A 287783-nucleotide genomic window follows, 5' to 3' on the forward strand; every position below is an offset into this window, starting at 1 on the left:
GCCACGCGAAAGAATTACGCGACGCCGTAAAAACGCGAAAGAAATCATGGTGGCGCGGCGGGAGCGATCCTGTAAAGTCTTAAAAACCGTAAAACGTGTCACGAAAATCACGGATATAAATTCCACGGGCTATTCGGCGGTTTCGGTCCATGGTGTGCGTGAGTCCAGGCAATAAAGGGCGCCGCTCCGCGCTGCTCCGCTCCGCGCCGCCCCGTTGAAAGTAAAGGCACTCCGGGTGTTTTCGAAAATAAATTCGCGCTGTAACCGGCCGGCCCTTCCGCCGGATTATTCCTGAATATTGTATAAAACGTTCCGGCCGCGGATACGGCCCCGATCCGGCAAAATAAACACGGGCAACGAACAACATTGTTTTACGCGGCATCGGCGATTCGCGGTCGAAACGCGCCTCCGTGCCGCACAAACCGTGTTGCGGGCGTAATTTAGTAATGAATACGTATGCGCACGTGAAGTGGTACCTGCTGATATGTAGGTACGTAACATCTGGCGGCCTATGAAATGCAGGGCTGAGCAGTCTGCAGCTGAACGTTACGACCGGCAAGAGTTATGAGCCTCAACTCAATCTCCGACTGCCCCTGCCCCGATATAATTGCGATACTAAAATCCGTGAAACTTTGAAAACACATAAATCCCACTCTTCCTTACCCGGGATTTTCGTCCGCCCGGAATGTTCAACTTTTCGCAACGCGGCGCTGGAAAAATGGCCGGCCGTTCGCCGATCATCGGGCTCGCGAATCGTTGCGCGTTCCTGACGTATGGAAACGAATTCTGCCGTCGTTCGTTGAAATAATTGTCTGAAGATATAATCTTATATAACAATTCGCCACTTTTCAGAGTATTTGGAACTGTTTGGAACATCGCGCGCCTTTTAGTTTTTAAGCGGAGCTAAAATATTCTTCTATGCTCCGCAGAGTTTCGAAAACGTAATCTTTCGTTTTCTCTTATTCAAAAATCATTTTATTAACTTAATGCTTCGTTTTTCGGAGAAATATTCATTGGGGCGATTCAGCTAAGAAGGACAGAATTGTAAGGAACGTCTCTCTGCTCCAGATTTTTCCAAAAGAATCGTCGAAAACGAGAACTCGAGGATCCGTTTGCGAGATTGTTACATTTCTTCGGCAATTATTTCAGAGCCCCGTGAACAATTTCCACCGGGAATGTGTTCATTCGAGATTGATTAAATTGAGGATCTTTATGTAAAATCAACGCTGAGATCGATCCTTAAACAGAATAATAAATACAGTAAATTTTCCCTAATTTTTTCATTTTTGTGGACAAACATGGACGATTTGAGAAGAAAAGATACGATTGTTCGAGCCTCGCGCCTCGTTTTTCTACTCGTTAACAATCGTTAACAATAAAAATGAGTCACGAATCTCGAATAATCGTATCTCCTCTCTCCGAAAAGTCGATGTTTCTTTACAAGCTGAAGACAAATTTACTGTATTTACTAGATTTTCGATAAATCGAGAACGTCGGCGCTCTCGTTAACTTCGAACACTGTTTCAAGTATCGCCGATCGATGCCCACGGGCATCGCGGCGAACGCTTTAATAAAAATTCAAGACTGTATCCATCGAAATAAATGTTCGGAGCATCCGATGCCGAGCATCTCCGCGGGTATTTATTCCCGGCAATTTCATGCGCTCGAATCGTGCCGCGTCGTTTGATAAAACTTACGTAGCAACGGTCTCGCGCGTCTGGAGCTTCCTCGTGTATGTGTGTGTGTGTGTTCGGCCACGGCGAATGAACGAAATTTTTATTTCCCGTTAAAATCGAGTTATCAAGTGCATCTCGCTCGAAAATCGCATCAGTGGCGAACACGAGCGCGACAGCGGGTCGCGGGTCTGAAGAGACCGACGAACGAACGAACGAACGAACGAACGATTTAAGTGGGGTTCAACTCGGCTGCAGGCTGGCGGCGTGTAATGTTTTCTTGAATGTTGCCGTTCGCGAATAGGACGAAAATGAAAGGCTCGCCTCTCCCCGTCGACATATTCTTAACGCGGCTCGTTTCCATATTCAGCGGTTAATTAAATAGCCGAACGAACGCCGAGCGCCGAGCGCGGTCGGAATGCTGCGGCACTTGTGTTCAGGCACAAAGGTCAATTTTAGAATGTGCCATTCGACGGGGCTCGCGGCCATTCGTCGGATGTAGAAGAAGTTTTTTCGAGCGACGACGTTGCCGGCGGAAAAATCCCCGTGCTTGCGGGACCCTTTTCCCCCTTCCCCACCCGACGAGTTCGTCCACTTTCGAAAAAGCGTTTCCCGCACTTTAAGCCGACCGCCCCTGTTCCGCTGAAATGTGTACAACCCTCGCTTATGCTTCCATTAAACATTCAGTGGAGCCGCTATCGTCTCGCTATTATCCTAATTAAACTTCTTCCGCGTGCCGGCTAATTATTCTTTAACGTTTATTACACGGACCGGCCGTTTTGTTTTCTCTTTCTTTTTTTCTTTTTATATTAAGCGGACTATCCTTTGAATTAGCTTTTTCTATCGTGCCGAACGAAATTGTCGCGTTGTTTATTTAACGCTTCTAGGCGTCGCGACGAAGATTTCGCGTAATCTACTCAGCACGAGTGGGATTTATTTATGGCAAATTGAAGCAAAATTCGATGCTTTAGCTATCAAAATCTAGGGGCGAAAATGAACGAAGAAATAGCTAAAGCTTAAAAATGCTCTCGCTCTGTTGGAGAAATGATTCAGAACGAAGCTCTGATAATTAACGTAGATATTAATGTAACGTAGGAAATTAATGATTTCAAATACGATTAACTGTCGTCGCGATAAAATTGAACGGCAACTTTCCGATTCGGCGCTCAGCGTGCTAACAAAGTGGATCAAAATTTTGCATCGACGTAGCAACGAAAATTACACAGGCGTAGGCCTAGCGCGAGAGAATTCGCAGCAGCCTGAAATTTGACATTTCGAGGAGAAATGACTGCTGCACTTCGAAAAATAAAAATGCAGCGTACGGAAATATTGAGAAGCAGACAGGCAGGACCACTTCGAAAATTGTCAAACGTTCGAAGGCAAAACGTAACATTTGAAGCATTTGAAGCATTTGGAGCATCCTCTGGCCGGGTAGTTTTGCAGCTCCCCCCCTGCGAAGCCCCTGGCGCCGAAGCCATTGACTGCTTTCAGCAATTTCGAGTCACATTGAAGGTTATTGCTGCCAGGCGGCTGCGAGGCGCTATATCGATTATTAATCATCCAATTACTGGCAATTTTCTTCGCGGAATACGTGAATGATTATTGGAACGATGATACGGCCCGATGATCGCAGTCGGGGGTTGATTGTGCCAGGTTAGCGCGGCATGTATCGACGGGCCGGAAGAACGAGTTCCCTAGGCTGCTAGCACGCAATCCTTTATTACGCTCGTCGGATTAATTGATATTGATGTGACATACCTTTCAAGACGGCTGATCGATATTAATGCGCCGCGCCCTGTTTTCTTTTTCCTTTCCCGGGGAAGTGGCAATTAAGGGGGGAGGGCGGGGGATGGAGGCAAGATATGCACAACCGTCTCGTCACTGCACGATCTTAAGCTTATTAAACCCTTTTCGCGTGCCCGGAAATACCCGGAGAAAATTCCCGGTATTTATGCATCGTTTGCATAAAACAATAGCGGAACGGTCGGGAAGAGGGTGTGCGGCGGGAAATGTTATTGTAAGAATAAGTATAATTCCCACCCCCCGGGGGCTCTAAGATATACATATAATGCCGGAGATATACGTACGGAATAAAATATATCGCGCGCGGACGGAGCTTTAAGAGCATTTGAATTGAAACGATTATCTCGAGGTTCAATTCTCGCTTTAAGAAACGCGGACAAATTTTCATTGCGTCCGGGCTGAACGAACGACGACCATTAATCCGTCGGGGTGAATGTGCGCAGGAATATTATTGTTTTATAATTTGTATAATTAGTTAAGTAAGTTTTAAATTTTATAATTTATTATTGCTTTTGTAGAAACCATCGAACCGATCAATTTTAGGATAAAGTAGATATTATTTCTTTTAATGGTATATTGTTCAATGCGGTGCTAATTTGTTTTTACCCTTAACATTAGCTAAGCTATAATAAATACACATAAAGTAGATATATTTCTTTTAATGATATATTGTTCACAATGCGGTGCTAATTTGTTTCCACCCTTAACATTAGCTAAGCTATAATAAATACACATAAAGTAGATATATTTCTTTTAATGATATATTGTTCACAATGCGGTGCTAATTTGTTTCCACCCTTAACATTAGCTAAGCTATAATAAATACACATAAAGTAGATATATTTCTTTTAATGATATATTGTTCACAATGCGGTGCTAATTTGTTTCCACCCTTAACATTAGCTAAGCTATAATAAATACACTAAAGTAGATATAGTTCTTTTAATGGTATATTGTTCAATGTGGTGCTAATTTGTTTCTACCCGTAACATTAGCTAAGCTATAATAAATACACAGACGTGGACAGATTTATGAGGAAATTTTTGATGGTACATAGTTCAGTATGCAGCTAACCCTTTTCTATCCTTAACATTAGCTAAGTGATAATAATTGCACAAACATGGACAGATTTATGATTTCTATAATGAAAATTTCCTTACAAAAATTGTTTTAGAACTTGCACCAAAGGATCTAAATTGTTTTGAGATGACAGAATGGCCCTCGCAATTCAACAAATTCGCAATATTGCAACTGATTGGAACGAGGCCATCGAATTAAACGTAACAAAAATTCAGACATTTTTATATCTCGGTAATGAAAATGTCCACCCGATTGCTATTTCTACAAAAATACTTTTACACGTTCTCCAGCAAACTAGCCTTTCCGACGACTACAAAACAAGATCAGAAATAAAGAATTCAGATATCGACTGTTCAAACAATCGAGACTCTACCGCAGCCGCGAAGAGCAGGCAGGAAACGAGCGAAGCGAATCGGGCGACTGTTCGCGGCCATCACGACCATTTCGAAAATTGTCCGGTTTCTCGTCGAAACCCTTGAAACCCCGAACGATTCCACGGCTAACGACGAGTTTCTCGCGGGACCTACGGGCCCTAAAACCCGCGTCGCTTATGCGACCGCACGATCCGTTTGACGAGCGGACCGCGCCGCGCGATGACCCCAGAAAACTCGGAACCGTTTGCACAGATGATAAATCTGCGGCACGTACAAGGCGTTCCCGTTCGCGGCGGCAAAATCGTCCTAAAAGATATCATGCCACGCGGCTTGTACGCCCGCCACGAAATTAAAGTTGACTTAAGGAAGAGCGATGCGCCGGAGCGCGTTAAAGAGGTTCGCAGCTTCCGCAAATTAGTTTACGTCCAACCGCCGAACGAATGGGGATTAAAGCGGATATTAAGCGAATGCATTAAGGCGGAAGCTTTATTAAGAGAATCCCCCGCGGAAATCGAAAGAAACGTCGAAGACAAAAGGAGAGAGAGAGGAGAGAGGGCCGGCCCGGTCCGCTCCGCTCGCTAACCGGCCGCCATTCCTTCGGCCGCTTTCTCGGCTGGTTAGCTGCTCGGCCAACCAACCATTTATCAAAAACGCATAACACCTATGCAAGAAAAATCGACAATGTTTTAGCTCTATCAAGTGGAGGAGGGCTGGCCTGCTTGTGACACGGGAGATGGATGTACGAACCGAAGCCTTGTACATTCTACGGGCCGGCAAGAACATTATGTATTATACGCTGCCTACTTGCCGACAGGATCCGCGGCGACCGACGGATGGAGACTTTATAATGCAAAATCGTTCGCCGCTGTTGTACATCCGTCGGCCGATCGCTAAACAATGGAGTCTTTCGGCTCGCTTCGTTTGTCACCCACGGGCCCGCGGCATTGTTGCGCGCGTACCGATCGCATCTACGCGTCCGAGCCAGACGCAAGAACGAACGTCGCGTCGGCCTGACGTCGACAAAAATCGTGATATCGTTCCTCGGATTTCGGACGATCGTTTTTCGAGGGCGATGCCTCCGATCGATCGGTTACGCGGATGTAAATGTTTAATTTAATCGTGTATTTTGAAGGGGGTGCGAATCCATTATTTTGTTTCGAGACAATTAAGGGATGTCAGCTGATTGGGGAATTCGGAGATATAAATTAATTAGGTCGAGTAAAAATTGCGCCATGTTTCTACTAATTTAACGATATGTTGTTTCATTGTATAAATTTCTTTTGGGCGAATTCAACTAAAATAATATATATTCACGGGTCGGAAATGGACTTATATTTTTAATATGATTTCAATATAACGTTTTCATAATTAGTCGATTGTAAAAATCATTTAGTTTCGATTATGAAACATTAAGTATCACTTAAAATATATGTTGTGTCTCTCTCTCTCTCTCTCGATCCAATTTTCTTTATAGATAATAACAAGAAATAAGATAAGGGTAGTATCTTTTATTTTGAAGGTTAATTATATTTATATATTGTTAACCTTGACATAAGGTATTTCTATTATTTATTTATGCTCTTTATGTGACAGGTTTTTGAGATATTCGTGATGGACAAAGGCGCCAGGGCGATTCTCTCAAATTTTGGCGATATTTCCCGACATATCGATGACGTCGTGCAATGTAAGTTTTCAATTTTATTTTGGTTAATATCGAAACTCTTATTAATCGAACAATTACCTTTGAAAGTTTTTAAACAATTAGCGCGATGATCGCAGCGTTAAATTTGGAGAATTTACGATTGAAAAATGGAGAGTTCGCAATTAACGAACTCCGTTTTCCTCGAAAGAACGACTTAAAAAGTCATATTTAATACTTTGCAAGAAATCACAGCATTTCTGCAATTGTTCGGAAATTGACTAAAACAGATCTTCGAAACGATGACTTCTTTCGATAGAAAGAAGCTCCGAGAGACACGCTTTTAAGCAACAATCTCGAACGAAGTCTCGAGTTACCGTGATTGTTGAACAAGTTCACAGAGCAAGGTTTTCGGCGCGCTTTAATGAAACGCGACGTCACCGATGTTATTAGAAACGTTCATCCCGAGTTTAGCGCGCGATCAGTTTAATTAATTAAAGCATTCCTGCAGGTATACTGGTTTGAATGAGATCTCGACTTTTGGTTCGGCTGCAGTTTCCGCGCCGCGCCGCAGCGAATGAAAATAAACCGTGAATTGTACAGCAAATTTCCGCGTTTTTCGAAACGTTAATGCGCGCGTCGTCCTTCGACGGTTGAATAATTTTCGCCGGGGAATTGTCATGAAATTAACGGCACAAAGGCGAGAGTAATTTACATTTTTCAGGGCCGATCCCCGACCAACAATTGCTTCTGTTTCCAAGGCGCGAGATTGCAACGGGACGCGTCGAGACGGCGTCGCGACGAGCTCGTTTCGAATTTAGCGATCCCGATCGTTTAACGGGGACGGAGGGGGTGTCGAGCGAAGATCAACGAATATAGGAACAATTTGCTAGCGAAGGAGTTATCGGACACGAACGGCGGATTAAACGGCGTAGGATTATAGGCTGGGCGTGGCGAACATTTAAAAGCGAACCTAAACTCATCGGGAGCCCCCCCCCCCCGGTATAGGGAGCCTAATAAAATGCACCCACATACCGATGGATCACAATACCCCGTCGCATTAGTAGCTGGCAGTAAAGGTTAATGTTGATTGCACGGAGTTTCGGAGCGGCCCGTAAAAATTCTGATTAACCTACCAGAGACGTGACAGTATGCTCTTTCTGTTCTTAAGTGCTCGGTACTGATAAAAAAAAAAGAACAAGAAAGAGAAGAGAAGAGAAGCTCCCGCGAAGACCAAAATATAAAACGCGGCGGTGGGTAACAACCGGCGACAACACACGTTTATAACCGCGTTAAAACACGCGAAGGGAGCGCACATTTTTTTACTCTGTCCTTACGCCAGATCCCAGATTACGCGAATTCGGTACGCAAAACGGCGCAATCACCGGCCATTCCTGGAATGCTCTCTCGTTTAAAAAAAATTATTTCGCAAGCTGCCGCCGCGAACTTCGTCTCGTGATAATTTTTTATCGCGCGGCCGTTGCGGAATCTATTTATTAACACGTTCCGTGCCACGTGTACCATCGATGGTACACGCTTGCATGTTTACTTAGTGAACTGAACAAATTGTTTACAAGAAATTTAGAACCGAAGAATCAATTTCCACCGCAGGAATGGGCGTTGATAAGTTTTTGTTACGTTGTTATGTGTACGAGAATTAATAATTGCACGTAATACATCAAGTTTTAGTAAAATATCAAAGTGTGAAGATTCGAGTAAAAAAGCTCGGCACGGAACGTGTTAACCCTTTGCGCTCGAACGGCGACTCCCACGGCGCCATTGAAAACCGCTGTGTCGGGTTTTTGAAATAATTCTAGCATTATCGAATCGGTTTGTCGGTTTAAAAAATCTGCTAAAATTGTAACTGTCGCGCGAGTCTGAGTATAAAGTGCATTGTAAAGTGCAAGTTGTATAAGATGGAAATATAATACTATAGTTAGTCGAAGAAAGTATTTTGAATTTCGAGGTTAAGTGTCTCGGAAGGCAAAGGGTTGAAGTCCGATTCGTTCCGATTATTCGTCAACGCGTGCGAAGATCGTTTAAGGATATTGAATTTGCAAAATGAAGCTGCATTTTTGACAAACACAAACAATTTTCTCGGGATAACAATTTTCCCTAATAAATTGTTATCATCAAATGTTTCCAGGAGTAATTTTTAGATGAAATTCTTCGTTCGAGCACATATTGCAAATGAAATCGTGCCATGTTTAAATAAATCCAATCCTGCCACTGCCATTATTGAAATTATAATTAGTTACGAGAATGATATATTAATTTCACTGCACAGTATTCAACTTTCAATCCAGTGCTACGAAGCCAAAATTATTTATAACGTCTTGTTCCTTCGAAGAAGATCTCACCTTTTCCATTAGAGTTTCTCAATGCATGCATTAAACAAGATTTGTTCGTTTAAACATACGTCTAAGTATCTCCAATTGTAAGTCCAAGATTTTCTAATAATTACACTTCTAATATAATTCTAAATAAAAATTCGAATCAAATATTGCCAACGATAAACCGTGCTCTAACATGCAAAATTGATTTTCGAGATTCGCTGGTTAATTTTTGAAGATTACGAAACACAGTAAATTTTCTCCAATCGTTTCTCAGCTTTTAAACAAATAATAGACAATCTGAGAAGAGGAGATACGATCTCGGCTCGCTTTTATATCTGCCGATTGTCAACAATTATAAAAACGAGCCGCGAGGCTCGGAATAATCGAACCTCGTCCCCCAAAATTGTCCACTTTTGTGCACAATCCGAGCGTCAATTTATTCGGCGAGGTATTTGAAAACGTTCTAAACAAAACGACACGCGTCTTCGAAACGTCGCCGTCGTCCTCCGAGCGTTTTGTCCGTGATAAATCGTGCGTCCCGCAGCGGAATTAGAAAACTATTGCTATGGGCTTTTACGATCGCGGCATCGGGTGCTCCGTGGAACGAAAATAGAGGAGCGAAGAGAGAGAGAGAGAGAGAGAGAGAGAGAGAGAGAGAGAGGGTACGGTCGTCCAGCTACAAAGGAGAAAACTACTCTTCATTCCGGCGGCGGTCGTAATTCTCACCTATCAGAAACATCTGCGTGGCGTTTGTACGAACGGATCGCAGTTACTTGCAATTGACAAATTTCCGATGGGCCACTCCGCCGGTATGCGCCTCCCCAACAATTAGTCGTGATGAACTTTGGGAACACTTGGCGTGTGACACTGATCGCGACTTATCGGACACACCGCCGACACTTAGGTACACCTAATGACTAACACGCTCGCGAACTTCGGTTCGCAAGTTTTGATTACCGCCGATGTAAGACTGCGCCGCCGCGCCGTGTTTCGGAACAATCGCTGCTCGATGCACACGCTCGATTTCTCCGTTTGCCCTGGAAAACTTCGTTCCAACAATTTCGTTCCATTTCCAGTCATTTCTCTCCTTAATTCGCGCTCGGATCGTCCACAAAAATGAACAATTCCAAAGTGCAAGATTCCAACCCTGTGACCTGTTCGTGAGGGTAGTTGTTGCAGGGTAAATTAGATCGCGCGCTTTCTCGCTCATTTCTTCCTTACGTGGTTGTGCGAAATTTTGAAAAAAAATGTGACTTATTTCGGGCATCCGGACGCATATTATAGAATTTTTGCAGATTTTTCGGTCGCAAGCTGCGGTTATCAATAATGAAAAAGCGAAACAAGAATCGGAAAATCAAAGATTTCTCGATAACAAAAATATATGCTTTTTTAACGGAACTCTTTTATGTCCTTTAAAATTGAAATAAAATTCTAAGCTCTTCTCATTAATATTTAAGCACAATAAACAATTTTCTTACTCTTCTAAGAAATCATTGCAATCGACGAATTTCTAATCGCAGCAACTGCGAAGAAAATGGCACGTCAACCAGTTAAAAATTGCTCAGCGAAAAAAATCTAGAAAATCTAATTTAACCCTTTGCACTCGAAGCCATTTTAACAGTAAATCTAAAGTAATTTTTCTGAATCATAGCACTTCCATCTTACACGACAAAGTGCGTTTCACGCTTACAAAATTGAATCTCGTTCTTCGTACAACAGTTGCACTTTCAGTAACATTTAAAATCTGAACTTCGATAATACAAAAATGACCGTAGAATGTGATATGATAATTTTAGCGGTGCCTCAGAGTCGCCACTCGACTGCAAAGGGTTGATAAATCTAATTTAATCTAATTTCAAAAATCTTAACTTCAGAAAATCTAATTTAACACTTCAATCACGTATCCATTGTACGAACTTCATCGTCGCCCGAACCGGATAATCGCGGCCCAGCCGTACCGATTTTTCGCGCGCAAGCATGCCGAAATGTTATTTCGGTAGCCCGGAATCGTCCCCGGAAATGTCCGTCGCCGTTCGGCCGGGGCTCGTTTGAATTTCAATGAATTTATTTTAATTCGTATCGAATCGTGTGCACGCGCGCCACGCCGAAGAGGCTCCGGGTAGCGTGCGCAGAGGCTATTGTCCTCCCGGCAGGCCTAGCCGCGGCGCATCATCCATTGTGCCGAAAAGTTTCAAGCGATAGCGTGCTCGGCGTTGCATTATGACGAGCAGCAGCTCGCGGGCGCGGGCCACGGGGAAAATTCTGTCGGCGTATAAGACCGTTTTCTCGGGGTGCCGTTCGCCGAAAAACGCCGGCCGATCTTCCGCCGGATGTGCGATCGCGCGCGCGCCCTCGCCGAAGGGGTGGTTATTAAGTCCCTCGGTCGGTTGTCTGTGCCCGGTTTAATTAACACTTCCGGCAACTCGATAACCGGCGAGACGCGGACCGCGGACCGCGGCGGGTTTCGCGCGGCCCGGAAAATCTTGCCCGAAAATTTCGCAGATGCGCAGAATTGTTTCCGGGTTTTGCGCTGACGCTATTTTCATCCGCGTAACTACCTGCCGGATTATTCACGCGGCTGTAATGTAATCCGGCTCGTACGGTTGAGTCCGGTAGTTTGGGTTAGGAATTGTCGGTAGTTTCTGCGCGAAATAGCAGCTCTATTCTTCAGTCTGCGGTTACGCAGCGTGAATATCTTGTAGATAGATACCTGGGACCGTGTAATCCGGGCTTCGATCTACAGACCCGGTAATTTGGATTTGGTATTGACGTTGCATACATCACCTGCCAATTCAAGGTGTTCGCGCGTCGCACCGCGCTGTTAATCGGCGCTTCGACCGGGTCCACCTGATATAATCGAGCATAAATGGCAACGGACCACGTTCGCACCGTAAATCCCGGAAAGTACGCCCGGTTTACGCGCCACCTTTCGACCGGCACCCCTCGTTCCAGAAATCGAAAGACCCCACGGGTGAACTTTTTAACAGGTTTTCGCGGAAGTTTTTTGATATACGTTCACCGCGCGCTGATGGCACAGGTGAGAATGACGAAAAAACTTACGGAAAGCGAAAGTTGAAATGGAACGCTTAGAGACAATGCGTGTTTTCTTTTTTTTGCGGCGGGAGCTGTTTCCTCGCGGTCCCTGTTTAATTGCGGTTAATTCTAATACGAATATGGTTAATTCTTCACAATTTTTGTTCGCCTTGTAAAGGAAAATCGATCATTTTGGAAATAGGCTCGTTTTTGTAGTCGTAGATTGTCGACGAATGTGAAGAAAGAGGTGCAAGGCTCGAATAATCGTGTCTCCTGTTTCCAAATTGTCTATTTTTGTTTGCAAGCTGACGGAAAATTAAGGAGAATTTACTTGTATTTAACGCTGAAATTATCGAGCGAACGATGAGCCTGAATTTATTTAGATTTTCCGCAGTTTTTATTACAATGAGTACAGCAGAGACTCTCTCTTATTCGAAGATCTATTTTTATCCTGATATCAGAACATTTTATTATGTGAAAATTTCATTCGAGTCCTCTGCTAGGTGATAATGTATCTAAATAATGCAATGATTAGATAATAAAACGTTTGGATGCCAGGATATTAGAAAAATAAGTGTTCGAATGAAAGAGTCTCTGCTGTACTTGGATCAAAAAATTTATTCAATCGTTTCGTACGAAAGAGTTTTTACAATATCATCAATTTTAAAATACAATACGTAAAATCGCGATCATTTTGACCAGTTCGATAAATTTAGTCTTAATTATTATTATCACCAGACTGCGAATTTTTATGCAAAATAAAACTGTTCCGCGACCGTTGCGAAACACAGAAACTAATCTGCAGCATCTTCCTTTGATTAACAATTTTATTAGAAGGGAAGCAATGCAGTAAATTCTCTCTAATTAAATGAAAAATCTTCGCTCAGATAGTTTATACTTATCGATTATCAACAACTATAAAAACGAGCCGCAAGACATACATCGATGCAATCTAATTCTTGCAACGTTCCGATCCTCTCGCATCGCGTCCACCAACTTTTGTCGCAAATGCATAAAATCCGCAGTGAAATTGTTAAACTGGAGTGTCTGTACGCAACAGGAAAATTGTCTACGTCGATCAGCAACAGATAGTTGCTTGAACAAAATATATACGTAGTCGGGAACAGAACACGCGTAACATAAAAATGTTTATTTCCATCTCTGGTTCATTCCGCTCTGTAACACTTGAAATTTTTCCGCGATATTGTTCTAAGAGTTCTGACGTCGTGCTGTACATAACCATGAAAGTATAATGAGTGTTCCTGACGGGTCGGAAACTGCGTACAGGATGTTGCAAATAAAGCGGCGCGAACCGTTTTAGAACTGCAACGAACGTGTATTGATTTCAATGCACAGAATTGCGTATAGTTTTCTTCGATAGTTCTCTTTCGATCATCGCTCGACGATACGCGAAGCGAAGATCGTCGAAAAACTCCGCGAAGAACAACGAACTATTGGGTTGGCAACTAAGTAATTGCCGATTTCAGTTATAGGTGTCTCTCACTCCCATTTTGATGATATCCGTAAATGTTATATTATAAAATTATTATTATTATTCTTATTATCATGTTACCAAGTGTACGAGTACAGTAATTTCTCCCTAATTTGCGCTCAGATTTCGCATAAAAATGGACAATTTTGGGAAGAGGAGATACAATTATTGGGTTGACAACTAAGTAATTGCCGATTTCAGTTATAGATGTCTCTCACTCCCATTTTGATGATATCCGTAAATGTTATATTATAAAATTATTATTATTATTCTTATTATCATGTTACCAAGTGTACGAGTACAGTAATTTCTCCCTAATTTGCGCTCAGATTTCGCATAAAAATGGACAATTTTGGGAAGAGGAGATACAATTATTGGGTTGACAACTAAGTAATTGCCGATTTCAGTTATAGATGTCTCTCACTCCCATTTTTATGATATCCGTAAATGTTATATTATAAAATTATTATTATTATTATTATGTTATTTTTTATTATCCGCGAATGTTAGCAACTGGACAAATTGAATGCAGCGGTCAAGGAAAAGCGACCAGAATCGGTCAATCGTAAAGGTGTCATTTTCCAGCAGGACAATGCTACGCCGCACACGTCTTTGTCCACTCGGCAAAAATTGATGGATATTGCTTGGGAATTGATGTTACACCCACCACATAGCCCTGATCTCGCGCCATCGGATCACCACTTATTTCGATCCCTGGACAACTCCCTTCGTGGTAAAACTTTTAACGATGATGACGCTGTAAACTCTCACTTAACTCAGTTTTTGGCCGAAAACGATCAGACTTTCTACGAGCGTGGAATTTTCAAGTTGTCAGAGAGACGGCAAAAGGTCATCGAACAAAATGGAAAATACATTACAGATTAAACTTCGTTCCAAGTAAAAAAAATTTTTTATTTCATTGAACAAATCGGCAATTACTTAGCTGCCAACCCAATAGATCAGACAATTCATTCCGAGGCTGTCCGCCATTGATTCTTAACCGATCGTCCAGATAAACCATTCATCGTTTTTGATCGGTTCGAAACGTTTTACGTCGACGAAGCAGTCCGGTTTTCGGCGGTCGTTTTCTACTCATATTGTGAAAACTTGTTTCTCCATTCGGGTGATTAAATTCTAAGGGTGATCAAATTCTATGAAATTCTGCAGCTCGGCAGGCTGATCGATAAAACATTCAATATCAGAGAACGTAATCCGAGGTGTTAGATTGCCAAGCGAATTTCCCCTTAAGGCTTATTTAAAGATGAAAACCGAAGCTCCGCGCGGGAAATGAAACAGAGCATTACGCGATTTAAAGATTTGTCGCGCACGAATGCGGCCAGACGTGTTGACGCAAGTATTAACTTTGTTATCAGATTTCGTCGTGTCAGGCCGAAGGGAAAATATGGATTCTTTTTCTTCTTTTTTTTTCTTTTTTATCGAAAGCCGACACGCGAGTCGAATCAACGGTACATTGAAAAATCGTCCGATAACTAAATCAGTCCACATTACACGAGCAACATTCGATCCGGAAAACGTTCGTAATTGTTCGAAAATGTGCGACAGCCTCGAACTCCTCGCGTGAAACATTCTCGCTTGCGTTTTACGATTAACAATGATCGTTTTGTGATCACAGATAAACGGCCAGATCGATATCCCCGCGGTATCAATGCGTTATTAGGTAATTAGCTGTGTTTGACGAGTATACTCGTCGTGGAGAAGTGACAGTATTTCGTGTCACGACGAGTATATTCGTCACGAAGAAGTGACAGTATTTTGTGTCACGACGAGTATATTCGTCATGGAGAAATGACAGTATTTTGTGTTATAACGAGTATACTTTTCATAGAGAAGTGACAGTATTTCTTGCCACGACGAGTATACTCGTCATGGAGAAGTGGCAGTATTTTGTGTCACGACGAGTATATTCGTCATGGAGAAGTGGCAGTATTTTGTGTCACGACGAGTATACTCGTCATGTTGAAGTGACAATATTTCTTGTCACGACGAGTATACTCGTCGCGCATAAAAAGTGGCGACCATTGGCTATTAAAATTGTAATTTTAGTGAAAACAAAAACATATTCTCAAATTTCAAGATGTTATTTATTTAATATTTCGACCCCCCCCCCCAATCTTACACGAAGATGTATTAACATCGTTACAAAACTAAGATCAGAAAAGAATCATGAAAAAAACCACAGCTATCTAAAAAAAATTGTTCAAAAATTACTTCTCTAACCTCTAATCCAGCGTAAAACTGCAACAAACCTCGAACGAGATTTCGCGGTCTAAACAAAACAAGAACCAAAATAAATAAAAAGATCATAAACGAGGATAATCATTAGTTCGAAAACGCGACGTTATTTATGCGCCGCGTGTGAAACTTGGTTCAACGTTTAAATCAATAATTCCACGGTATTTAGAACGCGTGTGTGACCGTTACCGACGGCGTCAATGGCTGTCCCGACGGCAACACGCGCTGATTGACTCAACGTAAAAAAACACGCGGAACAAACAAACGCGCCGCGGAACACACAAAACTCTCCGCAGAAAACAATTACTCCGTGCTCCGCAACCTTTGCGCTCGACGAATTGATTTGCTTCATGAACGACAATAAAAATTAATTTCCATTAAACCGTTTTACACGCGAGCTACCCCTCGAACGAAACATCGATTACATCCGGGGCAACGTTTTTATTCGATTGATTTATAAATTATTCGAAGCTACAACTTGATTAAAAATAAACACGGATTCCGTTGAAACGTTCCACCCCCTCCCCCGCCCCCGTCGACCATAAAGAGAAATACACCGTTACAACCCCCCGAGATACGGCTTCCGAGCAAAGAAAAAGAAAAGAAACAAGAAAAGAACATTACAAAAATCCCGCTCCGACGCGAAATAAATTCCTTTATCGTATGATAATTCACCGTGTATCCGAGGGGGTGTGTGCCTTGTTCCCGGAATATCGAAGGATCCGTCTTTGGGAGCCGTGTTCCGGTCTACACAAAGGGCGACAACACATCCAAGGACCGTTTAACTATTACTTTTCACACGATCGGCGCCGCGTAACGAGAACCGCGCGCCGGTGTATCGCCGTCTTGCCTGCAGATTCTAATCGCATCATAAACACTCATCCCGCTGCGAAATTGCTCGCTGAAGGCGTGCCTAACTTTCTAATTGTTTGAAACACTCGACAGGGGCGAACGGCGGAACAAAGGCACTCATTACTCTTACACGCGCTCGTTTCGGCGCCCGCGCTCCCGTGTACACCCTCCGATCGCCCCCCCCTCCCACCCCCCTCACACCGATGTAAGCAGCTCGAGCACAATCAGTTGATTACGCCAAGTTCGAAAACCTGTGCCCCGGCGCACCCGCAAACACCCCCGTCGCCCGATCCACCGCGTGTGTCTAACCGACTCTTCTTTGTCGAGGGCGCCGCGCCGCGCCGCGCCGTGCCCGCAGGTGCAATCCGCGTTTTCCGCTCAATGTATTACGGCGCATTAACGAGCCGCGACTCATTTACAAACCGAGATCCTGGGGGAACACCCGGCTCCCCGTTCCCCCCGGCCGGCTGATTTTTTTTTCGTTCGTTCCCGGCCAGATTTTATACGGAAACCGAACGCGTTCGACGGTCTTAGCCTCTCGAGAGAGGCCTCCAACGCCGCTTCGGCTTCAAGCCCAATTAGAAACTGCCGCGAGCGATCGGTCTGGCTGTGCCCCGCGTGCACGATCGCGCAGATTTTATTCCCGGCCGATTACGGTGGCGCGAGGGTGCGTCCGAATGTTGGATCCTCGGGAAATCGTGGGCAATTATTTGCGCGGAAGGATCGGGCGCGATGATGAAGCTTTGACCGTCGATTATGGCTCTGAACAGACGTTTCATAATTTTTTTCTTGACAATAAGTGTAATTATATTGGAAGATTGATGCTTTCGTGCTGAATTATACCACGATAAAGCGGTGTTCATTTTAAGGTTCGGTATCCGCGCTTTCACGATCTAAAATGACTCTGAAAATATTCGATATGTTTCTTCGTGACATTGACACTAGATTTATGGAACTCGTCAAAATGACGGGTCAGTAATTTTTTAATTTACGATTATTCGTGAATATAATGATAAATATAAAATATAATAATATAGTAATACATATAAAATATAATAATATAATAGTAAATATGAAATATAATAATACAGTAATAAATATAAAATATAATAATATAATAGTAATACATAATAATATATATAGTAAGTACAAAAATAAATTCGTTATTTATTCAACTTATATGTTACTTACGGCAAATGTCGCAATAACACTAGTTAAAAATCAGAATAAACGTCCTACTGTTACTTTCATAAACTAATATGAAACAGCTGTTTTTTATGCTCCGTAAATCTAGCGTTAAACACGACAGATTTGAAGATTCGAGCTTCTACCCTCGAGATGCCAGTGAAACTTTCGAGAGCAAGTCGCAGGAGCGAGTTTCAATGTTGAAATCACGGCAGATAAACATTTGACAATGTTCTCGCGGATAATTTGATTGCAGATAACTCTTTGCTATTTTATAAACTTTTTTAATGCTTCGATCAATGTGTCAAACATACCGGCTTTTCTCGGCACGTTAATGTTACAAACATATCGCGCGAACGGTAAATACATTGATTAAATCAACATCAATCGCGAGCATTTCAGGGCATCAAAGGGCAAAGTTCGCGCGGGGGTTTAGCAAGTTCGCGAGACCGAAGAAAAATTTTTCCCACCTTCTGGAACGCTATTTTTATCGCGTCACGGTGTCAATATCCTGCTAACTCTGCCCGGAAAAAAAATAGTCTATTATCGCCTGTTAGAAGAGTATCGGCCACGTCAATCTCAAACCGCTCTCATCAGCCGTTTTCGCGGTTCGATCCGAATTTTTCTCCGTCATTTATCGTTGCTCGCGTTCGGATATCGATGTTTATTTATAAAGATCGGGCACGGTAACATCTGATTAGGAAACCGTGGAATTGTTTGCAAAATGAGAATTTTATTACTGTTGACATTTTTATGACAACAATTTAATGATGCATAATTTAATGCTGCACAATTTAATGCTATGTAATTTAATGCTGTATAATTTAATGCTATATAATTTAATGCTATTTAATTTAATGCTGTATAATTTAATCCTGTATAACTTAATGCTGTATAATTTAATGCTATATAATATAATGCTATTTAATTTAATGCTGTGTAATTTAATGCTATATAGTTTAATGCTGTATAATTTAATGCTGTGTAATTTAATGCTATATAATTTAATGCTATATAATATAATGCTGTATAATTTAATACTATTTAATTTAATGCTAATAATTTAATGCTATATAATTTAATGCTAATAATTTAATGCTATATAAGATATATAAATAAATATAAATAAATAAATAAATAAATAAATGACTATAGAATAACAGTCGCAATACAATCAGTTTGGGACTTCAAGAATAAGATATACGGTTCCACAGCGAGCTGTAACAGCTAGTAAGACAACCCTGTTCCCCGTATCAATTCCCATAATACTTAAAAATCTCCAAGTCACACAAACCACCAACCAACGCGTTCGCAATTTCAGGAACAGCTCGATCGGGTCCCAAGACGTTTCGAAACAATTTCCAAATCCGTCGAAAGCGACCGAGAAAAAAATCGGCACCCATCGGCAATCGTCGCGCGGGATTAGACCCGCGGATGGACGCCATCTTCGCGGTTCCGTCGCGAACACTTCCATCTCCTTAATCACACGATCATCAATAACGGTCGCGGAACAATGGCCGGACAGATTGTTGTCGCGGATCTCCGCGGATCGCGAGATAGGAAGCGGCAACGGAGACGCGAGTCGTCGCGACGGCTCGCGTCGTTTCGCGTCGCGTCGCGTCGCGGCGGGTTTCGTCGGAGACGGGCCTCGGTATCCATAGAGGCGGCGTATCCGGTAGCCGTAGCAACAATAATAATTATCACCGAGAGAACTTTCCTATTCAGGATGACGCGACGCCGCGCCACGCCTTTGTACGACGGTGGACGTTTAGCACGGCAGCTAGGTGGTATCCGTGGACGTCAGTATGACGGGCTCGGCGCGTGGTGTGCGCGCCAGTCCGGGTGAATGTCTGAGCCCGGCCTGGCGGCGGCTGGTGCGAGAGAGAAATTCCCAGGAGAAGCATAAAGCCGTGGACAGCCGCACCGACGCCACCCTCTTTCCGGTGGCATCCTGACGCGGAGCTTGCGCTACCCGCGCCGCGTTTACGTGCTCCGTCACAACGCTCGGTTACAGTCACGATGCACCGGGCTGCATCGGCGCTGCACCGCAGCGACGCGCCGCGTCGTGTCGCCTTGCCTCGCCTCGCCTCGCGTCGCGTCGCGCCGCGACGCCTCCACAACGGCGAACCCAAGGCGCCGGAGCCAAGGCCGTCATGCGAGCAACTGTTGCATCCGCCACTGACAGAGGCGGCAGACAGCCTTTTTACTTGTGTCATCGCCTCTCGCACCAAGAAAAATTGCTCCGCGGAATCTTTCCCGTGGTTAAACGACGCCGATGCACCTGCGTCGCCAGGAAACTTACAGTCTCTTCTGTACCGGCGCACCGCTGTCCCTTCGCCACTCGATTGCACCCCGATGTAGTCGCTTTCACCCCTCGCACTCGTTTCACGGAATTACTTTCTGGTGGGGAGACGCGTCTAGAATGCTGGAGGTTGAATGACTTAACCCTTTCTTTTTAATATTGTATTGTATTATTCGAGTCGTTTAAAGCAATTCTTAACTATTTTAAGCTGAAGAACATCGTTAATGTCAAATACGATGTGTAGACTTTAATTTTTGTCGTTTTAGGAAGAGAATTTTCATCGCAAATTTTAATTGCGTGTTCTGATCGAATTTCGCTGGCCTGTTAACTGTTAACCCTTTGCGGTGTCGAGCACAGTCTATTTATAACAGTCTACTTTATTATTTTATTATATACTGGTGATTTTTTTTATTTATTTATTTATCGATTTATTAATGCTTTAAACCAGATGGTATAATTTCACGTGATTGTGTACAATTATCTTTATAATTTTTTGATGATTTTTACCATTTCTATTGATATAGTGCTTTTACAGTTTCATTTTATGCATGTGATTTGTACATTTTTATAATTTTTATAATCTTTACGGTATACAGGCTGTCCCAAAATTATTGTACAAGCAGGAAATTAGAGATTCCTAAGGTGATTTGAAGCAACTTTTTCCTTAGCGAAAATTCAATCCGCGGCTTCGTTTACGAGTTATTAACGAAAAACATTGACCAATAAGAGGCGAGTTCGGCTGGCGCGTGGTGACTCAGCCAACGAGCGCGCGAAGCCCAGTTCCGCTGATTGGCTCGGCCATTTCGCGCCAGCTGATCTCGCCTCTCATTGGTCGCTGTTTTTCGTTGATAACTCGTAAACGAAGCCGCGGATCGCAATTTCGCTAAGGAAAAAGTTGCTTCAAATTACCTCAGGAATCCCCCATTTCCAGATTGCGAGACATTTTTAGGACACCTTGTGTGTATAATACAATATGTACTCCTTCCTCTTCTTTTTCATCGCACTCACTTTCACTGCACATCCTCTTGCTGTCTGAATGCCGCTTTATTCGCTCTTAAACGCCTGGGATAGTAAAAAGTGCGAACAGCAGCGCACGCTGTACGATGCATTTAATGTAAATGGTACGTATCTTGCAGCAGCAGTGGTTTTCTGAAGTTTTTCCAGCGCGTTAGTGGAAAATCATGTTACAAGGAGTCCATCTGTGCTCGAGGAGAGACGACGTTCGGTTGATTGGGATGAAATTCGCCGAGCGGCTCCGAGTTCGGGACGGGAAAGTTGAAATAAATTGGACCAGTTGGAATGTTAGCGGTACAGTATTGGAGAGGACGGGCGGAATCATGATGCTAGAGCTTGATATATGCTCATGAGAAATATTTGATGCCGGGCTGGCGGACTCCGTTCGGTAATGAGGCCTTCGGATTTGTCTTGTTCCTTCGGATCACTTATCCCGATTAAGAAACACGATTGGTTCGATACGTAAGTTGTAAGTGGACTTCCAAGATGATCCTAAAAAAATTCGCTTCATCCAATGGATACAATATAAATCAATTTCGTTCGTAAGAGAAGGTTTATCTAAGGTCTGCAAAAATTCTATAGAATCGAAGTTAATTATTCGGTGACAGAGAAACCGGAAGGATAAAATGATACGATATTTAATGTTCTTCAAACTTTTCAGCATTTCGAAGATCGTCGTCGAATCCTCAATTAAAAAGCACAATTTAAAGCGTGGAATATCACATGGGTTTGTCCCGAGTTATTAAAGTCGGATTTCTGAAAATAAACGCATCGTTTTTTTGGGGGCGGATTTTATAGTCCACCGTTCGCCGTTTCAGCGTGGAATAAAATCCGCGACATAAATTCCAGCAATTTGCAGAAGAACTTTTCGCGGAGAAGCTACCGTCGTACAATAAACAGTATTGATATCGCGCAAATGGTGGACTATAATGTATTGATCAACCGATCCCGCATAAAGACACAAAAACACGTCTGATGGTATAGCAATCTATGTATCCCATCTACATCTCTATACATGTTCTACGATGCACAACGTGGAGGGGAGAGAGCGAGCGAGAGAGAGAGAGAGAGAGAGAGAGAGGGGAAGAGAGAGTGTATAACGCAACTTGCGAATCGCTTCGTTGCACGATAAATTTCTCTCGGTCCAGAATACACCGGAATGTTAATGCGATTCGAAAATAGCGTGCGGTATTACCGCCCCGTCATAAATATTTAATAACGACTGTTGATATTCATTAATGGCGAATGCATCTCCGCGCTACTAAAATCCCTGACCCTAATAAAGTTTGTTACATTGGAATTTACGAGCGTGCGATTAAAAAAAAGAAAAAAAAAGGAACGTGTAACCGCGGACCGATAAATTACGATCGCTGGTCGCACGTATCCGCCGCACACCGGACCGGTTAAATAATTGTTCCTCCGTTCGACACGAAGTACAGTCGCCGACAAAACAATAAGACGCTCGTCGCAGTTTCGATTATTTTCGATTCACGCTGTAATTCCACGCGTGCCAAAACGTTGAAACGACAGGTGAAATAAATTGGTAAATTAACTACGAATTCGCTTGCGCTCTAAATTATTTTAACAACTTTGTCTCGGTAAACGATACAGATGTCAGTTAACAATGACGCTTCTAGTTTCACGCAATGAGAAAAACGCGACTTTCACGCCATTGTACGATGTTAATTATACGTCCTCGTATTTAAGGGTGGATTTTTAGCTTTGTTCAACAGTGGACAACGCGAGCTATTCGTAACGTGACTGCAAACAAAATGTCGATACAAAATGTTATAGAAAATATTATATCTAAAATCTCGCGCAAAATGTTGTACAAAACCTTTGTGTTACAGGACGAGAAGGTCCCAGAAGAGAAGGGTGAAAATGAGCTGCCGTTGCCCGGACGAAAGCGTAGGACTGCAATGGAAAATTGCAATTTATTTCGAGGCAACGCGACGTTAAATATCAAATTAATAATTCGTCGCAGGCTCCCTGCAATCCGCGTCGCATTCAACAATCGTAACCGCGATCATTTCGCAGGTATCTCGCAAATCGTTCGAACGTATCAGAATTTTTCGCGGACGAGGGACGACGGATCGGGAGAACGTTCTTCGCTGGGTGATCGAAATCCCGCGCTTCCCTAAATTCCGGCAGCGGGAATCTCGGCGCAGCGGGGCTCGCCGTCGACGTCAATGGCGCCCTTAGAATAGCGAACAGCATCCGCCCGAATCCGGTTTCCGCGGATTAATTTATAATAATCCGCGCGCGCGCGCGCGTAAACATCCGCGGGCTCTATTCATAAAGATCGGGCAGTGTAACAGGAAGCTGAACCGAAAGCAATTATATCGCGGGAGGCACGAAACGCGCGCTAATTGTACGTGGACCCAAGACGGACGGAACAATTGGATTAGCGTCGCGCGACGTACGTAACAACGAAAAAGAGTAACGGAACCGTTTGTTTATTTTCAGCGGTGCGGCGCGTCGCGGCGGCATGCCGGGAAATACGGGGAGCGCAGCTTTTCGTTCCACTCTGTTATGCCCGGTGTTCATGAATTTTATGCGCCATTGTTCAGCTTTCGACGACGTAACGAAAATGTTTGAGGCGCAGCGAGCATCCCTCGTCAGTATGACGATCTCCATAAAGGGGACGTTTGCTCTGCGGCCGCGAATGTTTTCAGTACTTCTATAACCGGCGTGCACAAATGTAGAAAATGAACAACTGTTGCACCTGCTCTTTGTGCTTGTCCCCCCTCTCCCCCCTCTCTCTCTCGCTCTCTTTCTCTCTGTTTCTCTTTATCCGTGCACGCGCACTATCTCTCTCTCTCTCTCTCTCTCTCTCTCCCTCTTCTTTTTTCTCATACGTACCGTTGCTGCGAACCGAACACATCCCCTTTTTCTGCGCTTTGTCTTTCATCTCTGTGTACCGCGGGGGTGGTTGCGGCCAAGGACGGGCGTGTGACGTCGCGACGTCAGCGTTCCCCGACACGCGCGGCCGTTTGACACTGACATTATCGACGAAACAATTGTTTCCCATTCGATTCCTCGTCATTCGGATGCGAAAGAATTTGGAGAAAAGGGGCAGCTGAAAAGCCACCGCGGCGGTGTCGAAACGACACTCGACGTCCCTTTCAACAATTCCAGCCGGATCGTTTGATCACGCAGACACGCCGAAGGCTACGATTTCTATCGCACAGATGCCACTTCCCCCGACAAGATAGTACGCGCAGTCCTACCCTATTTCACCCTCCCCCCCGTCAGCAACCTCCCCGCGAAGTTCCCTCTGTAACGATAAACAATGCGTTAACCGTTCTTTGCGCACGCTATTTCGATACATTTCCGCGATATTTCCTGCTGCTCGCTGTTAGGCGTGTTTTTTGTAATCGAGTAAAAACTGCGAGATCTCGTGTAAATTTGTTGGTGGATCGTTTCGAGAGAATTAGGATCGAAGGTATAGCTTCACGTCGTACGAGTGGAATTTGTTTAGGATGCGCGAGAAATCTTTGGAGCTTAGTTTTCATTGATTCTAGCATATTTCTGGGAAATAGTTTGATAGGATCGTATTTTTTAATGCAGCTGCATAGGTGTAATAAACTTGAACTCATATTGAACATGGATATGATTCAAAAATCCTTGTAGCTTATGTTTCATTGATTTTAACATGTCACTGTAATTTACTATGACATAATCGTAATTTTTAATCTAGCTGCATAAATATGATAAATTTCGTAGTTTTAAAATTGTAGTTTTCGCAGTGAGAATATAAATAATGTTTTGTGCATCATTTGGGAAGAGGAGGTACGATTATTCGAGCCTTGCGTCTCGTTTTTTATAGTTGTTGACAATCGGTAACTATGAAATCGTATCTCCTGATCGTATCTTCTAATCCAAAATTGTTCATTTTTGTGCGCAATCTCAGCGCGAATTAGGGAGAAATTACTGTACATCGAATAATCGTACCTACTCTTCCAAAATTGTCCATTTTTGTGCGCAATCTCAGCGCGAATTATGGAGAAATTACTGTATATCGAATAATCGTATCTCGACTTCCCAAATTGTCCATTTTTATGCGCAATCTCAGCACGAATTATGGAGAAATTACTGTATATCGAATAATCGTACCTACTCTTCCAAAATTGTCCATTTTTATGCGCAATCTCAGCGCGAATTAGGGAGAAATTACTGTACATCGAATAATCGTACCCTCTCCTCCCAAATTGTCCATTTTTGTGCGCAATCTCAGCGCGAATTAGGGAGAAATTACTGTACATCGAATAATCGTACCTACTCTTCCAAAATTGTCCATTTTTGTGCAGAATCTCAGCGCGAATTATGGAGAAATTACTGTATATCGAATAATCGTATCTCGACTTCCCAAATTGTCCATTTTTATGCGCAATCTCAGCGCGAATTAGGGAGAAATTACTGTACATCGAATAATCGTACCCTCTCCTCTTCCAAAATTGTCCATTTTTGTGCAGAATCTCAGCGCGAATTAGGGAGAAATTACTGTATATCGAATAATCGTATCTCCTTTTCCTAAATTGTCCATTTTTGTGCGCAATCTCAGCACGAATTAGGGAGGAATTACTGTACATCGAATAATCGTACCTCCTCTCCTCCTAAATTGTCCATTTCTGCTTACTGCTTCACCTTTGAAGGAAAATTCGGGCGAATTTACTGTACTAACGAATTGGTAGTGTACACACAGGCCACGGGCAATGAACGTACAACAACGTGTTTTGTGTTCTTTAGCATTAGAATGTTCGGCGAGGTTCCCTTCGGCCGGGTAACTCGGCGAAGGCAATTGCCAGCACGTAAGCAAACTAAATACGCAGGAAAAAAAATCTCGCTGTTCTTGCAGGTACTGAAAGATTCACAACTGTTGTATTCATCCTGTGCGCTCACTTTTGTACCTGTTTCGTGTCAGTGCGTTCGCGTTTCCTTCGTGCCGTGCTTCCTTTTCTCGAAAAACGTTACGTATTTTTGCAACTCCGGTTGCGCACCGTTGTTCTGCCCACCCCCTCTCCCTTTCCTCCACCCCCACCGTCCCCTGTCTCGTACTGTCAGCGCTTTTTCGGCCGTTTGTTTCCACGAGCTTTTTGCATTCCTATACATTTCTCGAATCGTTATTGCATTTGATAAAAACGTGCTCTCCGCGGTGGAATAGAGCGAGGGGATGCGCTCTATAAGCGTTTCGGAAAATATTTTTCATATAATATTACCGGGCCAGCCTTAATGGAGCAAATTCTGAAAACGTGGACGCGGTCGGGTTCACCGTTTCTCTGCGACTTCGGATTACGAGAGATCGCTTCTCCGAATATTCTGCCATTTTAGCTTTCCGAATAGTTTTTTTGTTTCCTTTTTTTTATCGAGCAGTTTCGACCTTTGTACTTTATTATTCGATTCGGCATTGTTTCTGTTGCGAATGATTTTTACCTTTTATCGCAATCGATGTCATCTGTTTTCTGTTAAACGATTATTTTTTTATAGCATTTAGAATATCAAAGTGATCTTGATTTATTGTTGTGAAATATAGCAAATTTCTTCGCAGCTTCATATATTGAATGTATGAGATACATTATATTCTTATTACAATGGTTTGTCTAAACGGGAACAAACATTGAAAAATAGGTAATTTAAAAACTTATTACTTCCAATTTTTTATTCTGTCTGAACGATAAAAAAAAATAGAAGAAAAAGTTATATGTTTTAATATCCATGTTTTAAAATCTAGAAAAAAAATTACATTTCAATGTACGGTTAGATCAGTTAGAATCAATTAATTTCCAATATATTAGATTGTTCGAAAAGATCGTTCCAAACCTTTTGTACGAATTCAGTGGAACGAACTCTATGAAATGTGAACCGAACTTTCCGAAACGCAATAACTTTTTTAAAACTGGACTAAGCGACTCGAATTTTTTTTAGATGATTGAGAGACCAGTATACTAAACAATAGCCAAAATGTCTAGCATACTAGTTCCTCCATCACATAAAAAAAATAAGAAAATCAAGTCACTTAGCCCAGTTTAAAGAAGTTATTCCGTTTCAAAAGATGAACGACTGCTTTCGTACTTACCACTGTATTCACAAACGCGATACACTTCTTACAAACAATTTCCTGCCACAATTTACGAAGAAATCAACAGCACAAGAAAAAGAAGAAGAAGAAGAAGAAGAAGAAGAAGGTGGCAGCAATCCTCGCCAGCATCAAAGAGACTGACCCGTCGGCGCGAGCTCCGCAAGCTTCGCTGTGAAGCACGCACCGTGTGTTCGCGGGTCCTGCCGCGGCTAACTTGTTGATCGCGGCGATCAATCTCGCGGGCAAAAACTCGGCCGCGGAATAAACGGACCGGCATTACGTTCGGAATCTTTTTCCGCGCGGTCCCCGGTACGGAACTCTAAAGTAGCAATCGTCGGCGTGGCGGGCCGCGAAGTTGAGCGTAAAAAGGAAGTTTCCCCCGACAGCAGCGTCCTGCCCGGCTGTGTATACTTACCATGCCAGGAGATTCACAACTGTTGCGTCCGTCTTTGTTCATTTTTCCAGGCTTGTTTCCCGCGTCCTTCCTCCCTCTGTCGTATCCTGGAGGCCGCGGCGCGGCGAAGCCATCATAAAGGGAGGCACGCGTCGAGAAGGAGCCCGGGCGCAAACGGCGCGTCGCGTCGCGGCGTCTCGAAGGAGCGAGCTGGAGAGGAGAGAAGAGGTCGAAGAGAGCGAGAGAGAGAGAGCGAGAGAAAAAGAGTGAACGAGAGAGAGACAGAGAGAGATGGCGGAAGCCAGTGGTGGACGGCGTGCGTCGCGAGGGGCCGGGGAGCGCGCGTCGAAGAATCGGAAGAAAAGGCGAGGGGCGGAAAGCCAGGCAAACGAAACGAGACGAAACGGCACGGACGTCGGACGACGACGAGCGTGAGCGCCCCCGACGAGCGGCGTCGGGACGTTCAGCGTCGCAGCGCGCCGCGCCGCGCCGTGAAAACCGAGGGACGACGCGACGCGACGCCGTTCGAGCCAGTCTGCGTCCGCCAGTCGTCGCGACGTCCTCGCATCGCAGTGGCCTGCGCCGATTTCTCTCGCCGACTCTCGTGACACCCCCTTGAGAAGCTTCCTGCCGCAAAAGAAAGGATACGCTGCCCCCGAACCGAGCGATAAATCAAACGACCGATCACCACGAAAGCACGCGGTGTCTCGATCACGATCGATCTCGCGATCCGCCCGGTCGATAGGCCCGGCGACGACTCACGAACTTTTTCACCCCTGCCTTTGCCCGCCGCGCAAAGCGGCGCCGAGTGTCCTTCGCGAGGCTCCAGGATTTTCGGGACCGGCTCGCCGCAGACGGATCGGCCACGAGGACACCGTCGCGCCGCGGTTACTCCGACAAGCTTAGTGCACTCTTGGCTGGCAAGCAGGACATCCGCTGGCAGGACATCCTCCGCGCACCGGGCTGCTGCATCGTCGCGACCATCTCGGTGACCTCTCCGGGACCCTCCGACGGGTCGTCGCTTTGTGCCGCTCTCCGACCCTCGAGGTTCTCTCGCACCTGTGCGTGCCGTCCGGTGACCAGGGGACCAGGCCCGGGAAACGGAGCCACGGGAAACCGGTGAAAGCGCAGAGCAAAAGCGAGCAAAAGCTCCGAGCGTGTTCGCGCGCGGAACCCTTCCGCCGGCTGTTCCTTCAAGCCGCTGGCCGTTTTTTTTTCGGCCCGAACGAATCCCGAACGAGTTTCTGTGCGCGCCGCTGGATGGATCGCAGCCTTTGATATCCGCCTCGATATTTGTCAGCCCGCCTCTCTGTCTCTGTCTTTCTCTGCTATTGTTCGGTGAGTAATCTGCAAAGTAGACGTTTCCAGCGCGCGGCCCTCGCGTGACCGACCGCGCGGCCCGCCGCTCTCCTTGCGGGAAATTACCGTTTAACTGGGTCTGGTCGGGTTCCTTTTTTCCCCCGTTCTTTTTTTTTCGTCGAGGGTGCTCGCACCACCGGTTCTCCGTTCGGTTGCAACGCGACGGACGTTGATTCTTCCCGGTCGAACAAGTGTCCCTGTTTCGCGCGATGACGTTCGGACTCCCGAGGATTAATCGCCGCGGCTGCGACAGCAACCCTCGGAGTATCCGAAAGTTTGCGGTCATTGACAGGCCTGGGGATGCCGGCATTTCCACGCCAATTCCCCCCGTCATGTCTATGATATTATAGTTACAGTTTGGATGTCGTAAACTCAGCGGAAACCGCTGTCACGGATTTCAAGCCCCGGCTACGAGCAATTGTTACGGTCAGCTGGATTATTTATCAGCTCGTGTGATTCAACCCCTCGCCGCGTTATAACGAGACAGAGACTTCTGACAAAGATCTGCGCTAATAATTGCGAGTGTTCGGTCGTTCGCGTCCGCGAGGAGGAACGTTTGCTTCTGTCGAATTCGAAATTTCGAAAGGAGAAACGAAAATTCGTCGCGTTTTCGTTGGGGAAAAATTGTTAAATCTTTGTGGTCGGAGATATTTTCACTCGAAATCTCCGAAACAGTTTTCTTTTGACCTATAGTGTTTCTATTTTATAGGGTGCATTTTATGCAGATGGAATGGAATTTTGTGTCCCACGCGACGGTTAGGTTTTTAACAGTGTTTTTAGTGTAAACGAATTCGATGATGTTCAACGTTATCTTGGAATGTGACAGGAGAATTTTTAGCGGTGCCTCGGAGTCGTCATTCGACTGCGAAGGGTGCAAATTATGGAGCAATAATAATATAAATAATTGGTGCGCATTGTTCCATATACGCGAGAAGATCGAATTTCGTTTCGATCTTGTGAAGTTTTTATTGTCTTGCTGCGATGATGTTAATATTTGTTCAAGTATTTCGAATGGAATTCTGAAGTTTGCAGAATTGTAAAATAACGAGCGTTAAATCGTTTAGTGTTAAGAACGAGAAACGTATAACGAACGTAGCTGTGAAAGAAATGATAGTGCAGAGGGTTGGCACCCCTATCGTGCCAGACAAAAATGACTTCTATTGCTGCTATTTTAAAATCGTCGAAATTATGAAGATTCTTTCAAAGGGTAAGATCGAACAATTTGTCTAAATCACGTATACATTGCAATGAAAATAACAAAGAGAGACTTGACAACATATTCAGACTTGACATTCTCATAAATCAACACGGCGTTAGGTTAATTTAGTATTCGATAGGTTCGGTGTTAATGAGCCGGTCCCGTAAATGAGTACAGTAAATTCTCCCCAATTTTCGCGCTCGGATCGTGCACAAAAATGGAAGAAATTCCAAAAAATGGAATTTGGAAAGCGAGGATATGTTTATTCGAGCCTTGCAGCTCGTTTTTATAGTAATCGATTGTGAACAAGTATAAAAACGAGTCGCAAGGCTCGAATAATCGTGTCTCCTCTTCCCAAATTGTCCATTTTTGTGCGCAATCCGAGCGCGAATTAGGGAGAATTGTACTGTAATTCCGAAATAATGTGCAGTATGCACACGATGCACTCAGCGGTGCATATTTCCGTGCGCGAATTTTGCTATCGTTCAGTCAAGGTTATGCGTGCCTAGGGAAAAGAATTAAACGGTTCGATTCTGTTTGCGTGCCTATGTGTGTGTGTGTGCCTGGTAAGCGGAATTTGTTGCAAACCGAAGATCAATGTTCATCTGTCCGTTATTAATACGTCGATAGATGCACTCGCGTCGATCCCCAATTTTCTTTTCCCGTTCGCGTTGTCGGACGCAGCTGTTTGAATTAGGAACGAAACGCAATTAGTCGATTCATTAGCGGGGGCCGCAGAACGTATCAGTTTTATCTCGCGAAGTTTGTTATAAATAAACTTCTCTCTCGTAACTGCGAGTCGCGTCGCGTGCGACGCGCGGGGGACACCGAATGCACGCGGAAGTCTGAAGCATAATTCGGGAATTGAAATCGCAGAAGTTACCGTAAATTCGCGAACGAATTTTTAGACTGCTGTTGACGGATGAGCGGCTCGAAACAGTTGACATTTATTCGTCCCGTTGAAAATCAGAAATTCTGACGAGGCGGCGGATTCATTTGCTCGGATCCGAAAATTAGCTTCTACTTCGTTCTTATTTTATTAACCCGCTCGGGTCGACGGCACATATTTTGGGCCGTTCGATTTTCCTTGGTTACGATCGCTTTGCCGATAAAACAATCGTTAAATCGATCCGGAGCAACGCTTTCTATACTTTTATAATTTTTTGATGTTAACGCTAGATTCATTTTCCTTGGTTACGATCGCTTTTTTCTGCCTCGCCGATAAAACAATCGTTAAATCAATCTGGAGCAACACTTACTATACTTTTATAATTTTCTGATGTTAATGCTAGATTCTCGCAGCACTGAAATCAGCACTGAAATCTCATAGTATTTTGTAGAATTAAAAGAACAAGACATTTATTCTGATTTTAAACGAGTGTTATTGCAATATTTGCCGCGAGTGACACACGTATAGAATATATATAATTAATATATAATTAATATATATACAATATATATAATCCGTAAATATATTTTTACAATCTGGATAATGATAAATCAAAAAATTGATGAAAGCTAGTGTGTAAAGAGCAAAGAGTCAAGCTTCGCAGGAATGATTAAAAAAGTCACCGATGTCATAGAGCTTCGCTGCGCGATCTTGATTGAATCGAATAAAATATTTTAATTCGATGAAATTTTCGAGGTTGCGATTGAGTCGAAACAGTGAACGGGGAATTCGCGCGAAGGTCCGCGATACAGCAGCAGCAGCAGCTCGACCGCGTTCGAAAGGGGAAAGTGATCGATAAAGTTGGTGCTCGGAGCGATTAATTGGTGACTGATCGTCATTGTTTCTTTCCCGTACTTTTGACACTTGTTTCGCCGATCAATTATTATCGGGCCCGCCTAATGGGGGACATTAAAAATCGAGACATTTATAATTGTCCTCGAGCCGGATCGCTCGTCCCGATGCTCTTCGATTCCATTTATCATTCGGCCGCGCAACAATCGAGCCACGCTCGTCCGGGATATCGCTCCCGGACGATGCACAATTAAAATAATAGACTCTCGGCGGTCTCGTGGAAATCTTAAGAATTGCATTACCGGTTCGGTAAAAGTCTCGCGGATAGCGCCCGCGTGTCTCGCTGTATTTCCGCGCTCGTTTCTCTGTCTGTGTACGTGTGTTTATTGTGTGCGTGCGTCGATGCTCGGTAAAGGTGTTCTCTCGCGAGCGCACGGAGCGAAGAGATTCACGGAGACGACGACCATTGCCGGATTAATTTTCGCACGGAGCCGCGCGACGACCGCCGCCGGTGGTTCCGAAACAAATGTAATTAAATTCTTTCGACGCTAATGATCGCATGCATTTGTGTTGTGCCGCCGTGCAAATGATATTTAAATTAGTACGCGGCCTGTATATTAATCGCGCCGAACAGAACACATTTTCGTGACGATTGTGCGACTTCCGTGAGGTTGTTAACTGATCCAGCAACGGTAATAAATTCCTTCCCGTGTAATTTACATTCAGCCCCATCCCCCCCCCCCCTCCGACCCTACCCTCTACCCGTACTACCTTCGCAGCCAGAAACACTTGAATATGCACCGTGTCTGGTAAATCGTGTTGCAATCGCAGATAAGTTTATCACCGGCGGGGAAATCGGCGAAAGAAGCGAGGAATAAATTTTTGTTTGATCGATCGCGCCGCGGCGCTTCCCGAGACAAATTACTTCGAACGTGACGCGACTTTCTTCCTTTTTTTTCCAGCCCGCGGTAAACGCTCGCTCTGCGCTGCGATCAGAGTTCGGCGTTGATCGAATTGTTCCGAATTGTATGATTATCTGTGATAATTGTTCGAACGATGATTATCGAATGATCTGTTAGATTCATTTATTGCTCGCCGTACATTATTTTTCATTCATTTATTCAAGTGATTTTTTATTCGAGTGATTTTTTACTCGAGTGATTTCTTATTCGAATGATCTTTTACTCGAGTGATTTTTTACTCGAGTGATTTTTTACTCGAGTGGTTTTTTACTCGAGTGATTTCTTACTCGAGTGATTTTTTACTCGAGTGATTTTTTACTCGAATGATTTTCTACTTGAGTGATTTCTTATTCGAATGATTTTCTACTCGAGTGATTTCTTATTCGAATGATCCGACAAAGAAATCATTTTTATCGAGATCAATTACTTTCAGTACGAATTCCTGTCACAAATAAATTCTTCCTCGAATAAATTCTTGTCTAGACGAATTTTCATTCGATCAAACATTTATTTGACAGTGTCGAACGAAATTTGATCCATCAGTCTGTATCTTCTGTAGCTCAAGAAACAACAAAAATCCTATTTAAAGTATTTACCAGCTTCGAACGCGACATTTTTTAAGAACAGCCGTCAGAATGCAAACGCACGGAGTTCGCGGACGTCGAAACGAAGGACGGAGAGTCCGGTCGCGCTCGAGAAAATTTGTCCAGCAGCTTGTTAACATGTAAAATTCATCTTCCAATTATCCGCCGGAAGATAAACGCGGCCGCGGAGAGCCGATAAAAAATTGAACGGTTTCTCCAGGACCCTGCAACGGCTTGCAACATCATGCAGGAAGAATCCGTCCGCGTTCCATATATCGCGACGATATCCAAGTAGAGCCCCTCGAGTTCCAGAAAAACGAGCCGATAAATCTAATTCCCCCTGTGTTGCGTGAGGTGTCGCGATACGTTAATTGCCGTTGAGAACGCGGCGACAGAAAGTGTCGCCGGCGAAATCGGAATAATTCCGTCGGCCTTGAGATCTCGAATGTACAACACGGAATGCAGTAAATAACGGCCGCGTTATGCGGGCCAAAACTTCGTTTTAAACTTCCGTCTGCGAGCTTATTTCCAGGCGACGCTATTTGCATAAACCGGATCGTTTAAAAATCGGTGTTGCGTTTCTTTCGGAATATCGTTCGGTAATTTTTCTATCGCTTCGTTTCAGCGAGTCGCGAGATTTAAAGGCGAAAAGGAGAAAGGCGTATTTATTTACGAGTAATTTATTATCATTAAACGGACGAATTTTCACTGAAAAAATCGATGAATTCGCGAGTCTCGCGCAAGATCGAATTTGAAGGTTTCTGACGACATTGTTCCGATCGTTGTTCATTGTTAAACAATCGCGATGCGGTATTAATCGCGCACGGCCGTGTTTCGTGTACCAATGCGCCCGCCATTTTCTATCGGCGCGTGTTATATTATCATGCGAAACAAATAATACTATGTTACCCGGGAACGTTTATAAACATTAACTGGGCCAGTAATAACGGTAATGGACGGACACGTGAGCTAAATGGTACTCGGGTGCACGTGTACACGCGGTAAATTTTCGCCGCTGGAAATCGGAAACGAAGTCCGGATAGGAAAAAAAAAGTTGATCTCGCTATATATTTTCATTTATCATTTACCGCCTCGCCCCCCCCCCCCCTCGGCGAGAAAAGTGTTCGAACATCTTTCAAAGCGCGATAACTGTTTCGAAACTGCGCTGACGCTTTTCGAATACTTTTCGCGAACGGTTGCGCCACGCACGCTGGGGCAAGTGTCGGTATTACTGTGGTTTCTCTCGACGAGGGCGAACTTTGACAGAGAAAATGAGACCTTTCACGCCGATAAATTGACAACTTCAGCTATAGATATATTGTTCTGTAACTTGAACATTTACTTTTCTCAAAATATTCGATCTCTGAAAGCACGAAGGTTCAGGAAAGCGCCGCAGTAATGTGCACGCATGGTGAAAAATCATGCGCCAGATACTGTGTTAGTTAATAATATTTGAGGATAGACGATAGCGACAGTGTACGTCGATTTTTTTATCAAAGCAATGATTGCTTTATCTAAAAATAATGCTCTAAAATGAATAGTTTATTATTAATTATCAAACTATATATAAATGTGTCTTTCGAGTCAGCGTTCAGAACTGTCATATTTCATGTCAGTATTTCATAGGATTTTCAACGTTTTCACAAGCTTCCGAATATCAAAAGTCAATGAATGAATTAAAACTGCGGTCGCTGTTACTTGCATGTCATAAATGATCGATATTAAACGTGTAAAAAATTATGAGATTCATTTTCAGGAGATTGCACATTACGAAATGTTAGATTCTTTTATAAAATACCGCAGTATTTGGGGCGTTCGCAGTAATGCCCGCACTTCGCCCCGAAGAATAATTCTGCACGAATGAACGATCTCAAAGCGAACTTGGAAAGAATTGCAAAATGAATCTCGAAAAAAAGTATGCAGCGGACGACAGTGCATTAATTTGCAGAACTGTAAAATCACAGCTCACAGATGAGAAACCACCTTCTAGAATCACTTTCTCGAGAACCTCGCTGTTCCCGTTTACAGCAATGTCTCTCTAATTGACGCTCAAAATGTCCACAAAAATGGACAATTTGGGAAGAGGAGATACGATTATTCGAGCCTTGTGGTTTGTTTTTATAGTTAACGGATTGTCGACGACTATAATAAATGAGCTGCGAGGCTCGAATAATCGTATCTAGTCTTCCCAAACTGTTCATTTTTGTGGAAAATCTGAGCGACAGTAAGGGAGACATTGCTGTACAGTAATGTCTCCCTAATTGACGCCCAGATCGACCACAGAAATGGATAATTTGGGAAGAGGAGATACGATTATTCGAGCCTTGCGGTTTGTTTTTATAGTTAACGGATTGTCGACGACTATAATAAACGAGCTGCGAGGCTCGAATAATCGTATCTAGTCTTCCCAAACTGATCATTTTTGTGGAAAATCTGAGCGACAGTAAGGGAGACATTGCTGTACAGTAATGTCTCTCTAATTGACGCCCAGATCGACCACAAAAATGGACAATTTGGGAAGAGGAGATACGATTATTCGAGCCTCGCGTTTTGTTTTTATAGTTACGAATTGTCAACGACTATAATAAATGAGCTGCGATGCTCGAATAATCGTATCTAGTCTTCCCAAACTGTTCATTTTCGTGGAAAATCTGAGCGACAGTAAGGGAGACATTACTGTACAGTAATGTCTCTCTAATTGACGCCCAGATCGACCACAAAAATGGACAATATGGGAAGAGGAGATACGATTATTCGATCCTCGCGGCTCGTTTTTATAGTTAACGGATTGTCGACGACTATAATAAATGAGCTGCGAGGCTCGAATAATCGTATCTAGTCTTCCCAAACTGTTCATTTTTGTGGAAAATCTGAGCGACAGTAAGGGAGACATTGCTGTACAGTAATGTCTCTCTAATTGACGCCCAGATCGACCACAAAAATGGGCAATTTGGGAAGAGGAGATACGATTATTCGAGCCTCGCGGCTCGTTTTTATAGTTAACGGGTTGTCAACGACTATAATAAACGAACTGCAAGGCTCGAATAATCGCGTCTTTTCTCCCCAAATTGTCTATCTTTGCGTACAATCTGAGCGTCAATTAGGGAGACATTACTGTAATCGTAAATTAAAAAATAAGCGAATCTAGTATGAAAGTAAGTGTTAAGTGAGTAAGTAAATGTTAAGTAAGTAAGTGTCAAGTAAGTAAATAAGTAAGGGTTAATCCCGATCTTAGATTCACTTTGTCGGCACGACGCAACGTGCACAGGTCCCGTCGCGAGTGCGAAAGACAGACGAGGGAGGGAGGGAGGGAACGTTTCGAAAACCCGTTGGGATCCCTAGACTTTTTGTCGGATTTGTTTCTTTTTTTTGTTGTTGTTGTTTTGTTTTCGAACATGAATGCCGGGGAAACGACAGAAAAGAGTAATTAATATCCGGCTTAAAAATGAACGACCACGGGAAAATTTGTCGGCGCGCAGCGCCGAGAGTGATCCGCGTTGCAACGAGGGAAACGCGAATGCGTTAATAACATGCAAATAGAACCGAAATTCTCGCTGGGAGGGGAACAAAAAAAAAAGAGGAAGGAAAAAAAGAGAGAAAAAAAGGAAAAACGAATCGCGGAACCGTGGAACGAGTTCCCGGCCGGCCGGGAGGAATCATAAATCAACGATTTGGATTCAGTGGTACAATTTAAAATCAACGGTGAATGAAATTAATTACGGCCGGGCGACGCAGACGTTCAACAGTTCACTCTTTATGGTAATGCCGCGCGGCAAGTTGCGCGACCTACAGCGGAGTCAGTCGTTTCGCCTGTCCCGTCGACGTTGTCTCGTTTGCATCGATACCACTTTCGCCCTCCGTTCTCTTCGGAAAAAAATCCGCTCCGTTCATTTCCGAACAGGTTAATGCGTTTCCCGAATCAATTACTCGAAGCTAATTATTAAGCGGAGACGCTGAGAGCTGCGAACGCAGCGCGCATTCGATACGAACACTCGGCGGCGTCGCCTAAGTAACAACGCTTTTTTTGTTCAGAGTTTGATGCCGCGATACATTAGAGAGCGTAATTGCATTTTCGTTGTTTCACCGAACACGTCGACTCTTTTATTCGTTAGTTATTTATTAATTATTTCTAGGTCATATTTTGATTTATATTTCGCTTTATATTTTATTGTATGTTTTCGGGTATATTTTCGCGTACAGTTTCCCGTGCATTTTGACGTACATTTTGCCGTATATTTTGCCGCAGATTTATTCGAGGCGTTCTTCCCGTATTTCAATCGAGTACGTCCCCCTCCGCCATGTTATTCGATTCCACATTTCTATCGCGGGTCTTATTCTAACGTACGACAAACAAATAGGAACAGGAACGCACAGGGTTGCGCATTAAACGCGACCGCATTGTCGCATAGCGTCGTCAAACGTAATTAATGTTCCGCTGAAAACACGACGGCCGCAATATCGATGCGCAACATTAATTACGATATCGGCTTTTATTTATTGCTATTTATTAATTGCCCGCCTCTGTATATTTCGACGGGGATTAATTCAAGGCGTTCACCGAGCAAATAAATTCGGAACGAACGGCACGGAAATAATTCGAAGAAATTGACCGGCTACCATTTCGTGATTAACGTCGACACCGTAGCGCGTATCCGACGCGTTAAAATATAATTTACGTCGCGGCAAGTCAAGCCGCGAAGAAATTCAGCGCGAAGAAACGGCAAAAATCGCGTCGCGGTTAAGGTCAAAGTTAAATCTGCCAGCCGCGATCGGATATTAATTTCGTTTGTTCCCGCGACGGAATGGAATTCCTGGCTTGTGCCGTTCCCCGCGTGTGGCCGATTGTTTCTCACCGCGAAAGGTATCGCGAGATCGCGCGAAGTTTTTCTACTTAAATAACCGTTCGAAACTTGAAACACAGAAGTCGATCGTTCGACGGACGGCGGCCGTGCGGGCGGCCCGCGTTTTCCACGGCGCGCCGTAACAGATACACTTCGGCGGAACATCTATTTCCCCGATACCGATTGCACAATGCATCGAATCGCGGAAGGCGTTTTAATCGGCCACCGGCTGAACGATATCGAGAACTTTCATATTAAGTGAAACTTTCTGCGCGCGAGCCCGCGTCGAGCAACTGCGGCCGCGTTAATTCCGTCAAGCAATTACGCTTGTCCACCGTGCTGGATTTTCGCCGGGGCTCGCCTGCAGATTACTCGTTGTTCTTTCAAACGGATTCCTCGCCGTACACAGCGGAGAATTTGGCCTCGGAAGCCGGCCGTAGCGACTTTCGTCGATGTTTTTTGGGAGGACATGGGTGCTGTAAATTCTCCCTAATTGACGCACGAATTGTGCGAGAAAATGGACAATTATAATATATATTATAAGTGAATTATGTTTATGTTAATAATAAAAATAATTAAATTGTATATATGTTAAATTATAAATTATATATATTAAATTATAAGAACGAGTCGCAAGGCTCGAATAATAGTATCTTCTCTTCCAAAATTGTCCATTTTTGTGTACCATGGCATGGTTTATCTTTCATTTCTTAAATATCAATTTTTGACCAATTTTTCAATACCCTCGACGATCGCATAATTCAAGTTTACGTAAAAGATTCCTACCGAAAATTTATCGCATCCTAAATTCATGTTAAAAATTAATTCTATTCCAAAGTTCTATTGAAAAAGTTCATCTTAATCTGAATTCCTTCTAATAATATATTATATTTCATATTTTCATGAAAGATCTGGAACACTTTTGAATTTATTACAAATTTAATCACTAATTATAATTAAAATTTCCACTGAAAAATTCATTATAATCAAATTTACCGGCATTTAAATCTAACCGTAATTAAGAGTCGTATTAAAAGATCTATCTATCAATTTCAATTTCGGCGAAAAATCGATCATAATTAAACTCGCCCCTATTTAAATCTCGGCAGCCAAAATGTCAATGAAATCAACGGGAATTCGCCGGTTGTTGTTCGGCAAAGATGGCTAAACCTGGAGATACACCGTGATCTCTCGGCGATGTTTTGTCGAATCCTCGGTTCATTAAGTTTGAATTATTATCCCTCCCTTGATTATATCTTCCGCCGTAACCATCGGGAATCTACAGACGGGATCACTAAATTTAAGTTCCTATAGGTTCTCATTAAACACTTCCTCCCTGTCGCCCAATTGAAATAATTGTCCCATCGAGTTCCATCTTGCGTAAAGTTCCGACGACACAATAGCAATTTCCTTCGTGCATTCAAACGACGGCTCCACCTTTTCCTGCTAAAACGCGACATTTATCTCCAATTCTACCTGTCAAGACACGCGCGCGCGTCTCCTTACAAAAGTGACGTAGGCTTTCTTCCTCTACTTCGATCGTATCAAGATTTATGCACGATAATAATTGGACCGAACGGGGTTGCACTTTCATAGAAAGAAAATAAAAATACAGTTTGTTCGTTTATACGTTCTCTCGGGTTTCAAAGACCTCTGTGTGCCATAAGTGCGTAACGATCCACGGTCTAACGACAAGTAGCAAGTAGATCTGCTTTTTTCCTCTGAATCACAGGTGTTTATCTTCCCTCGATCCATAGCACGAAGTCCTGCGCGACGTCGAGCTAATTATAATTTCCTACGAATTACGAGACGAATATAACTTTCGACAAAAAATTCGCGACAGCTGTTGCTCCGCGTAATTATGCATCGAACACGTTCGCACGGTTCCCTATGATTCTCTCGAGTGACAGGGATGATAATTGGAACGAGCGATACTATTGCACTCTATATCGTAGGAGAAAGTGAGTCGACCGATCGGGATAGATCGGGACCGGGATTCAAACCCTGATCTTTCGCTTGCCGGGGATTGATTTAACCAATTAAGCTATCCAGGCCGACCGACGAGACACACTCTCTCTCCCAGTCCTTCTAAACGCAAACAAACAACACGTGTCAGAAATATGCCGGACTCCTACGATATATATTTCAAAGTTTCGACTTAATGAAACGGACAAATGAACAAACCCGCGTGTAACCGAGCGTTCCGAGCGTAAAGGCGAGGCGGAGACGGCGAGTTGTATATCTTCCGACTGACTGAACGTGCTGCTGTTTGCTCGGGGGTAGCTTCGGCGCGGGCGTGAATTGAAAATGAAACAAGCGGATTCGTGGATCGCACATTTTTCGGTTGGTGCAAGGGAAACGGTCGTCTTGATTGATTGGATTAAAAATTGTGTGGAAAGGGAAAACGACCGCCCAAAACTAACGGTCACCCGCTGAGGTACGACTCGCACCCTCGGGTGACACGCGCGGAGAATTCGCGTGTCTCAAGGACCACGCTTTAATTAAAGCGTACGGATCGCCGCGACGGTTCGTTTCGTAGCTTCTCCTCGAAGGCAGTGTACTATCTGCTTTAAATTGATTTTTTTTCTTAATAATATCTTACGAACAGTTTTATTGTAGACGGTATCAGAGTCTGAATCGATATCGAAACTATTAATATCGCCTGATTTCGAGGGCGTGGAGATACCAAATTAATAACGAAATGAATCGCTTGAAAACGAAATTGTTGAAATAATTATTCGTCGCATAATTGTCGTCGCATAACTTATAATTACGAGAATGGGATGGCAATCGCAGATATTTTGCAATTACGAGACAAATAAGTACATCAATTATTAAAAGGAGAATTTTTGTATAATTGCCATGCTTGGCAGTTAACGCAGACATTATTAATTCCGATGCGTGACTTTAAGAAAGCCGACATTCGAGATGATGGAATAATGACGAAATTAAACAGCGAAATTAATTACTCTTGTACGATACTAATTGAATTAATCGTGAATCGCGCGAGTCACTTTTAATTGCGAGAGTAGAATGCCAATTGCAGATTTCATTAGGACAGAATTAAGACAATAAAGAGAACGCGAAACAATAACGAATTATTTAAAGGGGAATCGAATTTTCTGTACAACGGAGAAACGTTGAATATTTCAGGGAAGATCCTCGGTCTAATCGCGACGAATACTTTCCTAACAAGAGAGAGCTCCACCCGTTTCCCCCCTCTGATCACAGTTGCTAACCAATGTAAAATTGAATTCCGCGGATCTGTCCCGATTCGCGTTAAATAAAACGCGTCAAGATCAGTCGGCTTTAGAAGGAGCTTAGCACCGTTTGTGTTCGACGATTCACCGTGGCCGCCGGAAAATTCATAAACTTTTCTATAAGAGGCTTTCGACGACATCAATAATCCACGGCTCTTTATTACCTCGGGCAGAAGCTGCGCCGGAGGAATTGCGTCACGGCCGATTCGAAACGAACGTTTTCCTTAAAAAAATCGACAAGAAAATTTAGCAAACCAGAATGTCTGTGCCCCCGACGACCTCGACGACGACGACGTCGACGACGCGACGACGGTTCCCGGAAAGCCCGGGCAACTTCTTTTGCGTTCGCCGATAACTTGTAAGTTATGATTGAAGGTGAAGACCGTTCGTTACGAACTCACAAGGCAGATATCATTTAGGAAGTTTCTCGGCCACTGTCTATGTACAGTCTCTGACCACCACGTTGGCCGAGCAACTCGAAAACTAGCGAACCAATTTCCATGAAACTTTCTGCACCGCTGCGAACCTGCATCGGCGCCGATCCAGCCGTATCTCTTGATTCGTCGGTGTTTTGCTTCGCCGGAAATTTTTAATCGATCCGGCACGCGAAATCCCGCGACGCGACGAAAATCGGCGACCGTTAAAAACATCAATTTTCTCTACGATTCCTTCTCTCGACGGTCCCGCGACTTTTCGACTCTAATTTTTCAGTGTTCCGCTGTTTAACATAATTTACGGTGCCTGCACGTTTCTCGCAGGAAACGTTAATTTACAGCTCAATTAAAATCGTGGACGAATGGATGTATTTGAACGATCGACATTTATTCTTTTGTAGCTATTTTTGTCGACCGTGGGTCGAGCGATGACTATTATACATGCATATATGGACGATTAACGCGACGAAAGCGTGACAAAAACGACGCCCAGAGTTTCGGACTAATTACTCCGTTCGTGGGGCTATGAAAACCGGTAAAATGTCGGAGGTTTTATTGAAGGGAAAATAAATGTTTAAGTAATGAACTGCGCGGAGGGAACAAAGTAGTTTGTCTTCCATCGGCGGTCTTTTATCTCATTCTCTGGCATCATTTGCCCCTGGGGGCAATTCTGACGCTCCCAGAGCAAATAACGCTTGTTGCTCGTGCCGGTTCTAGAGGAACTATAAATTGTGATCGACTGCTTTGTTTGTATGCAAAGCAATTGCTCCAAATGTACATCGAACGCTTTTGTTTCGCAAACGAAAGCCGAAATACATCTGAAAATTCCTAGCTATAATTGCGCATTCGTGAGAAGATGAAACAGTTGAATTATCTTACGAGCCCGTCTGTTCTTCGAACAATAGCAACCATCCGTAGCATACAGTCTCTCCGAGAAGCCGGTACTCTCTTTAGAATATTTTATTAATATTTTATTTCATTTCATTCATCATATTTTTCTCGTGACCCACAATTGGTCACGAGAAGTCGAGCCATCGTCTAATCCTAATAGATCCCTTTCTTTTGCATGTTTTTTCAAGTGGAAGCGCTCTGAGGGGTTTATTGTCTGCTACGGGCAATCCTTGAGACATGCGAATTCTCCGAGCGTCGTGTCATCTAAGGGTGCGAGTCGTATCTCAGCGGGTGACCGTTAGTTTGGGCAGCCTTTTCCCTTTCCATGCAATTCTTAATCCAATCAATCAAGACGACCGTTTTCCTTGCTACAACCGAAATGTGTGCGATCCACGAAACCGCTTGTTTCATTTTCAATTCACGCCCGCGCCGAAGCTACCCCCGAGCAAACAGCAGCACGTTCAGTCAGTCGGAAGATACACAACTCGCCGTCTCCGCCTCGTCTTTACGCTCGGAACGCTCGGTTACACGCGGGTTTGTTCATTTGTCCGTTTCATTAAGTCGAAACTTTGAAATATATATCGTAGGAGTCCGGCATATTTCTGACACGTGTTGTTTGTTTGCGTTCAGAAGGACTGGGAGAGAGAGAGAGTGTCTCGTCGGTCGGCCGGGATAGCTTAATTGGTTAGATCAATCCCCGGCAAGCGAAAGATCAGGGTTTGAATCCCGGTTCCGATCTATCCGATCGGTCGACTCACTTTCTCCTACGATATAGAGTGCAATAGTATCGCTCGTTCCAATTATCATCCCTGTCACTCGAGAGAATCATAGGGAACCGTGCGAACGTGTTCGATGCATAATTACGCGGAGCAACAGCTGTCGCGAATTTTTTGTCGAAAGTTATATTCGTCTCGTAATTCGTAGGAAATTATAATTAGCTCGACGTCGCGCAGGACTTCGTGCTATGGATCGAGGGAAGATAAACACCTGTGATTCAGAGGAAAAAGGCAGATCTGCTTACTAGTTGTTGTTAGATCGTGGATCGTTACGCACTTATGGCACACAGAGGTCTTTGAAACACGAGAGAACGTATAAATGAACAAACTGCATTTTTGTTCTCTTTGTATGAAAGTGCAATTCCAATTATCATTCCTATCGCTCGAGAGAATCACATGCATAATTACGCATAGAAAAACAGCTTTCGCGAATATTTTTCCGAAAGTAATACTCATCTCGTAACTCATAGGAAATTATGATCTCGTGGATAGCCAATTTCGTTTCGTAATTAAATAACAGAATTTCGAAGAACCGACACGAAAAGCATTTCATGTTCCGCGTTGATTGTTTCACCGTGTCGTAATTTTTTTTTATCGGTACACGCCTACCAAACCGGGATTCGCTGAGTCGCGTCTATTGTAATTGCCGGCAGGTCTATCCGTTTAATTGGAGTTTTACATTCGAGCAGGAGGCCGTTGCATTATACAAGAAAAATTGACCGGCGAAAAGCGTCGTTATGAAATGATAATTTTCGGTTTCCACGATGGACCCGCTTCATAATGGAATGAAAACATCGCCACTGATTACCGTCCGCGGACGTATTAATCTAAGTAGTATCTCAAATTTATGCGCTCCTAGCGTGCGCGAGATTCGTCGGTTATTTTTTATTCGCGGCGCGCGGCCATGTATTTCTTTTTAACGAAGCGGAAACGCCGTTCGCATTTTCAAACTCGAAAATCTCAATTGTCTGCTTGGAAACCATTTTGTTTCGGTCAGAGATACACGCTTAATATTTCTCATAAAATATTCGGTCGCGGCGACAACGCTGATCTCGAGGATGCAGTTCGATGCGTCGCGATTGCAACGCGTCGGAAATTTCACTCGGTCGAACGTAGTCGAAGTTTCGAACGATTCTGCGAGTTCGAAAGGGGTCATTCGAGGGATCTCGATGAAAAATGCGCGACTTCCCGGAATTCTGTCGTGTCGAAGGGAGCAACACCGTAGAGATCCCGGCCCGTGATTGTAAAGTTCGGTTCGACTGTAATTAGCAAATTATTATCGCAACTCCTGCAACGTAAGCTCGGCGGGGCAGCCCCTCGCCGACCGGACCTCAATTATTCATACATTGGAAAGGCTCGATGCTGCCTAACAATATTAAGGAAAGAACATTGGCCGCATTAACCGGGAAGTTTTAACAGAATTCCCCGTGTAAGACCGCCGTCGACGTTCCCTATTCTCCGGGCATTGTTTACGAATCGTCGACCCGAAACGAGGAACATTTCTGACCGCGCCGCATCGCCAGCACCAAATGAAAATATCGAGCATAATTTGCAACGCATGGAGAAGTGTGCTTTCAATCCCCGTTTCCCTCCCCCATTATGTACACGAACGGAACGAAAAAGGAGAAGAGGAAGAAGATCCCCGTCGTGGAAGATTCTTCAACGATGGGACACGCAAGAAAGCCCGTTTCCGGCGTGCTATATAACCCGCTGAATAAATCGTATGACGGTCTTATTATTATCCTTTTTTTCGGGCCCGATCGACAACGTCTTCGCCGAACTTCGGAATCCGCTCGGGGTTGTTCTTGCGAACCGAAATGGCGAGGCTCGTTATCGATGTAAATCGCCCGGGTGAAATGCAGAGTTTGGGCGTTGCTCGAATTGTTTCGAATAAATGCTTGATTTAATTGTTAGATAATTATCCGTGCGAATTTTTAGTCGAATATTTTACTCGAACGACGATTATTCATAGATCATTCGTCATAGATTGTTCTGTCTATTTAGTCGTAGAATTTTTTATTCGAAGAAGTTATTTGGATAATGATAATTTTGTAAGGATATATTTATAGGATATTTATTCTACATTTTTGTGTAGATAAATTTGTGTATTCGATCGGACATTTATTCAATGGCATCGAATAAAAATTGATTCGTCAGTATTTATTAATTCATTAATTAATTTTGCCTGACTCTGACTTAAGGTACAATCTTATTAATGGAACACAATTGATAGGAACAAAGTGTAAAATGGAATTGGATAAACACTAACCAAGAATCTCTCGTGTGCGATTATTTTTTAGTTGTGGAATTTATAATTTTTAGTTTTGAATTTTATAATGATGAAAGAGCATAAGAAAGCACGCGTTCCACTGTCATTAAAGTCACAATTGTACAACGTTAATTAGCTCGGTTCGCAAATAAAGCCTTCGCAGCCGGGGAACAGTAATTGTGTCGCGTTTAGTCCTCGATCTCCGGGAATTTTTGAAGAATTTTTGATAGACCCGGAGCTGTCATTGGCATTGATCAAGTCTATTATCCGCTTAGTTGACTGAAGCATAAGGAGACCGGGTCGTCATAGTCAATACCGTTCACAGAATCGCTGATTTGCGGATTATCAGACCCCCGGTGAGGTTAATTATTGGTTAAACGTTGGAGGAATAAGGTGCTTCGCAGAGCCTCAGGCTGCATTAACTAAAACAATATGATGGAATTACCAGGGATGAAATTATAATCGTCGCATCGGTGCAGAGTTGCGCGAAATTTTATTCGAGCAAGAAATTCGCTCGATTAAGAATTTATTCGTGCAGGATTTCATGCGGAAAATAATTGAATAATAATTGAATCGAAATATGGATAGAATATAAAGTGTCTTTTCATAGTTTGTCGATTCGTTTTTTCCACATTACTTTCTCGAATTGCTCTAATAAAAAATTGGTTGCACTATTCGAATGAAAAATTGGTCGAATTGTGTTGGGTTATGCTAAGTTATATTGGGGGTTATGTCAAGGTTGTTGGGTTATGTTGAGTCATATTGGTGATTACGTCAAGGTCATGTTGGGTTATATTGGATTATGTTCGGTTATGTTGAGTCATATTGGTGGTTACGTCAAGATTATGTTGGGTTATATTGGGTTATGTTGGGTTTTGTTAGGAGTTATGTGGGCTTATGTTGGATTATGTTAGGTTATGTTGAGTTATGTTGGGTTATGTTGAGTTATGTTGAGTTATGTTGGGGGTTGTGTCAAGGTTATGTTGGGTTATGTTGAGTTATATTGGGGGTTACGTGAAGGTTATGTTGCGTTATATTGGGTTATGTTGGGTTATGTTAAATTATATTGAGTTATGTTGGGGATTACGTTGGCTGATGTTGGGGATTACGTCGGGTTATGTGGAAACCTAATGCGAGAGTGTATGGACGATAAATGACCAAATAAATGAAACAAATTCGTCGTAAACACAGGAACCAAACCCGTAACCCTTTCGCTTGGTAACCGATCGACTTGGTCACAGAGCTCGGTTGTACCTCGGTGGTACGAAATTAATAGAAAGCCCGCATAAATTAAAGGACCGCTTCAGCTCGACAATATAGACGGTGCGTGCAAAAAGGTATTACTATTTCAAAGTCGGCACCGGAAACGACTGAATGGAATCGATGTAGTAAATTCTATACACATAGCGCGTTTATGCACTAACGATAAGTACTTCTCGTTTTGATCTCGATTTTCCGGGATACTGTGTTCCGAACGCAAACAACTATTGTTGCTGCCGTTCGGATATTACAACCGATCGTGTCTGCAATTGTGGCGCAAACTATCGGAGAGCTAGATAATTTACGATTCCCTCATTACTCAAACAAGATTCAATGGAACGAACGATCTACGCGGGACAATTTATCCTGAGAACACACAAAACGCGTCCTATATTTCTTGATATACAGGAACGAGAGTCGTCGCGAAATCGCTCGTCTGTTAATGAAATTACCGTGGGCCATGATTAAGTTATTCGAACGACTCCGTAATTAAATCAATCGCGGGGATTGAACGAGAGTCTTCGCGGGTCCGTGATAAATTCATGTTAATTGGAAAGCGTGTTTGGCTTGAATTAATCACCGGGAATTTATTAAAAGATACAGGAGGATCTTAAGTGGATAATTGCGATGGAAACGATCCGGCCTCGACTCGCTAATTATGATTATTAAATCATTAAATTATTCGATCGAAAACCCGTTGAATTTTTAAACGGACCAAACGATTTCATTCTCCATTTGATCGAGTTCGGTTGTACCGGTTTCAATTGACCGAACTGTGGTGTAAGAATCGCGCGTTATCGATCGAAGCGTAACCGTCGGAAGGGTTCGCCTAATCATCGTTTCTTGGCTCGATCCGCGATGTTTTTGGTTTTCATAATTTCCGTCGAACGGGGCGAGCCGAACCTATCGCCGAAACTTTCCGAATTATGAAGAAGCGATTAATCACTCTCGGGAAAACGTATGTATTGCCATCACGTGGGATAGATTGACGATTTAGGATAGAGCAATTTTAGGGGCTTCCCGTCCATTTACTAATTACATACTATTGCTCGATAGCGTATCGACTTTATGACGCTCATTAGCAATATGTGCAGGCGGCCGGGGGTTTTCGGTGCGCGTTGCCCGTGTCATTAGCACGACTTCTATTTTGCGACACACACCGGCAGTCCGAAGGCGGCACTGAAATACTTTGATTTCCACGCGTACACCGTTATTATGATTTATAAACTTGCCGGACGTCGGTAAACTGGCCGCGCGCATAATTATTGCGACACGCGCTCACGGCGTGTAATAAACGGGAAGAATTAAAACAACATTAACGAAGACTACGAATACAAATAAATGCAGGAGAGCCGGGAATATTAACGATCGATAAGCAATGCGTATGCTAATGCGAGATAATAAACGAGCCGGAAAATATCTGTATATTGTTTACGTGTCGTCTCGTTTTCTTTGAAACGGCCGCTAATTAATCGGAACGGATTCGACCATGAAATATTAATCAGTTCACGTGCGATGAAACGAGGTTGATTATTCGATCGCGGATCTTTATTCGAGATCAAAATTGTCTATGTCGATTGCAAGATATAAGAGATACGTGCAATTTTTTCTTGAATCATTTTAACAGGTTGAAATCGACGCGTCGACGTTTTTTACTTCGTTGAATATTTTCACCGTTGTACATTTCACCATTCCATTTTCGCCTTAAATGCACGCGATCCGCAATTTAGTTATCAGTTGCCGTGTTATCAGTAGACTGAGGATTTTATGTATTCGTAATAAAATTTGATTAGCGTGACACAAATCATCAAACATCCAGAAGAACAACTTCTAAGAGCAGCTTCAATTTGTTAAAGCTATTTACAAACGATCGTTAAATTCCTGTTGCCATAATTAACGCGAACAAATTTCATACTGTACAAAGATTCACAGTTCACCGATTACTTTACTATCTTCGCGCATTTCATGCATTTATTGCAAAATTGACTACGTAAAATCTTAAACAGTGAACGGATAAAAGAAAAGTGTAGAAACATCGATACGTCTTTCTCAAACAATTAAAATTATCAACGAAAGAAAGAAAGAAAGTTCTACGCGGTTACTGCATCTCGCAAACGATGCACAACGACGCACATTGAAGCTGCACTTTTCGGAATTTTTTAAGATATCGAACGTGGCCAACAAAATCGAAAACCGTCGTAAATTCGAAAGGAAAAATGCATTTTTCAGAATTGAAAATTCCGTTCTGCTCAGCAGAACAGAAGAAACAACTGTAACTACTCTTATGGCGGGAGCAGCGACTTGAATTCACAGTCTCTCTCCTTCGCTCTCATTGTCCTTTTCGCTCGCTAAATTATCTCGCAGCATCGAGTGAAACTCGACGGAGCCGCACAATATTTCATCCGCCGTTGTTCAAAACGCGCAATTTTCATCGCGCCGCGTTAAATACATTCAATTACACCGCGCGAATCCCGGCGGGCGAACGCGTAAAATCCGCAGACCGGTTGCGTTTCTTATCGACCGCGACACGGAAACTCGGCGAGGACGGTCACCAGGGCTTAAAGGTCCGAGCTCCGTCCGATCGGCTGGAATCGAACATGGTTTTTCCAGAGGACGCTAAAAAAAAAGAGAGGAGGCTATCGTTCGTTCGGCATTTCCCTCCGGTTCACATGCTGTCCTCATTCCCAAGGTTCTCTCGCCGGCATCCGGCGCATCCGCGCCCGCGACTTCTCTCCTCCGCCTGACCCTTGTGCCTTGAAATCGAAGCGCGCATCGTTGGTCTACATCGGAGGGAAAAAAGGCTTTTGTGCTCGGATAAACCCGAAACAGCACCCGGGGACGTAGTCATCCTTCGCGCGGCTAGAAACGCGCGCGCGCCAGCGAAATTGGCAAATGGCGTTTCTCGTCCCGACGCCCACGGGCTGCGAAAACCGCGGCGCGGCGGCCACGGATCCGAATGATCCATTGTATTGCTTTGTACCGGGCGGTGCCGTGCCAACTGTAAATATCAGCTGTTCCTGCATAATTTCGGCCAGCCTGTACGAGAATAACGATGCGTCGCCGACACGGTGTCCCGACCCACAAAAAGGCGGCGTCGATCCTCCTAGCGAACGTTTACGTCTCCTCCTGCCTGGGCAACTTGCTGCCCCGAGGACTTTGATTTACGCCGCCGGCCGACCTAAATGATTTAGTTTTTCATTAGGACTTTTTGCAATTTGCCGGGCCGCCGTCGCACCGGCCATTGGAGAATGGGAAGTTTCGCTCGATCGAACAACGATCCACGGTTGTTGCGGCATTGTTTCCGCGTTTCCGTTCACTTTTGCCGGCTCGTCGCCGTTCAAATCGCGTTTCGTCGAACACGGAGATTCGTCGGATTATTGTTATAGTAATCGGCCGCACGATTGTTTGAAGTTCAGGGCGAAGCGCGAGACAGATATTAATCTTCGATACAGCCGGAAGCAATTTACTTTGTGACCGATGTCTTTTATTATTATTCCGTGGATTTCTATGCGAAATAAAAATTGCCTGCATCGATGATAAGAAAGAGAAATCAAAATGAATTGCTTCTTCTGATAATTCGGTTAATTCGAAGAGTAATGAAATTCTTCTTCATTAAATTCTTCCTACGTCTTCGCACTTTTGTATTTCAATCACTCATTCTTGTCACAAACGTATGAAATCTGTGCACCCTGTACGAACTAGAATCATTGGAAAATGTCACGTAATTTATAATCAATAAGTCGAAGAAGATACGTCGATAAAACACGTTCGATAAGTGTCTCATTTCGATCACGAAGCATTTTGCAAAATAATCGATCAGAAACTGAAAGTAATTGAAACGATTGAACGCTTAGGAACCTCTTTGGCATGGACTTGACTAATTTTTCGGTGAAAAAAATGCACGCTACAGCGGCGCTCTTCTGCCGTATATCTATCGTAGATTGCATTTTGGCGAATTTTTTTTTCTTTTTTTTTTAGGGGAGAAAAGTGGCACCGCGCGGCAGTGGATCCGAGGGATTGATAAATGCGGATGACCCAATTTTAAAAACCGTTTTCCCTCTCTTCCGGGCCGATCGATCGTCGCCGATTTAGCGACAGAAAAATCATTTTCAATCTGCGACAGTGCCGGCGCTGTCTGCTTATGCATGGATTCTATCACTGCTCGTATCGCCGGCTCTCCAGAGCGAGGCTCTGCTGCGAGGCGAATCAAATTTATAGCCTGATAGACGAAAGGGGGTTAAAGGTGTCATTCTCTTGTGCGGAACGCCGGCGAGTATCGGAGTGCAAAATATGCAGACTTCGCTGTTTTGCATTCTCGCGACGAGTGAACATGCGAGGAGTGCTCGGCTGTTATGCATACCTCCGTGTGCAGTACGACTCGCCGATTAAAGTGGCAACGATCGAGAATTTTTCTTTGAGGCGGCCCGGATCACGGCGACGTGCCGGTGTTATCCAAATAGAAACTCAAAGTCGATGTTAACCCATCGTTGGAAACAAAAATCGCGCAAAATCGAAATAGCTTACCTCGTTATGCAGAACAGACAATTTTTGATCGTAGTGGTTCATTCTACATATTTATTGCACGAAGATCCCGGCACGATCAGACAATTTTTATTATTGCAATTAATTTTCTGTCTTTCTTACAAAATTTTTGTTGTTATTATATATTATTTTATTATCCTTCGACAATTTTTATCGTTGCAATTAATTTTCTGTCTTTCCTACAAAATTTTTGTTATTATTATATATTATTTTATTATGTTTTGACAATTTTTATTGTTGCAATTAATTTCCTATCATTCCTACAAAATTTGTATTATTATTGTATATTATTTTATTATCATTCGACAATTTTTATTGTTGCAATTAATTTCCTATCTTTCCCACAAAATTTTTGTTATTATTATATATTATTTTATAATCATTCGACAATTTTTATTGTTGCAATTAATTTCCTATCTTTCCTACAAAAAATTTATATTATTATTGTATATTATTTTATAATCATTCGACAATTTCTACTGTTTCAATTCATTTCCTATCTTTCCTACAAAATTGTCATTATAATTATATATTATTTTATTATCGTTCGACAATTTTTATCATTGCAACTAATTTTCTATCTTTCTTCAACGTTAATGCCGACACTTTTTAGCTCGAAAGATCAGCAACAAAAATCAATGTTTCGGTTGCAAATGGACATCTGTGTCAGCCACATTTGAATCAAAAAGTATTTTTGCATTCCGCCACTGTAAGATTCGCAGTCCGCTCGTAAATAATTTAATAGCCGCGCGATAGATTGAATAATCCTTTTCTCCCGAGCTTTCTGCACGCTCTATAAACGACGTATTTATTTTGATAAATTCGCTCGCGAATCTGCGTGCCCGTGAACCGCGATATATCATGGAAGAGAGGGAAGAAACGTGGTGGCTCTCGTTCCGCGAAATTTATGGCTCTTATCGAGCTACGATACAACATAAAAGCGTAATTTCTCGGACGGCAGAAGTAGTAACTGCCGCGACCGGTTGTCCCGCCATTTTTTCTTTTTTTTTCTATTTGCAAACGTTGTTTGACACGTGTGCACGAGGCGAGCGAAAACAATTTCTCCCGCGCGTCTTTCCGACGTGTACTATTACGCCGCTGACAAATAAATGGCTGCTTGCCATTCATATAGTATAGCGCTAGGCGGGAGGGTACAGTCAGTCGAAGAAAACGCTCGAACGCAATTTCCACGAAAATTTCTGCCAATAAACTCACCCTTCGAGCGACTCGGAAAATGATTCATGTTCACCGAATTTGTATCTTCTTCGGAAATCCTGTTGAAACGTTTACGTAAAAATAATGTAAAAATAATTCGGGAAGAGTTTTTACACGAATCATTTTATTTGTTTGAACACGACGATTCGGAATACAATAATTCGGAATAATTACAGTGACGATACGTTTCCGCAAATGCAGCGAGTCTTCTCGAGTCACCCTGTACGTACACACGCATGTTCAGAGATTCCGTAATTATGAATCAATTATTCATCGTTGCCATAATTCCTCGTATACACGGCTCCGGAACACAATCTATATTTCACATTGTTTAATGTACCGTGCCAGCAAAGACGTGTAAACGTAACCGTACACACCCATAGAATTTTCATCACACATGGATCCTCGATATAATCGGATTAAGATCGCCGATTCATTGAAAATCCTTCGGCCCGCGCGGAAAAGTAAACGTAGATCGGCGAAACGTATTTTCTCGTTCGCGCGGAAGGCTGTTAAATCCTTTTCGCGCTTTGGCGGAAATTTCGGCAGCTCGACGAATAACGTTTCATTAGAAATGCGCGATTCGAGATCCAATTTGATCGCGAATTTTAGACGAAGTTATTAGGCGAATCGATGAAAAATCGATGAAATCGATTATTAGGCGGTCGATGAAATATAAAATTACGAAGCGTGTTAACATAACGAAAAGTTGGAGTAAAATTATTTTTAATTTTTCACGCTTGAAACCGATGCGTGCATTTTTTTTACAGGAAAATCCACGGTGCAATGATTTTTCGTGAAATCGACGATTATTCAATGAATGTATTTGATTGTATTATTTACCAGGATTTACACAGTTTTCAAGGCTTCAGCACATTTTTTAATGACAGAGAATCACGAGGTTCCACGCGATCAGCACCACCCTATACTAGACCCACCCTTATTTTCAGTAAGGTCAACCCTTTAAGTATTTTCAGCAAGATTCTTTTGCGAAATCACTTCTACGAATGTTTTTTTATGAGAAATGAAACGAATAATTACTTCGCAGAAAATCTGCATAATGAAACATTCGGGGAAAGATAATATTTCTCTTCGAATGTTCAACCCTTTCCGCTACGATTTCTTCGACGGCCACGTTGATTAGCACTTCTTCCGTCCTTTAACAATTTTGTTTGAGAGATCGTGGCAATTTTCGTTCCCACTTTGATACGAGAATAATTTAATAACGAGACCATTTCACGAAAAAATGGTCAACGAGAATTTAGAAACTAATAACAAGTGATATCGAAAATATTATAAAATATATATAGTATTAAAATATGGTGTTATATTTAGTATTATATATATAGTATTAAAAGTAGCAAATAATAGATTTAGGAGAGAGAGAGAACTAATAATAAGTTATATCGAAAATATTATAAAATATATATAGTACTAAAATATAGTGTTATATTTAGTATTATATATAGTATTAAAAATAGTAAATAAAATATAATAATATACCAATATATAAAATATAATAATAATATATATATTTATATAATTACCATAAAATAATTACAGCAATATCGCCAAACAAATCAAATGGTCCAAATAGTCGATAAATCGGTAAATAAATTTTGTTACCGCAGGAATGAAACTTGTCGACTTATGTCAACAATATTTAGTACGTTCTCGCGCGCAAAGCGGTTAAACACACCGGTGAGAACAAAATCTGTATCGTAAAAAAAAGAAGAAGAAAAAAACAGGAAAGAAGCTGACCTAAAAGCCGGGGACACGCGAGGTCTTCCGGGTTTAAACACCCGCGCGAGCGTAAACTGTCGGAGCATGAAATTGCCGGTAGATAAATTTGAAATTTCTAAACAGCCGTTTCGAGGTAAAAAGTCCGTGCACGGCCGAAGCAGCGGCGCGCTTCGTTTACATTCACTTCGGAAAGAAGACGACGGGTACGACGAACTCGAAGGCAGAAAATTCTTCTCGAACTCCATCCGGTTTCGAGCGCGGCGGCCGCGATCGGCCGGCTAAATAGATTTAGATACTTCCGAAGTTGTCGCCCGCCGAGCGGAAAGGTAATCGACCGTGAAAATTAAGTATCCCGCGTCCCTATAATAGAGGTATGGCCCGCGAATAGGAGAGCGGAGAGCGCATCCGGCTGACATTCCCGTTGCCCAGAAATGTGTCTACGACGCGCAATGGCCACGCTGCAACATACCCGTGCGCGCCGGCTGCGGTCATTTTGAGTACGCTGGGTTAGCCAGGAATGTTAATAGAAAATACTCGGTGTCTCTAGACTTTAATTACGAGAGGCGCGAGCAGGGGATCGCCGACGGAAGAAGCTTATAATAAGTGTCGGGGGGCGATCGACTCGAATAATCGTCCGCGGACCGCCGTTTACGGCCACGACAACGAAATACTAACTGCCCGATGGTAACTAGACTGCGGAATTTTATGCGGCCGTGCCGCGCGAAGGGCGATCTTCCGGGAATTGCGGAATCCGGCGACGCGACGATGCCAGATTTTTTTGCCCCCGGAATTGTCCACATTTCACGGGCGCGTTCGTTCCGGATTCAAAGCGGCGACGCGAATGGCTTCGTTCGAGCTCGTTTTCGAAACCGAGCAACACGTGAAGAAATTAGGCCAGACGACCATCGATGTCTGTGCCGGTCCCAATTACTGCGGACCAGAAACGTGTGGAAAGAGAGAAGTTTTAGGCTAAACTTTTCCTTGGGGGTTCTGATTTCTTTGACTTTTCAGCGCACGTTCTGATGGATCTCGGCGTGGACAGTACGAAAATCGAAGTCCCGAATCTAGGAACGCGATTAAAAGTCCAGAATTCATTTGTCGAAAAGTTATGGCAAGGTTGCGTTATGTGTTGTTCAAGTGAAGAAATTTCAACGCATCGATACGGCACGCTGGCATGAGAAAGACCGACGGAAATTCGCGCGGGACATTTCAACAAATGAATTCAGGACTTGTTTCAATGACATTTTTAGATTCGGAGCTTCGATTTTCGGACTTCTCCCGCCAAAATCCATCGTATCGGACTCCAAAAGTGAAATCCAAATGGATTGGAAAGCCAAGAAAACATAGAAATCCCCAAAGAAAAGTTGAACCAAGTTTTACCAAAGTTTTTACCAAATTTTTAAACAGTCTAAAGATGTTCGCGACAAAATTATTCACATTTTCATTCAGTTTCCGGAACAAAAGGAATCAATTGAGATAAAAAACGCCGAAGATTTCCAAAGAATGAACAAAAATGCGCCGTATTCCGTCGGTGATTCGTGGTTCGTCGATGGCAGATCGATGTTACACGGTGAAAATCGGCGGCGAAACGGATCGCGATCGAACGCGAACAATTGACTTTACGGTTCGCATTTTGTCTGGACCAGGTCGCCTAAGCTCTGGGCGTGGGAGGGCAAAGCGGCGCGGCCCCGCCGAGTGACCATGAACGAAACTATCGGGCCGACAAAAGGCAGATCGGGGAAAGCTTTTCCTCGGGACGGTTTCGCCGAGACTTTTCGCTCGATTTTCAGAACGAGCCCGCGATATAGCTGAACTCCGTAGCGTTAAATCCGCGATTAAAATGCATTGCGTAAAATCGAGTAGACCCTATCGCTCGGTTGTTCCGGGGTCGGGCTCGGGGAGCCCCGCCGAATCGCGGGCGGTGCCGGCCTGCTATCACTCTCGGCGCCGGATTTGATGAACACGGTACGCGGTGCTTAAATAACTGATGATACAGTTAAGGAAAAGGAGCGAAGATAAATGTTAGTGCGGCTCGCGCCGGGATTTGAACGGGATAGTTAAGATTAGAACCAGTCGCTGTTAACCGTGTTCAAGTTAGAACGGTGAGAAATGATCCCCCGCTTTCCGCCCACCCCTTCGCAATCCATCTACCCCCTCTGCTCGCCCCCTCCATCGGTTTGATTGTGATTTTTACGGGGATTCCGAGCGATCGGCGGAAATAACGGCGACGCTCGTTGCCCGATTTCATCGGACCGCCAAGTTTCCCGCTTTAGGAAGCGGCTTGCACCCCTTCCTCCCCACCCCTCCTCGAGCAATAAGCCGGCTCCTGTTCCGGTTAATTATAGTGCATGAACGCGATGCTATTAAAAATCAAGCATTGTTCGAAACGCGCTCGAAATTCCCGCGAACCGGTGTTCCCGTTAATGAACGTTCACTGCGAATACGAGAACTACATACACCTTTCTCGTTGTTTCAGCAAATAGAATTTGAATACTGAAGAGCCGACCTCTTCTTCGCGCGAACGCGGCAATCGGTTTTCGAGTTTTTAAAGGATGGCGAAACGGGCTTGGCAAATATTTATACGTGTTTCGAGAATTAGCCGCGGTTATTCGTGCGTTCTCTTCGAAAGAGCACTGTTTCTAGGATTGCTCGCTCGCGATTATTGGAAAATTAGGGGAACGCTGTGACACTCTTTTTTATACGAGATTATTAATAATGTTTTTAGATTGTTCTCCGTTGTTCAATTTATTTCAATGACTCTTTGGGTACTATACGTTATCTGAATAATCACTCGCTCTAACTTGTAATTTATGCTAATGCATCGTTGATAAAATCGACTTTTTTAATGACGATATCTTTAATTGAAGCAGATGCCACAATTTTGCAATTTTAGAGGAGGATATGTTGGTATAAATTATGATTTTCTCATAGAAATTGCGGTATGAGATGACATTATTTTAAACGATAATTTAAGATCATTAAAATGTTAAAATAATTCGAATGTAAATTATTTTAAATAATACATAAAATAGATTTAACAGATTAGATTCTAGATAATCTTTTTAATCTAAATTTTATTCATAGATATATACATAACAGATTATAGAAATTCTTTCCATAATTACATTTTTTATCGAACACTGAAGGTCGCAACGTCACCGAGTTTTCACACCGGTTTTCATCCGGTGACAAATTAAATGATCCGACAATAATGTGCACCGTATGCTGCATCGAGCTTAGAATAAACGTTACCCGAACAAACGAATAAGCGAAATGAAACGGGACAAGCGAGAAAGAAACACGCGGAGAGAACGGTTGCGCGCTGGCTGCTGATGCCAGCGGAGAGGAGACCCTTCAATTGGCGAACGCGCGCTTGTCTTGTAAATAACAAATACGGGGAAACGTTTCCGCCTTCGCTTTAATTCCAGATATTAAATGTAAATGAATTCGGGGAGTTGTTTAACTGAATCGCGTGCACGGGAATTCGAAACTGAATATGTAAATGAATTTGTCGGTTCCCTTTCTCTCCTCGGGAGTAATGTTTCCAACAATGATATTCTTAATCACATTTTCCGCCGGTAAATATTATCTTCGCGCGAAACGAGAAGTTTTCTTTACCCTGTCGGACCGTTCCGCGCCGGACGCGGCCGGAGGGATGCATTTCGGAAAAATTGTGTAAAACGCGCGCGCGCCACGGTTGACGCTACTGTTTCAGCACCTCGTCGAATAACACTTCATTAGAAATGCGTGATTCGAGATCCAATTTGATCGCGAATTTTCGACGAAGTTATTAGGCGAATCAGTCGATGAAATATAAAATTACGAAGCGTGTTAAATGCGACGAAAGGTTGGACTAAAATTCTTTTTAATTTCGAAAAATTGTGTAAACCGCGCGCACGCCACGGTTGACGCTATTGTTTCAGCACCTCGTCGAATAACACTTCATTAGAAATGCGTGATTCGAGATCCAATTTGATCGAGAATTTTCGACGAAGTTATTAGGCGAATCAGTCGACGAAATATAAAATTACGAAGCGTGTTAAATGCGACGAAAGGCTGGACTAAAATTCTTTTTAATTTCGAAAAATTGTGTAAACCGCGCGCGCGCCACGGTTGACGCTACTGTTTCAGCACCTCGTCGAATAACACTTCATTAGAAATGCGTGATTCGAGATCCAATTTGATCGAGAATTTTCGACGAAGTGATTAGGCGAATCAGTCGACGAAATATAAAATTACGAAGCGTGTTAAATGCGACGAAAGGTTGGACTAAAATTCTTTTTAATTTCGAAAAATTGTGTAAACCGCGCGCGCCGCGGCTGGTGCTATTGTTTCTGCACTTTCAGCGCGTCGATATTTTCCGACGGGATCCGCCGTTCCGTCGACGCGACGCACGGCAGGCGTTAATAACAGGCGCTTAACAGTCCCCCCGATCATCATCGGTGCTTGTAATAATCTTGTTCCCGTTTGATGCCGCGCGTCAAAACGCTCATCGTATAAGGGGATTAAAATTTTACGTGCTCGCGTAATTCACAGCCGCCCCGGGCAATTTATTGTCCCGATATCGCCCCGCGCGCGCGATGTCTTCTTCGATATGTTCACCGAAACACGAACGACGCGCCAAACACCGTTCGTCAAACGTTCGTCGATGTTTACGTATAGTCGTCGAAAATTGTTTCGAAATCTGTTAAAACCTGCCGCGCGCGGCATCGAACGACGTCCGCGGACTGCAATTTTTATATTACAGTTGTCCCGACGATGTTTAATAATTCGTGACGCGCGTCCGATATTTCACTCACGGCCGATGCGTTTCGTTCGCCGGCCGAACGAAATACGGCCCCGAATACATAAGTAAAGAACGCCGGAATCGCTTCGTACGGTCGATTTAAAACCGGCGAAGAGATTTCATTTGACACGATCTAATACCTTTGTGGAACTTTCGACGAGTCGCGGGACAGATAAAAGTTCGATTCCCGGGTCATTGATTTCACCTAACCCAGACCTCCTTAAGTCCCGAGCAATGTTTAACTTCGCCGAACTGCAGATTTCGTTGTATTTGGGTAAGGCTCTCGTGTAAAGCGGGGCAGGGTTTTTTTTTGTAAATGAACGTACGCGTTCTTTAACCCTAGAAAGATAACCAATATGACAACGTACGTAAAAGATAACCATACGCTTCAGAGGCGCATGCTTTTCTAAGGCGTCAATTTTATACTAACAATGGATATTTATTTAAGTTAATCTAGTCATTTTAAAGGTTTGGCATTATTGTAAAAATAAAATGCATTTATATTATATTTTTTTATATTTTAAGTAATTTTAAACTTAAATCACTAGACCTCTATGAAAAATTAACAAAAATCAACAGTCTTCGCAGGCGCCTCTGCGACGTAGGTTATCTTTCTCGGGTTAAATTGTCGATCAAAAATTGAATTGGAATCGAAATCGAATTAAGTCCGATAAAATGGCTGAAAGACGGGAGATCTTTTTTTATTATTCTAAGTAATAGCAATATTATAAAAAAGCAATTTAGTCGTTGTCTAAGTAGACTAGTTTTTCAATTCGTTTGGTCCCGTTTGAGAAAAGTTGTACCGTTTCGAAGGGCGCCACACGCAACGGCGCCCACAGAAGTGTTCGTACATCTTTTAAAACGCGATGTAACTATTTTAAAACTGCACTAAAAGACTTGAATTTGTTTTAGACGATAGAGGGACTAGTTTAAATATTGCTATTACTTGGAATAACCAAAAAATAAGTACTTCTCGCTTTTCAATTTTTTTTTCTGTGAGCCTGTAACGAAAATTAAAAAAATGTCTTTCGTAGATTTCGGTAATTTATATGCACGTTGAAAATTTTATAGAAATCGGTTCACGCGTTGTTACGAGTTACAACAAATTAACGATATAAATTACTGAGATCTACAGGAGACATTTTGTAAATTCAAGGCTCGCACAAAAAACTTAAAGAAATGAACTTAAAAAATAAAAATGACAAGATGAAAGTTAAAATATTTTCTTTTCATTCTAACAGCAAAATTGAGAAAAACCTATCTAGCCATCGTCTAGTAGACTACCTCATCGATCGCCTGCAAAAAAGTTCAAATCGTTTAGTTCAGTTTTGAAAAAGTTATCGCGTTATAAAGGGTGTACGAGCACATTTGCGGGCCGCCGTGTATTTGTCGCCGAACGTAGGCGCAATTTTCACGTAGCATCGAACACGACAATGCGATCTAAACAGTCGATTTGGCCGGGAAATGCGGGTCCCGCGGAGACGCGTTCGTCATTCGCAGAAAAACCGGCGGGTCACTGTATCGTCTTGATCCTCTCAATCACTGACGGCGTTACACAATCGGCGTGCAGGTGCAATTTCCCTACGGTTCTCTTTTTCCCGTCCCGTATTGACCTATCTCACGTCGGAATTCCCCTCGATTATCCCTCGACTTTTGCCCACCGTTGCGTTATGCGGGATATGTCGGTAATGTCGCTCGTAACTTGGAAATGGTAAGAGGGCTCCAGAGCCCTATTTTTCGCGGTGCCAGGAACTCCGCTGGGTTTTGGGATCATTCTCTCACCCCGCGCCGGCCCCACCACGAATCTCTCCTCTGCATCCTCATCCCCTGTTTCTCCGTTTCCACCTTTTCCAGGCGGCGGCAGCGGCAGTGGCGGCGTCGCGCGACCGCCACCCCCGCAACGCCGGTTTCTCTATTTTTCTCCATCTTTATTTCGCCGCCGGTGTACACGCTCTTTCGGCCCGTATCACCCCCCTCCGTTTCTTCCAGCCTCCCATCTTTACCGTTCCCACCGTTCCATCTTTCTTCCCTCGCCTTGCCCGACCTCCCTTGTACATCTTCCGCCGCGCCCCTCCTCCCTGACCCCCGCCCCTATCGAATGTATATTCTTCCCGATGTTTTTTGCCGGGGGCCCCCGCGCCCCGGGCCGGGGGCTTTGTTTATCGTGTCTCTAGTCACCGAGCATAACTCGAGTCGACGACGCCGTTGTTGCCTATTGCATTCACTCCCTGCCATGCCGCGGCGGTGCTCGAGCGTGCAGACACGCTGTTAAACCTGCCAGATTTACGCGCGCCTCGTTATACGGGGCCCAACCCCGGGTCACTTTTACTACGGGAATATATCGGCGACGTTTTTCCGCGGCGGCCCGCGCGGTGCATCCTACCCTCTTCGCGCGGAAGCTTCGCCAGAGATGCAATTTCTTCCGACGTATGCGGCGGCAGAAAGCTGCCCCCCACCCTGCCGTCGGAACAGAGTTTATCTTTTACACGTTTCCTCCGATTCCGTGGACCAGCGTTGTTGTAATATTTGCCGCGAGTTGTATGTTGAATAAATAACTCGTGAATCTTTGAATGTATAATTAATGCATGATGATGTTGATGCGAATAATGTCGATGGACTTTGAATGATGATTTGTACTCGGATAAATAACTTGGAAATGTTAAAAGTCGATATCTTTGCTGTCCGAATTGTCGGGGAATAGATAATTAGTGATCCGCCATTTTGACGGGTAAATCTGGTGTTTTATACTGTTTTTACTGATATATCGAGAAGCGATTGCTTGGAAAACGTGGGAAATTGGGAGTCATTTTTATTAATAATTATTGAAAGATGTCGTTTAACCCCTTTGGTTAAAACAGAGTTAAATAGAAATTATTAAATTGTGTCTTTCAACCCCTTCGGTAAAAATAGTGATGAAGAATTTTGCCATTAACCTATTCTTTTATTATATTATATTATATTATATTATATTATATTATATTATATTATATTATATTATATTATATTATATTATATTATATTATATTATATTATATTATATTATATTATATTATATTATATTATATTATATTATATTATATTATATTATATTATATTATATTATATCATATTATATTATATTATATATATTTATTATATTATATTAACCCAAATTCTTTCATCGACATAAACGAAAACGTCGTTGACGAAAATAATTATTATTAAATTCCGAGGAAATCGGTGTGATAGACTACAGCAACTGCTGTGCAAAATAACAATTGCCCAAATTATTGGAAATTTTAGAACGTTCCTACATTCTTCACAATTTATTAAGAACGTTCCCACGTTCTTCCCACTTTACTAATAAATAAGGAACGTAGAAGAACGTTTTTAAATTTCCACCAACATGGACAGTTGTTATTTTGCACAGCAGTCCCCGCGATCACTTTGTCGCGCCGATTTCTCCGAATTCGTTAATAATTATTTTCGCTAACGACGTTTCCGTTAACGTCGAATAACAACGGAACTGCTGGCCATTGTTGCCGCGGAGTGGCTTTAAACCGACGCAGACAGATGCGATCAAGTGTTCAATAGAGTTTAGAAGCAGTATATTTTACCGACAGCTTTTACAACCGCTAATTTGCACACATAAAGGGAAAATGACGTGTGAAATGCTCGGGGAACGGCTCACTAATATTATCGAAGCGTCGCCTCGCGTGATCACAATAACTCTAATTCCCCGGTATTTCACGCTGTCAAATACGCTCTAAATGCACAAATATCCGCAGTCTAACAACGAGCCGAGCCGTAGATAATATCCGATCGCATTTTCCGCGAAGCCTGTTAACCAAGTACCATGCAAACTTATCGAACTACCGGTTTAACCACTCGGATCCGGAAAAAAGAAGGAGGCTACGCACACACACGGGCGCACGTACACGTACAGGCACACACGCGCACGCACACATAGCCTTGCGCACACGTTCGAACAATAACAGTTCATCACCGGTTCCGATAATCTGTACCGTCGCGAACGAACAAGCGCATAATTCTCCTAATTAAAACTATTCACCGTCGAGAGCGATAGCGTTCGGCCAATTAGGAGCACGTGGATCTGTGCGTGGCCGGGCGCACGATAATTTCGCGTATTTATGAAACGGACGATCTGTCGAAAAGGCCGTAACAATCGACCGTCTGATCGGACAATAATAAGGTACGATTAACGAGCGGAATTCGCGGAACCATGTAAATTCTGGCCGAAAGGGGTCGTTCATTCGTTCGCCACTGCTTCGTACGGCAATGTTTAAAATAGCTTCCTTTTTGAACGTTTTATAGACATTTTACATGACTTTAGAGCTTGGCGAATTTACGTAAAATGTGGGCGGAGCCTGCATTTTGGAAGTTTGCGTAAAAATCGAATAAATAAGTCGTTTGTAATATGACCCCGTTTTTGTGGTTACAGTTGATTTAATGATTTATTTATAATTCGATTTCGAGGCGCGCAGTCGGCTTATAAAGTAATCGAAGGTTAAGATCTGTCTAGATCAGCTGTCGCAATTTTTTTGAAAAGTGTATAAATTACTGTATAATTACTTCGTATTTCGTTCGAAAATATGACACCCTTAGAAAATATATAATTTATTCTGATGCTGTAAGAATGTTTTCCTCAGTCATTTTTATATAAACTTCTTCAATGAAGCACATACAATAGCAAAAATCGTAGGAAGTATAAATAAATCCAACCTCGTCACTGTAAAAAAATAAATCATTAATAAAATATTCGCCGGGAAAAAATTGACAGAGTATTTCGTATCATGTGAACACGTCTGCGAAAACGCAATAATATGCTAAAATAATGCAACACCACCTGCAAACTGATCTCAAGAGAAATAAAGAGAGAAATAAAGAACAAAGAAATAAAGCATAGAAGCGATCGGCTATCAGCGCATAAGAATGCATCACCAATAAAATTACCTCCGCCGGTCGTGTTGGTAAGTCGAACATTAAAATTGATACGCAGATGTCCCGATCATCGGCAATCAACGACGAAAGCCCGAAAATTTAACGACAGTCCGGGAACGACTTTTGTCCATCCAGATCGGCGCTTCGTATCGCGGCCCGAGGAGAGGGCGGAGAGGAGAGCGTCGGCTGCGATAAAACGGTAGAGAGCTAAGCAAGCTGGCTATACATACAGAGTGTCCCAAGATTATGGTATTTCCGGGAAATGGTTCCTGAGATCATTCGAAGCAACTTTCTCCTTTACAAAAATGTTCTCCGAGGCATCGTTAACGAGTTATTAACGAAAAACGCTGACCAATGGGAAGCGAGCTCTCTTAGCGCTAGGCGGCCGAGCCAATGAGCGTAACTGACCTTCCACCGGTCGTTGGCTCGGCTCGCCTCGCGCCAGCCGATCTGGCCTCTCATTGGTCCATGTTTTTCGTTGATAACTCGTAAACGAAGCCGCGGATCGCATTTTCGCTGAGGAAAAAGTTGCTTCAAATAATCTCACGAACCCATCGCTTCCCGAAAATACAATAATTTTAGGACACCCTGTTTAATTCCAATTAGCATCAGGCAGCTGAATAGGTTTTTGAGACGCGAAGTCCGGCCGGTGGCCGCGCGTCGAGCGGAAACGAACAACGGGGACATCTGCAATTACACACTTTTAATGGAGAAAACTTTTTAAGAGAGACATCTCGTTAGAGCGGCGCCGTTGCAACGCCGGCCGAACTAATGCCTTGCGCTGCGAGAAAGTAGACCTAAGACGAAATGCAGTTCCAGACGCTCGTATAAATAATTACCGAGCCGGTGCACGCATCCTTCCCAGGATTGTCTGCGGGACGCCGAAGGGGATGAAACCAGCGGCGGCGGCGGCGGTGGGGGGTTAACTGGATCCGCTAAATTCAGATTACACCCGGGATATTACGGGAACTCGATAAATTTCAAACCCGCTCGATTTATTCCGCAAACGATGGTACTTGTTAATAGAGACTTCAAAGTGTCCCGCGAGGCGCTCGCGCGTCCCCGGTTATCGCGACTTACGCGAATCATCCCTATGTAAGCACCTGATTATTTCGCGATAGCCTGGCTGAGCATGTTACCGTTGATAAAGAGCGCATTCGAATGCGCAAATTACCGCTGCGCGACGCGCTGAATTATTTAGCGCGCCGACGCCTGTGGAAATTTGAACGTCTCAGAGACGTTAAAGAGAAATATGGGACGATGATAGAGAAATATTACAGACAAGTGATCATCATTGTTCTTGCTAGATAATATTTGATCGTTGATTTCGGCGTACAATAAATATTAAAATATTGATTTGTTGCAAAAGTGTCGCAGTATGGCGCACCAAAGGTTTGGGTCGCGAGAATGTGTTCTTCAATTGCGAGGATGTAAAAAACAGGGTTTCTGAAATTTATTAAAAATGAAATTCGCAATTAAAAGTCAAAGGTCGTGTCGTTGATGCGAATGCATTTCAGTATATGCATTAGTGAATGCATATTTTCCAAACATCTTCACGAATGAATGATAAACATGAGTGTGATAATAAAAATAAATATGAATGAATAATTAAAAATATTTTTAATAAACGATGGAGACGATTTTTCTGCAAAATTGCCAGAAAAATAGAGCTCAGAGGGTTAATCTTTCAAGCTCTATACAATTAACCCTTTGCACTCTAAGCTATTTTAACCGTAAATATAAAATCATTTTTCTAACTCATAGTGTTTTTATTTTATATGGCAAAATGCATTTCATGCATATGAAATTGACTCTTGGGAGTCACACGACAATTACACTGTTAACAATTTTTTAAATCTAAATTTTGTCGATATAAAAACTATTTTAAAACGTGATGTAACAAATTTTAGTGGTGCCTCAGAGTCACTACTCGAGTGCAAAGGATTAATAAAATCGGGAAACAATAAGTGAAAATGTATGAAGCCTGATAAAGAGGAAGTAAATACAGAGTATCTCAAAAATGTCTTGCAATCCGAAAGTGGCGGGTTCCTCAGGTCATTCGAAGCAACTTTTTCCTTTACAAAAATTTTCTCCGAGGCCCCGTTAACGAGTTATTAACGAAAAACGGTGACCAATGAGAGGCGAACTCAGCTGGCGCGAGGCGACCGAGCCAATGAGCGGAACTGGGCTTCGCGCGCTGGTTGGCTGGGCCGCCTTGCGTCGGCCGTACTCGATTCTTATTGGTACCTGTTTTTCGTTAATAACTCGTTAACGGTGCCTCGAAGAACATTTTTGCAAAGAAAGAAGTTGCTTCAAATGATCCGAGGAACACGCCATTTCCGGATTGCGAGACATGTTTGGGACACTCTGTATTTACTTCCTTCTCTATCAGGCTTCATACATTTTCACTTATTGTTTCCCGATTTTATTAATCCTTTGCACTCGAGCAGTGACTCTGAGGCACCACTAAAATTTGTTACATCACGTTTTAAAATAATTTTTATATCGACAAAATTTAGATTAAAAAAATTGTTAACAGTGTAATTGTCGTGTGACAATTACAACGACGTGGTGCTCGCTTGAATATGGAGAACGGTGGAATTCCAGGGCCGGAAAAGAGGGGAGCCGCTATCAAATCGAAGTTTCAGCCAATAACAAACGTCTGTCCCCCGGTAATTGATTTTAACTACGTATACATCTGCATGGCCTCGTGCGCGCGTAACTCTTGCCTTGGTCTCGATCCCGGCAGAATTTCGAATCACCGATCACCGGGCGAAACTTTCCACGGAAGATCACTGACGAGAGAGGACCAAGAGACGAGCTGGAAAACTTTCATTCGAGTTCGCAAATCCTCTTTGCACCGGCGGAGAGATATACCCGGGGTCCCCGCCTACAGTTTTAAGAATATTATTCGTCGTCCATATCCGGGGGAGTTGCCAGTAAAAGATCTGCCAGGGAAATCGAAACTCGCGCAAACAACCCGCCAGTTTTAATGACCCGCGCGCGGAATTCCGGCGATTAGAGCGGTCCGACCCACGCGTCTTACCGAACGAACGGGTTTTACGAATCATCGTAAAAATGGATTAGTGCCTGTGCGCGTTTTGGGAACGAATTTTTCGAATCCACGTTTGTCCGCCGTACGAAATTATCGTTCGCACCGCGATTCTTCCTTGGCGAAGTGCGCTGACGGAGAATTAATATCGTACAATGAATTTTATGCATCGTTGGAAAAACGGATTAACAGTGTTCGTGCATTATTTTTGCGCTATGACGACGAATTTTCGAGACTCGTCCAGTGTACGAAATTTTCCTCTGTACACGATGATGCGTTACAGAGCGATGAGGAATTTATATTGCACGATTTTTCCGAATCACTTTTTTTGCGAACCGCATTTATTGCGCAAAATGTTGACATTAATTTAATTCAACGATTGACATTATTTATAGCGATCTCATTATATCAGTTTCCTTCATTCATCGTTCGAGAATTTAATTTTTTGTCGTCAATGTTCAGTGGCTTTTGTAATATAAATTATATTGTGTTCGTGCATTTTTTGCATTTTGTCTGAGGAATTTTTGAGACTCGTCCATTGTACAACAATTTCCTTTGTACACAACGTTACACTACAGAGTGATACAAAATTAATATTCCACGATTTTTTCGGATCATCGAATTTATTGCACAGAAAGATAATTTTAATTTAATTCAACGGTCGACGTTATTTATAGTGATTTTATTATATCAGTTTCCTTCATTCATCATTCGAGAATTAAATTCTTCGTCGTCAATGTTCGATGGCTCTTCTAAAATAAATTACATTCTGCAAAATTGCACATCTGCAATCTTCACCGATTTCACATAGAAGAATGTCGAACAATTATTCACAAAACATTTGCCATTCGAACGTCCGCAACCTGCGCAACGAATTCATTTTCTCCCGAACTCGACAACGTTTCTTCCAAACTGTCATCGAGCAGATTTCGAAATGCACTTCGAGCAAACCGCTGCTAGAATTTCCTGCGATAAATTTCAGCTGTCCAGATGTGGTTTCATTAATTAAACGGGCTCGATGTTTTCGATGGCCCGAAGTTCACCGGTGCGATCGGCCAAAAAAAAAAGAAAAGGAAGCCTGCGATTCATCGCGGCAACATCGTCGGGACAGCGCTAAAAACGCCGAGGGGCTGAACTTGCACTTGGGCCTCGAACTTTTCAATGGACCGCTGGTTCGTGAATGGACTTACATAGAGTGGCGTGTACATGAACCATGAACGGCAATCGGCAAAAAGAAAAAAATAGAAGAAGAAAACACGAGGAAAAAAAAGGATCCATTTACGGGACGTAATCGTTCCTAATGGAACGAACTTTCGGACCGGGTCGTCGTCGAATGATTATTAAAACAGAGGGCGCGGAAAGTTTTTTAATTTGCCCCTTGGTAAATATAAGGTGCACAGTGTCGAAAGTTGCCGTGCTTCTACTTAATTTTCGATCGATCGGCCCGGGATTGCCTTATCACTCTGGAAGTTGGCCCTAGTTCATTATTCATACCTGCAAGAAAATCCGAGAATTCGCTTCAACTCGAACGCACAGAACTTTGCTCTTCCACGGGGGTTGCTTCTCGGGAGGGTGCGACGGAGGGGGGAGGGTAGGAGGCGGCTGGATGAGGTGGTTACTCCTGCTGTGTTAAGTATACGAACGCTTCGTTGCAACGCCTTTCGAATAATGGCGGATATAGTGCTGCTTCAGCATTTACTGCTTATAAAGTTAAACACTCGTCTACCCGGGTCTACGCATTCAACACCGCGATAATGATCGTAGTTTTATAATTGTGCCGTTGCGGAACTGCCGCGGATCTTTCGGTGCCGCGCCGGCAGTTTCCCCACGAAATCCCCGCGAATCTTCGCGACTATGTTTGTTCGAAATTCGCGAGGTCGGTTCGCCCGAATTTATTTCCAGTCTGCCGGCTCCCTTTGAACCGCCTTCCCGCAGCCTTTCACGTTACGATTGATACTTCGTAATTCATTGTTCGCGTGTCATTTCAATCAGAGGCACATGTTACACCGTCAGATTCTCTTTGAACGTCCCGATCGTCCGCTGGAAAACGCGCTTTTTTTCGTTTCCCGCGTCTTCTTGGCGCTCGCGAACATTTCTCACGCGTCACAACGAAATTCTAGAGTTTTTAGAGAAGTTCGTTTGCTTTAGAAACGGCCACCGAAATCTCAGACATCGTGTAAAAGAGGGGAATGATTGAAAAATACCAAAAGCATGTCGGTTCGAAGCGATCGAGAATCCCGAGACGATCGCGGAACAATTTTCTCTCGCGAGTCGCGCGGCTCGATCGAGCGTTCGCTCGTAGACGCGCGTCGAAGGGAACGTTTTCTAAAGAATTTATCGAAGTTCTTTCTCGTTCGATATTTCGTCAAAGTCCGGCGTCACGCAGACGCGCGTAAAGCCCAGGGTCCGCGGACGGGATCAACGGGCGCCGTCGAAGATTCGCGCCGGCTTCGCGAATTTATGAAGATTAAACGCGGAAAAATGATTAACCAGGCTACCAGGAGATCATTTGCGAAGCTGTTACGCTTAATCGGATACTCGTTATGTAATTAGATCAGGAAAGTAACTTTCTCGAGTGGAAAAGTGTGTTAACTTCTGAAGGGTGAGGGAGGGGAAACTTTTTTATATTCTCCTCCCGGGATGATCGAATAAAAGTGAAATAATGCAAGAAAGTTAACATCCATTCCCGTTCCGCGCCGCTCGCTACTTCGTTCCACCTTTAACTATGCATTATCTTAATTAGTCTCTCGATAGAATATCGGAGGATCTACGGTTCCGTTTGTCCCTGATTTTTCATAGCGCGTTTCTCGATCGAACGACGACGACGAATCGAAACCGGCCGAACGTTTCGAAATTCATCGATCTCGCTTGTATTTTCTTTTTCCTTTTTTTATTCTATTTTCACGTTTTCGCGGGAACAGATGTTACACTTGAACAGCGATATATCTCGATCAGCCGGGGAAACGTTCATCGATATTGCTGTTGCGCAAATATCTCTGAATGCCCCGCGAATTTCGTTCCGACATTCAAATGGTATTTCGCGGCGGGCGGTCTGTCATGAAAGCCAACTCATTAAACGGTTAAACGTGCATAATTGCAAATAGATGTTTAACATCATAAGCGGCCCGGGCATTTGTCGAAGAAAATAAACATTAACATGGTTAGAATTCCCTCCAGCGAGATTATTCGACGCGATAATGTATGCCGTGCCTCTTTGTTTCGATTCGCAAAATAATTCAATCCGACCGGCAGGATCGGCCATTGTACGAAACAGAACATAATATTGTACATCGCGTCGCTTGTACCGTTTAGGCGCGTGTACAATGTCCAAAAAAGAGTGTAAAACGAAGGGACTGGGTTTTTGTTTCGATATGACAACATGTTCCATATATTGTAAATATGTTCCATATCCGTAATTTACACGCAGTTGTGGATTACTTTGGAATAACATTTCTAGAATTGAATTGAATTTGAATTTTTTAGTCTTTTTTTAGGCGATAGGAGAGCGTACAAAAATGTTCGCAAAAATTGCGATCGGATTCAACGATGATGAAAATGTTAACATCGCGTCTTGAAAGACCTTTTCATCTATTTATTCTACATTGCTTCGTAAACCAAACCTTTCGGCGCATTTTTAACGAAGTTATTTCCTCTCAAAAGGCGTCCACGACGGTATCTTGCTCGATTTTTGTTAAAAACACGCGATACTCGCGAATTGAAGCGAGTCGAGCGCTAAAATCTCGCCGTTCGCGAACGAATCTTTCGCGGCTTCCGCGAAGCTAAAGAGAACAGCGCGGTGTCGGGAGGTATCTTTCGATTTTTTTTCTTGGGATTTCAAGCACGCGAGCACAATATTTGAATTTTTCAATCTTTTTCGAGACGATAGGAGAGCGTACAAAAATGTTCGCAAGAATTGCGACCGGATTCAACGATGATAAAAATGTTAAAATCGCGTCTTGAAAGACCTTTTCATCTATTTATTCTACATTGCTTCGTAAACCAAACCTTTCGGCGCATTTTTAACGAAGTTATTTCCTCTCTAAAGGCGTCCACGACGGTATCTTGCTCGATTTTCGTTAAAAACACGCGATATCCGCGAGTCGAGCGCTAAAAACTCGCCGTTCGCGAACGAATCTTTCGCGGCTTCCGCGAAGCTAAAGAGAACAGCGCGGTGTCGGGAGGTATCTTTCGATCTTTTTTCTTGGGATTTCAAGCACGCGAGCACAATATTTGAATTTTTTAATCTTTCTCGAGACGATAGGAGAGCGTACAAAAATGTTCGCAAGAATTGCGACCGGATTCAACGATGATAAAAATGTTAAAATCGCGTCTTGAAAGACCTTTTCATCTATTTATTCTACATTGCTTCGTAAACCAAACCTTTCGGCGCATTTTTAACGAAGTTATTTCCTCTCTAAAGGCGTCCACGACGGTATCTTGCTCGATTTTCGTTAAAAACACGCGATATCCGCGAGTCGAGCGCTAAAAACTCGCCGTTCGCGAACGAATCTTTCGCGGGAGCCGCGAAGCTAAAGAGAACAGCGTTGCGGTGTCGGGGAGGTATCCTTCGATCTTTTTTTCCTTGGGATTTCAAGCACGCGAGCACAATATTTTCGCAATTACGTCGGGGAGGATCGATCCTATTAGGTGATAAGTTATCGCGGGACGCGCGCGCGGTATCTCGCGGCGGGAACGACGGAGTTTGCGGAAAGATAATAAAGCAGGCCTCCGCGCGGGCGGACGAGAAAAATTTTCGAAAACGTCGGAAATCTATTCTGTTGAATGGCCTGTTTGACGTAACTGAACCGCGGCTGATAATAAATCAGTGTCAGCCGGTGTGCTGTAGTGCCGTTGAATCAGCGACGAGAACGACATTTACGATGACAGATGGTGTGCAAAATTATCTACACGGCTCGGGGGGGAGGCGGAGAGAGGGGAGGGGAAAGAAATAACCGAAAAGACTGCGGTAAGAAATGATGGCCGGCCGATGGAGTTATGATTATGGGAATTACGCCGGACACAATGCGATAACAAAGAGAAACAAAACGGGGAGAGAACGGACGTTTTTTCTCTCTTTTTCTTTTTTTTTTTTTTTAACAGCGACGCGACGGATGGGAAAGTAATTGTAGACAGCGCGACGCGGGCACGTGATTAACGGATTTGCGGCAGAATCTTTTACGGAGATACAGGATGGACAATGTTGACTGTGAAACGGTCAACTTTATAATATACTGCTTATGCCGTCGGATAAGAGGAGAATTTAAGGTAATTCGCGGGAACAATGTTTTGTTAACGCTGCGCGCGAAAATTCTTTCCTCGTGCCGCCCCGTTTTCACCGTCGTTTTTATTAAGAGCTATATTTTCGTTAAGCTAATATTTATCGCTAATATCCAAGCTGGAAGAGCAGCTACGCGCGCATCGATCGAAATTCGTAGCGTTTTTTACCGAAAGAAATTGTCAGATTGCGGAGACAAATTTTGTTCTTCGCTCGAGGGTTTTGGAAAATACAAGCCGTGGAATCACTTGTAACTTATAAATCGCGCGTTTTTGTAAATTTACGATACGAAGCAAACTTTGTAGAACACGCGTTTACCCGCGGGTCGATCAAAATTAATTAAATCTCGCCGAAAGAAATTCTCGATTTGGAAATAATATATATTTGGAAATATATATATATATATATATATATATATATATATATATATATATATATATAATAAATACAAGGCTCCGGAAATGGGAACTGAATGTGCGGGCACATTCGAGTTTTTTAATTATGCCTAGACCGCGCGTCTTTTTGCATTCGTGGCACGGAACGGACGTCAAAAGATTCATTCATAAATATTATATATTAATAAAAATCCGTGGCAATTTCGCTGAAAGGAGCCCTCTGTTTGGAAAAGTGTGTTTCTCTGTCGTTCTATTAATTCGCGCGAAATATGCGCCGCGGAGGTAAGCAACGCGCACATAAGTGCATTTTTTAATTATCTGCGGACTGTAGACACGTTTCGAATTAATGCACGTTTACGCGTGTTACATTAATCAAAATTGAACAACTTTGCCGAAAGAAATCCCCCGTTTTGAAAAGACGCATCCTCTTCCCCCTCCCCCGCCGTTCCGATTTCGAAACGAAATATGCACGCTTGCAAAAATAGCAACGCGCACAAAGATTCGTCGCGCAATTATCTGCGGACTGTTCACGTTCACTTGCATATTTATCGAACGAGACATTGCCGAAAGCCACGACGTCAAATGCGATCTAAAAATCCAAGCTAAAAAAGGCTAATGCTAATAATAAAGCATGCTGAAATCTTCAAAAAATCCAGCGAAATTGATCACAATGTTGCTGTAAATTATCTCGACCGTGAATCGTCTTAACAATAAACAGCGAACAATGCTTAGTAAAAAATGTTTAGTAAAAAACAGTTTGCTTCTCGCAATGAGGAAAAATGCGATGATTCTAACCTCGCGATGATACTAATCCACTCGAACGCACCTCAACGCGAATTCATGCTGAATGAACAAAATTAGCGATCGTCAACTTGACGAGTTCCTAATGCTATTAATAAAGCGTGCTAAAATCTTCAAAAAATTCAGCAAAATAAATCACAAAATAGCTGTAAATTACCTCGATCGTGAATTATCTTAACAATAAACATGACCAGCGAACAATGCTTAGTAAAAAACAGCTTGCTTCTCGCAATGAGGAAAAACGCGATGATTCTAACCTCGCGATGATACTAATCCACTCGAACGCATCTTAACAACGCGAATTCATGCTGAATGAACAAAATTAGCGACCGTCAGTCCGACGAGTTCCGCGAGGCCGGCGCTAAAAAACGATAACCCGCCGAAAGAAACGAGATTCGAGCGATCTCCAAGAAAGGTGCGCAAAGATCGGGCAGCCTCTGCTCGCCAGCCGTGCCAACAAGTGTCCACGGCAGATCAAAAACGACCCGCTAAACGCTCCCTCTCGCCTAGGGTGGCTGCGAAGCCGGCAGGTTCAAAGGTCGCCCCCCTCTCTATCAATTCGTTCCCGTTGGCGGAGACGGTTTAAAATCACGGTCCGAAGGACACACGAGCAGCCGGGTAAATACCGTGCGAGGTCCTCGGTGGCAAATCGTGTGCAAAAGTATGTGGCACGGTTGCTCGCGCGACACAGCGTGCTCGCGGCGGGCCAAAAGAGGAGCCGTTGCGTGGCTGAAGGAAAGATCGCTGGGGAAAAGCGGCTCGCGGAAGAGATACACCGTTTACTTAAGCGCTCTCGAGATATCGAAAATGGTATGTACACACTATCGATTGCTTTACATGTATACATAGAGGAGGGAGAGAGAGAGAGAGCCCGGTGTGCGGCGTGGCGCGGCGCGGTGCGGCGCGGTGCAGCGCGCCGAATGCATCCGATACTTCAGAGAACCGGACAGTTATTGGTACTTAAAAGAAGAGCATCGGAGAACCATAAACTTGGCCGGTCGAACCGGAGGTGGCACGATAGGAGGCGGTGGGCGAAGACCCGGAGGAACCAGGCTGAGGGTTCGAGTGAGTAAAGGTGATTGTGGAGCAGAAGATGTCTCCAGCGTGTGCAGGCTGCATCTGCATTTAAAGTGGCTGTGCTTGGCAGCCACTCTTCCTCCGTCAAGTCAAAATCACGCGTGCCTTTCTGTGTGCGTCTCCTTCCCCCCTCTTACTCTCTCTCTCTCTCTCTCTCTCTATTTTTCCTTCTCGCTCTCTCTATTTTTCCCTCCCTTCCTCTCTCTCTATTTTTCTCTTTCTATCTTCCTCTCCTCTCCTCTCCCCCCTCTCTCTCTGTCTATTTTTGCCTCCTCTCATCTCTCTATTTTTCCCTCTCTATCATTCTCTCCTCTCGCTCTCTCTCTCTCTCTCTCTCTCTCTCTCTCTCTCGGCCTCCATGTGTGCACGCGCGCGACACATCCACATTTCTTCGCAGAATTTCGTTCGCGTAATTTCTTCCACCCTTATCCCGCTCATCCCTTTCCACGGCGACCCACCACCCTGTCGAACCGGTTGTATTTTCCGTATTGGATACGAGATTTGTTTCTTTTTTGCGGATCAGCCGCGCGGAATATTTTTGCTCGGCCTGTGTGTGCGCGCGCGCGCGCGCTCTCCCTCGTCTCCTCTGGCTCGCTTATATAGCGGAACACGGCGGACGATTAGAGAGAACCGGCGAGATGTCATTGTTTTGGAGCTACGCTTTACCGTCTGATGCCGGACGTTTATTTCGGAGGATGTTTTATCTCCGGGGAGAATAGTTTCGGCGTAACAGTAAATTCTCCCTAATTCGCGCTCAGAAATGTGCACGAAAATGTACAATTTGGGGAAAGGGGACGCGATTATTCGAGCCTCGCGACACGCTTTTATGATTAACGATTGTCACACGACCGTAAAAACGAGCCGCGAGGCTGGAATAAATTGTCCTAAATTCTTCTAAATTGTCCTCTTCATAAATTGTCCATTTTTGGGCACGATTTGAGCGACAATTAGGGAGAAGTTATTGTACACTAGAAATAAGAAACTAATAGAAAAGGTTAGGTCTTCTTCGAAGGAACGAGACGTTGTAAATAATTTTGGCCTCTTAACACTGCATTGAAAGTTGAACACTGTACAGTGAAATTAGTATATTATTCCCGTGACTAATTATAATTCCGATAATGGCAAGATTGCTACTGTAATGTGTGCTTGAACGAGAAGTTTTAATAGAAAAGGAGGGATTTTCTTCGAAGGAACGAGACGTTGTAAATAATTTTGGCCTCTTAACACTGCATTGAAAGTTGAACACTGTACAGTGAAATTAGTATATTATTCCCGTGACTAATTATAATTCCGATAATGGAAAGATTGCTACTGTAATGTGTGCTTGAACGAGAAGTTTTAATAGAAAAGGAGGGATCTTCTTTGAAGGAACGAGACGTTGTAAATAATTTTGGTCTCTTAACACTGGATTGGAAGTTGAACACTGTACAGTGAAATTAGTATATTATTCCCGTGACTAATTATAATTCCGATAATGGCAAGATTGCTACTGTAATGTGTGCTTGAACGAGAAGTTTTAATAGAAAAGGAGGGATTTTCTTCGAAGGAACGAGACGTTGTAAATAATTTTGGCCTCTTAACACTGCATTGAAAGTTGAACACTGTATAGTGAAATTAGTATATTATTCCCATGACTAATTATAATTCCGATAATGGCAAGATTGCTACTGTAATGTGTGCTTGAACGAGAAGTTTTAATAGAAAAGGAGGGATCTTCTTCGAAGGAACGAGACGTTATAAATAATTTTGGTCTCTTAACACTGCATTGAAAGTTGAACACTGTACAGTGAAATTAGTATATTATTCCCGTGACTAATTATAATTCCGATAATGGCAAGATTGCTACTGTAATGTGTGCTTGAACGAGAAGTTTTAATAGAAAAGGAGGGACCTTCTTCGAAGGAACGAGACGTTGTAAATAATTTTGGCCTCTTAACACTGCATTGAAAGTTGAACACTGTATAGTGAAATTAGTATATTATTCCCATGACTAATTATAATTCCGATAATGGGAAGATTGCTACTGTAATGTGTGCTTGAACGAGAAGTTTTAATAGAAAAGGAGGGATCTTCTTCGAAGAAACGAGACGTTGTAAATAATTTTGGTCTCTTAACACTGCATTGAAAGTTGAACACTGTATAGTGAAATTAGTATATTATTCCCGTGACTAATTATAATTCCGATAATGGCAAGATTGCTACTGTAATGTGTGCTTGAACGAGAAGTTTTAATAGAAAAGGAGGGATCTTCTTCGAAGGAACGAGACGTTATAAATAATTTTGGCCTCTTAACACTGGATTGAAAGTTGAACATTGTACTGTCAAATTAATATATTATTCCCGTGACTAATCGTAATTCCGATAATCGCACAATTTCTATTGTAATGAGTGCTTGTACAAAGAATTTTATCTAAAAATTACTCCTGGATGATAAATAAATCTTGACGTGATTTACGAGTCCATCTCGTCGAACAATTAAGCGAACATTTTCTCTTCTGCTTCGAAGAAATTATTACAATCGGGGGACTTCGAATTACTCTAACCTTGAAGAACGTGCTGTAGTAAAGGGTGAATGGAAGGGTGTAACCGAGTAATTCGAAACACTGGATTTTATCGTATTTCCCTTCGGTTCCGCCAATTTGTTCGGCTGCGTTTTATGGTTATTGACATTTATGGTGATTTACAAGAATTTTCATTTATTGCAGACTGCGTAATTTATTCAATTGCGAGTCCGTCGTTCCGGTTTACCAAAAGTCAAAATTATCAGCGAGGCGAGTTAATAATTCTGTAGCAAGTGATTCGGCGTGATTTTAAAAATAAACGATTTTAGCGATAACTAAAAGGAGTCGTTCTGTTCTGACGTTAAAAAAAAACCGTACATCTTGTCCATCAGATCGTAGATCAAACGGCAATTAATCTGTTCCCAGAAATTGACGGATCCAAGTCGACGGAACAATAGAAACAGGATTAATTCTTGATGTCCAATGATTCGGCCAATTAAAACCGGGCGATCTCGCGAGTGAAATTAGAAAGGCGTCGCATCGAAAGGTTTTGCAATTCTAATGCGAATCTATCCGGTCGGTTTCAGCGTCAACGTGCATGCATTACGGTAACTCGAGCTATTTTCGCGTCATTTCGGCCACGGTGAAATTGGAAGCTATCGGAGATCGGTTCGAGCGTCCTGCAGAATTCCCGGTTAATATAAATTTTGCTATTCGCCGGATAAAGCCAATTACGCTCAAGAATTCCCCTTTGTTATTCGCCGCGAAATTGTGTCGCGTATCTGCGCTTTCCCGTCGTGGACCCACGCAAATTACGTTAGCGTCTCGCATGATCTCTCGCGCGCGCGTTTTGCGGAGGATCGCCGGCATGGTTAATTCCTCGCGACTCGACGCGACGTTTGTTTCCGTTTCTTTGTCGAACGGTGATGAATTCCGTTCAGAATCATTGGCCTTTTTCCCCCCTGTTTCTTTCTTTTTTCTTTTTCCTTTCCCTTTTTGGCCGGTAACGGTCTTTCGGCCTGACGTATCCCGGCGATCCTCCAGAGACACGTCCACGGCGATTGTATCTACCTGGGGATGCCGTAGTTAATTAAAGTCGTAAATTAAGCACTGTGTTCTTCCGAGCACTCGCCGGGGCGGATGCATTAGCCCTTTTTTTCAGTCGGCAATTTATAATTTCTTACGGATGTCGCGCTGTAACGAAAGTCCGCCGACGTAATTTCACGAATTACCTGCCGTTTTACTTTTCCCAGTTCGTTCCACCGTGGAATCTGTCTCCATTTAAGCCGGCCGACATCTTGTTCCGCGTGTCTTTCAATTTATTAATCACCGTGTACCAGCGGGACCGCGGATACGAAATTTTTTACACGCGCAGGGAGTGGTAAAGCTAATTTAATAAATAATAATCGTGTTAAAGGACGTAACGGATATGTTTGTTAGAGAAATATGAAGAATATTATCAGTACACTTGACATATCTTAAAAATTTTATATGTTGACCTTGACATGACCTTGACATGACCTTGAAATGACCTTGAAATGACCTTGAAATGACCTTAACATGACCTTGACATAACCTTGATATAACCTTGACATGTCAAGGTTATGTGAAGGTCATTTCAAGGTCGTTTCAAGGTCATGTCAAGGTTATGTCAAGGTCAACATATGAAATTTTCAAGATATGTCAAGGTTATTGATAATATTCTTCATATTTCTCCAACAAACATATACCTTACGTCCTTTAACACGATTACTATTTATTATTAGCCTTGATTATTATATTAATTATTGACCTTGACATAACTTTGACACAACCTTGACATGACCTTGATATAACCTTGATATAACCTTGATATAACCTTGACATAACCTTGACATGACCTTGACATATCAAGGTTATGCCAAGGTCATGTCAAGGTTATGACAAGTTTATGTTAAGGTCATCCGACCATCTGCCTCGCGCTCATCTCTCTCGTTTGATCATCTTAAATAAAAAATTCTATCACTGGTGACAAACGAAGAGATAAAAATAAAGCACGCTCGCCAAGATTTACATTTATTCGTTATTATTTTTTTATTATTTATATAAACGCGATCGTGTCATTTTTAATTGCAACATGCTTCGGTAAATAATTTCGCTTACAAGAACGATTTGTATCACCGCCGCCCTCTAACGTCGCTCGGTCTCTGTGTTCCGTTAACGACTCGAACGGCACTCGTTTCAAACCGAGACGAGTCACGGTCGACCGACGTCGGCCGGCCAAGTAACATCTGGGGGCGTAAAACTTTTTACCGCATACGTAATAGTTCTTGCGTAACCGTGTCCAAAGCGAGATAGTTAATCAACGTCGGCAAAACCCGCGGGACCGTAAAATTTCTTTAAACGGCTTACACGGCGCGCGCGCGCGCTCGCGTCGCCTCTATGACCGACACAATTATTTCTTTGGCCAGGAATTCGCGACGCAACGCCGCCGCCGCCGGCTTTTGAACGCCGCGCCGGCTCTGAAAGCCGGTGCATTTCGCGGGGTGGGTTAAATCATCTTCGCGTCGCGCGAACGCGTCGCGCGGACACCGTTTCGAAAGGTCAAAGGAAACCGATTGCCTAACGCAAGCGGCGCGGAGGCCGCGCTGCCGGCGATACGTGCTGTAATATTTAAAGGAAAAAGTGCGAAAGCCATAACGGGGCGATAACCATCCGGCGCCGTTAATCTCGGCCGGCATAGGCCGCGTCTTTTGTACGCGGCAAGTTCCGCGAGCTTGTAACGAGTGGGAAAAAAAAGCGGCAGCGGCGCGGACCGAGTTTATACACTTTGAGAGGGCGATGCCGCAATCCCGGACATTTTTACGTTTATAATCCAGCGGGAGCAGCATGGCCAGGCTGTGCAAAAGGTCGACAAAACTGTGTTGCAAAGTTGAACGGCGCTGCGCGGCGCGGCGTGGCGCGGCGCGGCGCGGCTCGCGAGCGTACCGCCGCGAAACTAAGCCCCGCGTCCGTCCGTGACGTAAGGACGAAGGCTCTATTGTTTGTATTCCCACGTGTGTATGGTTCCTTGAAAAGCTAGGCCCATAATTTTACCGGTTTTGCTGCTCCTCTTTCCCCCGAAGCTCTTTTTTTCCGGCGGTCTCGTTCGTTCCCACTGTTCTCCTCTCTGTTCCTCTCGAGCCTTTATCATTCGAGACCAGGATGAAAGCGCCGACCGCATGAAAGACCGCCTTTTTGCCCGGGGAAATAAAAATTACCATGTCAGACATAAACCGCTCTCTCTTTCTCTCTTTCTCCCTTTCTCTCTCTCTCTCTCTCTCTTTCTCTTTCTCTCTTTTTCTCTCTTTCCGCGCACAGCGAGCCAGCCTGCTGCTTCTCTTCTTTTCCTCCAACATTTTCCCGTCCTCTCACTCTCCGTTCCTCTTCCCGGCAAGCTTCCTACGTTCATCCTGCTCCTTCTTCCAACAGAGAGCCACCCCCCTTCATCCCTTCTTCGCCCGCGCACCCTTCGCGAGAACAAAGATTCTCCGGCCTGTGTTTCTCTCGCGTAGCTTTATTAACGCGGTATTCAAACCGCAACGCATGCAAGGATTCCCGGTTTCGTGTAGAGCTTCGAACATAAATAATATTTGTACACGTTGCTCGTACAGTTCGCCGCGACGCCGCAAGCACGACCCCGATGCCAGCGATCGGGCTCCGCTGTACGGCGAATTAGGACGGGCCCTTTGAAATACCTGCGTGAAATTCTCGCGCCGCGATTTCTTCTCGCGGCTCCGTTCGCCGGTGATTCTTGCTCGGCCTTGTTCGGCTCCGACGGGATTTAACGCTGGCTTTACCGACGTATTGCGCTTCGTTGTGACGCGGATTGCAAGATGGGTACAGTGATTTCTCTGGGAAATGTACGGAGGTTGGAATCGTAACCGGCAGAACCGAGAATATCAAGTTGAGATCAATTCGGAGGCCACGTGACACGATTCGAAGACAATTCGGAGGCTTCCACGATTCGAAGACAATTCAGAGGCCACCTGATATGGTTCGAAGGCAATTCGGAGGCCACCTGACACGATTCGAAGGCAATTCGGAGTCCACCTGACACGGTTCGAAGGCAATTCGGAGGCTTCCACGATTCGAAGGCAATTGAGAGGCCACCTGACACGATTCGAAGGCAATTCGGAGGCCACCTGACACGATTCGAAGGCAATTGAGAGGCCACCTGACACGATTCGAAGGCAATTCGGAGGCTTCCACGATTCGAAGGCAATTGAGAGGCCACCTGACACGATTCGAAGGCAATTCGGAGGCCACCTGACACGATTGGAAGGCAATTGAGAGGCCACCTGACACGATTCGAAGGCAATTCGGAGGCCACGTGACACGATTCGACGGTCACGTGCCTAGTACACTAAATTCTCCCTAATTGACGATTAGATTCTACTCAAAAATGGACAATTCGGGAAGAGGTGATACAATTATTCGAGCTTTGCGGATTCGGATGTAGCAATAAATTACATAGGTGCAGGACTAGCGCAGGGAAATTCACAGCAACCCGAAATTTGGCATTTCCGGGAGAAATTGCTGTACTTCGGACGAGAGTTTACTCGTCTTTTCTTTTAAATTCTGCGAGATAATTCGAATTCTTTTATCTTTCGGAAGTGCAATAAATTCTCCGAAATTGTCCGTCAACTTGGAAATAAAAATGGACAACTTAGAAAGAAGATATTCGATCATTAATTATAATTATATTAAATACGCAGGTACGCGAAAGTGGTCGAACTCAACAGAATACGATTCGGTTTGTCTGTGTAAAAAGAGGGCTTCTTACTTTCAAAAAGAGAAAATCAAAGTTTCAACCCTTTCGCAGCGAAATAAAATTATGAATTTCCACGAGAACATTGCGTTTAATTCTATCTAATTTCAGTAAAATTTATGTTAAAAAAGAAACGTATCGACGATTTGATAGCGTTTCGTTGAGAAATGATGGACAACGAGCGACCTGTACAAAATTCACCCCTTCGTTTCGCAGCATTGCGCGACGATTATTATACAGTGAGTTTATCACAGCAAAGTATGGTTATTACGGTAAAATTCGCGGACGAAGTTTAACGTGGAGAAATAGGACGGTTTTTAGAATAGTACACGAAGTTATTCGGGTCTTATCGGGAAGAATTGTTTGAAAATTTAATTCGGACAAAGTGGCGGCGGCGTTTTCATATTCCACGGATATAGAACTCTCCAGAGATTAGAGCGGGAAGGATGTTATTGGAGTTAATTAAGGTCGCAGGTGTAGAACAAATCCGCTAAATTGATAAAAATACCATCAGTTTAAGGGTTCATTATAGTAATCTCTTTAATCCTTGACGCGGGTCCTGCGGCGGCCATATTTTCCGGCGATCTTTCTTCGTTCCTTGCATCCCCAAAACGGGATAGATTATGGAACGGCAAGTGTCGCGTAATCCAAAGTTATGGCGGGCCGGTCGACCGTATCTTCGTTCGCGGCAGATTTAAAATTGGTTACTTCTGGAAATCCCATCGCAATTTCTTCGTTCCTGGTTTCTCCGGCCGAGATCGTGCGATATTATCGTCGAAGTTACGCTAATTCCAGTAATCACGTTCTCGAGGCTGAAGAATACGGAAAAAAACAATGATCGAACTCGACAATAGCGATCGCTGCAGAAGACACATTTTTTAACAGTTCTTGAAATGCGAACAAAATAATTGTGCCTACTGGCTCGTACAATAGTTCCACTTTTTTTAACAGTTTTTAAACGTAAATAAATTTATAGACTGGCAAAATTATAACTGATGCAGTTTTAATTGTACCATTTTTATTGTACCATTGTAACTGATACAATACTTCCACTTTTAATAGTTTTTAAAAATATATATAAATTTAATACTGTGAAAATTATAATTGAACCTATACAATAATTATGCTTTTAACAGTTATTGGAAATACAAACAATTTTGGGAAATGTGAAAATTGTTTCGAAACGTGTCGCAAATGAGATAAACGACGTATCGAAAGCAATGCAACAATTTCGTAGCTCTGTAGGTAATTCGCTCGCTCCTGCCATAAATGCACGAAACCCGAAGTAAATCGGACACATTCTGATCGAAAATTTAATTGGCCGCGTTTGAAGTAAATTCACGTTAGACACGAGTAAATCGCAGTGGCCATTGCCGGGTCGGGGAGCTCGCGAGGAACTTCCGAGCTTAGCGAACTTCAACAAACTTAGTCTACCGAGATCCATTAATACTCATGTAAATTTTTAACGAGTATCTTTTATCACGGTCGCCAAGAACGTGTGGCCGGCTTAGCGCGTAATGAACTTTTGTGTAGCTGCCGGCGTAAACCCTTCTCCGCCAAGAAAATCCCTTTGACAACGAACACGTCGGATTTGTCGAATAATAATTATCGAACGGTGGTCTCGAACGATTGAAGCAAGTCGACGCCAGACGACCGTGCTGCGCCCAGAATTGCGGTTAATAAATAAATTTAAAAGTTTATCGATCGGGGCTTTTAACGAACGCGTCGTAATTGCACTGTTCAAAAATTGCATCGTAATTGCACTATTAAATAAGTGTATCGTAATTGAGCTATTAAAACACTATATCATAATTGCACCATTAGAAAAGTGTATCGTAATTGTAGTATTAAAAAATTGTATCGTAATTGTACTATTAAAAAATTATATCCTAATTGCTATATTGAAACAGTGTAAGATAATTGCGCTATTAAAATAGTGCATCGCAATTGCACTATTAAAAAAAGCATATCCTAATTATACTACTAAGAAAGTGTAAGGTAATTGCACTATTAAAAAATTATATCGTAATTGCACTATTAAAACAGTGTAAGATAATTGCACTATTAAAATAGTGTATCGCAATTGCACTATTAAAAAAAGCATATCCTAATTATACTACTAAAAAAGTGTAAGGTAATTGCACTATTAAAATAGTGCATCGTAATTGCATTATTAAAATAGTGCATCGTAATTGCACTATTAAAATAGTGCATCGTAATTGCGCTATTAAAAAAAGCGCATCGTAATTGCGCTATTAAAAAAAGCGCATCATAATGATACTACTAAAAAAATATAAGATAATTGCACTATTAAAATAATGTATCGTAATTGCCATAAATTACGCTATTATCCCTTCAACGCATTGATTATTAAAATTATTTCAGAACCTTATCCTTTTAAATTAATTATAAAAATCCATTACAACTTCTTGATTCAATTAAGATCCGCAAGAGATGATAATATTGAAAAACTAATCGACGCGAAATTAACAATCGAATCGAATCGAATCGAATACCTGAATTTGATAAAATTTTCGAGGTCGTTGGGCGCGGTCGTGGAATCGTTAAAACGGGAAAAAGAAATGATTCTTCAGAGGTTGCCAGTGAAATACAAGGACTGTTCCCGAGCGGCATCGGAACAGGGCTGCCCGGGCAATAAAAGTTGTCGGTGAAAGATTGGCCTGTAAAGGACGGATATCGTCGGACAGATCGTCGTCAGGTGTCGGGATATTTCGTTGGATAGAGGAGACCGTATATACGCGCGGCTGGCCTGATCGGACGGCCTGAATAATCCTTGCGCGGGAGGCCGAAATCTGGAGGCTCGCCGGCTGTAAATCACACCCGAGGCAAAGTCAATCCGGAAAACAGGTTCCAAGCGTCGAACTAATAACGACCGGAGTTTAATCGCGCGTGCCTCTTTAGGACCGTTAAAGCCATTTAACTTTAGGGCAAACGCCACTTCTGCCGACGGAGAACCGGCGGCCGGGAGATCGAGGGCCGGCGGACGGCGATGCGGCGGGAGACGCGCGGCGGGCGAGCCCGGGAACCCGCCGCGGCCCGACTAGGTGAGAATCGGGCTTTACATTTGACTGGGAAGCTAGCTTTTCTTCGCCGGAGAGAAACGCGCGCGCCGGATTCCTGCGTCTCTTCTTTCTCTTCTTCCATTTTATCCCCGATTCGCCGGCTCTCCTCTTCTCTCTCCTAGGCCAGCCCGTCCGCCTACACACCCACGGCTCTCGAGTCCCATTCTTTCGCGATCCCCTCTTTGTCTCGCAATTCCTCGCTGTAAGAACCTATGAATATTTCAGCGGTCGAACCTTGACGGCACGCTAAATCGCGTATGCGGCTCTGCATATGCTCCCAGTAATATACAAACACTCGAGACCTCTCTGATTTCACTCGATGCTCGAATTACGCTTGGCGCCGACCCGATGCGGCTCCGACGCGATTCCAGGACGAGCGAACATCGTTCTCGTCGTTATCGCTCGTCTTTGTATATACGTGATCGTATGTTCAATGTGACTGTTCGTTTCTTATATGTATATATGTAAGTATAAGTATTGCATAAATATGCAATCACGATGTACAATGTAAATATGTAATCATAATGCATGTACAGTATAAATATGCGATTGTAATAAATGTACAATATGTACAATATATCATGATAAATATACGATATAAATATATAGTCATAATAAATGTGTTATATAAATATGCAATCATAATAAATGTACATTGTAATTATACAATCATAATAAATGTGCGATATAAATACGCAATCAATTAATGTACCATATAAATATACAATCATAATAATATATATAATAAATGTACATTATATATATATAATATAATATAATATACAATCGTAATAAATGTGCGATATAAATACGCAATCAATTAATGTACCATATAAATATACAATCATAATAATATATATAATAAATGTACATTATATATATATAATATAATATAATATACAATCGTAATAAATGTGTTATATAAAAATATGCAGTCATAATAAATGTACAGTGTAATTATACAATCATAATAAATGTATTATATAAAAATATGATGTCATAATAAATGTACAATGTAATTATACAATCGTAATAAATATACTATATAAATATAGGATCATAATAAATGTCCAATATACAATATACATATACAATTATAATAAATGTATTATATAAATATGCAGTCATAATAAATATACAATATAATTACACAATCATAATAAATAAACTATATAAATATACAATCGTAATAAATGTTCAATATAAATATTTAATCATAATAAATGTACAATATAAATATGCAATCCCAATAAATCTACAATACAAAACATACAAAATACACAATCGAAAAAAAGCAACCAACTCGACTTCTTTAAATTTCCTCCCCTAAAAACTATCAAATTTCGCAAAAATTCGCGGTCCAGCGTATCACAACGCGTCCGAATAAACGTTCGAAGCAGGCGAATTTTGATTTGCTATGAGAACGACGGTAATTCGGGCCGGAACGAAGCAGGGATTTAATTACATACGTTGTGAGTTACGATGCTAGAGAGGGGAAAAAAATGCCTGCATTACCAATGGACCCGGGGTTATAACTGCGTGCATTATAGTGTTCCGCGTTATCTCATAAGACCAATTTGCAAAACGGAACAATTATAATCGAAATGGAATTTATTCCACAAGGGAGTTATACGGTTCGATAGTACCGACGCAGAATGTTACCACCGTTTTACGTATTACGCTCCTGCTGGCGGCGTAACGTACGCGCTTTATTATAATTACATACTCCTTTCCGTGCGCGTAATACGAGCTAGAATCGATAAAAAGGTGAACAACGTAACGTCTTTAATGACAATCCATTTAAACGATTTAAATGTCCGGGTTTCGTCGGCAAATATTTTTGCGAACTCGGCGGTGTTTGTCTATTTTATAATTCAAACGGAAACGGAAGAATTAGACGGTTTCGTTGTGTCACGAATAATTGCCGATTGAATGGAAACGAACAATTAATATTCTATAACAATATATAATATATATATAATATAATATTATAATATAATAATAATATAATATATAATATAACAATTAATATAATATTCTATAATATTCTATTATATAAATATTACATATATATATATTATATAATATAATAATATATTATATCATAATATTATAAATATATTATATTATAATATTATAAATATATTATATTATAATATTATAAATATATTATATTATAATATTATAAATATATTATATTATAATATTATAAAAATATTATATATTATATAATAATAATAATATTATATAATATTATATATATTCTATAATATAATATTCTTGCGAGTCTTTTGTGAATTTTTTCAGTGAATTTTTTTAAATTTACCAGCGTCTGTAATGTACCACCGTGTCTGTCCATCGCTCGTTCTTTCTACTTGGAACGAACGTTCGCCGTGCCTCGTTATTCGTCGAACCGATTTTCGCCGGCTCGGAAGCGCTCGTTCATGTCACATTAACACGTTCAGCGCCACGTCGGTCAAACATGGGTGACACTAATATTTGACCAATTGAAAGTTCATTTTCATTGTAATATATTCGAACAAACTGAATTCGACTAGAATGTTTCGGATGCGAAGGAGTTCTAAATAACATCCACTACGATAAATTTCAACTTTCCAGTTTCGGTTTGATTAATTAAACTGCTTTGATTTCGTAGGAATTTTAGTGGTCGATTGTGGACACCGAATGTGTTAATCTAGCACAATATTATGAAAGGTCATAATGACGCGACGACGAGTGCCGACGAAAGCAGAAATAATCGACAGCTGACGGAAGAACAATCGAACGCTTTATATCGATCTCGCATCGATCATTCATCAATTAGCCGGAGGTTTCAGGTCTCGATCATTCTCGATTTGATTCCGATTCTTAATTCGATTTTAATCATTCTTGATTTGACGCAAGTCTCGGATTTCAATCGTATCCAGTTACACGCGTTTATCATCCGAATCATTCGCGGCGCAACATACAAATTTCATTCTCGATTAATATGATTTGCAATCCCATCCATTAGCGCGTCGATGTCGCTTCGATTATTTTCGTCGACCGACCGCTCTCGTCTCGATCATCTTTAATTACTTCCGAGCTTTCTACCGATCGCTTTTCTCGTTCGAGTGAACTCTGCCGTTCGAAAAGCGTTCCGTAATAGGTACTTTTATCTCACCGTGTGCGCTCAATGTGCACACAGAAATTTCTCCGAGAAATGCACCGAGATCGGAATTGAAACCGTCAAGTTTGAGAATACTAAGTCGCGGTTTTTATAGAAACTCGGGGCGGTCGGCGTAAACATCTGAAAATTTCATAGAATTAAAATACATCAATCAATTATATTAAATTTGCATAGCAAAGTTGTGCGACATCGATTCCAACATTCTCACCTCTTGCGAATGCTGATACAATAATGTCTCCCTTACTGACGCACGGATTGTCCACTAAAATGGATAATTTGGGAACAGGAGATTCGATCATTCGAGGCTTGCGGCTCGTTTTCGTAATTGTAGATAATTTACAACTATAAAAATAAACCGCACGGCTCGAATAATCGTATCTCCTCTTCCCAAATTGTCCATTTTTGTGGTCAATCCGGGCGTCAATTAGAGAGACATTACTGTAAAACGAAGAAATTCGAATGCATTAGCATAGAAAAATTAAATTTGAAATAATTTCGTCACCCGCATTTCGGCGGTCAAATTGTTAATACAAATATGTACACTTTGGCGGCGTTTCGTGTGTGTCATGGGAAAGGAAAGGAGTGGGGAGACGTTTCGTCCGGGGCCCGCTAGAGGACTCATCGGTAAGGCTATCCTAGCGGGCCCTTGCCTTAGACGTAAGGGTAGGACGAAGTCTCGGTGTATATATAGGGATCGGAACGGATCGGCTACTAGCGGAAAGAGGAGCCCTCTGCTGGCGGGTCTGGAGGTAGCCGCCACATACACAATAATGCTAGAATAAAATTAAGCCTTTTATTTCTAATTTTTCGCCACGATGAGAAGGAAATTCGTAGACCAAACAGACGAGTCCACGTCGTCTTTTGTCGAACCTTATCATCGACGCAGCTAATAAATCGCATGGTCGTAGGCACAGAGAAATTCACGGGAACCCGAGATCCGGCATTTCCGGGAGAAATTGCCGTACACGCGGTTTCGTTAAGGGGAAATGGAGACGTCTCGTGGTGTAGTAAGTCGGAGTTCTACTTTCTGGTATCGGAGCGGTGTACATCGGCGATGGGAGCGTAACTTTCGCGTGATATTCGGTCCCGGCGGTAACAGCACGATACATTGCATCGCGGCTTGCTGGCTGTCCGCCGTTGCATTCTAATTACATGTCACCGGCACACTGTCGTTGCCGTTACAAAGCAATCAGCCGGCGAAACGGTGTTTTGTATCCGACACCGTTTGCCCTATCCTTTCTCTCTCTGCGGCGTGGACCAGGGCGCCCCTTCCCCGCAAAGTCGTTCCATCGCGTTGCCAACAACCTGTTACACAATCCCGGAAGATACACAAAGGGGCAATTTATGCCCGGCATAGCCGCGCTAGTCGGCCTGCGCGAAATTCGAAGCCGGGGCTACGCAAATCTCTCCGCGCGGCACAAGGAATGCACAATGCGATGCCGCTTACAACAGATTTCGATTAGCCGAAAGTTTATTACCTATGAACAATGGGCCCCCCGGGAGAGAGGGGAGGGGAGGTGAGGGCGGCGACGGTGATCCGCAGCCATACATATCGCGGCGGAATGGAATAAACGCCTATGCGCGGCCGAAACTGGCCGATTCGTTTCCGAAACATGCCTTGCCAGATAACCGGCCGCAAACGCATTGTAACCTGTTCCATCGACAACGGAGCCAGCCCGCTGCCGCTGCCGGGCTTTGTTTAAAAATCATCGAAATGTAGTTACGCACGCTGTCCGTTCGGCCGAATAGCTGCCGCGGATTACAATGCGTTATCCTAAGGCTGAACACCGGCCGCGCCGGCCCGTTGTGTCCGCCCGCGCGCCGCTAACAATAAGCTCGGCTGGATCTGCCAATGCTCGTTCGACTTGCTGCTACAATCGACTCCCGGATTTACGAACTTTGATCCGGGGGCAACGATCACCGCGCGCTGACCAGGTAAGAAGGATTTTCGCGGCGCGAATTTATCGGGCGATTTCGGGAATCGCGTCCGCGGAAAAGAGATTTCGTCGTGTTGGCTAATAACAGCGACGCGATTTTCATGCTTTAACGGAGTCGGGCAGGAAGGAGAGGGACATATTTAAGCGAAAATGAAATTATTATTTATTTAGGGGTGAAAGAATCAATTTTTCGATAGATTTATGTTTAGATTGATTGGGTTACATTTTCGTTTCCAAGCCGAGGGACAATTGGGGAGAATTTGATCTTATTGGAGATTTCTTTGTTTATAAGTCTTTTTCTAACTAATAAAAAGATATTATATTATAATACAAGATATTATATCACATTACAAAATATTATATCATAATACAAGATATTATATCACATTACAAAATATTATGTCATAATACAAGATATTATATCACATTCTAAAATATTATATCATATCATATATTCTTGACAAAAAATCTTGACATATCATATATCAGTATATAATTATACCATACATCATATATCATATTATTATATCATTATATTATATATCATAAATCACATTATATCATATATCATAAATCATTATATTATATATTATTATATCATCATATCATGTATCATATATCATATCACAAAATCTTCTATCACATAAAATATTATATCATATTATAACACACACACACACACACTAACCTATATTAACTCTATAACTTATTTTCGTGCAGTTACACAAAGGCGATTATATCGCCGCGGTGAAGCTCGATTGTTCAACCCGAGAGGAAAAACATTGTTCGAAACTGTGAACGGGGAAAGTATACATATCTTTTGATCAACGTCGTTTAAAATCTTTATCTACAGAAACCGTGATACGCGCGGCGGCGAGCGTCGCGCCAAAAACTTTCCCGGCAAATGTTGTGGCTGAAAACTCGCTGCTCAACGTCCGCGTCTCATTATCTGTTATAATGGCATTACAGACGCAGAATACGCGAATGACAAAGTTGCGCTAACAAGGGAACTTCGACCGCTCGAAAATCCCGATTTTTTTTAACTATGCGGGTTTGTAAGGGAGCCCGATGCATCATGCGATCTCTGCTCTGCCACATATTGCTTTGCGTTTGAACGCTTCGCCATCGGTTACTCGACAGGCCATCGGACATTTAATCGAGGACGATTAAATGCATAAAATCCACGGTCTAACAATAACTTTGTGCAAAAACGAATTCTCAAATCGTAGCTGACGATTCTGCGATCTACAGTAATGTCTCCCTAATTGACGCTTAGATTGTGCACAAAAATGGGCAATTTGAGGAGCGGAGACACGATTATTAATTGTCCATTTTTGTGGACAATCTGAGCGTCAGTTAGAGAGACATTATTGTATACAGTAATATATAAGGGAGGCACTGTATATAGAGAGATTATTGTATACAGTAATGTCTCCCTTACTGACGCTCAGATTGTCCACTAAAATGGATAATTTGGGAAGAGGAGATACAATTATTAATTGTCCATTTCTGTGGATAATCTGAGCGTCAATTAGAGAGACATTATTGTATACAGTAATATATAAGGGAGACACTGTATACAGAGAGATTATTGTATACAGTAATGTCTCCCTTACTGACGCTCAGACTGTCCACTAAAATGGATAATTTGGGAAGAGGAGATACGATTATTATTTGTCCAGTTCTGTGGACAATCTGAGCGTCAATTAGAGAGATATTATTGTATACAGTAATATATAAGGGAGACATTGTATATAGAGAGATTACTGTATACAGTAATGTCTCCCTTACTGACGCTCAGACTGTCCACTAAAATGGATAATTTGGGAAGAGGAGACACGATTATTATTTGTCCAGTTCTGTGGACAATCTGAGCGTCAATTAGAGAGACATTATTGTATATAGTAATATATAAGGGAGACACTGTATACAGAGAGATTATTGTATACAGTAATGTCTCCCTTACTGACGCTCAGACTGTCCACTAAAATGGATAATTTGGGAAGAGGAGATACGATTATTATTTGTCCAGTTCTGTGGACAATCTGAGCGTCAATTAGAGAGATATTATTGTATACAGTAATATATAAGGGAGACATTGTATATAGAGAGATTACTGTATACAGTAATGTCTCCCTTACTGACGCTCAGACTGTCCACTAAAATGGATAATTTGGGAAGAGGAGACACGATTATTATTTGTCCAGTTCTGTGGACAATCTGAGCGTCAATTAGAGAGACATTATTGTATATAGTAATATATAAGGGAGACACTGTATACAGAGAGATTATTGTATACAGTAATGTCTCCCTTACTGACGCTCAGACTGTCCACTAAAATAGATAATTTGGGAAGAGGTGAAACGATTATTCGAGCCTGGCGGCTCGTTTTTATAATCGTTGACAATTCCTAACTATAAAAATAAACCGCAAGGCTCGAACAATCGTATCTCCTTCTCCCAAATTATCCATTTCCGTGGACAATCCGAGCGTGAATTAGAGAGACATTACCGTATATCCGGTTGACGCGAAAGTGTCAACACCTTCGCCTCATCAACTTAACATCTCATTAATAAATCGAACACCGGAATAATTCGGGATAATCGACGTTCAATGAACCGCTAATACATTCCCGGAGCTAACGAAATCCAATTCACAGTCTCGCCGTTCCTAGTCGGAATTAAAATTTCACACCAAAACCGCTGCTCGCGCAACGTTCGATAAATCCGCAGCTCGGCACCGTGTCGAATCTCGTTGTGCGAGCGATTCACGAAAGCGAGACACCATCGGCATCACCGTTCGTTAACGAAACCACGTGTCCGCGATGCGATCTTGGGGCAGGCGGCATCGGGCCGCGAAAGTTAAAGCCGTCGGCGATTGCGCGAACGACCTTCGACCTGATGTACGCGCGATTCGGCCCAAGAAAGCGGCGCGCACGCAACAACAACGCGTGGTCGAACGAGACTTCCAGGCCCATCTGGCATCTGTTTCACCGGCGAAACGATCGTCGGAACGATTGTTACAGCGGAGCGTGTTCGCGCGGATTCGCGGGAAAAACACACACACACAGACACAGACAGACAGACAGACAGACAGACAGACAGAAACATGATAACGAAGGGACGGAACGCGGCCGGCCGGTCGGCGCGGTCTCGAATAAAAAGCTCGAAATGCACACAATTAGAGAGCGATATATAGGCGGATCGGCGCGTATGAAACGGAATGATTCCGCTAGGAAAACAGAGGCCGCTTTAACGAGCTCTGCGCCGCGGAGATAGCTATGCAAAATACGTTTTCTCGCGCCGGCCCGGCATCGACGCAGCCCGGACCGCGGACAAATTGACTTTGATATGAGAAGGAATAAAGCCGAATGAAAGACCGAAGGAATAAAGCTGGCCGGCGCGGCCGTTTCCGCGGGGAAAAAAGCTGAGTCCGCCGGTCGGTTGTTCGGCGGGGCCGGCCGCGAACTTATGCTACTCGCCGTCCCGGAATCGCCCGGGTAAAATTGCCCGGGAAAACCGAGAGGACCGGTCCGGTTCGCTCGCGCATCATCTCGCCACGACCGAATTCCCTTCGTTCGTCGTGAAACGCGGCCGGGTCCTGGGGACCGTTTCGCCCGACGGCGACCTCGTTTCCGGCGACGAGGTCGAACGGGACCCCGAAAGTTTGCCGAACCAATTGCCGGCCGTGACTTTTCTGCGCCCCGATTGACCCCGGGCCGGCCACGATCGTCTTGGGAACACCACGTCGATTAGTCATCCGATCGCCGGCGACGGCTAATCGGTTTACGAACTTCCGACCTGCCCAACCCGTTCCTACGACGATTAACTTTGTTTCTTACAATGTATTCACTTGCCTGCCCGGTTCCCTGCGGAACTTGCCAGTTATATTCTTGCAGTTGCACCGCGTCCCCGGCGCCCGTCGATCGGTAACTTTCGGGGCTCGATTGTGCAGTTTTCCACCTGGTTCTTAGACGCTTTCGGTGCATCGATGTTCTCGTTTTAGTCGAAGAATTGCACGGCCACCGTGTACGAGGGGTTTTCGTTACGTCGAATTCGACGAAAGAAATGATTTAATGAATTCAGTTGGATTTGTAATATTATATTATATAATTTGTAATAAATTCAGTTGGATTTGTAATATTATGTTATATAATTTGTAATAAATTCAGTTGGATTTGTAATATTATATTATATAATTTGTAATAAATTCAGTTGAATTTGTAATATTATATTATATAACTTGTAATAAATTCAGTTGAATTTATAATATTATAGTATATAATTTATGATAAATTCAGTTGAATTTGTAATATTATATTATATAATTTGTAATAAATTCAGTTGAATTTATAATATTATAGTATATATAACTTGTAATAAATTCGCAGTTGAATTTATAATATTATATTATATAATTTATAATAAATTTTTTCAGTTGAATTTATAATATTATATTATATAATTTATAATAAATTCAGTTGAATTTATAATATTATAGTATATAATTTATAATAAATTCAGTTGAATTCCTAATATTATATTACATAATTTATAATAAATTCAGTTGAATTTGTAATATTATATTATATAACTTGTAATAAATTCAGTTGTATTTATAATATTATAGTATACAATTTATAATAAATTCAGTTGAATTTATAATATTATATTATATAATTTACAATAAACTCTCAGTTGAATTTATAATATATTATATATAATTTATAATAAAAATTCATTCGTTGCCGAAGTTAGGCTTCGTTCGAGTAGCTGTACATTTGAGTGATCAGTGTGATAAAAAATTACTCGTTATTTGGATGTTCGAATAAAAGACAGAAACGATTATTTTGTTATTTATATGGATAGCATACGCTCGATATAAAATTTGCCTGCGATCAACGTTCCATCTCGATCTTTTTGACATAAAAGACCCGAGATTTCCGGATACCAAAATCGGCAATTTTTGTACTATAATTATAGTACCACAAGTGCAATAGCATAATTAGCAGCAGTCGTGTTGAAAATGAATTTTTCCTCTCAATAATTTGAATAAAACGCAAACAGTATGAATTCTTAAATACTTCAAATATCATCGTTGTTTTCTATTTCATTCGTTTTCACCGTAAACGCCGATCCAAGTGTTAAATTACGCAAAATAACAGAGAAAGTACAGAAATTAGATCCGGATCATTTTATACAGATTGCGTGTACTCGATCGATCGAGAAATGCACCGAGAGAGAAGTGGTCGTAGCTGCGCGAATAAAAACGAAAGCGAACGATCGAGTCGAAATGACAAAACGAAGCGGCGATCTAAGCGAGAGAGAACGATCGACGTTTACGCTTCGGCCAGAAGCATCGTTTGCTAAAACGTTCGACAAGGATTATTTCGTTAAGAATTATTCATAGTCTCCTTCGCAGAAACACATAATGTTTCGGGAAGCCCGGCAAATGGTTTTGATTAATAGTTGGCACACGTGGCCGCAGAACTCATCAGTATGCGCAACTTTTTGGCCTGGGGAGATGTTGTACAGAGCAGTTACCAATTTTAATCGCTTGATTCGGCCTCCTGCGACCGTTTAGCGTTTCTAAATATGCGACGGACGAAAATAAGGGAGAAACAATTCGAAATAAACATCCGACGTGTTAACCTTCGTGCACTATTCTGGATATAAAATTTACGGAACACGTAAATTCAATAAACATATGCACGCCGGTGATTCGTTGTGCTCCGAATTAGCTAGAAATATTTTCTTCCATTATTTCTGGGGGTTTACTTCGACCGAATATAATTTACATATTATATTAATTATTTATTGTATTTTATATTTATTCATTTTATTATTATTATATTTATTTATTTATTTATTTCTCTTATATTTACTCATGGTATTATTATTATGCTTATTTTATACTTATTTATTTTATTATTATTATATTTATTTATTTGCTTATTTTATATTTAGTCATTTTATTATTATTATATTTATTTACTTACTTATTTTATATCTATTCTTTTTATTATTATTATATTTATTTATTTAGTTATTCTATATTTATTCATGGTATTATTATTATGTTTATTTATTTTATACTTATTTATTTATTATTATTATTATATTTATTTATTTACTTATTTTATATTTATTCATCTTATTATTATTATATTTATTAATTTATTATTGTATATTATATATATATATATATATATATAAACTGGTAAAATAATGAAACTAATCTCATCTTTCTTCGCGCCGCCGGAAATCGGATTCCGTCGACGATGCTGGTCGCATAGAAGTATGCAGCATTGCTAAACAAATGAATTAATCCACTTCGGTTCGACAATTCGATCCTACGGCCGGCGCGTTTTGGAATGCAACACTCACTTTGATCGATTCACCGGTGACGCTATGAAGAATGCAGAGGCGTCGATTGTTTCGGCGAACACAAATGTGTTTCGAGCACCCCGGAAATAAACAGGGCCGGTTTATAGGATGCCATTAATGCTGTGCGCAATCATTTACAAACTTGTTGTCCGTTCGAGTCTCGTCAAAACAGTATTGCAAATCATTTGAACGATAGCTGTATAGCCGTTCGCAAATTGTTCGGGGGTGGGGGTGGGTGGGGGAGAGGGAACGGCCGGCCCCGCGATTCGTTCTAATTGATTTTACTTCGATTTAGACTCTGTCCAGATATTTCCAGCAAAATTATTCGAGCCGATTATGTCTATTCGGTCGATTTTAGCGATCGTCGAATTCTCGATTCCGCGGATAAAAATTGCTGATACAAAAAAAAAGACGAACGAAACGCAACGAAATTCTACCGAAAGCAAGCAAACGCGAAAGCAAGACGTGTCTCGTTTTTTCGAATCTCCGACGTCGATGGAACACGTTTTTATAAGCTGCACTCGTCATTGCGCTTGTATCAAATTTTATTAAACAGACTCGCAACATTTACGGGGAATTTGTTTAATTCGAATTGCAGCGTATCGCGGACGCCGAAAAGTCGCGAATCTAACGGGTAAAATATTTTCAAGCCTGCTGTCTGTTTACGTACGAGAAAAATTCATTTGGCGTTCCGCGTCGCCGCGCTCGAGTCGATAAAAAACGAAAAAATGCCTGTTGTCCCGCGAAAATGATTGTTGTACGAATGTTGACGATCGCGGAGAGCAACTGCCGATCGAAGTCTTTCACCGTGTGCATACACCGGCCGGGCAGCTCTGGTTCTTTTATCGCCGGCGCGTATGATCGATGGGGTTTCCGATCGACGACATGTAAGGAAGAATGCAGTTTCAATTTTTTTCCTGCTCTCTTTTTTTCTCTTTCACCGCTGACAAATGATTCGCCGACGCCAATCGGAAGCGGATCTGAAACGTTATACATCATCGACCGAACAACAAGACGTTCCCGCGAATTGTTGCGCGGCTCCGTTTTATTCATCGCGATTTTCCGAAATGGAATTCGTGGCGAACGCGGCCGAGATTCGATCGATCGGCTCGCGACAATCTTTGTTCGTTCGGGGATTAATAACAATTCGAATTGGTAAGCGAAGTTAATTCGATTTTAGGGCCGCGTTCGTCGCGATAAAGGGGATTATTTATGGGATACGCGCTGTTAAATTGTTAGACCGAATTGTTGGCGAGATTGGCGAGATTGGGCAATGTATTTGAAGCAATTTGTTCGTAATAATTATTAATGTTGGTGTATTTGTTCGTTTTATTTCGTTTTGGGCTAAAAGGATTCGCGACACAAGCACTGCTGATCGGCTAACTATTATCTAAATCACTATTTTATTATTTATTAATTACATTTTATTATTAATATTCATTATTAATATTTAATATTTAATATTTAATATTATTAATATCTATTATTAATATTTATTATTAATATTTAATACTATTAATATCTATTATTAATATTTAATATTATTAGCATCTATTATTAATATCTATTATTAATATTTAATACTATTAATATCTATTACTAATATTTAATATTTAACATTATTAATATTTATTAACTCCACGTTACAAAAATATTATTCATATGCCATTATTTATATGACAATTCGATTTATCATCGAAATGATTATTTCCCCTTCTATCGATGCGTAAGAAAAATTAAGATTACACGGATAAGATAAACGCTCTCATGTAGCACATTTTAATATAATGTTGTGCCGTGTCGGTGCAGCTGTCTTGTTATAAATATTTGCTTGGCTGGCCACGGACAGCGAAATCGGCTTCGATCGCTGGATGACGTAGCCCGAAACGCCCGAGCAATTTTATTCGAAAAGAGATTTTTCTGATTTTGTTACTAGGGTTCAGTGGCTCGTTTTAGAGAGGTTTCCCCGTTGGTGCACATCGACAGATAATTTAGCGATATTAGGGAACGAGCACGGAAAATTACGTCGAAATTCCGTATCGGGCCGTAGGAACCGGGAAATATCGAGTGGAAAATTGTTCTCGGTGCAATTGTATTCAACGACCACCGCCGGCGCTCTTGCTGTAATAAACCTTAGTATCGATCGCAGATTATTTCTGACTTCTGCGTCTTAGAGCCTCTTTAATCGTTCCCTGAATTACAATCGAACGCGGGGGTCCTAATCGCCTAATAAGCTAGGAAAACCGTTCCCAACGCGGAACGGAGAATAATAATTCTCTCGTCGTTCGGCCGAAGACAATTAGCCGCACGAAGTACACAAAGACTCTTTGCACTTTGAAATAAAAATGATTCGCATCGATTGCAAGACAAACGAGCCAAGAATAATCTTCTTTCCTCGATGACTCCGATAAGTCGGTATCGGTGCGATACCGACGTTCTTTCGTTATTTTTTGTTTCATCTTCTTTCCGCTGCTTTCGGTTTCACTAATTTCTGCCGCGAACATTATTTATGAAACACCACGGCACGCGACGCGTACGCGACGAATAATGAATCAACGTTCGCTTTCATGATCGATTAACACACCCGCAGCCTTCAATTAACTCGCTCGCTAGATATTTTGTAAAATTCAACGGGCGAAATGTTTTTCCGATTCGGGTCCTTTTTCGCCGAATACGATATATTATTGTGGTATTTTATATAGTATTTTATATATACTATAAATATACTAAATATAGTATTTATGTACTATAAATATATTAAATATAGTATTCATATACTATAAATATATTTAATATAGTATTCTTATACTATAAATATACTAAATATACTAAATATACTAAATATAGTATTTATATACTATCAATATATTAAATATAGTATTCATATACTATAAATATATTTAATATAGTATTCTTATACTATAAATATACTAAATATAGTATTTATATAATATAAATATATTAAATATAGTATTCATATACTATAAATATACTAAATATACTAAATATAGTATTTATATACTATAAATATATTAAATATAGTATTCATATACTATAAATATATTTAATATAGTATTCTTATACTATAAATATACTAAATATAGTATTTATATACTATAAATATATTAAATATAGTATTCATATACTATAAATATATTTCATATAGTATTCTTATACTATAAATATACTAAATATACTAAATATAGTATTTATATACTATAAATATATTAAATATAGTATTCATATACTATAAATATATTTAATATAGTATTCTTATACTATAATTATACTAAATATAGTATTTATATACTATAAATATATTAAATATAGTATTCATATACTATAAATATACTAAATATAGTATTTATGTACTATAAATATATTAAATATAGTATTCATATACTATAAATATACTAAATATAGTATTTATATACTATAAATATACTAAATATAGTATTTATATACTATAAATATATTTAATATGGTATTCATATACTATAAATATACTAAATATACTAAATATAGTATTTATATACTATAAATATACTAAATATACTAAATATAGTATTTATATACTATAAATATACTAAATATACTAAATATAGTATTTATATACTATAAATATACTAAATATACTAAATATAGTATTTATATACTACAAATATGCAGTATTCATATTTATAACTTATACTTATATTTATAATTATAATACTACAATTAATTAGAGTATATATATTTATATAGTATCTTTATAGTATTTTTTGTACAGCATTTTAACTAATTCTCGTTTCTCATTTTGCATCCCTTTTAATCGACTTCTCGGACCGAATCTCCGCGCGACGAATGAAACTCGACCGCGGTTGGCCGGTTGGAAACGGTCTGCCCGGCTTCGATGAAAAACCGTCCGCATGCTATAGGCGAATTAAACGCGTTCACGGTTTCGCGTGACCGGGAATATGGGTCGCGACGATTTTAAATAAAAAGGTTAATAAGCGACGTGTAATGGAGACAAGTGTCGGGAACGTAATTAACCTAGAAGCTATTGTCAATCCGCCGGTACGACAGCGTCACGCTTTCAAGACAATTTATTATTCGAAGTGAACTTCATCTTTATCGTGACAGATACCGCGGATTTGATGCGGTTTATGGGACAAATGGATAAATCGAATGCGAAACTGCGAGCACGTTGGGAACAATTCGGTACATTGTCACGTTATTTTCTAATTATTGCAATTGTTTAAAGAGAAAACACATTTTCATCTAACTTAATTACAAGAAATATTAACAATTATATTTCTTATATGTTTCTTATGTATTTCTTAATTATTAGAAATACAAGTTGATTACAAAAAATACAAGTCAATTATAAGAAATATATCTTAGACAATTTTTACACAGCCCAAAGATCCGCAGACCAATGATAAATTTCGTCTTCCCAGCTTCGTTTCTCGCGACTCGAATGACTTCGATTTTATGGGGTTCCATGGGATGGATTTTCGGCGTTGAACAGCGCGTGATACGAAAGCCGTAAGATCGACCGCAGGCCAAAACTACTTTCGGAAGTGTAAAGGAGCTAACTAGGCGTTATGAAATCGCGGAAGATCGAAAATAAACCGCGGTCTGTGTACGCTTTGCTTAAAAATAGAGATTTCACCGTGGAACCAGGAACATGAGATAAACCACTCCTGCAGATGGCCGAAAATTTACGTAAGCAAAATAATAAAAGTTCCCGAGGTGAACAGTGGGAAATACTTGGAACGCTGAGTCTGTTGTTTGTCGGAGATTCCGATCGTTGGACGTGGTGGTCCCTGTCTACCATAAGTATCTCGGCACCTAACACACTCGAATAAATAGCGCAGGCCGCGCCGGCGCTGTAGCAACCACCATTTCGAATGGAATTGCTTTCATAGACATCGACACGAGCAAAATGAAATCGAAAACAGTTTGCCCCGCGCTTATGTTTAATACAAACGAAAAAAAAGTTTTTAATAAAGAAATTTCTATTTCGATGTTTCGAGGCTAGAAATAAATATTTTCATATCAATTCGATGATGGAAAAATGTACGAACTATTCGTACGAATATTCGAGATACGTATAGAAAAAAATGTGAACAACCAAAGCACAAATTAAATATTCGTTATTATTGTTATTATGATATATTAAATATTGATAATCAACGTTCCTGTGAACGTTGTATAAATTATTTTATTTTATTCTATTTCAGTTCAATTTATGGTATTTTACTGTGCTATTTTAGTCGATCTTATTTTCCTCTTTTATCTTATCTATTTTATTTCATTACACGGCACGCAACGTATTCGTAATTAAAAAATCAATAGAGCGCATTCAATTAAATCCAGAGAACTAGAATTACATTTTAAAACCAGCTTTATTTAAAAACCATTATTTAAGAACCATCCGTGTATACACCGAACAGATATATAATAAAAAGCGAATGCAAATAACAAATATAAAACCGATTCTATGGGAACTATTCGATCACTTTTAATTATCTCAGAATAAAAAAACCCTTGAAAAACGATCTATTTGCGAAAGCAATAAGTCTAGTAGATCCAGTAGAAACTTCAGAAAATCTAGCCTCTCGCGTTCAGAATAATGATCGCGCAGAAAAATGATACGCACGAAATTACACTGTGGCGAATTTCAGATAAAATGGATTATCAGCCTCGTTAACCCAGTATTCGCAGAGATCCCCCACCCCACCCCTAGAGATCGATAAGAAGAAAGCTATATTTACACGTGTTGCAGCGGAGTGTGCACGTGACCGGACACATTTGGACGACAGCGCGATCATTAACACGGTTTCGATCCATCGATCGAACGAATTCGCGATTCCGGCGCGCGAAAACGGACGCAGTTTCCCTAACTGACGCTCAGATCGTGCACAAAAATGGACAATTTGGGAAGAGGAGACACGATTTTTCGAGTCTTGAGGCACATTTATACAGGGTGCCCCAAAAATGTCTCGCAATCCGGAAATGACGGGTTCCTCGGATCATTTGAAGCAGCTTCTTCCTTTACAAAAATGTTCTCCGAGGCACCGTTAACGAGTTATTAACGAAAAACAGTGACCAATAAGAATCGAGTACGGCCGACGCGAGGCGGCCCAGCCAACCAGCCCACGAAGCCCAGTTCCGCTCATTGACTCGGTCGCCTCGCGCCAGCCGAGCTCGCCTCTCATTGGTCACTGTTTTTCGTTAATAACTCGTTAACGGCGCTTCGGAGAAAATTTTTGTAAAGGAAAAAGTTGCTCCAAATGACCCGAGGAACCCGCCACTTTTGGATTGCGAGACATTTTTGGGACATCCTGTATTGCCGATTGTTAACAATTATAAAAACGAGGTTCAAGGCTCGAATAATCGCATCTCCTCTTCCCAAATTGTCCTTTTCTGTGTACAATCTGAGCGTCAATTAGAGAGACATTGCTGTAGCGCAATTCTCGCACAGGTCGGATCTCGGAAAGTCCGCGGACGCGGTCCGCTCGAGATACTTGCCGGCGCATCTTCGCCCGGCGAACTTTTTACGCCGGCGCGGCGGTCCGCGCGGCGAAATGACGTTGTAAATTCTCGTTGCGCGAATTTAGTTCTGTCCCGCGTACAATAATAAAGTAGACGCGCCTCCTTTTCCCGGCGCCTTCGCGCCGCCGGAATACGGTATCGTTCTGAAAAATTGCGCGCGTTGTCGTTGCGCCGCGCGGCGTGCCGGGGGGCCACGGCACTCGGCAAATTGAAACCATTACGTTACTAATGCGTCCCGGGAACGAACGCACGAAATTATTGTGAAACGTGTCGGATGAACCGTCGCTCTCTCTCTCTCTCTCTCTCTCTCTCTCTCTCTTCGGCAACAGGCCGACCGTTTTCGAGCAGCTTCGCTGCGAAACGCGGCGCGCGCCTACCAAAGAGAACGAATAATTATGCCGAATAATGTTGCGTCGCCTAAATATTTTCCTGGATGTTGTACGTCACGCAACGCGGTCTGCAGAGAACTTTTTCTCGACGGTCCCGGCTTCGTGAAACTCGACGCGGCGAACTTCCGCGAGTTTTCCGTCTTTCGCGAACTTTCGGCGTGCACGGAACTGCGTTTTCAAGGAATTATTGAGCCACGGTTTTTGTGCATTTGGGAGAGGAATGCGGCGTTCGATTAGTCGTCGCGATCTCATCGAAGGTACAGTAATTGTATAGGAATTTTTTCCTGATCCGTGATTGAGGACGAAAGTGGACAGTTTCGGAAGAGGAGATGCGATTATTCGAGTTTTTGTAGTTGCAGATTGTCAACGATTGTGAAAACGAGACGCGAGGCTCGGATAATGGTTTCTTCTTTTCCTAAATTGTTCATTTTTTAGCGCAATTAGGGAGAAATTACTGAATTCCTCTGAATTTCTACTGAATTACTCCGAATTGCCTTCGAATCCTGTCATGTAGCCTCCGAATTGCCTCCGAATTGCCTTCGAATTCTGTCACGTGGCCTTCAAATTGTCTTCGAATTGCCTTCGAATTCTGTCACGTGGCCTTCAAATTGCCTTCAAATCCTATCATGTGGCCTCAGAATTGCCTCCGAATTGCCTCCGAATTGCCTCCGAATTGCCTTCGAATTCTGTCACGTGGCCTTCAAATTGTCTTCGAATTGCCTTCGAATTCTGTCACGTGGCCTCCAAATTGCCTTCGAATCCTGTCATGTGGCCTCAGAATTACCTGCGAATTGCCTCCGAATTGCCTACCAATTCTGTCACGTTGGACAGTAAATTCTCCCTAATCTTCCTTCAGCTTGTGAACAAAAAATTTTAAGAAAAGAGATAAAATTATTCAAGCCTTGCAACTCGTTTTTATAAATGTCCATTTTCGTTTACAGGCTGTAAAAAAATGTACTGTAACTGTTTAAAACAGGAGAAAGCTCAAACGAGTTGGAGAACGTCGATACGCCGCTTTGAACTCTTTAAAATTGCTGCAAAATTATTGGTGAAATTGTTCGGTATTGTTGAAACAAAAAAAAACAAATAAAATACGATATTAGTCGCAAAACTTTCCGACGGATAATTGTATTTAATAATAGAATAAGAAAATCGCGTATAAGAAATAGCGTGACGGCCGGTTTCGTCGCTTCGCGGAGCGCGTTTACACTGCAGAGAATTGCATTTACATCGCGTCAATATCTCAAGAAACGAAACACTGCTCGAGCTTCGAGCGGGGAGAAGCGAATGCTAGAAATTGCAACGTTTTGTTTCCATGCTTCTACTTTAATGTTCCGTGTAATCGTCCGGCTCGGATTGCAAACTTGTTCCGTTTGAGAGATCGATTCTATTAAACGGAGAATTGACGAACGTTTATCGGGGTCTTTTTGCAAAAAATGAAAAAGGCACTGACTCAATATCGCGGAAAAACAGAAATTAAACACAAACGCGTTTCCTCTTTTAAAAATATTAATAAATCGATGGGGCAGGGGTAGCGACCGCTTTTCCGAGCCGCTCGAACACATTTACACTTTGACGTTCGATCCGGTCATTTTTGCTGTAAATGCATGAAATCCGCGCGGCCCGGTAATTACAGGGAACGCGGGAACGACCGTTTTTATCGCTGGATCATACGGATCGCGGGAAAGAACGAATTGCGGCGGGATCTGTAGATCTGCGGTTAGTTTTTTTGACGATTTTAAAAGTGGTTTCTGTTGGTCCGTTTCGGCGGGGCATGCGGCAGCATTCAATCAGAAACGAGCGGCGGCGGCGGCTCGGGGTGCCGCGGGGTGTCGTGCCCGCCGGATGATTTATGAAAATGGAAAAAAGCAGCAGGGAGGGATGATTAGTCGTTGAAATTGTTCGCGCTGTTTCTATTGCGGCAAAAAAAGTCAGCTCTTGCTCACTTGCCGGACCGCAGTTCGTTACCCTCCGGCTGCATCGGTCAGCTCGATCGATAGGGAGACATTAATCTTCTTAACAAAATCTCTCCTTAATTGCAAATTACCTTCCGGAGTCACGCCGCCGTGTAATTCAATCCCGATATTTGGCCGCAAAAATGCCGTACCATCGGTTTACGCCGGTCCGAGCCGTAATTTAGGGCATTTCTTCGACGCGATTCGAGAGATTCGAGGCTCGAGCTCCGAGATCTCCATTAACATTCGCTACGGTAAATTCTCCCTGATCGACGCTTAGATTGTAGGAAAAAAGAATGGACAATTTTCTGAAAGAGGAGATACGATTTTCGAGGCACGCGGCCAATTCTTATATTTGCCATATACGTCAACAATTATAAAAACGAGGTGCAAGGTTCGAACGGATCGTAGCTCGTCTTCCTATATTTTCCAGTTTTGTGCACAATTTGTGCATCGATTAAGGAGAATCTACCGTATATTCGTTCGTTACTTGAACTATCATTTCAACTATTGAACTGTTATTTCAACTTTCAAAGTTCCGCGTTAACGGTGGATTTACATTTATTTGTTTATCCTGCTCGATAAACGATCGTCGCTTAATTACCGCACGATTTTCTACATTTATTTCCATCGATCCGTCGTTCCCACGAGACGGAACAACGCGGAACGACCGAAAATGAAACGCCGGCAAGCGAGCCGATGTCTGACAGTTCCGGTTCCCGATCGAATAAATAATTCAACGGGAATTCATGCAGGAAAGAAAGGAAATGTACGAAGCAACCGCGGCGGCGGGGCCAATTGAAGTTGAAAAAGCCGGTGTTCGCCGGCCGCGGCGTTTAATAATACCGATCCGACCGGAAATAGAAATAATCGATGATCCAGTGGGAGGGCGAGCGAAGGGTGCGAGAGGATTATTAAAGGAACTTTGGAGCTCCATCGCCTCGGTGAAACTCTCTTGGCCCCGATGAATTTGTAAAAGTTCGGATATGAAGATGGACGCGCTCGTTGTAATAATGTGTGTCCAACTAATCGGCCGGTGTTTGCGAACGATCCGCGGAACGGCGGCGTAACAGGAAACGAAGATAAGCTTGTATCACCGAAAATCAGTAATTCCAAGTCCGCAGTTGCTGCGGGGTTAATTAGTAGCTCGTGCTACTCGCGAGTCCCGGGGTCTCTTTACTGCATATTAGGCGGGAGTAAAAGCAACCGGCACTGGCTGGTACGGTTACGGTCTGGCCACTTCATTTTTGAGGCCGGAATGCGGTATTAGCGCTGTTTCGCCGAGGCCACCCTTCAGGTTAACCCTTTTTATTTAATAAGCCCACCTACAGCGTACCGCACGCGAATCGATGGCGCTCTGTGTCCGCCGGCAATTTTCAAACGGAAATCAAGCTCTCTTTCTCTTGTTATGCGTTCCAGCGTCATTGTTAGACTTTATTGTTAGATTTTATTGCGATTCGTTTTTAACATTTATGCGGGAGAATTTATTCTTACCGTTTATCGGTAGGATTTATTTTTACGTTTTGTAATTAGGATTCAGTTTTATCGTTTATTATTAGGATTTATTCTTATGTTTTATAATTAGGAGTTATTTTTACTATTTATTATTAGCATTTATTCTCATGTTTTATAATTAGGAGTTATTTTTACCGTTTATTGTTAACATTTATTTTTATCATTTACTATTCGCATTCATGTTTACCGTTTACTATTACCATTCATTTTTACTACCGCCATTTATTTTTATCCTTTTACTATTAACATTTGCTATTGGAATTCATTTTTACTATTTAATATTACCATTTGTTCTTACCATTTACTATTGGGATTCATTTTAATCATTTACTACTACCGTTCATTTTTACTACTGCCATTTATTTTTATCATTTACTATTACCATTTACTATTACCATTTACTATTGGAGTTCATTTTTACCGTTTACTATTACCATTTATTATTGGGATTCATTTTTGCCGTTTACTATTACCATTTACTATTACCATGTTCTATTGGGATTCATTTTTACCGTTTACTATTACCATTTACTATTACCATGTTCTATTGGGATTCATATATATTTTTACCGTTTACTATTACCATTCACTATCGGGATTCATTTTTACATTTTACAATTACCATTTATTTTTACCATTTACCATTGGCATTCATTCGAACCATTTACTACTACCATTTACATTTACCATTTACTATTCGCGTTCATGTTCACCGTTCACTATCACCATTTATTTTCACCGTTTACCATCGCGGTTACTTCATTAAAAAAATACATCGGAAGAATTCGCGTGCACGCGTTGCTCCGAACTCGCCGAAATCATCGCAAGGGAACGCGGATTCCCGTTCGACCTCGTTCTCTTAATTGTCTTCGTAGAAGAATAATACAATTCCGCTAACGCCGACATTTATCTCGCGCTCCGCGAATGCGCGCGGCGTGATTGGCTAATTGCCAGACGGAGGAGTCGCGCGGCGCGGCGCTACGTTTCGAAACGAGAGGAACGTGTGTAGCACGGGAATTTATATAAAAGAGCGTAAATAAAACGCTCTCTCCCTCGGAAAGTTGTTAAACTTGTATCAAAGCAGATTTCGCTAGATATGAGGAACAAAAACGCGCGCGGCCACGCGGCCCGTCGTTTCGAAACGGGCGCGCGGTCCTTCCGCGTGTTTCAAGGAACAAACCCGCTATCTTTTAGCGCTGATGCGCGCGATCTATCATCGCGGAGCTGGTGGATCACTGTGCCGGTACGATAGCGGACAGTGCGGTCGCGAGCTGTCATCGTAAACAACTCAATAAGGACTGGGAAACGCGGCGAGATGGTCGCCGGCGATAGAAAGCGAATCCCGTGAACGAGGCATCGTCGTCGTCGTCGCGCAAAATTAACAATTACCGTCGCATTCGTCCCTGGAATCGCGTCGCGAAAATCGAAATCGCGGTGATCGCGATTATAATAATCGACGATACTTTTCTAACCGCGCGCCGCGCATCGAATTCTGAATCCGCGTTCGCCGCGAGAACAGGCGACATAATGGCGCTCTGCTTATCGAAGATGTTTGCGGCGCGTCAACAAATTTCTATAATTATGTTTGCTAATGCAGCCGCGGGTAACTGCACGGGAAAGTGGTGGCCAGCGTAAGTAGTATTCCCGGGAATCTTAGTCTCTCAGAAACCCTGTAAGCTCTCCGCGCAGATATTTAGGTAATGAGCGCCCAACATACTTGCATTCATTACTGTTTGCAGCCAGCCGGCTCCCGTGCAGAATTCGCTGCCGCGAATTTCCTTATGCAGTTCTCGCGGAAACCGCTCGAAATATCAAAGCGCAAAACGTGTAAACATTTGCCGGCAGTTCGTTAACAGTCACGGCGGAAACTCTACGGTTGCTTATCGCCGGCAACATTTGTTCGTCCCTGTTGATTTATCAACCGCTTTGGATACTCAACTCATCGGATACCTGCATAACCGGCGTCTTCTGCATTCCATGAATATATATATATATATATATATATATATATATATATATATACAAAATCGTTCGAAAGTTCCCGAAGACGCGCGGGATATGCACTTTCGTTACGCGAACGTTTTCCGAACGTCGCCGAATATTTCTCGTTCGTCGCGATAATATTTTTAAACACAGTGGAGACTTTTTTTACACGATGATTTATCTTCGTGACATTTTTTCGTGCCGAAACAGTCTATTCATCGCAATACAGTAATGTCTCTCTAATTGACCTCAAAAATGGACAATTTGGGAAGAGGAGATACGATTATTCGAGCCTTGCGGTTCGTTTTTATAGTTACGAATTGGCAACAATTATAAAAACTAGCTGCAGGGTTCAGATAATCGTATCTCCTCTTCCCAAATTGTCCGTTTTTGTACACAATCTGAGCGTCAATTAGGGAGATATTACTGTACATTCGATCGAGTTCTTTACTGGGTGAAATTAAAAAGCTAAGGTATTTAAATAATAGAACGTTCGGATAAGGGAGTCGAGGTTCTAGTAACAGCATCGTACTTGGAACAAAAAAAAAGAAAAAAGAAATAAAGCAAAAGCTTCGTACTCGAAGTGGTACAATTGCTAGACTGCGAAATCGTATGCACGATAAATATGTAAAATGCGTATGACATTTATGCATGAAAAATATGCAAAATATGCAAAGTATGATGTATGTAGATGTAACACGTAGTGTGTGACGAGTAGACTGCGGACTTTTGTGCAAGATAAAAATTGACTGAGCTTGTTACGGCGCACGAGAGCTAGACATACGTGCATTTCTTTTCTTAATCGTTTCGACGAAATAATCGAAAATTTAGGAAATCGAGTTGTCACGACGGCGAGCTCAAAAATTTCGTAAAAATGAAGCGCCTGGTTTAGTCGAATTAAATTTAGTCCGATTAAATGGATTAAATGGATTAAATGGATTAAATGGATCAAATAGTTCAAATATATTAAATGAATCGAATGAATCGAATGAATCGAATGAATCGAATGAATTGAATGAATCGAATGAATCGAATGAATCTCGAATGACTCGAATGAATCGAATGACTCGAATGAATCGAATGAATTCAATAAATTACATGGATTACATGAACTAAGCGAATTCAATGAATTAAACGAATTACACGAATTAAATGAATTGTATTAATTACATGAACGAAGTGAATTAAACGAATGAAATGAGTGAAATAAACTAAACACCTGAAGTAGAGATTAAACGAATCAAATGAATCGAACGAATGAAATGACTTAAATAAATCGAATGACTCAAATAAATTGAACGAATGAAATAAATCGAATTAAATGAAAAGAAAATACCACAGATGATTCGTGGACTAATGAAGACAGCGCAGCCACCGGAACGTCCGAAAGGAGCAATTTGCATCGGAATTCGTGGGGATAGCACGAAAATCCGTGCTAGTTTGCGACGAGCAGCGAATGATACGGTAGTTTCGAGTAGCGGCCCCGGTTCGGTAAACCGTTCGATCTCGAGTTTCTAACGAGGATCGGCGATCCTCGTAGCGTGAAGCGATCGCACTAATTCAACGGCGATCACCGTTATCCCCGACGTGGGGGCGTCACGCGAACGGGAGACAAAGGATTCGAAGACGTCCCCGAGGCGGACGCGTGTCTGCTTTGCGGAGACGTTCCGCGACGGCCAAAAAATCAATCGTAAACGCTCGGGGACGAGCCGATTTGTAGCATCCAGACCGTGTGTCCAACGACGGGGAGGGGGGGTTGGTCGGAAACGCGGCTACGAGGAAGAAACATGTTTCACAGATTAATAGCTGGCGTACACGTTACCATCCAGATAATTAACATACCGTATTTACATAGACATTAGACAAACAGTTGATTAGAAAGATATAGGCGCGCCTCCGACGTATAGGCAACCGACGGCGAGCAGGGGTGGCCGAGGCTCGTAAGGGAGGGTTAGCGTGCCGTTGTAAATACAGGCCGTATTCCAGCAGATAGGGGTGTGATTCATGGGGGACAACCACCACGATCTATAGATCCAGCCCGATACCGAGACATCTCCCACCCCAACGGCCACCCACACTGCACCCTGGCCGGCTCTCGACAGTCCTAAAACCGTGGCTTTTCCTCATGCACGCAAACAGTCCATACGTTTCACCTGGATAAGGCGCGTCCGTAATCTATGGAATCCCACAAGGAGTTAATGAACGGGCTAACGGAGGGAGAAAAAAGCCTTCCCTCCGGCTGGGCCCGTCGGACAATGAGCCCCGCCTTGGCCCGGCTATTTCCAAAACGATCCCGGTTACACCGTATTTCCAATATTTCCGGAATTACGAAGGGCTTCGGCTGCACTTTGTTCGGATATCGGAGGCGCGATCGACGAGAACGAATAAAAGTTGACTCGCGATGCTCCGCGTCGAATAAATATCGAATCGAAGACGGATTTATTTAGGGGGAGGTCTTTTAGCCGAGCACCAGATTTTGTTTGAACAAGAATTCATTCGAACATTTATTAAACAGTTATTTCAATAATAATTAGTTATTAAAATAAGCCTTTGCTCTCGAGGCTATTTCAACTACAAAATTAAGACAATTGTTTTTGCTTCATTTACAGAAGTCTTCTGTTTTGTAACGATCTACTATTATAGTATAGCAATTACTATATCTATAGTATAGCAATTTTTAGCGTCGCCTCAGAGTCGTCAATCGAGCGCAGTGAATTAATAAATAATTATTCGAACAAATCTTTACTCGAATAAGCTACTAATAAAAAAGATCGCTCGAATAAACATATAAAATAATTTATGACAAATTAATATAATTTGCTCGAATAAAACATTCGACCGAAAAGAATTCGCTCTGTCAATGAACAACATCGATTGATAATTAATATACCGAATAACATTGTCAAACGAATATGAGAGGCGATCGAGATTATTTTTAGGAACGCAAGAAAATTGCAAAGTTTTTGGCGCGCGAGTTAATGAGAATGCTTCGACAATGGGACGTGTGTCCCGCGCTTAAAGGGTTCCCATGAAGGAAACGTCGACGTCTAATGGGGCTGATCGACTCTATTTCGTGGGACGCAATCATTACAGAGCCGCGCCTGCCGTACGTTTCTTGAAATGCGCGGTGTTCATGCAAACTTCATCGAGTATCGATTTTGCAATAACAGGGAGAACCGCGAAAACCAGCTGACGACCCTCCTCCTCCCTGCGTCGGTGATTTCCGTCGGGGGAGCACATTGGCTGGTTTCGAGACCGTGGTTTCTTATCTTAAATCGTTATATTTTCGTTAGACTATTACACCGATTGCCAGACGCGGAATAAGCGAACAAGTTATTAGCGAGCTGCGGCTCGTTCGTACGTACGTGCATATACATATACGTATACTTATGCATATATTTATACATATACGTATACATTTAACCCTTTGCACTCGAAGCTATTTTAACTGTAAAATATAAAATCATTTTTCTAACTTATAGTATTTCTATTTTATATGGCAAAATGCATTTCATGCACATGAAATTGGCACTTGGGACTCGCCCAACAGTTACATTCTTAACAATTTCTTGAATCTAAACTTTGTTAATATAAAAGTTATCTTAAAGCGTGATATATAACAAATTTTAGTGGTGCTTCAGACTCACCACTCGAGTGCAAAGGGTTAAGTATACATTTACGAATAAATATACTTCACATATACTTATACATTTACGTATACAAATATGTACTTATATATATATATATATATATATATATATATATATATATATATATATATATACATTTACGAATATAATATACGTATACATATACGTATCGATCTATATATACGCGATCTATAAAATCGTGTGACTGCAAATCGTCGAAAATATTACAACAAAAATATTTCGACTTTCTTCTATTTCGATTTATTTATTATAGCGACTATCGAAAGGAATTTATATTATTGATGTTATCACCGCCATTGGTGGGAAGTTATTTCCGCATACTCTGCCTCGTAAAATAAGTTAACGTCCCGCGAAATATATTGCCGTTATCACTGGAAATTTCGAATTTTTATTTCCAGCTGCAGATAATAAATTTCCCAAGTTTTATCGATTTATTTACCGTTACGTATCGAAACCGCTTCGATTCACACGGTCTAGTTACTCTCTGTTAATCGTGACGCGCTCTTTGCTGGGCAATTCATCCGATTAAATTCAATTTTAATTTGTCCACCTAACTATTGTTCATTTTATTGCAATTAATTTCAGTTAATCTCATCGCAGTTAATTTCAGTCAACTTCAATCAATTTCACTTAATTTTATCACAGTTAATTTCAGGCTAACTTTACTCAATTTTAGTTAATTCTATCACAGTTAATTTTAGTTAACTTCAGTCAATCTCAATTAATTTTATCACAGTTAATTTCAGTTAATTTCGATTAATTTCGGCTAATTTTATCACAGTTAATTTCCGTTAACTTCAGTCAATTTTGTCACAGTTAATTTCAGTTAACTTCAACGAATTTCAGATAATTTTATCACAGTCAACTTCGTTTAACTTCAGTCAATTCCAGTTAATTCCAGTTAATTCCAGTTAATTCTAATCAGTAAGTATTCAACTCGATCTCGCCTCTGAAAATAAATAATTCCCCATTCCTCCGAACAAAACGGCGACGAATCCGCTTCGCCGAAGAATAATCGAACGAAACGAATTATAATCGCCGTCGAGATAACCGCTCGATTAATTCGTTGGAACGGCGCGCGGTTCGTCTCGGAAATAGACCGGCGCTGGTCCGTCAAATTCTAAGCGAAAGTTAACGCGGAGCTAATAAGCGCGGGGCCGCGATAAAATTGTACGGGCTTGGCGATAGTTCTAATTCATCTTTTAACCAAATTGTCCCGGTCGGAGAGCGGTCGTAGCTTAGGATCGTTGGGCGGGAATAATTTCGCGGGAGTTATAGCGGGAATTAAAAAGCAAAAGTCGATGCGCGGGGGGAGGGGGGACGGGGGGAGATTACGTTTTATAACAGCTCTAGGCCGGTCTCCGGGACCGCGGGGGATGCGAAGCCCCGCGCCTTGCAACTTGCTACGCTCGCTGTCTCCCGGTGTTTTATATAGGTTGTATTTCTGAGAGTTTATTTTTCCCGGCGCCCCCACCCCCCTCACCCTTCCCGTGGTGCAGGGCCGTGCGAACGCCGTGTGCACGCATTGCCGCGCGTACCCGCAACGGCGTGCCGGTTCTTTGTTTTAATGAACGTAGTTTACGCCGCTTTAAATTCCGTCGCGCAGGATTTTTAAATATCCTGCGCTCCCTCGCCCCGGCGTAATTCAAACGGCGCTTCGCCGACAACCACCCCTCGAACACCGCCGCGCCTCGCCGCCCCAGTCCTTCGCTGTCGTTGATTAACGAAACGAGAATTACGTTGAAGCGACAGAGTTTCATTCGATTCAATTTCCAATCGATGCGATCCTCCACCCTCCCCCCACCCCCTGCCGCTCCGTCGCGATTCTTTGCGAGTTATTAGGCTGTGCAACTGGTCCGACCGGCCGGTCGCTTTTCGTAATTAGCTTGTTGCAAATGAACTGGCGGTTTTCGAATTTTTCAGTCGAACCTTTCGGTCGAACGACTCGACGAACACTTTTTTTCTCTTTTCGATCGGAACAGCGAACGAACTTCGATACACTTCGACTTCGATTTTAAAATAAAATGTAGATTTGATTCGTAAAATAATGTACTTAATAAATATAAATAGATAAATGAATAATAAATTTGATCTGTTCGAGAGCGAATTTTATTTGAGAACGGTCGAATTTTATTTGCTAAATAGAGAACGCGATTTTCGAAGGGATGGGTGCGGAAGGGTGAATTTGCAAAATCTGTATCGATATGTCATAAAAAGAACGTTTATAATAATGTAAAAGTTGAAAAGATAAAATATAGAATTGCGTTAAATATAACAGAAATTTTTGTGAACCTTAAAAAGGGGGACAAACGTTTTTCAATTTTCTTCGAGTCATGTTATAATTAACCCTTTGCACTCGAAGCCGTTTAACTGTAAATCTAAGATTATTTTTCTGACCTTCACTATGTTCATTTTACATGACAAAGTGCATTCTATGCATTCGAAACCGAGTCTTGCGACTTTTAACAACTTTTTAAGATCTAAACTTTGTTATCGTAAAAATTACTTTAGATCGTGGCATAACAAATTTCAGCGGTGCAAAGGGTTAATTAATTAATCGCGCTGTTCCTCCAAAATCTGTCCGCTTTCGAGCGACCTGTTCGCGCATCCGCGTGCAAGAACGCGTGAACCGTTCTACGAACGACCGATTCGGTTCCCCAAAATATTGTTTAATGCGCCGCGATGACCGCGCAACAAACGCGCGAGTAATATAAGATAATTTAAATGTAATCGCCCCTAGTCGCGGCGAGGCACTGTTAATAAAATCAGTCGTAATCTGTTTCCGATACGCGTAACTTGGTAAACGTTTGTGAATTATGGGGGTAGTTTGATAACAGTGGTTCAATAAACGTGATTATCATTATCCCGTGCCGGGAATGCAGGCCTCAGAGAAGTACGCCGGGACGTAATATTGGCACAAAGAAAATGTTAATTGCCACTAAAATCATCGAAATCGGCTAACGAAACTGCTGCGGAGCAATTTAATTGCGATCCTCGTGAAAACTGTAACGTGCTCGCGAATCTTCGGATTTTTCGGGTATTTCGAGGGTAGAACAGAACAGAACGAATAGAATAATAATATAATATATTATAATAGAGTATATTTTGTAAAAATAAAAATATAGGATATATTATAATAGAATATATTTTATGGAAATAAAAATATAGAATATATTGTAATAATATATTATAATAGAATATATTTTATGAAAATAAGAATATAGAGAATATATCATAATAATATATTACAATAGAATATATTTTCTAAAAATAAAAATATAGAATATGTCATAATAATATATTATAATAGAATATATTTTATAAAAATATAGAATAGAATATATCATAATAATATATTACAATAGAATATATTTTATAAAAATAAAAATATAGAATATATTATAATAGAATATATCGTAATATAATAATTTAATAATACAATATATTATATTAATAATAATAAAATAAAAACATATAAATAATTATTACGAGAGAATTGTACACAGTGTGAACAAATGACACGTTATAGATCCACGTTTTTCGAAATGATCGCATTAGCTGACCGTTTAATCGAATTAAAATTGACAAATTCAGAGCTAAATGACGCGAATTGCATTTTCGGCGCTCTTTCTTTCGATCGAATCGATCGTCGACGCGTTTTCAATTTTTCCGCTGGACAATTTGCAAGCAAGCGAGACGACGAGACGTCGAGATCAGGAGCGACAGATTAGGGTCCCGGGGGCCGGGGAGGGGTGCGAGTTTCTCGAGCTTAAATGTTGCGGCAAATTGACACTTCGCCGGTGTTCCGGCTGCTCGTTTCCACTCGCGGTCCCGCGTTTTTCGCCGGGGAGCTTATTTCTTTGATGTTACGGTGAAATTACTTCGCCCGGCGTGGCCTCCCATTGTTTCGGGATGTGTAATTTCATGTATCTTGATGACACCCAACAGTGTCGTAATGCAAACCAAAAGGGCCGGCAGCGGCGACGGCGGCGGCGGCGGCCGCCGCGGCCTTTGTTTCGTCGGCGGCGCTTTTAAATGTCGCTCTTTTGTCATTCCCTGCGAGGCGAAAGGGGAGGAATGTCTAATGAAGCACCTCCTTGATCTTACGGCGAAAAAGAAGAGCCCGGGAAATCGTGTAACGAGGCACCGAGGACACACGTCGCGAAGTTAGCTAAAAGCCCTCGCTTTTCTTTCCGTTTCTTTCGCCGCTTCTTGCGAATCGAATCCGTTGCCGTCGCGCGGCTGGCTCCCTCGCGAAAGCGCAATTCACTCTCGATTCAGTAATTTAGTTGCTTCGTTTCCTTGTTTTTCAACTTTCCTACCTTTTCTCCCGGCGAGCATCCACAATCACGGACTAAAGGATTCTCGTTACAGTTGTTGCACGGATTTATATCGAAATTTGGATCTCTCTGGGTTAATTGGTTCAGAAAATACGGAACTTGTGTATTTTTTTTTTTTGAGAATGGAGGCCATGGAAGTACATTTTTCGTGGTTGGATAAATAATAAAACGATGCGACTCGATCGTGTATACTTTAGCCGGAACAATAGAAACTTGCAAAATTTTTAGAACAGTTTTCGGTCTCGGAATTCGGATTAAAAGAGAACCGTTTTTTAATGGAGATACGAAAAGGAAATAATTTGCGTGATTCTACAGAATTAAGACACGTTTCAGTGATTGTTAGAGCGCGGATCTTTATGCGAAATACAAATTTTCCGATTTGATAAATTTTATAATTCGGATAAGAGTATAATTTGAATAAAAATAAATTGTTACTTTTATCGTTCAATTCTTCGCGCGTCTTTACAATTTTGTACTTCGGCAACACGTTTTTAGCATAAATGCGCGAAATCCGCAGTCTAGTAATTATTCATTGACGTATTAAAGGGTTTACGACGACTCCGGGAATTAAATGGAAGCAGATTATTGAAGCAGATAAGAAGTTTTCGTTTTGTAACATCGTCGATTTTGCCAAGTGCATACAATATTATCAACAATTATTGTCACCCACGATTATTTCTCTAAATTGTCCTCAAACCTTGTTGCAAGAGAAGAATGTTAAAAAATCAGCTGACACGTACCAACACAGAATCAATGTCACCTGTTGCGAACAATGTCGCAAACGATCAGCGTTAAATCTCTACAGATTTACCAAAATTCTCCTCCACGTTCGCGAAAAATGCTATAAAATCTAGAAGAAATAAGAATACAAAACAAAAGAAGTAAAACTGTACAATAAAAATAAAAATATCAAATTTCTTCAGCGAAACCTTGCGCTTCGAGATCGCTGCAGCCCAGGTGCGAACGAAGTCAATCGACTCCGCTCGTGCACATAATTTTTAACGTCGCTCGTCCACGCGCTCTCAATCGCGGAGAAGCTTAAAAAAAATCACATCACAAGTTGCTGTCGAGAAAAGGCGAACCGGAAACGAAACGCGAACGGCCCGCGATCGGCTCGGCAACGAAAACGAAAATCGCTCGAAGAGGGTGGCCGCGGCGCGCAATAATCCGCGATACGGAAAACTATAAAAAGAGAGAAGCATAACAGAGGGTTCGGAGAAGGGTTCGGAAAAGGGTCCGGATTATTCTGAAGAAGGAGAAGAAACAGAAGGAAAAAAAATACGAAAGAAAGAAAGAAAGAAGGAAGGAAAGAAAGAAGGAAAGAAAGAGGAAGCGTAGCGCGCCGTTTTCATTTTCCCCCGGACGGCCTTGTATTCTGACAACGCGGAATTGCCGAGCGTCCCGAAGATGTAGCCGCATTTACCGGATAATGAAAACTTTAATTGCCTCTAAGCAAGACGACACGACAATTCGTTCGCGGGGGCCGAGCCAGGAAAATTGTACTTTCCCCGAAGCACCGCGCGCGCAGGGCAAACTTCTCCGCGGGACTTTTACATAAATGAAGGAATCCCGCGGCCCTTGGATCCCTTTGTACCTCCCGCGACGGCTATCCGCATTCTCCTCGCGTTGCGATCGTAATTGAATTCGTTTTTTGTATCCTCTGCCATCTTTGACGAGAAAACGCGTCGGCGACGGCGACGGCGACGCGACGCGACGCGGCGCTCCGCGGCGCTCTGCGTCGAGCCGAAACGCCACGATTAATATGAAAAGACAGTGATAAGTCGCGGGAAGACGAGAAGTAATTTGCGGTGCGGCGAAAACACGGATTCATTTTTCTTTGGGTACGCGGGGGCCCGAGCGCGTGCAACCCGGTTATCAAGCGTTGCAAATTCATGCGCGAAATAAACTCGGCATTGAAATTTCAAAGGGAGACGCAGCGGCTCGTGCACACAGGCGATAGAAAGATCGGGATGAAAAATTGTTACGAGCATCGCGTTTCCGCGTCTTTGTCAGCCTCGGATGGCTTTCGCCGCTCCGAACATCGGAACTTACTTTTCCGAAAGCTTTTTCATCTATGCCGCGCCCCCAACGTGCCGCTGAAGTTCCTCTCTCCCCCTCTCCCCCTCCCCACCGGGAACAATGGATGTCCGTGAAATTAATGAAAATTATCGAATGGCCCGATGTAACCGATTAAAACGGATCGTAAGAGAGTTTTTATCGTTTTTCTCTACATTCCGTGCGGATTCCATTCCGTGAATAACTGTGCCTCCGTGAAAATCGCGTGGCATCGAAATAATTTATTGGATGTGCAAGCTGATAGATTTTATAATTACGTAATACAATTTAATATGATATAATGACTGAGTGTAATTTAATATATTGTAGTAACATGATACAGTTTAATGTAACACAATAACATGATGTAATTTAATGTACTGGAATAATGTAATGTCATTTAATATAATTTAATATAATATAATGTTATATAATCATGTAATAAAAAATTTGCAACTGTAAGAAAACCTACAGATGTAGTGTTCGCTCTATTATCATAATGACATGATATAATTTAATATAATTTAATATAATATAATATAATCATGGAATAAAATTTGCAATTGTATGAAAACGTGCAGATATAGTGTTCACTCTAGTAACATAATGACATGATAGAATTTAATATACTGCAATAACATAATATAATTTAATATAATTTAATATAATTTACTATAATATAAATATAATCATGCAGTAAAATTTGCAATTCTATGTGAACGTACAGATATAGTGTTCACTCTAATAACATAATAACATGATATAATTTAACATAATTTAGTATAATATAATATATATCATGCAATAATTTGCAATTATACGAGAAAGTACAGATATAATGTTCGCTCTTATGGCAAGGAGAAAATAAACATGAATTTGCTTGCTAAATATGCAACACACCCACTCATTGACCCACTTTAACTTTCTGAAATTGTGCTGTAAAAGAATTAGCTTTCCACAGTGCAATTGCCATAAAAATTGCCGGGTCTCGATAAACAAGATTACAGTAACTATAAAAGACACTGCGAAATGTCCTCGAAATTAATTTATAGCAAACAAACCACGAATGAGAAGTCGTCTTGTTGCACTCTATCTGTTGCACTTTCGAGATCAGTGACTTTGAAAAAATGATCTGAAGCAGTTATCTCCTTCAGAAGTCGAACGATTAATAATAATAATAATGATAATTGATTAATTTTCGATAATAACGATTAATAATAATGCCAATAATAATAATAGTAACGATGACAATTAAAAACTTGCGAGAACGAAGCGCGGCAAAAATCGTATACGCCGAATCCGATGATCGCGCGAGCGCGCGCGGCGTTGTAAAAATTCGTCGGTGTTCACGGTGTTTCCGGAATTTTCGAAAACCGTCCGTCGGTTTTTGTTTCCCGTATGGCCGAGCTCGTTAAAACGGTAGAGAGCATGGAAAATGCAAAAGACTAGATTAGGAGGTCCCTCGAATTCCCAGGCCGCGGCTTCCGGGCAACGGGCGCACGGTTAAATTATGTTTGGCCCAGAAAATTTATGCAAATGTTTAATCGAGCACGCCGTTTTTACGTAATTCGTTCGGAGAGAGGTCCGCGAAAATTTCCCCTGTCGGCGGCGCAGACGTAATGCATAAAACGGGATTCAATTATGCAGGAGACTTATCGCTTGTTGGAGCCGAGATAGGAAAGCGGACAGGACTTTACCTTTGACGGTCTTCCTTGGTGTACAACCGCGATATCATTCCCGGGGAGGGCGGGGCTTTTTTTCATCAAAACGTTAGAAAAACGGCCTGTCGTCCGGGCCGCGTTTCGGACGAATTTAATTAATTGAATCGGCTAAATGTAGCCGGCTCGAACGCGGAACGCTCCGCGCTCTCTCCGCACCACGTTTTCAAATCGTATCGCCGCCGCCGCCGTGGCAAAGCTCGAACGTCGCACTCGCGTATCCGACAAACATTTGGTAAAAACGCTGTTGAACCGTGGCGCTGCGCGGAACTCGATCGGTTCATGAATATTAAACTTTCTGGATTTTCATTTATAAACTGCAAATAACGCGTTACCGCTTTCATTCTTTTACGCGTGCCGGCGCGCGGCGATCGTTTCGATTTCGACGACGTTCAATTCGAGTTGTAAAAGTTCGTTGAAAATGAAAACATACGTTGTCTCCGTTAGTTAATTACGCCTGACAGAAATACGCGGGCCGAGAAATTTGAGAAATTAGCGCGATTTTTGTATGAAAATATCTTCGTTGTTCCGCGACGAATGGAATTTCGACGACGCTCTTTTCCGCGGTTAAAGCAATTATTTGTTTAAGTCGAAGGTATTGCGATTGTTATTTCAGAGGCTAATGTTGCTATTCTAGAGGCGGGAACTATGATTTTCGGAACTATGATTAATCGTAAATTATCGACTATTTCTTGCACGAAAATTCTCTCGACCTAAAATTGAATAGTATCAATTAGGCAGCATACAATTTTAACGCGTTAAATGTCGAACAAATTCACGCGGTATTAAAACCATTTAATTAACGAAAGCGAAACGAGAAAGTGAAGATTTTGATAACGCATCGATTTAATTTAATCCCGCGATTCAGAAGAAAATTGCATACCGAACAAACTCGACAAGATTTCTAAACTGTCTCTCACTTGTAAAAACAAAAATCCGCTTCAACATTCAGTTAATTCAACGAATTAATTTCATAGCGAATCGTTAATAGACCGCGATTTCACGCATATATGTGAACAGAGTAACAAAGTATCGTTCGGACAAACCAAAGAATTCAGACGATACAGATTTTCTGAGAATTGCAAAAATAATCTTTCACGATCTTCGTTCCGGATCAATATCATCGATCATCGAGATAAACGCGACAAAAGCGAGGGATTCCATTTTAGGAGGACAGTATCGATTATCAGCGGATTAGTCGGGTTCCGGACGGCAAGAAAATGACTATTGTATCTGCGGCACAATGGACGGCAGATCTGAAATGAAATATTCATGAATCGATTCACGGAGGAGCTACTGTCTTCTTATCAGATCCGTCGTAGACATTGTCGCGGCCGGTTTGTTGCAAAACGAACGCCCGCGCGATTTTGCAAGTTCCGGCGTTTGGGACGTTCCGCGGTCCCAATCTCGGTAATTTATCTGAAAGTTTTCGTACTACGTAATCGGGCCGGGTTCGCGGATATCTTTATCCTGCCGGCATTAAGGCGGCGGAACTGCAGTTCGCTCGAGGATCTTTTCGCCGAAAAGCTGGCAGAACTCGCGCGCGACTTTTCTGTTTTATCGTCGAACTCGCCTCGGTGGCCTAATTACCGAAACACATACATGCTCGGCCGTTCGCCCCTGAAACGTAACGTCGTTCGCGGTTCGCGGGAATTCGAAATGTCGACCGAAAAGATTCCCGCGATCTTTCGGTGAAATTCGGAGGATCGCTCGCGACTCGTTGCGCGCCGATTTCGCGGATTTCGTCCCGCGAAACCCCGGCGAAACCGGCGAATCCGTTCGGCGACCGAGTTCTGCGGAAAAACTAACGCGTTCCCTCGTATTTCACTCGGCCTAATGATCCGTCGCGGTTCCCGGATCATCGACGGATCCAAGAATGTACAACTCGCCGGCGCGACGTGTAAAAATGATATTCCGCGTGCGGTCTAGAGCATCGTAAACGGGCAAAACGATTCACGAAACGTTTAACCGAGCTCGTAAAACCGGTTCACGCGTCGACCGGGCACGTACGTGTCGGTTTTCATCATTTACCTTATCACTACAATCCTTTATGGCTCATGAACAAGCGTGGACCGCCACGTTCGCCGGCCCGGTGATGGAGTATCGGATTTGTACCTTATGTCAAGTAACCGTAACATATATAACTATGATATCACGATCGTATTTAGCTCTCCTTGTCGTCCAAAGTGTTTCAAGAATATAGGGGATGGCACCGGGGCGGCGGCGGCGGCGGGATCGTTCCCGCACGTTTTATCCGATGTTTGTCCTCCGGCCGCCAGAAAATCATGTACCTAATAGTGGCCGTTCTAGGAAGCCCGATAACTGTAGCCACCCTTCTTGTTGTAACAATTTCTCGTTATCTCGGCCCTCCCTCTCTTCCTCCGATTTACAACCGGCGCGATAGTTTTTCGACAAGTTCGGGCCTCCGTCGTGGCTCGCGCAGGACGCTCTTCGATTATGGAGATTTATCGCTGATGCGCGGCGGCGGCAGCTCCGTGTGCTCTACGTTCTCATTAGGAATTAATGCTAGCTGGTTAATTGATCGATAAGCTCGAATTATGTTGAATGCCTGTCATTTTGTGGGGAAAAATGTATGTAATAGTCGCTCATGAAATTATATAAACGATTATAGTTATAGCTAGATGCTAATTATATAACGATGTATAGTTATAGCTAGATGCTAATTGTACAGTTCTTTTTATAGTACAGTTTTCAATTTATAATATTTTTTCTTTTGTTGTACAGTCTTAATTGCACAGTTCTTTTTGTAGTACAGTTTTTTTATAGTGCAGTTTTTCTAATTCTACGGTTGTCTTATAATACAGTTTTTAATTCTACAGTTTTTTTATAGTACAGTTTTTAATTCTACAGTTTTTAATTGTGCAGTTTTTTTTATAGTACAGTCTTTTTAATTCTGCAGTTTTTTTTATAGTACAGTTTTTAATTCTACAGTTTTTTTTATAGTACAGTTTTTGATTCTACAGTTTTTAATTCTACAGTTTTTTTTATAGTACAGTCTTTTTAATTCTGCAGTTTTTTTTATAGTACAGTTTTTAATTCTACAGTTTTTTTTATAGTACAGTTTTCGATTCTACAGTTTTTAATTCTGCAGTTTTTTTTATAGTACAGTCTTTTTAATTCTGCAGTTTTTTCATAGTACAGATTCATCTATAGTACAGTTTTTAATTCTACAGTTTTTTCTATAGTACAGTTTTTAATTACTACAGCTATTTCCTTATAGCAGACTACAGTTCTTCTTATAGTACAGTTTTCTTCATAGTACAATCTTCAATTGTACAGCTTTTTCCTAGTACAGTTTTTAATTCTACTGTTTCTTTGTATTACAATTTTTAATTCTACAACTTCTAATTGCACGGATCTCAATCGTGCAGTCCTCAATCGCGAACCGTGAACCCGAAATTAATTCTCTGCCGAGACGCAACGTATCGTATCGTATATAAACATGCGCGCGCGCGCGCTACAGTTGCAGAGACAATGCACGCTCGTTTTCATAAAGTCCGTTCAATTTGAACAATAGGAAGGAAATGTTTCGCGATCGCGACCGGTTGAAGTTCCATTCGAAGTACGTGCCGAGAGAAACGAAGCCCGCCGAAGATAAATTGAAATTCTATGATTTATGCCAGCGGGTACTTAGAAAGATCCGTACGTACGGCAGGAAGGGTTGTTGGATCCCATAGAATCGCGAAGAATACATGCGACTGTGCGAATGGGAACAACATTAAAAAGGAGAAGGTACCGTGGCAGGGAGGGAGGGAGGGAAAAAAAAAGAGAACGTAATACCGGACCCCGGTGAGTTATGTGCGGAGGCAAACAGGATTCTAAGAGGATTCTCGATCCTTCATTATACCGACGGTTCAATTTACAGCGATTCCATTCACGTAGATTCGGTGTAAAATAGCTTCGACAATGTGCTCGACGTTCCTAGTCTCCCGCCTTGTCACATTAACAACCACAGTTCTTCCTCGGATTCGCGAAGAAACGTGCTTACTTTTCATGCAACATCCAGGCGTCGATCTGTATCGCAGGATCTTGTTATTACAATCGTTTATTGTTTAATTAATTGTCACTGATCTTCATCTTGGAAAATAAGTATTTGCATTTATTATTGTAATCGTTATTGGTTCGATTCGGAATCATTGTAGAATCACTTATTATTAAATCAATGATCACTGATTTTCAACTTGGAAAATAATTGCATTTATTATTATAATCTTTACTGGTTCGATTTGAAATCATTGTAGAACTACTTATTGAATTAATGATCACTAATCTTCAACTAGGAGAACAAATAATTAGTTTCGTTTATTATTATAATCTTTACTGGTTCGATTCGAAACCATCGTAGAACCACTTATTAAATTAATGATTACTAATCTTTAACTTGAAAAATAAATATACTATATATTATTAAGTATTTATTACTAATATATATATAATAAATATAAAGTATTTATATAAATATATAATATATATATTAATAAAGTATTTATTACCGTAATATTTACTGGTGCGATTCGAAACCATCGTAGAACCACTAATCATTAAATCAACGATCGCTGATCATCAACTAGGAGAACAAATAATTAGTTTCGTTTATTATAGAACAATTTATTAAACTAACGATCGCTAATCTTCGATCAGAAACTACTATAAAATTCGTCGCGCAGAGAAAAAGCTGCAAGAATTTCTAAAAAAAAAAGACGAACTAACGAACGGCGAAACGTGGAATTAAGAAATCGCGGGTACAAATGTCAACAAAAAAAAAAAGAAAAGAGACGTGAATGGAACGCCGATAAAAGACCGAATAAATATGCGTTTCTTCAGCGAACGAGCGAAGCTCGATAGAAGCGGTAACAAAACTTGAAAACGAAACGATACCGTCCTTAAATTCTTCAGGACTCTTCCGCGTTCCTGCACTCGTGTTCATCGCAACTGATAGCGAACAATAGATGAATTAAAAGCGTCAGTAGAAGCTTGCCTTTTCTCCGACGATTTCAAAGAAACTCTCTACCGTAGAAATAGAGAAACGGGAGACGGGAGAACGTTGCGAATGAACTAGTAGCGCTGCGAAGCCCGGCTTGAAAACCATGGTCGAAACTCTCGCATTGTTACATCGCGTTTTTCTTCTGAACTGCACTAGGCTTCCGCTCGCTTGAGCGGGCTCGGCCGAGCAAAAAGACCGGCGGGGGTGCGTCTGTTTAATCGATCGGATAATTACTCGTCAAGAGTTTCCGCGCGAACGCGATTTTTTATCCGCGTGCGGAAGCTGCGCAGCTCGCTTTCGCGCGGTTTGCTAATGGTTTCGCGTTTTTATTCGCGCGACGGTGTCTTCTCCGAAAATGTTGTCGACGGTGGTCGGTCACGTGGACGATTTTTATGGACACGGAACGACTCGGAATGACTTGACGTTTACACGTTGCTCGACGTAATTGTTTAAGATTTTTGTAAGAAACAGAATTCTGTGTCGGACATTTTTAGACATTTCTTTTTCTTTTTTTGAAACTCTTCGCAGAGTTTGGATTCTTATAAATGTTGCACACAGTGTTTGTACACGGATTAAATAATTATCGAGAACTGTTTTATTCAAACGATACTGAATAAACTATTAAGTAAGATATTAAATAAGGTGTTACATAAAGTATTAAATAAGGTATTACATAAAGTATTAAAGAAGGTATTAAATAAAGTACTAAATAAGGTATTAAATAAAGTATTAAATAAGGTATTAAATAATCTATTAAATAAACTATTAAATAAACTATTAAATGAACTATTAAATAAAGTATTAAATAAGGTACTAAGTAAAGTATTAAATAAGGTATTAAATAAAGTATGAAATAAGGTATTAAATAAGATATTAAATAAACAATTAAATGAACTGCCAAATGAACTACCAAATAAACCACTAAATAAACTATTAAACAAGCTATTAAATAAAATATTCATTCAAACCTATCAGTACACGGTGCACAATAAATAGTTGCAATAAATTGTTGCAACAACGATCTAAAATGTCAGAAAATGTATTTCGAAGGATGGAAGGATCGCGAACAATTCTCTGGAGAGAATGTTTGCAAAAGATCGAATGTGTTGGCCAGGATAAAGGTGTTTGCAGTCCAGGGTGCGTGGCCGGGATCGTTATTCCCAGTGAAAGCAATGTTTATCCTTGGTTGGTACACGGTCTCCCGTGGGCGGGCTTATTCAACAGCTTAATAGAAAAGTTTCGCGGAAGATGCTCGCTAATAGCGGCGCCCAAAGGGACGACGGTAGACACCGGAAACGGGGAACCGGGACGGAAACCGAGGCAAACAGCGGCGGCGATATCGTGCCGCGGTCTCCCAACCAGCCCGAAGAATATTACCGATAAGGTGGAAGGTGAAATGCGGCCCGGTGTGCCCGCAGAAAAATTCAATCAGCTTAAATGCGGCCAGATAAACGTAACCGTGAAAGAAGTCGTCACGAGTCGGCGCAGTGTTAATCAATACGGCCCGGCACGATAAGCTGCTTACGTCGGGGGAGAGCCGCTTTCTTATTTTTTTAGTAGCCGAACACAAAGTTCCGGGTTCGATAAAGAAAGAAAAAAGAAATAAAAGAAGAACGAGCAGTCGAACACAGCCGAGCTACCACTTTCCACGGTCCCCATTAAAGCATATTCGATCAGAATTTTTTTCCCGTACGTTTCCATCGTCGCGTCGCCTCGCGTCGCGTACCCTTTCGCGGCAACACGAAAGTTCGATTAATTGATTGGACCGTTCGCGACGGTCCGCGAGCGATCATTTTTTAATGAAGTTGTTCTCGAGCGGTTTCAGCGAGCAATTGTTGATATTATTATCGCCGTTCGACGGGCTGGCCTTGTTCCGGTCCGCGATCGTTTCACCGCCGATGGATATCGTTGTCCGCGAATTTTATGCGCTCGCGACGAGAAACGAGTAGATCGTGTACAAAGCAGCAAAAACATTTCAGGAATTTCAGGATATTGCCGCGTTATTTTCAACTCGATGAAATAATTAAAATTCACGAGGGAAACCGTCCGCGCGGTTTTCCCATCGATCGGGACAATTTTTTTTCATTTCGCGGAAATATTCGCGGTCTATTCGCACGTAAGAATCGCGTTGTTTATGCGTGTCTGTGGATAACAGTATAATAATAACAAATAGTAATAATAGTAATAAATAGTATAATAATAATAATAATAAAATCGAGAGAGAGAGAGAGATTAGAATTGAAATTTACAATCATTCGCAAATCAGAATGCGCGACGATCGGACGGCGGATCCGCGCGCAATATTTCTGAGAGAAAAGTATTGTTTATTTCGGCGAACGCGGCCTCGTATTTCAAAAGTTCGCACGCGTCGCGAACGCGGAGAAATCCGCAGTCCATCTGTTATGCTTAATGTTGATGAAGACGTAACCGCGTTACCGTCGCGATGCATATTTCGGGGCGCGGTGTCCCGCGCGACTCGATTGTTTAACATCGGCCAGTTATTAATATAATTGGGGCGGGCATGTTGAATCGGCGCCTAATGAAAATGCGGTATTATAATCGCGATGATCGTGAAAGGCCTTTCAAACGCGCGGCTATCGTAACAAGAGCCGGAACTCGAACAATCAGTCGCGATCGTTAGAAAATACGAGCGACAAGAAGCTGCTTATCCGCGTTAATAATCGCGGGTTGAATAAAATTATTATCGGTTGTATCGTTTCTATCGACTCGATTCCGTACGAATTATTAAATCAGCCGACATCGTGGCCGTTTCGCATAAACGCGAACGCGATTGCCGTATCGCAGACGTTCGCGGACGTTGTGCGAATGAAAACGAACATTTCTTGCAGAAACACGCGGCACGTAAATTGTTTTCGATATTCTCGATTATCTCGTTGTTCATCGAATTTTTATATCACATCGTCACGGATTTATGGATTTATACCGTTTACAGTAATTATGAAACACAATGAGGCGCTCGTATGAACGCGCATTGACGCGACGATAAATTATTGTATTCTCGTTTGCCGGGAATATTATATGTTTCTTTTTCCAGTAAATTCTTTTATTGCTCTCGTTACGAACACATTTGCGGAAAACAAGCACGAAGATCCCGGCGATCTACGTTTCACGTTCAATCTACATGCGATCGTGAAACGTGCGCGCGCCCGATGAATTTTAAATATTTAGAAACAAATTTTAATACGTTCACATTTTATGAAGCCCGGTTAATTGTACAGCGGAAATTGATGTTTTGCCGTATCCGTTCGTTCGGGAAAAATTAATTGGAAACATGCAATCCATTTGCGATCGAGCAAGGTGTAATTATGACGCACTACATTTGTAATTATGTTCCCTGGAATATATTGAAAGACGTTGTAAAGACTAATAATAAATTGATTAAAATGTTGCTGACCCGTTGCTCGTGTTCGCGATAATATCTTGTCGGTTTTTTCAGTAAAAACGGAGAACTCATTTTTTTGCCACGATTTGAAGACAATCGGGGGCCACGTGACAGGATTCGGAGGCAATTCGGAGGCCACGTGACAAGATTTGAAGGCAATTCCAAGGCCACGTGACAGAATTTGAAAGGAATTCGGAGGCAATTCGGAGGCCACAAGGCAGGATTCGAAGGCAATTCGGAGGATACAAGGCAGGATTCGAAAGCAATTCGAAAGCAATTCGAAGATAATTCGAAGGCAATTCGGAGGCCACATGACACGATTCGAAGGCAATTCGGAAACAATTTGGAGGCCACATGACGGTATTCGAAGGTAATTCGAAGACAATTCGGAGGTCACATGACAGGATTCGAAGGCAATTCAAAGACAATTCGAAGGCAATTCGAAGATAATTCGACGGCAATTCGGAGGCCACATGACAGGATTCGAAGACAATTCGAAGGCAATTCGGAGATCACATGACAGGATTCGAAGGCAATTCGGACTAATTCAGGAGGTATTCGGAGGAATTCAGTAATTTCTCCCTAATTCGCGCTCACATTGCACTCAAAAATGGACAATTTAGAAAGAGAAAACTATTCGAGCCTTGAACCTCGTTTCCATAATTATCGACAATCGCTAACTATAAAAACTAGCCACAAAGCTCGAATATTCGCATCTCTACTTCCCAAATTATCAATTTTCACAATCTGATCTCGAATTAGGAAGAAATTACTGTGCACTGTCTTCCTGGAATCGCGTCGCGTGCCGCATCACACGTTTGACCGACTCCGTCGACCCTTAACATACACACACCAATAAATTACATAGTCGTAGGACTATCCGACGAAAATTCACCGGAACTCGAAATTTCACATTTCCGGGATAAATTACCGTCCCCGATAAAACTAATCGCGCAGCTAGAAATCCGGGACACGCAGAAATCCAAAATAGACGACAGGAAACACGATGCCTAATTCCGCGGACCAGCCATAACCGCGGGGAACATCGTGCTCCCGATGGCATTTCTTGCGAGGAACTTCGAAATGGCCGCAAACTCGCGTACAAACACCGCGGCGCCACGTGATTCGCCATGCGACCGCAGAATTGTTATTTCGCAGGGCGCGCGGGCAAATTGTAGAAATCGCGTCGCTGTCGGCCGCGTGCAGGTGCTCGCCCGTGCTCTACACCTGTGCAATTTGCGACACGGCCGTGCTGCACCGGGGTCTCGAAAAGCGTTCGCCCCCCGCCCCCCCCCCGCCCCCGCGATCGCGGCCGGCCAAGCGATTCCCATTACGCTCCGCCTTGATAATCATTCATGCTCTCTGAAACGGCTGACGGAATGAGATACGAATAGGGACAGTCGGTAAAACGTTTCGACGTGGCTCGTGGAATTTCAGCGAAAATGTAAATTTCCCAGTGATGCTCTTGCTGCATATTCAATGGGGCTGGGCGAAGAGAAAAGGTATCGTCTCCCCCGGCGGCGGGTGGCCTCCGCGACCATAAAGCGTGCAGAAAGCCGAGCGGCGGCGGCGGCGGCGGCGGCGGGGGAGGAAGGGGCGGCTGATAGATAGATTACAGCCGCCACGCTTTTCGAGAACGGCCCCTTCACTTTTGCTCGGCATCGACGCGACCGGCGAAAATTGCACGCTCGATTTCAAAGGTGTAACGTATCCGTTCATCGTTTATTTACGATTCCGCGAAACGCACCTGCGCGGCAATCAAGGCTCCGCCAATTTACCGGGCTCCCTTTACCCGCTCTCCCCCTTCCCCCTGAATCCCAGGCTTTCCAAGAACGCGTAAATAATTTCACCGATCTGATAAAACCGTGCTGTATCGACTTCTCTCGATTGGCTGCGCCCATCGAGCACGACACTTATGCTAATTCCGATCGTCGTCGGCCCGCACGCGCCGGATACTCGAATCCCGGGGCTTCGAGTGCTACAGGCGGGAATGGAAATCGTTTTTTTACGGATCTACTTTTCACTTTGTTTCGAGCGATTTTTATCTCTCTTGAGATTACATGGCATTAATAGTAATAATAATAATAATGATATTTATTTGATCAAAGGGAAAAAGTGTCTGCAATAGTATGACTAATATATGTATATGTATAGTATATCGAATGAAAGTGAAGAAAAAGGGAAAGGGACGATGCAATAAAAAAATAGAAACGATAGAAAATAAAGTGATTAAGATATTTAGATAATGAGGAACGGAGGAAATAAAGGAGAATGATGCAGTACGAGATGGTTAGAACAAATGAAATAGGTCTAGGATTAGGGGAATTAAAAAAAAGGGAGCGATGAGTGATGAATACATACGATTGCATCGTAATAAAAAATCTTTTATGTCTCCTTACTGCATTTTTGTGTTCTGTACCTAATGAATCGACTTTATGCGTCAGATTTTATGCATTTATGAGAGAAAAGAATATTTGCAGTGTCGAACAATAGACAAATTGAAAGCATTTGATAATGTCAAGGTTATTTCTGGAAATTTTTATATATTATACTATTATATTTTATATTATATTATACATATATTATATTAAATATTACATTATTTATTATATTATATATTATATTATATATTATATTAAATATTATACTATTATATTCTATATTATATTATACATTATATTAAATATTATACTATTATATTCTATATTATATTATACATTATATTAAATATTACATTATATATTATATTATATTATATATTTATATAATTTATATATATTACACATATATAATATATACAAATAATATATAATAATAATATAATACAAATCGTCCGATTCTTTCTCAAGAAATAGCGTTATATTGCAGTCCCTTCCAATAATAAATATTACAAAAAATATACATATATCATTTTTTGAGGAAAAATCGGACGACTTGTATTTTGCACAAAGATCCACAGTCTTCTTATCAATGACGACACAATCGCCGCAAAAATGTCGTCCGCCGCGTTACATGTCGCCGCGCGCATGCCAATTTCCACGGTACGCTTGACGAAAATCGCAGCGAGATGGGTAACAACAGGTTCGCAAGTTCGCGGCCCGCCGAGACGGGAACGGATCAACCCGCGGAAATATAATGAGCGTGACACCGAGCAGAACGGAGAATCATGTAAAATTATTCGGGTCCCACGATGTAAATCACGTTTACCGCGGAGAGAATTAAAATAACGAGTCCGTGCCGTCCACGCGGAAAAAGGGGTTGACAGACGCGGTGGATCACCGGGACGTTAGATTTTAATTGGTTTTTTTAATGCCTATGCAAATCGGTTCCTTCGAGCTATCTCACGGAGGGATCTATTGCGCGCGGAAGATTTACCCGCGCAATAAAGCACTTTATACTTTCTCATCTGGGCTTTCCCGCATTCCCGAGAATCACGGGCGTAAAACGTTAACGGGACACTTGGCCCCTCGTGAAAATATCTATCGACGGTTTCTCCCGTTTCCCTTTTACCCTTTTTTTCTTTTTTTTCTCTTTTTTTTTACACGGACAAAATAAATTTGCTATTCCGCGTGTATCACGCTCATCTCTATGGTAATCCGATTGGCCACGATTCGCGGCCGTTATAAATCCATCTACGCGGAAGAAAATCGTCGCTTCGGGAAAAACGGGATTAAATTCTCGGCTACGTTCGGTAATTTTTAATCGTTTCTTTTTTTTTTTTGCGCGCGCCCGGCACGAAAGACGTCGCCTCGCGGCTACTTAGCTCGTTCATGAATATTTCATCGCGAACTCGCAATTAGACAATATCGTGTTCGACGATCGGCGTTGTTTCGAGCGATAGTCACACCGTTGGAAATCGCGGTTTCGCTGACTTCGAAAATGCTTGGAAGCGATCTGCGATTTTGCGGATATTTTTTATGGAACGAAATGAGTCGTGAACGAAACGGTAAAACTGCTGTAACAATTGTTACAGTCGTAAGGATGTTATACAAATTGAATTTTATTAAGCGGCGCGATAAAATATAAAATTGAAGAGAATAATTAATAAAGATAATAAGAGAATAATCGAGATAATTAAAGAAAGCGAAAAAATGGAGGAAATAGAGAAAACAATACAGTAGGGGATCGCTGAAACTATAAAAAACAAGATCAGTTTGAAAAGTAAGAGAATAAGTACGAATAAAAAAAAAATAAAAATATATAATATATATATAAAATAATAAAATAAATATATATGTATATATATAATAATAAATAAAAAGCTGTAAAAAATGAGTAAGTCGTATTGCACAGTGGCGCAAACGTGTAAAGAATTTAAAAACAGTTTTGTCATTTTCATCTCGATAATATTGTTGCCAAACACAACGAATGACAATTTTTAACGAGACAATTTTTATATCGCAGAAAAATCCACAATCCACCGATTACGATTTCTTGATAAACCACACAAATTCGACCTGCATTCGATTCCATCGAATATCGAATCAGCCGACTGATCAGCTTCCATAAAATTTACAATAATTAAAAAAATCATCGAATCACACAACCAGAACGTCTGGAACAGAAAAGGATCGTGAAGAAAAAAAATCGTGGATTCACGATTTGCACTGCACCGAACGCATTAGAAATCGGTCGCTTCTTGTCGCCGAAGAACTCGCATTGGATCGATCGATCGATCGGATCGGATCGAACGAAGCCTGTCGATGGGCGGGCCAGCAATTGTTTCGTCGGTTGCAAGTATTTTCAATCGATTGTTCAATAAAACAAGGCGCGCCGGCATTTCGGGACAACGCGGACCGGCGGATAACGGGCCGCGTTCGCAATTTAATGGAGCTGGCCGACATGAAGCATTTCCATAGCGTTCTACGGGACGCATTATCGAGCGTAAATTCGTTTCATTAGACTTTATTAGAACACACACGGTCGTTTCCACGTTTCCAAGTTCCTGCGTCCGGCTGTATCCACACTGTCGGATAATCCATGACGACCGGGACACATACTGCTGGTGCAGCGTCACGCCGCGCCGTGCAGTTTCGCTGCACCGTTCGCGTCCGGTGCATCGGGTTGCACCGGGTTCAAGAATTTCGGGACGCGCTTCACGGAAAACCCGGCTTCTCCTCGCTAACGAATTACGTTGTCTTGTCGAAGAGTTTGCGAGATAATGAAATAATTGGCGCAATCAGTGTTCCAACTGGTACGAAGGTTTCGACTGAAAAACGTTCCAACGAAAAATGTTTCAACTAAAAATAGGTTCCAACGAAAAATGTTTCGGCTGAAAAACTGTTCAATTAAAAAGCGATCCAACTAAAGAACTTTCTGTTTAAAAACGTACCAACTGAACGAAGATCGAAGACACTTTAAACGGACCGATGCCGAATAAATGCACGGGAAATGCATCCCGCCGTTGCAGTCCGGCGTCCATGCAACGCGTCCCACGGCATTCGAGTGTGGCGAGCTGATTTTTGCCGTCTTGTCCCCGACACGTGGCGGACTCGCTGTCTTATAACGCACGCGTTTCCGAAACGCCTGTCCATCCGCTGTTTCCCGTCCCGTTCGTTCCGGCCAACGTTCCGCCGATCCTCTCCATCCACGACCGCCGGCGAATGAACGAACCGCGTGGAAATTAGTTCTGCGAAGGTGTCACTCGCTTCTCCGTGCTGTCGCGGATTTTTCTATGAGCCGTCGCTGCGTTCAACCGACGCGACTTGAAAGCGCTGCGTCGTTCAACGCGCCGAATGGCGCATTGTTGTTTTTGAAACGCGATTTCGTCCTGTTCGAACTGTTCACGCTGGATTTTCATAGATGCTCGCTCATTATTAAAGGCTTGATTTACTAAACTCGACGATTTTCCGATGCTATTTTATTTCGATCCGAAATAAAATTGTGGAGATTTGTGTTGTTCTTCGTGGTAGATTTTATGGTGTAGTAGTATTTAATATTAATCGCTAGATTGTTTAAGATAGCATATGTAAGTAGTCTAAAAATTGTGAAATAGCAATATTAATTTAAATAGTAAATTAAGTAATCAAAATAAATAGTAAATTGAATAGGAAATTGAATAGGAAATTGAGTAGCAAATTGAATAGCAAATGGAATAGTAAATTGAATAGTAAATTGAATAGTAAATTGAGTAGTAAATTGAGTAGTAAATTGAGTAGTAAATTGAATAGTAAATTGAAGAGTAAATTGAATAGTAAATTGAGTAGTAAATTGAGTAGTAAATTGAGTAGTAAATTGAGTAGTAAATTGAATAGTAAATTGAAGAGTAAATTGAATAGTCAAAATAAATAGTAAATTGAATAGTAAATTGAATAGTCAAACTAAATAGTAAATTGAATAGCAAATTGAATAGTAAATTGAATAGTATGTTACAGTACTTCGAATTTACCAAAATAGTAATACTAATTTCTGCTTCTTACGATGATCTTGAAAAATGTTTATCTCGTACAAAGATCCGCAATCGATCGCGAGAAAGAAAGCAGACATCGTTAAAATCTCTGTACGCGAAAGCAATCGCTTTACGTCGATAACCAGGGCTCCACAAAATCCGCGAAAATATTCGATTATCCGCAATAATAAGCGACCACGTTAATTCTCTGGATCGATACTAAAAATGAAGACGAACGGCCGCTACAAACAAACGGCCTATGCGACTTCGATCGGCTAATTGTATCGTCGCGTATCGTTGTTTACGAACCGCGGGCACCGTGTCGCCGGCGAATTGCAATCGAAACCGCGAAGGCGGCCGTCATAAAAATCCCGTAATCAGGCCGGGCAATTCAAAACGGAGGCCGACCGTTCCCGTGATTAAGCGTAAAACTTCAGAAAAACGCGGGGGAAGGTGGGGGCAACTTTATGCTCGCATAAGTTTGAACGGCCGGGCGGGAAATACGAGCTTCGACGCATAATATTGGATTCATAAAGCCCGTTTTTGCCGTCTTGTCGTTGGCCGCCGGTCCGCCGCCGTGCGCGGGGCTATTGTTTGTAAAAGCACGCTCGCGTTGTCGTCCTCCATGGAATGTGTCTGCCATGACAGCTGCATTATATTTTCGGCCGTCATTCCGATATCACGTGGACGCCTTGTCCGCCGACGATTGTCTCTCCCCTTCGCTCTATCCTTATCCTCGTCCCTCGGCTCGCGTCTTTCCTTTTACACGCGTACACGCGACATCATCGTTCCGCGAAACGAAATTATCGATTGCGCTAGAATTTTTATGTCGAACGGTTTTAGCTTTGTAGGTCGCCCGGATCGACGTTACAGATAATTGAGATCGTGAATTATTTATTTATATCGCGGACTAATCTCGACAGGTCTGCGGTAATCGGCCAGATATGGCTGTATTTTTGGCTCGGAGCGAACTCGGATTCGCAACGCTGAAATCGCTATTTCTGTATTTTCGCTCGAGCTTGCTGTAGCTGTTCAAATTATTCGGAACACGGTCGTTCTTTCAGGTTATATTCGTCTCGGATAATTATATACAAGTGTACCATAATTATGTTGATACTTGGAAAGGGGCGATTGCTGAGGTAATTTGAAGCAACTTTTTCCTTTGCGAAAATCTTCTACGAGGCTTCGTTCGCGAGTTATTAAGGGAAAACAATGACCAATGAGAGGCGTGCTCGACTGACGTGTGGCGGCCGAGCCAATCAGCGCTACTGGGCCTCTACTGTTCGTTGGCTCGGCCGCCACGCGCCAGCCGAGCTCGTCTCTCATTGGTCGCGGTTTTTCGGCAATAACTCGTAAACGAAGCCTCGTAGAACATTTTCGCTAAGGAAAAAGTTACTTGAAATTACCTCAGGAATCTGCTGTTTCCGGGTGTTAATATAATTATGGGACACCATTTATTGTAGTTGGATAATCTTCATTCATTTGTACGCTATTTATAAGTTTCAATACGTTCGATAATAAATTCTTGAATAACATTCGTTGTTCAACGAGACAAACGGTAACACCAACAAAATTCGAAACAAAATTCATCATCTGTGAGCGCAGTAGGTGGAAAGTTTGGAAAGTTTGTTCTACAATTCTCGCAACGATAATTCCAGTCGACGATCACGTCCGTCGCTTTAATAATCTTGCGCTCAATTGCTTGCGCATAATATTAATCGGACGCAGCTGCTCCCGTTCTCCGGCAGCAATTAATTTCACGTTGCATCCCCACATTCGTTGCTATTTATCATTGGATCTGACTCATTCGGAGCCGCTTCTTCTTCTTCTTCGCGTCGGCAAACATCCTTCGTGAACGACGACGGCGACAGGACTACTCCGATGCAGCATCCGCGGGAGCATTCGCGCAGACAACTCTTCGCCCCAAAATTTGCAATTCAAACTATTTCTTGACTGCTCGCGAAGATCGATGCGGACCACGAGATAACCGATCAAATCTCCGCGTTCGAACGTCGCGACGCCTGGTTAACGAAGATAGAATCGAGAACGTCGCTGGGAAATTCTGTCGTCGGACGCGATGCATATTTCGTGTTTTCCTCGCGTGTTTTACGAGTGCATGATTCATGGACTGTTAATAAGTGCAATTAGATGCTGGGCACTGAAAACTTGCAATTCGGTTCATAAAGCCTCGTGAAACCATGTTTTCATCAACAGCAGATTTGGATATTATTCGCATTGTTTCGTGAAAATATTTGTCTATGATAATCGTCCGAATGAATTCTTTTCAGTCGATTATTTTATTTGAATAACGATTATTCATTTCTTGTCGCAAATTGTTCGAATAAATTATTCTTTATTCGAATAACTTGATCTTTATTCGAATAATTTGTTCTTTATTTGAATGAATTATTCGCACAATTCTTTATTCGTATGAATTATTCGCACAATTCTGTATTCGAATGAATTATTCGCACAATTCTGTATTCGAATGAATTATTCGCGCAATTCTGTATTCGAATAAATTATTCTTTATTCAAATAATTTGATTTTTATTCCAATAATTCGATCTCTATTCGAATAATTTGATCTTTATTCGAATAATTCGATCTCTATTCGAATAATTCGATCTCTATTCGAATAATTCGATCTCTATTCGAATAATTTGATCTTTATTCGAATAATTCGATCTCTATTCGAATAATTCGATCTTTATTCGAATAATTTGATCTTTATTCGAATAATTCGATCTCTATTCGAATAATTCGATCTCTATTCGAATAATTTGATCTTTATTCGAATAATTCGATCTCTATTCGAATAATTTGATCTTTATTCAAATAATTCGATCTCTATTCGAATAATTCGACCTCTATTCGAATAATTTGATCTTTATTCGAACGAATTCTTATTCTTACATAATACAGATCATCGACCGGACGAAAGTTCATTATCCGCGATGCGTACGCAAAAATCGCGCGTTTCTCACGGCGAGAGCTTCGCGAATCCTTTCACCGTGTTGTTGTCCAAGGATTTTGATCCTTCGGCGTGCGCATAGGAAACTCGACGGGGCGGGTTCACAAAGGACAAACGAGGCAGAGAGAAGCGGCGGCGTCGGTGTCTCGCGGCGAGTTTCACAGGGCTCATTAATACGGTTTCGTGAATAATCTCGGCCGCTTCAATCGAGCCGGTTCGAAAAAGGAACGGACGGTCCTCCCGGGCAGAACACGGCGCGGCGCGGCGCGGCGGCGACAGAACGAACGCGAGCGAGCCCGTTTCCCGTTGGAAAAATATGGAAATATCGTGAAAATCTCATTTGGCGGTGGTCAGCGCTCGGAAATTCTGCGTCTCGGCCGTGTCCCTACGGGGAGAGAGAGCCGTTTCCCTAATAAATGACCAGCGGAATCCTGCTAGAAGCTTTATAATCGTACCTCGCGCAGAATGTGACAGGGCCCAAGAGCTGGTCCAGGTATGTGTGCGCCCAGCCAAGTAACTAACTGAATGCCTCCGGCTGCATACAAAGTAAAATAACGTTAGACGGAGGTAAACGGCTGTTTATTAGGTTCCTGTTAAACTCTGGGATGCGCTTCGTCCGAAATGAGATGGCACTGCCTCTCTCTCTCTCTCTCTCTCTCTCTCCCTCTCTCTCTGTCTGTCTTGCTTTCTCGCTCGCTCGCTCTCGCTCTCTTGCTCTCTTTCTTTCGCTTTCTCTGTATATTTCGGCCTCTCCCGCGGAACACCTTTCCTACAAAGTCATGTACGAAACGATTGTAATCCCTCAGTTTGGTGCTTCAACGTTTACACGCTTCCAAGCGGCGCGCTTTATCAGCGGCGACGACACATTTCGGGGCTTTCACCGCAGTCACACTCTACGGCGAAAAACGTTTTCTAAAGATTTCAAAGGGGAGCCCGGCTTTTAAACATGTTTTCTTTCGTATCATTGGCGCTTCCCGCTCTGTGTCGCGGGCTCACCGTCGCCGGAAATATTTATTTATTTATTTACCGTTCGCAGGAGCACGATTTAATGGAAACACCGGCCCACGGCGACGGTAATTCGCGTTTCTTCAATCCGTGGCGGTGCGATTGACAGGAGAGCTCGTTAAAAACTTGTAATTAGTGCTGTGATATTTTTGAAAAAGTTTCAGCGTTGTGATATCATCATTTATGGCGACATTTTTTAATAATGTGTCATGATATGATTCTCTGGGGCGAAATTTTTTGGTAATGTGTTGTGATATGATTTTTTGGGGCGAAATTTTTTAATAATGTGTCGTGGTGTGATCTTTTGTGACGAAATTTTCTGATAATGTGTCATGATGTGATTTTTTGTGATGAAATTTTCTGATAATGTGTCACGATATGATTCTTTGTGACGAAGTTTTCTAATAACTTGTCACAATATGATTCTTTATGGCGGAATTTTCTAATAATGTGTCACGATACGATTCTTTATGGCGGAATTTTCTAACAATGTGACACGATATGATTCTTTATGGCAAAATTTTCTAATAATGTGTCACGATATGATTCTTTATGACGAAATTTTCTAATAACTTGTCACGATATGATTCTTCATGGCGAAATTTTCTAATAACATGACCTACCATGATTCTTTTCGTGAAATTTCCTGTGAATTTGCTGCGACACGATTCTTTACGTGAAATTTTATTAAAACATGTGTCACGATTTAACTGTAACTTCAACTTTCGTTTCCTTCGAAGCATCTCAAATTTTCAGTCATCCGAAGCTCGAATTAAAAAATTGAACCGGCTCGCAACGATTTAAATGCACGCGCACCAACATAAATATTGTTTTAAAAACGCCACCGCGCGAATAATTAGTACCGAAGCTCGTCACGTAAAAAGTCGCTCGCATAATTTAAAATCGGGGAGCAAGACGTGCAACACACATAAAATCCCATTCTGAAATAAAAATGCGGGCGCATTAGCATTTCGCGAGAAAAACGTAACGTGTCTCGCGTAACCCATCGTCCCTACTGCCTCGGAGTTCAATTATTCATTGCGCTGTCTTTTTCCACTTCTCGTAAGCCATAAATAATACCACCCCGGGCTCTATTTATCATTCCGACCAATTTTCCCCGGGAATAGAATCGGTACCGGCGAATCGACTTCGCGCTTCATTGTAATAAACGTGTCCCGGCCGTCGATTAAAAACGACCGCTTAATCGGCGAGTTAATTTCACGCGGCGGTTTCCCGTCATCGGCGAAAAAGCGAGTCCGAGCGAATCTTTTTTTCGAGGCGTTTGCAATCGTAATTCGGTTAGCTGCGACGTTCGGCGTAATTCGTCGAAACGGTGGGCCCTATCTCTCTCTCTCTCTCTCTCTTCTCTCTCTCTCTTCTCTCTCTCTCTCTCTTCTCTCTCTCTCTCTCTCTCTCTCTCTCTCTCTCTCGCCCTTTTTCTCCTCGACCGTGTTCTGCCACCGGTTGTTTTAATATTCAGGACTCGCGTATCCGAGAGCGGCGGATTTTTTTTTGTTTCCCTCCGTCAGCCAGATTAACGTTCAGCCGACGGTTAACGTTCGACTGCACCGTCACGACGTTTTATCTAATCAACAGGTACCAAATTCACTTTACCGAGGAATGTTAAACATACTGAAAGGCTCGGACATGTTTTCCACTGGACACGGAACCATCCCGATTACTTTCGCGTCGATGCTTTCTATGCTCGCGCTCCGCTCCTCCGCGATTTATCCGGCGCGTCGATTCCGATCGAGCGCAATATTCCTCAAAAACAATTCCTGCTCGTCGATCGGCGAATTAATACCGCCAACGATTTTTAAACATTCGAACATCCGAATAATCGTTCATCGTCCTCTGAGCCAGAATTTTCTTGTTGAAGTTATTCGAAGTATTTTGAACTGTCGATGAATGAATTCTTGAATAAAAAGGCTGAAATTATCTATTAAAATTATTGAAGATGGACTTTAAATAATAATCATTTTAACGGATTGAGAATGATTCATTGACGTTCCGAAATTCTTCGAATATTTTTACTGTTTCTATTTAATATATCAACTGCTCAAATTTGCCATAAGTGCATGTACTTTGTAATTTAGTAATCAGTGAAACACGACTCGATATTTTAGGTAAATTAGACCGCGGAGTTTATGCACTTATGGCAAATTTGAGCAGTTGAGACGGTAGATAGAAATAGTAAAAATATTCGAAGAATTTCGCAACGTAAATGAATCATTCTTTAAAAATATTCGAAGAATTTTTACTATTTCTATTTACTGTTTCAACTGCTCAAATTTGTCAAAAAGGCATAAATTCCGCGGTCTAGTTTACATGAAATATTGACTCGTGTTTCGCTGATTACTAAATTACGAATTTGCTACTTATGCCAAATTGGAGCAGTTGAAACAGTAAATAGAGATAGTAAAAATAATCGAAGAATTTTGAAACGTCAATGAATTATTCCCAATCCATTGACGAATAATTCAGTGACGTTCCAAAATTCTTCGAATATTTTTATTATTTCTATTTACTATTTCAACTGCTCAAATTTGCCATAAGTGCATAAACTCCGCAGTCTAGAAATCAATGAAACATGGCTCAATATTTCACGTAAAGTACCATCAAATTTACAACTATACTGCGGATTTCATGCATTCATGGCAAAATATTCGGTGATTATAATTCAATAATTATAAAATATAATTCAAACAGATCAGAGAAATCATTAAATGTCAATTTTTTAATCTGTTGAAATAACAAAAAGAAGAAAAAGAAATCTCGCGCAGCCGAAACAGACAATTTCTTTTCCGCAAAAAGATCCGCCGTCAGCTGATCGCGCGAAGAACGTCCTAGCTCGACGAGATCCATAAAAATCGATCGAAATCGGCCGAATCGCGAGATCGCAGCGGCACAGCGAAATTGGCTGCTTCGCGACGGAGAATTGCTTTAGCATTAATCTGGCAGCGCGCGGGCCGCCGGCAAAAAGGGTGTCCGAAGAACGCATTCAGGTGCGCGGGAGGGTTTGAATTTTTTGCAAGAAAACTGGTCGCGGCCAGGCCGGGATAGAGACGCCCACCCCCACCCCGGCCTGTACACGGCCGGGCATATAAATTTTTCTCCGTCGGACGACACCCACACGCGGCCGTATTGAAGTGTCGTGCTTTATCGGTGAATGCGGCCGTCATCCGGTTGCCGGCAAAGTGAAAAAACAAACCGCTCGTAGCCGGAATTTTGAGCCTGTGATTAAATGCATGAGGCGTTGGTGAATTAGATTAAGTACTCTTGGGCATAGATCGTGCTTCAGAATTTTCCCTCCTTCCCCTGCCCGGCCTCACCCCCGGCTCCTATCCTCGCCCTCTCGCGTTCGCTCGCGCATGTGTGCGCACCCCTTTCTCCTTCGCCCCCCGTACTCGACGCACCCAGCCACGCCGTATGAAGCAGAGTGCCGGGAGAAAATTCATTGGCTTGAAAATTCCCGGCTGCCTACGGACGAGGATAACGAACGGGCCCCGGGTTCGCCTAATCTTCGATTCGCGAGAATTCTCGCGCGCGCGGCGCACGCCGGCCCGGAAACCCGCTTTCCCCGTTCGAAAGTCGAGCTTTTTTTCACAGGTTCAATATATGTGTGTCGAACGCAATTCTTTCGTCGTAGAGCGGTCGCTGGTCTGCGCCAGTTGCCAGCAGGGCTGCGGGAAAATTGATTCTTTTTTTAAATAGCAAATGGGCTACAAATATTTTTATTTTCTTCGCGTGGCACGCAATTTTGCTGATTAATCTCTTTTGTAAGTTAGATATATTTGGAGTGCTATTTGCAGGTGCAGTCACTATTTAAAAAATAGATTATTTGTCTAATTGTGTGTCACGCGAGAAGATGCGAATATTTATAGTTTATTTAGTATTTAAAAAATCTATTTTTCCCCAGAATTGCTTCGATTCGATTCGATTGCTAGAAATAGAAACTAAATAGGAAGATCATTCTTTTTTTTGAATTCTTGAATGAATTTTGAAAATTCATTTTCATTGCAATATATTTGAATAAATTGAATTTGACTAGGATATTTCGGATGCGAAGGAATTCTAATGTAATCCACTGTAATGTATTTTAACTTTCTAGTTCCGGTTTAATTCATTATATTGCTCTGACTTTGTAGGAATTTTACTATAATACTGTAATATAATAATAATGATAATAATACTGTATAATAAAATAATAATAATACTGCACAATAAAATAATAATAATAATAATAATACTGTATAATAAAATAGTACTAATAATACTGTAGAATAAAATAATAATAATAATACTGTAGAATAAAATAATAATAATAATACTGTAGAATAAAATAGTAATAATAATAATACTGTAATAATTCCTGTAATCGCTTCAATGGATTCAAAATGAAACGCCGACATTTTCGAATTCTTTTGAGCCTCTTTTCCGTTTTAAATTGCACCCAGCCGAGTCTGTAAGAAATGCATAAAGCGCACCGTGCACCGGCGCGCACGAAGTGCTCGATGTCGAGTTTCAAGCGTTTCTCCAGGATTCGTCTGCGTACATCCATCGCGGCTTGTTTTACCAATTATCAACGCCCCGGCGATGCGGCGGGATCGTGGATACAGGAAAGAGCGGAAATCGTGCGGCCAATGTATTTCGGAAAGATTCGCGTGCCGTCGGGAACAACGCGTAATTTAGGGTGAGTCAAGAGAAGGATCGACGAGTGAGCCTTGATCCTTATCGGAATAGGAAGAGAGAGAGAGAGAGAGAGAGAGAGAGAGAGAGAGAGAGAGAGAGAGAGTCGCTATAGATGGAATCAGACGAGGGTCGATTTTATCGGCGACCTGCACGTCAGAGAAAATATAAAAGGAAATTGTAGGCAAGAGAAGTGGACTCGGATAGGAAGGTCTGCTATTGTTCAACCGGGCTATGAGGATGCGGTGATTCGGTAAGAGGCCGAACGGCATTTCGAAATAGCAACGCGAACAAATTCCTGCGACGGCGAAAGGGGTGGCGCGACCACACCCGAAGAAACGATCGAACCGCAACGATATTTTCATAAGCTGTTGCAGTTCTCGCTGCGTTCGATCGCGTTGGATGATTGAAACGTAAAATTTCGATATCAAATCTCGTTAAAAAATCAATAATAATAAATCAACAATAATTCAAAGAATTCGTTAATCCTTTGCACTTTAACACAGGACACAATCTACTAAAGGTTAATGTTGTTTGCAAGATCCAGAAATAAAAATAAATGAAGACGTGAAATTATGAAGAACGAAGAAGTGTTGATCAACGTACAATAAATTCTCCACAATTGTCCCTCGGATTGGAAACGAAAATGGACAATTTGGAGAGAGGCGATACTATTATTCGAGCCTTCAGGCTCACTTTTATGGTTGCCAATCATCGCACAATGCTGTAAAATGTAAGTTATCGTATCGCCTCTTCCCGAATTGTCAATTTTTGCGTACAATCTGAGCGTCAATTAGGGAGAATTTAGTGTGCTAGGCACGTGACCGTCGAATCGCGTCACGTAGCCTCCGAATTGCCTTCGAATCGTGTCACATGGCTTCCGAATTGCCTTCGAATCGTGTCATATGGTTTTCGAATTGCCTTCGAATCGTGTCACATTGTCTCCGAATTGCCTCCGAATCGTGGGAAAAAAATTATAAATAAAAACATGAAGTGATCCTTTCAATTCCAGCATCACTATACATTCATATTAACGTACACTGACATGCCTCAGCCTTTTTTCGCCGATTTCCCCGAGTTTCCCTAGAAACGAGCATCGCGAGGCCCGAAGAATCGCGGCTCACTATTCTCGTATCTGCCGGTTTCAATTCCGAGCACCGAACCGACTTCCCACTTCCGGGAGAAATCGCTTCACCTACGAGATACAACAGAAATCCCAGCTTCCTACGGGCTCTTATTAACCGGTAGAAAATTCTCATCCGATTGCAGGCGAGGGTGTCAGAAGTTGGTCGAATTCGTTAAGCCGTTTCCCGATGAGAAATTAGCGAGCAATCTGGCTCGCCGGCTCGCCGTTTCGCAACCGGTCCGGGAATATTTTTACGAGCACTTTGGCATATTAGCTTCGTGCACGGGGCTTCTTGTTGTACTTGGATGGCACGCCTGTGCGCAGCCAGGCCGGGCCTTCGCCGTTGGAACGCGGAGGTGTCTGCTGCTGCTGCTGCTTTTGCCGGCGGTGCAGCTCGCGTGTACGTGTAATATAATCCCGGTGAGCCAGGATATATGCATTCGCAGTCCGTGGGGTGCATTCCACGATCGCTGCGAAAAGTGGAGATGAAGAAAGCGGGCAGGAGAACTTGTTTCGCGCGCGGGGGCTAAATTAAATTCAGGCAGGCACGGCGCGCGCGGCGGTCGTCGCCTGCGAGCTTCGAAGTAGCGGGAAATTCGATCGGCCAGCCACCGAAACGTGAAGCACGTACCGTCCACCCGCGTGTGTGCACGCGTTTCCCCGCCCGGTGACGAGCCGAGATTTCTATGACGACGAATTCCTCGAGGAGCCGAAAAAATTACCGAACGAACGCCTCAAACTCGAATCCGATTGTGCCCGTTCCATCTGTGTTGTTGCAGCTTGTTCGACGCGTTGAACACGCCGCGTCCACTTCGGTGCTGCGATTCTATTCGTGCCGCAAACAAATGAGAATGGACAAGTGCTTTAAGTGTGTTGCGAAAAAATGTATCGTTTCGGTGGCAATTTGACTGCTCGCAGATTTGCAGGGGTATGTTTATAATCTGTGCAAAACTCAGACAATTTATGTAGAACTTATACGATTTAGATATAATTTATACATTTTATATAAAAGTTATACAATTTTATACAATTATACAATTTTATACAATTATACAATTTTATACAATTATACAATTTTATACAATTATACAATTTTATACAATTATACAATTATACAATTTTATACAATTTAGATACATTTTTTCATAGGTGTATTTATAATTTGTGTAAAATTTATACGATTTATATAGAATTCATATAATTTATATACATTTCTTCATAACTGTATTTACAGTTTCTGTAAAATTTATGGAATTTATATAAAATTTATACAATTTATATACATTTTTCCATAGGAGTATTTATAATTTGTGTAAAATTTATATAATTTCTATAAAATTTATACAATTTACATACAGACTTTTTCGTAGCTATATTTATAATTCGTCTAAAATTTATACAATTCATATACGCTTTTATAGAGATTTATTTATACTTTGCATATAAAATTTATCCAATTTGTACGATCACATAAAAATCGAGCGAACCATCGGCAACGATACGTCAATTAACATTTTAATCGCACTTGTAAATGTTCCCTGTGAGCAATGGTAACAATAACAACGGTTTCCAGAAATGTCATCGTCGTCGAAAGAAAAGTTTCGTTGAATCTCCGAACGCCGCGAATGCCTCGAAGTCCGCAGTCGAGGGCGTAACGGTGCAATAAAGCCCGGAACAACTGTTATTTAAGCGAGGTACATTTCCACGTGTAGAATATATTAACGAAGTTCATGCCGGGGGAAGTGGAGCACACCGTGTACAGTTTATGTACGTACACACGTACGTACGTGTTGTACGCAACGGTTGCGTGTAGACGATAACCATTATTTTGCATTTTATAAGTCTCCGAAGACTCGCGAAACACGTGAGCCTGTACACGTTTCTTGATATATTGAACTGTACGTTCGGGACTTTTCGACGAGAACGTTCCTTACGCGATCTCTCTATGACCTGTTGATCGTCCTCTTCTAGATCGTTGCCTTCGGGGCTTCCGGTCACCGATAGCTGTTCTATTATTTTAAATTGTAATCATTTATTTGCATTCGTTCAGAAAATTGTGAGATAATTTTTAAATACTTTTAAAGTAATTTCAAGTGATTTAAAAATAATGTTAAAGCAATTTGAAGCGATTTAAAAATAACTTTGAATTAATTTGAAGAGATTTAAGAATAATTCTAAATTAATTAGAAGCGATTTACAAATAACTTTAAATTAATTTGAAGTGATCTAAGAATAATTTTAAATTAATTATAAGCGATTTACAAATAACTTTAAATTAATTTGAAGTGATCTAAGAATAATTTTAAATTAATTATAAGCGATTTACAAATAACTTTAAATTAATTTCAAGTGATCTGAGAACAATTTTAAATTAATTTGAAGTGGTTTAAGAATAATTCTAAATTAATTAGAAGCAATGTAAACTTTAACTTTAAATTAATTTGAAGTAATGTAAAAGTAATTCTAAAGTAATTTCAAGTGATTTAAAAATAATTTAAAATTATAAAATAATATGAGACAGCACGGCAAATATATTATAACTATGAATATATTTCATTTTATATATATTTATAAATATATATACTTCATCTTAATTATTAAATATAATATTATTGTTATAACATATATGACAACTATTCACCAAGAATAAGATACTCTATTGACGTCAGAAAAATTACGCGAACATTATGGCTTGCACATTTATACGAAAGATGGTTCGCAAAAAGATCGCAGCAGCTGTTTTCCTTTTGTTTGGTCCACGAACCCAGCGTTAAGAATGAAATGGTCGCGCGTCCGCCGAATGTTTGGCGGAGGTATATCACGCTAATTCGCGATAGAGGCTGCGTGCCCGCGCCGCGCTTCATCAATCAACGACACGCAACAAATAGCTCGAACGTTGTTTACACGGACCCGATCGGGATCGATCATCTTGCAAATTTACGGGCCGACGGAGACGCCGAAGGACGCGCGGACGTTATCAGATGCTTAGAATTGGCCCGGTGAAATGTCGCCGGCCCCGGAAATCGTTGCAGACGCATTAAAGTACCGCCGTCGCGTTTCCGTTATCGCTGGCAAATATTGCGTCAATATTGGCAGTTTGTATCGCGCGCAAAGAACGGGGGTAAATACGAAAACAATGATATATGGAAGCCAAACAAGCCGCGCCGCGCCGCGCCGCGCACCCTCCGATCGTCTATCGAGCACTGAAATAAATAAATCGACGGATTAATTTGCTGCTCCTCTCCGTCGGCTTTCCACTCTTCCGTTGACGCTGCGATCGTCCTAAGGAGATTCGGAATGATTACAGGAACGGCTAATATTAACCCCGGCTAGGTTAAGGGATGATCGAAAAATATTCGCAGTATATTTTAAACGCGCATTCTTGCTCTTTTGTAAATCGTTATATTTTCATTTTCTAGGTACTCGATTGTGTTATTTAATTATTTATTATTTCATTGTTGTACGAATGAATATAACTCGAACAGAAAAGATAATATAATAAAGGATAATATAATAATATATAAATATATCATATAATATATAGTATATATAATATATACTATATAATATATAATAATATATAATATAATAAAAGATAATAATAATAAAGTGTCTGTATATTTAATATATTTAATCGTAAAATATGAACACTAAGTACATGAAATCTAGACAATAATACAGGTAAATAAGTAGATAAAATATATAAATTCTAAGATAAGTGGAAAAAATATAAATTTTGAAATAAATGAATAAAAAATATAAATACTTCTATAAAATAAAATACAGATAATAGCGTATAGTTACATAAATAGTTACATAAAATAAAAATTCCGAAAGAAGTATTACATAAAATAGAAATTCTGAAAGAAGTATATAAAGTAAAAATAACAGTATAAATATATAAAACAAAGATTCCAAAATATATACGTGAAATACGAATACTAGAGCAGCCGGATCATTCTAAAATAATTCTAAAATAACTGCATAAACCACGAACAGCAAAATAAATCCGTCGAATACAAACCCTCTGTGCGAAGTATATTAAATATAAATACCGGCCGCGAAGTAGGTGAAGTAACATTTCTAAAATAAATACACGAGATAAAAATCGATACGATTATTTGAATTAGCAATAAAACGTCCGGCTGAACGCGAAGATTATTGAAAATTATGTGCGCGGGATGCCATGAAGAAAATCTGTTGCGGGAATTAATGCGGCAATTTGTATTGTTAAAACGGAAAAATGGGCCATGAAAAATAATAAAATTCCGCGTAACGGTCGCGCGGTGGTATCGGTTTGCGGACCGCGTAACAACGCTCGGGCCCCCCTCACCCCCCTGTCCCCCTTCACCCCCTGTGGCATGGCATAGCATAATGCAGTCCGCGAAAGCTAAATTGAACGAACATTTGCGTCACCTATTAAGGGATTTATGCAATTAAAGGCAAAACAAATATTTTATCAGCGTTCCTCTGTATATTCCGTTTCGATACGGTTTTCACTTTGCCGCGCGGCCAGATAAAAATATTTTCTCTGTCTCCTACCGGGCGAATCGCCGCGGCTGCCTCCTCATATGAATATACATATATGTGTATATACATATATAAATGTGCTCTGTGAACCCCGGGTCGATTTTTTGTGCCGTGCGAAATGAAATGGTATCACGGCGTCGAATTCGCGTAACGGCGCGTTTATATATTCGAGCCGTGATCAACGATAAGAGCGAATCGTCGAAATAGATCCTATTGTTTCGTCTAAAAATATTTCGCCTGGATTTTTGCCCCGCCGAATTAATTCGTAATTTTCCCGCGATCGACAATTTGACCGGAATTCGCTGTTAGCAAATATTAGCGTTGCTCGCTCTGTGGAAATTTAGAACAAGAAAGAGATCGCGACGATCGCGATCAGAATCAAAAAGTCTGAAGTAATACTTTTTTCTTTGAATCGATATGTAACGTGCAATTATTTTATCACCGAGCAGCTGTAATTCACAGTAGCAGAAAGATGAAAACAATTGAAAAATGTTATTCTTTTCGAGCTAGCAAAATTGGCTTAAGACAGACGGAAGAAACTGCTTTGCTTTTTATCTATCATATATATATGCATATAATGTACATGCAAAATATGATAGATAAAAAGCAAAGCAGTTCCTTCCTTCTATTATAAATCAATTTTGCTAGCTTGAAAATAATAACATTTTTCAATTATTTCCATCTTTCTGCTATATATATATATATATAGCAGAAAGAAAAATATGATAGATAAAAAGCAAAGCAGTTCCTTCCTTCTATTATAAATCAATTTTGCTAGCTTGAAAATAATAATATTTTTTTTTTATTTATATATATATATATACATATAATAATAATTGAAAAATGTTATTATTTTCAAGCTAGCAAAATTGATTTATAATAAAAGGAAGGAACTGCTTTGCTTTTTATCTATCATATTTTGCATATATATAGATAGATGATAGATATAGATGATTTATGATTTTATAGATGATTTGATATATATATATATATATCATATTTTATCATGTATACTTTGCAATCCGCAGTCCAGTGATCACAATTCCATCGAATAACTTCCGAGTGTATCCGAGTTTGCCCGAGTTTTTCCGAGTTGTCGCGGTTTTTATCTCGCGACACCGAAACACAGTTCGCCCGACACGTTATCAGAAGCGAACTAAACGATCGTCGTTGAGAAATCACTGGCCCCAGGGTGCCGCAGAATCTTGGCCGAGATATCGGGAATGATCGTTGATGGTTCCGACGCGATGTTTCTTCAGCGGGCGCGCGCGCGCGCGAGCTGTTATCCTCGCTCCGCGATCGCGGAGAAATCGCGGAGCCGCGTCGATGATCCCGAAAGAGGAGCAGCAAAGCTCGGCTGCTGTTTTATTTAGCGGCGTCGGTCAATGAAATATTCAAATATCTCGGCTGTACCGAGGCACAATGGAACAACGAGGCAATACGACGCGCTTATGATTTATGGCGATCCGCGCGGGAAGATCGACCGGCCGGCGAGCCGGCGTTCTCTCTGGCTTTCGGCTTTAAAAGATTTATAAGAATGCGCCGAATGCATCGAAAGTGTCACCGTCGAGCACACACCGATGCATTGTCCCCCCGTTGTCGCCGAGGCGCGTGCACGGGGCGCAGTCAATTTGTCGCGAGCGAGCGCGAGCGCGCGCGCGGATACTGCCCTCTTCTTCTCCATTTCTCTGACGTATCGAAGCTGTTCCAAACTGTACCAGCTACTTTCCTAACTGGCGTTGCTTTCTGCGAACCGTTAACGCAACTGTCGGACGATAAAAGTGACCGGTTCCTATTGGCTTTTCGAAGCGACGGGGACTTTTGAAGCGCACGCCCGCGGAGACGTCGCGCGATTTTTATTACGCGACAACAGAATCCAGAGGTATCGTCTTCGCGATTTTCTTGGAACAAAGCATCCGACGTGCGATATATTTGCGAGTAGAAATCGTATACAGTGGATTATTATATGTTGCAGTGTATCGGAATTAATTAGAGTACTTTATTCTGATCGAGCGGTTGTCGGAATTAGGCGGAGGGAATCAACGCGTGTGAGACGACGTGTTTCGCGTGGATCGAATGAATTTTGGGGACAGGATTAGTAAAAATTGTAACACGTGGCACGATATTTAGGGATATTTTTGGATGAATCTCTTTGACGAGGTTTTTTAGTATATTTGGAGAAATGATACCGTGGATTTAATACCAGAGAAATGCAATAAATGTGTATGAATATATTAATATAGAAATTTTTATATCTCTCTCTCTCTATATATATATATATATATATATATATATATTTATTTATTTATTCCTATATACATAAATGTATATAAATATAGCTGTGTATGATACCGTGGATTTAATACCAGAGAAATGCAATAAATGTATATGAATATATTAATATAGATTTTTTTTATATCTCTCTCTCTCTCTATATATATATATATATATATATATATATTTATATATTTATTTATTTATTCCTATATACATAAATGTATATAAATATAGCTATGTATGATACCGTGGATTTAATACCAGAGAAATGCAATAAACGTGTATGAATATATTAATATAGAATTTTTTATATTTCTCTCTCTCTCTCTCTCTCTCTCTCTCTATATATATATATATATATATATATATATATATATACATATATTTATTTATTTATTTCTATATACATAAATGTATATAAATACAGCTATGTACGATAGTGACGCTGCCAGCGAACGTGTTAATCAAATTGTGATCTACGAGCTTCTCCAGGAATCTTTGCGAGGATAGAATTCTCAATTAGAGAGATAATTTCCAGTGGAAATTATACCTATGAAACGTAACAATTAGAACAATTAAGCTTGGAATCTTCGGGCAAATTGCTGTTTCCGTCGACCATTCGGTAAAAATAAGAAGAAAAGTAGAAATTGGTTCGCCAAGTGAAAATATACTTTGCCAATAATACAAGAAATCGGCGACATTTAATAATATACGGTGTTACAATTTCGTGGATGCCACGAAAGCAGAGAGTTCCACTGACCGCTAACAATAGCTTAAAATTGAATCGAGTGCGAACAGAAACTGGGAACTTGGTCGGAATTAGCGAGGGATATTGTGGTCAGAGTTAGGCAAATAAGTCGTTTTCCTAAAAATACCGCATGTCACTGCTACGGTTACGCGTTTTAATTGTATTATACGGAGTTCGCGAGGTCGCGACCGGGTAATTTAATCAATCTGAAAACGCGGCGAATACGCTCGATATTAAATTATTTTATTCTTGAGGCAGCGCTAAAAGCGGCTTCGATAAATAGACGGTTGCATTACGTAGATTGCGAAGTAGAATGCTCGAATTAATCTAAACGAATTGTATAGCGTTTTAATTATGATAGTAGGATCGTCAGTGCGAAGAAACAATCTCCTCGAGTACGAAGGAGAAATTAGATTAATCGAACTAGAAATCAAATTCGCATAATAATACTGCAATAATGAATAGGTGCAACGTGAAGAGTTCTGGTCTTGTAAAAATTAAAAAATTCCGTTTACGTAGATTTCGTGCAATTTTTGTCGCAATAAATAATTAAAATAACATTCATGTCTCATAATATAAATCATAATAAACAGCATCGCAGCTCTAAATATTCAAATTAAATTCTAGCTCGATCAAAATCCGCGCACATCTTCCACAAAGAAATCCCAGAAAATCGCACGGAAATTCCTTATAGGACATACATATACAGGGTGTTCCATAATTATTTATAATCCATATTTAACACTTGGTTACTTGGTCACTTGATCACACCTCGGAGGTTAATTTACAATAATTTTATAAATCCTCCAGCTTGTTATTTTAACATCTCGGCGTGTATACAGGGTGTCCCAAAAATGTCTCGCGATCCGGAAACGGTAGATTCCTAAGGTTATTCGAAGTAACTTTTTCCTTAGCGAAAATGCAATCCGCTTCTTCGTTTACGAGTTATTAACGAAAAACACTGACCAATGACAGTTGAGATAATCCAGCGGCCGAGCCAATGAGCGATCGAAACCTTCAATTTAACCGCCTCGCGCCAGCACATCTCGCCTGCCATTGGCCAGCGTTTTCCGTCCATAACTCGTAAACGAAGCGGCGGATTGCATTTTCGCTGAGGAGAAAGTTACTTCAAATGAACTGAGGAATCAAGTGTTAACACAACATTCCAAGTGTTAACATATAATTATGGGACACCCTTCAGGAGTGAAAGAGGCATCGAACAAACCTTGTCGCCGCGGCGCGGCGGCCGAATTCAAAGAGGACCCCGACGCCGGCGTGCAGTCATCTCGTGGCCAATTAAACGAGTCGATAATTAAGCAGAGACCGGCGGCTATATGAGCGGTGCCGATGTCGCGAGATAGCAGATAGCCGAGAGAGAGAGAGAGAGAATGCTAGAGAGAGAGCGAGAGAGCAAGACAGGGAGTGCTAGATAGAGAGAGAGAGAGAGAGAGAGAGAGAGAGAGCTAGAGAGAGAGAGAGAGAGGGAGCGAGAGAGAAAAAGAGAGAGAGAGTGCTAGAGAGAGAGAGCGCAAGCGAGAGAGAGTGCTAGAGAGAGAGAGAGAGCGCAAGAGAGAGAGAGAGAGTGCTAGAGAGAGAGAGAGGGAGCGAGAGTGAAAGAGAGAGAGAGAGTGCTAGAGAGAGAGAGAGAGAGCGCAAGAGAGAGAAAGAGGGGGAGCGAGAGAGAAAGAGAGAGAGCGTGCTAGAGAGAGAGGGAGTGAGAGAGAGAGGGAGCGAGAGAGAAAGAGAGAGAGAGTGCTAGAGAGAGAGGGAGCGAGAGAGAGACGTCGAAATAGAGGGAGAAAGCGGCAGTATCTCGGCGGGAGAGCGCGTAAAAGTGTTTCTATACGCGGACGATAAAATTCTCGAGATTACAAGCTGCACCGACACTTCCTTTCTGCGCCCCGAGGCGTTCCCTTATCAGCATACTGCGAAGCGGCACAATAAGACGGAAATCTGGTGGAAAGAACGGATACCATGCAACGAGACCGGGCCTCTATCGTGGAAATAAAAGTACCGAGTAACGGCTTGTAGACGGAGCCCAAGAATAGGGGTTGCTGTTCTTCGGCGTGGGTGCAGGGGAGGGCGCGCCGCGCTGTAATATGCAATACGCAAACACCTCGTCCCTGCCCGGCCTCGATCGCGCACACCTCCGGGACTGCGACATTGCCGTTCCGCTTCAGAGGAGACGTCTTCGAATGCTCGAACCGGAGGAGGAATAACGGTTTCGCGCGAGCAACTACAAACTAGGCCCGTCCGTGTCCCATGGAAACGCCTCCGACGGCCAGCCTCGGCCGTTGTTCTTCCGTCCCGGCATTACTTTCCCGCCGCCCGTTTCAACCCTTTCGACGACGTTGCCGCGCCGCGGCCGCGGCCGCCGCTGATGGGCCCGCATCAATTACCGCGACGTTGACGAATAACCGGGCATTGTTGAAACGGCGCGGCGGTCCTCGATTCAACCGGCAACGTCGCCGCACAGAGGCGCCGACGCTGCTCGCCGCGGACGATCATTTCTCCGAAACGATTTCGTTTAACAGACGCGCGTCTTCTTCGCCGATCGTTTCACCGGATCGACGATTTTTCTAGGTCGACGAGGGGGGAAGTGCGCGGGGATCCTTCTTCGCGTGTTCGGTTTGTTTCGGGGTTGTTTGTAAGGGCGGTTTTGCGAACGGGTAAATCGGTTTGCTGCACGGCGAGAATAAATATTTAGGGTGGAATGTGAATGAATTTTGAGGGAATGCTATTCGATGTAAAGGGTTAATACTGCGATGTGATTTCGTGACGAGATAGAAGCGGAATATGGAGGCTTGCGGAGCCGGTTACTGTGGCCTGACTAATTATTGTGCCTTTGATTTGGTTACAATTTTTATTCTTTTATGTTGATTATTTTTGAATAGAATACAATCTGTATTCTTTCGTTTCGTTTATTTCTGAATGAAAAAGATCTGTTATTCTTTCGTTTAGTTTATTTACGAATAACAAAAATTCTTTTAATCCTTCATTTTGTTTGTTTTTAAGCACGAAAATTAGTTATTCCTTTATTACGTTGATTTCTGAGTAAGAAAATTAGTTACTCTCTCTTTTACTTTGCGAATAAAAAATGCAACACGTCCTTTTACGCTGTTTATTTCTGAATAAAATGCAATTTGCATTCTTTCGTTTCGTTTATTTCTGCATGAAAGAGATTTGTTGTTCTCTCGTTCAGTTTATTTCCGAACAAAAAGATTCTTTTAATCCTTCATTTTGTTTATTCTTAAATACGAGAATTAGTTATTCTTTTATTCGAGGCTGTTTATTTCTGAATAAAAGAATTAGTTACTTTATTTTGCGAATAAAAAAATGCAACACGTCCTGTTCGATAAATATAAAGTTAATCGTGCGAACCGAATAAAAAGATTTTACGTTTCAGCGAAGATTCAGGCGACGGAAGATACGAAGTGTTTCGTTCGAAGTTATTTCTCCGGTAGGACTTGTTTCGCCGTCACCGATATCCAGCGTTAGAAAATAGATTTCCAGTAGAGTCGACTTTGGTCCGGATAGATTAGCGATTCGTAACGCCGCGGCGCCGAGCCGATTCAATTCGACCGAGTAGCTACCTGATGCTAACACCACTCGCTGGAAAGTCGATAACCGAAGAGTTCCGGCCTTTGTGCTCTGACACCGAACCCCCGGCTAATTGAATCCCGGGTCCCGCGCTGTTCCTCGACACCTCGACGTCGCTGGCTTGATGTATTATGAACGATACGAGGTGCGATCGAAAAGAAACCCGGAGTCAATCAGTTTCTCCGCGCGAGTCGATATCAGATATGGTTTAATGGCTTTGCGAATCGGCTTCTATGTATCCTCGCGTGCACGCTCTGTCAAATTCCATTCGAACTGCAGTAATGTCTCTCTAATTGACGCTCAGATTGTCCACGGAAATGGACAATTTGGAAAGAGAAGATACGATTGATTTGAGTCTTGCGCCTCGTTTCTATAATTACCGATTCTCAACAACTATAAAAAACGAGGCGCAAGACTCGAATAATCGTGTCTCCTCTTCCCAAATTGTCCATTTTTCTGCACGATCCGAGCGTCCATTGGGGAGATATTACTGTGTTCTATTCTACTCGGACTCGGTGGAAGGAACTGCGTGCTGCCAGCAGATTCTTCTCGATCCGTAATCTTGAAATAGTATAAATAATAAATATATAATAATAATAATATAATAATAATAATAATATAATAATATAATAATAATATAATAATAATAATAATAATAATAATATAATAATATAATAATATAATAATAATAATAATAAATATAATCTTGAAAAAACTGCTCGCGAAGTTCTGCCGCGGAATTAAAAAAAGATCGGTGAACTAAAAATTAGAAGACTGCGTTTCACGCGAACTTCGTGCAACTTTTACCGTAACACGTGCTCGAATAACAAAATTTACTCGATAATTTTTCACAAGATCTTTTCTTGTAGCTTCAATAATTTTGAAATGGAAAATTCGAAACCGGTTATTAAAAATGCTTCTCCATTTTCGAAAAGTTTCTCTTTTCAATGAAAGCGAAACCGAAATTTTTAATTTCGATGCTGTGCTAAAGGGTTAACACTTTCGATGAGCACACATTTTGATGAACTTTCCATGAACTTTTAATGAACTTTTAATGAACTTTTGGCGAACCTTCGACGAACGCGTTTGGACGAGCCTTCGATGAGAGGCGTATTTAACATTGTGTCCGATTAATCGATGCCGCGGTTTTCCAAGGAATTAAAAATAATAATCGACTCCAATTGTTCCTGCGACGTGACAACGATGTGTTCGAGACCCAGCGCTTCGAATCAGTGAATTTCTTTGCCCCGCAACGCCGTAAAGGCACACACGCAATAAATTTCATCGGATGTTTCTTATCGCGTGATAAATTCACTTTTCTCTAACGACTTTAACGAGAGCCTTTACTTCCGTACTATAAACCCCCGGCGTCTAGACAGTTTATGGCAATCCAACAACCTCGATTGCAAAATTATTAGCCCCCTCACGGTTAAGAACATTACGACCTGGAAATATGTGCAGAAACATCGTCGCGTCCGAAGCTAACGCGTGAAATGTACTGCGCCCGAATAACCGAGTCATCGAAAACCTGGACATTTCCAGCAGATAGAGAAACTCTCGGTTATGCTACTGCATCGCTAAAATAACCTAACGTGCGTAAGAACCTGTCTGATCCGATCGAACACTGTCAAACATTGATTTGGACAGACATTCGAACGAAAAGATCGATTAATAAACCGCGAATCTTTCTGTACAATTTTGCTCAGCAATTTATTCCCTCTTTCAATCATTTCAAACAATCGAAAATTATGTTCCAGTGTTCTGAAATTCCTGCAATACTTTCGGACGGTTTAAAGGGGTGTAAATTTCGCACGGGAAAGCCTCGGCAAAAATAAATCCGCCGTTCGAATATTTTCATCGCGCTGTATTTCTGTTAGCAACGTTTGCCATAGTTGCGTTAAATTCGTTGTTTATGCGTCACTCGCGTTATCTATTTTCAAATAGTTGAAATTATGGAGAACTTCCTGATAGGAGAAGGCCGAATAAATTCAGATTTTCATTCTCAGAAAGCAAATGCTTCGGTGCTCTTCGAAGATTCACGTTCGTTGCAACATAATCGAGCAATCTGAACCTAAACTGAACCGCGTTTAGCATGAAAATACTTCGAACATTATCCACCACGACGAACTCCCCCTTCCGGTCACAGTTTCGCCGAATAAATCGCTTCGATCGAATTGCCTCGCGATTGTTTTCCGCGGCACTCGACGCGCCAAGAAGCCGACGCGTCGCGACGAGACCGTCTCGCCGCTGCGAGAACGCCGGAAAATCCGCAGTCCACTCGAACCGGATCGCGAAAGACAGCCGCAGAAGACGACTAGTCGTCGATCGGGCCCCGGGCGTCGCCTTATAAAACAGCGAACGAAACCCGAGCAGGCCGCAGCGGCGCGGCGGCCGCGCGCTAGTTCCCCTAACTCGAACCGAAATCCAATAACCCTTTACAGCACGGACCGGCGTAAAACCGTGGCGGCACAGTAGCATGATCAAGCGGCTCGGTCTTAATGAAAGGGTTAAAAGCAAGCAGACTAGCAGCAGGTGGACGGGGGCGGGCTGCGGGTGCTCTTCGGGATCGGTTCTAAAATTTCCTTGGCGTAGGCACCACCGACCAAGACTCGAAGGCAGCCGGGCCGGAAAGGGCGAGCGTGGAAGGAAGGTCGGCGTACAGGGGTGCACGGGGGTTGATGGTGTGCCATGCCGTCGGCTTGATTTCGTGGCTGTTTGGGGGGGTTAGGAGAGGCGAACGGGGGCCGGCGCGGCGGTCGGAAGGGCGCGAGCGGGCTAGACAGTAAAGTTCCTTCTTTGTCGGATGGGCGCGGTGAATAGCGTGCGGAGGCAGACGGACGGGTTAAATTTGCATGGACGCTTGTCTGCGTTTCCAATTTCACGCATGCACACATCCAGCGGTACCGATAATAAACGGCGCCAGTTTTGGCATAAATCAAGGCCACAAATCCTGGCACGCCTTCGTCAGTTCGGAGAGAGAGAGCCCGGTTTGGCCCCTTCACGATGTATTCGCGACTCGCTCGTTTTCGCACGCTTTCTCTTTCCCACCCTGCCTCCCCCCTCTCTCTCGCACTCTTTCTTTCTCTCTCGCTCTCTCTCTCGCACTCTTCCTTTCTCTCTCTCTGGAACTACCCCAGCCGCCACTTCTGCCGTAGCCACTTCCGTCCTCCTTTTTTTCCGCCGTTCGTTCTTTGCTCGCGAGCGGCCCTCCTTCTCGCTCGCTCTCCATCGACAGACGGATTAATCCAACATGGAGAGCTAAACAAGCAGAAAGTACGCTTACCTGCCCCGTCGTACCGGCCGTGAGAGAGGAAATATCTGTAGAATTTCACTCTCGGCCCGTCCGGTAATCCCCCGCCGTGCCGGTAGGCCGTTTGAACCGGACGTTTGAATGGCGCGCGGCTTATTAAGATCCATGTTTTTCGTGGCAGCGCGGCCCGGCTCCCCCCCGCGCGCCGCCCACTTCGAACGCCGCCCCGCTATCCCCGCGGGCCCCGGCGAGGTTTTCGAATCGCTGGCAAAAGAGCAACAGCCTGATAGTGTTTGAAGTATTATGCGTTGTTAGCCCGGATTATACCCATTCCGCGTTTTCGACGATCGCGCTTCGTTCCGCTGCCTCCATTATCCGACCACCCCTTCGCCCCCTTCCCCCGCTATTCCAGAACGCGCGATCGTATCCCCTCTTCTTTTGTTTTTCTCTCGTCGTTATTGTTGCTGTCGTTGTCGCACCGTTGAGTCGTCGCGTTTCCTTTCTATCGTTTTTTTTTTTTTAGTTTTATTCGCCGATCGTCGCGCAGCGGTTTTATCGCCGGTGTTAATTAACCGTCCTTTGGTGGACCGGCGCGCGACGATGATCGACGATTTAAGAGGGTGTTTTAGGATATAGGGGTTCGAGCTGGTTCGTCGGCGGTTCGTTCGATACGACGTAACGATCTTTTGTGACGACGTTTCGTTGGTTAGAGACTGTTCTTCGAGGAGTTCGATGAAGTGAAAGCAGTGCGCTGGTGTGCTTGTGGTGTGCGCTGGGATCTCATAATTATTTCGAGACTCGAGGAGGTGATTCCTGAGGCCATTTGGAGCAACTTTTTCCTTTGCGAAAATGTTCTACGAGGCTTCGTTCACGAGTTATTAGCGAAAAACGGTGGCCAATGAGAGGCGAGCGCGAGGCGACCGAGCCAATCAGCGGAACTGGGCGTCCACCGCTCCTTGGCTCGGCCGCCTCGCGTCAGCTGGTCTCGCCTCTGATTGGTCACCGTTTTTCGTTGATAACTCGTAAACGAAGCCGCGGATCGCATTTCCGCTGAGGAAAAAGTTGCTTCAAATGATCTCAGGTACCCCGCATTTCCGTCTGTTAACATAATTATTATTATCCAGGTCAATTGTAAGAAACATAAATCTGATAAAAATGTCTCATTCTGAACTTCTCCTAATATCTTCGAAGTTTTACACATGACCTAATTATCTTCGTCAAAAACTCATCAAATCCGCAGCGTCTACTCGTCGCTTCCAAATCAAATCAAACCCTCTTTTTTCAATAAAACGATCGACGATTAAGCCGTTGCAATTTTCCGAATTAAAATCACAAAATAACGAATCTAATCGTATCTTGAAGATCGGAGCCTCTAGTCTCACCGAGAATATTTTCGGAACGATTGAAATAAAGAAAAGAGGGAAAAATTTAATAGATTCGCAGAGCTAACAACACACACAGTGTTCGCCGGTGCTTCGAATCGCGCGATAATCGGTTCGAAGCCGCGGCCGATTTATCGGGTTTGCTTGTAGCCGGTCCGGATGATGGAACGCTTATGGGACCGTTGCCTAATAAACGGAAGGAAAGAACGGTCCTCTGGTGGCGGCCAGTGCGGCGCAATTAAATAGACATTCGAATCAATTTCGGCGCGTTTACGAAACGGCCGCAAAATTTGCAGCGATCGGTGTACGGTCTCTCGCGCGTCGGTGTGTTTCGACGCCGGTTATTTACTGGGCAAGCAGAATTTTCGTGGTTACCATATCAATGGATGGGCACAATACGCGGCCTCTCATTAACGTTTTATGATGATCCAGCCGTTTTCGAATAACCCTCCCTCCCGGCCCTCCCTCGGCGCCCGGCCCGGCGGTAATAAATTCACTGTCGCCCATTAACATTAAAAGAAACTGCCGCGGCGATACATCTTCCTGTTATGCGCCGACGGGCCGTGTTATAACTACGATATTCAAATCGGCCTGCTCGACTGCTCTCGTTGCGTGCCGGCATTTTGTATTCGTGCCGTGCGCGAACTTAGTTACCCGGGGATCAATTCCACGGGAAGTCGGGGATCCCCGGCGAAACGCCGTCGATCGGATGCGCCTCCCTAATTTCTTTCGAGAACACCGATTCGTTGGACACCTTGCTGCGATATCTTTTCTACGATACCTTTCCCCGATTCCTTCTATCGTCTGTTCGTTTTACGATTTTCTGCAAAGCGATCTATTTTTTTTTGCTTAGAAATCAGTGAAAAAAGTTCATTGTATTTTGGTTGATCTAAAAATTCAAGTCGATGGCTGAAATTAGCATTGCAAATCCAAGGCTTGGATTTTGAGGAATTATCTGCAGAAAATTGAATTGGAGAAATTAGTGGAAATTAGTCAAACTGATCGATAAAGAAATTCATTGTATTTTAGTTGGCTTGGAAATTGGAGGGGTAATGTCAACTGAATTTAAGTAGATGGTTAAAATTAGTGTTTTAAATTTAAGGCTTGGATTTTGAGGAATTATAAAACTGTAAGTTTTTATCTCCAGAAAATTGGATTGGAGTTTGTATTTTATAGGTATTTTGCTTAGAAATCAGTAAAACTGACCAATAAAGCAATTAATTGGATTTTAGTTAGTTTAAAAATTAGAGGGATATAATATCAACTGAATTTAAGTGGACGGTTAAAATTAGTATTACAAATTTGAAGCTTGAATTTCGAGGAATTATAAAATTGTATGTTTTTATCTGCAGAATATTGAATTAGAGTTTGTATTTTACAGACATTTTGCTTAGAAATCAATAAAATAAACCAATAAAGAAATTCATTGAATTTTAATTGGCTTAAAAAGTAGAAGTAACGTCAACTGAATTTAAGCAGATGATTAAAATCTGCATTGTAGATCTAAAGCTTGGATTTTCAGTAATTATAAAATGGATTAAACGAAAAATATGCGATCAACCTACCCAAATATAACAGACTTTCCGACGCAACAATTGAAGAAAGGAATTTCCAAGAAATAAATCGATGAACTGCGAAAAGAACACTTTACATTCATACCATTGTTCTTTAAATCAATTATTTACAATAATCGTTACAACTCGATTATCGAATAATAATTCGTATTCGGACAAAATCGTATCCGAACGAGTTCCGACTCGAATGAAAAAATCTTACCCGGGAAAATCCCTCTCTGGACGAACTTTTATTCGACCGGACACGTATTTGCCAGTATCGAATGAAATTTTATCCGAATAAAATTTTGCCGAACTCCGCATAATCCTTCTTCCGGGAAACAGTGGTTGCCAAATAATTGGTGCGAAGGTATTCGCCGTTTTGCACGGCCGGGGCGCAGTGATTCAGGTCCGATTTCAGTGCTCGTCGGTGCCGGAGTCGTCCGTTCCGAATAGAATTACTTGCTATTGTTCGTTTATCTATTACAGCGGGAGACGGACAAGGGATTAATTCTCAGATAAAATGTTATTCGATCGCAGCAGCGAGCGGCAGAGAGACAGAGAAACAGAGAGACAGAGACAGAGACAGAGGAAGAGAAAGAGAGAGACGGAGACAGAGACAGAGAAAGAGAGAGAGAGAGAGAGAGAGAGAGAGAGGAAATTCCGACTTTTTCCTTTAATTCAATTCGAAACGTAATTTTCCGAACGTGAAACCAAGGAATCCGGAGTCCGCAGAGCGCGGCCAATTCCGAATGTAAGAGCGCTGTTCAACGTCAGCCAATCAAGATCCTAGCCCGAGTCCTCTTTTTATTTTTTTTTGTTGCGGAACGAGTACACCCAGCGGAGGAACATCTCGAATTGCAATTCAGTTCAATGGCATATCGCGCGTCGTTGCGAGCCGCGCGCTTCATAAAATTTTAACTCCCATTCCTCTCGTTCTTTCCCGATACTCCCCGATAACAGACCCTTCCGTATGAAACTCGCGATGGTACTCTCTCTCTCTCTCTCTCTTTCTCTCTCTCACTCTTTTTCTCTCTCTAGGCTCTAGTCGGGACTTAAAGCAGGTGCCTCATAACAATTTACAGAGTTATCGGAACGGACTCGGTCAAATTTTGCGAGCTCGCCGAGCAGCTGCATAAAATTCGCGGATCGTTCGAACATCGTTCGAACGACGGGATGAATTCGGAGACAGGCATCTGCCATTCTGTTAAGCCGTTCCGACTGTCTAGTCGATGTTTATTCAAGATAATAGCAACAATAAAATTTATTTGACGCAAGGAAGTCCTGGCGTTAAAATAGTACGCCAACACGTCGCAGCGTATCGAAAAGGATCCGAGCAAAAGAAGCCGAGAAAGACGATCATAAGAGAAGAATACCACAAAGAAGAAGGAGAAGATAATATAAGAAGATGCAACAGAAGATAAAACAAGCGATCAAGCTGTTTAAACAACGCGAAAACGGAGGAAACAAAAGAGACCAAAAGATTCGAATTAATTTCACGAGAAAATTCGCTGGCATTCTGAAACTTCGCGCACGTGTTCCAACAGTCCCCGAGCAACGACGCGAATTTTTCACGAGACTGTACGACTTCGAAAGCTTCGAATCGCATCAGTTACGTATTAATGCCCAGCAATCGCGCCGGGTAACCGACCTAATAAAGGATTTACTTCGCGACGACGGCGACGGCAGCGATTTTTCGGCGGAACAAGACTCCAATTTGCCAGATTCGGCTGGCGGCGTCGTGTCCGCAACGTCGCCCTGGCGAACTGGGCCAGGCAAGGCGTGCCTGGCCGCGATTGGTGTAACGTGCCCGTTGGAAGGGACATTGCGCCACCACGGTCCAAGTCCCCGGCCCCATTCGGCGGAGCATTTCCCCGCGAGAACCGGTGTAACTCGCGCGAGACCGTGGTCATGCTCCGGGAACACCGACGAAAATATGAAGCAGCCGGCGTGCCCGGCGATACGGAGACTTATGCGAGTCGTCAAACGCGCGCTAACGTTGCCGGCGTGGAATCTCTCGCGGAATACTTGACGCGCGGCGGAGGAGCATTGCGAGAGAATCTCGAGCGGTCGGGAGAATGCGGATGCCGCGGATGAAGATAATTGAGAAGAAACATGCCCGGAACCGCGAATCCTCGTTGCGCACCGTTTCTTGCTAGATGAAACTTCTGGAAAGATGATGAAGTTTCGTTGACACGGTAGCCTTTCATCGTGCGCCCCCCCGCCCTCATCCTCCGGCGATGTTCGGTTGTTAACGCTTTGATGACGCGGAGTTTCTGCAATATCGAAAACAGATCTTGAGATCTTAAATGTGCAAGCAGAAATCGACGCGTTTCGTGTTCCGGTAATTGCATTCGTTGGGTTGCGTGGCGACGACTATGGGGACTAGAGGCATTTGTTCTCGAAGGGTCGAAGTTCGAAGGGCTGGCGATCTTTATCCGTTCGGAGTCTGATTGATTTTTCGTTAATTTTCGTTAATTTTCGTTGTTTTCCGAAGTCGAGTTTTATGCACATGTGGATGCTAATAATGGGAAATGTTGATTTTATTAGTGTAGGTTATCCCTTTTGGACTAACTTAATTTAACTGATTTTATTATTTCCAATCTTTTGCCATAATTCGAAGGCAATTCTGAGGTTTCCACGATTCGAAGCAATTCAGAGGCCACTTGACACGATTCGAAGGCAATTCGGTGGCTTCCACGATTCGAAAGCAATTCGGAAGCCACGTGACACGATTCGAAGGCAATTCTGAGGTTTCCACGATTTGAAGCAATTCAGAGGCCACCTGACACGATTCGAAGGCAATTTGGAGGTTTCCACGATTCGAAGCAATTCAGAGGCCACCTGACACGATTCGAAGGAAATTCGGAGGCCACGAAACACGATTCGAAGGCAATTTGGAGTCAATTCGGAAGCCACGTGACACGATTCGAAGGCAATTTGAAGGCAATTCTGAGGTTTCCACGATTCGAAGGCAATTCGAATTAAATTAGTCCATTAAAGCATCGAAAGAACTCTCGTTTCCTAAAATTAACGAAGATCTTTTTTATCTTGCATAAAGATCAGCTGTCTAATAATACCGAATAAATGGCACACCTTTTAACATTTATGACAAAAATTCGACGAAGAAACAAAGAAAGTGAAAAGATGAAACAAATCTTACAAAAATCATCAAAGAAAATATAACTTGCTTTCAATGTCTCTAAAAACTCGGTCAATTATTAACGAACGTTGCGTAAAATAAATTCTCCGCACCGACGTCCGGATCCGTTTAAACGCCGGCATATTCGGCGTCCTAGACGCGAGAACGTCGCTGTTGAATATTTCGCGGAGGTTCGAGAAAAATCGAAGGAGGATTTGCTAACAGGCCGCGCTAGATCAGGGAATGTAGGTTAACCCCGGAGCTTCTGACCGAACACGACAAGCCTAAATGTCGGAGGATAACAGCGATCCGTTGGTGGAATTTCGAAGGCCGCACAGGACACCTAGGAACGATCCTATACGGCAACGTGAAAATTCTGGGCCGGAATCGGTTCGCCACCGAACCAATGAAAATCGTATCTAACGATCGGCTTACGCGCGGATCGTCTGAGCCGGCTGTGAACGCCATCCGAAGACAATCGAATCCCCTAATTTTCTGGATGTCATGCGCACAAGGTATTACAGCGATTCAAGCGGGACTGCCTAGCTACACTGACATACACGCCGCAACCTTGGTGGCGGACGAACACGCTGCCGGGAAGTGACAGTAGCTAATTAATTAGTATCAAATGTAACTCCCTCCGCAACAGTATTCTATCCGCCATGACGCTTGTTACAATGCACGGCATTTGATACATTCAGTGATTAAGCACGCAGAGAGACGGAGGAAAATCGCGGGCCGCGAGTAGCTGGCATACGCGCGCGAGCGAACGTCATCCGGAATAAATTAACAAAGTCTTGGCGTACTTTGACGCCGGCGGGGTGCCTGGCACCGACAGCTTTAATTCATCGATCCTATTGGTAGCGCCTATCATTTTCGTCCCGTTTCGCTTTCCATTGAATTTCACGAACGCCGCCGCGGTCGCCGCGATTTTTGTTTCGTTCGCGACGCATTGACAAATTCAGTGAAAGCTGTCCGACAAAAGGACGACCGCCGCTCTGACGTTCGTTAGATAGTCGTCGAATTCGGGACCGCATTTTTCACACGGCGCACATTTTAACATTTTCATTGTTAATCATCGACGCGTATGGCATTTACTATTCAGGGTGTCCCAAAAATGTCTCGCAATACGGAAATGACGAGTTCCTCGAATCATTCGAAGCAGCTTCTTCCTTTACAAAAATGTTCTCCGAGGCACCGTTAACGAGTTATTAACGAAAAACAGTGACCAATAAGAATCGAGTACGGCTGACGCGAGGCGACCCAGCCAACCAGCGCGCGAAGCCCGGGTCCGCTCATTGGCTCGGTCGCCTCGCGCCAGCTAAGCTCGCCTCTCATTGGTCATGGTTTTTCGTTAATAACTCGTTAACGGTGCCTTGGAGAACATTTTTGTAAAGGAAAAAGTTGCTTCAAATTACCTGAGGAACCCGCCACTGGAACCCACCATTCGATCTCACCTTCGTCGAAATGCAAAATTTACCATCGATTTTCAGTCTCTATAAACTCTCACTCTAAACTTTATTCTCCGTTCGTTCCAGCTACGAACTTTGAACCGAGCGTGCTCATTTTACGCGCGAAGTTCAGGTTTTAGCTGTGGACAGCTTGGTAACGTGTGAAACACGCGGAATTAAAAGACGTTGCTAAAATATGTGCTAACAATGCCGAGCGGGAGCAGAAATGTCCGAGTGGATTTTTTGATAAAAATTCCAAGCATCATTCGATATTTTGGAAACGTGACCGTTTTTCTGTTATTACAAGAAACACGATATTTCACGGCCCCGGATACGGTGGGTCGAACATTTTCGCTCACTTTCCACGGTTGTTTCAATATTGCCGGAGCATTCGATGCGAAAACATTTGACTTCGTTCGATGTAAATCGGTGAATTGTACCGAATTGTTGCGTTTAGAACGCGCAAATCCGTTCGACGTTTTAACGATTATTCAAGAGTAATTTTAATGAACAGTGAAACGGAAAGCCGCGATCAGGAATGTTGCAGATCGCGCAGCTCCCTGCGAAAGTTTCTTCGACGGCTTCTTCAAATTGTTCAGCCTTCTGTTCGCCTGTTTCTTTTTATTTTTATTATTCGGTCCTTTATTCGCCTGTGTTTCTTCTTATTTTTATTCTTTAGTCTTCTAATCGTTCAGATCTTCTTATTTTTGTTCTTCAGTCTTCCATTTGCCTATTTCTTTTTACTTTCATTCTTCAGTCTTCTATTCGCATATTTCTTTTCATTTTTATTATTCAGTCTTCCATTCGTTCATTTCTTTTTATTTTTATTCTTCAGTCTTTTATTCGCCTATATATAGTTCTTCTTATTCTTATTTTTTAGTCTCCTATTTATCTATTTCATCTTATTTCTATTCTTCAGTCTTTTATTCGCCTAATTGCTCTTATTTTTATTCTTCAGTCTTCGATTCGTCTATTTTTTTCTTATTTTTATTTTTTAGTCTTCTATTCGCCTATCTCTCCTTATTTTTATTCCTCAGCCTTCTATTCGCCTAATTATTATTTATACTGCTTACTCCCTTATTCGCCTAGTTCTTTTTATTTTTATAATTCAGCCTTTTGTCCGCGCATAATTCTCCTTATTTTTATTACTCAACCTTCTATTCGTCCAATTATTATTTGTATCGCTTAGATCCTTATTCACCTAGTTCTTCTTATTTCCATAATTCAGCCTTTTGTTCGCCTAATTCTTATTTTCATAATTCTACCATTTCACTCACCTAATTCTTATTTCTGTTATTCAACGTCTCATTGATGAGTTCTTCTTACTTTGATTCCCACAAAAATCCAAAAACTCGGTCAGAGGAAGGCTAAATTTAAACCAAAGTCATCACGCAATCATTAAAAAGAAAACGTGCTCCGTATTAAAATATGACGATAAAACTATAAAACTAGCATAATCACCAGATCGTTTTCAACCTGTAGAAATATTCGGAGCGAAAAGAAACGTGTTCTTCTTATTAACTCTCTCGCAGACAACGCGGCATCGACTTTTCAATTCGCATGTTAATGCGGCATCAAATGTTCAATTACGCTACGAAACGACGATTACTTTCGTAACCCTCGCGCGATCGGAACCTCGACGTCGCGGAAAAAGCAGCGGTTTTCGGAACCGCAAGAATACCGGCGCCGTTCGCGTCCACGGAATGCGGAGTCGCTCGAATTTAAGACGCGACACTATAATTAGTCTAGGCGTGAGAATGAGAGGTTTCGGGCCGGCGGTTAAACAGGCTATTAGCAGCAGCTGTTACGTGACATCGGCGCGTCTCGGACACTATCTGATGTCGCGGCTTATGCGCTTTTCTTTTTCCCTTTCTCTTTCTTTCTCTCGCACGCTCTCTCTCTCTCTCTCTCGCACGCTCTCTCTCTCTCTCTCGCACGCTCTCTCTCTCTCTCGCACGCTCTCTCTCTCTCTCGCACGCTCTCTCTCTCTCTCTCTCTCTCTCGCTTCATCTCATCTCTCTCCCATCCTCCGAGGCGAGTCGGATGTCGCGGCTTATACGCTTTTCCAGCAGACCGCGTCCTCCCCGTCGTCCCATAGGAAGTTTCCTGATCGCGCGAGACCCGGCCCGACCCGGCCCGACCCGACCCGTCCCGGCTCCTTCCCTTTTCCTCGGCGCGGTGTTCATCTGCAGAGATTCTGGCGTCTGATTAACTTGCTATGAAATTATCCGGCGACTTAGACAACCCCCCGCGCCTCGAATAGCCAAACTAGCCCCTTTCCCACCGGGTCCCTAACTGTTTCATAGCCCGCAGTCCGACTATTCATTCACTCGGACCGGGTCGGGCAAGGTTTCCCGGGCATGCAGTAGCGGTTGCTTGTCCGTTGAAGCCCGCCTCCCGACTCCCTGGCTCTCCTCCGTGGCCGTCGTTGCTGCAACTGCAACTGCAGCTACAATTCCCGCGAGCATCGGCCAGGGGCGGGAGACAGGGACGTGTATTTACGTGTGCACGATCCTCGGCTCTCTGTGGCTCTCGCAAGCGCGGTAATAGCGGTGAGTACGGTGCACCAGTCAAACGCATACCGTATTGATTTTAATACCACGCCGAGAAGCCGCCCCGGGAACTTGGCGATGCCAAGAACGCCGGAAAATCTTAACGGTGTAATCGGTCGACGCCGAATTTCCGAGCCGAATTTGTGGGATTTTTGCGCGCGGATTAGACGCGCGGTCGTCCATCGACGAACGGCTGGTTAGCCTTTGCGACGGTGTCGCGAATCTGTTCGGGTTTGATTATGGATTCGCGGAGACTGGATGCTTGGTTTGATTATCGGTCATGTTATAACTGGATCATGGATTTGTGTTTGCGAAATAAATATTGTAAGGAACCGCGAGGAATGGAGATCGTGCGGCTATAGCTTCCTTTAAACCGCCGAGACGGTGATTAAATCCGTGAGAATTCGATGTATTTGATCGATGAGGAATTGTAATTGATTTGCGATTTCATTGTGATTGCTAATTGTGATTGACTTGCCGTTAAATTGTGATTGTGAATTGTGATTGATCTGCGATTAAATTGTAATTGATTTACGATTAAATTGTAATTGTAAATTGTGATTGATTTACAATTAAATTGTAATTGATGTGCAATTAAATTGTAATTGATTTGCAATTAAATTGTAATTGTAAATTGTGATTGATTTACAATCAAATTGTAATTGATATGCTATTCAATTGTAATTGTAAATTGTGATTGATTTACAATTCAATGGTAATTAATATGCAATTAAATTGTAATTGTAAATTGTAATTGACTTGCAATTAAATTGTAATTGTAAATTATGATTGATTTACAATTAAATTGTAATTGTAAATTGTAATCAATCATAATTTGTTCTTGTATAAAAGAAAAAGATTTCTCTAATTTTTGTGTTGTAAACGTGCACTAACGAAGCCCAAAATATTCGTTAATATTCGTTAATAATAATACAGCGTTTCTGTACATTCGTGGCAAATTTGCGGAAAATGCAATAATTTAATAATAATAATAATAGCATAATATGGCGTCGTCGACGTGCTCGTTTACGTCGAACCATCTTCAAGGGTTAATCATCTTACGAGATTAAAAATAACCTTGTCGTTTTCGAAATGCTTTTAAGAATTACGCTGTCTCCGATCGTAATCAAATTCTGCCTAAATGCATAAAATCGATGATACCGTAACCAGACTGTAGATTTCGTTGCAAGATAAAAATTGTCTGCATTGATTCGCAAGAAATATCGTGCGAATATCAAGTTCCTTCCTCCTTGGATCGGTTTTAACAGATTAAAAATAACACACCGACGTTTCGAAATGCTTTTAATCTGCACACTGTTTTCAATTGCAACACACATACACATACCCGCAAACACGCACACGCACGACCCCCGATTTCCCCATAAAAGCGTAAAATCCATATTTCTAATAACAACAGAACACGTTCGACGCCGCGGGAACACGGCGCGTAGGCTCCGCACGCGATCGACCGCGCCGCATGGAATCCGCACCACTATTTACACAGAAACTAAACATAAACAGTCGTTGTGTATGCGGTTCGTTCCCGCGGCGCATTCGACATTACTGTCTCTCGTTTCGCATCGAACAGTGGGAAACGGTCGTTTCGCGTCGGTGTCGCCGGCATTGAAGGGTGCTCCAGAGGGGAGAAGCCGTGACACGAGGACGCTACAAAGGCGCGTCGAAGGATGCCGATATGTTGCCGAACCGGGGGTGGTGGCCGGGGCCGCGAGGGGGGCGACGCTTTTACAACATCCATAAACGCCTCGTGTCGTCGAGACTGCGAGAAGGCACCTGTGGCTGATGCACCGCTCTCGATGTTCCCGCAAAGTCTGCCGCTTTGCGTGCAACGCGTTAAGGATCCCTGGAAATTTGTTGGCTCGACCCCCACCAGCCCCACCTCCGATCCCCCTCGCTTTGTGCATCGGAGTCCCATCTTTGACACTCGATCGGAATTTATTCTGTTTCGTAAGCCACCGTGTTCCTCTGACTTCGTTCACTTCGCCACTAATTGCTGACAATGCTGCTCGGCGTTGTTCGAATTGTCTCGAAGAAATAATTGTCTACGATCGTTCGAATGAATTCGTTTTAGTCGAATGTTTCATTCGAAATGACGATTGTTCGTTATTCGTTGTACGTTGTTGTAGGTTTTTATTCGAATTCGTTGCTCGAGTAATTCTTTGCTTGAATGAATTAGTCTTTAGTCGAATACATTATTCTTTATTCGAATGAATTAGACTTTATTCGAATATATTAGTCTTTAGTCGAATAAATTAGACTTTAGTCCAATAAATTAGACTTTACTCGAATAAATTAGTCTTTATTCGAATGAATTAGACTTTACTCGAATAAATTAGTCTTTAGTCGAATAAATTAGTATTTAGTCGAATATATCATTCTTCATTCGAATAAATTATTCTTTATTCGAATACATGATTCTTTAGTCGAATACATTAGTCTTTATTCGAATGAATTAGACTTTATTCGAATATATTAGTCTTTAGTCGAATAAATTAGACTTTAGTCGAATAAATTAGTTTTTATTTGAATAAATTAGACTTTACTCGAATAAATTAGTCTTTAGTAGAAGAAATCATTCTTTAGTCGAAGAAATTAGTCTTTAGTCGAAGAAATCATTCTTCATTCGAATAAATTAGACTTTACTTGAATAAATCATTCTTTAGTCGAATAAATCATTCATTAGTCGAACATATTATTCTTCAATCGAATAAATTACTCTTCATTCGGATAATTCGTTCTTTATTCGAATAAGTTATCCTTTATTTGATTAAATTAGTCTTTAGTCGAATATAAATAAATCCTTTAGTCGGACAAATCATTCTTTAGTCGAACAAATTATCCTTCAATCGAATAAATTATTCTTCAATCTAATAAATTATTCTTCATTCGAATAAATCATTCTTCATTCGAATAAATTAGACTTTACTCGAATAAATTATTCTTTAGTCGAACAAATCATTCTTTAGTCGAACAAATTATTCTTTAATCGAACAAATTACTCTTCATTCACAATTCTCTATTCGAAGAAAGTAATTCGAATAAAGATCGTAAAATTATTCGAACAATTTGCATTCCGTCGAAATCGCTGCTGCTTCTTCGATCGCCGAAGTTGCACGATTTATTCGTGCAATAGAAAAATATCGTAGATTCTCCCGAACACAATGGAGAGCAGCCACCGCCGCGTAAAAAACGCGCGCGCGCGTGAAACGGCGCGTTAATTAATTGGAAGCGCGGTTTCGACTTAATTTCCCAATAGCATATTCGCCGTAGAATGCCGGCCCGATTAATTGCCGCGGAGGCCGGGCGCGAGAAATTCGGCGTGGCGGGGTGTTGTGAAAATTCTATCGCCGGCTGTAATTGCACTCTTAGAGCGTTTTGAATACCGGCTAACCGGAAGCATAACACAATAGGGTTTGGCCGAGCCGGCGCGGGTCGCGCGGTTCGAATTTAATCCGATTTGCTCGCGGCGGAACCGGCTCGCCGTGGCGAGGACAGAACTTGAAGTTTCTCGATTTAATGAGAATTAATCAGGCCGGGGGTGTGGGGTGGAAAGGGGTATTAGACGATTGATGGGAACCCGGAGACAATATGGAAGGCTGTCGAGCGGCCGAACTTCTAACGTTCCCGAGGCCGAGGGCGCGAACGATGCCTGAAACGCAATTTCTGACGCCGGCAAATTTATGGCGGGACGCGAAGAATTCGCTAATAGGGATTTAGCCTGAATGCTCCGAGCCGTGTCCGGAATATAATTAACGGTGGAAACTCGAGTCGAACGGCCGCCGTCCGTTTGTAACAGCTCATTGAGTATGCGGACTGTTTTGCGCTCTGTTTGCCGGCTCGACTGCAACGATTTAGTGGACAGCCGTTTCCTTTTTTCTCCCGTGAACCGGCTTTGCTGTTCGTCTTTAACGCCGATGGAAATTCTTGCAAGCGGAGCAGCTAGGATTGCCGCGATTAGTCGCGCTGGTTCTCGCGACGAGTTTGACCGACGAACATGGGGCAGTGGGGCCGGTTACTGTGGGTTGTCGAATCGTGTTTGGTTTCTTTTCGTGCACAGTTGACTTTATTATGCATCGAACAAGACGTGGTACACTTTTCTATATACTTTCACTTTGTTCATTTGCGAATAAACATATTTGTTATGTCTTATTTGGTAAATATAAAGTTAACAATGTCCGCGAACAAAGCAAATGCCAGCGATCACTCCATAGTGAATTTTTCTTGATTCGAATTCGAATAAATTATTCTTGAATCGAATAAATTAGTCTTTATTCGAAGAAATTAGTCTTTGCTTGAATCAATTAGCCTTTACTCGAATTAATTAGCATTTATTTGAATAAATCCGTCTAAATTTGAGTAAATTAGTCTTTATTTGAACAAATTAGTCTGTATTCGAATAAATTAGTCTTTGCTTGAATCAATTAGCCTTTACTCGAATTAATTAGCATTTATTTGAATAAATCCGTCTAAATTTGAGTAAATTAGTCTTTATTTGAACAAATTAGTCTGTATTCGAATAAATTAGTCTTTGCTTGAATAAATTAGCCTTTACTCGAATAAATTAATATTTATTTGAATCGATCAGTCTTTATTTGAATCAATTAGCCTTTATTTGAATAAATTAGTCTTTATTCGAATAAATCAGTCTTTATTTGAATAAATCGGTCTGTATTCGAGTAAATTAGTTTTTATCTGAATCAATCAGTCTGTATTCGAATAAATTAGTCTGTATTCGAATCAATCAGTCTTTATTCGAATAAATCAGTCTTTATTTTAATAAATCAGTCTGTATTCAGATAAATTAGTCTCTATTTAAATGAATCAATCTGTATTCGAATAAATCAGTCATTATTCAAATAAATTATTCTTTATTCGAATAAATTAGTCTCTATTCGAATTAGTTGATTCCTACGCTGACTTCGTGAGCCAAATTCTTCCGTATTCTAAAAATCCTAGCAATTCGCCCAATATATTACAGTGTAAATTACTGTTAGAAACAAGTCTTACGAAACTCACTTACGACTTTATAACACGAAAGTACGGGAATTATGATCGTATTCAATTTTATTAGAAAAGTAGTTGGTCTCTGGGTCACTGTGTGCGGCCAGCAAGCCCATGAACGTATATTACGTTTTTACAGCGTCGTCACTTCTTGACATCGTTCCTGGCGCAATAAAACCGCGACAGAAACTCGCGGATCAACTTTTGATATGTCAGCGTAGAGAAAGAGAGAGAGAGAGAGAGAGAGAGAGAGAGAGAGAGACAGCGGTCTTCCCTTTAGAGAGCCACGTCGAAACAAAGCGGCGGGAAAAAACTGTGTAATCTTCGTAAAGCTTGAGATTCGTCGTCTTCGAATCCGTAAAATTTTCTCGTGCGAGAAAAAGAAGCTGTCTCGATCGCTCGTTCTTTTCTCGCAGAAAAAGAGACTCTTCAAGAAAATCTTATCGAACATTTAAGAGCACGAAAGAAGGCACTGCGCCCTTTGAAATCAAGTTAGGCACAATGCTGCACGATCCCTTTGGCCTAAGTTACGCGAGCTCGATGCACGAACACGTTCGTTTCATCGAGTTTCGAAAATATCTCGTCGACGAATTATTGCACGATCGTAGCACGATTTCGCATGTCCGGCGAGCTATTATTCGCAAAACGGCGGCAAAAGGAACAGCACGGGGCGCCGGGTTCGTTTGTAATTCGGTAACAGCGACGGCGACGCGTCGCGCTCGGATATTTCGCAGGGCGGGCTCGCAGGCGCTCGATATTAAAATTTATCGGTGCGTCAAATTGCGTCTACTTTGGCTGGCACGTGGGCCTGCTACGGGGGGCCGCGCGGCGCTCGGCGAGTTAGGGTGGTCCGATCAAATAACGTTCGAAACATTTTCCGTGACATGGCCGAACAATGGCGCCGTTTAAACGGCCGGCGTATGAATCCGACCGGGGGGCCGGGCCGGGCCGGGCCGGGCCGCGATGAGCACGCGATAAAACCAATGTCGACAACGTGTTTACAGTTTTATGGGGTGTCGGCTAAATGCAACCCGGTGTACGGACCTTAATAACTCTGCCGCGATACGAGAATAGAAATACGGCCGAAATTTACTGGCGCGCAAGTATTTCCGGTCTCTATAAACGGCGAGCGGCCGGCCGCCGTGGAATTTACATCCGAACGCCGTTTAATTGAATCGTTTAATGTTTGAGGCTGTTCGGAAAAGTATGGTCGCGCGGATCGAACGCCGCGCCGCGCCATGATCATAGACCCGGACGGGGAAGATTGATTCTTTGAAATTAAATCGCGCCGCCGCCGAACGTTGTTTCCCAGGTGAATGAGCTCGCGAAATTCTTGGGACGTTAACGCGCCGGTCGCGAGGATCGGTTTCGCAATTTGTGGCGTCAAAGGCGTGTCGAATCGCTGGAGAAATTTTATTGAAAATGAGTCACTCAGTGCGTCTTTAACACGTTTCGTGCCACGTGTACCATCGATGGTACACGCTTGCATGTTTACTTAGTGAACTGAACAAATTGTTTACAAGAAATTTAGAACCGAAGAATCAATTTCCACCGCAGGAATGGGCGTTGATAAGTTTTTGTTACGTTGTTATGTGTACGAGAATTAATAATTGCACGTAATACATCAAGTTTTAGTAAAATATCAAAGTGTGAAGATTCGAGTAAAAAAAGCTCGGCACGGAACGTGTTAATGTCCGAGGTTTAGCTTTCCAACGAGTCCTCAAAGTCCAAAATCCAAAGCTGGTCGTTCAAAATTTCTTGCCGAATCTTGCCACGAACTCTGCCCCTTCGTACGATCGAAACAAGATCGTTCGATTCGAAGTACAGTAATGTCTCCCTAATTGACGCTCAGATTGTACATAAAAAGTGGACAATTTGGGAAGAGGAGATACGGTTGATCGAGTCTTGCGGCTCGCTTTTATAGCGGCAGATTGTCGACAATTATAAAAACGAGGTGCAAAACTCTCGAATAATCGTATCTCTTTTTCCCAAGTTGTCCATTTTTCTTTGCAAGCTAAGGGTCAATTAGAGAGACATTACTGTATATTTTTGAACTCGTTCAGATACGTGTTTTGATAAGGTATTATAATTAGTGCTCGCGATTTGACGTTCAAAGGGAATTAGAACAGAAATATTTACAACAGGAGTGCTGCTCAATAAAAACGACAAAATTGAATTTATTCAGACTCTACATCACATTTTGTACATCACATGTATACTTGACGTGAGAAATTTATTCAATAATTTCCGATTTGAGAGCATTTATAATTGCAACAATTGTGTAGAACAGGATATTTGGAATTGGTCATTTTGATGCTGTATTTTCAGCCTTGTCTGATCATGGTCGACCATTTCCACTTGGAAATTCTAGTATACAATTCTCAGAATAAATCTAAAAATTTTTTTGGAAGACTATTCTGCATGAAAAATTCTATTTATTCTTCATAGTAAATTTAGTATAAAATGAGAGCTAGACACTTTCATGTGCAAATTCTAGCATAATAATTTCACTATTTCTAGTAGTTCCAACAATTGTGTAAAACAGGATATTTGGAATAGGTCATTTTGATATTGTATGTTCAGCCTTGTCCGACCATGGTCGACCATTTCCACTTGCAAATTCTATTATAAAATTCTTGGCACAAGTCTAAAACTTTTTTCTCGAAACGAAAAAATTGCATTTATTCTTCAATAAATAAATGAAGGGTAAAATGAGAGTCGTCTGACCACGGCGAACCATTTCCACTTGAAAATTGAACTGCAAAACATTACGCAGAATTTCGAAATTTCCCTCGGCGACAAAGCAACGGGGTGAACCGAACGAGGAGTTCCGATTTATTTTTTCGCAGAGGTTCTTTGTTACCGTCGACAGACGATCGCGGGGCACACCGGGTATATCGTCGGCGGAAGCGGTTGCGATCCGCAGGAGCGGCGAAATCGGCACAAAGTGCGGATTGAACGCGATCGACGCGGTTACCGTGGCGCGGGGGAGCGCGGGGCGCGCGGGGCGCGCGGCCAAGAGCGGCGAGGCCACGGTTCGAGGAGCAAGAAACTTGTAGTTGAATCATCCGTGGATGCATTCTGTGGATCAGAACCGCTTGACAAACCCCGCTTCACACTAGACTAACTTGCCCCGGCGCTCTCTTCTATGGCTTTTGCTCATGACGCTGCGAATAGGACCGCGAATAGAGCTTTAGCCCGCAAAGGCTTCACAGCCGGTTGTCGAGCAAGGCCGACACACACGGACAATCGGCGGCTTTTGCCGAAAGAAAATCTGCGAATTCAGTCGGAACTCGGTCCCCATTGGCCTGATCAGTTTACCACAATGACGGGCTACGACCGATAGTGGATCGAACGGTTGCTTCGGGATTAATGGTGCGACTAAAAACACGGCTGTTTACAGAGAGGTTTCTTTAATTGACGCTCTGATTGGGCACGAAAATGGACTATTTCGGAAGAGGAGATACGATTTTATTTTATTTTTATAGGCGTCGATAATGGGTAACTAATCGGAAGGCTCGAATAATGTATAAGTAATATATTAATATAATAATATAATAATACAATGATACAATGATACAATGATGCAATGATGCAATGATGCAATGATGCAATGATACAATGATACTATGATACAATGATGCAATGATACAATCATAGAATCATACAATAATACAATAAATCAAGAATACAAGAATACAAGAATACAACAAAACAAGAATATAAGAATATAAGAATATAAGAATATAAGAATATGAGAATATGAGAATATAAGAATATAAGAATATAGAAATATGAGAATATGAGAATATGAGAATTTGAGAATATGGGAATATGAGAATATGAGAATATCAGAATATGAGACTATGAGAATATGAGAATATCAGAATATGAGGCTATGAGAATATGAGAATATAAGAATATAAAAAAGAATATGAGAATATAAGAATATAAGAATATAATAGAAAAAAAATATGTCCCCTTCGTTCGACTGAGTTCTCGATTAATAATAACTAGGCCAGAAATAAATTGCTGATAATTAGCGTCGATAGCTTTTTTTCGTCGAGTTCTCGACCAAGTTTCTATTTGATCTTGAGCCCAGCGCGGGAATACGTTTCCGTTTAACTTAGATTGATACGTATTAGCCTTTGGAAATGTATATTTGCAGTAACTTTGGGAGTTCGGTAATGAGTACATACACTGTTCAGAAGTGTACTTCCAAGCACGTCGGGATACTTGAGTGTAAAATGTTCACACATCAATTACGCCAGGCAGCATGTAACCGGATTCCGCGTATGTGCATGCACGCTGTACCGGTGAACGAGATACGTAAACGGAGCCACTCATGCGTCTTTAATGTCCGAGGTATCGTTTTAGCTTTCCAACGAGTCCTCGTCAAAAAGCTGGTCGTTCAAAATTTCTTGCCGAATCTTGCCACGAACTCTGCCCATTCGTACGATCGAAACAAGATCGTTCGATTCGAAGTACAGTAATGTTTCTCTAATTGACGCTCAAATTGTCCATAAAAAGATGGACAATTTGGGAAGAGGAAAAACGATTGTTCGAGCCTGGCTGGTTTTTATAGTTAACGGATTGTCAATGACTATAATAAACAAGCTACGAGGCTCGAATAATTGTATCTACTCTTCCCAAACTGTTCATTTTTGTGGACAATCTGAGCGTCAGTAATTGACACGATTCGAAGGCAATTCAGGGGCCACGTGCCACGATTCGGAGGCAATTCAGGGGCCACGTGACACGATTCGAAGGTAATTCGGTGGCCACGAAACACGATTCGAAGGCAATTCGAAGGCAATTCGGAGGCTTCCACAATTCAAAGGCAATTCAGGGGCCACGTGCCACGATTCGAAAGCAATTCAGGGGCCACGTGCCACGATTCGAAAGCAATTCAGGGGCCACGTGCCACGATTCGAAGGGAATTCGGTGGCCACGAAACACGATTCGAAGGCAATTCGAAGGCAAACCGAAGGCTTCCACGATTCGAAGGCAATTCAGAGGCCACCTGATATGGTTCGAAGGCAATTCGGAGGCCACCTGACACGATTCGAAGGCAATTCAGAGGCCACGTGACACGATTCGAAGGCAATTCAAATACCACGTGTACCTTGTACAGTAAATTCTCCCTAATTGACGCCTAGATTGACCACAAAAAATAGACAATTTGGGAAGAGTAGATACCATTATTCGAGCCTTGCAGTTTATTTTTATAATTATAAATTCTTCACAATTATAAAAATGAACCGCAAGGCTCGAATAATCGAGTCTCCTCTTCCGAAAGAGGAGAGGCATTACTGTATTCCTTTCTGTCCTTTCTATCACGGTGATGTTAGTTCGCCATTCGAACGCCGAACAGACTGTTTTCTTTCCGTGGATCGAAAAATGTGCGGACGATCTCTGCGTTGCAGACGAAACGAAGAATAATCGCCGGATTCAGTGGCAAACAAGTTTCAGTAGAATTTAGTAGCGGAACGTCGCCGTTAAAAATCCTGCAGGCATCTCTCGCTGCTTCTTTCGTCCCGCTCTCGTTTGATTTTCTCTTGTCCGGAAGGACGAAACTCATTTCCACGAAATACCGCACCGAGAAATATAAAAACACCTTACATTAAGCTCACTCCGAGCTATTAAGTTTAAGCAGCTTCCGCCGCGCCGCGCCGCGCCGGAAAGCTATGACACTAATAGGATGTTCTCGCCCCGCGTGCAATAACAAGCGCGAATTTAGTCGCACTTTTATTAACATTTCCCGGCCCGTGGCGGGAAAAACCGGGCGCACGACTTTCCGGAAAATCGAAAAATCACGGTGCTCCCGTTCAGTTTTTTACGAATCGAGCGAATAACCTTCGGTCTATTTTCGATCGTAAAAGAAACAATAAACGCGGAGGGGAATGCAACAAAATGGCGGGAACGAAGCTGTAAAAACCGATAAATTTGAGGGTATTGTTCTTATGCGCGACTTATTTAAATTATTGACACTTTCACTGTGATAGAATTATTTTAGGATTATTGATAGAATGATAGAATTATTTTTTCCGATTCGAGAGGCAATTTTTGGGCTGATCTGTCACGTTTGCCAGATTTTATCGAGACCCGCAAACCGTCGGAAGCATTATTGATCTCGCAGAGCTGAACTTTTTGATTTCGATTCGACTCAAATAGTTTGACTTCATCAAATTTTTTAGGTTGCTGGAGGATATTTTGTCTGACTTACGTTGCTCGCGACTATGACACACATTTTGCACAAAAATTCGCTGTCTAATGCTACGTTGCCTTGTGCTCGAATTTTTTATAAATCTTATCTCGTTTTTTTTTGTGATTGCAGGATTCGCAGCGCCAGCGACATTAAGGATTCCCTTTAAGATTCGACCGTGCATGTCCGAGTGCGGTGATTCGCTGGTGAGTTTGCACTTGGAAGCCAACATTTGCGCTATGTTCCCGCGAATTTTCTTAGACAAACGTCTATTAACGTTCATGATCTGTCGTTCGTGATCTTCGCAAAAAGCCAATCTGATCGACCATGTTCACTATTTTAATAGTGACGATTTAATTGCGATAAAATCACGCGACAGCGAATGAGTCTGCGACGAGAATTCGCGATTCTTTCCAATCGAAAATAGCGATTTATTTTCAAGCACACCGACCTGCTCGAATTATTGCACTTTATTGCAACTCCGCGTGCACGCAGTGCAGTCGAAAAAATTGAATCGTCGAATTTTATGTAGAGAAGTGCTACTCGGAGATCAGAGTCGGACGAGATGAACGGTTGAGAACTACGAAAGGAGAGTGAAATTTTGTTTCGATTTTCCCTTTAAACGCTTCCGCCGGCGTCCTTTGTAATCCGAAACAACAGAATTAAAAATCTGTCAAACAAATCCGTTGGAACCGGCGCATTGAAAATGCGGCAGAATGAAAATTTTAATAAACTCGCAGAAAAATTCAATATTTTTCTTCGCCGTGAAAGAACGTTTATAAAAGCAGAGAACTCGTTTTCGTTAGTCAGGGCTTAAAAGCTTCGCGCGAAAACTCGCAGCCGGTAATTTCGCGAGCGGGCTCGTCGATTATCACGATCGTTTAACCTTCGACCCTGGATTATGCGTCGTACATCGATAACACAAGTGCTCGCGGTCCGGAAATATAAATTTTCTTGTTTATCTTCGACGAAATTATTGTTCCTCGTATATTTCGAAGAAATTCGCGTTTCGAAGAACCATTTAATATTTGCAGAACTAACAACGACCGTTTTTAGGATTTCACAGAGGGCAGACTTTCAAATGTATATCAACGAAATTAAAAAATGAAAGAAATTAAATCGTTTTAAGGTTCGCAGAAAATTTCGCTCATTCGGTACCAGAAAATTGGAACAATTCTCATCATATCTTAAGAACTTCCGTTTTCTACAAGTCTAATTTTAACAAACGAACAGTCGGCTGAGTTTAAATAAAAGAATTTGACATGTCTTATGCGACAAATATAAAGTTGATTATGCTTGAAACTAGACGAAAGACACGGTAATTGGCTAAGTTTCGCTCATTCGGTACCAAAAAAATTGGAACAATTCTCGTCGTATTTTAAGAACTTCCGTTTTTTACAAGTCTAATTTTAACAAATTAAAACGATTAGTCGGCTGAGTTTAAATAAAAGAATTTGACATGCCTTATGCGACAAATATAAAGTTGATTATGCTTGAGTCTGAACGAAAGACATAGTAATTGGCTAAGTTTCGCTCATTCGGTACCAAAAAAATTGGAACAATTCTCGTCGTATCTTAAGAACTTCCATTTTCAACGTGTCCAATTTTAACAAACAAATACTCGACAGAATTAAAATAAAAAAATTGACATCTCTCACGCGACAAATACAAAGTCGATCATGCTTTAAACTAGTCGAAAGGCCACAGTAATTGGCAAAGTTTCGTTCATTCGGTACCAAAAAAATTGGAACAATTCTCGTCGTATCTTAAGAACTTCCATTTTCAACGTGTCCAATTTTAACAAACAAATACTCGCCAGAATTTAAATAAAAAAATTGACATATCCCACGCGACAAATACAAAATCGATCATGCTTTAACCTAGACAAAAGACCACAGTAATTGGCTAGCTCACAGTAACCGGCACCGAAACGATCGAAACTGCCGCGTATCCCGCGGGGAAAAAATTCACGGAACAGGAAAGAGTTCGCGGCTGGTGGGGGGGAAGAACGAGTTCGTACTCTCGCGAAAATGTCATCGCGATTTTCCCGACGCGGAGGCGGCACGGCGCGGCGCGGCGCGGCAGCCACTCGAGCATAATCAACGAGCGGGAAAGTTGAGTGAGTGGGCTAAGAGTGCTGCTTAAAATTCAAACGCGTGCCATACGTATACAAAGCGAGCCCCGGGAACCCCGTCCGCTGATTCGTGAACGATGATCAGGGAAACGACAGGGAGCCGGCGCGCCGTTCCATGTAGAAAGCGGGCAGGTTATATTTCGCGAAACGGGGGTGCCGGGCGTGACAGTAAACGCTTTATTACTGGCTCAAAGAGAGACCGTTTTCGAGTATCGCCGTGTGTCCCCCGATATCTAACGCGTTCGTATTACGGAGAAAATATTTCGGAAATCCCGGATCCCGTGTCCGCCGTTGCAATTTATTCTTGCGGGCGGCGTACGTTGTTCGCGGTAAAACGAGAAAGAAACAATGACGCCGATACACGCGGTATTGTTATTAATATTGCCGGCACGCGAGAATGAATAACCGTCGGGGGTGTCGGCGTTGTTAATGTTACGCGGAGCACAGAAATAAAGGTATTGTTTCGCCGCTGCGGATTTTGCGGGAAAAAGTCGGGCCGCCCGAATTTCGAAGCATTTCGAAGCATTTTCGAATATTTGTACGCTTAGTCGCAACTTATCGACTAGCGACACTTTACCGTACACTGATCATTATTCCCCATTTGTTTCACGTTCATCGTTCTAATCGATCCATGAAATTGTTGCTTCGCGATCGCTGTTTCGTTGTTAATAGATCGCCGATTTTATGCATTCACGTGACGAAACTTGGTGGATCGAATGCAAAATAGCAAACGCGTTCGCACGATTCGAAAATATTATTGTATCACTGCGAACTAATTAAGTAACTTTAGATTAACCCTTAAGAATGAACCCTTCCTAATATAAAAACCTATATAGCAACTCGGTGGAAATTTTGCCAAATTTCTGACTCAGCTATGCGAAGTCGACTCGAAATAAAAATCATTATGCAGTGGAATTTTATAGAAATCGATAAGTAAAGGATTTTCTTGCTTTATTTTTGTATTTCACACGATTACCTTGAAAATAATAATTCAGAAAAGCATTTTAAAGAAGAAATGAATATCTAGATAGCCTCTGCATCTCGTAATTAATGCAAACAATTTTTTTCTCGCATAAAAATCCGCAGTCTAATCGCGATACAATAAATTCTCCCCAAATATCCCTTAGCTTCTAAACCGAAAAAGGACAATTTGAGAGAAGGAGATGCGATTTCCTCGTAACTTAAAAATCAGCGACCATAAGAACGAGCCGCGAGACTCGAACAATCGCGCCTCCTTCCCCCAAACTATCCATTTTTGTTTGCAATCTGCCCGCGAATTAGGGCAAAATTGCCCCGCCGATTTTCAGTAGTCTCTGCATCTCGTAATTAATGAAAACAATTTTCCTCTCGCATAAAAATCCGCGTTCTAATCGCGATACAGTAAATTCTCTCCAAATGTCCCTTAGCTTCAAAACCAAAAAAGTACAATTTGAGAGAAGGAGATACGATTTTCTCGTAACTTAAGAATCAGCGACCATAAGCTCGAACAATCGCGCCTCCTCCTCCCCTCAAACTATCCATTTTTCTTTGCAATCCGGCCGCGAATTAGGGCAAAATTGCCCCGCCGATTCGAAGAAGATTCCCATGCGCGGGAATCTCCACGCTGTAAATTATAATTAATTAACTATTTCGTAGATCACGCACGAAATCGCCGCGAGTCTGTCCCGCGGTGGTAGCGCGAGGGTACAACGTCAATAAACGTGATCATCAGTTCGCCTGTTTTCGTTTCCGGTGGAATAACAGCCGGTTGAACCGCGAACTCGGTGTCCCCGCGTAATCGCGCATTCAGCGACCCCGAGGTACTCATACGCTTTTCATAGCGTCGGCGAAGGAAAGGGTTGCGTCGTCTAATCTCGCGACTGTGTTCCCCTACGCTGCCTTCCTACCCCCCTTCCACTCGCCCCGAGAGATGAATATAAATAAGGGTATTAAGACAATAATACTCGGCCGGCATTAATTCGAGTTACGCTTACCGGAGACTTAACGTCGCGGCCCGAAATTAGGTTCGCCGCGTTACCTGTCGTTCCCGTTCTCGTTCTCGTTCTCGCCCACCCGTCGCGGTTGAATGACTAGCATATATATGTATATATATATATACATATATATAAGTGTATATATATGTATACGTACCGCGGCGAGCGACGAGCAAACACCGTGAATATTTCATGGCAACGGCGAACTGATTTCATTGGCAAACTAACGCCGGCAACCGACACGCGCGCTCGCTTTATGAAACCGGCTGACAATAAGACTATAACTCGGATTTAGTAAGTTAATCCCCCACCCTCTCCACCCCGCGAAGACGGGCTCGCCCGGGGGCAGAGCGAGGGCCGGGGCGAAGGCCGGTGTCGCCCTCCCTTTTAATTAAAAGCGCAATCATTCGATCGTAATCCAATACTCGATCTCTCCACCCGCCGTTCTATCTCGGCTCCCCCTATGCCTTACCGACCCCTCAAGTGAAATTTCCTAGGAAAAAAACAGTTTCAACCCATCCGCCCGGCCGCCGCTGGAATCCGCGGCAAAGTTTTGTCATCGACGACGACACGCTCTTCGCCTTTTTTCTCCTTTCTTTTTCGAATTTTTCTCCGATTTAATTTCTTCCCGATCTCGCGTAATCGATCGCCACACTGCGGTTCATTAGGCGAAGTAAGAACGATTCGAATTAATTTGGAGAAGGATCGGGTGAAAAATGTTTTCCTTTTTCTTTGATAATACTTCGACTGCCGCGTCACCCATGTGTGGGTTACAGAGTTGTTTAAACATTCAACGCGCGCGCGCTAATGCATTCTCGGTTTCTCAATTCTGTTAAGATTCAAAAGTGATAAAAATGCTGAGGAAAAGTGATCGATGTCGAATAATTTGGTTTAGCAATTTTAATTGGATTGAATTGAATGCTTGAATCCCACCCTCGAGGTTCTCGGCGCAGCCGAGACAAAGTGTCGACAGTCGTAACAGGTTGAAGATGCCGTTGAACCCTTTGCAGTCGAAGTTAATATTTCGATTCGTAGTCGGTAACGCGATTTCTGATCTGCGATGTTTCTGTTTTATATCATTTATTGCGATTCGTGCGTATGAAATTGAGCCCGTTGGCAAGCACAATGCGATTTTAACAGATTGTCTTTCTTTTTTTTAATGTAAACAAGTCTGATGTTCTTGCAATGATTTCGAGAAATAGCCACTCGAGTACGAAGGGGGGGATCCACGTTGTCATAGGATCAGAAAGGGTTGACGAGAACAGCGAGAAGAGTGATTCTAGGATTTAGGGGATTTTGCGCCTTTGAGCATTCGCTATGAGCACCGAAGACGGATTAAGAGGCGCACGAGTGCACTTCAGTGATTTGTTTTCGGTATCTCGTTGCTGGATCTCGTTGTTTTGCGCTTTTCCTGCGCGCGTCAGCCATAAATATGTAACTATGCTTTTTATCCTAATCATTTATCCTATATACATCATATCGTATAATAATTTATCGTAATCGTTTTTCAACGCATTGAAACCTGCGAACTTCAGCTTTCAGATCTTTGTGAATTAGATTTAAATTTAAATATATATATATATATATATATATATATATATATATATATATATATATATATATCGTAATAATATCGTAATAATATATAATATATAAACATAATATCAATGTAATAAAATATAATATCATAATAACATCGTAATAATATATATCGTAATTTATCGTAATCGTTTTTCAACGCATTGAAACCTGCGAACTTCAGCTTTCAGATCTTTGATAAATTAGATTTAAATTTAAATATATATATATCGTAATAATATATAATAATAATATCGTAATAATATCGTAATAATATATAATATATAAGCATAATATCAATGTAATAAAATATAATATCATAATAATATCGTAATAACATATATCGTAATTTATCGTAATCGTTTTCCAACGCATTGGAACCTGCGAACTTCAGCTTTCAGATCGTTGATAAATTAACCGTACCGTCTATGTTAATCTATCAAAGATCCGAAAGCTGAAGTTCGCCGGTTTCAATGGGTTGAAAAATGATTACGATAAATTTATTTGTCGATGCTCCCTTTGTCAATGCTTCTTGTCATTTTTCTCGAAGCTCGATAAAATCTCGCCGTGGATTCTCGTCCGTGGTCCACTCGTTAGGAACGATACATTCGCCAGGCGAATAATTCTAGGAAATCGAACGGATTTTTTTTATTTGCACGTTCCGGCAACAACGGTTAACAACGGGTAAAAATTGCTGAATCCCCAATTTAATTTATCTCCATTTATGATTCAGCGCGTAATTCGATCGGACAAATACAGAGCGAGCGAACGCTGCCGCGTTTCCAAATTGGAATTCCATTATATGTAATATTGATAACAATGATGTAATACCAATATTCTTTTGCCTTGGCCGCGTAATATTGATAACATTTCCGTATTGACGTTTTTCTTTCCTCGTGCCCGCGTAATATTAATGACGGGTAACTCGCCGGCGTTATTCATTTTTACCGCGGTATTAATAACAATAAAGTATCGACATTATTGTTTGTTGTTATTAATGGTCCGTGAAACGAGTTCTCGGCGTTCACGGGCATCGCGAAAATTCGCGGCGGAGGAAACTGGAACAGAATGAATTCGAGTTTATTTGCGCGACTTCATTTTGCTGGGCGAATTTGAAGAATTCTAAACGAAAGGAAAATATATGCGTGAAAATTGTGCGTCGCAGAAAGTTATCGTGATAAGTCAATGATGTAAACAACGCGACGTAGAGTGTATTCCGTGCAATTTATTTTATCTCTTCGTCGCTATGTTTTCTCGTAACGAGTCTCATAATTCTCGTTACAAAATACAATGGCATAAAAGGGGACACCTAATTTGCAATGTTATTGTAGGAAATTTGTATCCTGCTCGAGGGTAAACGGAAACATTTTAGACGCTGTTTTAAACATTTATAGACGCCACGATGTAAATGTAAAATGCAGTTTGTGTCTGGATTTCAGTGTAATCATTTTAGAATCCTTTTGTCGTGAGAATCATAGCGATGTCGGTCAAATTTTCGAAAATTTTCACTTGTATCTTAAAATGTATTTTTGAAATGTGTTAAATTATGTTTAAAATGTAATTTAAAATTAAATTGTATTTAAAGTGTAATTTAAAATGTATTAAATTGTATTTAAAGTGTAATTGAAAATGTATTAAATTATATGTAAAATGTAATTTAAAGCGCATTAAATTATACAATATTTAAAAATCTAATTTAAGATGCATTAAATTATATTTAAAATGTAATTTGAAAAACTGTATTAAATTCTACAATATCTTAAATTGTAATTCGAAATGTATGAAATTATATATAAAATGTAATTTAAAATGTATCAAATTATGCAATATCTTAAAAATGTAATTTAAAATGTATCAAATTATGCAATATCTTAAAAATGTAATTTAAAATGTATTCAATTGTATTGAAAATGTAATTGAAAATGTATCAAATTATACAATACCTTAAAATATAATTTAAAATGTATCAAATTATATTTAAAACGTACTTCATCAAAAATTTAATTTTCCAAACTGTTAAAGAAAGAACAAATGTAACAAATTACAAGGTTACAAATGAACTAACTTAACTCTAAATGATCCAAACAATAAATTTGGTCAATAAACCATAGCCACGTTAATAAACGATAACTTGTTGCCTCTCGCAACGAGAAAAAGGGTGACTCGCGTCACTGTTTAACTCACCCCTACACGTTGCAACGAACGTAAAAAAAAGAAACCGCTGGCAAGAAAACGAAAAGATTGTTGCTGACTGCAGCCGATCGAGAGGGAACGATCGCATGAATTTCCTGATCGGGGAAAGAGAAAAAAAAGCTAATATTCGCCGGCGACGATCTCCTTAAGGGCGCACGAGAGAGGCCGCTTACCGCGCCGGCTAACAAATTCCATTCACCTTAGGGTTTTCCGGCTGGCGGAGCACGGGATCCCATCGGCGTCCCGCCGCGTCTCCGGCCCGAATATCCTGCGAAAGAATTTATGAGAAAAACCGTGGACTCTCTCTCTCTCTCTCTTCACTTCATTCTGTCCCATTCAACGCCGTGGCACCGCCGAAAGTCGCCGGTTCGCCGAATAAGCTCGCGGCGTGTGGATATCGGATAATACAGAGGAACGCGGGAAAACCATTGGGCGGGACACGGTTTCGGCCGGGAGTTGCCAGCCGGCGGAGAGCAGCCTAAGTGAAACGAATGTCGGTAGTTTCCCGAAGCAGTTTCGGGATGTTGCAACGGTGTCAACTTTGTCCATTAACCATCGATTTCTCTCGGCGCGTTAGCCAACTGGGCTGAAGCGTTTACCCCTTTTCGCTGATAGCGGCAACTTCTCGGCCCACCCCAATCACCCCCACCGGCTGACAGCCTTTGCAGTTTCACGCTCTTCCCGCCACTTTTTCCACGGGCCACGTCTTTTTTCCACCCGACACAGTCCGTTCGCTCCCGGCTCTGCCAATTTCGATCGCTAATGAAACCCATCCGCCCGCGAGATCCGGATACGCCGCGGCCTCGCCGAACAATTCGACGACAACTTGTCGCGGAAACCACGGTTCTTTCAATTTGTTCCACTTCACGATGGTGCGCTAATTTCTTCCAGAAATTGCTCGGAGGTCGGAACTGACAACCGGCAGATCCGAGAATACTAAGTCGCGATTACTCGGGCCTCGCGCGAAAATCAGCTGTTTTATATCGGTTCGTAAAAGTAAGACGTTTGTGGACGTTTATTCTGATTTTTTAAGAAGCTTTATTGCAACATTTGCCGCGAGTAAGATATAAATTGAACGATTAGCTCGTGAACGTATCTTTACGATACTAATACAGTAATGTCTCTCTAATTGACGCCCAGGTTCACCACAAAAATGGACAATTTGGGAAGAGGAGATACGATTATTCGAGCCTTGGGGTTTATTTTTATAGTTATACATTTTATACAATTATAAAAATGAACCGCAAGACTCGAATAATCGTATCTCCACTTCCCAAACTATTCATTTTAGTGGGCAATCTGAGCGTTAGTAAGGGAGACATTACTGTAATCGTAAATTAAAAAATTAGCGAATCTAGTATAAAAGTAAGTAAGTGTTAAGTAAGTAAGAAAGTGTTAAGTAAGTAAGTAAGGGTTAAGTAAGTAAGTAAGTAAGGGTTAAGTGAGTAAGTAAGCGTCAAGTGAGTAAGTAAGTAAGTAAGTGTTAAGTGAGTAAGTAAGTAAGGGTTAAGTGAGTAAGTAAGTAAGGGTTAAGTAAGTAAGTAAGTAAGTGTTAAGTAAGTAAGTAAGTGTTAAGTGAGTAAGTAAGTAAGGGTTAAGTAAGTAAGTAAGTAAGTGTTAAGTAAGTAAGTAAGTGTTAAGTGAGTAAGTAAGTAAGTAAGTAAGTAAGTGTTAAGTAAGTAAGTAAGTGTTAAGTGAGTAAGTAAGTAAGGGTTAAGTAAGTAAGTGTTAAGTGTAATTAAGTAAGTGTTAAGTAAGTAAGTAAGTGAGTTAACCTAAGTCTATTAAATCCAGCGTTAAAACAATTGAAACTACTGTACCCTGTCATGGCTGATTAACGCAATTTTCCAATTTCTGGCTACCATTTTCGAGCTTGTGACGCGACTACCTTTGCGCATCGGTTTGAAATCTGCGCTAAAAATTTGCGACAAGGCTCGTAATGGTCCGTGAATTATTCAGAATGTAGCGTTCGGTACTTTTGACACTCTGCATGGGCCGTGGCGACCACCACCGTTGCAAGGTTGACGAAAAATCGCGGCCGAGCGTCGAACGTCGGAACGAAAGGGGGTTGATTTAACCCCGGTTTTCAATTTAAAAGTGCTTGCCGCATGCCGGCTCGTTCGGCACTCCATACACGTCCGTCGAACGATTAATAATTTTCCCTTTTCGGGCTGGTCTCGCCCCTTGTGTACAAGCGGGTGGCGACGGCGGGGGGGAGGGAGGGAGCGGTGCCGTGGGCCGAGTTACGGGGAGAACGAGTCGGCGGGAAGGTCGCCGGCCAGCCCCCGTATAGCCAGTTTCATCAACCGATTTCACAATTATCGAAGAAATAAGGGGACAATTGCATTTAGCCGCGACAAATCGCCGCGCGGAAACTCTCGACAGGCCGGTGCATCGCCGGAAACGGGAGTCGCGGGAGGAAACAAACAACCCCGGAAACGTAATATGAAGTTCCAGGTACGCCGGGAACGTTAATCTAACGGGCTGATGACGGCCCCGAACCGTTTCGCTCGTCAGGATTGGCTGATCGTTACGGGCCGCGGCCCGGGGAGGGGCGGAAATTCGCCGAAAATTTTACTGACTCTTGATTGCTTTCTCCTCCTTGCTGCCCGCCGCCGCCCTTTTACGGAGCCGCCACCCCGGCCCTCGAATTCGACGATTTAATGTTGCCCGGATTCGGAACGAAGCGAAATTTCGCGAGATTCGATCAATTTGCGGACAACAAATCCTTTAAACGACGTTAGCCTCGTTCCACGGTTTTCCTCTCTGTCTCTTTTTTTTCCCCGGGAATCTCCGCCGCCAGGATTTTACGAGTTTCGAGGTCGCTTTCGGAATCAGCGGTTTGCTACGCGAGAAATTTAGCGATATCTCGGCTCGGTTGTTTCGAGGAATTCGAATCGAAGGGTTTCGGCAAGTTTTTAACCAGTTTTTAATCCAATGTCTATCAAAAAAATGGAAAATTTGGGAAGAGGTGACGCGATTGTTCGAGCCTCGCGGCTCGCGTTTATGGTTGCTGACAATCGGCGACCGTGGAAGCGGGCCGGGAATAATCGTATCTCCGCTTCCCGAATTGTCCATTTTTGTTGAAAAGCTGAGGGACAATTGCAGGGAATTTACCGTATTTTTGTTTCGATGAAGAGCTGTGCTTAAAAAATTCTCCTGGAAATATTTGTACAATATCAGAGGAACTGTAGAAGGAAAGATCGGGAATCGGGAAACATTTCGACTGGTTCGGTAGTTCTATTACTATACATGTTATTATACTATACGCATTAGGATTCGATGCTTTTTTTGGGAATTCTTTTACTTCGTTTAATCCTTCGTAGTCGAACTTCCTATTTGAAGCACGTATTTTCGTATAATTTTCAAACAATTGTCACTCAGAAAGTAGCAATACCGTCGAGACTGAAAAATTTGAGGACAGAATTTGAATATTCTAGAATATTGTTTTCTACATTAGAACTCGATACTTCACTGGCAAGTATATTAAATTAATTGTTCATTTCGCTTTCTCCAACTAAAATGTGAGCCACTTTGACTCAGCGTGACAGCGGAGGGAAACTCGATCTTATTGTTATTATTTTTATTATTGATGTTACCATTATTACTATTATTATTATTATTATACCATTATTATTATTATACCATACCATTGTTATCTCCAAACGATACCTTTCGCAACGTCTGAACGATAAAACGATGAAGTTTTACATCGCTATAAAAGACGCGAAATGACGTCCATATTTAACACTAGTCTTAGTCTCAATAGGAGAAAGCAATTAAGTCAGTAATTAAGATAGGTTATCAGAAACTGCATAAGAACAAAGATGGAAACGGAACGCAAGCACCTTGCAATCGACAAAAAAGAAATCGATAAAACTATGCCCGAATAAACATTTGCAGCGACGAAAGTTTTCAAATCGAACACCGCCAATTCGGTTCCAAAAAAATCGCTAAAAGAACTCCGCGAATACTAGCAAATACCGGATCGCACTGGCTGCGAATCGGTCAGCTCGATCCTGTCGACGATCATCGATCGCCGTTAACTTCCAAACTGACGAGCCCGGACACGTTAACAATAGAAGAACGCTGTTCGCGGCAGACACTCGGCAATTCTCTGGATTTTTGAAGGCCGTCCGTTTATCTTGGGGGAAATCGCAACGATGAAAGTGGCAACGATTTCCCGTCGACAGAGGATCGTTTCCCGAGAGCCGTGCCGATTGATCAAGCTAATCGAGGAACGTTAACCTTACGCCGCGTGCTTCGGCTTTGATCCCTCACGGCGGATGAGCCGATTCATCGCAGCGCGAAACTTGCAGGAAACTTGTTTACGACGTTGATCAAACATGGACAAAGGCGTGAAGGTAGAGGCCGCGTCCGGCTGCCTGGGCAATAATAAAACGCACTGCTGCTGAAATCCGCATCAACGCGTGGAAGTGTCGCGCGTTGGAAAACTTGCAAATTCGCTGTTTAACCGGTTACCTGTGAATCGACGAGTACGGTAAGATCGACCTAATTGACGCTCTATTTGGGAACAAAAATGGAGAATTTGGGAAGAGGAGGTACGATTATTCGTGCCTTGCAGTTTATTTTTATAATTGTGGGCAATTTATAACTATAAAAATAAACCGCAAGGCTCGAATAATCGTATCTCCTCTTCCCAAATTGTCCATTTTTTGTGATCGATCTGGGCGTCAATTAGGGAGAATTTACTGTACAAGGTACACGTGGTCTTTGAATTGCCTTCGAATCGTGCCACGTGGCCTCTGAATTGCCTTCAAGTCGTGTCAGGTGGCATCTGAATTACCTTCGAATCGTGGAAGCCTCCGAATTGCCTTCGAATCGTGTTTCGCGGCCACCGAATTGCCTTCGAATCGTGACACGTGGCCCCTGAATTGTCTTCGAATCGTGGAAGCCTCCGAATTGCCTTCGAATTGCCTTCAAATCGTGTCAGGTGGCATCTGAATTACCTTCGAATCGTAGAAGCCTCCGAATTGCCTTCGAATTGCCTTCGAATCGTGGCACGTGGCCCCTGAATTGCCTTCGAATCGTGGCACGTGGCCCCTGAATTGCCTTCGAATCGTGGAAGCCTCCGAATTGCCTTCGAATTGCCTTCAAATCGTGTCAGGTGGCATCTGAATTACCTTCGAATCGTAGAAGCCTCCGAATTGCCTTCGAATTGCCTTCGAATCGTGTCAGGTGGCACCTGAATTGCCTTCGAATCGTAGAAGCCTCCGAATTGCCTTCGAATTGCCTTCGAATCTTGGCACGTGGCCCCTGAATTGCCTTCGAATCGTGTTTCGTAGGGAGAATTTCAATTAGAGAGAATTTACTGTATACTCGTCGTCGGAGAAGCGAGAATTATTTTTTATCACGAGTGTACTCGTCGCGCGTAAAAAGTAGCGGCCATTCGCTGCTTAAACTGTAATTTTGGTGAAAACAAAAGCGTATTCTCAAATTTCAAGATTTTTAGAATATTCTTAGGCCAATCCTACGCGAAGGTGTTTACATTAATACCAGATTCACGGAGCACAAAAAACGATATTGTTCAATATTAGTTCACAAAAGCAACAATAAAACATTTACTCTGATTTTTATCAAACATTACTGCAACCTTTTACCATAAGTAACACATAAATAGAATAAATATAACTCATAAATGTATCTCTTCATCACGAATAATCGTAGATTAATCAAATCAGCGACCCGCCATTTTGTCGCGTTCCGCGAATCTAGCGTTAATCGTCGCCTCTAATCGCTCGATCTTGGAAATTATAATCAACGCGAAGGGTAACAGAACTGCGAGAAGAATTTTCCGGAATATGTTTCGATTAAAATTACCGATTAAATCCGTGGCGAATTATTCGCGTCGTCGCGAACCGTGTAGTCGTTGAAACGGCCGGTCGTCCGAGCCGGTTAATCAAGCAAATCGGGATGAAAATCGATGCCGGGAGACCGCGTTCCCTCGTCGGCGCGGATCTATCTGCTTGTACAACACGTAGAAGAGTGACTGCGGCCCCGTCCCCGAGATAAGGAGCGTTCATGTGCAGAAAAATGCAAATTCCCCGTGGGCCGGAATTACATACTCGCCGGGATAAGTGTCCGGGGCGGAGGCGGTGGGCGAGATCCAGCTGGCAACGGCCTCGATACGATCGCTTCACGGTGATTCGGGGGTAGAGGAGCTTATTTAATTTTACGTGTTGCCGGTGCGCGGGTGCCATCACGCGAGATTCGCCCCGGCGAAACGCGGCGGGGTCTCGGTTCGACGCAAGATTGATTAAAACTGATTGCTCAATTACTCGAAAACCGAGTTCGTTCTCTTCTTTTCTTCTTCTTTTTTTCCTTCTTTCTTCTTTTTTTTTTGTTCAAAGAGCCCGGCGAACGGGCCGCGCTTCTCCCGGTAGTTCATTAAATCCGTTTCCGAAAAAAGGAAGAAAGGGGAGAAGAGACAAAAAAAAGAATGTGAAACGAGGAAAACGGAGGAACGGAGGAACGGCGGAGGAGGAGGAGCGGGATAAGCGAACGAAAGAAATTCGCTAATATCGTTACACTCGTCCGAGTTTTAACGAGCTAAGACGCACGACCGCTTCGTTAAACGTCGGAACAGGCCGACTCCGCCGGCCGCCGGCAGAGATAGTTTCGTTTATCTTGAAGGAATCGCGGCGCGGCGGAACTTTTGCTAATTTTCAGACGATCGGAACTTCGATATGATGCAAGCCGGAGAACGATGGCCGGCCGCGAAAAAAGATCGCGAGGAGATCGCGTTTCCTTTCCGGGAATCGCGTTAATTGTCTTTCGGCGGAGAGACGGTTCCACCATGGGCGCGAAAATACACTGACTCGATCGGGAGCGGATACTTCGATGGATAATTTCGCTGTTTCCAAAGCTGCACAATTAATGTTACGCGATCGATCGGGAGCGTTGTATTAATCGCGAATGCCTTTTAGAATTCGTTTCCTGAAAATTCGACGCTTTCTGAAATAAATCGCGGTAATTTATGCAACGAATTTTAAATTGTACTATTATTGAAGTGTGATGAACTATTATTAGTTCATTTATGGAAAATATACGTTCAACCACTGTTAATAATTTCTTAAATTCCTTAAAAAGCACGACGTACATCTTTGAGCGTTTGGTACTGTGCTTGATTAGTTTTATGTATCCAAAGTAATATGTAATAATATTGTATAATATATTGTATTTGTGATAGTAATTTTGTAATAATATATATATATTACAGATTTATATTATTGCAAATTTTGTAATAGTCTATTACAAATTTATGTATATTTATAAATATGTGTAAATATAATATATATTAAATATGGTTATGATATATTACAAATTATATAAATATATTGCTAATAATATATTACAAATTTATATTATTGCAAATTTTGTAGTAATCTATTACAAATTTATGTTATTGCAAATTTTGTAATAATCTATTACAAATTTATATATATTTATAAATATATACGTAAATATAATATATTAAATATACTTATAATATTATAATATACTACTTATAATATAGTAGTATATATATACTATATAATAATAATAATAGTAATAATATAGTATACCATATACTTATAACATAACAAATTACATAAATATATTGCTAACAACCCCACAGAGGGTTTCACAGCTTAATAAATAAAAGAAGAAACTATTATTAGCTATCAATGCCATGCGCAACAGCTAACCAACAACAATATATTTCGTTTGCCACAATTGCAACACGCAAAGACACAAAACAACCCTTTAATCGTCTTTGCTTCTTTTTTCTCTCCAGCGCCGAACGCCGGACGAGCACCGATTTCGCCTCGAGAATGAAACGCGTCGAACGCGCGGCGGACGAAAATTCCGCGTTGCGGCGTTTCTTCGTCCTAGAATTCCGCTCGGGCAAGAAACATTCGATCAAACTTATTCCGCCGCGAAGTCACCGGCACCCCACTGGCTCCACCCTTCGCCGAAATACTCCCCCGGGAATATATCCGGTTCGGCGGTCGCGGTCGTTTCTTCGGGCGAAATTATCGGGCGAACTCGACAAAAATTCGGCCCCGTATCGTAAAGGCGGCGGCGGCGGCGGCGGCGAAATTCCGGAAGTTGTTACGGCCCCTCGTTAGCCCGCAGTTTCACGGCGGCGAGCTACGAACGAACGGTAACGAATATTCTTTCGTTTACAGTGCATTTCGAATTCCCAAGTCAAGCAGCCGCCTTTCCGTCCCTCAAACGAAACTTTTAATCATAAACTCGACACGCGGCAGAACGCGAGCGCGCGGGAAATCCTCCGCCCGGCTTCGGCACGGATAAATATCCCGCTCGCTAAATCTGTCGGCCGTTTCTGCTCCGAATAAATGGCCCCCCCCTATTTCACGGAGCCTTTTTTTTCCCTCATCGCAGCGACGGCGACGCCTTCGAAAAGTTCCGACGTCGAACGCGTCGACGATTTTCCAACGCGCGGGACCGGCCGTGTCGCCGGCAGCTCTCCAATTAACGCGATCGCTGCGGATGACGCCATTTGGCGGTCCCCGATTCCCTTCCGCTCGTTTCTGACGAGTGGGGGGTTTATTAAACATGTATAATTGAAAGGTTCTTGATGAGCGGTCGGGATTTCAAAGTGTTGGCTCTCCTTTTTCGGTAAAATGACCGCTGGGTTTTAGTTTGAATTGCTATCTGGTTGCCGTGATTAGGTTCGATTTGTGATTGGTCAGTTTTCTTCATGGATTAAGGATTGTTTTATCATCGTTCGACCGCGGATCTTTGTGCGAGATAAAAATGATCCGAGTTTATTGCGAGAAATGCAAGATGGATGATTAATTTGGGGAATACAGTTATTTAAACAATATAACACCTAGCATGATATTCAGAGAATTTATAGCGTTCTTTGACGATATTTTTGTCATATTTTATAAAAAGATACGATGCATTTGTTAAGTACAATAAATGTAATTATGTATGCTAGTTAAATTATTGTAATGTGTTTATAGTTTTCTCGATTTGATCTATCAATTTTTGTCGGAAATGCATAAAATAGGAATAAAAAGAAATGTGGTTTTTTCCTATGAAATTTGAAAAATTAATGACTAATTGCACAAAGTAAAAATACACTATTTCAGTTGCATTAATATATATTACATTTAATATATTATATTATATTTTATTAATACAATATATTGTAATATATTTTATTAATATAATATATTATATTATAATATATTTGATTAATATAATATATTATATTTTGCAATATATTTTATTAATATAATATATTATATTACAACATATTTTATTAAAACATAATATATTAAAAATAACGGTACCCTTAAATTCCGCTGACAAATGTTTCCACAAATGTTTCTTCAAAAATGCGATGAAATCCTTTCTCTCGGCCATAAAAGAAATTGAAGAATAAATTTCAAAGAAAAAAGATCGACCGAACGAATTAATCGCGGAAAACACGAACGGTTAAATAGAGAAAGCAAAGCTGCAGATTAATCTGCCTTAATTAGGCGCGAACGAATCGGATTCGATATTCATGGAACTCTTTTGTTTCGCAACTTCCGACGGCGGGAGGGTAAAAAATGATTGCCGCGTATTCTCAGGCAGGTTGCAGAGTTACATACTGAATGAAGGGTTAATAGCTCGCGTTAGCAAGCAATGATTAATGATTCCCGCCGCGGAAGAACGTTTAATAATGAGCGGTGTGTAGCTCGCGCGCGAAATTAAATGCGGAAACTTTCGGGAAAGTTTCGCGGTCGGAAAACACCGAAGGCGGGAAAAGTGGAGAGCGTTCGAATGCCTGCGAATATGTTTCCGATGCTTGCGACGACACTTTCAGCCTTTCGAGCTCGAATGTTCCCTCTCGAGGGGCGCGATAAAATTAACAACTCTTTCAGAAATAGCTCTTTCAAAATGAACAACTTTGTTCCAGGAAATCTGCAATGATACGTAAATTTATGTCAATTTATGTAGAAGAGTTATTCGAAACGTTGTCGATCATTAAATTTCATTCGAACGGAATCGCTTTTACGAAAGTTTTATCAATTTATATCTTGTTTAAAGTTCTCCAAATTCGGTACAATATTGGCAACTCATAATAAAGTAGGTTAGGAATTATGTATTGGCGTGACAGTCACATTTTTGAAAATTTTGTCTCGTGTCTTAAAATGTGATCCGAGGGGTTCCTTGGGTCATTCGAAGTAACTTTCTCCTCAGCGAAAATGCAATCCGCAGCTTCGTTCACGAGTTATTAACGAAAAACCGTGGCCAATGAGAGAGGCGAGATCAGCTGACGCGAGACGGCCGAGCCAATGAGCGGAATTGGGCTTCGCGCTCTCGTTGACCGGTCCGCCCCGCGCCAGCCGAGCTCGGCTCTCATTGGCCAGTGTTTTTCGTTACTAACTCGTAAACGAAGCCTCGTGGAACATTTTCGCTAAGGAAAAAGTTACTTCAAATGACCTCAGGGACCCTTCATTTCCCGGAAATACCATAATTTCGGGACCGTCTGTATACGCGACGAGACATTAAAAAGCCAAGCAGAAGAAATGATAAAATTACCAATAAATTAACCTTCCAGGGATGACCAAATTTTGTATAGTTTGTCGAATTGAAGAACGCCACCTGCTGATGGTTAACAACAAATTTGGTCGTTAAGCAATGAGTACACGTGTTTGATAACGCTCGTTTCCCATAAAAGAAAAATGTGACTCGCGTTGCTGGAACATTGTGCCGGCATTGCTAACGTTAAAAAGACCGGAAAATCTTTTGATACGTCCGAGCGTCTTAGGGCTTAATTGTAACGAATGGCGAAACACGCGAGAATTTCCGCCGGGTGTTTTTTTCTGCTGAATTCGTCGCGGAGCGACGTCGCCAATTAGAAAATAACGTTAACGGGGTCCGGCCACGCGAGACCGTGCCGGCGAAACTTTTGCATACCTGTAATCATCGGTGTCCCGGCCTCGCGACGGGGTTAATTTACTCGAAAACAGACGGGCCAACGCATAATAGGAAGGTTGCTCGCTATAATTTGCGTAAACTTTACGCGCCGCGCGTAAAGCTACTTTGTTTACTTAATGTCTAACTTTATTCCATCAATTTGGTCCAAGTTTGGATAAGTCCTGTTAAATTTGCATGTTTCGAGTCGAAGTCAGCTAACGTAACCTCCGCCGGAAACATCAATCACTTACGCGCCATCTTTGCGTACACAGGCCCCGCCCGCCCCCGCACCTACCCCTTCCCACCCCTGTTCCACCGTCTCTATCGACCCCCGCCCCGCGGCTCGTTAATAAATTGAAAATATCAAATGTTCTTAACGGCGTGCTTCTGGCGGTCGAAATTGATTAACTTCGCCCGGCACACATCGCCGCCGTGTCGGCAATTTGTTAATTATTGTTGGTTAACGCGACGAAGCCACTTCGGCCGAGCACTCTCTGCATTTCATTGGAAAAACCTTACGCGCCTCCTCGAACATCTTTGTCCCGTCTCGTTGTCCGGGACAGACGTCTTCGTTTCGTTCTACCGTTTTATCAACAAATTGCTGTTCGGTAATTAAATTCTATCTATTAATTAAACACGCGCGGAACGGCGTAAGCTTTCAGCTTGTCTCCAGGTGGTCGCTTTCACGTTCGCCGGCACAACGTCGTACACGCAACGGCGTGATTTCTTTTTGATAATTAGCTGCCGCTGTTCGCAGAGAGAAAGACTCCAGAAACGTGAATAAACGAACGGGTATACTTAATGTAATTATTCTTGACGAAGGAGTACGCGCGACGTAAGACTTGTTTCATTTTATCACTCGTTCGTTGCTGTCGTAGCCTCGTTCCAACTTTCTGCACTCGAGTGATGCGTTATCGAGTTCTAATGAGGGAATCGATGTTGTAGAATGCTCGAACGATGCTCTCGAATTTTTGGGTCCTCGTAGCATCGCTGGTTTTTCTCCGACAGCTGTTCGAAGATCGCATGTCGTCGCATTTGGAAGCGCGAGGGTTCGACGAGATGCGAAGAAAATCGAACGAATGCGCTGCAAATGACCTACACCCTTTTCGAAGAGATTGCAGCAGCTAATACATGTCATACATGCTCGCGGAACGTAGAGAGTTCGCTGTTCCACGGAGAAACGATCTTGGAATAAATATTGTAATCTATCGAGCGGTCGCGATAAAAGAGGGAGGGAGGGGGACGCGCAATCAGGAAGATTGTTTGGCCGGGCCGCCGCCGTCAATTACCGAATGAGCAATCACAATATTTCCGGTTCCGTTAATGCAATTACAGCAATGTCGGGGCGGCTCACTTCCGGCCAGTTTGCTCCCGTTAAAAAGGAGAATAAATTCGGAAACACGCGACCGCTGGAATAATAACTCGGCCGGAAACGGGAAGTACAGTGGCTCGTCCGTAATTAATTTGCTACCCGGCGGGGAAGTGTCCTCCCCTTTCAACTTCATCGGCACGAAGTTCGGCAAAATATTTGATATTGCCGCGGAAACCGAGAGGGGTGGGGGGGGGGGGGGGAAGAACGGAGAAAGTTCGCGAACGGTTAAGAAACGGAGGGTCGCGTTTAATTCATCAAGAAATATGGCCGTCGGATCGAAAGAATGAAGTTGATAACGCTGACGGCGGCGCGCCGTGGTGGGTTGATCCTTTCTCGGAATTTCAGCGGAATATAATTATAATATATACATATATATCTATATATCTGTCTCTATCGCTATCTCCCTATCTTTCTATCTCCATATCTCTCCATTTCTCTCTATCTCTCTATCTCTATATCTCCTTCACTCTACCTCCCTCTATTTCTCTATCTCTATATCTCTCTATTTCTCTATCTCTATATCTCTCTATTCCTCTATCTCTCTATCTCTCTATCTCTCTATCTCTCTATCTCTCTATCTCCCTATCTCTCTATTTCTCTATCTCTATCTCTCTATCTCTCTATCTCCTATTCTCTATCTCCTACACTCTATCTCTCTATCTCTACACTCTATCTCTCTATCTCCATATCTCTATATCTCTATATTTCTATATCTCTATATCTTTATATTTCTATATCTCTATATCTCTATATCTCTATATCTCTATATCTCTATATCTCTATATCTCTATATCTCTATATCTCTATATCTCTATATCTCTATATCTCTATATCTCTCTATCTCTCTATCTCTATATCTCTATATGTCTATATGTCTATATGTCTATATTTCTATATCTCTATATGTCTATATCTCTATATCTTTATATTTCTATATCTCTCTATATTTCTATATCTCTCTATCTCTCTATCTTCATATCTCTATATCTCTATATCTCTATATTTTTTTATATTTCTATATCTCTCTATATCTCTATATCTCTACATCTCTATATCTCTATATCTCTATATCTCTATATCTCTATATCTCCATATCTCTATACCTCTATATCTCTATATCTCTATATCTATATCTATATCTATATCTATATCTAGTATATCTCTATATCTCTATATCTCTATATCTCTATATCTCCATATCTCTATATCTCTATATCTCTATATCTCTATATCTATATCTATATCTATATCTATATCTAGTATAGTATATTACTAATACATAATATACCATAGTACATTATATCCATATCGATATCTATATATATCTATCACTCCCTCTTAAATATATTCGTACATATACACTTCCATATAGACGGACACACACACACAGATATATACTACATGTATCAATGGATTAGGAGTAGCAATCCCGAGTGTCTGATGGGTGACCATTCGGGAAAAGAGGCCAGTCATTCTGAAGAATAGTGAACGTCTTTCACGGTAATATATGTCCCGGTGTCAGTCCGGGGACCGCGATGCATTCTCGAACTGTCATTCAGAAGTTTTCAATCACACGATATGCAATTCGGGATCTGATCCGTCGAATTTTTACACGCTGAACGGAGGACCGGAGAGAAAGGAACGAGGACATTTGATTTCCGGCTCGCGGCGTCGAGATTACCCAGTCCACCATCCAGGACGTAGAAAGAACCGAGAAGAGATCTTGCTCCGTGGCTTGACGCTGCAATTTCGATTAATTGCGCCGCGGTACAGTTAAATTCTCCCCAATTGACGCTCCGATTGTACTACAATGTTTCTCTAATTCGCACTCGGATCGCGCGCAGAAAAATCGACAATTCTGATACAACAGAAGAATATAATAGAATAGAAGATTATTCGAGTCTCTCGCGACTCGTTCTCGCAATAATATTTAAATAATCGTATAATCGAACAATCGTATCTCCTCTTCCAAAATCGACCATCTTCGTTCGCAAGCCGAAGGGAACTTCGACAGAATACGCCGCCGCTCGTTTTTCGTAATTCCGATGCTCGACGAGCCGTGTTCCCGCTTGAACATCGATATTTGAATATCGCAGGGCGCAACTTCTTCGGCAGCGCAGCGGCAAAGTTTAAACGGAAGCCACGGTTCCCGTTGTTCGTAAGTAACCGCCGGAAACAACGAGGTGTGGGGCGACGTTGGCGGCGAGAAAACCGGCGCGGGCTCGGGCGGCGGGCGACGACGGCGCGGCCGGAAGCCCTGTTTTGCCGCGAAACGTCTCGCGGAAACTTGACGTTGATCGGTGCAGGTCGGGGCCTTGGCAGCTTTCAAGTCCACGGTAACTTTTTGAAGTATCGCGCAAGGCGTTTCGGTTCGGCTCTGTGCGCGCTGTGTGCCGGCGAACCGCCCTCCCCCGGCACCCCCTTCGCCAACCACCCCCGGTGACGATCGATCGGTGCACGCGCGTAACGCCGCAATCGGCCGGCATTATATCGATCGCGTTCCGGAGGGAGATTTACCGCGTGCATGCCAGCCGTGCCTTCTACGAACATATGTCATGTTATTTACGAGCCAGGCATTACTCTCTGCCCGATTTACTATATTTTATGTTACGTGGATGGACTCGCGATTCTTTCAAATCGGCCGGACCCGCAACCCGGTCACGTAGGGGCCGCGAGAGCCGCACGCGAGCGTTTCACAGCGTGTACGCGCCGAGAGGATCCCGCCGCCGTCGCCGCGCCGTCACCGGCCGGGGGTGCGTGCGTCCACGTTCTTCGCACCCTCTCGATTATGCGCGTTTCCCAAATTCACGTTTCATCGGCGACACGTGCCTCCTCGCGGCCGGCCGACGCTCGGACCCGCTGCAACCTCTCGTCGCGCGATTCCTGCGTTTCAGCAATTTCGCGCGGGTCCTGCCTACGGCCGTCAAACAATCCGCTTCCGAATCGTTGTCTCGCGATTTCTGCGATTTTTTACGGCGAACGGGAGATCGATGGTAACGATGAGCATTTTTTTTCATATTTTGGGATTCTTTTAATGGTTTGCAGTCGAACGGGGACTCTCGTTAACGGTTTACCCCTTGCCGTTGCATTTTTTTTTACAACTTATATATTTGTTATATATATTATACTATACAATATTATAGATTTATTACGATATTACTATATTTATTACTATATTGCCATATTTATTATTATATTATTATTTATTACTATTTACTACATTATGTTATATATTTATTATTTATATTATACTATATTATATTATATATTTATTATATATATATATTATACTGTATTATATATTTATTATATATATTATTCTATATTATATTATATATTTATTACATATATTATAGTATATTATATTATACATTTATTACATATATTATAGTATATTATATTATACATTTATTACATATATTATAGTATATTCTCTATTATACATTTATTATATATATTATGGCATATTATATTATTCATATAAGTTATTTACATGCACTGAAATCAACCACTTTCTTCCAACTTGATAAAAAAATACCAAAAACGTATCTGTGCAGATTTCTGCGATTTCCACCATAATACATGCACACGCTCAACAAAACGAAATAAAATTAATTCGCCGTAAATGCCGTAAAATCTACCATACAACAGCACCTCGAACGAAATGCGACGATAAACGAAAAATCGATAAAAATTTCGCGCAGTCCTGGTCTCCAACGTTCTATTCCCATAGATTCGAAATATACGAATCCGCAATGCACTTTTCTGCGATCTTACCTGACCTGTGTACCTTGGAATTTGCACAGTAAGGCAACCGACAAACACACAAAATTTCGCAGTCCAGTTATTACGGTGGCTGCGCGCGCGCTATCAGTTACAGTTACGTTCACGAAAATCAAGCAACGCGTGCACTGTTACACGCGTACAAACAACTGAAATATTTAATACAAAGTTTCGGAAAGTTGCCGGCTGCAGCACACAGCGTGACACGTGGTGCCGCGACGCGTTTATTTTCCGCGAAGCCGCATTCGAATCCGAACCGGACGTAAATAGTCGCGGCGCGATGATAATAAAATAATATTAACGAAACATTTTTTTTTTACCGTGCCGAACGAGTAGCGCCATCACGGTAAAAGTACGAGAGAAGAGGAAGAAAAAATACTCTTTAGTAGACAGCCAGTGCTGGAGAGGAGGATCGAGGTCGCAATAATGTTTAACGATGCATCGTAACATGTATATTTATGAGTAAATAAAACAGTGCAACGACTACGACGACGACGACGACGGGAAGCTGTGCTTGTACCTGACCCAAGAGAACCCGGCACCATTGTGAAGAAGGCAACATTGATTCGAGCAGATTACTATGGCTGTAAAACCAAGAACAATATTTTCTAAGCAATTTATGATTTAAGTAAGGCATTTAAGTAAGACTTATATTCGACAATTGCAATTCAATTTTGCCTCCTTTCTTTGTCGCACTTTGAATTCTTCCTGTTATGATATTTGAATCTGGTTTTTTATTTTGTTATTTTCTGTTTCGTTTAACCCCTTGATATGCCATTTTCTTGGCAGTTGCTGCGTTTAGGTATTTTTCGATTGCAATAATTTCTTTTAAGGAAAAGAAAGAAAATTGATGCTTATTGTGTGTGTGTCTAAATTTAATTGAATGCTTAAATTTGTTTAAATTTGCTTTTTGTTTATGAAATGCTTAAATATTGGTAACAAGAGATTAGAATTTCATTCTAATATTTCCAGAATAATATCTATATTCAACTAGTTATTATTAGAAATTAGATATTTTTCGATTGCAATAATTTCTTAAGGAAATGAAAGAAAATTGATGCTTATTGTACTTGTGTCTAAATTTACTTGAATGCTCAAAATTGCTTCAATTTGCATTTCGCTTATGAAATGCTTAAATATTGATAACAAGAGATCAGAATTTCATTCTAATATTTCCAGAATAATATATATATTCAACTAGTTATTATTAGAAATTTTTATAACGAGTCGGACTGACCGAACTATGACAAGATTATGTCAATAATAATCTTTCGACCGTCGTACTTTTAATAATTAATAATCTTTCGACCATTCGTCTTCATTTCATCGTACTTTATTTTTCTTCTCATCTTTCAGCTTTCTTTTCGCGATATCTTCTATTCTTTCTTGTTTTCCTCCTCCTTTCGCTCGAACATCTGCATTACGCAAAAATGCAACATCTGCATATTTATTCATATTTTATTCATTTCACTTCACATCATTTATTTTTACTATTCGTTCTCGCTGTATCGCACATTTCTCCGGCTGGTTTCATCCATCGTTCCGAATCGATATAATTTCCCGCGATCGATCGAACGATCGTTAAGCGTTGTCCGATCGTTCGCGATGCAATTCACGTTCGCAAACTGCCAGCAATTGCGGCGCGAACAAATCAACCGGCAGCTAACATTTCCAAGGGATTAGAATTTGTTATTCCCGCAGTCATATATTTTTGTAGTAGTTGTTGTTGTCGTTGTTGTTGTTGTCGTTGCACGAAACGATTAACGACTTATCTTCGGCGCACGTGGATGCACACGCGCGGCCGTCGAAACCTGTCCGATTGTTGCTTCCTCGAATATTCATGAGTAACTGAACGACTGTTCGCGGTGAATCGATCGTTCGATTCTCTTCCATGGTGCACGGGGCCGCGAGACCCGAGGATCCGAACGAGAAAATTTCGCACGGTGATCGGTCAATATTTCCACCGGAAGTGGCAAGCAACGATTCCTGCAGGACCAATCCGGATTCGAGCCATTCATTTCTGAGCCGTGATAAAGTTTTATTATCGACGCATTAGATCGTAATCTGTTCCGATACTGTTGCATCGGTACGCACTTTTTCGCTCGACGATCATTTATCTTTCATTAATTTATGTCTCGCAAATCGTTGTCCAAACGGGTCGGTCATCGGCGGACCGCGGATCATGGTTTTTCTTCTTTAATAATCGTAATAAGTTGAATATTATTTAACAATATCTTAATCAATTTTATTTAAGAGTTTATAGCTTTGCATTTAATGCGAAGCTATAGTGTGATTGAAAGTGTAATTGAAATGGTTTTTCTTCTGTAATAATCGTAATAAGTTGAATATTATTTAACAATACCTTAATCAATTTTATTCGCGTATTTATAGCTTTGAATTTAACGTGTTCCAAACGCACGAATTTTCTGTCGCAAATGCATCGAATTCGCGGGCTATTTGTTAGCCGCTGATCTCGTTGAAATTCTAGCAATATGAAAATTATAAAAATATAAAAATTGAAACGACACGCTCGATTATTTAATAACAATTTCAAAATTCTATGTCTGGTTTTTGCTGCCGTCGCTCGCCGCGCATCTCTCTGTCTTGTAATCAACAATTGTAACCCCGAAAATATTACCATAATTACGAGAAAATTTGTACAGCTTAGCGAACGTCTGATAAAAACCCGTGACAAGTTTCCAGTTAGTAAGTTACACCCGTCCAATTTTAAGCCCGAAACTGCAGACGCGGGTGCTCGCAAGGTCTTCGTTTCTTGCATGCTAGACCGTGAGAAACCTCTTTCGCCAGAACCAAATAACATCGTACATTAGAGGAACCTATATTTACGGGATCGTAGATGTTTGGTTGGATTGCATACATTTTTCTAGATTTTTTAAACGACTATTGTCGACTGAAAAATGCGTCGCACGCGACAGATCAAGGTTTTGGATTCGAGTATAGGGTGAGTGTGGGTATTACTGCGGACGCCCCAAATACTGCGGTGTTTTATATAATAAAACGTAACATTTTACAGTGTGTAATCTTCTAAAAATGAATCTCATAATTTTTTACATGTTTAATAGCGATAGCTTATGACGTTCAAGTAACAGCAATCGCAGTTTTAATTCATTTATCGTCTTTTGATATTCGGAGGTTTGCGAAAACGTCGAGTCTCATGAAATACTCGTAACGGCAGCTGCGAACGCTGATTCGAAAGGCATTTATAGTTTGGTAATTAATAATAAACTATTCATTTCAGCGTTATTTTTAGATAAAGTAATCATTGCGTTGATAAAAAATCGATGTACACTGTCGCCATCATCTGTCCTCAAATATTATTTTCCAACACAGTATTTGACGCATAGTTTTTCGCTATGTGTGTACATTACCGCGATGCTGGCAAATCAGTCAAAATGACTCAAACAATTCTTGATACTATGAAAATGTTTTTGTTGGAAATTTTTATAGGAACTCCTTCGTTGAAGCACTTATTATAATAAAAATTGTAGCAAGTTTAAAGAAATCCAATCTCGGTAACAGATACATAACCGCGGTAATATATGCGCACCTATGGTTTCTTTACAATACGCTTTTTAACGTTCGTTTTCGCAGGTCCAATATTTTGAAAAAAGTAAATATTCAAGCTAAAGAACAATAGGTGTAGCTCGAGTCGTCAATTTATTGGCGTAAGAGGTTTCATTTTCTCCGTCAAAGTTCTCCGTTATTGAGAAAACGCTGTAATACCTACACTTACCCTATCATAACCGGCTGCAGTTTGAAGCGTGAAGGAAACGCGAGGGAAATATCGATATCCCGCAGCGAGAGACCAAATTGCCAACTGGAATAACAAAGCAGACGCAACTTTTCCATCCGCAAATCCGATTCGCATGGGTCCGAATCGCCGCACGGCGCCGCGCCGCGACGATTCTTTTCTAACAGTCGGGAAAACGACGCTCGGCAGGATCGCCGGGAAATTTCACTTCTCCGCGGAGCACTTTGGCAAGCCTCAAAGATAATCGAGCAAGTTAAACTCGAGCGAATTCAACTTGAAGACGGTGTAACCAAAGTTGGTACTATCGCCCGGTGACTCTAATCGAATCGCCGGTGCCGCCGACGCTGCCGTCGCGACGCCCGCGAACTTGCGTCCGTGGAACTACGCAACTTTCAGCGAGCCGCGCGCGCGTCTTACATTCGGAAAGAGAAATTTATATTACGGTGTTAGCGCGAACCCCGCTGATTTTTGCGAAATCACGAAACCAGCCCGACGCGACGATCTTCGGCAAACTCGCCTAAATTCGCGAAACTCGGCTCGTCCCGCATTCGTCGCACGACCGCTACTTTTAATTCGAGCGCGCCGCCGCGCGACGAATTCCTTTCGTTAAGCCGCCGATGTTTATGCATTTGTCCGCGATTTTTCCCGAATTTCCATCCCGGAAACCGTCGGACTTCGAGTCGAACGTTCATACGAATATGTTCGTTGCTTTATGTATATACAGGCTGCCCAAAAATGTCTCGCAATCCGAAAGTGGCGGCTTCCTTGGATCATTCGAAGCAACTTTTTCCTTTACAAAAATTTTCTCCGAAGCACCGTTAACGAGTTATTAACGAAAAACAGTGACCAATGAGAGGCGGGCTCGGCTGGCGCGAGGCGACCGAGCCAATGAGCGGAACCGGGCTTCGCGCGCTGGTTGGCTGGGCCGCCTCGCGTCGGCCGTACTCGATTCTTATTGGTCACTGTTTTTCGTTAATAACTCGTTAACGGTGCCTCGGAGAACATTTTTGTAAAGGAAGAAGCTGCTTCAAATGATCCGAGGAACCCGCCATTTCCGGATTGCGAGACATTTTTGGGACACTCTGTATATATGCTTTATTGCATATTTTCGTCGTCGATGTATAAAACCCGCAGTCCAATCATCGCGATGAAAAAAAGGAAAGAATTTGTGAGAGTGAAATTCGAAGGAAAAATTCACCGTAAAACAATAATCCTTTTCAAAATATCGAGTGAGTAGATTTTTGAACATAAATGAATGTTCCTAGACAATTTTTTAATTCACGATGTTCTACTTCGTGACTTATTTTCGCCTCTTCCTAATGAGTGAAAACAGTCCCTCAAATTTCATCGAAGCCGATGCTTCGCTTTCGCGAAAAAGATTCGCCGTTCCAGGATATGAAACGCGCGCAGAATGAATTTGTTCTGTCGGAGAGAGCGGACGTTAGAAGGCTGTTACCCGAAACTGCGGAATTCGATAAAATAATACTACTGTAAAAACTTTATAAGAGGGACGAGGCCATATATCCTCAGAACGAATTGACAGAACTGTCGGACTGTCTATCACCCCGGGGCAGAGTCAAACGGACAAAGAGCCTGCTGGAAAATAATTCTAAAAAATCGACATTTCACTTTGGGTGACAGCTGTTCCGTTAAACTTTTGTATTTCGTACTTTGTCCAGACGTCGGTGGGGCGGAGGGGGGGGGGTGAGAGGCGATCGCGCGTGCACGCATTAATCAAATTAAACAGGGTAATACTGTATCGACAGGAGAATAAGCGGGGGACACGGGGGTTACAGAAAATGGACGACACGTTTTTCGACGCGGCCGACCGATTTAAATAAAAGTCCGCCCGGGACCGACATTGGCCGATGGATCATTAATATCGCTAATCGCGGGAGGGGAAATTACGCGTGTCCCGTTCCTCGGCCGTTGAATCATCTGCTTAATAGTCTTAGAGAGGCTGACTCATCCGATAATTTCCTCGGTATCGCGGGCGAGGTTGGATCGTAATCTAATAAATGTACCGCGGCGATGTAGTTTGTACTCCTCGTAATTATCAAGCGCGACGCGACTCCACGCCCATTGCCGAATACTCAATATCCTCCGCGGCGTAACTCCTCGCCGATAAAGCGATACATTAATTTCTCCCTAATTCGCGATCAGATTTGCGCACAAAAATTGACAATTTGGGAAGCGGGGACGCGATTATTCGAGGCTTGCGGAACGTTTTTATAGTTACCGATTGTCAAAAACGAGCTGCAAGACTCGAATAATCGGATTAGATTATTATTAGAATTTCCAAGAAATGAGAAGATATTCCTGAGGTTATTTGAAGTAACTTTTTCCTTAGCGAAATTTTTCTACGAGGCTTCGTTCTCGAGTTATTAACGAAAAACGCTGACCAATGAGAAGCGAGCTCGCTCAGCGCTAGGCGGCCGAGCCAATCGGCGGAACTGGGCTTCCACCGCTCGTTGGCTCGGCCCGCCTCGCGCCAGCGGAACTCGCCTCTCATTGGTCACTGTTTTTCGGTAATAACTCGTAAACGAAGCCTCGTAGAAAAATTTCGCTAAGGAAAAAGTTTCTCCAAATGATCTCAGGAATCCCTCACTTCCCGGAAATACCATAATTTTGGGACTCCCTGAGTCCCATGAAAACAGTCCTCTACATGCTATAAAACTAACAATGTTACGAATGAGAAATGAAATGTATTCAAAAATATAAATCACAGTCCAGATCGAATTTTAGATCACATTTGTTAACATTATGTATAAATACCTTTTCTTAGTATATCATGTAAATGTCAAGAACGAAAACTGGAATTGCTTATGGTGATTACGTACAGTTTGGAAAACTCAGAATTCACCGAAACAGTGAGTCACCGCGGTGCCCGTACGTACGAAACAACATCGTAAAGTCTTAGGAACAAAAATATCGGTGTATTTACAGGCCGGCGTGCATTTCTAAGCCAATAAAACCGGCAAAGAGAAGGAAAACATTTTTCTGTTTAACGTCTGCATATCCGCGGGCAACTCCGGCGAATCAGATTTCGCATGAAAAAAGCACGGCACGTAGTATCGTCGCGGAAAAACTTTGCTCGCGCGCCGCCGGAAGAGCGTTAATTTGCATCCGCGATAAAAATGCGTTTCCGTCTTATCGCGGCATCGGAAGCGTGGCCAACATTGGGAAGGCGACAAAGAAAAAAAAAGAGTTCGCTCGCCGATCTAATCAACGTTATTCAGCGTACGGATCATCTGCGCATAATTTCTTGTCTCAATGTGTTTCCCCCTCCCCCTGCTCACCCGCAACTTTTCGAACTTGTTACAAAGTTGAGATGCGAAGCCGACTTTCGAATTTCCGAAGTTCCTTTGAGATATACAGTCCGGTGCGAATGAATTACGGCCGGCCGAAATGTTCAACTTTCTCGATGCTGCTCTTAATAAAATTACGAGGCGCGCCGGTGAACTTTATTAAAAATGTTTACCAACTGTTACACCTATGATCCACGTGTAAACATAGTTGCACATAGTTGGACAAACGGTACAAGAAAAAAAGAAACATACGTTACGTGTGACTTTTTTTTTAAGTTGTACAGCTGCTTGCGTTCCAACAGCAACGTTCCACGTCGAATCTCAAAGTCGGCCTCGCTTTTTAATTATCCGCGCGCGACTCGCTCGTTTCTTAATCCTAATGCGGCGAGGGCGATTTCGCGCGGAGAAAACACGTTCCTGACGTATCAGGACAACACGTTCGCGTATCACCTCCGTCGCTCATCAGCCACTGTCTGCGCTGCGATGTAAACGCGTGCTCGTTACGCTATCGTTCGCATCCCGGCTCTCTGCAATTCTACGGTATCAGATTGAGGAACGACGGTAAAATATAGTCCGAATGCCGTGCATATCGCCGCGATAATTGCTAATAAAAATTTAGGCAATCGCAGACGATGTTTCTGCTATAATGCGGAGTTGCGGTTAGAGAACTGGATTTTAATGGGTGGTACCAATTCGATGGCAGTGGACAGTATTTAGGAATAATCTTCGTTTATAGGAGCAAGTATTACAACTAGTATAGTCTAGGGTAGTATACTGTAGGGTAAGCGTGGGTTACACCCGTCCAATTTTAAGCCCGAAACTGCAGACGCGGGTGCTCGCAAGGTCTTCGTTTCTTGCATGCTAGACCGTGAGAAACCTCTTTCGCCAGAACCAAATAACATCGTTCATTAGAGGAACCTATATTTACGGGATCGTAGATGTTTGGTTAGATTGCATACATTTTTCTAGATTTTTTAAACGACTATTGTCGACTGAAAAATGCGTCGCTCGCGACAGATCAAGGTTTCGGGTTCGAGTATAGGGTGAGTGTGGGTATTACTGCGGACGCCCCAAGTACTGCGGTGTTTTATATAATAAAATGTAACATTTTACAGTGTGTAATCTTCTAAAAATGAATCTCATAATTTTTTACATGTTTAATAGCGATAGCTTATGACGTTCAAGTAACAGCAATCGCAGTTTTAATTCATTTATCGTCTTTTGATATTCGGAGGTTTGCGAAAACGTCGAGTCTCATGAAATACTCGTAACGGCAGCTGCGAACGCTGATTCGAAAGGCATTTATAGTTTGGTAATTAATAATAAACTATTCATTTCAGCGTTATTTTTAGATAAAGTAATCATTGCTTTGATAAAAAATCGACGCGCACTGTCGCCATCATCTGTCCTCAAATATTATTTTCCAACACAGTATTTGACGCATAGTTTTTCGCTATGTGTGTACATTACTGCGGCGCTGGCAAATCAGTCAAAATGACTCATACAATTCCTGATACTATGAAAATGTTTTTGTTGGAAATTTGTATAGGAACTTCTTCGTCGAAGCACTTATTATAATAAAAATTGTAGCAAGTTTAAATAAATCCAATCTCGGTAACAGCAATTACGCTTTTTGATGTTCGTTTTCAGAGGTCCAATATTTTGAAAAAGTTAAATATTCAAGTTAAAGAACAATAGGTGTAGCTCGAGTGGTCAATTTATTGGCGTAAAAGGTTTCATTTTCTCCGTCAAAGTTCTCCGTTATTGCGAAAACGCAGCAATACCTACACTTACCCTGGTCCAATTACTATAGTCTGAATATCACAAAAATTCCGTTACACTTAAAGCGAAAAGACTCTTTCAATTCTGATAAGCAAGAACAATCGCGACGTACGCGTGCGAAACGACGTTCAACATTTCCAAATCCCATGGTTTCATTTCGGTGGCTTCACAGTTCCTTTTGTCCCGCGACCGCATAAAATCCTCCGTCTAACAATATCACCGTGGCCGGTGCACACGATAGTGTCAACCCGAATTCGCAATTCGCTTCTTATATAGGTACACAAATCAGCGAGGACGTATCGCCGGTGTCCCGTCGCATAAAACAAACTGCCGTCGGCGCGAAAGGAAAACAGCGCGGGCCCAGCCACTAAGAAAATTAACGCAAACAAAGCGATCGTGGATTCTGTTTTCGCCGTTGGCCGGCGTGGAGGGTACTGTTTGCTCATTTTCCCCGGTTTAAATGGCCGGGGACACGGCTGTTATTGCTCGGGGATGAGAGAAAGAGAGAGAAAGAGAGTGTGAGAGAGGGAGAGAGAGCCCGCAGCCAGGCCATCGCGCGAGAAATCACCGCCAAACGGCGGCCGCAACTTTTTAACGAACTGATGAAACGATTCAGCCCGGCTGCTTTTATTTTCCCCTTTCGGTTTCCGCGGCGCGGCGCGGCGCGCGGCGGTTCTTCTTCTTCTTCTCGTTCTCCTTTTTCTCTTTGTTCTCCGCTCCTCTTCCTCGTCTTTCCCGCGCGTCTCTCGACGCGGCGAGTGCCATCCCGCTGATAATTGCGAGAAATATAATGACGCGAGACGGCGCGGCCGACCGTTTTCGCTCGCTCGCTCGCGCCGCGCCGCTTCGGCCCCTGCTTTGTGTCCGGCTTTGTACCGCGGGCTCCAAGTGGACCCTGAAGAGGAAATTATCGGTCGAATCGGGGTTTAATCGTTCGGAGGGGGCCGGGGTATAGTTTTATGGGGACAGTCGTCGCGCGGCCCTTTGTCGCCGGGCCGCTTTTACCCGGCCGAACGACGCGCAGTTATTGTGTTCTATTATCTTTATTACTTTTCGCCGCGATACTTCCGGGACAGACCCCCCCTCTCCCCGCGGTACCTCCCGCAATTGGATTTCGGACGACGATTTAATTGCAAGGTGGAGAGCGTCGCGGCAGCGTCTTCTTCTTCGCGAGCAGAGCCTCGCGTTCTGTTCGTCGACGCGCGCTCTTTGGCTCGACGATCTTCTCCTCTCTGCTTGCTCGGATCATTTGTCCGGATCATCGATCCACGGATTCACTCTTCCTCAACGCGTCGGACAATCTTCTTGTCGCTTTCATCGATTCTGCTCGGCTCGCGTTTCGCCAAGAAGTTACGCCAAGGAATTACGCCTTCGAGTGGTCCGCTAAATTCGAGAATCTGAAGTGACATTGTCTGTCGTTTTTCTTTTTCTGTTACGATAATGTATTTTTGTCGAGTGGATTGCGAAGAAATAGATCGAGCTAAATGACCCGCGAAATGTTTGATCGCGAGGCGATTCAATTTTGAACAAACGTTATTGAGCGCGCGGCTTGTCGCTACACTATTGTGGATTTGGATTATGCGTTTGTGAAATTGAACGATGTAAATTTGAAATTTCGTAATCTGATGCGGTTGCGTATTTGTGCCGTTTAATATGTTAATAATTAAAATTGACGGACTAGCGCTGTTTGCATTGATAAAGTCGGTGCATTAGTGCACTGTTACATGGTGCAGAATCGCATGAGTATTGGCGCTGTAACCCTCTAACTTTTCAATTTATATATATTTTATTTTATACTATTATTATTTATTATATTATTATTATTATATATTTTATTTTTTTATTTGTATATATTATATCTCAATTTATATAATATAATTAATATATTAAATATTAGTTAAATAGACAAATAATTACATTAAATATTAATATAATTATGATTATATATATATATATATATATATATATATATATATATATATATATAACCATAATTATACAATTATATTATATTGTACAATAATAATTTGTATATATAATAATCACAATATATATATTATATACATTATATAATATATAATATATTATATTATATATGGAATGTATTGTATATGTATTGTATATACATATTGCAATGCATAATGTACATAATGTATTGTATTATGTAAAAATATTATCATAACATAAATTGTTTCAGTTCCATGAAATTTTCGAGGTTCAATCGTCAGCCGAAATAAAAAACAGAACTGTCATGAAATTGCTATTATTCAAATCAACTGGAAACACTCAATTTCTCGAAAAATGTCGCGGATAACGAAACGTCTCTGCAAACATTAGAACATTGTTTTCAAGCTTTTTGGCGTTCTTTTCAGCTGTTTTATCGAGCTACGAATGGAAGAATGTTAGTAATTTATCATTGAAAGACGGTATAAGGAAGATAAACGAACCATTCCGCGTTCTCTAAAATTTAGAGGCCAGATTTAACCTGACCTGACCTGACGTCGCCGGCTAGCCGGATATTCGCTAACGATAGATTATAGCAGAAAGCAACAAAAGCTCCATTTTTACGTAATAAAAGTGTCTCCGCCGATATTGTGTCATTATCCGGGGACAATGTTCGCGGGTACCCCATAAGGATCATATTGCGAGCCATCTTTGCAAATATTGCCGGTAAAAACGCTATCAAATGTTTACCTTAACAATCGCTCTAAAATCTGTAAGTGGCTTTTAAAGGGGATAAAAAGCCGCCTCGCTCCTCCTTAACGCGAATTTATCTGCCGCGAGGAACCGCTTTACACGACACAAAGTTCTCCGACACTTCTGCGCCGATCTTTTACATATCGCGAATAGATCTCGCGAAGAAAAACCCACCGGATCGCGGAATCATTACGAATGGTTCCGCGACTCGTCGAAATCGCCGGCCGCGAAAATGAAATTTCTCCAACTTCTCGAAACCCGAAATTCCGATTTCGCCGACACTTTCGCAACCAGCGAACACGTTCGCTGCGTTGCCACGTTCCACGTAATAGTTTCTAATTTACGAATCAGTGAAATGTTGTTAATTCAGGCGTCCCGGGGCTCGTAAATTCCGGCGGCCAGCGATCGATCGCCCAGAAAAAGGGTTTTCAGAGACAAAGAAGAAAAACCTCGCCGCTTTCTACGATTTCCACTCCCAAAAAAATTGAGAAACAAACTTGGAACTCGTGCTCGAATGCTCTCGAAGAGACTGAGAGAACCTTTCGCCGGATAATTCGGCTGGGAAAAGAATTCCGAAAATTTAGCTATTCGTCGACGCATCCGCGCGGCGTTCCAGCGTTAATTGTCTCGTTAATTCAGCGCGACGAATCGTCGTTCGAACGACTCGTTCCGATAGGAAAGTTCCCCGAGGATTTATGGGATCGCTGTTGGAACAGTGGCCGCGCGGGATCGTTCCGTTTTCCCCGGGCCCCGACGTTCGCGTAGGAAAAGACACCGCGGAAAATATTCCGCGTCCGTGACAGAAATTTCAGCGGAATTTTTTTCTCCCCCCCTCCCCCCGGCAACAGACAAATTATTTCATCATTTCTATAAAAACCGCCCCGCTTCCGGCTACTGTTATTCGCCGCGACCACTTTTCACCTGCCGGGACGCCGTCGTTTTTCCACCGGATTCTCATTTTGTGCGTCAACAATGCACGCGACCGCGCGCCCGCGCGCGCACAAGCGAGCCGCACAGAGAGCGCAAGCCCCGCCGTTGCAGCGGCCGTTCGATGCGGTTTTGCCGAATCGGCATGGGGCTGTTTCTATGCACGGTCTTTCCTATTTATTCCGCCGCTATCCAACGCTATTGTCCCCCGGGGCGGCACACGCAAAAATGTATTTTTCGAGAACGATTCGTGGTAATCGGAAGTCATCACCGGCCGGCGAAAGGTCGCTTTTAAACGTTATTCTCTTTCCGCGAATCGCTGCTGGACTTCGTTGCGTCCCGCGGCCCCGTGTCCAATCGCTGTTGCAGCGCCGCGCCGCGCGATGCGGTTCTCTTTTTTTTTCGCTGCTGCTGGTTTGGCAAAGATTTTATGCGGGTTTCTCACGTCGAAAAACACGCAGGATGGTCCAGGATAGTGGTCGAGGAGGACGTGTGTACAGTGGCCCGCAAAAGTGTTCGATATTTGGACACTTTTCAATGCATAATACAGTAATGTCTCTCCAATTGACGCTCAGATTGTCCACAAAGATGGACAATTTAGGGAGAAGAGAGACGATTATTCGATCCTTGCGGTTCATTTTTATAATATACGAATATAATATATGTATATATATATATATATATATATATATATATATATATATATATATATTTATATTTTTATAACATACGAATATATAATATACGAATTGTCAACAACTAAGAAAACGAGCTGCAAGGTTCGAACAATCGCATCTCCTCTTCCCAAATTGTCCATTTTTGTGCACGATCTGAGCGTCAATTAGGGAGACATTATTGTACTTTGCATATTCGAACACTTTTCAAAATGCAATCACTTTTTTAGAACTGAACCAAATGGATTGAACTTTTTTTTGGATGAAAGAGGGATTAGTCTACTAGACGATGCCTGAAAGCTTTTTTCTTAATTTTGCTATTACTTGGAACGTAAAGAAAAAATTAATAGCCCTCGTTTCTTAACTTTTTTATCTGAGCCCACAACGAAAAAAAACGCAGATTTCTCACAGTTTTTGGACGAAATCGTGACGAAACTGTGACTTTTGCGATCTTTAATTTGTTGCAACTCGCAACAACGTGAACCGATTTCGACATTTTTCAATTTTGCTTGTAGACTCAAATAAAAAAGTTAAAAAACGAGAGATTTTCATTCTTTCGTCGTTCCAAGTTACGGCAAAATTAAAAGGAAAAAAGAGCATTTCAAAGGAATTCAAGTCGTTTGGTTCAGTTTTAAAATACATATCGCGTTCGCGGAAAGGTGTAGGAACACTTTTTGTGGGCCACTGTACACACATGCGAGTTGTGAATTGTTTCAAAAATAGATTTAACAGTGCACGATTTCGCGCCGGATGTACACACAGTTATCAGCCTGCGGTTATAGCACCTTCGACACAACATCGGTTCTTTTATAGTTTCATTTTTCGTCGCTTGCTCTCTTCGTCTGATTTCTCACGAAATCTTCAAACATTGTGCAACAGACGCGATTAATGCAGATTCTTTTACAACAATAACGCGATTCGATTTGTTCGAACTTTGCGCGACTACAATTTCACTGCGGATTTTCGTGTAAAATTAACACACATACAAAATCTACGATTATTATTATATGCACTTTTTTCTGAATGATTTTAATTAGATAAAAGCATCATAACAGTATTCTTGTATTCCTTAAGTGTCTTCACTGTTTTCCAATTGAGCTGCTCATTTCTATCATTAACGCATAGAATTCGCACTGCAAACAAATGCAATACAAAAATGTAATTCTAAATAATGTAATGTAATTTTAAATAATACAAACAGTAACGCAAATATCATCATCGACTGAAATTAAGAAGCTTCGATTAAAGCTCTGTTCACCTAAACGCGAAGTCAGAGAACGAGATAATGTTTCTACGAAAGAGTAAACGGAATCTCCGCGTTTTCCATATAGAAAAAAAGTGTCCGTTCGAAGTAAAAAAAAAAATGTCTTCTATTTGAACGAACGCGTCCGGGGACCGGGCATTGTTATTTACAAAAACCTAATTTGTTTCGTGCGATAGGTCAACGGGATTACAAAATTTCGGCGCGGCGGGCTTGCGTAACGCGGCGAGAAAAACTTTCGCATTCAGACCGAATAATCTTCTTAACAAATACCCTCGACTTTCGAGCGGATTGCGATCCGGAAAGATTAGCAGAAAACGCGGTGTGCATGGCCCGTGTAAAACGTTACTCGACAGCGGCCAAGCTTCTTTGTTCTACGAAAAATACGATTGCGTTACTATGCAGCTCGTATTTCCATTAGGATTATAAATGCAACTGGACTCTCTTGAATTCGTTTCTAGAGGGACTAGATATTAATGAAATCGAATTATACGGAAATGAAACGTCGATCGAATGAAATGTTTATTTTCGCTGTTTTGGCTCTTTTATTTTCGAGATCGATGATATTTTAGCTTTGTTTAAAGAAATTCTGACACGAAATGGAGTAACCTCAATTTTTTAGTCCTTTAAATATTGTTATTTGGTATTTAATATTGTTATTAAATATTAAATATAAATATTAGATATTAAATTTAAATATCAAACATAAATATGAAATATTAAATATTAGATATTAAATTTAAATATCAAACATAAATACGAAATATTAAATATTAAACATAGATATTAAACATTAAATATAAATATTAGATATTAAATTTAAATATCAAACATAAATATGAAATATTAAATATTAAACATAGATATTAAATATTAAATTTAAATACTAAATATAAATATTAAATATTTAATTTGAATATTAAATATAAGTATTAAATATTAAATAATAAATATTAATTCAAATAATCTATTTTAAAATTGATACCAAAATGTATTCTGTATTTAATCATTTTTAACATGAGATAAAATATTTTTTAATTACATATAAAATTTAATTAAAAATAATCCTTAATATATAGTACACTTATTTATCTCCTATTATAAACGACAAGAAACAACTTTTAACTCCAAAAATTATGCACAACCCTAAACACAGCTAATATATATTTATAATGTACGTTTTACAACAGTGAAAATATTTGATTAACTAAAATTCTGCATCACTTCTATTAGAACATTTAATCGAATATCTGTTTATACGAAACGAAGATCGTCAAAAAAGTTTCTCACACGATCACTTTAATGCTCGCAGTCGCTTCGAAAGAAAAGACCGAAAATCGTTCATTTCGACCATTTCGATAGATCGATTTCCATCAATCGAGGACGAAGAAAAGGCGGCGCACTTTCATCTGCCGAGTGAATAATGAAAAAATCGCCGCAGCGAATTAAACGGGCGTCGATGATAATAGCGGCGCGACGTCGGTTAAACATTTCGAGGACGCGCCTCTGATTAAAACCTCGACATCCATTACCGCGGGAGCCGGGGCATTTTATTTTTTACGAAACCGTTGCCGGAGTCCGCCGTTTTCCATCCGGAGTTTCACTCGATTTTCGCGAGCCGCATGAAAAACGCGGAAAAACAACGGATCGCGTAACGAACAGAATCCGACGACGCGTTCCGTCTTCGTGCGGAAGATAATGCGAACATCAAGCGGGTTCGAATAAATCGGGCGATCTTAATTGCCAGGTGTGCGAGGCCTTATCGGCGTTTCATCCAATCGAGGTTTTTCAGCGCGGAGCGAGAGCCAGGCCCGGGCTGGCTCGAGGCTCGCCGCCCTCGAAGCTACACATGCGAAACTTACATTTATCTTGTTCCAGCGTTCAGCCAGGCCTAGTCTTCGACGAGTGCTCTGTCTATTTGGGGGAGTGGTGTTTAAATTTCACGGTATAACAATATTTGCACATTCCCGTGACGCAACATCGCCGGAAACAGAATAACAAACTGGCCGCGACTGAGCCTACCCGGTTGTATTTGTTTTCGCTTGCGTAAAATTAGAACGGAAATCCGGAAAGAATTCCTCTCTCTCTCGCCGCCGTGTCTCTTTTCTCGCGACTTTTTTTCGGCCGTTCCGAAATAAAAAGGTTACACCTTTCGCGTCGAAAGGTGTAAAATCGTCGCGCTCGCGTCGGCGTTTCCACGGAATTCGCGCGCGATCGGAAACGATTTCCGCGCGAGGAATGATTTGAAATCGGAATCGCTCGATCTTTGTTTGCCGCGCGAGATAATGGAACGTTCGGGAGCAAAGTTTGTAGTCGTTCGAAGAGGATCGTGTCTGCCAAAACGCTCGAATCTGAAAGTTTTTACCGCGCGCACAATGTGGAAATTAGACGGTCGAGCAGCGATCGTTCGGAGCGAACGCGTCGTCGGCCTTCCAGTCGGCTGCAACGTCGGATCGGCGCGCATCCGATTGCAGAATGAACAGAGGAGAACGAAAGTGAAAATTACAGGATCATAAAACGCCGGGGGTTGAACGCATCGCGCGATAAAACAAGACACTCGGCCGGTGGCGGGGGAGGGGCAAAGAGGCTCGGCAATTTCGAAAGCCACTCATTACCATTTAGCTCCGCGGGACCGTAACGGAGCGGCGCGTGTTTTCATTCTCCCATTAAATTAGATTTCCAGAATTTACTTCATCGTGTAATCAAGTGCCACAATAACTCGTTTCGTATCCAGGGAGACGGTCGATGCACGCGGCACGAGCGTTCCTGTTCCCAGGGCCGGCGACCCATCCGCCGGCCGTAGAAAACCGGCCCCGAAAAACGAAAGCGAAGCGCGGTCATTTTTGCTAGAAATGTACGGAGATCGGAATTGAGAGCGGCAGATCGGAGAATACCGAGTCGCGATTCTTCGAGCCACGCGGCTCGTTTTTGTGGAAACTCGAGACAGACGGCTAGAAAAGGCTGCAGCCAGTAGGTCGGAATATGTTAATATGAATATATAGTGATGCTAGGATTAAAACGATGACTTCACTTTTTTATTTCTAATATTTGCCAGGATTCGAGGGCAATTCGGAAGCCACCTGACACGATTCGAAGACAATTCGAAGGCAATTCAGAGGCCACCTGATATGATTCGAAGGCAATTCAGGGGACACGTGCCATGATTCGAAGGCAATTCGGAGGCTTCCACGATTCGAAGACAATTCAGAGGCCACCTGATACGATTCGAAAGCTTCCACGATTCGAAGGCAATTCAGAGGCCACGTGCCACGATTCGAAGGCAATTTGGAGGCCACGAAACACGATTCGAAGGCAATTCGGAGGCTTCCACGATTCGAAGGCAATTCAGAGGCCACCTGGCACGATTCGAAGGCAATTTGGAGGCCACGAAACACGATTCGAAGGCAATTTGGTGGCTTCCACGATTCGAAGGCAATTCGGAAGCCACATGGCACGATTCAAATGCAATTTGAAGGCAATTCGGAGGCTTCCACGATTCGAATGCAATTCAGAGGCCACCTGACACGATTCGAAGGCAATTCAAAGACCACGTGTACCTTGTACAGTAAATTCTCCCTAATTGACGCTCAGATTGTGAACAAAAATGGACAATTTGGGAAAGGGAGATACGATTATAGGAGTATTATTGGACTATTATTGGACTATAATAATTGTTGACAATGGACAACTATAAAACTGAGCCGCGAGGCTCGAATAATCGTATCCCCCCTTTCCAAATTGTCCATTTCTATTTCCAAACCGAAGGAAAATTCGGTAGAATTTACTGTATCGCTTAAATCACAATTTTCTTAGAATTTTGTCAAGTTCAGCATACATTTCCAACGTTAACAAACATTCGTACTACTACGTCCACTCTGTTGCCGCCTCATTCTGCAACGTTCCAGCTTCGCCTTCAAAAAGAAAAGATCCATCGCTTCATCTCATTTCCACGACTCTAATCCACTCGTATATCAGAACCGATCGAAGCGTTCGGTATTTCGTACAATTGCCGCGTGAACTGCATTCCAAAATGCTGTTCATCGAAATTAACGTATCACCGCGGTAATGAATATCCATCAAAGATCCAGGGTTCGAGAACGCGCGTTCGACGTTTCCGTTCGCCGGCGTAAAGCTCTCGAAGCACCCCGGCGCCGTTCGGAGCGTTTTTCCGGCTATGTTTCCGTCCCCCGAGCGTTGAAACACGGATATCCAAGTGGCTCGAATATTTCCTCGATAAAGTGCGCCCGGTTAAGAATAATTGGAGAGCGCCTCTCTATTCTTTCCCTTCTCTCCACGCCCGGCCCCGGCTGCTCCTTTGTCTCTCTTTCGGCCGGCTCTCTTCATTTTTTCTCCCCCTCCCTCCGCCGTCGGCCCGTTATTTTTTGCGTTTACCCGGAACGTATTCCCCGAACGGTTTTACTCGGTCAACGGTATCGACAAGTATAAATTAAGAAACTTTATTACCCGTAGAAATGCTGCACTGCGACGTCTGCGTTTGTAAACGCCGCGTGTATATGCAGCTCGGTGTGTGCGAGCGAGCGCGCGAGCGCGCGCACACACACGCTCGCGCCTATGTACGTGTCCGGCGTCGCACTAACGAGCCAGTAAATTCTACATGTTGGCCCCCGCTAATGATTACCTGATATCATGAGCTAATGGACGCGGCAGATGTCGTCCCCTTTCCCAAAATTTTATTTAGACTTACATCGATCCGCCGCGCGCTCGCCCGAAGCGACCAGGTCGCGTCAAAATCGAAACACCGTTTGTAATAAGCGAGATAAAGCGACGATACTCTCTTTTTTTTACGTTAATGCGGCTACGCTGCGGAATAAGGGAAACATAGAGAGAATCTAGCCGCGACAGTTTTTTTCAGCTTCGAAATTTCTGTTAAAATGGCGACGTTCCATCGGAATTCTGACAAATACGATGTCGTGGATGGATAGAATTTTTTAAGGACAAAGTGGGCATCGTCTTTCGCGGATTTTTTGACGCGCTCGCTTCTAATCCGATTAAACAATTGATCTGCCACTTCGAGAGATCATATTTCATTCATCCATTATATTCTATATCCTGACGTAATCTGACATCATCTGATGTAACTTGACGTAATCTGACATGACCGAAATTTGAAAAATTCGATTAATCATGCTGATTAATAATAGTCGCGGGAGCAAGCGAAAAATACAGAATTTGACAGAAATGATCACTGTCGAACATCGTTCCCGCGACATTCTCTACAATCTCCCCTCGTCGTGGACAATTTTAAGTTCCGTTTAAAAATCAAATCGTCCCTCGAATCTGATTTCTGACAAAAGTTGCACGATTTCGACGCGATCTCGGTCATTTTTCAGCGCTGAACGGCGCGGCGTGTCGACGCTCGGCGTCGTTTTATGAATCATCCCGAATTATTGCTAGCCCCTGGTACACAGGGCGGCGGGACGAGAGGGTGGCGGAGAGAGGAGGGCGTCGATTTGTTGAAAAGGACGGGGCCAATTAACGCGGGCCGGTGATCCGAGATTGTCGATTTAATGAACCGTCTAGGAAAATACGGTGGCGACCGGAAGCGGATTCGTCGCCGGCGAATCCGCGGGCTGCTATCGATGGATCGTTTCGAATTTTGATGGGCCACCCATCGGCCCTCCCTCCTCCCTGCCCACACCCCTCGCACTCGCTCGCGTGTGACTCGAGGGCTGACGGTTGGCTGCTCGGAGTTTGCCTTGGAACGCAACAGCTTGGCTCTCGCCTCGTCGCGCTCCGCAGCCCCGAATTAGGCTACTGTGCTCGCCCGTTTCTCGCTGCTTTGTGAATAACACTTGTTGGAAATGTCTACTGGGTGTCCCTGTTCGTGCCCGCGCCAACAACCCCGCCGCCGACGCCGCCGACGCCGCCGCCGCTGCGGTTTCTTCGGGGCGCGGGAATAAGCTTCCCCGGAAACACCGGCAGCTTAACGCTTTGCCTACCGGCTGCTCGCTGGTAATGGCGCCGTTAATGAGAGTGTCGTTGAAGTCCGGACTGCGGATATTTAGGAAAATGTTTTTTATAGATATTCGAAGTATGTTAAATAAATTGGCTATGAATATTTTGATGTTCTCGCGTGGTACAGAATTTGGCTGATCAATTTCTTCTTGAAATACTCTTTTAGTGTAATAAACAATGTTCTTTTCATCGTCTTCAAAGTTTTCTGGTTGTTTTAGGTATTAACCCTTTGACGTAGCGTTTTCTTCGCAGTCGCTGCGATTCGGAATTTTTCGATTGCAGGAAGTTTTTAGAAGCGGAAGAAAATTGGTGTTTGTGTGACGAAATTTACTCGAATGCTTAAATATTGATGAGAAGAGATTAGAATTTTATTGCGATTTTAAGGGATGGAGTAAGTTATTGCTAGAATAATAATAATTTCAGTAAGTTATTATACTGGAATAATAGTAAACTCAGTAAATTATTACTAGAATAATAGTAAACTCAGTAAATTATTACTAGAATAATAATAATAATCTCGATAAGTTATTACTATAATAATGATATCTTCAATAAGCTATTACTAGAATAATAATAACCTCAAAAAGTTATTACTAGGATAATAATTTCCTCAAGAAGCTATTACTAGAATAATAATAACCTTAAAAAGTTATTACTAGAATAATAATAACCTCGATAAGCTATTACTAGAACAATAATAACCTCAATAAGTTATTATAAAAATAATAATAACCTCAATAAGCTATTTCTAGAATAATAACAACCTCGATAAGTCATTACAAGAATAATAATAACCTCAATAAGCTATTCCTGGAATAATAATAATCTCGATAAGTCATTACTACAATAATAATAACCTCAATAAATTATTACTAAAATAATAATAACCTCAACAAGTTATTTCTAATAATTTTCATGGCGAGTCGGACGCAGCCTAATCGTCGAATAAGAGTAAGCGATTTGTTTTCTTCTTTAATACAAGCAACCATAATTTTCATCGCAATAAAGAAATAAATAAAGAATAAATAACGGCGCTACTCTTAAATCGACAATATACAATATTCAACAGCGATAATTTCAAGCGAGTTCGATTAAACCTACAATAAAAATCACCGAAATGATCGCTGAAGTACGCGCAGTATAACGAAGTTCACGGGAAAAAAGGAAACATTGTACCGTCGAATGTAAAAACGAGTTCTCATAATTCGATCCAGGCTCCCTTCGCCATTTGCACCGGGAATTTGCATTCTGGGTCACAAAAGCGTCGGAATTCGAAGAGTTCCCCGTTCCAGAAAGCGGTTCTCTCTTATCGAACACACTTGATCGTCGGCCGGGCGTTCGAATGTTCCGTGGTCCCACAACGCGGCGTAGGTACCAGCGGTTTCACAACTCGCTGCCCTTTTTACATCATTCATTGATCGATTCCCTAGAAAAAGGTGACCCAAATGTCCGGTCGACTAAACACCGGCAGAATTTTCTAAAAATTCCACTCTTACAAAGTTCGACGGAAAAGGCTCGTCTCTCTTCCATAAAACTACGATCGGTGTGGTCGATGCTCTCTCCACTCTCCCCCTCCCCCCTCTTCCAGGCCCTTCGTCCCGCGCACAGATTCGATTTTCTTTTCGGAAAATATTTCGTTCGCCGTGTGTCGTGCAAATTCCGTTTGCCACGATGACTTTGGAAGCGCGTCTAGTTAGAACGTTCTTGGCGTTCGGCGTTTCAAATTCGATCAGTATGTTCGCTTTCTACGTTTGCTGCATCGGCAATGCTAATTTCGCGGACTACTTTAATAATGTAATATAATAATATAATAATCATAATATAATATAATATAAAAATAGAATAATAATAACATAATATAATAATATAATAATAACATACATCGGTAATGCTAATTTAGCAGACAACTTCAATAATGTAATATAATAATAGAATAATAGAATAATAATAACATAATATAATATAATAATAACATATATCAGTAATGCTAATTTAGCAGACAACTTCAATAATGTGATATAATAATATAATAATAATAATGTAATATATATATATAATATAATATAATAATATAATAATAACATAATATAATACAATAATATAATTATATAATAATAATAATAATAATATAATATAACATACATAAATACCAAGTTCGGTGTCCCAAAAATTCCCAAAAAGCCGTCGAACGTTTAATCATCGCATAATTCCCCCTCGACAACGAATCCGGCTAAAAAGTCATCTCCGCAATCAAAGCAAACGGAAAACAGGATCGCCACTTTGTTCCGCGTAGCGGTCCGAATCGTCTAAAACAACGTGCGGCGCGCGTCGAACGTCGGATTTCGCAAAAAAAGAAAGAAAAAATCCTCTTATAACCGGGCCGATCCTGTTACACGGCCAGGGAAAAAGGGTCCGCCGTTGCCACACTAATTACACCGTACAAAGGGAATTACTGGTTCGAGAAAGAAAATAAAAAACGGGGGGGGGGGGAAGAAAAAGAGAAAAGAAAAGGTCAGAACGGAGTCGTCGGTCCCCGAAGCTTCTTACAATTCCAGCCATCCAATTAAATGGTTCGGACTGTCCCCGGCGACGCGCGACGTTTCCGCGTTAATTACATCCTGCCGCGGCGAGGTTCCATTAAATTGAGGAATTTTTCAGCACCTACGTACCTAGGGCAAGAACATGTTTAACAGCGGCGCGCCGTCTGGCAGAGGCGGGTTTCTTCTTCGCCGAGGGCATTTGCAACCACGCGACGCGACTCGCCGCGCCGCGCCGCGACGCGGCCCTCCCGGTGTATCTGTCGGATCGTATGCAAATCTCTTGCGGCTTAATTACGCGAACACGCCTACTATATGAGGTCTCAGATCGTACGTAACGCGAACCGGAACCCAATATATTTCTCGGCCGATAAGAAGAAACCCCCCTCGCATCCGAGCCCCACACCCTCCCCGCTCAATCCTTCGTCACGGTAAGCCTAAAGCCTCGCTTGCATGGTCGCGCAAGCGCCCCGGTTAGGCCACCGACCGCCTAACCGCCGTCGACGCGTTTCTGTTTATCTGCGGCCGCCTCCGCCGCGGCCCCTCTCAAGCTTGTGCCACGCCTGGTTTACAAGTCTTTACACGACGATCGCCCCGATCTCTGATACCCGAGACCCGATTTCCCTTCCGACACGCTCTGATCAACCATCATCGCCGCTGTTACGGACAATCGGGGCGTTAATGAACGTCTAGGCGAGATACGCACGATACGGATACCCCGTCGACTTTTTGCTGGATTCCTTAGGGCGTGTGTATAGGACAGTGGGGCCAGTTACTGTGCCTTCTGTTTGTTCTCGAGTATAATTGATACGTTACGGTTGTCGTACGAGGAATAATTGTTCTTAATTATTTTTTATTTCATAATTGTTATTATTATTATTATGGTAATTGCTTATTGAGGTTGTTATTATATATTCTAGTAATAATTCATACAATTATGAATCCGTGGGGATTATTCATGAAATGTCTGATCATTGCAGTAATTTCTCCCGGAAATGCTAAATTTCGGGTTGCTGTGAATTTCCCTGTGTCTACGACTGTGTATTTATTGCTTTGTCGATGCTAAGGGTTGACGGAGTCTTTGAATAGTGGCAGGTGGTCTTTGAATTACCTTCGAATCGTGTCACGTGGTCTCTGAATTGCCTTCGAATTGTCGTCGAATTATGTCAATTGTCTTCGAATCGTGAAATCCTCCGAATTGCCATCGAATCATGTCAGGTGGTCTCTGAATTGCCTTCGAATCATGTTAAATGGTCTCTGAATTGCCTTCGAATCGTTGAAGCCTCCGAATTGCCTTCGAATAGTGGCACGTGGCATCTGAATTGCCTTTGAATAATGGACGCGGCATCTGAATTGCCTTCGAATAGTAGCACGTGGCCTCCGAATTGTCTTCAAATAGTGGTACGTGGTCTCCGAATTGCCTTCGAATAGTAGCACGTGGCTTCTGAATTGCCTTTGGATAGTGGCACGTGGCATCTGAATTGCCTTCGAATCATGTCACGTGGTCTCTAAATTGCCTTCGAATCGTGTCACGTGGTTTTCGAATCGTCTCCGAATCGTGGCAAAATATCACAAATAAGCCAAATCATCGTTTTTATTCTAGCATCGCTTCAATTTTCAAAGTTGATTACGGAGACCAGAAATGGAATGAAAATTTCAATTTTCTGCAGCAATATCCTCGATTTCTTCTAATAATATCTTCCCAGCTTTGTAGCTCATCCGTTCATATTTCTCGTAAAATGCATGCGCCAACGGCGTCTACTTATATGCACCCTTATTACTTATTCAACAGAGGATTTTGTAATTAAACTGTAAATTTTATGCATTGTGCTATTGTGGAACTTCACTTTGCACATGTATTATTTCATAGTCTTTGATCCTGCTTTATTTGCATAGACACAGACATTACCAGTTTAATGCTTTATATCCACGGTTATGTAAGTACAAATATTCCAGAAGAATATGGTTACAATTTTAAAAGAAGTTTCTAAAAAAATTACACATTATTTAATGTTACATTTTATTTTATTTTATTTAGATATTATATAATTCAATCTAATGTCACACAAAATTCCCACCGATCCATGTTAACAATCCAGAATTGAATGTTCCTGGCGGTCGTTCAATTATTAAACTTTTATCCACTTTATAAACTGAACAGTCGTTCATTTAGTTCGCAAACTAACCATTCATCCGGTTCACAAGCTATCCGTTGATCTAATTCCCAAACTAAACTATTCACCCGTAGTTCATGAACCAACTGTTCGCCTTAGTTTATTAAGCGAACATTATTGCGAATTCATCAATATTTTTCGATATCGCAAATATGTTCGAAATTCGCCTTCTTTTCTCTCCGCCTTAACTCCGGCCAGTTTAACGAACATTAAAAGAGTATCTAATTCTTTTTTCCCCCCTCCTCCCCGCCCCCCCATCACCCCATTGCGAAACATCTATTCGACGGTCAAAGTTATCCGATATGTCGATATCGAACATAACTTTGCATATTTCAGAGTAATTCAGGCTGCCGGTCGATGAAAGAATATTGATGGCCGTCTGTTCGATACCTTTTAAAGCTTTTAAATATTTTTCAAGTACATTTCAAAACATGCAAACCGGAATCATAAATGCATGGAACGCGAACGGCACGGCGCGGCGCCGCGCGGCAGATAATATTTTAATATCGCGTTCGATTTTTAACTGTTCGCGCAAATTCGCGATCGCGAAGCTGCAATTTAAATCGCCCCTCGCGTCGTTTCGTCGCGTCGACCAGAGCGATCCGTAACGAAGAAAATACGCTTCAATATACATATTTGCAACAATTCTATCCACAAATCCGATCCTCGATCTTTCGTCCCGGCTTATCGCAAAGATCCTTATCTCATGTTATCTTAGCCTTTCGCGAAGTAATAATTATATATAATAATATATATACTATAATATATATATAACTGTACTATATATACTATAATATATATATATAACTGTACTATATATACTATAATACATATATAACTGTACTATATATACTATAATATTTATATAACTGTACTATATATACTATAATATATATATAACTGTACTATATATACTATAATATATATATATATATATATATATATATAGATTCGCGGACGACGAATTCGCGATTTTTACGGTTTCGTCAGATAATATTTCGGATAACAATAATTATCCGAAATATTATATATAATTATATATAATGTTATTATTATTATTATGATATATTATATTATAATAATTATCCGAAATATTATATATAATTATATATAATAATATTATTATTATTATTATTATATTATAATAATTATACATAATATTATTATTATTATTATTATATATTATATTATAATAATTACCCGAAATATTATATATAATATTATTATTATTATTATTATTATCCGAAACATTATCTGACGAAGCCGGGAAAATCGCGAATTCGGCGTCCGCGTTTCGTCGGCATTGTGTCGCCGGCATCGAAGCTCGAAGAAGGAAGATCGAACCGAAATTCCGCGGGCCGGGTTCCCGAAGAGACGGCCAACAATAGCATTAATGGCTTTTTGCTTTATTAGACGGTGAATGGGGCGGGCGTCTCGATTTCGGTTAAATTACCAAACTCCCACCGTGTCTGCCCGCTTGAACCTGTATGCAATATGAGCTTTGCCATTGTGTATTTACGTCAGGATTTCGCTAGTTTCTCTGTTGGGCGGATGTAAATACACACCGGCGGCGTCGCCGTGACGTAGTCATATCGCAAGGTTAGTTCGAGAACTGGCTTGAATGGGGCAGAAATGGTTCGAGGGCCGGGAAACAATAAGAGTACGACGAGCTGAAGACTCGGCTCGAGGAGATCGGCAAGGCTCGATTGCACACACGCGCGCGCGTACGTATCGTACGTTATCGCAAGATTCGATTAAATGCCCGCGTTATCCTCGATGACCCCAGGTAATCGACAAACTATTGTATTATCGATAGTTCACCTACGGTTAATAATGCTCGAAACTATACGCGCGCGAAGGGAGTTCCCGAACGAGTGGGTTAGAAACGTAGCGCGGCGTGAGTCACTATTTCCTCGTTGTTTATTAAACCGTGTATTGTTTGCTGGCTAATTAATTTAATATTGAGATAATTTAGGGTTAATTTTAATCCCCTGTCGTACTTCGACGAGTTCGATTCGCGATGGAAATTTGTAGAGTTAACTTATCGAGGTTGTTGTTATTTTAGGAATAATTTATTGGGGTTGTTGTTGTTCTAATAATAAGTTATTGAGATTATTATTATTCTAGGAATAATTTATTGAGGTATTATTATTCTAGTAACGACTTATTGACGTTATTATTATTCTAGTAATAAGTTATTGAAGTTATTATTATTCTAGTAATAATTTCTTGAGGTTATAATTATTTTAGTAATAACTTAGTAAGGTTATTATTATTCTAGTAATAAATTATTGAGGTCATTATTGTTCTAGTAATAATTTCTTGAGGTTATTATTATTTTTGTAATAACTTATCGAGGTTATTATTATTCTAGTATTAACTGATTGAATTTATTATTATTCTAGCAATAAGACTCACCACTTATAATTGTCACATAACATTTCAAAATAATGTTAACGTTGTTTGTCTTTGTTTGTCTTTGCTGTTTCTATTTTGTTTCTATTTTAAAAACTGTTAAAAGTGAAATTGTCGTACGAGTCATAAAAGTCAATCTCGTATATACATATATATCACTTAAGTTATACAAAATGGAAATATTGTAAGTCAGAAAAACTATTTTCAATTCAAAGTTAAAATGGCTTCGAGTGCAAAGGGTTAATTGTATTTTAACCGCATTCAGACAAAAATATCCCGAATGCCTCCAGTCTAATTATTTCTCTAACTAGCACACTATTTATTTAACACGTTATGCGCCGAAATCCAAAAATTCTCCACAAAATCGAAGTAATTTAATTAACGTCACACGGGGAAACGATAAAGTTAAAAATCACCACAGTGGATAGTATTTGACTTCTTTCGCATTCTAAACATTCCAGCAACATTCAATTTATTCGAATCCACTGCAATGAAAATAAATATTCAGAACTAATAAAAAAATCAGTGCCACCCCAATGTAAACGACGCGGCACCGAACGAAGAACAATGGAACAATTTTCTCGACAAATTCCTTCCAAAAAATCGCCCCGAAAACCACGAACAGGTTCGAAGCGCGCCGCTTCTAAAAAAAGCACATCTTAGCAGCCGTTTCGGCGAATCCCGTCGAACTTAAAAAGACGGGAACCCGCGCGAGGAGAATCCCTCAATTATCCCGCAAATTGGTCCTTCTCGTTACGAGGCTTCCGCGTCGCGTTACCCAGATACCGGTCGTACAATCGGTTCGCAACGACCCGCGGCCCGATTAACGCGAATCAAAGCGAACGCGAGCGAATCGAAGCGATCGCACGAGGGGGACAGGGGGTGCTGCGGTGGTGCGTTCGTTAACGATGGACGGACGTAAACAAATTATATTGCGGCCTGGCGAGGCGAGGCGAGGCGAGGCGAGGCGAGGCGAGGCGAGACGAGGCCCGTGCTCGGCGGGCCGCGAGTGTGTTTTTCTGCACGGTCCCGAGGATCAACCGGGACCGGGGATTAAGTTCACAAAAGCGTTGTCTTATCAGGTTCCTTGCAGCCGTGTAATATTGCATTCACGGCCAAATTCATAATCAGATTACGGTGTACTATAGGTTAGAGTTTCAACTTTGCGCTTAATTAGCAGGCGATGAAGCCGGTTCGCCTCACAGTGTCCACGGGGTATCAGCCCCGATGTTTAACTTCTGCTTCATACAGAAAACCGAACTTTTTGCAATTAATTAATTCAAACAGCTTCGAAAATTTAATTAATTCGGCGCCGGATAGCTGGCCGGACTGCCAGGCCGAGCGGCCGCGTTGCATTGATCGGCCATGGCCGCGGCGGAGACGTTATTAAAATTCGCGGCAGATGTATGTACATCGAAACGGCGCCCAGAACGCGTTTGCGAAAGGAGATTGATGAATCTGCATGTGATTAGTGGGAAATTGAGCGGTTCGGACTGTTGCACGCTCTCTGCCGCCGACCGATTTTGCCTTTTATCGGCGAACGTTCCGCCGTCGTTCTTGTTTCAGAAATTGCGCGCGATACAAAATTATCGCTACGCTTATAATTATGTCTCGATAAGATTCATGCGTAAGATACGCGTTAAGCTACTCTTCAGCGTTCCGTAAGCTGAACATTCCGTGCCTTGGTCTCTTTATTTTGCACTTGTTCGTGGTACAATAGCCAACATTGTCGCAGCATTGTCTTATTAACACGTTCCGTGCCACGTGTACCATCGATGGTACACGCTTGCATGTTTACTTAGTGAACTGAACAAATTGTTTACAAGAAATTTAGAACCGAAGAATCAATTTCCACCGCAAGAATGGGCGTTGATAAGTTTTTGTTACGTTGTTATGTGTACGAGAATTAATAATTGCACGTAATACATCAAGTTTTAGTAAAATATCAAAGTGTGAAGATTCGAGTAAAAAAAGCTCGGCACGGAACGTGTTGATTGGCCGCGGATTTTAAGCACTTTTATGACAAAAGCGTATGATTGAAATGTAAAATTGTGAACAGGTGTGAAGAATTTAGTATTTCAGTTCGTTCAAATTTTTAATCACGTTCTCAGTTCGTTCAAATGATTAGAAGGAACGATTTATTTCGATTAAATCGTTGTTCAAGTTTTAGCTTGTTTAGACCTCGTAAATCAAATCGAATGAAACTCTGAATGAACGGTAAACGGTACCTGTTACAACCATAGAAGACTAGAACTGCTTCACTTATCCTGTATCGAAACTCTCGCAGTGCAACTTCCGTGACCCATTTTCTAAACCAACCCCCGCTAACTTCGATACTTCTAGATGCTAATCCCACGCAGCTTCCAGAATCATGCCATCTCCGCGCACTCAATCCAATTAGCATCGGCAAGACATCAAGTTATCCGAGCAGACGCGTCAGAAGTAGACAGGATGCCGCCATGGAGCGGCCGATTTTAATTCCATTACCGGCAAATTCTAATCAGTAAACGTAGCCTAAATCTGTTAAAGAAGTTACCCGCTCCGGTTCGCGATCATGGGTGCGGCTTCGCGCGATTTTTATGGAAATCGGCACGATTTTGTTGCGAGTATATCAAGCATTCTTCGTTATTTCACTGCAATTAGACAATTTATCTTTATTCGTACAATTTGTATAATTTATTTTTAATTCTCTTTTATTCTGATCTTTAACTCTCGACCATAAGGCTGTGAAATTTCAGCATGATACGGTTGTTCTTGTGTTTCTGGTCTTCTAGATTACAAATAGGGGTCATTCAATATGTTATTAAAAGAATTTATGTGATAACATATAGGACCTGAGATAAACAAAATAGTAAGAAAGGTAAATTATATTCGCTTGGCAATTTAAATAAAGATCTATCTATTTATCTATTCACATTTTAGCAATACGAAGACGATTCTAGCTGTTCCAACATTGATTTGTACATTTCACAAGATATCCCACAATTATGTTAACGCTTGGATGAGGCGATTCCTCAGACAATTTCAAGTAACTTTTTCCTGAGCGAAAATGCAATCCGCGGCTCTGTTCTCGAGTTATTAGCGAAAAACGCTGACCAATGAGAAGCGAGCTCGCCCAACGCTAGGCGGCCGAGCCAATCAGCGGAACTGGGCTTCCACCGCTCGGTAGCTCGGCGCGCTTCGCGCCAGCCGTGCTCGCCTCTCATTGGTCGGTGTTTTTCGTCGATAACTCGTAAACGAAGCCGCGGATTGCATTTTCGCAAAGGAAAAAGTTACTTCAAATGATCTCAGGTACCCCCTATTTCCAGCTAACATAATTATAGAACACTCTACATATTCTTGACCTCACAATCTAAATCTTCTGAAAGATAACAGAAAACAGTCAACGTTACCCAAACACATGCCGCATTTTCTCGACCTCATTCTTTCCTTCTTTCCGTCTAAATCGAACCTCTGCCGCTGCTACGGCAGAGGTAGTCTTCTACGAAAGTCAGTCTTCTACGTTCAGTTAGCATTTTGGGGAAAGGGTAGCACCGCGCGAGTCTACCCAGCACGGCGTCTCAGGGTGCGTTAAGTTGACTCCCGCGCATAATTCTTGCAGGCTGCTTCCGAAACGGTCTAAGGCTTCGGTGTATGAACCGCTCCTAATGCCTTCGCCAGTAATACCACCTATTCCTCGGCACAGAGAGAGAGAGAGAGAGAGAGGACGCGGCGGCGGGCATGGCTCGGGCCAGGGGGCCGTAGACTACTTTGGCTGTCATGGTGTTTGCGGGGGTAGAAGCTGGCACGCCGCGGAAAGGTGTACCAGATAGGGTAGCAGCTCGGGCTGGGAGGAAGGGCTCGGGGCTCTGTGGGAACGGAAGAGGTTCGGAAGGGTAGCTCTTTGGTTGCCGACAGTGCCTACTTTGAAATTATACAGCGTTTATGCCCTTATTAATGCGAGTCCTAGCAGATACGGTTGGAGATTGAGGAGGTTGAGTTATGACTCAGCCCTGCTCGTTCCTTGGCCGCTTTTGAGCCGGCACCGCCATAATGCCCCGTGATTAATCCCTCGGGGCACGGCCGGCTGCCAGTACCGACGGCGCATCTCTCGCCACCTACGTTCTCTTCCCACCGCCGCCATCCCTCTTGCTCTCTCCGAGAGGGAGGCTCTCCCTCTTCCGCTCTACGACTCTCTGATTCCCCATCTCTAGCTCTCCCTAGTTCTTTCTAGCTCTCTATCATCAGATCTCTCTAGCTTTCTCCATTTAGCTCTAGCTCTCTTTAGATTTCTTTAGATTTCTTTAGCTTTCTTTAGGTTTCTTTAGCTTTCTTTAGGTTTCTTTACGTTTCTTTAGGTTTCTTTAGCTGTCTTTAGCTGTCTTTAGCTGTCTTTAACTCCTTGCTACTAGCTCTCTGTCACTAGATTGCTCTAGCTCGATTTCTAGCTACCTTCAGCTCACTGTCACTAGCTCCTTTTATTTCTCTTTAGCTTTCTTTAGCTTTCTTTAGCTTCCTTTAGCTCTCTTTCAACTGTATCTAACTCTCTTTTAGCTGTATCTAGCTCTCTATAACTTTCTATAGTTCTCTATAGCTCTCAATAGTTCTCTATAGCTCTCTATAGTTCCCTCTAGCTCTCTAGAGCTCTCCATAGCTCTCTTTAGCTCTCTATAGCTCTCTATAGCTGTCTATAGTTTTTTCTATAGCTCTCTTTAGGTCTCTATAGCTCTCTTTAACTCTCTATAGCTCTCTTTAGGTCTCTATAGCTCTCTTTAACTCTCTATAGCTCTCTTTAGCTCTACATAGCTCTCTATAGTTCTCTCTAGCTCTCTAGAGCTCTCTATAGCTCTCTATAGTTCTCTATAGCTCTGTATAGTTCCCTCTAGTTCTCTCCATAGCTCTCTTTAGCTCTCTATAGCTTTCTATAGCTCTCCTTAGCTCTCTATAGCTCTCTATAACTCCCTATAGTTCTCTCTAGCTCTCTATAGCCCCCTTTAGGTCTCTATGGCTCTCTATAGCTCTCTATAGCTCTCTTTAGCCCTCTTTAGCTCCCTTTAGCTCTTTCTAACAAAGAATGCAGCTCGACATTTGTTATAAAAATGTATTAAGCTATTTATGTAGAAAAATTAATAGTTTGGGAAATATTGACTCCCTATAGCTCTCTCTAGCTACCTTTTGCACTCTCTAGCTCTCCGTTTCTCTCTCTCTAGCTATCTCCGGCTATCGGGTTCTCTGTCTTTCTCTTGGTAGTTCTCTGTAGCTCTCTGTAGCTCTCTTTCTTTCTCTCTCTTTTTTTGTCTTTCTCCGTCTTTTTCTCTTCATTTCTCTCTGTCTTTCTCTCTCCATCTCTCTATCTGTCTCTCGCTCTCTCTCTCTCTATCTCCCTATCTCTGTGACTCCGAGTCTCTGTGCTCGCCAACCCCTAAGCTCCTCCGGCAGCCAGCCACCTATCCGGCGCGGCACCTTCGGGGTACCAGCCCGCCGACGAAGATCAGTATTGCACGAGGTGTCCGGAATTTTAATACGCGGTTTTACCACTGCCAGCCGTCATCCCTGGGCCCCGCCCTGTCGGAGAACTTATACACGGTCCCGCGCCGCGGGTGATCCCTAATTAGCCCCCGTCCGCCGCTGCCATACACGCGTCGGCACCGTCTCCTAATTTTCTTTCATCCCTTTGCGAGCCAGCCCCCGTATTATCTTCCGATACACCGGCCGGATGCTTGACTGGCAGCCGATCGAACGGTTTCTCCGAGCTTTTTCGACTCTTTGCGAGCGCACTTTTCTTTTTTGCCGGCTCTTCTCCTATTCGCGATTCATACGGATATTTCTGATGAAGACTGTTACATGTTTCTGAGACGACTGATTCGATCATTCTCGGCGATTAGGATGCTGAGGATGCTCTGGCATGGCGGGCTTTTCCTTGATTAATTTTCTTAAAATTTAGGTACTTTGTTTGATCGAATTTTAAAATTCAGAAGCTGAATAGATGTCGGGTGCTTTGTTATTTTTGGATTTTTGGATTTCGATGGAATTGGGGAGATGTGACAGAGTGGCGTGGAAATTCATTTTTTATTCTGATAATACGGAAATTTGTTTATGAAACATTTTTTGACGATCTTCGTTAAAGCATGGAGCATAATTGAAATTTTGGGATGACTAAATAAGTCTAGTCTTGCTGTTGTTAGAAAATAATATAAAAAATAATACAAAATAATATAATATTATAGAATAATATAAAATAATATAATTCAATAATAATTCAAATAATATAATATAATATAAAATAATAATAATTCGTCGCGTTTAGGTGTCGATTGAATCGAATTGATTAAGCATTGTCACCAGTACACTGCAGATCTTTATGCTTTTTGTACCCAAGTCCAAGGAAACGTTGACTTCTTTCCATAGTTTCAAAATCAAAATCATAATCTTCTCTGCTCTGGTTTTCTCAAAATAATTTTCGCTGATTTGCACCCAAATTATTAATTACTAATTATTGATTATAATCACATTTAACTATTAATGACCTCGCGTGTGCAATTTTACACGCAACGATGACTAAATCAGGAAAACGATGATTAAGTCGAGCAAGCGCGAAATACATTGCTTGTTACTCCTGATCTCTGTGAACAGGTTAATTCTGGTTCTCTCGGGTCCAGTTTGACCCAGGTTCGAAGAATCTCGCTCGGTTCCACGGTGCACGATGATTCACCGACGCCGAGTGTCGTTTATATTAAGCACAATAAGACCGGCGTGGTTCAAAGAAGTATATTTAGAGACGGATGTACAGGGTTAGTCACGGAAATGTTTCGCTGTATGCAGCGAGAAACGCGATTAATTGTATCAGCTTCCAGTAGCGAGCACGTTGAAACAATACCGAATTTCTAATCGTAGAAATTTCCAACGCAAATCTGTCCGAGATCTATTCGCCTCGATATCGTCTTAAAATAAAAAGAAAAGAAACAGTTGACATATTAAGAATTTTTTCGTGTCACAGTAAATTCTCCCTAATTCGCGCTCAGATTGCGCACAAAAAAGGACGATGTGGGAAGAGAAAATACGATTATTCGATAATAAAAAAGATATATATATAATAAAAATAACCTTGCGTCTCTCGTTTTTATAGTTGTTGACAATCGGTGACCATAAAAACGAGCCGCAAGCCTCGAATAATGGCGCCTCCTCTTCCCAAATTGTCCATTTTTATGCGCAATCCGAGTGCGAATTACGGAAAAATCGGTCTACTCTTTTTCGCCTGATTTTCAATCTCGAGCGATCGTGTCCGATTAAAACGGTAATGTTTACGATAAACCGTAATAAATCGAGTGAATCACGACTCGGCGACTTCGTTGACGTTCTCGGGCAATTATTCGACAGCGGACGCGTTAACGAGTCGGCATCAATCATCTCTAAACTTAGGCTCTCAAGCTGTGTAACATCCGAGTAAACAGACTGCGAGAGAGTTGGTGCGCAGTGCCGCAAGAATTGCAGGCAATCGGACGAACTGATTGAAACGAGCGTTAACAAAAAAGGCGGCGGCGGCGGCCGATACGGACTGCGAGGCCGGGTCTCGGCAGTCCGCTAGTTAACATTTCCAATTGCTAATTGTCAATTGTCCCATGAACGGGATCGTCGCAACAATCGGCTCGTTAGACGTACTCGAAAGTGGCCCATTAAAGAAAACTGCAGCAATTTCGCGAATGTGCATTCAGAGCAGGAGGGAGGGAGGAGGGGGGGGGGGGAGGGGATCCTAAGATTATTTCATTCAGCCGGGAAAAATGTTCCATCGCCGTGGAATCCAAGGGAATTATGTTTTAGACGGGACGTTGGCGGATGATTGGTGATTCAAGATTCACATAGACGAGCGCTCTCTGTGTATCGCGTTTCGGCCTCTCTTCGTCATTTTTCTTCGCCCGGGTCTCGCAGATACCGCGGAGGAACGAACGAGATACAAGGGAGCACCGAAACATTGGGGTGCGAGGGGGAGTGGAGGAGAGGAAAAGGCGACAAGAAAGGGGGGGCGAAGTGCGTTGAAAAGACTGTGTCCGCGTGACTATAAATTCCTAGAGTCGAGATGTATTTATACGCGGGAATTAATTCGGCGCCAGAGCGAATTAACCTTCTATGGCGTGCTGCCAGCCTTGGGCGTTGTTGATCCGATGGAATTCAACGGCCGTGGATGTAATTGAATCGGCCGACGCTCGCCAGCGAACGTCATCAAACTCGGACGCGTTCGTTCCCATCAAGATTCTTCCGAAGAAAATGTTCGCTCGATGAATCGTCGAAATGCTGAATTCATTTGCTGATGGTAGATCTGTTGGGAGGCTTGCAAAGCGGAGCTTTCGTGGATCGAATTCATTTTTTTGCGGTTCGACCCTTTCGCAAGTCAATATTCATTGTTTCTTGGATCTGCATCTTTTTTTAGATCAAATTGATTTTTTTCAAATTGAATAGAGCTTTCACAGGTCAAATTGAGCTCTTTTTAGATTAAATTGACCTTTTTTAGATCAAATTGACCTTTCTTGAATCAAATTGATCTTTTTGCGATCAAATCGAGCTTTCTCAGATGAAATTGATCCTCTTCGGATCAAATTGACCTTTTACAGATCAACTTGAACTTTCTCAGATCAAATTGATTTTTTTCAGATCAAATTGAACTTTTTCAGATGGAATTGAGCATCTCTTTAGATTAAATTGACCTTTCTCAAACGAAATTGACCTTGTTCAGATCAAATTGACCATTCTTAGATGAAATTGATCCTCTTCGGATCAAATTGACCTTCTTCAGATCAAATTGAACTTTTTTAAGATCAAATTGATCTTCCACAAATCAAATTGACCTTCCTCACATTTAATTGTCATCATTCGGATACTTCAACGCTGACTCTGACCCTGCACCTCCAGAAAATTCGTATTTTCACAAACGATTTCACAAAAAGTTAGAAAACTCGTCGACGAATCGACGATTCGATGGACATTTAATAAGCCGATCAAGACGGATGGTCGCGCAGCACCGGTCGAAACGGCGGGCCGCGTCGAAAGTTTCGTTTAATTGCACGGCGCGCCGGCGAAGTGCGGGAAAAGGTTGGCGAAGTTTCTGTGCCGTAATCAGAAAATCAGCGGGTCGGCGGACACTAAAAATTAGTGGTTGCATCCGCAAGGTTTTGCCGCGTGCTCGTGCACCGTGCGCCGCGCGCCAAGTGCATAATCCACGGCGAACGGGGTCGCTCGAATAATTATTTCGAAACGGGTATTATACAAGGCCGGCACCGTGACTGCGTTAGAATAATTTTAGTTCGGGAACATTTCAAGAGGTCCATTGTTGTTCTCATAATGCCCGGGCTCTCTGTATCGTTTACGTCAGGCTGCCGCGTGCGTTGCACCGGCAGACATTGATGCAACGATTCATGGCCGCGTCCATTCCGCAATCCGAATATCATTCCGCCGCGTCATTAACACCGTGTTACGAGACTGTAGTAATTAGACACTCTCTCGCCACTCTATCTCTCTCTATCTCTCTCTATCTCTCTCTATCTCTCTCTATCTCCCTCTATCTCTCTTTATCTCTCTCTCTCTCTCTCTCTCTATCTCTCTCTCTATCTCCCTCTATCTCTCTTTATCTCTCTCTCTCTCTATCTCCACTCCCTCTCTCTCTCCTTCTCTCTCTCTCTCTCTCTCTATCTCTCTCTATCTCCCTCTATCTCTCTTTATCTCTCTCTCTCTCTCTCTATCTCCACTCCCTCTCTCTCTCCTTCTCTCTCTCTCTCTCTCTCTCTCTCTCTCTCTCCATGTACAACCCCCTACGGCTCTCTCTTTCTCGCTCTGATCGATTGTACTTGTAACCAGATCGTCGGACGGACAAAAGCTGGAGACTTGGTACACGATAATGCACTAACCCGGGTATTGCAAGCCCGGTCTGGTGCAGCAGGACCGAAACCGGAAGTCGAGACGATTAATTATAAAAGGAGAACGGGCCGCGAGTGTTTCTTTTTAAAACGGAGCTTGCGAAAGCGTCTGGGACGACGGCGCTGCTCTCGCGATGCTCTACAGTGCGATGCGGATCGATCGGTTTAGGGAGATTTTGTCTGGGAGTCGATTTTTTCGCGTCGATTTCTAGTTCCAGTCGATTCTCATTGTTCGTTGCCACGAAAATGACAGGGTTATGGGGATTGCGTGAAGCTGTTAGCGCGAATAACGCGAACAGAACGATTTAATTCGAACAACTGGACTGCGAATTTTATGCATTTATGGTAAAAATTACCGAACGATTTAACTTAACGTAATCTGAATACGTTTCATCAATCGAATTGATCTTGCTGAGATCAAATCGACCATTCTCAGATGAAATTGATTCTTTTTCGGATCAAATTGACCTTTTTCAGGTCAACGTGAATTTACTCAAATTAAATTGATCTTTTTCAGATCAAATTGAACTTTTCCAGATGAAATTGAGCATCTTTTTAGATCGAATTGACCTTTCTCAAATCAGATTGACCTTGCTGAGATCAAATTGACCTTTATCAGGTGAAATTGATTTCCTTCGGATCAAATTGACCTTTCTCAGATGGAATTGATCTTCTTCGGATCAAATTGACCTTCTTCAGATCAAATTGAGCACTTTTAAGATCAAATTGACCTTCTTCGGATCAAATTGACCTTCTTCAGATCAAATTGAGCACTTTTAAGATCAAATTGACCTTCTTCGGATCAAATTGACCTCCTTCAGATCAAATTGAGCTTTTCTAGATCAAATTGACCTTTTCCAGATAAAATAGAGCTTTTTTAATACCCAATTGGCTTTCCTCAAATCAGATCGACCTTGCTGATATCAAATTGACCTTTCTCAGATGAAATTGAATTTCTTCGGATCAAATCGACCTTTTTCAGTCCAACTTGACCATTCTCAGATCAAATTGACCTTCCACAAATCAAATTGACCTCCCTCACAACTAATTGTCCTTATTCGGATACTGACTCTGATCCTGTATACAGTACATATTCCAGTACACAGTAACTGGCCCAATCCCACGGTAACTGGCTCAATCACCCTATCCCAATTCGTTCGTAAGAAACGCTGAAAGCACCCGAAAAGGTTCGAAGCAGGTCCAACGCGGAATCGCCTAATTTATTTGCGCGCTCGAAGGCGCTGCGGAAACCGCTTACTCGTGCACCGCGGGAACGCGGAATCCGGGACACTTTTGATTAACCAGCCGGATCGAACGGACCTCGGCGACGATCGCCGATTCGATCGCGGCCAAATAAAACGTTCCCGTATCCGGGGGATCGTCTCGCGAGACGTGAAACTCCTCGGGAAACATCGGCGGCCGAGTCGCGGCGCGCTGCTAAAAGTTCACTCCGCCCTTCCCCCCTGCTCCCCCTCAAGCATCGGCGGTGCATTCGTATGCAGCGTCCGGCGTTTCAAATCCCGTGCTATCTGAAACGGAGTTCCTTCTCAAAATCTCGTTTCCGAAATTGGCACATTTCCTCGCGGGTTTAAGAAGAGGTGAAAAAAGGGAACGTGGAGGAGGAGGAGGGGAGAGAGAAAAGGGAGAACAGCGCGGAGGGAAGGAGGAAAGACGGAGAAACGCAACACGGTCGCCGCGGCAAATCCACTTCGGGCTCTCAGCCGAAGGAGGGTCAAAGTGCAGCTTGCGTCGAAGAGTCCGCCGTCGCGTCTCCCTCTGCCGCCCCGTGTGCCCGGTTTCACGCGCACGTGCGCGCGCGCCAATATTCCTCGGAACGGTTCTTGGCGAGCGTTCGCGGGCGAAATCCGCGGCAAACGCGTTTTAAAAAGCGACCGTCCCGCAAGCCGTCTATAATTAACGCGTTCGCTGACACGTCGGCTGTGTACCGCGGTGACACCACACCTTTCGTACACCTTGATCACGTCCGCGCCGCTCGCATCGGGCCTGGACACATTTCAAATGACATTGTTCGAGATCTTATTACGCAGGCAACATGCTATTTTGTTTCGTCACGAGTTTTTTCGTCGCTGTGCTCTCGCTCTTCGAGCGACAATGTTTCGAATGTTATTCGAAGCGACGCGTTATTCTATTTTGGGATCGATTCAAGTAATTAGCATTTATAATCAATGTTAACTATGCTGTTTCCATTGTCTTAATTGAGATTGTTTTGAGTTAAAGTTTTCTTGATTAAAGATTGTCTGGATTTATAATTGTCTCAATTTAAAATTGTCTCGATTTAAAATTGTATTGATTTAAAATTGTTTTGATTAAAAATTGTCCTGATTAAAAGTTGCCTTAACTTAAAATTATCTTGATTTAATATCGTCTTGATTTAAAATTGTTTCGATTAAAAATTGTCTTGATTTAAAATTGTCTTCATTAAAAGTTGTCTTGATTAAAAATTGTCTTAATTTAAAATTGTCTTAAGTTAAAATTACCTTAATTTAAAATTGCCTTATTTTGAAATTGTCTTGATTTAAAATTATCTTGATTTAAAATTGTCTTAATTTAAACTTGCCTTAATTTAAACTTGTCCTAATTCAAAATTGTCTTAATTTAAGCTTGTCTTAATTTAAAATTGTCTGAATTTAAACTTGTCTCGATTAAAAATCGTCTTAATTCAAAATTGTCCTATCTCAAGATTGTCTTGATCTAAAATCATCTGAATTCAAAATCGTCTCAATTAAAAATCGTCTTCATTTCAACTCTCCTTAATCCAAAAATTGCCTCAATTTGCATCCGCGCAACAAACGAAACTGGCCCGCGCCAACAATTTTTTCGTGCCAAAAAATCAAAGACTCGGCCGCGAGTCATAGCCATCGAACCAGCGGAACCGTTCGTCGGGGCTCAAATAAACGAAAGCAGAAATTTGGTATACTCTTTACTGGGGCACATTTGGTAACGCCGTTGCCCGGCAATCGGCAGATATTTTTCATTTCCGGAATCCAGTTGCTCTCGCAAATTGATTGTCTGCGACGAAAACAGGGACACCGGCTGGGGACGGGCCGTGCGCGGGGTTCAACGGGGGAGCGGTCGTCGAACAATGGAACGGCGTGGCGTGTTGCGAATTGCGTGTGCGGCAGGCAAGACACCGTATGGAACGGGTATGACGGCCATAAAGTATTCAAAAGGAGGCCAAGCCGGCGTTTTCGGTGTCGTTGGGAACCGTTGTTTGACTTATAGCAAAACAATCGGCGAATAGTCGGCATTATTCGTACGTGATCGGTGCGGTGAAAAGCGAATTGCCTAGGCACCCGAATTGATTTCCCGCCATTCAACGGGCACCCCGCGTTGGCTCGCCCGGCCAGCCGAGAATCTTGTGCCGGCCGTTGTTGCGTCGCGTTTTCGGTGTAACCGAAAATCCAACCCGACATATTCGCGGCCGGTGAACACGAAAAAAATATAGCCCGCGCGCGCGCGCGCGTAACATGTATGTATATTCCCCGCGGACAATAGGAGCTATCTTAACCGTGGCTAACCGCGATCGTCGCCTCTTTTTTTTTTTACCGCCGGCCGACGTTTGTTGGCTTTTTTTCACGCGCCCGCAATTCCGACTGCCAATTTCACCGAAGTCCAAGCAAAATACTTTCATGGTCCTTTTTTCTCTGCCGGCTCCCGTGACGCGTGTCGATCGATGTTTGTCGACGGCCCGACGTTTTTAGTTTCCAACGTGGAAAGTTGACACTCCGTATAATAATTTTCCCCGTTGTTCGATGGGATAAGCAGTGAATCGTCGATAGTTGCAGAATGATTGGGAGATGTCTCTCTTTTCTGTTCGTGGTTGTCTTAATTTTGGTCGTTCGTCGCGCCAGCGATGTGCGAAAATAGTTCGGTGAGATGCATACTTGTCGCTTTTTCGAGTATGTTGAGATATTATTTCGGATAATAGATATTCAGGATATAGTTTCGTTTTAGAAGTTAATAATAAGTTTATTCGTCCATGAATCGAATTATGAACGACAGTTGTAATATTATAATGTTATTGTATTCGATACACTGGGGGTAGAATCGAATTTTTCTGACAAAAAAGTGGATAGTTAGTTTTAGATTGTTGATTATATGTGCCTGTAATGAAAGCGAAAATAATGAAATATGAAGGCATTACTGTTTATTCTTTCCGATTTATATACTATATTGTACGTTATACTGAATTAGTATTATAAATTGTAAATTATAGTATATTAATTTTCTAAATTTACTAAATTATACTGAATTAGTATTGTAAACTATAAATTATAGCATACTAATTTTCCTAAATTTGCTAAATTATACTGAATTAGTATTATAAACTATAAATTATAGCATACTAATTTGCTAAATTTACTAAATTATACTGAATTAGTATTATAAACTGTAAATTATAGTATACTAATTTCCTAAATTTGCTAAATTATACTGAATTAGTATTATAAACTATAAATTATAGCATACTAATTTCCTAAATTTGCTAAATTATACTGAATTAGTATTATAAACTATAAATTATAGCATACTAATTTTCCTAAATTTGCTAAATTATACTGAATTAGTATTATAAACTATAAATTATGGCATACTAATTTGCTAAATTTGCTAAATTATACTGAATTAGTATCATAAACTGTAAATTATAGTATACTAATTTCCTAAATTTGCTAAATTATACTGAATTAGTATCATAAACTGTAAATTATAGTATACTAATTTCCTAAATTTGCTAAATTATACTGAATTAGTATCATAAACTGTAAATTATAGTATACTAATTTCCTAAATTTACTAAATTATACTGAATTAGTACTGTAAACTGTAAATATAGCATACTAACTTTACTAAATTCTCTAAATTATATTGAATTAGTATTACAAACTGCAAATTACCCTATACATACAACTAAATTAGTACTATAAACTCTAAGCTATATCACACATCATACTAAATTAGTACAGCAAACACTGCAACAATACAAATACAAACATCAACAAAATAATCCGAATTTCATCAGATTCCTATTCCTCTCTGCTTTCATCATCACGTTCAACTATACATCCCAACTACATCACAACCACTTAAACTATTCCAAGCGTTTAAAAATACAATTCCATTATTCCAAAGTCAACAAAATAATTAATGAACGAAAGAAATGCCCGCGCAGCTTCGGTATCTCGCGATTAACGCACGCAGCGTTCATTTTGCATAAAAATCCGCGGTCTAATCGTGACCGCACCATAACTGCATCCTTCGCAACCATAAACCTACCTACCAACCAAAATGCATACAAACGCACGAATAAAAAATTACGCGCCACATCTACCCAGGGGAGAAAGGGGAGTATACAACGGCGAAAATAATTTTGTTCAGCCGGGCTCCGCGGGCAGGGCGCGCGCGATCCGCGGAAAACGGTTCGCCGTCGCGACGCTCGTAAAGCAAACAGGTGCCGTTAATATCGTTGTCAATAAAAGGTCACGACGGTCTTTTAGGAATCGGGAATTCGCGCGGCGATCATCTATCCGCGTTATTGGCCACGCGGACGCATCGAAAGTCGATGGCCGAAACGTTCCCGCGGCGGCGGCGGCGGTGGGTGCCCCGTCGTATTTTTCCATCGTGCAATCCACTGACAATTTATACGCATCGACCAGGCGGGGACGTGTTCCGCAGGGTGGCGAGGGGGTCAGAGGACCCGCGGTACACGGCGAAGTATCAATATACTGAGTGTATCGGGCCATAGCGGCGACGTTAGGGGGCTCTCAAGGAAAACTAAACCGCCGGCATAAAGTGAAAAATTTATGTCGCGGGCGGTTGTCGTTACGCCCCCGCGGTCCATATGGTAATGCGGCGGGCTCGATGGCCTCAAAACTGCGGGGGGAAGGCGAGGGGGGCGACGGAAAAGCGTGCGAAAGCGTGCGAAAGTGTTTATGCAAATTGCGGCCGCGCGTTGTTTCATTGGCGTGGACAATATGAGCCGCGCAACCGCCGCGTATTATCGTACCTCGTATTTCTCCGTTTACATCATCGTCGTCGCTAGTACGCCTCCCGTTATTCACGGCGGCGAGTTGTTAAACATGGATTTTTACATTTCGAGTTCGCGAGCTTTCAAATTTCGAGCCCCGCCGTCGCCGTCGCGGGTCCGCTCGGCGGAACATCATTTTCCCGCGCGCTCGGGCGCGAGATTTCGCGCGGCTGGCCATGTGCCGGCCGTTTCTACTTAAAAACGTGCCGACAATGCTCATCGTTCGACTTCGTCAGAGGATTCAAGGGTTTTTATTTTAGTTTTCATTCGACGGTTTTTGGAAGGTGAAACGAAAATATCTCGGTTTCTTTGTGATATATTTGGGGAAACGAATTTGTAATCGAACGGATTGATGAAGTATCTTAAATACATCTTAAATAATATTAAATAATATTAAATAATATTAGTAACGAAGGTCTTAAATAAAGATTTGTAAAATATCGCTTTCGATTACAGTATTCTGAAGACATTTTCGACAGACTTTTAAGACATCTTGACGGAATTGGAATTATTGCGAATATTTATAAACTATTTAAATTGCTTTTTGATATTGTTTATTTTCGAACGATTCCTTGTAATTATTATCGTTATCATTATTTATTTATTATTACTATAACGAGGCAAGAGAATATGCAAATATCATGATAATCTTTGTTTTTAACAATTAAAAAGAATTTTTATGATTTTCGAACTGCTAAATATCTCGAATAATTTAAACATCTCGATGCACCGAATTATTTAAACACTTAAACATGTCGAATAATTTAAAACGTTTAAATGTGCCGAATAATGGAAACATTTAAATGCGCCGAATGATTTAAACATTTCAATACGCCGAACGATTTAAACATTTAAAGTACGCCGAATGATTGAAACGTTTCAGTATATTTTGAAACAATTTTACACGAAGGATGGCGCAGGTTTGATGCCGACAGGGGTCGCAGCTTGCATAGAATGCGGAGGGAGTAACAGGTCTGACCTGTATCGGTCTATTCCACTGATAGCCAACCCCTGTGATCTTGTATTGTAAATATCGATTAGCGATATTCGGTGGCACTTTTACGTTGTTTTTGTAGGAAGTCCCTTAATTTCACGATTTCACCGTGAAATATTCGTGGATGTATAATGGAATATGTTAATAGAAGCTTTTGTTTCCGTAAATCTCGAAAGGTTGTTTAATAAATTAATCACTTGCTCTGTATATTAAAGGATAAGGATAACGATCCACGTATTAGTCGTTTGTCGATTTATGGCAACAATTTATCGTAGCAAATAAATTCAATAGTATTACATCGTTATTATTATTATTATTATTATCGTTATTATTATTATTTCGAAACGTCGATAGAAATACGACTAGTGTGCACTTTGGAATTCAGGGTCTGACTTATGGTTGTTGTTCTACTTGCCTGATAATGAACATGGGCGAAAATTGATGAGTATTCTATTGTCATTCGCTTTTGTGGTATTATTTTTATTAAGTTGTAACTATTAAGGAAAGCTATGGTTTCTTCTTTTTAATATAAAATTTTAACATGGAATTCGAGTTCTTGCATTTCTTAACGCATTCTTTATCTTTAATACTTTTTAATTGTAATATGTTTTTAGTTCTCGCATTTCTTAATTCCAATGCATTCTTTATTTTCAACACTTTTTTTTATTGTAATACACTTCTAGTTTTCTCGCTTTTTAATTCTAATGCAATCTTTACTCTCAACACTTTTCAATCATAATACGCTTTTAGTTCTCGCATTTTTTAATTCTAACGCATCGTTCATTCACAGTACCATTTAATCAACACATTTTTAACCCCAGTTAACTTTCATCTTTCAATTCGAACGCTTTCTTCGTTTCAAGTATTTCCAAATTCGAACATGCAAAACACCAAATAATCGATGGTCCACCGTTACCGCGCCATTCGCCAGCCGAAACAGCAATTCCATATCCGCATTCTATACATTTAACACGTTCCGTGCCGAGCTTTTTTTACTCGAATCTTCACACTTTGATATTTTACTAAAACTTGATGTATTACGTGCAATTATTAATTCTCGTACACATAACAACGTAACAAAAACTTATCAACGCCCATTCCTGCGGTGGAAATTGATTCTTCGGTTCTAAATTTCTTGTAAACAATTTGTTCAGTTCACTAAGTAAACATGCAAGCGTGTACCATCGATGGTACACGTGGCACGGAACGTGTTAACCGAAACCGAAAACGAGCCCCGCATAAAACCGAAAAGGGGCGTCGCCCGTGAAACGTGCTCTTAAACGTTTCTGCACTTAAATGAACGATCACGGTACACAACATCGGCAATTTCGGGGGGGCACGTGCACCGTTCACAAAACGGATCATAAAATAATTTTCCCTAAAGTAGCGCTCCTTTCTGTTCCAGATACCGGTGAGTACCGCGAGGCCCGCCGCGGCCCGCCGCGGCCCGCCGCCTGACACCCGTCGACGCGTGAGTACCCGCTAACACGTAGCCGCGATTTAATTGACAGCGAACGGTTCGCCGGCGTGTAAATACGATCTGAGGACAGATTATAAATCACGGGCAGGGTAGCGTCGTCCCCGCTAATGGACGCTTTTACGATCGTTCATTGCCGCAAAGTGCGTCATAAAGAACCTAATGAACGTCATCTGCGCGCCGGATGCTATCTTTATAAATTCGCGCGCGGGACAGGTCTCGCACTTGTTACCTGTCCGATTCAGTTTCATCTTCCGCTATCTTTAGTCCGGCCACCCGTGTCGTCGATCCAACGAGAGATTAAAACCGGCCTACGGAAAAATCGGCCGAAACGAGCCGCGCCGCGCCGCGCGAGCGCACGCGGAAATTCGATTCGTGCCGCGTTACGGTCACGGGAACGCGTCGTGCCGTTCCCGGTCCGATCGAGCACAAAGCGCTGTAAATTTATCTGTGAAAATTAACTTTCTAATTCTATTTGCGCGCTATGCATTCACGGAAAAAAGCGCTCGCGAACGCGCGGACGTCGCGCATCGATTTTTATGCGATCGTAAAATGTCATTTAATCTCCTCGATTAAAACGTTGCCGTTATGGCTCTGTTATTTTAGAGAAAAGATCGGAAATAATAGCAAGTGAAAATCGAACGATTCTGAAGAAAAGGAACACATATTTTACCCGAAATATTCAATCGATTGCTTCGCGAACGATTTTCTGGAAAACAATTTCTCGTTGTACAATTTTAAATGTATTTTGTTCTTTTAACGACTATCGCGATCGAATAAATCTCGCGATAATAACCGTGTACGCAGTATAAAGTATTAAACGACATAAATAATTTTACCTTGCACGAACTATCTCTGCATCTCGCGTAAAAATTATTGATAATGGACCGACGCGACGCTCGATCGAAACGTTGGATTCGCGATAGGGCAAATTGAATAATACCTTCTTTTGGAACAATAAATATTTGACGAACGAATTACAACATCGCTCGTTTAACACAGAGAACGGCACTCTAACGAATCAATAATCCACAAGCAATTATCTTCTCCTCTCATGCATGCGTTTTTATTTCTCGGTCGGAATCTCGCCGATGTCAAGCTACATTTAATTGACGCCGGTTTGATTGACAGTTAAAGTTTACAATAAAGCATTCGAACGGGCCAGACTGTGCAAATATGGCAGGCCGGGCTGAAATATTCTTCGGGTTTATTTCGAGTCGGTGATCAACGACGGAACGGGGCCGCGGTGCCAATTACTGCGGGCCAGCCGATTACCGCGTCTTTCATTTATATTCGAGCGTAATTAATTTTGTATTTATCGCATAAGACGTGTGAAGATTGTTCGTCTAAATTCGATTAATCATTTATTTGTTAGAATTAAACATGGAGAATATTAAACGGAGAATTTGTTCTTCGCAGAAAATACGCAAGGATTCTTTCGACTTTTTGACTTTCGTAGATCATAGGCACACCGTAACTGGCTCCAGAAATCATTCCAGTTCCAATTAAACATATGAAACTCGGAGAATTTGTTGTTCGCGGAAAATTCGCAAAGATTCATTCAACTTTTTGACTTTCGTAGATCATAGGCACACCGTAACTGGCTCCAGAAATAATTCCAGCTCCAATTAAACATATGAAACTCGGAGAATTTATTGTTCGCAAAAAATACGCAAGGATTCTTTCGACTTTTTGACTTTCGTAGATCATAGGCACACCGTAACTGGCTCCAGAAATCATTCCAGCTCCAATTAAACATATGAAACTCGGAGAATTTGTTGTTCGCGGAAAATTCGCAAAGATTCTTTCAACTTTTTGACTTTTGTAGATCATAGGCACACCGTAACTGGCTCCAGAAATCATTCCAGCCCCAGTTTCATCGTTCTCCTGAGATTCGAAGAAGATTCGATGTTCGATCGGGTCGTTGAAAAACGCGTCGATTAGTTTTCAGCAGGGGAAAACTCCGTGGACGACGGCGCAGAGTGATTCGCGGCTCCGCCCGGAACGTCTTCGTCGTCGAAAACTCGTCGTGTCCGATCGAATCGCTCGATAAAAGCATGGCTTTCCCGATCGGCAAAAAATAATCGGCGACGCCGAAACACGGCGCATCCCCAAATAAAAGCGGCCGAATAAATATCGCTCGACTTGAAACGTTTTCCGAGGGCGCGGCCGGTGAACAAAAAAAAAAAGAAAAAAAAGGAACAAAAAAATAAAACTTTTGTGACCCGCGGATTACTCAGTTTTCGGAAATGTTTGCACAACTGAATTCCCTGTTGACGGTCCGCCGCCGTTCCAGAGAAACGTTCTTCGGCCTGCTCTATTTTTTCCCCGCCGTTTCCCCCGGTATGTGTATTCCGTTCCGTTTTATAAGCAGATCGCGGCGGTCGGCCGCCGACGGCTGCGTTCGCGCGCCCGCGGAATCGCGATTCGCGTGTCTTTGTCGCGTTCGCGGCTGCCGATGTTTTCCGCGCGCTAATTACACAGACCCCCTCCCACGTAGCTGTCGGGAGGTGGAGGGAGCGCGGGGATCGATGAGGGATTTTTATGCGGCCGAAATGAAAAGCGACGTTCGACTAGGCGAGATCCGCGTCCGGCTTTTTGCCGGCCGTGTTTGGCTGACTTCGCCGGCCGCAAAAAGATCGTTAGCGGGATCTAGAAATGGTATATCGGCGACGCTTATCGATTCTAATTTACCGGAAAGTCATTATCGCGGAAAAAGTCAACGGCCGGCCGCGGTATTATCGGATTTCCGCGACTCCCGCACGCCGGGAACGCGTGAAATAATAATTAGGAACGGTCGGCCGACCGGTTCTCTGTTTACACGGATCACCGTCTTCTCCCGCTGCCGCGGGAAAAACTCGTTTCCCGGGCGATATTTCCCGTGATTGGTCGCCCGACTTATTTTACGTGCATTTTCTCGGATTAGCCGCGATCATTCGCTTACGAGGCATGAAGACTTCACCGCGCGGCGAGGAAATACTTGGGATAGGAATATCCGATTTCGATCGCTTAAATAAATAAGCGTTTTATTGACCGACGTCCGAGTACTCTTAACACTTTATCGACCGCTAGCCTATTTATCGGCTTTTCGATTGCCAATGCTTATCGACCGATAGCCTATTAATCGACTTTTAGCTATCGACGGTTTTCGCTTCTTTACTGTTTTGTTAGTAGCTGACCTCCTGTATGCTGACCTCCCCATATCCTTATGAATTATAATTATAATAATTATATTATTATTTATTATTAGTTTTAAAGGAATAAGCACAACACAATGAATAGCGAAAATTTAGCCGGTACTGGGAGCAAATGCGCGCGCGACTAAGCCAGTCCTTACTGAGTGGCAGCCTCAACCACGACCGGACGATAAAGTGTTAAGTACTTGGTACACTTATTTTAATGCGCCAAGGATAAATATGATCGGAAATGTGAATGAATGAAAGTTAATGCGCTATGCGTTTCGGTTGCGAATAGAACGAAACTGCGATGTTCGGTAACCATTTTCAGCAACAGATTCACGTTCGTGGAAGCACTTTTTGTGTTTAAAGAATATTGATATCGTAACAAATAAATGTATCAGTGTAAAGGGATAGATGAATAAAAATGAATCAATGCTGCGATATGGACGAAACATTTTAATCGATCGTGTAAAACATTTTCTCGATATTCATGCTCGAGCGAAATCACGAAGACAATCGACGTAACGCATACTTGAAACTGTCTTGTCCGTGATGATTAAACTGTGGATCTTATGAATTTATGACAAAATAGATAGGGTTGAATTTGCGGCGATAACAAGATCAAAGGATCTTGAGAATGTTAATGCACTGTTTTCGAGGTATGAATATTGCTACCGAATGGAACAACTTTCTGATCGGTTTCTACATATTTTTAAATTAATTCGGACACATTTTGTTCTGTATAAAAATTCGCAGTCTAATGACGACTAAATAAAAGAATATGATATAAATAAAAGAATATATATTGAAGCACAAATGAGAGAAAATTAGGACAAATCAGCGCGAACTATTTTACGAACTGGTGGCAGCATTTTCAAACGTGTATCCAAGGAGTGCATAAAATTGTTAGTTGAGCAACAAGAAAATGGACTAAGAGAGAGCAGATAACGTCGTACCCGTCGACGGTGCTTGCGTCAAGAGGAAATAACCTGCAATAGACAGACCCCGCTGGCCAAGTCGCGTTCAACAGCACGCGTACGCGACAAATTTTCGAAATCGATTTTCTCGGCCGCGAGTGCTCCGGTACAGGGGAATTTCGTTTCACTTTTTCCATCTAGTTTCGCAGAAGCAATCACCTTATTCACAATTCCGCTATCGTTGTGGTCACACCCCTCAAATTTCGGAAATGCTTTCCGGCGGTAGTCGACATTTTACCAGGATGCAAGGAAACGTTCCATTTAATTTCGATGCTTCGAAACGCGGCCCGGAGTCCCGCGAATGTCGTTTGTTTATTTATTCATTCGTTCCCGGAACAATATTTTCTGTTCGAGATACTCCTGCATGATGGAACAAGAAATGTATGATTGAAATAAGATAAGAATAATAGCAGTAATTTATCGAAATATTGATTTATCGGGATAATAGTTTATTGTAATAGTAATTCATTGGTATATATATAATAGTTTATTAAAATAGTAATTCATTGGAGTAATAATTTATTGGAATAATAATTCATTGATATAATAATTTATTGGAATAATAATTCATTGGTATAATAATTTATTGGAATAATAGTTTATTGGAATAGCAATTCATTGGTATAATAATTTATTGGAATAATAGTTTATCGTAACAGCAATTCATTGGTATAATAATTTATTGGAATAGTAATTCATCGATATAATAATTTATTGGAATAGTAATTCATCGATATAATAATTTATTGGAATAGTAATTCATCGATATAATAATTTATTGGAATAGTAATTCATTGGTATAATAATTTATTGGAATAGTAATTCATCGGTATAATAATTTATTGGAATAATAGTTTATTGTTGCAGTAAATCATTGGAATAATAATTCATTGTAATAGTAATCTATTGTAATAATAATAATAATAATAATTTATTTGTAAAAGAAAAGTCTTTATGCCACAATAATAAGGCAAACAGCATATCAAGAAGAAAAGAAGTGACAGAACAAAAGAAGAAGAGAAAATAAATGGTCGAGATGATTGATAAATCAAGATAAAAATAATGGACAAAATAATACAGAATATCAATTATAATTATTATATTATATTGTTGATACAACATTATCATATTAATCATTACATACATTATTGACATTAATTACTGATATTGCAACATCAATTATCAACAAATAAGATTGGAATAAATGAAAATGGCATTGATGAGAAATTAAGGACGAAAATATGCACGAGAAAACATCCACTTTATACGTCATAAAAAATAAAATGTAAAACAATCTTCCTCATTTAAACAGCTGCATGCTAATTGACCTAACAATGTCTACGCAACGTAAAAAGTCCGGATACAATCGACCGATTAAAAGGCGGCGTTCCCAACGCAGGAAAAGTCGCGCGCGCGAAGATATCCGGCGACGCATTTTTCGGAAAATATCGCCGCTGTAAAGTGCAGCTCCGTGAATTCGCTGGCAATATAAACCATCTCTGTTCCCGCGTAAACAAGAATTATAGCCCGACCCAGTTTTCGGTCCGGACTCGCGCACCGCGGCGCGCAAAAAGAAATTTTTGATTTTCGAAAATTGGCTGCGTTTTATTATACACTCTGTCCCCCCTCTCCCCGCGCTCGAGCTCCCAGCAACATTCTCCTCCACTCGAGCCTCGCTCGAAGATGGATGTTATCTTATCATCGCGAGCATTTATCATGGAAAGTGTGCCGTATTTTGTTGTGCATGCACAAGGCGGCTCGTTATTGATAGCAGGCGCGAGGATAATATGATTCTTCCCGCGGGGATACGGAAAAAAAGGAAGAAAAAAAGAACGTCGAAGTGAAACTTCTTCGTTCGTGCTCTTCGAGAAGATCGAATTCAGCGTTCGAACTAGGTTCGATCGTCTGATCGTTTACGTCTGTTTCCACTTGTTCGGATCCCACGTGGTTCACTTTATTTTACAAAGTGTTCGCAAACGTTTTTTTTAGATTATTATAGAATCAGGTGTTGGTTAGAAAAAAATAGGTTGTGCGTTAGTGGCAACGCTTTGTGCATTTATATTGGAAGATATGAAGCGCATTATTGCTGGTAAATGCATCAAAATTTACGAAAATTATCGCTGTGATTTCGTTACGATTTTTATTCATTAATAAGCCGTATTTAATTCGGTACAATGAATCAACTTGTTCATTGATCATATCAAAGGAACGTTTTTTCATATTTCTATCTATATTTCCATCTCCATTTGTCATGTTTTCTTACAATTTATATAGTGTTATAAATTGTTACAAAGTGATCGAAACTCTTTCAGTTTGATTTATAGTTCTGATTTATCGTTTTCAATTTATCCTTTCCCCGAATACCGACTGATTTCTAATTCTTTTCTTCCACAAAATTATCCTAATGTTATGATAATATCTCTACGAGCAATTTTCAGATAAACTTTGTTCTTCCTCGAGCAAGCATATTTAAATAAATCCGATCTTGTCGCTGTTATAAAATAGTCTTATTAATTAAATAATTAATAAGACTATTTATTTTTTATTAATTAATTATTTAATTAATATAAGACTATTTTATTATATTAATTAAATAATTAATAAGACTATTTATTTTTTATTAATTAATTATTTAATTAATAAGACTATTTTATAACAGCGACAAGATCGGATTTATCAGTCATTTATGGGATTTATGAGTCAATAGTCTCATTTTGCATTCGGCAGTTCCAAAGTCGATAAACAAAAGTAATTCGCGACGAGATGGAATATCGTAATTTTTGCACGGGCCTGTATCACGTTTTCGTCCGTCATTAACGGAGCAAATGAGCCGGCCGAGTCAACAATCGCATCGGGTCAGCACGAACGGTAATAATGTCGGACGTTTCGCGCGTTTCATCGTGCGGCTCGAAATCCCGTTTCTTCGATCGCGATCGCGATTCTTTTGTCGTGGACGAATCGCGCCGATTTGTCGATGAATTTGTTAACACCCGCGGATGTAAGTTATGTTCCGCAAGCGCGCGTAGGCGCGGCCCCGGCCCGATATTTACACGGGATTGTTAATGTTTACTGCGTTGCGTGCGCCCCGTTATTGCTGAAATGACGTGAATAATTGGCCGGAGTAATGCGCGTGCCGAGCTGCATCCAAATTGTTCGCCGATAATAATTCTTGCGAAATGAGATAAAGTCGAAATTGCTCCGCCAATGAGCGCGCGGGCAAAAGCGGCCGGATTCGATCCCGCGACGGATTTACGGCCGCGCGCCGCAGCAACAAGCCGTGGCTGTACAATAATTGTCTTGCGATGACTATCGCGAAGAACGCGCGATAAGATTTCCAGCGGATCGAAACTTTCTTTCGTTCTGGCGAGGATCGGCGAACGCTCGTTGTTTCCGCGTCGCGGATTACGGTATCGAGGCCTACGATAAATGGAAAAATCGGCGCAAGTATTGAAAGCAAATCATCTAAAAAATCATCGGCGATAGCGGCGACTCGATTTTTGCAATTAATAGCTTATTGCGGCATGGGCAAGCTAGAGAAGCCATTCGTCAAAGTCTCCTCGCGACCTGCGAATTGGAAGCGCGACGAGCGGACTGCGCGGATCTTCGCGCGAATTCTCAATTTCGTACGCTATTTTATAAACATCAGAATTATAGAAAAGCGTCCGCCGTCGACTAAAAGATCGCTCGACGTGACGAGAAAGAAATTTTACAAATTTTCTCGCAATTTTAGAAAGCGCGACGAGCGGACTGCGCGGATCTTCGCGCGAATTTACAATTTATTACGCTATTTTGTAAACGTCAGAATTATAGAAAAGCGCCCGCCATGGACTAAAAGATCGCTCGCCATGACAAGAAAGAAATTAGTTACTTTACAAATTTTCTCGCAATTTTAGAAAGCGCGACGAGCGGACTGCGCGGATCTTCGCGCGAATTCTCAATTTCGTACGCTATTTTATAAACATCAGAATTATAAAAAAGCGTCCACCGTCGACTAAAAGATCGCTCGCCGTGACGAGAAAGAAATTAGTTACTTTATAAATTTTCTCGCAATTTTAGAAAGCGCAACGAGCGGATTGCGCGGATCTTCGCGCGAATTTACAATTTATTACGCTATTTTGTAAACGTCAGAATTACAGAAAAGTGTCCGCCGTCGACTAAAAGATCGCTCGCCGTGGCGAGAAAGAGAAATTAGTTTATTAATTTTATAAAATTAATTACTTTATAAATTTTCTCGCATTTTTGGGAATCCGAACGTGCCGCAAATGTGCAGTTCTTGAATTTTACTTGATCTCGCAGTTCCAAGTAATTGAAGCTTTCAGTAAAAAAATTCATCTGGTAAAATAGTCTCTCTAACATTAAACAAGAAAAAATATAAGTCGTTCGCTTCGATTTTAAGAATATTATCCCGCTGCAAACGGTGCGTGATCCGTTTAGCGAGCCGCTGTATTAAATCGACAGAGACGTAAAAATTGCCGCGTTTTCGGTGGAAAAATCATTGAAAATCATTTCCGCGGAAAGATACACTTTTAAAACGAAACAAGAGCGGTGTTAAGCGACGCCGAGAAAATTGCGTTTCGGTGAAAACTCGCGCGAAAATTCGCACGAAAAACGGATCTCGATTTTCGAGAATTTCGCCTGGCTTCGTCTCGAAACAGATACTCGCTAAGCCGCGTATTAATCATCGTTTTTTTTTTACGAAAGTTCATCTGTAATCGCAAACGAGATCTCCCGAAACATATTTTCCGCCGCGCGAGATCTTCGCGACCGAGACGGCGGCCGGTTTTTCTGTTCGCTAAGTTGAGGCAAACTTAATTAAGGCTGAACTTTTTAAGTGGCAAAGAAGCCGGCCTTTGTGAAGAACGTTCGTTCATTCGTGAAAGTGCGTTCGAGTACACCGATCGATAAAAACGACATTTCATATTCGCCCGACCTAATAATTCAGATCGCGACCCTGATCTGTCAGGAACGCGCGATAGTTTCTGGGGAGTATCTTCAATTGAACGTCCATCATCTTCCGTCCGGTGAAATATTGTTCGAATTTCGTTTGTTTTTTATCCCCCACTCGACGCGATTCTGTCGACGGAGTGTTCCGGACTCAAAAACTGGCCAATATTATTTTCGACGTATTTTTTTTCGAGAACTGGAACACTTTCGGATGTAATAATGCTATTATATTGTTTGCTTCTACAGAAAATTTCTTTCGTAATTGGATCAATTGGTGGATCAAATTGAATCTAATTACCGGCAGCTAATACCTTTTTTCGTGTCGTTGACAGGAAACCGATTTCAACATCGAAAAAAGCATTGCAATTCGTTTAAAAAGTATGATACGATTCTGTACGAGTTGCTTGAGATGCAATGTACATCGCTGAATGAAATATTCCAAATAAAAGTAAATAAATAATAAAACTTCGCTGAAAAAAAAGAGGTTGCCTCAGAGAACTCGATTATTTACCAAAGAACTAAATACCTAATAGATTAAATGAACGATAAATCCTGATCTTTTATTGCCTAAATAATCAAATCATATCCCTGAAAATATTTCAATAAGATAAACAATCCTGATGTTGTCGCTACGGCGACAGAGAATTCGGTTATTTACCAAAGAAGTACAGTAATGTCTCTCTAATTGACGCTTAGATTGTCCACAAAAATGGACATTTTAGGAAAAGGAGATGCGATTATTCTCGATCCTTGCGGTTCATTTTTATAGTCACGAATTGTGAACAACTATAAAAACAAGCTACAAGGCTCGACCAATCGTATCTCTTATTCCCAAATCGTCCATCCTTGTGCGTCAGTTAGGGAGACATTACTGTAAATACCTAATACATAACAAGAACGATAAATCCTGATCTTTTATTGCCTAAATAATCAAATCATATCCCTGGAAATATTTTTAATAAGGTAAACAATCCTGATGTTATCGCTATGGCGAAACTCTTCTTCGAAAGGTTAATAATTTTCTGCCACCGCCGATCGCAAAAAACACAGATAACATAGAATAGAAAATGAATCGTGAAATAAAGCTCGTAAAAATCGTAAACGAGCGAACGACGACTCGCGGAGCAATCGAAAGAGGAAACGGTATCGCAGAAACTCTGCTCCGACTTTCGAAGCGAACAATTTCCGCGGAATATCAACGTTTCAAAATGCGTCCGACGCCGGCGTGTTTTACACGGTCGCAGTGCATAAACGCTTACACACGCGCGCTAAACACCTTGACGAAGTTTAATAATCCAATGATTCAGAAATATCCTCGCGGACGGCTGTCACGGTTATTTGAACGAATCACGCGCGGAATCGCGCGTTCCGCATTAAAACTAACAAATATTTACAACCGCGTCCAGATAGTGGTGTGAATAACGGGAGCAAATAAATCAGATTCGCTCAACAATTTCGGAGAAGCGTGTGCGAGCCGGGGCCGGTGCGCGGTCCGTAGCCGATTATGCGATTTGCGCGGTGATCCGTGACAAAAATGTGTGCCCGTAGAACAATTTGCACGCGTTTAATAAAAAAATAAAAGCACGGTGCTTTCGACCGATTTCAATCATCGAACGAAGAACGACAGAACGCGAAACTTCGAAGTCGCTCGCGTTTTTCTGCGACAGCTGCGACTGTATTTTTCTTTCGCAATGCAATAATTTCTTCCAGAAACGTTTAATTACTGTGCCTCCGTGGTTCTTTTTACGTTGCCATCGACGCGGCAATCAAATCCATAAGCGTAGGACTAAAGCCGTAGTAGGACTGAAGCGTAGGGAAATTCGCGGGAACCCGAAATTCGGCCATTCGGGGAGAAACGACTGTAGCCGGAAAAGCGGCGAAGAGCGGCGCTCGGTAAAACGACGTGCCCGTAAAACGACAAATTACGTGTTTCGCGGGGCTATGAATTTATTAGTCGGCAAGCAAAGCCGAAGCACCGGTGTCTCGTAAACAGATCCCGCGAGCAGCTTTGCCGGGGACTCGGCGCTCGTCTCGGCGCGGAGTAACGATCCTCTCGGTCGGTGGAAAGAGGCTTTTTACCGGGAGCACAGGCCCGGACGATGGACGACCGATTATAAGGGCGAAGTGTCGAGTGGACCATTAAATCGTGGCCCGTGCAATTACATCGCGACCCACTCGTGCCCGATGATGTTGACTGGAGGCGAAACGGTCTCCCCGGGCCGCGGTGGCTGCCCGTCAAAAGATGTCCCCGTTTATTATTCGCCGGAGGATCGGCTCGCGATACAACAAGGATCCGGTCTTTCGTTCGAGTGGCCAAGGAATCGAGTTGTAGACGGCCCGGGAGATATTATTGGACGTCTATGGGGGGGGCCGCCGTTGCCGGCGGGACAGTCGATCGGGGGGCGGTCGTTTGCGAGCGTGTCCTTTCTTGTTTGGAATTGAAAACGAGTCATTTGACGGGAAGAGGGAGCCGCTTGAAGTTGTCGCGAGACGAAGAAACGACCCGGAGAAATCCGAGCGTCATAATTGATTCCCTTTGGTCCTGGGCCGTGGCACAAAGCCCGTGGAAAGAGGCGCTCCTCAAAGAAGTCTCCGGTCTCCGGAGCCGGCAGGACCGAAGAGAACGTAAACTGGGTTTCGAGAAAACTCTGCGGTGGCTTCGTTAGCTTTTCGAAATTCGATCTGCATGCGAACTCGATACCATCGGCGGGTTTTATGGCGATCACCCGATACCGGGGAACGTCCGTGTGTCGCGAAAGCGAGGCGCTCTTCTCCCGGGAACGGTCTTAATCTTTTAACGAAGTCCGACGACGCTTCGGCTGGATCGGAAGCGTCGTTTAAGTGACGCGTTCAACGGTGAATAATTCCTGCGATTTCTACGGTAGCAGCGTACGAAAATTAGAGAACACAGTTCAGACGTGCGCGAAATACTGTGCAAAATTTCATTGAAGTATCTTGCACGAGTTCTACGAAAAAAATTCTCGAAGCGTCGCGTACTGCGAACGGAGAACGCGACGAGCCATGATTTTAGTCGACAAATCGTTCCACGATTGCTACAATTCTCCCAATAACAGCGTATAAAAATTCAGAATCGTAGTTTACGCATAGGCAAAGAGTACTATGTACGATTTCATTGAGATATCTTGCGGATATTTCGTTAAAAAAATTCTCAAACCGCCGCGTATTCCGAACGACGAACTCAGCGATCCGTGATTTTAGCCCAACAAGCACCGTTCGTCGTCGCATAATTACGATATCTTGCAGCTGAGCGACGTCCAAAAAATCGAGAAGATACCTCGATCGTGCGCGAAGGAGCCTGCAAAGTTTCGCCAGGACAGCTGGCTGGGATTTCGCGGGAAAAAATTGCGAGAGCGTTGCGCGGATCGGGCAACGCGACCGAGAAACGCGGACGATCGGCGGTCTCGATTCCGGAAGCGGGCGCCGGTGGATCAGAAGTCGGTGATTTCAATGTAACCCTTTTGTGGATAGGGCCGTTAAGACGGCGAGCCGGGGCGTCCGGTTCCCGTCGAAATACTCCGCGAAATATCGACGCGATTCCGATAACTTATGACGGCTGGCGGCCCCGGGTTCCCGCCACTTCCATGGTGATTGCCTTTTGTTACGGGTGAATGGCGTGGCCCCGGCACTCCACGCCGCCGCCACCCTTTGCCGTCGTCGCGGAAAATCGGGCTCCTTCCTGCAGGACTCTTTCGCAGGACAACTTCTCTCCGGCTGAAACTGACCGCAGCTGAGTAGGCAGCAAGAACCGGGGACCCGTGTACCGGGCTTCTACCCGCCGAAGAATGGACGGCCGAGAATCGATTTCGCTCGAGGGATTGGCCCCGGGAAATTATCCCGAAGAAAGTTTTTCGGTGCTCGAACCGCCGCCAAGAAGCCGCTCTCCAGCTGCTTTATTTCGATCGCATGGAAATCGTTCGTTCGTCGGCCGCCGGAGATATCTCGAAACCAGAAACACCGGCTCGGACTTTGCGGCGTTTTCGGTCTCGTCGCGCGCTCCCTTTGTATAATACCTTTGCCGATGTCTTTTTATTGCGATATTATTTGGTGCCGATCGTCGTTTCGTAAGATGTTTATGTCGATTCGCTTTTAACCAGAGTTAAAGGGTCTCAGTTAACCCTTTGCACTAGAGCGGCGACTCTGAGGCGCGATTAGAAACTGTTATTATCGTGTTTCAAAGTTATTTCGACGTTATCGAATTTATTTGTATTTTTAAAAAATGCTGTGAAATTTGTAGCTGTTGCAGGCGTCACAAAATGCGATTTCATGTGTGTAAAATGTATTTAGGTTGTACGAAATGGAAATGCTATGGGTTAGAAAGACTATTTCGAATTTCGAGGTAAAATTGCTCCGACTGTAAAGGGTTAATTATTAGGCAGGGGAATTTAATTAATTGGTCTTTGCAGTGGCATAATTTACACTTCTTCTTACGTGTAAGGAACTATCCGATCGGATTATTGATAACTAGATTACGGATCTTTGTGCGAAATAAAAAATTGTCACAAATTTGTTACTTCAACATGCAGGAACTTAAGAGTATGCTTTCGATCATTTATAATTTAATAGATCAATTTCTTTCAACAGATTTTCGAAGCTGCAGCTTTTAATCGTGTCAATTTCAGTATAAACCTTAATGATAGCAAATTAAAATTTTCAATTAATCGTCGGAAAGTAAATACTGTAAATTCTCTCTAATTTTCCTTCAGCCCGTAAACAAAAGAAAGGGGCAATTTGAGAAGAGCAGATGCGATTGCTCGAGCCTTGCACCTCGTTTTTACAATCGTTGATATATAAAAATGAGCCTCGAGGCTCCAATAATCGTATCTGCTCCACCCAAATTGTCCATTCTTGTGCGCAATCTAAGCACCAATTAATAAGAAATGAGCAAGAAATGACTCTAATTCTTTTTGTATCTATCATTATTCAAGAACGCGTATGCAAAACGAGAAAAAACCTAGAAAATATCCGAAAATATGAAGTACCACGTTTGGATAAGCCTTGCACCTCGTTTTTATAATCGTTGACGATCCGCAATTATAAAAATGAGCCTCGAGGCTCCAATAATCGTATCTGCTCCACCCAAATTGTCCATTTTTGCGCGCAATCTGAGCACCAATTAATAAGAAATTAGCATGAAATGACTCTAATTCTTTTTGTATCTATCATTATTCAAAAACGAGTATGCAAAACGACAAAAAACCTAGAAAATATCCGAAAATATGAAGTACCACGTTTGGATAAGCCTTGCACCTCGTTTTTATAATCGTTGACGATCCGCAATTATAAAAATGAGCCTCGAGGCTCCAATAATCGTATCTGCTCCACCCAAATTGTCCATTTTTGCGCGCAATCTGTGCACCAATTAATAATAAATTACTAAGAAATGACTCTAATTCTTTTTATATATTTATCATTATTCAAGAACGCGTATGCAAAACGAGAAAAAACCTAGAAAATATCCGAAAATATGAAGTACCACGTTTGGATAAGCCTTGCACCTCGTTTTTATAATCGTTGACGATCCGCAATTATAAAAATGAGCCTCGAGGCTCCAATAATCGTATCTGCTCCACCCAAATTGTCCATTTTTGCGCGCAATATGAGCACCAATTAATAAGAAATTAGCCTGAAATGACTCTAATTCTTTTTGTATCTATCATTATTCGAGAACGCGTATGCAAAACGACAAAAAAACCTAGAAAATATCGAAAAATACGAAGTACCACGTTCGAATAAGTCTCTTAAAGACTGTCCAGAAGAGCACAGCACGGCGAAACCTCGTCGTCCGCGAATTCTTTCCGGCGAATAAGATCCGAACACGTCTCGAAAACAGCTTCGAAAGCATCGTAGCTCGTTCGATCGTAAACGATCCGAAAAGAGCAACGCGGCAGACGACACGTTTCCGCGCATCTAATCGTCGTTGCATTGTTCGCGCGACAAAAGTCGCCGGCGTATACATACAAATCGGCGGAACAGGTCTCCGCGGGTTTGCTACGTACACGTTTTTTCCGGCGTAACGTCGTCGGATTTTCACCGGGAGGTCGTTCGACGGTTTTCCCTTGAAATTTAAAGCCGTAATCCGCGTGAAAACGGCGGGGCAGGGGGGCAGGGGGGAGAGCGAAAGAAATAATTTTGGGGCGCGCGGCGGGTTAGCCGACAATTATCAAAATTTATGGTTCCGCGCGAATGGTCAATCAACTTCCGTTCTTGCCGAGGGGTTTTCACGAAATGACGCACGGCTTAACCGGCTTTTTTTCCGCCGGCGCGGCGCGGCGCGGAGCGGCGGCCCGCTGAATAATGGCCGGGAAAATTCATTGAAGACGAGCACCCCGGCGCGCAATTAGTTTTTCCGCGTGCGGTAGAATGCGGCGGTTACCAATCCGTCGACGGAGAATTTAATTTTGTTACGCACGGAAAGGAATGCTTGTTCGCCGCCGCGGCGAGGGGGTGAAAAAAAAGAGAGCGGGACGGGGGGGAGCCGACCGTTTGAAAATAGAATTCGAAAATTACGCCGGACATTATTCGATCGGGCGGCCGCTTTACCGCCTGTCTTCGCCGGTCCAACCTCTGCCGGCGGAATGTTTTTCCAAAGAATTTTACGAATTCGACCGCCGCGCATTCTTATCGAATGCGCGGCGAGCCCCGTTTACCTTTCGCTCGGACTGTCCGTTCCCGCGAATTTCCAAATCGGAACTCGGACCGGTTTGCTTCTCGCTGTTTTTCAGATTCTCTTCGTCGTCGTATTTTCGTCTTAACACTGTACCGTTCGCAGATTTTAGATATGATTCGTTTGTTCGACGCCGGCACAGTAGCTTGGAAATTTTAGATTTTTAAAAAAATGCCGAAGATGGCGGTAATATAAATTCCTAAAATTCAGATAAGTCGTCCAAGAATTTTCGTATTTAATTCTTGGATAAATAAGCAGGCATGTTCGTTGCTTTTTAACACCCAAGAAATATAGCTCAAATGTTATTTCAGTTTTTTAAAATGCCACCAAAGTGGTGTCACTATGGTGGCATAATGTTAATGCGAACTTTCGACTCTCAGACTCGATGAATCGACGAAAAAGGAGGCGAAAAAAACTAGAAAAAGAGTCCAGTCATTGTTCCAGTCATTGTAACATTTGCAGGTCCCTGTAACATTTACAGCAATATTCAAGCCTCTTGGAACAGTTTCGGAAAATTTATACTGTTTCGAAAGGTGTGTATACCATCATGGAAGAATTAATATAAAACAGAGAAAAGAAGAAAAATACAGAAAATGAAGACAAATGCAGAAAAAGAAGAAAAACACAGAAAAGGAAGAGAAATATATAAAGAAAAGAAAAATGAATACAGAAACGAAACGTCTCGCAGGTAAACTCCAATTACAACACCTTAATTAACACCTTAATAATCATACCTTAACGCCTTAATAAAACACCTTAATTAATCCCTATTTATCCAAAGCTGAAACGAACTGCAGCGTCGAAGCCGCGGCGTCGCGCGGATTCATCGAAGCCGACGGTGAACGTTGACTCGCGTGAACGTCCGATCGCCTAAATTCGTCCGCGGATATTTAGGTCGGCGAAGGGTCGAGCGGTTCAGCAATTATCCTGTCGCGTGCGGAAGATTTAAGTTTTTGATCCGCGCGGCAAGTGAAAACAGGAAACAAATAATCGTTCGTACGACCGTTAACCCCGTTCCGACTGGAAATGCACGGCGCGTCGTTAGAAATTTAATGGTACAAACATGGTGCCGACATTTCATAACGATACTCGGCTCGTTAAGGGTTTATCCTGTTACTCTGGAAACTGCCGGAGCGTCGCCATTGTGTAGCGACTCGCTAATTTCATAAAGCAGCGGCGCGGCGTCGACTGCGGCAGCGGCGGTGGTCGGCGTATTTTTGTCGGCCGCGTAAACCGTTTTAAGTGGCTCGAAATTTTAATTGTTTCGCGTCCCTAAAACCATCGCACGCCCGCCACGGGCCCGGCGTAATCGGCCGAAAGTGTCCGGCCGCCGAAATCCTTCGTCGCTTTTTCGAAAACGCGACGCGTTCTTTCGACGTTCCCGCGAAATCGGGCGCGCGAATAATCGAGGCGTCTGAGCGATTATTGTCTGCCAGCGTGAAAAGAAATTGATTCGTAATAGGATGGTAATAGATATAGAATCGAAGGACGCAGTAATATCGCCGAGAAATGTTCGGTGGTCGGAATCGAAAGCGGCGGATCTGAGAAGTCGCGATTCTGAGTCGCGATTCTTCGGGCCTCGCGGCGCGTTTTCGTAGAAACTCAGGTCAATCGGCGGAAAAAGGCGGCGGCCAGCTTGCATAGTGATGCTAGAATAAAAACGACGACTTAACTTTTTTATTTCTAATTTTTTTGCCACGATTCGAAGGCAATTCGGAGGCCACGTGACGCGATTCGAAGGTAATTCGGAGGCTACGTGACATAATTCGAAGATAATTCGAAAGCAATTTGAAGACAATTCAACAGCAATTCGTAAGCAATTCGAAGGCAATTCTAAAGCAATTCGAAGGTAATACGAAGTCAATTCGAAAGCAATTCGAAGGCAATTCGAAGTCAATTCGAAAGCAATTCAAAAGCAATTCGTAAGCAATTCAGAGGCCACGTGAGACGATTCGAAGGCAATTCAAAGGAAATTTAGAGGGCACGTGACACGATTCGAAGGCAATTCGGAGGCCACGTGACGCGATTCGAAGGTAATTCGGAGGCTACGTGACATAATTCGAAGATAATTCGAAAGCAATTCGAAGACAATCCAAAAGCAATTCGTAAGCAATTCGAAGGCAATTCGAAAGCAATTCGAAGGTAATACGAAGTCAATTCGAAAGCAATTCGAAGGCAATTCGAAGTCAATTCGAAAGCAATTCAAAAGCAATTCGAAAGCAATTCGTAAGCAATTCAGAGGCCACGTGAGACGATTCGAAGGCAATTCAAAGGAAATTTAGAGGGCACGTGACACGATTCGAAGGCAATTCGGAGGTCACATGCTACGATTCGAGGGCAATTCGAAGGCCACGATTCGACGATCACGTGCCTGGTACCTTCCACGTACAGCCAAACCAGTTTTTTACGGTCTTTTATTCGAGGATCTGATTAAATAGGAATGTTCGCGATTGGAGGACGCGAATACTGCACGCCGAAATATTCAACGTGGACGAAAAAAGCAGAGCGACAAAGCAAAACGCGTCAAGACGCGTGCATAAATTGCCACCGAATTGATCGCTCCTAACAATCTACGATCTTTTGCGATGAAACAAAAGAAAACGTTCGACTTAAAACCGTATCATAACACACACCAACACATTCAAACACGTCCAACGTATCGGCGAAACGATCTCTGAAATGTTCAACGCGAACGTCGACGAGAAAAGTGCGCGCCAAATGTATAATCGAGCGCAACGTTTCGGCCTTGTTATTGTCGTTACGATGCTCGCAAATCGCGCGTGGCTGCGCCGTGTCAAATTTCTTCCTGAAAGCGAACAAAATCGCGTAGATCGCGCGGCACGCAATCGTTGCCGCGTTCGTAAATCAGCGGCGAAACGCCGGCAGCGATACTGATCGGTGGAATTTAATATTGGCCGGTTTCTATCGCGGGGCTGTAAAAACGCGTGAAAATGTAACCGCCGGAAAAATTGTTGTCGCAGGTTTCATAATGCTATAGCTTTCGCGAATTGAACGGCAATTAATTGTGCGAACCGCGGCGGCGGCGCCCGTTCGGCTGTTTACCGGCGGCGGATCGCCATTGGTTCGCAATGGGAGAGCCCGGCAGGGCTTCGATCGCGAAATTCGATCCGAATCGATCGGATGGGCCGATCCATTTTTCTTTTCGCGTTAGAAAATATGTACACACATAACACAGCGACGCGTTGCCGTTGGAACGAACGTTCGCAGCAGGCATTTGTTCGCGATATCGCGTCGCTTCGAATCACCTGTTCCGTCGTCGTTCCCGTAAACCGGAGGAATAATTATTTAGATTGAGCAGTTACGTTCCGATAGATCGCGGCCGACGCAATCGACGCCATTATGAAAAGTAATTGCTTCGGGGTTTAATTGAATTATCGGGAACCGTGGACGTGTCAATTGCCTGTCCGTTTATCCCGGCGAAGACCGACGCAATTGTTCTAACTGGATCGTTCTGAATGTTCGAACAATTTTTCATGCGTATTTAGAGAGTATAACGAACTTTGTTTGCCCTAGTAACCGTTCTTTTTTCGTTTTAATTGCATTTCATATCGCGACCCGCTGTTTTTTGAAATGGTTGCGTCAAAATGGCCGGTTCGATCGTGATACATTCGGTTCTCTGCGGAATTATACGTTGCGATGTTTGTAAATTAAAACCGACGCGAAATTTGTACTTTCGACCGGTATTGATTCGAGTGAAAAAATCACTATTGATTGATTAATGGTTGTTACGATTGAGTTCAATATGCGTAAAATTTGATTATAATGATTATTGTATTAATAGTAATATAATAATGTAATATTATATTAATTGCAATCGAAAAATTAATATAATATTAATTATTACATTAATATTAATATAATAATATAATATTATATTAATATTGACTATATTAACTGCAATCGAAAAATTAATATAATATTAATTATTACATTAATATTAATATAATAATATAATATATTAATATTGATTATATCAACTGCAATCGAAAAATTAATATAATCAGTATTAATATAATATTAATTATTACATTAATATTAATATAATAATATAATATTATATTAATATTGATTATATCAACTGCAATCGAAAAATTAATATAATCAGTATTAATATAATATTAATTATTACATTAATATTAATATAATAATATAATATTAATTATTACATTAACATTATAATATAATAATATAATATTATATTAGTATTGATTATATTAATTGCAATCGAAAAATGATGGTCATCGTGACCTAATTTAAAAATTCCGTCCGGTTTCATTCGCATTGTCAATTCGCCGCCAAAAATCGACGGTCCAATTATCGCGTGAAAGCAAACGGAACAGCTCGCGCGTCCCCGAACAGCGCTGGTTTTCCAGAAAAGTGGATTTCGTCGTAGCCCCGCACCCTCCGCCGCCGAAAAAAAGACGGAACGAGCTGGCGGGTGGGTTGAAAAAAGAAGAACAAGCTGCAGAAATTTCGCATTTAGCCGAAGAAGAAAAGGTTTCCGCTTATTCTCCGGGCGGGGATCTTAAGAAAAGCTGCGAACATTTCTGAGCAACTTCTCTGACAAACTTATCGTACCCCTTTTCAAAGGCGCTTTCTAAGTTTCCTTTCGGAAAAGTTTTACCTTGACCCAGCAGCGGCGGCCCGGAATGAAGTGCAGTGAGAATGCGCGCAACTGGTTGGCTGACAACTTTCCCGACACGTGAGAATTGCAGATGCTGTCGCGGCTCTTGCTTTTAAATGTCTCTGCGAACCTCCTGTTAGTCCGTCGGTGGCCGTTTTCTTCTTTCCCTACCCGATGCTCCTATCTTTGCTACCCCCTCGGGCGCTCGTAACGAATCCCCTCGAACTCGCCGACCGCCGGCGAACACATTTGCGAACACGTTTTTTGCGGATTGATAATTTCTTTTTTTTTTCTTCGTTACGCATCGAAGACGCTATCAGAATCTACGGCCACTGCGATGTTCGACGAACGGACAAAAACGATGAAAATTTTTTGGACCTGCGGAAAAATTGTGGGTTCTTTGGGAAAGATTTTAGAGCCTGTGGGAAAAATTGTTGGCTCTATAGAAAATTATTAGAATCGGTGGAAATATTGTAGGTCCTTTGGAAAAATTTTGGGAGCAACGAAATTGTCGTAGGTCACGAGGAAAATTTTTAGGACCTGCGGAAATATTGTAGGTCCTTTGGAAAAATTTTAGAGCCTGTGGAAAAGGTTATCGGCTCTATAGAAAAATTTTAGGAGCAATGAAAATGTCGTAGGACATGAGAAAAATTTTTAGGCACTGCGGAAAAATTACAGGTCCTTTGGAAAAATTATAGAGCCTGTGGAAAAATTGTAGGTTCTTTGGAAACATTTTAGAGCCCGTGGGAAAAATTGTTGGCTCTATAGAAAATTATTAGAATCGGTGGAAATATTGTAGGTCCTTTGTAAAAATTTTGGTAGCAACGAAAATGTCGTAGGTCACGAGGAAAATTTTTAGGACCTGCGGAAACACTGTAGGTCCCTTGGAAAAATTATAGAGCCTGTGGAAAAATTGTAGGTCCTTTGGAAAATGTCGTAGGTTACGAGGAAAATTTTTAGGACCTGCGGAAACATTATAGAGCCTGTGGAAAAATTGTAGGTCCTTTGGAAAATGTCGTAGGTCACGAGGAAAATTTTTAGGACCTGCGGAAACACTGTAGGTCCCTTGGAAAAATTATAGAGCTTGTGGAAAAATTGTAGGTCCTTTGGAAAATGTCGTAGGTTACGAGGAAAATTTTTAGGACCTGCGGAAACATTATAGAGCCTGTGGAAAAATTGTAAGTCCTTTGGAAAATGTCGTAGGTCACGAGGAAAATTTGTAGGACCTGCGGAAACATTGTAGGTCCCTTGAAAAAATTTTAGAGCCTGTGAAAAAAATTGTTGACCCTATAGAAAAATTTTAGGAGCAACGAAAATGTCGTAGGACACAAGGAAAATTTTTAGTACCTGAGGAAAAATTTCAGGTCCCTTGGAAAAATTTTAGAGCCCGCGGAAAAACTTGTTGGCCCTATAGAAAATTATTAGAATCGGTGAAAATATTGTAACTCCTTTGAAAAAATTTTAGAGACAGCCCCATCTTGAGATTGCTTATCTCAATTACATGATTAAAACTAACGAACGAAGCTTATGTATTCTCTTCGAATGATGATCCTCGAAACATATTTTGACGTTCGTTGCATCCATCACGTCGAAATTAGAAAATCTCGCTGCGACCGGCCAGTTCGTGTATAACTATTTTAAGCATGCAACACTTCCTCCCCGGATACTTTTTCTCGTCTTGATCGCTCCTGATTTTCGATCCCCGTGATGAGGTTGGAAGCTGCGTGAGAAGAAAATTGAAAGTTTACGGGAAACTGGGAAAGTTCGGAGCCGAGCTTCTGGCGGAGGAAATTTCAAAGTTTCGCAATTCTTTACGCGTTTGGGGGAATGGTAAATATGAAAAGTAGTAGTGGGGCTGTGCGGCCTGGACGAGAACCTTTGAAAAACCATTGCGGCTCCAATAATATCGGGATCGTTGCATTTAAACGCGCCGGGGGCACGTTTCAAAATAATTTAAACCGTGCAAATTTCACGAAGCAACATTTTTCGGCGAGAAAACGCCTTCTCCAAAATATTATTATTTATATAATATTATTATTTTCTGGCTTGGGTCCTGTCGGATTATTTATTCTCCAATTATTGTAATTTGACATATTTAGAAATATTTCGAAATATTTATCAAATATAGTTTACAAAAATATTCATAAATTATAATATGATCTTTGGTGCCACTATCAAACAAAAGTTATTTATAATAACTAATATCATTTAATGTAATTATATAATTAATATCACGTTTGTCCTATTGCATACAAATAATTAATAAAATAGTTTCTTTGGTGACAATCGATATTCTGTCTGACCAATGACGGTCTTTTCTACTTGTTCCATGATTTTGTCCATTTAATAAAATAATTCAATAAAACAAAAGTGATCTACATCAATAGTTGAGCGACAATTTGGATGATAATTTTTTCAATTAACAATGAAGTGAATGCACTGCATAAGCAAAAATAAATAACTAAAATATGAAAATATCAGTAAAACCCATAATATAAAATATTCGCTAAAAGGCACAAGAAATCAACTACGATGCGAAAAATCCAGTAGAATCGGTGATCGGTGGTCAGACGAGCATCTCGTAGTGTCCCGATGTGCCGCAACTCATGTTTCCCACAGTGGAATCTGAATAGGAGGCGACTTTATCGCTTATCCGTTGTCATCGCGGCGAGACGGTAAAACAGCTCGTTCGAAGCGATAGTTACGATCGGAACGTGCGAGGCGTAATTCACGGCGGCGTTGCACGGGCGTTCGTAGTCGTCTAAATTTACAGGGGAGCGTAGTCGAAAAAGGAGGCGGACACTTCGTACTCGTAAACACGTCAGATTTACGGATTTGCTCGGCGCGTGTTGCGAATTGTTTGTCGCCGTTAAGAGGCGGAATCGCGTAATTGCCGGCGCGGCGGCCAACGGGATCGCTCGCCCGATCCTTCGCGCTGCTCTCGCAAACAGACCTGAAACGAGCGAGAAAAAGAAAGAAGGAAAAGAGAGAGAGAAAGATAGAGATAGAGAGAGAGAGAGAGAGAAAAAGATAGAGATATATAGATAGAGAGAGAGAAAGATAGAGATAGATAGAGAGATAGATAGAGAGATAGATAAAGATATATATAAGATAGAGATAGATAGATAGAGAGAGAGAGAGAGAGAGAGAGAGAGAGAGAGAGAGAGGGAGAAAGAGAGAGAGATAGAGAGAGACAAAGGGAGAGAGAGAAAGATAGAGATAGAGAGAGAGAGAGAGAGATAAAGATAGATAGATATATAAGATAGAGATAGATAGATAGAGAGAGAGAGAGAGAGAGAGGGAGAAAGAGAGAGAGAGATATAGAGATAGATAGAGAGATAGAGAGAGACAAAGGGAGAGAGAGAGAAAGATAGAGAGAGAGAGAGAGAGAGAGAAAAATAGAGAGAGAGAGACAGAGAGAGAGAGAAAGATAGAGAGAGATAGAGAGAGAGAAAAATAGAGAGAGATAGAGAGAGAGCTATAACGCGTTATAATTTCGAAAGGTACACCCGCCGCGCAAAATGGTCGCGCGATTTCGATCGCGTATCATTGTTCCGGTTCGTAGGCGTGACCGTACTGAAATTTTTATTGGGTTTACCGGTCGACCATGGTAAATATAATTTTACACCCAAGCCCGGCGCGCCCACGCACACGCCGCTCCTCCGCGCCGAACGAAACGAATTTGCAAAAAAAAAAAAAGAAAAAAAAACGGTAAAAATAGAAGGCCCACCGGCGAAGAGGGCAGGGGTGAGGAGCGGGGGTGGGGGCGGCTGGTGGGAAATTGTTCGACGAGCCGACAAAACGATTTTCGTTCCCGACTCGATGCCGCGGAATCGTTGTTTAAATTGAATAATTTTGCTCGACGTTCATCGCGATTGCGAGCCGTTCGTTACGTTTACGGATTTTTCTGTCGCGTAATCTGTTCCCCCGGATCAAAATGTGCCGTCGCTCGTTACCGACGCTTAAACGATCCGCGTTTAGCCAGATCGCATCTTCTTCGCGCGTCGATCGATCGCCGATCGAGCTCCGCTGAAAATCGGTTCGTTTGTTGTTCGTTTTGTTGCTAGAGTTTGCGACGGCGAGCTGTGTCATCGGTGATAGTTACGGGTGACAACGATTTTTCGGAACGATACTAATAATAGTGGTAATAATAATAATAATAATAATAATATTAATAATAGTAATTTGTTTATTGTGTCAACGGATTGGACCCTTTGTTGCAGAGGATAATGTAATAATGGTGTCATTGACGATAGTAATAGCGATAGAACGATGAGTAATGGTACGTAATAGTAACTATAATTGGATTAATAACGTTGTGATAACAATAATAATTATACTGTCATATGATCATGTCGTGATAATGTCATATAATAATTATACTGTGTGTGTGTATGTAAATGAATAAAATAAATGTATATAAATATATAATAAAAACATGTATAAATATATATATATATATATATATATATATATATACATGTTTTTATTATATATTTATATACACACATATATATATATATATATATATATATATATATATATATATATATATATATATATATATATATATATAGATAATATAAATAGCAATAATAGCAATAAATAGCAATAATATAAATAGCAATTTCGAGGTAATAATATTTTCAAACGATGCCTCCGACTTCGCTGCAACAAAATAATTAAAATTCGACTGACCTAAAGCCACGATTTCAACTTTCGACTCGAACCTAATCTAACATTGTTCTATTATTTATGACTTCTCCAAAGATCTGTGTTTCAATGAATTGCATCATAACGGATCGTAATTGACGCAAGATTAATTAATCGCTTTCGCGTATCCGCGCAGATTTTACGATTCGTCCCGACTACGCCGGCAACTTATTCCAACAGTTAAATAAATATTAATGTCCGCGATGCAGTTTGAAGTGGTGGTGGCTTGTCGATCCAATTGCGAGCCGGCGCAGCATAAACGTTGGTTAGCTGAAAAATGATATCCGCGTAATTGAACGACCGGTGTACGCTATTAAGTGATCGATGCATCGCGTCGGCCGTTTTGTAAATTGTCAGACGTAATTCGTTATCGTTTGCACTCGTTCGCTCGATGTTTCATATCGTGTTCGTAATATTTAACATTTTCGCGATTCAAGTACACAATGCACTGAGACCGCGGAAATGTTCCCGGAACAATGTTCGAATAAACTCGCCTATCGAAGCGGACACGATCATTACATTACGTTGAAGACGCGGATGCAACGGATGCAACTTTATGTTACCTTATTTCTTACCTTATCTTTGTGTTACCTTATTTCGATCTTTTGATTTATGGCACCGTTATTTATGATTATGAAAACTGCTAAAAAATGAGTAGTCTCGATTTTAAATATTAAAGGAGAGATTAAAAGAACTTAACCCTTTGCACTCGAAGCCATTTTAACCGTAAATCTAAATTAATTCTTCTGACTTACGGTATTTCCATTTTATGGGACAAAGTGCATTTTGTGCATATGAAATTAATGAGTCTTGCGACTCATCATGCAACAGTTAGACTTCTAACAAATTTTTATATCTAAACTTTGATAATAGAAATATTATCTAGCAACGTGATGTAACAATTTTTCTGATCATCATCGCTCGAGTGCAAATGGTTAATAAAAATATCATCGTATTATATCTCTATATATTTTTAAATCTAAACTTTGATAATATAAACATTATCTAGCAACGTGATGTAACAATTTTTCTGATCATCATCGCTCGAGTGCAAATGGTTAATAAAAATATCATCGTATTATATCTCGATATATCTTTACATCTAAACTTTGATAATATAAACATTATCTAGGAACGCGATGTAACAATTTTTCTGAAGCCTCAGAATTACCACTCGAGTGCGAAGGTTTAATAAAAATATCATTCTACTATATCTCCGATCAAATGATTAAAAGAAGGGAACACTTTCGATTTAGTTTCTATTTCTTGCAAATCGATGCAGTCGATTATTATTTCGCATAAAAACTCCGCAGTCTATTTGCTCAGAATTTACCAAATTATATTAGTATTTACTGAATTACAACAGAATTGCATACGTTCGAGCGCGACGCGCTTTCCGCGTGTACATTAACAAACGAGTTTATCGTATCCGGCGACACATATTCGCGCCCTCGATAATTGCATTTCGATGCAGGAAACTGTCAAACGTTGTCACAGCGACAAGCCAAAAGTGTCTGCACATCTTCCAGAAACCCATTCGACGACGCGATCAAACTCTACACGATAATAAAACAACGACACGCGCGCGCGAACGTTGTTGTCGTCGTCGTCGAGTGCATCGCGGCGAAAGTGCAGCAACAAAATCGTCGGCGTTCGGCCGCCGTTAAGAAGAGGAATAATATCGGACTATTTCGGCGCGTAAAACGAATACTTGCTCGTCTGCCAAATTGAACGGGCGATTTAATCCGGGCGGCGCATCGAACGCAGCTGCGTTTCTGTCGAAAGATGACAAGCCAATTAAACGGCCGCGTTCTGCGGCACGGCGGTCATTAGGAGCCGCGAGCCGTCATTAGTAACCCCTCGGGTGGTGGAGGGGGGAGCAGGTGAGGCAAAGAAACTCGGTGCGCGGCGGCGGCGCGTACCTGCAATTTCTCGGGTGCACGGAGGTGCATCGGTCGGCGACGCGCCGATGCATTCTCGCATAGTTGCATGACCGGCCGGAATCCGCGTGCGTCGGTTGCCCGTGTGTCCTCTCTTGGCAAGTGTCGGCCGACGGTCGAGAAAAGCGCGCGGCTCTTGTGACCCTCCCCCCTTGCGCCACCCTCTTGTGACAGGGCCGTGAGTCTCCTCGCCGAGCTCGTCGACAGCGTCGCCGCTTGCTTTCTGACGAGTTAATAACGACGCCCGTATCGTTGCCGATTTAAAATAGACTGCTACAATGAAAGCGGACCGGCTTGTCAACCTTCCTAGCCGTCCACGTTCGTGCCGACGCCGTTGCGTAATCGAGCATTGATAAGAATTATCGGCGACAGGGGCGCGCACGAACGGGCCCCCGGCTCGACTAATTAATAGTCGGCGGATTTTTATGGGAAATGTTCAACGTCCGCGTTAATCGCGAGATGAAACACGTTCATTTTTCTTAGTAATACCTTTGCAATCGAAGCTGTTTTAATTCGAAAGCCATTTCTGCATTCAAGATAGTTTTTCTGACTTGCTGTATTTCCATTTTAATCGACTTGAGTAAATATATTTAAATGAGATATAATATATGTATAAAAATATACATAAATATATATAAATAAAATATAATATATGTATAAAAATATACATAAATATATATATATAAATAATATTTATTTTATATGTGTATAATTGTAATAATGTGTATAATTTTATATATGTATAAATTTATACTTATAAATAATTCACTTTTATGACTCGTACGACAATTGCACCAGTCGAGTGCAAAGGATTAATAATTGCGATCGGTTGGTGAGAGTGTAACAGCGTTTGTAAGTTCTTTAAATGTCTTCATTGTTATTTGTAAATGCATCAAATCCACAGTGCAATAATTACTTGTCAGACTGCGAATATTTATGGAAAATAAAAACGGTCCGAGTTCGTCGGACGAAAACATCTCCGAAAACATCGCTGAAAATATCCTCGCCTCTTTTAACAATTAATTGATAACGACGTAACAATATCCTTAAATTCTTGCAACGCCATATGAAAAATATTAAGAAAACAACCAATAATTACTTGCCAGACAGCGGATATTTATGGAAAATAAAAACGATCCGAATTCGTAACGGAAGAAAATTAATTAATAATCGATTGATTGATAATGACGCAACGATATCCTAAAATTCTTCCAACGCCGTATGAAAACTATCGAGAAACCTGCACTCTTTCGAGCGTAGCTAACAAACGCAGCCATTAAATAGTTCGCCACTAAAAGGGTCAAGCAACACGGGAGAGAGACCAAAAGAACCCTTTCAGCCGAGAAGCGCGAAAAAAACGATGTTCCGCGGAAACAATGGGAGAAGACCGAGCAGTCGTCGAGCGATCCCCATAGCGCAGCGATCCCCAAAGTCACCGTTAGCGCGGTTCCCATAGTCAGCCCCATAAATCAAAAGCTAATCCGCGCCCTAACGCGGTCCATTATCGCGGCCATAATCGAGCGCGCGCGCGCGCGGCGCGCGAGCGTTTTCTGGGCCCGGGACCCCGTGGAAACTGCAGAAAATTGCAAGTGCGAAAAAATCCGCGGTGTATCGCGAATAATGCCGCGAAAGAGTTGCCGGTATTCGATGATTTATGGGGGGCGGCCGCTAACAATGGCCCCGCGGAAAGAGTCCGCGGGATAATTTCTGCCCCGTCATTCGGCTCCATAAAGAGGCAACCGCAAGGCGGCCCCCGGCGGGGCGGCCGGTTGATTTATGCTAACAATAGGCGAAGTTCATCGGAACGCGAAGGGACGGGGTGCGGGCACGCGAAATTTTGAAACTCCTCTAGCTCTGATTCCCCGACGATCTCGCCTCGTCCCGTCCCTCCCGTCCCTCTTGTCCCTCCCGCGAGAGCTTCGCTCTCTCACACTCTCTCTCTCTCTCTCTCTCTCTCTCTCTGTTTCTCTCTCTCCCTCCGTGTTGGCTCATCAGTCACACGTGACTGTATAATGTCCATTACACGCGGAACTGGCGAATAGATTAAGCAAATCGGCTCACGACGCGCGTAACATGCGCGCGGGTTCACGCGCACGCGTTCACGCGTTCGTACGTGCAGAACGGGGCGTTGCACACAATCGTGCCGGATCCGCGTGTACACACACCTGGCCGCGTGTATCGCCGGCCGCAGCACCGGTTGCACCTAGTATCGGTTAGAATTTCCCAAGCCACAATAATTTTAGATACCGGTGACTATAAATATCGTTCGGTCGGTCGGTCGGTAATTTTAGGCAGCGGCAACTCTCTGGCTCTCCTTGAACACGGCGAACAGAGAATAGAGCCGGTTTCGAGGGCAACAGAAGTTTCGGCGGATACATCTCTCGCTCCCTCTCTCTCTCGATCTTGCTGTCTCTCTTCCTCTCGCTGTCTTTCTATCTCGCTGTCTGTCTCGCGCTCGCTGTTTCTCTATTTCTCGCTGTCTCTCTTTCTCTTGCCATCTCTATTTCTCTCTTTCTCTCTCTCTCTCTCTCTCGCTGTCTATATTTTTCTTTGTCTCTCTTTTTCCCTCCCTAGCTGTATCTTTATATTCTCTCGCTGTCTCTATTTTTCTCTGTCTCTCTTTTTCTCTCTCTAGCTGTCTCTCTCTTGCTGGCTCTATTTCTCTCTCTCTCTCTCTCTCGCTGTCTATATTCTTCTTTGTCTCTCTTTTTCCCTCCCTAGCTGTATCTTTTTATTCTCTCGCTGTCTCTATTTTTCTCTGTCTCTCTTTTTCTCTCTCTAGCTGTCTCTCTCTTGCTGGCTCTATTTCTCTGTCTCTCTCTCTCTCTCGCTGTCTCTATTTTTCTTCGTCTCTCTTTTTCCCTCCCTAGCTATCTCTATTTTTCTTTGCCTCTCTTTTCCCCCCCCTAGCTGTCTCTTTTTCTCTCTCGCTGTTTCTATTTTTCTCTGTCTCTTTTTTACCCTCTCTTGCTGCCTCTCTTTCTCTCTCACTGCCTCTATTTTTCTCTCTCTCTCGCTGTCTCTGTTTTTCTCTGTCTCTCTTTTCCCCTCTCTAGCTGTCTCTCTGCCTTTCTGTCTGTCTATCTCTCTCTGTCTGTCTCTCTCTCTCTCTCTCTCTCTCTCTCTCTCTCTCTCTCTGGCTTTCAGCATCAGCCACCAAGAGTCTGTTCACTGCTGGCCATTGTCTACCGGTTCGTGCGCGATTATTTTCGGTGACCTGCGATTTTGCCGACAGGCGATGGACCCGATTTCGAAATCACTTTTCAGTGATCTTCGTATTGGTTCGCTTGATCGCGATTATTCCACCCGTGTTGTAGCTTAGGATAAGCGACCGAAATGCCTGTTGCAGCGTACAGTTCACAATTCTATTTATTTACGTTCGTTTCTATTTATTTATTTTATTCTATATCACGAACGAAGATCTTTCAGATTTACCAATAAAACAGCTGCGATTTCAGAGCTTTTTAGATCGATTTTACAGCTTTATTAACAAATGTCGGATCGGTAAAATAAAAGATTGCTGCACGAATTCCATAGAAACGTGTTTCGTTTGTTAATCATTTCCAACGGAATTGAAAAGTATGCGGAAACATTCTGCAAATTCGTCCGACGTCTCATAAATGGATTCGGTTCTCTCGTGAACTTATATATGCACTTGTGCTACGATAAGAGAACTATTTTTCAGTAGCGCGCACAGCGGGCGTTGTTGGTCGTCCTCTTACGGGTGAAAGGCAATGGTCGGTCAACTCAGCCGGAGGTCAACCGTGCTTTTTAAATTGCATTGACAGCCCATTAAACCGGTCGTCGATTACGGTAGTCATGCACCAATACACCGATAGATTCCTCCGGTATCGCGAGTTATTTGACGCAAATTATTATCGATCAAGGTCTTCGTTTGAGAGTCATCGACCGCCCCCGGTCTTTCACGAACAGTCTCTTTGATGGAGAAATTACCAACGCGAGACTTGGCAAACCGAAATTGGCACAGGCCGGCATTTACTGCGTTCTCACCAGACCCTGCTATACTGTGCTTTTCTTTTCCTATTTCTAATCTTAGTTAGCCGGACCAGTTTCCGGACCGACTTCTCAGCTCGTGAATAGTGAGAAAAAATGATGCGTGGAACCGGGAATTGCGAAAGTTGCTAGCGAATTACGAAAGTAGTCTGTGAATTACAAAGGTAGCCGGTAAATTGAGAAATTAGCCAGTGAAATACGAAAGTAGACAGTGAGTTAAAAAATTAGTCAATGAATTGCAGAAGTAGCCATTGAATGGCGAAAGTAATCAGCGAATTGCAAAATAAAGTAGTCAGTGAGTTAAAAAATTAGCCATTGAGTTACAGAATTAGCCACTGAATGGCGAAAGTAATCAGCGAATTGCAAAATAAAGTAGCCAGTGAGTTAAAAAATTAGCCCTTGAGTTATAAAAGTAGCCATTGAATGACGAAAGTAATCAGCCAATTACAGAAGCAGCCAGCTAATTACAAAATAAAGTAGCCAGTGAGTCAAAAAATTAGCCATTGAGTTACAGAAGTAGTCATTGAATGACGAAAGTAATCAGCCAATTACAGAAGCAGCCAGCTAATTACAAAATAAAGTAGCCAGTGAGTTAAAAAATTAGCCACTGAGTTACAGAAATAGCCACTGAATGGCAAAAGTAATCAGCGAATTGCAAAATAAAGTAGTCAGTGAGTTAAAAAATTAGCCACTTAGTTACAGAATTAGCCACTGAATGGCGAAAGTAATCAGCTAATTGCAAAAGTAGACAGCTTATTGCAAAATAAAATAGCTAGTGAGTTAAAAAATTAGCCAATAAATTGCAGAAGTAGTCACGGAATGGCGAAAGTAATAAGCCAATTACAGAAGTAGCCAGCTAATTACAAAATAAATTAGTCAGTGAGTTAAAAAATTAGCCACTGAGTTACAGAAATAGCCACTGAATGGCAAAAGTAATCAGCGAATTGCAAAATAAAGTAGTCAGTGAGTTAAAAAATTAGCCACTTAGTTACAGAATTAGCCACTGAATGGCGAAAGTAATCAGCTAATTGCAAAAGTAGGCAGCTTATTGCAAAATAAAATAGCTAGTGAGTTAAAAAATTAGCCAATAAATTGCAGAAGTAGTCACGGAATGGCGAAAGTAATAAGCCAATTACAGAAGTAGCCAGCTAATTACAAAATAAATTAGTCAGTGAGTTAAAAAATTAGCCACTGAGTTACAGAAGTAGCCACTTAATGGCGAAAGTAATCAGCGAATTGCAAAATAAAGTAATCACTGAGTTAAAAAATTATTCAATGAATGACAGAAGTAGCCATTGAATGACGAAAATAATCAGCCAATTACAGAAGTAGCCAGCTAATTACAAAATAAAGTAGCCAGTGAGTTAAAAAATTAACCAATGAATTAAAAAAGCAGCCACTGTATGACGAAATATAAGCCAACGAATTGCGAAAGTAGTCAGCGAATTATAAAATAAATTTCGCGTCGAAATAACGGGAAGTTCGCTAGGTTATTAGCGTAGAACGTGCCGAATCGAGTTCGATCGGACAGCATGGAAATGTAGCGAAAGATGATTGGAAACTCGGTGAAGTAACAGAAATCAGTAGACATCGGGAACATCCCGCGGAAGTTTCGAAGGGGTCCACGGTTTTCCGTGAAACTTTGTAACCTACATATTTCCATCTTGTATTCGCTTCTCCGCGCTCTATTCCCGCCGAATATATAAAACTCCGCACGCTCCCTCTGCAGGGAATTCGCATATTGCTCCCGACGGGGCTGCGGTTTTATTTGCATAACCAAAAAATAATATCCGCATAGACTGCGCCGAATGATAATTTCGAAGATAGCGGGGGCGCTTTCCTTAATAACGTAGATAGCATCGGGAAAGAATCCGCAAAATTCTTGGGACGATCAGCGGAGCCCCGCGGAAGAAAAAAGAATGTTCTGCTTAAGGGAACGTTGCTGATCACGGGGAAAAAGGTGAAGGGGAATCGTTCCCTTTTGATTCTGTTAGTTAAGGGAACCTAAGTTAAACCTACGGACGCGGCGATCCTAATTTCAGCCCTTCGCAACTCGAAGCTATTTTAATTCTAAGTAAAAAATGCTGTGAATTGTTTCTAATCGACGCTCAGATTGTGCACGAAAATGGACAATTTGGGAAGAGAAAGTACGATTATTATTTATAGTTGTTGACAATTATTATATATTAATCAATATAATTATATATGATAATATTATTGTAATAGTTATATTTATATTATATATAACAACCAATATAATTATATATCAATCAGTATAATTATTATAACGATAAAGTAACTGCAAAGTGTTTGTATTTATGTTTTTATTTATAGTTGTTGACAATTATTATATATTAATCAATATAATTATATATAATAATATTATTGTAATAGTTATATTTATATTATATATAACAACCAATATAATTATATATCAATCAGTATAATTGTTATAACGATAAAGTAACTGCAAAGTGTTTGTTTAATATTCTCGATAAAATCTTGAGAATATTGCATTAATTCCAATAATAATCGCTAAAACTGAAATAACTTGTACGATAATAAATCATTTTCGAGCTGAAATTTTGACTGTGCAGTTTACGCAACCGACATTCGAGAGAATTGGACACGGATTTTTCAATCCGATGCTTTTTTTTCACGAATGAAAAATTTCCTTCTATGCGAAACAATCAATTGATAAAATAACTTCACTTTGATGAATAGTTTCGAGTGTAAAGGGTTGATTTTTCCGAGAAGATCGGCGATCTTTTCATTCGTTAAAAGAAAAAAATTCGCTCGTTCACGATATAAATTGCGAATGTTCGCGGTGCATGGTTAAGAAATGATCCACAGAAAAAAAAAGTCATGTTTGCGTAGCCTAGTTTCCGGAAATCAAAGTTAACACGGTCATATATCGACGGTCCACCATTGGCAGCCAGCAATTTGGAAACGAAATATCGATTTGATTGAAATCGACTAACCGGTGTCAGTGAGTGGTACGTTTATTTTGATACGATGAAAATGTAATTTAAATTCTGTGCGTGGCGGTGCACGCCAAAGGGGACACTTTTTTTCCCCCCCTCCGACACGATTCCAGGGATTCCGGAAAAATTGAAGTACGGCGTGATGCATATGAAACCAGAGGTGGCGGCCGATACCATCTTATTACGCGCATCAAATTTCAAAAATCAGTCATCGAAGGATCCACTATTTTCTAATTGCCTTTTATTTTCCGTGTTGCATATGTTTTTTGCGTGGACGTACATATTTGAAAATATGCGCGACAATATATTGGCAGAAAAAGGGGCTTATAATACACCGTAATTAGAAGTACAATTATACAATTAAGAGTAACACTTAATATAGTATATTATTATAGTACATTAATATTGCATATTAATAGGTATCATAGTATAGTATTATAATATATTATAATATTATAATATTCATATATATATAATATAATATTATATTACATTACAATATTATAATATTCATATAATATAGTATTATAATATATATTACAATATTATAATATTCATATATATATATAATATAGTATTATATTACATTACAATATTATAATATTCATATAATATAGTATTATAATATATATTACAATATTATAATATTCATATATATATATATATATATATATATAATATAGTACTATAATATATTATGATACCTATAGTTTGAAATAAGTAATAAGTAATACATAAGAATATATTATAAGTAATATATATTATTAATTTATCGTTTTCAGTTTTACTATATTCATATATATTTAAAAAAATTATTGCTTCATCGATATCAGATCAATTAGGCTTTACAAGGATGTAAAGATTAGGATACCTTGTTATAATTAGAATTCATAAAATAAATCAGTATAAATTAATAGAGAAACAATTGCAGTTTCATATGCAATAGTAAACGTAATAAATATTAAAAAAATCGCTGCTGCGAGAAGTCCATTTTCCACAGAGAGTAATGTTTCCTTCGGAATTGAATATTTTTTACCCGTTTCCTATATGTACATCGCAGCAGTTCCCGTTTTTCCTCTTATCAAATGTTCCTAGACTTTTTCAATCTGCTTGAAAGTTGCTTTCATTCTTGATTAAAAAACTGCCCGGCTAGTCGTCTAGTCGGAAAACAAATACATGCATACGTTCGGTGCGTTCCTTTTTGTCGGATTTATTAGAGAATGAATGAGAAAATAGGAATACATACGTATGTAGATAGATAGACAGATAGATAGATAGAACGAGGAAATATAACGGTGATAGAGTTAGAAAAACCGAAATAACAGGAACGCTTTTTCAATCGTTACGAATTCTCGGCCTGTCAATCCCGCGATATTAAATAATCAAATGAAGACGTAAAAGGATACCGTAACACCGAGTTGTTCGCTTCACGATGAAAATCGATTATCGAATACGGTGTTACACTCTGGTAGAGCGTCGCTTCTTGTTGGTCACTTGTCTTACTGTCACTTGTCAGTCCGGCTCTGTAATCGGATGAAGACTGCGAAGTGACGCGCACACACCTTTGAATTATATTACACGATCTGCGGCTGCCAATTACACCGCGATCGGCCGAGGGCAAATCACTCGTGAAATATCTTGTAAAGAATTCAGCGCGTCGACTGGATATATACGGACCAACTAAACATTTCTATTAAATTATTCAAATTCACCGCGCCGACGAATTCTACGCGACGAATCCGAAGAGCTCAAATGTTAAAGTGGATTGGTCGCTCTTGTGTGGATGCGACGATAATTCCGCGACAGTAATTAATGACAAACGTGACAGCCACATTTTAAACGAGCCATTTTAAAATCGCCGACGTTACAAGGAATAATTCATAAGAAATGATCGAGTCGAGCATGGGTTACAATAAAAATGGCGGAACATCGATGCAGATTCGGTATATCGTTTAATTAATTTAATTGAATTAAATCGTATCGTATTTGAAAAAGTTGTAACAATCGTTCGAAAGTCTTTAACAATAGATTTACGGAACCCGTCAAAATGGCGGGTCTCGTAATTTTTTCATTTGCGATTATTTACATCGTAAAGATACATTTATGAGTTATTTATTGAATTTTTGTTTTACTTACGGCAAACGTTGCAATAATACTTGTTAAAAATTAGAATAGATGTCTTACTCATATAAATTGCACTGTTTCTTATTATAAAATGCACTGCTTCTTATTAAAAATTATATCGCTCCCTTTCCGACTCAATATTATTAAATTTACTATCAAAAATGTTAAGCTGCAAATCTCTGCGCGAAATAAAAATGTTCCACAAACAAATGAGCCAGAAATCATCTCGTAACAATTCCAATAAATTAAACAGTGACATCACAATGATTAGACCGCGAATCTTATGCACTTATGCTAAAAATGTATCAGCAAAATTTGAATCAGTAAACAATTTAGTGTTACCTATACCTTATCAATGACTCGCTAAAAGTATTAAACAAACAACAAAATTTCAATCTTGCCCCGTTCGTTACGATTTATAAAATAAATTCGGT

At 41.9% G+C, this 287783-nt stretch overlaps 1 long non-coding RNA gene across 1 annotated transcript; it reads left to right on the top strand.

Moving 5' to 3' along the window:
* The first annotated feature begins 27909 nt into the window (after window positions 1-27909).
* Window positions 27910-240655, top strand: LOC143260302 (uncharacterized). Its single transcript, XR_013034444.1, has 3 exons — window positions 27910-28847; window positions 181373-181446; window positions 240646-240655. It is a non-coding gene; the product is annotated as an uncharacterized LOC143260302 (long non-coding RNA).
* Window positions 240656-287783: the final 47128 nt, after the last annotated feature.

Source organism: Megalopta genalis, chromosome 11, assembly GCF_051020955.1.
Source record: "Megalopta genalis isolate 19385.01 chromosome 11, iyMegGena1_principal, whole genome shotgun sequence".
In the NCBI taxonomy this organism is placed as follows: domain Eukaryota; kingdom Metazoa; phylum Arthropoda; class Insecta; order Hymenoptera; family Halictidae; genus Megalopta; species Megalopta genalis.